General features: G+C 51.8%; 4 protein-coding genes across 5 annotated transcripts; 3 read left to right on the plus strand and 1 right to left on the minus strand.

Annotated features, from left to right (window-relative positions):
- The first annotated feature begins 8,002 nt into the window (after positions 1-8,002).
- On the plus strand, positions 8,003-92,584 carry Tdrd9 (tudor domain containing 9). Its single transcript, XM_051196671.1, has 36 exons — positions 8,003-8,328; positions 20,773-20,879; positions 27,257-27,354; positions 28,796-29,017; positions 29,485-29,607; positions 33,025-33,105; positions 36,217-36,381; positions 40,175-40,278; positions 48,218-48,282; positions 53,796-53,850; positions 53,991-54,075; positions 54,884-54,941; positions 57,252-57,356; positions 59,195-59,292; positions 60,403-60,534; positions 61,363-61,528; positions 61,602-61,665; positions 61,898-61,961; positions 62,252-62,296; positions 63,124-63,177; positions 70,140-70,256; positions 71,542-71,649; positions 73,134-73,234; positions 74,548-74,721; positions 76,057-76,168; positions 77,258-77,470; positions 78,404-78,493; positions 79,609-79,869; positions 83,631-83,786; positions 85,115-85,185; positions 86,450-86,559; positions 87,289-87,385; positions 88,449-88,587; positions 89,953-90,071; positions 91,293-91,365; positions 92,431-92,584. Exons 1-36 carry the CDS (start codon positions 8,102-8,104, stop codon positions 92,530-92,532), a joined length of 4,161 nt encoding a protein of 1,386 aa, XP_051052628.1. The 5' UTR covers positions 8,003-8,101; the 3' UTR covers positions 92,533-92,584.
- On the minus strand, positions 14,107-14,930 carry Rd3l (RD3 like). Its single transcript, XM_051196670.1, is given in 3 exon segments — positions 14,107-14,265; positions 14,268-14,382; positions 14,647-14,930. Coding segments are annotated over 3 exon segments (558 nt in total).
- Positions 92,585-119,589: 27,005 nt separating the features above from the next.
- Aspg (asparaginase) lies at positions 119,590-139,892 on the plus strand. The gene is made up of 15 exons (XM_051196672.1): positions 119,590-119,891; positions 124,831-124,939; positions 125,772-125,883; positions 127,209-127,334; positions 128,624-128,707; positions 128,986-129,112; positions 132,503-132,615; positions 133,410-133,592; positions 133,722-133,835; positions 134,416-134,538; positions 135,560-135,655; positions 135,910-136,073; positions 137,420-137,506; positions 138,874-138,973; positions 139,226-139,892. The coding sequence occupies exons 1-15, from the start codon at positions 119,810-119,812 to the stop codon at positions 139,307-139,309; spliced, it is 1,704 nt and encodes a 567-aa protein (XP_051052629.1). The 5' UTR covers positions 119,590-119,809; the 3' UTR covers positions 139,310-139,892.
- Positions 139,893-156,265: 16,373 nt separating this feature from the next.
- Kif26a (kinesin family member 26A) lies at positions 156,266-192,976 on the plus strand. 2 transcript variants are annotated; one of them, XM_051196673.1, is made up of 16 exons: positions 156,266-156,458; positions 156,778-157,020; positions 167,291-167,716; positions 174,728-174,918; positions 180,434-180,623; positions 184,493-184,705; positions 185,004-185,097; positions 185,384-185,646; positions 185,755-185,938; positions 186,048-186,210; positions 186,473-186,635; positions 187,141-190,045; positions 190,712-190,917; positions 191,025-191,045; positions 191,334-191,484; positions 191,691-192,976. In XM_051196673.1, the coding sequence occupies exons 1-16, from the start codon at positions 156,417-156,419 to the stop codon at positions 191,870-191,872; spliced, it is 5,637 nt and encodes a 1,878-aa protein (XP_051052630.1). In that variant the 5' UTR covers positions 156,266-156,416; the 3' UTR covers positions 191,873-192,976. The 2 variants fall into 2 exon arrangements, with proteins under 2 accessions (XP_051052630.1, XP_051052632.1); XM_051196675.1 differs by lacking the exon at positions 191,025-191,045 and having other exon boundaries at positions 156,267-156,458.
- The last annotated feature ends 89,625 nt before the right edge of the window (positions 192,977-282,601 follow it).

Consider the following 282,601-nt stretch of genomic DNA (forward strand, 5'->3'; position numbering starts at 1 on the left):
ATTACCTGTAATAGGTGTGTGATAACAGAATCAGCCTTTCAGAGCTCAGAGCAGTGGCCCATTGAAACCCTGAAAATGTGGAAGGATCCAAATCGTTTTCTTTATGAATTTGATTCTCTCACTTTTGGGATAATTGTTGCTAATCATTCCCAAAAAATTACTGCATACTCTCTGCCAATATTTATTATCTTTCGATAAGGAGGAAATTTCCTCATTAGTAAAGGTACTATAATTTCTGTTGGGTCCTTTCCTGTTAGCTGATGAAGTCTTAATTTACCTTTATAATCAAGTCAGAGATCTTTTCTATATATATTTTTAGTTTTTTTATTCTGTTTATGTGGTAGGAATATCCATTCTAATATGATATCTTCTCTCTGCATTAAAATCCCTAAATGATATTCTCTAGATGGTAATATAACCAGAATACAGTGTAGGTTTGGATCCACACGGTCCACATGTGCTTCTAGTATCACCTTTTTTTATCCATTCTAATTCCTTTTCAGCTTCAGCTGATAGTATTTGTGGACTATTCAAGTCCTTGTCTCCTTTTAGGGCCATTTTCAAGTTTTTCAAATCATGCCCTTCTACTCCAATAATGGTTTGCAGTTGAGAAATCTCTCCTAGTAATTTTTGAAGATCATTAAGAATCTGGTACTGATCTCTCCTGATCTGTACTTTTTGTGGTCTAATTTTCTGTAGACCTATTTTATATCCTAAGTAGTTGATAGACTCTCCTTTTTGTATTTTTTCAGGTGCAATTTGTAATCCCCAGCAAGGTAAAACTTCCTTTACTTTCTCAAACATTTTTTCTAATATTTCTCCTTTAGAGTCAGCTAACAATATATCATCCATGTAATGATAGATTATGGATTGTGGAAACTGTTTACGAATTATTTCTAGCGGTTTTTGTACAAAATATTGGCACAGGGTGGGGCTATTTAGCATTCCCTGTGGCAAAATCTTCCATTGATATCTCTTCACCAGTTGAGAATTATTGTAATTAGGTACCGTGAAGGCAAATTTCTCTTTATCTTGTTCTTGTAGAGGTATAGTGAAGAAGCAATCCTTTAAATCAATAACTATAATAGGCCATTCTTTGGGTATCAAAGAAGGCAAGGGCATTCCAGGCTGTAGAGAGCCCATTGGCTGGATAACTTTATTGATGGCTCTCAGGTCTGTAAGCATTCTCCATTTACCAGATTTCTTTTTGATAACAAATGCAGGAGAATTCCAAGGGCTGATTGATTCCTCGATATGTTCAGCATTTAGCTGTTCCTGAACCAAGCTTTCTAAAGCTTCTAACTTCTCAAAGATCATAGGCCATTGTCCTACCCAGACAGGTTCCTCTGTTAGCCATTTTAAAGGTAGGGCTTTTGGTTCCTCTGTTTGTTCAGCACTTGTATTCTGTTTTTGTACAGCCTGGATATTTGGTATCTGTCTTGTATAGTACTTTATAATATTTTTTTCCACAATCATGAGGTTGTTTATGGTTCTTATCTAATACTGGAGGAATGTTAATCTGTGTATTTCATTGCTTTAATAGATCACGACCCCATAAATTTATCACTACATCAGCCACATATGGCCTCAACCTTCATCTCTGTCCTTCTGGTCCTATACATTCAATCCATCTTGTGCTCTGTTTTACCTGAGACAGGGTTCCAATCCTTAAGAATTGAACATTTACCTCATGCAGGGGTCATCTTCGAGGCCAAGATTTATTAGTTATGATAGTTACATCCGCCCCTGTGTCAAGTAACCAGTCAAATAGTCTATTATTCATCTTAACTATCAATCTAGGCCTTTGACTATTTATAGAGGTTTGCCAAAATATATGTTTTTTATTTCCTTCTGTCATGTTTGATTCAACTTCCGTCACTAGTTTGTCATCCAGAGTGGTATGAGTTTTTATAATAGGCACAGAATTTTCTAATTGTCCTGTGGGAGATTGTCTTCCACTGTGACTGGGAATGTTCAGACCACCTGTGACGTGGGGGCCTTTGAGAGGCCCCCCAAAGAGTTTCCCGATGGTAAAGGGTTTCCTTTCTTGTGTCTGGTCGATCTACACTCATTTGTCCAGTGTCTACCTTTGCCACACCTTCTACATAACCCAGAAGGCTGAGGCCTTCTGTTTGATTCATTCTTGGGAGTGTTATTTCTAGGGAAGCTTTGCCTACAGTTTCTTTTTAGATGTCCTATCTCACCACAGTTATTGTAGAGAGCTGCGGAGTGCCGCGCCTTAAAGATGGCGCTGGCTTCCGCCTTCCACCTTCCCGATGGTGAGCGCTCTCTGTCATAAACAACTCCATATTTGGCTAGGGTTGAAGATCTGGCTTGCTTCCGCATTCACCACGTGGCATGCTGGAGTTGGCTGCCCAAAGGCTTTTAAGCTGTGGGTGAGCTTTCCCCGGGGTCAGAAGATTGTTCAAGGTTCCTGAATAAAACTGCTTAAAGAAGAGTCCGAGTGTTGCATCTTCCTTGCTGGTCGAGGTGGTCGCGACAAGTTATAACATCTGACATGTTGATTTCTCTTCAAACCTTTGGAGATGGTTTCTCTTACCTAAGCTTCTAAGTCACCATAATTAAGAACTCTGTTATCTTGATGTCTTCTCAGACCTTTAGATATGGCTTCTCCTACCCATGCTTCAGTCTTATTGTCATTATACTCAATGTTGGTTGTATATAGGACCCATTCATCCAAGGGTGCTGATTGCATTTTTAAAGGCCAAAGCACCTGTTTGCATTGAGGATTCACATTCTCATAAGCTAAAGATTCTATGAGTATTCTCCGAGAATCTATGTCTGCTACCTCTAATTGTACTGCCCTAGATAATCTTTCTAGAAACACACTAAAGCATTCTCTAGGTCTTTGCCTTATATTAGTATAGGATTCTATCCTCTCCCCTAATTCATGAACCTTATCCCAAGCATTCAGAGCTGCTGTACTGCATAGAGATAAGATATGTTCTTCATAGGCAACTTGGGTTTCTGGGTCAGCATAAAGACCCTCACCAAGAATTTTATTTTGGGGAGCTTTATAACCTTTCTTTAAGTCCTGAAGTTCAAGAGCTTTTGCTTCCTCTCTCCATAAAGCCCTCCCTCCATTCTAATTGAGAGGAGTTTTCAAGGACAGCTGATATTAATTGATCCCAATCCTTAGGGGTTACCTTGTTTTTCCTTGCCCATGATTCTACTAATTGCTTCACATAAGGTGAGTGCATGCCATAAGAGACTACTGCTTCCTTTATACCTTTTAAATCTTTCATACGTATTGGTTCCCACTGATACACAATGACACCTTTTGGGTGTTTTTTCGTTACTGGTTTTTCATTAATAGATACAGGGAAAGCTCCCTGACCCTAAATGGTGTGGAAAATTTTAAGTCTTTTTCATGCCCTGTTACCTGTAGTTCTTCTTCTGATGTATCAGACTGAAGTTCTTCTAAAGCCTGAAATCTATTCACCATTGCTTCTTTGAGTGTCTGAACTTCTTGAATCAAATAACTTTCTAGAGATTTCATTGCATCAGTCAGTTTCTTACTTTCTCCAACTACACATGATTCCATGTTTTTAATATTCTCATCCTTAGATATTATCTGTATGTCATGTAAACTGCCTTTCAGAAACAATGTTCTATCTGCTAGCTTGCCATTATCCTCAGACATGGAAGAGATTCTATCATCTAGTCTTTCTATCAGATGTTCCAGTTTTTTAAACTTATAAGCAGCTTCCTCCGACCAGGAACGAGCTGTTTCTGCTAGCATGTTAATGCATTGTATTGTTTCTGTTCTAGTTATTGAGGTATCAGACATGGAACAAATTCTGTTTTCTACTTGGTCATTTTTATGTTCCACGGCTTGTATTCTACCTGTCAGCTCTCCAATGCCATCTTTAATATTCTGAAACTTTTTCCCTAAGCATTCTATGTTTTGAATTCTAACCTTTTCAATGTTTTCAATCCTTGTTTCTTCTGCTAAAATTCCTTCTATGTATGAAGTAAAATAATTCCTAAAGTCCTGCATTGTAAAATTATCTGCCATAGGTATGGAAAAATTGATCTCAGATATTATATCAGCTTAAATTGCAAAGGAAGTTACAATTACCTTAGGTGTAATTCTGCTGTCCTGGAACTTTGATGCTTTTAGTTGTAGATCTCAGCTTGTGGTAGTTACGCCTGGAGGTGTACCACCAAATAGCGTTCAGCCGCAGAGGACCCGTCTGATCCCGATTCTGCCTGGAAGTGTACTGCCAAATATCGTCAGGCAGCAGTCGATCCTTCTGATCCCGGTCCCTGTAGAATAGCTCTTAACAAACTTTGGCAAGCAAAATTTTGTTAGACAAATGAGTAAAAGGAATTTTGTGGAATTGCTGGGGTTGCAGGGCTAACCGTGGGAAACGCACAAGCAGGGCGGGCTCCAAGCGGCTCTGTGCGAATGCAAATTGCGGAAATGGGCAAAAAATGAGAAGCGGTGAGTGCCTTCTCAGGCCCGCTGTGGTGGCAAAGGAGATGTAAGGAAGAGGCAAATGTCCCAAAGCTGTGGGGGTCCAGCTGGTAAGGCAAGGGACCCTGCCCATTGGGGATGGTGGCGGAGGGGAGCGGCCTCTGCTGCCTGGGTGAAACCCAGGTCCCGTGAAAATCCTAATCCCGCTTCTGACACCAGATATTGCGGTTAATTAAGGATCAGGATAAACAAATAGGCCGAATAGATGTTTATTCAGGGAGAAATAACTTACAACCTAGACAGATGAACACCAGCAAGTTCCACCAGGATGCTCTCCTGTCTGAGTCCCGCCAGCAAGAGAGCGTTCCAGGCTCTTCCTCTGACCTCCTTCCACAGGTCACTTCTGCCCATGGCTCCACCCCCAATGGGCGTGGTCAGTGCTACAGAAGGAGACAAAGTAAATATCCCACTACAAAAGAAAGCCCATAACATTCAGCCTAGTACAGCTGGTATTTACCCTTAACAATTTTTATTATGTGGATATGAGGCGCTCCTGGGGTGGGGATATAGTGAGGGCAGGAATCCAAAGTGCTAGAGCATCCAAGTGGAGGTCCTGGCTTCACACTCAAGTAGTCAGGCACCTTTACCCACTGGACCATCTAGCTAGCTCTCCTTTGTTTTTTGTTTTTTGTTTTTTTGTTTTGTTTTGTTTTGTTCTGTTTTTGTTTTGTTTTTTTATTTAAAAATTACTACTTTGCCAGGCATTGATGGATCATGCCTTTAATCCCAACACTCGGGAGGCAGAGGCAGGTGGATCTCTGAGTTTGAGGCCAGCCTGGTCTACAGAGAGAGATCCAGGACAACCTCCAAAGCAATATAGAGAAACCCTGTCTCAAAAAAAAAAAAAAAGATTACTAATTTATATATATAGGCATTTTGCTTGCATATATGTATGGCCTCAAGCTCATGGCAATTCTCCTGCCTCAGTCTTTCAAGTGCTGGAATTACAGGAGTGAGCCACTATGTACAGCTTCTTTCTCTTGTGGTTCTAGGGATGAACCTGGGACATCGCACAACATAAGAACTCTACAACCTAGCTTTACCCATACAGCTAACTCACTCTTGGGTAGAAATCAATGGGGAGTAGAGTAGAAATTTTTGAAGAGCTAATAGATAATTGAGAACTTTCCAAAAGTTATTTTTAAAAAAGATGAAATGCTCAAAAAGGCTTACTGAAACCAATCAGGCAGAGAATCAAGTCTCGAAGTCACAAGATAAAGACTAGGACTAAGGTTGTAGCTCAGTGAAAGGGTGCTTATTTAGCATGTGCAAGGGTACCTGGTTCCGTCCCTATTACCATCAAACAAAAAGATCTTAACAAGGATGATGTTGAATAACTGCTCATCTAGAATTCCATTCATTAGAGAATTAACATTTAGCAAAGGCAAAAAAAAGTTTTGAACAAGTTGAAAATGAATAATCACAACAAATCTACTGTAAATTCATTCAGGCAAGAGAAAGCGAGCTCAGATGGGAGGATATGGATGCAGGGAAGAATGCAGAGAAATGACCCTAGTCCTGCTTTGAAGGAAAAGGGGATTCGTACCGAGAAGCTGCATGAAAACTTGGAAAGCTTGCTATTTTAGGGTACTGAAGATCCAGGTCCAGAGGTTTCTTTTCAACACAATAGTTGAGATTTGTCTCTTCTTGCTAGAATACTCTTATGTGCACCATGGAATTTCCAGAGGCAGCGAGACTTGTGATATCACGCTGCCTCACAGAGATGGAAAAGCTGCTGGTTTTCATTCAGACAGACACTAAGGGACTGGTGTCACCCTGAGGCTGGAGAGATGACTCAGCAGCTAAGAGAAGCAGGTGTTCTCGAAGAGTAACAGAATATGGTTCCCAGCACTCATGCCGGGCAGCTCACACAAGGTGCCTGTAACTCCAGCTAGTCTAATGCCCTCTTCTGGCCACTCACACATAATATACATGTGCACATACATGTAAATAAAAAGTGTCACTCTTACATGTGAGTTTTTTGGAAAATATAGTGATTTCCATACATAATATTGCATGACATCAAATGAGGTTTTAGTTGCTATTTTAAATTAATCAATGTTTTAATAAACATTTTAATAAAACATTCTAATTAAAGCAATTTGGGAATATAAAGCAATAGTTCAGCTTACACTTAAAAGTCACAATCTACCACTGAGGAAAGAGAAAGGCGGGACTTCAGGCAGAATTCAGGAACCACGGAGAAAGACTGTTTACTGGTTTATGTTCAATTCCGCCTGCCCAGGAAGGGGGCCATCCACGTGTCCCGCCCACCCAGGAACGGGGCCGTCCACGTGGGCTTAGTCCTCACACATCAACCATCATCAAAACAATCTCTGACAGATATGGCCACAGGCCAATCAGATCCGGGCAGCCCCTCAATTAAGACTCCCTTAGATAAACCTTCGGCTGAGCCAAACTGACAGCTGAAGATTATTTGGACACATACGTGAAACCTTTCTGGGTTGTAATCCCCCGTAGATAGGTATGAACCGTAAACAAAAGCTCTTTAGGGTCTCAAGTCACCATGAGGGTCTTAGGACCTGATCAGGTTCAAAATGTAGTTCAAAAAGAATATACATACATATATATATAATTTATTTTGAGATAAATTCTTACTTTGTTGCTCAGGCAGGTAAGCGCCCAGCAATTTCTCCATCTCAGCCTCCCAAGTGCTAGGATTACAGTTGTGAGCTAGCAGGAAGAACATCACCGCTATTTGAAGATGAAGCTGCAAACCAGACAACAGGCTTGTAATGTAATTTCAGGTCCACATCTTCAAACGTTTGAACATGTTTTCTGGCTGTCCAGGCAGAGTCACTCAAAGCGCCTGATGCGGTGTTCTGAGGCTGAACCGCTGAGCGAACTTGAAGCACTTTCTCCTGCAGAGGGCTGTTTAATAGCCACTTTGTTGCTAACCGCTGTCAGCTGTTAGTGACTTCATTGCTAAACGTTGCTGCATCCCTGTTCTCCCAGAACCTCAAGCTGCCCGGTGAAGAAGCCAAATCTGCCCCAAAGGCCAAGGCCCGAGAGCTACTCATAGTCTTTGCATGAGATCTGATGCCTTAGAGCCCACAGTCCTTTAAGAACTGCCTGATTCCAAGTGGTCCCCGTGAGCTTTGATCTTTGGGTCACGTGGGAAGGGAACCCTGGTTCAATCGCCGGGCATGAAGCTATAACCTCCCAGGCTGTGGCCCAGCTCCGGCTGAGGCCAGTCCTTCCTCGCAGGGTGCTAGGTCAGGCTGGCAGCAGGAGCGCTGTAAATATGAGCATCTGCCTGCACTGTGCGGATTCCACCATCACAGCCACTAGAAGCCGCTCACCTGACCCCAGCTGTCCCAGAGGGCCTTGCGAGGAGGCGGTGGCCGCTGGCAGGCCGTGTGCCCGTGCAGAGGTGGGGTAGGCACAAGGCTCGAGGCGCGCCGCACGTGCAGGGCCTGGCCCCACCCTATTGCGTGGCACAGTCTGATTGGATGGCCTCGGCAGGGGGAGGGGCAGGCCTTCTGGAACGGTCGTTGTGGCGCGCTGGGCAGGGGGCTTCACTTGAGGCTTTTGCCACCTTTGGAGCTGGGCAGTTGAGGCAGCTCCTGGGCGCCGAGGATGTTGCGTAAACTCACGGTCGACCAGATCAACGACTGGTTCACCATAGGCAAGACGGTGACCAACGTGGAGCTCCTGGGCTTGCCGCCCGCCTTCCCTGCCGAGGCAACCCGGGAGGAGGTGCAGCGCCCGGATGCAGCCCCCGGCGAGGTCCCTGCGGTCCAGGCCCAGGTTCCAGGTCCAGTTGCGGCCACAGCACCGGCCAGGCCGGCTTCAGCCTTTGGGAGGTAGGGAGACCCCGAGGGGCTTGGGAGGGCCTGCAAGCAGGTGGAGAGCATCGTCTAGTTCAAGCCCTCAGCAAACAGGAGCCTGCCCAGGTTTTCCTGCAAGAAGCTGAGCCTCCCAAGAATCTGGTGGTTTGTTTGTTTACTTATTTTAATTCCCTGCCTGTTCTTGCCTTTTTCTTTTGAAACAGGGCGTTGTGTACTCCAGCCTGGCCTTAATTTATTATTGCCTCCGAGGATAACCTCATCCTCTGGCCGCCACCCCCGCAGGTCTTGAGATTACAGGTGTATCAGGTGTATGTCACCAGCCCCAGGTTTATAGACTGCTTTAAAATTTTCATTGAATTACTCTGATAAGTGATTTTGTGTCGTAGCCCTACTTAAGATTCTACATCTGTCTTAGGCTTCCCTGGAGAATTGTAATGTTTTAATTCATTTATTTTGATACTGGAACTAAATATTTTTTTTTACCTTGTCAGAAACTAAAAGTATAGGTTCTTTTGCCATTTTAATTTCTAAGAAGCAATTTTAAACCCCAAGTCTTTGTGAACTGAGGTTTGTTAATTCAAAAATGAATTTGCAGAGCAATGAAATGATAAAAGGTGAATGTGCCATTAAAAATAGACTGGCAAGTACCGGATCACCCTGTCAAATTGCCGCAACTGTTCTAACTTGCCTGCAATTGTGTTACCAGCAGTGCTTTTCTGAGAGGTGGCATCTCTCTGCAGAGCCTTCCTGGATTCTAAATACACGCAGGTCCAGTGAGGAAGGTAGACAGAATGCAGCTACCTTTACATAGTCTTTACATCAATGCTTTGTGTACTCAATGCTAGTGGACTCTTATCAGTTAATCACCTGTGATGATTTTATAAAGGAAAAAATAGGTTTGGTTGGCAAAGTGGCATGCCTAATTCCTGTGGAAGAGTGTACTGCAACCTCTGAACACGCAGTGTCACATGGAACAAGCTGTCTTTTAAAAGATGTATTTTACGTGTATGAATGTTTTGCTTGCATGCATGTGTTTACACCGTGTGAGTGCCTGGTATACAAGGGGTGTTGGATTCCCTGGAAGTGGAGTTTTAAATGGTTATAAGCCACTATGTGAGTGCTGGGGATTAAACCCAGGTCTTCTGGAAGAGCCATCTCTTCAGTCCTGAACAAAGGGTTTTTGCTGGTATGATTAAGATTAGATATTTTACATTTATTTACTGTGTGCTACGCATGCATGCACATATGTATTTGTTTGTGTGTGTGTGCCACAGCATGCATGTGGAGCCGGAGGTTAATTTACAGGGGTCAATTCTCTCCCTGCCCTATGTGGGTTCTGGGGATTAAATTCAGATTGTCGAGGTTGCCTGACAGCAAACATCTTTACACTCTGAGCCATTTTGTTGTTACCAGACCTTTTTTTTTTTTTTAATTGGTGTGCTTGAATAAAGCAGGTTATCCTCTATGATGCCATTGCGCCATTGGCAGAAGGTCTTTGACTCTTCCCTGGATCTAGCCTGCTTGCCTACCTGTAGTTATTGAATTTTGTCTTCATGACTGTGTGAGCTGATTCCTTAGAATAAATCTCTCCAGACACATGCCAAAAATTCCTGCTACATCAAGCAAAAGATGTTAGTGTGTGGGGGAGACGTGAGAATGACAGTTGCACTTGAGAAAAATGATTATTTGATTTTATGTGCATTAATGTTTTGTCTGTGTGAGAGTGTTAGACCCCTGGAACTGGAGTTACAGGCAGTTGTGAGCTGCCTTGTGGGTGCTGGGAGTTGAACCTGGGTCCTCTGGAAAAGGGGCCAGTACTCTTAACTGCTGAGTCGTGTCCAACTCTGGGAGATTTTATGCATGTGCATCTATGGTATGATGTATGTATGTATGTATGTATGTATGTAGACAAATTCTTGCTTTAACTAGAGATGGCCTCAAATGTACCATTGTCCTTCCCCAGCCTCCCAAGTGCTGCTGGGATTAAAGGCATGTGTCCTCAGGGCTGGGAATATTTTTTTAAGTCTGAGGATTGAGGCCAGCGCCCTATGCATGCCAGCTAAGTACACACTGAGCCCCATCCCTTGGATAAGTTCTCATGATAGAGACACCAACTTTATAGCAGAGCCAGAAATAGAATGTGAGCCAGGTGGTGGTGGCATACACCTTTCATCCCAGCATTTGGGAGGCAGAGGCAGGTGAATCTCTGTGAGTTCGAGGTCAGCCTGGTCTACAGAGTGAGTTCCAGGACAGCCAGGAGAAACCCTGTCTTGAAAAACAAGCAAAAAACAACGTGAGCAAGTACCAATTTGTGATAGGTGATACAGAGGTTTCTATCGGAGCAGTTAGAAGTTGTTGCCCTCAAAATGAAGAGAAGCCTTCGATGTGAACAGGTAAACTTTGACTTGCCAGTTAGCTGTAAGTGTAGTTCATGGGTTCGAAAGAAGTCAGGCTGGAGCTATACATTTGTGGGTTAGGGTTCCGAGCCCCAGTGACAGGAGCTCTGAGGCTGTGAGATGGTAGGTCTTCATGGGGAATGTAGGGAAAGAGAAGACTTCAGCCGATCTCAGGGTCTGGACTTGAGAGATGAGGAAGGTGGACTGAGCAGACACTTGGGGGGCGGTGGAAGGATCGAGGAGGCCATGGGGTAAGGCCGCCTGAGCAAAGGGACGTACGTACTCCGCGCCCTGCTCATGCATGTATCTCTACACACTTTGGGAGTTTTATGTGTTGTTTCCCACATTTCTGCGGCCGCTGATGCACAGTAGACGCTTAGGTATTTGAATGAACGAAATGCCTATTAGATCCCAGCTATCAAGTGGCTGTATTAGCCAGCTCTTTATTCTGGCCAGGAGAGTTGCTCCTGTATTGAGAGGGACCTGACTGCTCCAAGCTATAGTTGAGGGTTGAAGGGAAGGTTGTTTATTTGTTTTTATTGTAGACATGAGGGGAAGCATAGCCAGAGCCTCTGGAAGAGTCCAGAGCAGGGAGAAAAAGTAGTAGCCTAAACATGGCCAGCTGATTGGACCATGCCATTTGACATGGGGGAGGGAGTAAGAGAGAGCCGAGGGAGCAGAGGGAGCATATGGCTGAAGTGGAGGGCCGCATGGGAATGAGAAGCTAGGGCCGGAAGCACATAGTCTAGTAGGGGGCTGGCTGAGTGGGAAGAGCGGGAAAGAGCTGGAAGGCTGGCATCACTTTGCTGTGCTAACAGGCAGCACAGTTACCATTTGTGATGAGGCATGTCTCCTTTGGTGGAGGGGAGTGGGTGCCAGAGTCGGAAGTAGCATTTGACTGACTCATAAGGGGCACCTTATTCTCCGGCCACGTGGTCGGCTTCCCTAGAGGATGGTTTGAGGCTATGTAAGTGTGCGGTTAACTGGGAGTAAGGGTGAGAATATGTATTTCCAGAGTAACAGAGGCTCACTGTCTACACATCACCATCCTGCAGGAAAGCATGTCTCTTGCTTGCATTGCTGCAAGATCCTTGCATCTTTGATCTGGCTTCTCTTGATTTTCTGTTCTAGCATCCAGAAGAATGCCTGGCATGAGGCCAATGCTCAGTTACTATTTATAGAAGGAACAGGTTCTCGTACCAACACTTTCGCCTAAGGTTGAATGTGTGAGTGACTTTGTGTCGGAATATTGCTGTTGGATACAACTTACTCTTATTTGTGGTCTATGGAGCATCTCTCCATCCAGCACTTGCCTGAGTCTATCTGTGATCTCCGGATGCTGTCTGGTCACATGGGCGTCTTCTGTGCCGAAGGCTCCACTATTACCTTGTGGCTTCTGCATTTGCTCTTCTGAGTGGATTGTGGCCCCTTGTTGGTTTTTGTTTTTTCTGCAATGGGCTCCTGTTACCAGGGCCTGTTGAAATGTCTGCTCCTTGGAGAAGTTCCATGTTTTTCATAGCTAAAGAACTGTTTCTCTGCCTTCCTTCTTTCCTAGTTTTCCTTTCCAGAACTCTTCCTGGACTCCCAAGCTCTTATTTGTGTTAGCAATGACCAGCCTTGTCAGTCATCTTTGTACTGTATTCTGGCTTTGGACTCTCCCCATCCCAAGGAAACCTGGATGATAATGTGATCCTGGCTTGTATAACTGGATGATAGGCAGTTCTATCATCTACTGACATGGGAAATGCTAGTCAAAGATCATAAAGAATTGTGCTGTGTGTGTTAGATGAGGTTTTAGTGATGATGGATATTTGGCTTGTTCCTCCTATGAATTTGTGTGCATCTGTGTAGGTCAGAGGCTAGTCTGTTCCTCAGGTACATTTGTCTAAGTGTGGTGTGTGTGTGTGTGTGTGTGTGTGTGTGTGTGTGTGTGTGTGCATTTATTTTTTGAAGATAGTCTCTTATTGGCCTGGTGCTTACCAAGGTGGGCTAAGCTAGCTGGCTGATCACTAAACCCGAGGGATCTACGTGACTCTGTGTCTTCATACTTGCTTTTAGAGTGTATGCTACATGAGCAGCTGTTTTATGTGGTTTCTGGGTATCACATTCAGGACTCGAGCTTGCACAGAAGTGCTTTACAAAAGCTATTTTCTGCCCCCTCCCAACTCCTTGACTTTTATCTCTTTAAGGAACGAACCTACTAAGACTTTGGTTTGAGTATGTGGATTCTATGCTTCCTTTAAGCGAGGATGTGTCAGATGGCAACTGTTATTTGCATTGGGTCTGTAGAAAGTAGCTTGGGGTTGGGGGGCGACAAGCTGGGTGTGATTCCAGCTCTGCTAGTTATCTCTAACTTGCAAGGCACCCACCGAACCTGTCTGAGCTGTTCACTCCTTTGTCAAGTGAGAATAACATTTCAGACTAAATGAGAAGTTATGCACAGGACTCAGAATGCAGAATTACTTTAGCATTGCTAAACAGATTGGTCTGGCTAGTGATGACAACTTTTAGCGTCTGTGTGTAAAGTACTGTGCAGCTGTTTTTCTGTGGATGAATTTATTTTCTCTATTCCCTAGCCAAAAATTTTAGCTATTGTGCCCATATAATTTTCAATAAAATGTACCCAAAGGTCTTAGTACTTAATACACCCACAAATACACATGTGCACACTGAATTAACCTTAATTCCTTCACCAAATTTAGGTGTTGTAAATGGCTTGAGGAATAAAAACCTGGTTTTGTTAATTAGAAGTCAGATTGTCGGCTGTCCCCATGAGCTGCTATGAGGTGCTGTTGGATCCGAGTCAGAACTCAGAAAGGACATGGCATTTTCTTTTTCTTCTTCCCTTTTAGATGCTGGCTGGTACCTAAATAAACCTTTCCTGCCTGCCTCATGCCTGACCTCCATGCTTAGCTTGAATGGCATGATTTTGCTGTCTTAAACTCCTACCGTGACTGTAGTTAACTTCTCTCAAAGACAGGGAGAACACTGCTATGCTTTTAAATCAAGGCTTGTCCCACACTCATGGCCCCTTTCTCTGGTTTCTGTGGAGGGCAACATCGAGTTATGGATGTTAACTTCACTTTAGTATTGCATTGTAAGGAAGAGTTCACATTAATCATTTATTCTCCGCATGGGCTCTTTTAGAAAAATAGTTAAGGTTAAGTAAGCTTCACAAAAAATATGTCAACCTTCATGTTAAATTTCCTTAGTTCTATGATGTGTTTGAGGAATAAGAAAATACTTCAGACATTTAGGCAACATTTTAGTTAATCAATGAAAGTGCTGACTATTTAGAGGGGTTAAAAACAGTGCTGCTAAAATAGGTTGATGGTCAACTCACTGTTTCTTCTGGTTAGCGCTCAGCACTCTGGTGGGAAGGTGATTGTGGTACTCCTTAACTTGGTGGGGAAGGATATGGCGGGTCCCATACTCTGTGTGAGCAGGACAGGGGCCTGTTCTTGGCGTTTCTGTTTATGTAACTTGATACCGTGGGTATTTTATCTTGGTCTGTCATAGAGGCAGGGTGGCTGGTGACGCCAGGGTCCCACAGGCCAGGCCAGCGTGCTGGCCCCCTCTGCCGGCACTCCCAAGGAAATCTTTGAGAACTTGCTTGAATATGTAGACTATTTCCCAGGGAAGGACATCATTTTCTGCCAGAAGTTCTCGAAATCTAAGGGTGCAGGGATGAATGTTTAGAAATTTCTTTCTGTACCCCACCTCCCAAATGCAGCTTACATCATGTAATCGTGTACTAGGTAGGCACTTACTTTGTGAGTAACCAGAAAAGCTTTGTAGTTAAAGGTTCCAGTGAAGAAACTGATGGTAACTGAACTAATTTCTACCAGTGAGCTATCTGGCGGTGTGTATGGTTTTCACAGGTGGGACCGAGCAGCCCGCCCCGCCCCCCCCCCCCAAGATGAGGGTAGGCTGTTACCCTGCTGAGAATGTCTGACATGGTCACGCTTGGGAGCAAAGAACGTCAAGCTGTCTGTGTTCAGGGGCTGGGATGGCCACATGAGGGCCTCTCAGGCAGCTGTAGTTGATGCCTGATCTCTGCTCTCTCTGTTCACTCCCAGTCTCTGGTATTAATCTCTCACGCTCCTTTAGATGCCATTTTAATTCCTGAAGCAAGGTTGTTGTCGCTACATGCGAGCCAGGATAGTGTGCTTGCTTGTAGGGATCGGGTTTTGGCCATTTCATCCAGCTGAAAAGTGGCATTTTTTAGGCTGTGGAGACAGTAAATGTTTACTTGCACACATTTTAAAATGGTTTTTATGAGTGAATGTTTTTTATTTAATATTGCCAGAAAAAATTCATGAATCTTTCACTGGTTAGACTTGCAGTCACAATAAGATTAGAACGTGGATTAAAGTCTTACAGTTTCTAACTAGGTAAGTGCTAAAACCCAGGGTTTGAAGATACTTAGATATAACTATGCAGAAATAAAATAAAACCAAAGATAATAATACAAAGTGAACAATTTCTGAAAATAACACTTGTTATTAGAAGTTCTTGGGGGCTTTAAAATATCAGAGTCTTGAAAAGTGCTGTCTACAAACCCACTTTTGGCTACTCTGTACAGAAGCTGTAAAGCTTACCTGCCGAGGAGCAGGTGAACTGTGGGGACGGAGACGCTGTGGCTTTGCTTTGCTGGGATTGGGTTGAAGCCACACTTGACTCAGGCGGGTCACTTGACTCGCTCTCTTGCACGTCTTCCAGGGAAGGAACACGTCTCCTCATTTACCCACTGGAACTGCTTGAAACAAACAACTTTCCATGTTAAGAACGAAGTTCTGTTGTCTCATTAGAGAGAATGCTCACTAATTCACCCTGTAACTAAGCTGAAAGAAATATAAATATCTTTCATCTTCACAAATTCCATTAAAATGTCTACCTTTTGAAAGTAGCTTATTTTGTTTGTGAAAGATGACGGTAGCTGTGGTTGCTGCTCTCAAATACACGCCGCAGTGTCTCTAGAAACGGAATGCCAAGCAGGTGTGTGAGGCACGACAGATGCTCTCCCAGCTGAGGCGAAGACTGCCACAGGATGTGCTGCTCTGCCGTGCGAGCGTAGCTGCGGGTCACAGCTCCATGCTGTATTTTTATGCCTGTAGAGCTCTAAAAATAGCCACGCTGCTCTTACTCTTCAGCTTAACTTTCAGGCCATTGGAAGCCAGGTCACTGTCCCTTCTAATGAAAGCAGGAAAAACAGATCAGACTTGACTGAGTGCAAGACACACACTGTATGAAAGCTTATTGTACCTAAAGTGAGCAAAGCATGCAACATCAGTCCTGTGTGGGATGCTTAGCAGATGTCACTTTCTACCTTCATGCATTGCTTATAAAATAACAAATCTGTGAAGTTGAAATGCTAGAGCACACTAAGGCACCTCCTGGGTAGATAAATGTAGTGTGTGTTTGATAATCTCTGTCTTCATGGTGGTAAGACCGTGTTGCGTTATCAGTGAAAGCAGAGATATGAAAATGCACAAACTTCAGAATAGAACTATACAAGGTAGGGTGTGGCTTCGTGGGTAGAGTGCTTGATTGGCAGGTGTGAACCAAGAGCCATCCCTAGCAGCACTTAAAATTGGGTGGTAGTATTGCATGCCAGCAACCTCAGGCGTGGGCTGTGGAGGAAGGGCATCAGATATTGAAGGTCGTCATGGCTGTATATAGAGTTCAAGTCTCAGCTGCAGACAAAGCATTGATAGCCACCGCTTAACTGAACACCGGTGCACTGTGGGCTTTTTTGGGCCCTTTTCTATTTAGGTGATTGTCTTGTGAAACAGAGGCTAGACTATAAAAGGTCTTCGCTTCTTAGCTTTCAAGTGATGACATTGTAGCCTTTCCTTTTATAATCTTTATTTCTAATGTTGTTTTTCTTCCCAATGAGCCAAGAATAACAGACATTGTTCACATCTGACCTGTATGACATGTGTGATCAAGAGTGACATGTGTGGCCATGCTACAGTTCCTATTATGTCTGAAAAAGGCCAGACGTCAGGATTCATTATCCTCAAGGAGGAGGCTTTCACATTACATTGCCTGTAATAGCCGGAGAGGGAAGAGGGTGAAGTTTATGGTGGCAGTCTGTCCTTCCAAATTGAAAACTAAGATTGTACCAAATCATGCAACTTAGGAACTCTGCTGTTCTTGAGAACTTTGGAGGTTCTAGCAGGGAGCGCAGCTACCCTTGACTGAAGACGGTCCTCTCTATCCGGGGAAGGTTGTCCTCTTCCACCGAGCATGCAGCTTCGGGAGGGACGCACATGGAGCAGCGAGGGAGGAAGGGGACATCCGCCTAGCCAGCCGGATCAGCTGACTCAACCGTGGTGATCAGTGGGTGACATGATGCAGCCAGGTCGCCCTCACATCCGAAACTTGGTTTTTCTGTACAAGTGTCCTCCCTCTGAAGTTCAGGTGACAAACACAAACCATTGGAAAGGACAAACCTGAGTGCTACCCTTTCAGTCCTACGACACTGCCCCCGCCCAGCTTTCCCATTGGTCCTCTCCAGTGCCAAGAACACCTGTCCTACACTGCAGTCTGGTTTGGTCTGGTTTGGTTTTGAGGCAGTCTCTCTCACTATGTAGCACTGGCTGTTCTGGAACTCTCTCTGTAGATCAGGCTGGTGTCAGACTCTTAGAGACCCACCTGCCTCTGCCTCCTTAGTGCTGGGATTAAAGGTTCGGATCACCACACTACCCCCCAGATTTAGCTACACTGACTTCTTAAATGCTTATTCTTTCTCTATTTGTATTTGTTTTAATTTTTAATTGCTGTCCAATTCTGTGTTTTAGCTCATTCACTTTTGTTCTTCAACATTTTTCCTTGGTCTACTCTTTGAACTTGTTCTAGTTTTCTCTTTTCCTCTCAGTTTTTAAATGTTTTCTGCTGAAATTCTGTCACGTGTCCTGTATTTACTGGTGTTCCGTTGCTCAGCTGATGCTTACTGATGTATCTGCGGTCTGGAGGGTTAGGACCTGGGATGACTCAGTTCCCTAGATGGGGTTGCCCTTCCAAGGGAAAGATCAATGCAAATGAGTGAAGTCATCATACATTGTCTGTGTTAACCTTCTTGCAGTGACCGCTCACTTAGATGGGGGTCAGGGAAGGACTTTCTGACTGAGATAATTTTAAGCTTTTATTTATTTAAGATTTATTTTCATTGTATGTGCATTGGTATCTCCCTTTTATGTGTGAGGGTGTCAGATCTCTTGGAACTGAAGTTACAGACAGTTGTGAGCTACCGTGTAGGTGCTGGGAATTGAACGTGGGTCCTCTGGAAGAGCAGCCAGTGCTCTTAGCTAACAGACCATCTCTCCATCCCAGGGGATAATTCTTTTGACCAGGGATGTATATGTTGATTCTTGAAACAGGGTCTCATTGTGTAGCCTAAGCTGACCTCAGATTCACTGTACTCCCGCCTCTTAAGTGGATTCTGGCGTAAGCCACAATACCTGGTTTTTGAGCAGAGACTTGTTGAGGGCCATCTCTCTTCTTTGCTTGGCTTATTGGGCGTCTGTCCAGACATGCTCATGTGTGCCAGCACGGAACTTTAGCATCTCCTCAGTTCTCGAGGACTTGTCCCTCTGCACTTTACACCACGCATTTCTGGTGGGTGTTGCTGTATTGTCTTCATTTTTCTCCTTTCTCATGGAGCTGTTAGGACTGATGCAGAGGCCAAATGCCAGTCTTGGTCATATCTCTCTTACTGCCATGTAAAGAGCAGACTTGGTTTATCGGGGTAAAAGCAGATTCACATAGCATTTATCAGCTACGGTCTAAGTTCACAAATGGGCCACTTCTTACTCAGGGTAAAAACAGATTGGAGTAGTTTCAGCTGCAGTCTAAGTTCACAAGTGGGTGCTTCCTGTGCATCAGAACCTAATTAAGCTATTTAGTATGGAAGATATGAAACAGTCGGGTCATTTTGTGTTTGATGGTTGTCTTGTTTTTCCCTGTTCATTTTATGTGGATGAATGATTGCCTGCTTGTTTGTCTGTGCACACATGTGCAGTGCCTGCAGAGGCCAGAAGAGGTCATGAGACCTTGTGGAACGGGAGTTAGAAAGGCTGAGAGCCACTTTGTGGGTTCTGGGAATGAAGAGCAGCCACTGCTGTTAACTGCTGAGCTGCCTCTCCAGCTCCAGTTCCCTCTGTTTTTCTAGGCTCCATCTGATTAAGTAGACTTCAGTGACTCGAAATGGTTCATATTGTTCATAATACATGTGTCTGTACAACTCTTAAGTTGTATGACAAAGAACATAAAGAGATAAGTCTAGAAAGAGAATCCAGGAACCTTGAAAGGCTGGCTAAGGAGCAAGGGATAACTTTCTCAGCATTGCTATCCAGGCCACCGGATATGTTTTTAATAGCATTAGTTTGCAATTATAGATAGATTTATTTTGTCGTGGGAAATTTCATATTTTTTTCTGTTTTAATTCTTTTGCTGTGAAGTTAAATCAGGGTTAATGGTTCATTTTATTAAAGTTAAAAAATCATATTTCTAAGAGCTTGTTTAAACATTAAAAATACTTGACAAATACAAGGATAAACTGTTGATATGATAAATGCCCCTATGAAGAGTCCTCTGCTGACTGGCAAAGTAAGGACCCCCATTTTACCACTTGTGTTCAGTATGCAACCAGGGAAGGAAAATCAGAAGCGTTGTCAGTGCCAAGATGGCGTCAGTGGTTAGACTCAACAAAACGGAGTCAGGGTGTTGTGCAGGGGGATGAAGCAATCGCAGCTGAAGAGAGCCCTTACAGGCGTCCCCAGGAGAGCGCTACCTATAGCGGCTCTTGCTAGGTCTTTCCAACACTGTTGTTCACGGGTCTCCGTCGATTCACTCAGTAGTGATGATAAGGTGTGGTGGGCTGTGGTGGGCGGACCATACCTGAGCAGTGAGGGTGAGTCCAGCAGTCAATGCTTCACGGATGCCCTAAGTTCTCCCAGCCAAAGCATCAGTGAGGGTCAAGATGTGAATGGTGAATTGGGAGGAAGGGGGTGATTGGTGTTCCCCGCTACTCTGTCCTACCCTGAGACTTGAGCTCCCATGCCTGGCCCTTGTGCTGGGGTGAGTTTGGTTGGAGATGGGGAATCGTGGTGTGGCGTGCTTTGTGGTTTGGCGGTATTCTCACCGTGGTGGTCAGCTCGCTGCTGCTTGTGTCGCAGCCCTCAGTCTTGCCGGGTGCTCTGGCCGCGCTAGGGTGCCTCCCTCGTCTACCCACAGTGCATGCTGCTCAGCGGGTCCTGTCCCCAGTGCTCTCTGCTGTTGCCTGGGCTGCTCTGTCTCAGGGCTGCGATCTGGAAGTGGCCTCCCTCCCGGCTCCTGCTGTCCTGACTCCCCTTGTCACCCTGCAGTAGAGCTCAGGTGTTGTCCTCCTTTTCTCTCTGACAAAACAGTGGTGCTCAGGCCAGCGACTTCTTCTGCCTCACCTCGGTCCCAGCTCCTCCCTCAGGAAGCCCCAGGCAACTCTGGGACCTCAGGGCCAGTTTTGGCCTGCTTCCCCCCACATGCCTAACTTGCTAATGTCCCTCTCTCAGGCCTTTCTCCAAACGTCACCCATGGCCTTGGCTATCGGTGTAGCCCTCCCGTGCCCTCTCTGTTCTGACATCGTTCCCATGCTCCTTATCAATGTACTTTACCTCACTCATTAAATTAAAAACGGGGGAAAGATGGAAAAGTTCACATGTGTGTATTTGGGGGTTTTGCTTGTATGTGTGTCTTGTCTGTGTACCAGTTCCATGCCTTGTGCCTGTGGAGGCCATAAAAGGCGGTCAGATCCCACGGAGCTGGAGTGATGGATGGTTGTGGGCCACCATGTGGTGGGTGCTGGGAACTGAAGCCAGCTGCTCTGGAAGAGCAGCCAGGCCTCCTAACTGCTGCATCCATCCCTGCGCTCCACACTTGTCGTGGTTCTAACACCTCTATTTGACATTAAAATGGTTTACATGGCTTTCGCCATGGCTTCCATAAAACTATTCAGGAACTCCCTCGGGCGTAGGAGTTTGGTGACGTTTGTTTGTTTGTTTGTTTTTACTGTTCTCTGCAGGTCACTCAGCCAGAGGAGCTCAGAAATGGAATACATTAACAAATACAGACAACTTGAAGCACAGGAACTTGATATGTATGGCCGGGATCAACCCCCCAGTGAGCCAGGTAGGCAGGTCCTTCAACATCTTATGTAGGATGCATGGATAATGCATGCAGTACAACATCGTCCCCCAAGAAATACAGGCTCTTGCTCAAAGCAAACAAAAACCTAACTTATGGCTTCTGAATTCAAGATTTTTTAGGGGGATGAGTGTATGGTATATTATAAGGTATTAATTCTTTTCTAACTTAAATATAGAGCCCAAATAACCTATTCTTTGGGAGATTAAACAGTGGTTCCCTTACCTATTAGTTGAGAATACTTAATGCTTCTCTTTAGCTGGGTGTGGTGGTGCTCACCTTCAGTCTTAGGACTTGTGAGGCTGAGTGAGGCAAATGGATCTCTTTTGACGTGGAGGGCACCCTGGTCTACAGATGGAGTTCCAGGCCAGCCAGCGCTACACAGTGAGGCTCCCATCTCTACAAGTAAACCAGTAAACTTAGGAAGGGGCTGGGAGATGGCTCAGTTGGTAAAGTGTCCTCTGCATAAGCATGAGGACCTGAGCCTGGATCAAAGCTTGGAGTGACCCCAGTGCTGGGTGAGCGGGGTGGGCGGATCTGTGCAGCCCACTGTCCAACAAATGCATGAGACCCCTGGCATAGATCTCTGGCCTCCTCATGCATGTGAACACTTGAACATGCGCACTCATGATCATATATGAACAGATACCACACACACATACAAAGACTGGATTTTTTAAATAGTAAACATTAAAACAGAATTTTAAAGAGTAGTAATATATAAAATAAAAAGTAAAAGATTTTTTATTTTTGAGACAGGTCTAACTGCTGGCCTGAAATTGACTGCGCAAGCCACTGTCTCAGATTGACAGTCCACCTGCCCCTGCCTCCTGAGTGTGGACTAAAGATGAGCTGGTGTGTGCCTGGTAAAAGATGGTTCTTAAACGCCCTTGGCAGCCACACTGGCAACAGTGTGGGCTAAGTTGCTCTGGCTGTTTTAATTATTAGTGCCGCGCCTGTTCTGGTTAAAGGCTCCTCTGAGAGCTTTGCCTTGCTGCCCACGTAGAGAAGCTCTGCCTTCTGCTCCTGCCCTGATTGCCTGTGCTCCCACTGAAGGATGTAACTGAGTTGTGGAAGCATTTCCCACTTCATTTTAGCCTTTGTAATAATTAGAACACAGTCTATACTGAGTAGCACTATATTAACCCCAACCGTGGAGCTTATATGAGCTTCTTGATAAAATACAGGTGTCCCGAGGTCCCCACAGCATGGTACATCGATCAGCTAGGCAAGTGGTAGGGAAGCAGAAACTGCAGGGTTCAGTTCTCTCTCAGCAGTTAAGTGGTTCACAAGGTCAGAGAAGTGGCCACAGTTACCTTTGAGGCAGACTGCCCTGCGGAGCAGCTCACAGTTGAGGTGACGGGGAAGGGGTTACATCTTCAGGAAACCTACATCTCATTATGTACAGTACAGTCCCATTTTATAGAACTCTTCCAGTTTCTCGGAAGTCTGGTTAGTGTGCTACTATTTTAAAGTTATGCTTGTGGTGATGCCCTTCAGCTAATCTTTCTGTGTAACTTAATGCTTTCTAAGCAAGCTTATTGGTAATCTTGTCTAAAGTTATTTTCCTTTTATTCTTCAAGGAGAAACTGAGGCAGGAACACAAGGAGCTAGTTATGTCCTGTCTCCCATTGAAAGCAGTGGAGAAGGAATGTGCCCAGCTTCCTGCTCGTTTCTGCTTCTCAGCTAGTTTTCTTCACTTAGGCAGTCAGGGCTAAGTCAACAATCAAACCCTTGACAGACATGCCCACAGCCAGCCTGATCTAGAGAGTCCCTCCTCAGGTGATCTGGGTTACGGCAGGTTGACAGTTAGAACTTCTGTCACAAATGTGGTCATCCCTGTTCATCGGGGAGGGGGTGATGCTCACAAACCCTCACAAGTCTGGTCTTGCTTGAGAGGAGAGGAGGTGGGCTCACACCTTCGCACGGTAGCTCGCGGTGTCCTTCCTGCCTTGTGGCTCTGCAGCAGTCACTTGACACTTGACTCCTGCACACAGGGTAAAGAAATAAAAACTGAGTGGGGTGGGGTGGAGGATCCACAGGAGGGACTCCTGATGTGGCCATTGCCTCCTGGGATTCTTGTGTGACTTCTTGCTGTGGTAGTAGTTGCAGGGAAATCCTGGTGTGGCTGTCTTGTGAGTAGTGTGGGATGGCATGCCTCCAATCACAGTGACCATTGGGTGGCCTTGCTGTGGAGGCTAAGGCATGCAGTCGAGGCAGAGGTACCCTGTTTAGAGGAACTTACTTAAGGGAGAAGTTACAATGGGAACCAGGCATCCAGAAAGCATCCTTCATGATGGCCTCTGATAGATTGGATACAATTAGGTTTTCATCTAATGGGGTGGCCAAACTTGAGGCTTCTGGGATGAAGGTGAAGGAAAATGGGAGTCCCCATTAGTGTTTTGAGAATAATTTGGGGTGGTATTTCAGGAATGATGGAGAGGAAGCAGTGTGGATCCAAGGAAACAGCTGAGGCACTGCCCTGGCGCAGGTGTGAGGCCCAGGCGTGAGGTCCAGGTGTGAGGCCCAGGTGTAAGGCCCAGGTGTGAACCGCCCTGGCCCAGGTGTGAGACCCTGTGTGTGAACTGCCCTGGCCCAGGTGTGAGGCCCTGTGTGTGAACTGCCCTAGCCCAGGTGTGAGGCCCAGGTGTGAACTTCTCTGGCCCAGGTGTGAGGCCCTGTGTGAACTGCCCTGGCCCAGGTGTGAGGCCCAGGCGTGAGGTCCAGATGTGAGGCCCAAGTGTAAGGCCCAGGTGTGAACTGCCCTGGCCCAGGTGTGAGGCCCTGTGTATGAACTGCCCTGGCCCAGGTGTGAGGCCCTGTGTGAACTGCCCTGGTACAGGTGTGAGGCTCAGGTGTGAACACCTGTATGATACATGGTGATTCCTATTTCAGTGTCTGTTTCTAGTGAAATCATGAAATCTTAGGATACTTATGCTTCTAGTTCAGGACCACAAGTTTCAACACAAATACCACGTTATATCCAGTTATGACACAACATAACACTGTCATAAAATTCCATTGATTTTGGTGTGGCATTAATGTTATTTCACTGTAAGTATGCAAAAACTTGTTTATATGTAGACATTCAAGGATACACATTGAGTTCCATATATTACTTCTTCACATTTAAAAGTAAGTAATCCCCACAGATGGAAACTGAGTAAGTAGGGGAGGTCTTTCATAGGGTGGGCCTGGCTTCACAAGGTAATGGCCATGTTTGGTTGTCCTGGATGGTATCTTTGGGTAGTCAACAAAAGCCACAAGGCTCTCTTGTTATTAATGTGGAGGTATTTTAAAAATATTCTATTTTCAGTGTGTGTCTCTGTGTGTCTGTTGTGTGAGCACATACACAGGCGTGCCAGTGAGCACATACATACACAGGAGTGAGCACATACACAGGTGTGCCGGTGAACACAGACAGATGCAGGCGTTCTGGCGTGCATGGACACCAGAGCTGTCAGGTCCTCCTGGAGCTGCAGGTGTAGGTGCTGTGAGTCACCGATGTGGACACTGGAAACCGAATTGGAGCTCTCTGCAAAAGCCGTGCTCACTCTTAACCACGGAGCTGCCTGTCTAGCTCAGTGTGGGGATGTTTTCACCGTTGGTGTTTAGCCATGGCTGCTGAGTCCCCTGGAACTGGAGGTACAGTTGTGAGCAGCATGTGGGTGCTGGGAATTGAACTCTGGAAGAGCAGTCAGTGCTCTTACCCTCGGAGCCATCTCTGCAGCCCCATGTGGGGATATTTTTAATGTCTGTTTCATACCCTATAGGCTTTTCTTGTGAGCCTGTAAGAGAGCGGCCACTGTGGAGTGCTGAGGAGGGGCCTGAGAAGGGAATGGGCCTCCTCTTTCAAGCTGAGCTCAGTTTGGATGTGAAACATTACCCCACCTTTTAGGGAAAACCATGTATTATTAATTATTTTGAAGATTTAACTTTCTAGTTAAGGTATATATCCAGTAATTCTGCTTACTTTTTTTTTGTATGACAGTATCTAGATTTTTTTTTTTGGAAGGGGGGATGTTTTTGTTTTTGGAGACCATCTTGCCATGTAACTAGCTAGCCTGAACTGACTATATAGATTTGGCTGGCCTCGAACTCACAGGGACACACTTGTCTCTGCCTCTGAGTGCTGGGATTAAAGGCATGTGTCACCAATCATATCCGGCAGGATAGTGTAAGAAACGCCATGTTGTCCATGTCAGCCAGTTGACGTTGACTTTAGCAGTGCAAGTCCATTCCTTAGGCCCTGTGAAGCCTCTGGGTCTCTGTTAGAGCTGAGATTTGTTTGATGCTGTGATGAGACAGGTAAATGAAAAGAGCCGTGGTTTTAATGGTTGTTACCCCCGCTTTGTGTAAAATATTTTAATAGCAGAATAAAGAACATGGGAAATGAGAACAGCATATTTTGAGGTTGTAGTATTTTCCTTCTACTTCTAGGCTTCAGTTTGTCACATGTAATTTGTTGGTTTTCCTTAAATTACCGTTGCTGTCTTTTTATTTTGTTTATACAAAGCCAGCAGCCACATTGCTGTGAACATTTCTGCTCTCTGGTTTCCTGTCCACCCTGAGGCACACCAGTGAGGGTTGGGGTTGATGTGTGTCAGGTCTCTGACCTAAAAGTGTCAGGTGGCATCTTGTGCTCCATGCAGAAGGGCTGAGGCTAGAGTGTGGCAAGGGCTTTTGTTTTGTTTTCCTTAAAAGTGTTCTGTCTTTAAGTAGCAACCTTCAAAATGATGTAGCCAAGTCCTGTAAGTCACCCGACACCCTTTTTGTGGTCTTAAAAGAATCCTCACCCTCTGTCCTTGAACAGTCCCTCACCCTCATTCCCACTCATTCCTGCCCCCTGCCCCCCACCCCCCACCCCCCCCACCCCATCCCCGGTCCGTCTTCACAGCTGCTTTGGCTTCTCCTTTCCTGACCACAGGAAAGCAGGGACAACTCAGTCTTAAAAGCTTGAGGACATGTGGGTCAGGTCATGTGGTGTCCCTGAGAAGCAGGGTCAGGACATGCTGGTGTCTCCAAGAGCGGGTGATACTTTCTAGCTTAGGATCTACCCGACTCTGAGGCCTCCGCCAGGCTGTAAGGATGGCAGGATTTGGTTATTCTCCTTATTTCTCAAATAAAATGGTTTAACATTAAAAAAAAAAGTTTCAGGGTAAGAGCAGTGTGTGGTAGCTCATGCCTGCAATCCCAGTATTCAGGGGACAGAAGCAGGAGAATGGGGTTCAAGGTCATCCTTAGCTGCATAGAGTTCAAAGCCAGTTTGGACTACATGAGTGACATCCAGTCTCAAAAAAAAAAAAAAAGCCAAAGAGCCAAAGCAATACCATAACACACACACACACACACACACACACACACACACACACACACACACACACACACACACACAGCTGGACTAGGGATAGCTCAGAGAGGCACTCTCCCAGGAAGGAACAGTTTGTCCTTGAGAGGTTGTAGCAGATGGATCTGCTGGCTGTGAAGTGAAAAACAGCCAGTCCACACTCAGGTCTGGACCCAGAGAAAGGGGAGCAGAGGTGTGTGGGAGGACCTGGGTTTGATCTTTAATGTTACCCCACAAATTTAAACACATGCCTATATATACAATAAGGGTTGGGGGACAAGGCCTGGGATTTGACCCCAGCACTACAAAATAAAATAATTTAGGTGGGGCGTTTGTGGCACCTAGCACTTGGGAGCCAGAGGCAGGCAGAACTCTGTGAGTTCAAGGCCAGCCTGGTCTACAGAGCTAGTTCCAGGACAGCTACACAGAGAAACCCTGTCTTAAAAAGCCAAAAACAAAACAAAACATTTAGTCACATGTTGTTAGACTAATTGTAAAAGAAAAACATGACCTCATATTTTTAAGTTGAGAGCAAGCTGGAGCTGTAGGTACAGGAAGGGTTAGAGGGAAGAGAGGGGCCATGGAGGGAGAGGGTTCTCAGGCAGGGTGATCTGGGGGAGGGACAGGAAGGCTGGGTGAGCACAGGGGCACAGTTTACAAGAGGACAGTAAATAGTTGGGACCAGTGAAGCGAATGAGCCCCTTTAACCACAGCCATAGCTTGTAAATTGTGTTTTTCATTTTGTAGCACGGAATGTATACTTCATCACTTGTGCAAACTACTAGAATCCCACATCAGTGAGCCACTATTGAGTCAGGTGTGGGGTGCTCTGTGTGTCAGATCTGTTAATTTAGGAGGCAGCGTAGACCAAGAGTGGACCCAATAAGGGGAGGGGCTGTTGGTCTGTGGAGAGAGAATATACTTTGTGTGTGTGTGTGTGTGTGTGTGTGTGTGTGTGTGAACCATAGACACAGGTTAGCTAGATCACTGACCTGTTTACTTTCTCTCTTTTCAGGTCTAAGGTCACCATTGGCTAAATTAAGCAATGTGGCATGTATCTCAGAGACAACTTATAAATATCCTGATTTGCCTATAAATCAGTGCAAAGAAGAGGTAAAGTTACTTTTTCCTAATGTGCTTTTACTTCTTGAATAAATGTCTGAAGCATGCACTCTTGGTATTGTGGGGGTGAGGGTGAGGGCTTAGAGTGCACAGGCCAAAAGGGAAGTCGGCGGTGGCGGTCACCGCGTAGGCCAGTGGGCCAGTCACCTCGCAGGCCACCCCCACAAGGTCACAGAGCCCAGGCCAGGCTCGTCCTGTGCACCTGCTGGCCTGTGATCTGTCACAGCAGTGTGTCTCCATGCCCCCTACCTGAAGCAGGTCTTGTGGAGAAGACACACACCCCAGCCTCTCACCTGCACCGGGGTTTCCTGTCTGGTGCTGTCTTCTCCTGCTTCCTGGTTGAGTTACTCAAACATGGACACGTGGTTTTGTTAATGGTGTGAACCACCTTCAGCAGTAGGATGCTTGGGTTTTGTGTAGTTATGTTATTAAGCATGGCTAAAAGTATATTTAAACTATTGCTAGTTATTTTAGTGAAAAAAGTTTTAGATAAATAGGAAATGTTCCAAATTTCATTTTTATTTTGCTAAAGTCTCAATATTGCTTTATGGAGTAGATATACTTTATTAATTTTAGATTCTGAAATTGAAACTACTCTGTACTTGCTGGCCATCACTGACTGTGAGAAAGGTGGTTAGGGTCTCAGGACACTGCTCATACATGTAAGGGAAAGTTCACAGTTCATCTGAAGAAGCCGAGCAGTGGTGGGCACACTGTTAATACCAGCACTCGGGAGGCAGAGTGAGGAGGCTCTGTGAGTTCAAGGCCAGCCTGGTCTACCCAGGTCAGCCAGGGCTACACGGTGAAACCCTGTATTGAAAAAAAAAAATTCATGCCAAGAACTTGAAAGTTTAAAGCTATGTGAGTATAGATTTTTTAAAAAGTAGAATATTACATTCAGTCTCTTTGTAAAATTTTAAAATAATAGACTTTAGACTTAGAGCCATAGAAATCAAGTTTGAAATCTTCATTTCTTTTTTGTTGGAGAAGAAATTGAGCTGCTGGTGGTAATGCACACCGTTAATCCCAGCATCTGGGAGGCAGAGGCAGGTGGATCTCTGAGTTTGAGGTCAGCCTGGTCTACAGAGTGAGTTCCAGGACAGCCAGGCCAGGGTTACGCACAGAAATCCTGTCGCCAGAACAAAACAAAAAGAAGAAGGAAAGACGAAGAGGAAAGGAGACTGCATTAGGGACTAGAGCGCTGCTTGCTTTGACCTGGCGCCACAGCGGTCAGCGGTTGTGCACTGCGGGCATAGTGTGGCCATGTTTCATGGCGGCCGCCTACCCACCACTCCGGTACTGGCGGTAGGGCTGGTTTTAAAGGTGGAAGCCATTTTCAGTCCTCTTGTTCTGTTCGTGGGGTCAGTACTTTATGTGGCTGCTACTCTGTGTCAATTGTGAAAGGTTTTCTTTTTTTCTTTCTAACTTACAGGTTATTTCTTTGATAGAAAGCAATTCTGTGGTGATCATCCACGGTGCCACGGGTAGCGGTAAGAGCACCCAGCTCCCACAGTACATCCTGGACCACTACACTCAGCGCTCTGCCTTCTGCAACATAGTGGTCACGCAGCCTCGGAAGATAGGGGCCAGCAGCATTGCTAGGTGGATCAGTAAGGAGCGCTCCTGGACCCTGGGTGGCTTGGTGGGCTATCAGGTGAGACACAGAGCAAGGCAACTTTCTCTTCTTGCTACTTTCTTTATCCTATGTAAGTGGATGTTGGAGTGTAACTATTTTCTACTGGAAATCAAAAGAGCAGGATTGTGGTATAATTAAAAACAGTGATAGTAAAATTCTTAAATAATTTTTAATCTTCCCCAGTTGAATAGGAGAGAAGGGAGAATTTTTAATATTTAATCTTTTTACTTAGACCTTTATATATAGTCTGTAAGGTCTTGTAACATGAAAATACTCCAGGTAGCAGCACCAGATAAGCCAACCCTGCCTAAAACAGAAGAAAATCAGTGTGAGAACCTGACTTTCATCTGGACCCTAAATATCTTCTGGAATGCAGTGACGTTTACTCCCTTCCTTAGGTAAAATGGATGTAACTTGTTTGGGTCGGTAAATGAGAGCCATTGAAGCCTGTGTTTCCTTTCCCTCTTTTCCTTCCTCAAATTTAGGTAGGGCTAGAGAAAATAGCAACAGAGGACACTAGGTTAATTTACATGACCACTGGAGTCCTGCTTCAGAAAATTGTGAGTGCCAAGAGTTTGATGGAATTCACACATGTCTTCATTGACGAGGTTAGTACACTCTGCTGCTTGTTGGGGCCCTTGTCCCCGAGCACAGTGTGGCTGTCACCCTGTGTCCTTGTAACAAGGGTCTTGTTCCCTTTGTGAATGAATCATCTGCTTTATCTTTGTTCTTTGTCTCTCAAAAATGTAGGTGCAATGTTGAGGACCCAGAAGAAGGATTGCCTTTTAGAGTAGAGCTGCATGGGCAGGTCACCCCAGGTCAGATAGCTCCATGGGCAGGTCACCCCAGGTCAGAGAGCTGCATGGGCAGGTCACCCCAGGTCAGACAGCTGCATGGGCAGGTCACCCCAGATCAGATAGCTCCATGGGCAGGTTACCCCAGATAAGACCCAGCACCTGCCTTTTATGGATGAGATCTTACTGGAGCATTTTTCCTTACTTGTTTTTGTGTGGTCTGAGGTGTCTTGGCCTGTGTCTCGCAGAGTGTAGCAGTTGCACTGGCTCACGCCCTGGTGGAGAGTGTTGTCCTCAGCCCACACATGGAGGCAGACTGTCTGTCTAATCAATCAAAGATGATAGTAGTTACAAAAGTTGGGCTGGGGGTGTGTCTCAGTGGCAGAGTGCTTACCTAGTTTATGGGAGGCCCTGAGTTTACCTCTAGCACTGTAGGAAACACTTCAATAAAGGCAAGGCATATTAATCTACTCTGAAAAAAAAAACTGTTATGAGAAAGTATTGTGGGCTCTGTTTTTGTGCCTGCTTTGTTTTTTTTTTTTTTTTTCTAACTTTAAAATCCGTATATGTATGTGTGCGCGCTCTGTTGGACCACATGCTCAGCTTTGGAAGTTGGTTTCTCCTACTGTGGGTTCTGAAGACTGAACTCAGGTCAGCAGGCTGGCACTTTTACCCACAAATTTGTATCGATTGGTTATTACTATTATTATTATCATTATCCACTTTTTGACAGGGGTCTTACTTTGTAGCCCAGGCTAGCCTGGAATTCATGATCCTCCTGCCTCAGCTTCCCCAGGCTTGGGATTACTGGCTTGTGTCACAACAAAGGCTTGTCTAAGTCCCTAATTATTATCTCCCTCAGCCTGAACTTTTTGGACTTGCCTCATTAGGACAGAATATTTAACTGATGTTCACCCTTCCTTCCTTCCTTTCCTTTTTTTTTTTTTTTTGTTGCATTGTCTTACTGTGTGACCCTGGCTGGCCTGGAACTTGCTGTGTAAACCAGGCTAGCCCTCAAATCATGGAGATTTGCCTCTCCTCAAATTAAGGGTGTGCACTACTGCAATGAGTGTACGTTTGACATTTATGTTTTCAACGAGGGTTTCAAGATATAAGATTTCTGTAAAATGATGCTGTCCTAAGGAACTTAACTCCTTTTCTAAAGGAATTGGGAAGATGCGAGTGGGCTGTGAAGACTAGCAAGTCCTGGTTCCTCTTCTAAGGCCTCACAGGTCCCAGGAGGCTCATGTCTGCTGACCTGCGTATTCGTGTTCAGGAGCTGCCTGTGGGGCCAGAAAGGATGTGGGTATGGGGGCAGTGGGCTGTCAGTCCTACAGGCAGAAGGTTAGGAAGAGCTGGCCTGGAGGACCAGAGAAGGTGGGTTCAAGTACAGAGCGAAGGCTGCAGAGTTGTTATTTTTGTGTGAGACAAGGTCTCACACAGCCTCTGCTGTCCTCTTGCCTCTCAAACACTAGGGTCACAGATGTGGTCATTATGGTTGGCTGAGGTCGTATTCTTTAGGGGTGGGACCTAGTGGTTGCATAATCACCTCGGGGGCCCTTTATTGGGAGTAGCCTTGATTTTTCTAAGTAAGGAAGGTGAGGCTTGTGTTGAGGTGTTCTGGAGTTGGGATAGGGTGACATCTTGTGTCGAGGAGTTCTGGAGTTGGGATAGGGTGACATCTTACCTTGTGTTGAGGGGCTCTGGAGTTGGGATAGGGTGACACATCTTACCTTGTGTTGAGGTGTTCTGGACTTGGGATAGGGTGACATCTTACCTTGTGTTGAGGGGCTCTGGAGTTGGGATAGGGTGACATCTTACCTTGTGTTGAGGGGCTCTGGAGTTGGGATAGGGTGACATCTTACCTTGTGTTGAGGGGTTCTGGAGTTGGGATAGGGTGACACATCTTACCTTGTGTTGAGGGGCTCTGGAGTTGGGATAGGGTGACATCTTACCTTGTGTTGAGGAGTTCTGGAGTTGGGGATAGGGTGACGTATCTTACTCATGATGTTTTACGGCATGATGCAAGGATTTCCAGCCATTGTCCTTGAACAGCAGACAGTGTCCAGCTTTTGCCTTCTGCCATTTGCCTCCTGGATTTCTGCTCAGTAGGAAGTGAGGCTCAAGACAGCAGGGCCAAGAGGGATTGCTGTGGAACGAAGCCTTGTCCATCCTTGAGAGTTCATGGCTACTTTTCTCCAGTTGCAGGGAGATAGCTGGATATAATGGTGTCCTTATGTGTGCTCATATATCCTGTCCTAATTGGCTTCTTTTGGAAAAAGGCCCCTTGTCCCTGCTGCCTCAGTCGGGGCAGGATGGGCTGGGCGGGTCCCTGTGTGCCTATGTGCGGGTCTCCATCTGAGTAGGACCGGGAGGCGGCTGCTTCTCCATGTGTACTTGTGGTCATGCTGAAGCTCTCCCTGCTTGCCTCAGACTCTGACCTTGCTTGCTACATTTACCATCTTCTGACCAGCCCATCTTTTCCAGGGCTAACCCTTCTCTGTCCTGTGAGCTTCAGCGCTTTTTATCATGGACGGTGACTTGCTGCTCCCCAGCCAGCATTGGGCTGGTACATACTCAACCCCACACTTGTTAGAGTAACAAATCATGGCAGAGAGGGATCAACAGGGACTGGGCAGGCAGGGTTCCGGGGCTCAACACTGCTCTACCCTAGTGCCAGTGGGTCCCAAAGAGAAATATTGAAGGTGACAGTGACCCATGTGCTAGCCTTTGGCTTCCTCTTAGGCAGGAAAGGAGTCAGTCCACTGACTTGAGAACCCTGGTTTAGCTGAAAGTCTCCCAGGGACTTGAAAGCCCCTCTTTACCTAACCTCTCCCATGAAGTGACAGCCTTCTTTTGTGTATCCCATTTTCAAGTGTGTGGTATGCATGCACACATGTATGTGTGCGTGTTGGCGTGTGTGTGCATGTGCATGGGCATGCTCATTCTTATGGAAGCTCAAGGTTGGTATCTGGATCGTGCTTGATCACTCTCCACCTGTTCATTGAGACAGGGTCTTTCAGTCAAGCCTGAGCTTGCCTATCTGAGGGCTGTCCTGTCCTGTCCACACCCCCTGATACTGGGGTTATAGACTCACTGTGTTTACCTGGTATTTACATTGGTTCTGGGGATCTCAGCCCTGACCCTCATGCTTTTGAAACACATTCTTAACCGCCAAGCCATATCCCCCGCCCTGACATGTGCCTTCCCGATGCCCTCGTGATCCTGTAGGTGCATGAACGAACAGAGGAGATGGATTTCCTGCTGCTGGTCGTCCGTAAGCTCCTGAGGACGAATTCACGTTTTGTGAAGGTAAATTTTAGATTTCATTTTGCTTCTCCAGTTTTAACAATTTGGTCCTATGCTGGTTGGTTTTTGACGTTATGATACAAATCTAGATATATTTTGCAAAGTGGCTCTTAACTGAGAGAATGCCTTTCTTTATAAGATTGTCCTGTAGGCGGTGATTTATGTGGAAGTGCCCCACCCACTGTGGGAGGTGCCATCCCTGAGCAAGGGTTTTGAATGATATAATCAGCAGGCCCAGTAAACCGAGTAAACCGAGGAGCAAGCCAGCAATGGGCACTCCCCCATGGCCTCTGCCTCCAGCCCTGCCCTGACTCCCCTCACTGAGAGACTGTGGCCAGAGCTATGAGCAGAAATCACACCCCTTCCCCCAGCTGCTCTGGGTCCTGGAGTTTGATCACAGCAATAAAAGCCCTAACTAAGACAGAGTCAGTCTGTTGGGATCTACTGTCAGATGCCCAGGGCACCTGCTGGGGTAACAGTGTAGAAGCTTTTGGTAATTATGTTGCAGTGAATTTTAACACTTTCCCAGGCCTTCAGAAAACTGTCTAGTATAGTGGACTGTAGTGGAGGGCTGGGTGTTAGCCTGCTGTGGGCTGGGGAAGCAGCACTTTGATGGTCTGAGTGGCCCGCTGGTCCCCGATTTACATGGAAGATGCTGCAGTTTGAGGGAGGACACACACTCACTGCTCTTCAGAGGCAGAAGTTGCGGAGGAATGGTAAATGCCTTTTTTTTTTTTTGAAAAAGAAGAATAAAGTGTAAGATGTCAGTTTGGCTAAAACAGTAAAGATTTAGAATAATCTTGTAATCTAAGCAAATCTAATCACGGATCATTCACAATCCATCCATGCTAACTAGAGGCACTCTGTAGAGCAGGCTGGCCTCGAACTCACAGAGCTCCTCCTGCCTCTGCCTCCCGAGTGCGGGGATTAAAGACATGCCCACCACACCTGGTGATGATTGTTTTGAAATTATGAAATGTGGCTTCCATGTATTCTTACTTGTCACCTGCAAGGTGGCCCTCAATGACTGTAGCTGATTGTGATAGGCTGTCATGTTGCTCTGGTGACTGTAGAGTGAGTAACCGACACTCTTCAGTTAGGAATCTGAAAGAGCGTTTGTGATAACTCAACAAATGAGATGGTGAGGAAGCTCTGATGCCATTTTAAGACCTGTTTTTGTTCAGACCAGGCTGTGGTGATGTGTAGTTTATGATCTAATGAGGCTTGCCTGGAGATCAGAATGCTACCCACAACCATAGAGGCCAGGCAGTGGTGGCACACACCCTTCATTCCAGCACTCAAGAGACGGGCAGGTGAATCTCTGTGAGTTCAAGGCCACCCATGGCTACATGATATTGAATCAGTCTAAAAAGAAACACAGCTCTCACAAAGGTGATCTCGGGGATCCCACACATTTAATCCTAGCACTAGAGAGGCATGTACGACAGGAGCTGGGTCATAGCTGGCAATTAGTTTCCAGCCATGTAAAGGACAGGAAGGAAATTCAGTTTCCAGCTCCACTGAGGATCATGGAGACATCCCAGTCTGAGGTAGAGGTAAGAGCTAGTAGTTGGCTGTTTCGCTTTTCTGATTTTTAGCTTGAACCCCAAAATCTATCTCTGGGTTTATATTATTTGTGCTACATGTTGGGATTTGTGTTACCCCAGGAAAATGATTTGATTAAATGTTTTTCATTCTCAGTGAGAGTTAAGAGTGACAGTTTATTTTTAAAAAATCTACCAATTTCAGAAATGGTGGAAGGAACTTGCATCTTTCCAATAAGTCTGTTGTTAGTTTCATAATTTATTTAAAAGAGAGTTGAGGTCTGAGGATTTGACTTTGTATTGGTATACTTGCCTAGTCTGCAGAAGGTCTGGGTTTAATTCCTAGTACCACAAAACAACAACAACACAAACAAGAAATGTATTCGAAGAACCATGTTTTCTAAACAGAGACCCGTATGTATATTTAGGTCAGGTAATCTGAAGTTGGGTGTTAGATGGCTTTGTGAATTTTTAAAGCTCCTTAGGAACTCATTCTTTCTCTTTTAATAAGAGCTGTGTTGTCAGAGTTGGAAAGGCAAGGGCAGAGCGCATGGGAGGAAGCCCTGTCCCTATGTGTGGCTTCCTCTGCACATGGCTGTAGGTTTCTGGCGCTGGCACCCGGACCAGGTGTGCTGGGCAGGACACTGGGGGGCCTGGGAGCATTTGTCTCTGATTTCCATGGTGCACCTATCAGAAGAGCCCGGAAGTTGGCTGGTCTGATGTTTTATCAATGTCTAGGCATTGCCACTGTGCCCTGAGTGCTCCTGGGGGATGATGACTCTTGTACTTTAAGTGGCTTCCTAAGCCATCCCTCTGTCTCAGACATACTTTTTCAAAATGAATTTCTGTCACTATGGTTTCTGATTTGTGTCTAATGTCAAAGGAAACAGGGTGTTGGCCCTGTGACATCTGGTAAGATTGACACTTAGGGACTGTCATTACTAGATCGAGCAGGTAGTTTCCACCAGCCAGAGGACCCTGGAGACCAAGGACGAGCAGATTCTTGGGACTGCTGGCACTTCCCCAGGACTCATTGGGTGTGCTGTGGATGCTGCTTTCCATCTGTGTGTTCTTGGGAAACCCATAGCTGCAGCTGGTCTCACGTTCCTGTCATCTGGCTCCTGGGGCTGGATTCTCTACCCTTCAGCTACAGCCAGAGTGTTCTAGATGTCCGTTTGGTTTTCTCTTACTTTCCTGCATCACACTACGCTGAAATTCATTTCTGAAAGTTGGTTTTATTATGAAGGCTTTCATTCTAATTAAGTGGCCGTAGTTCACCTTTGTTGGGAGTATACAATTTCCCGTTTTAATATTTAGAAGTTTTATTTATTTTTGTATATGATGTGTGGCATGTGTGGGGCATGCATGTGGCAGAGGACGACTTCCACCGTGGATTCCAGGGATGGGGCAGTTCTCATCAGAAAAAATACTTTCAAAGTAACAGTAAAGTCTTGAGCATCAAGATACTCTATTTAAAACTCAGTAGTTTCTGAATGGTGGGAGGCTGAGGGTGGGTCAGGGGTTCTGAGGTGGCTTGCATTGCTCATGGATGGGACTCTCTTCACTACAGGTGATCCTCATGTCTGCCACCATCAACTGCAAGGAGTTTGCAGACTACTTTGCTGTCCCCGTCCAGAACAAGATGAACCCTGCATATGTTTTTGAAGTGGAAGGCAAGCCCCACACTATTGAAGAGTATTACCTTAATGATTTGGGGCACATTTATCATAGTGGGGTATGTTGGGATGCATTGCTGCTTTTACAGGGAATGAACTTTAGTTTCTGACTATGAATTCCATTGCTAATTCTAGAAGGGTTGCTAGGCCCTTTTAGAACCTGTCAGAGCTGGCACATGGGAGGAAGGGGTGGAGAAAAATAAAGGAAGTAAACCACTGGACTTTTGCTGTAAGCTGTAGACACAGTAAATAGTCATGTCACACATCCTCATGAAAATTATTATGACTGGTTTCATACCTCATTGATGTTGAAAAATAAAACCTCAGACTTTAGTCATTATAAAATTGTAAATTCACTTGAGGATGGGCACATTGACTTAAGATAGAAGTCTACTTAAATGTACATCCCTGGTCTGGGGTGAGTGGAGTTGAACCTGGACTTGCACTGTGATGGTGGGGACACATTTTCTATAGAGGCTGTAGAGTTGCTTTCACATGTGTGGTATGTTCAGAGGTCGGAGAAGTCCAGGTATAAAGTAGAAGCAGACATGAAACACCTCCTCTCTCACCTCTGAGAGCGCCCAGTGAGAAAGTGTGTGCAGCTGGGTGAGACCCTGCACTCCATTCCCAGCTCATGAACAAAAGCCACAAGACTGAAAGCTGGCCTCACTCTGTCCCTTCCCCTCTGTCTGCCATCTGGCCTGCCTCCTGTGACACTGCTCTTGGAGAGCTCTCAGGGTCCTTCCTCACACGCTTGAGCCTACCAGACAAATGCAGCATCACTTCTTCCTTTGCAGAGGAGATGGTATACGCTCTGCACATAGTTTTTGCCTAGCTTTCCACGTCTGTTTATATCAGTAACTATTTTCTTTTCTCTCTCTTGGAGCTGCGTGCCCTTCCTCCGTGTAGGCTGCTCTTCACTAGCCCTTAACACGTCTGCCCTTGCTGCAGACATTGCCACAGTGCCGCGCCATGCTGCTGTGCGCCAGGGTAGCATGTCTGGTAGGGCACACTGTCTCCGCCTCAGCGTTATAGGCATTCTTGTACAGATGGTTCTGTGTGGCACGGGGGCTGTTCTTTTGTTTTGCTATTGCCTAGAAAACACAAACACGAGGCCCAGCGCCCCACGTGGAGTTCATTGTTAGAGGGGAGAGAAAGCTGGTGGCCACCCGGAAGCAGGAGAAAGGAGGAAGTGTGGAAGAGAGAGGATAGAAAGAGCAAGGGGGAGGGGCGCTTGGCGTGCTTGCTTTAAAAGGGAAACGTGTGTAACTGAGTCCCCAGCCAGGTAACTCGTGACATAGAGACGACATGGCCACGAGTGTCCCGCCCATCATCGGGCTGCTGGTTTCCAACAAGGGTACCCTCAGCACTGCAGGGTGCTTCTTTTTGTCCTTGACGAACTAGCTACAAGTAGCAGCCCTCTCCTTATCAAAACCAAAAATGTTCCTAGACAGTGACAAATGTCAAGTTGAGACCTCTGTGTGGATCTTGCCTTCCTGGAGTCTCTGAGCCTGGAGAGAGCTTGCAGTTTGATGGATGGAGCCCAGCTGCTTGGAGCAGGAGTTGAGCTAATGTTGAAGATAGTTGTAGTGTTGGAACAGTGAGCTCTACTAGGATGCGGTGCTGGCTGGGTTTCATCTGACATCACCATACAGAAGGCACACAGCCCGTCTTGCTCGATGTTGTTGTCAGTTGTGTTAGAGAGCATGGCTGGGGCTTGGGTGGCAGCTCCATTGCTGAAGGGTTGCTTCACAAACATGAGAACCTGAATTTGTCTCCAGAACCCATTTTTAAGAAGCTAAGCCTGGTGGTTTACTTCAGCACTAGCGAGTTGAGACAGGTGGGTCCCTAGGGATTCTTGGCCAGTCAGTTTAGTCATCTTAGTATGCTCCAGACCAATGATAAAAACCCATGCAGGAAAACAGGCAGATGGTGGGGTGTGGAGAGATGGTTCAGTGGTTAAGAGCACTGGCTGCTCTTCCAGAGGTTGTGAGTTCAATTCCCAGCAACCACATGGTGGCTCACAATCATCTATAGTGAGATGTGGTGTCCTCTGCTGGCCTGCAGGCATACACGAAGACAAAACAGTGTTTACATAGTAAATAAATATTTTTTTAAGAGGTGGATGGTGACTGAGGAATGACATTTGCAGATGTCCTCTGGCCTTCACATGACTGAGCACACATAAACATGTACATGCATGTATGCTCAGAAGCTAGCTGTATTTGATGTCTTATTAGAGAGATTAAAAATTTCGGGGGGAAGCTGGGCAGTAGTGGTGCATGCCTTTAATCCCAGCACTGGGGAGGCAGAGGCAGGCAGATCTCTGTGAGTTCGAGGTCTACAAAAACGACACAGAGAAATCTGTCTCAACCATAAACAGAATTGCAGGGATCAGGACCTGTCCCTGGGCTTGACCTGCCTTTTGGTTGGGTTGCTGGGTTGCCCCGAGCAGCCCTGATGTAGGGGGAGAGGAGCTTGGTCCTGCCTCTACTTGGCATGCCATGCTTTGTTGACTCCTATTGGAGGCCTGCTCCTTTCTGAACCGACAGGGAGGAGGAGTGCATGGGGGGTCAGAGGGGAGGCAGGGGGAGCAGAAGGGAGGTGGGGTGGGGTGAGGCGATAGGAGGAGAGGAGGGAGAGGAAACTGCAGTTGGGATGTAAAATAAACAGGAGCATTTAATTAATAATGCCCATGAGGCCAGGTATAGTGGCACATGCCTGCAGCCCTGTTCCTCTGGAGATAGTGGCAGCAGTGTTAGGAGTTCAAAGCCAGCCTAGGATACATAGCAAGTTGAAGGCCAGTCTGGGTCACATCAGACCCTGTCTTAAAACACCAGCAACAAGAACAACAGTTTAGAGGGCTTGGGTTTTAGAGCTCAGTGGAGTTGTTTGTGACTCAGTCACATGTTTTTTCTACATAGCTTGCCAATGGCAGGCTTCTAGGTGGGTTTGGTGTCACTGTTGGGGTTTGTGGAACATGTACCTTTTCCCTATTTCTGTTTCAAATAGTTGCGTTGAAATATTGGTCACCGTTAGGGTAGAAAATTAAGGCGTGTCAGCGATGAATGTATTAGATGTGCTCCATTCTCAAATGAAAGTAAGCTTTTCATAATCAAGTTACTGGAATCGTAGTAATGTTGGGAAATGGACATTCGCTATAATGTTTCTATACATTATGACTAGCTCTGACCACCTAAAGACTCGAGTCCTTCCTGTGTGTCTGTCACAACTCATGAGTGCTTGTAGACAGTTGATCCAGTTATTAAACAAAATGTTCATACCCTTGCTGGAAAACAAAGGACATAAAACAGGCTCTGTGTAAGCGGTGCTGTAGCTGTTGTGTGGGACATTGGAGATCTCTGCACATAGACAGTCCTTCCAGCCTGGCCAGTGGTGGTTGTGTTCTGCAGAGGGTCCCAGGGGCAACTCTACCGCATTAGGCTGGAGTTGAGTCTGCTTTGGTGTCAGGTGGTGTCACCCTTAGGGCACACTGGGAGGCAGGTGTGGTAGTTGCTGTGTGTAGATGTTGTGATGTCGGGGCTCTTAGAGGTGGGAATTGATGCCCTGGAAGGGCGCTGATTGCGGGATAGGAAACAACTCCTATTCCCCGGGCCTTTGATGTAGCTATCCTGCGCCTTACACTAAGTTGCCACGGACTTTTAACACCGTACATCTCCAGTACCCCAGGCCGCCCTTGCCACGGCGCCCTTGCCACCGCACGCCTTCATGGTTGACTGCAGTTGGCATTATTAGTGTTGTTAATTACTATGTTTTTAGAGAGCACACACCTAAACCAGCACTTTTCCTGCAGTTCTATGTAGATGTTCTCTTGTTTTTTATTCTTTCCAGCTTCCCCCCTACCGTTTGGAGGAGCCAGTGATAACAAAGGATGTCTATGAAGTTGCTGTCTCTCTCATTCAGATGTTTGATGACCTGGACATGAGGGAGAGTGGGTAAGAGCCCCTCCAGCTACACGTTCCGTGCATTTACCATACACGTTTATACAGTAGTGAGATAATAGCTGTAGACACTTGGGCGTGTTTTTAGACAGGCTTGCTACACAACAGAGTGTGGCCATCCTTCTCTCAGGCGCTTGGATTGTGGGCGTGAAGACACCCAGCAGTAGGAACCTTTCAGCTGTCAGCAGTGACTGCTAGAGTCAAAGCCGTGCTGGGTGCAGCTCTGGGGCCTTTTCTTTTTATGCTAGCATTGGAGCCAGAAAGTGGCATGATGACTTTCCCAGACACAGGACTCACATGGCTGCCTCTGTTCTCTTTGTCCTGAGATATTTCCTGACACCCAGCAGGCAATGCAGGCGATCATTCTTCTAGCTTTTGTTTAAAAAGCAAAAAAAAAAAAAAAAAAAAAAAGGAGACTTTTTCCTTTGAGGACAGTTTAGGTTTTAGGTTCTAAGTACTGGTTTGAGTCTGTAATTTAAAAATACTGTGTTATTGAAGCTCTGTGGTTGTAATTTTATTGCACCACATAAATAGCACTTATTACTTTAGAAACAAGGAATGGTAATGAATATTCTCCCTCCCTTAGTAACCAGCTAGCGTTGCTGGGGTGACTTTTTCCTGTAGGCCTTAGGGTACCTGAATTAACCCTTGTTTATCAAATTTAAACCTCTTGTCTTGCTTTCGTTCTTCCCAGGTTATAGCCTTCAAGAGCTTTGTTGGCAAATGCTCTTAGCTTTTATTTGATTTCAGTTTCATCCTTTGAAAGAATCTAAGTCAACAGATGAAACCCTTGAGCTGGGCAGACGGCTCGGTTGGCCAGGTGCATGGTCTGCAAGCGTGAGGGCCTGAGTCTGAGTCCGGAGCCTACAGGGAAACAAACACAATGGGCTTGGGGATGTGTGCTTGTAGTTCCAGCTGGGCAGGTGGAGGAGACAGCACTGGGTGGGTCTCAGTGGTCAGCCAGATTCGGGCCAGGGAGAGACGCTGTCTCAAAGCAGGTGGACAGGGTTCTTGAGGGTGACACTCAGAGTTGACGCTGACACTTTTCTGTCTCATCCCTCCAAAACCCCTCCCTCCCTTTCTGATTCCCTTCTTTCCTCCCCTCTTTCTCTTACCCTTCCCTTTCTCTCTCTCCCTACTTCTGCATGCACATATACCAACACATGTTCACGTATACACAAATGCATAAATTAAAAAATCTCATGTCTTTACTGTGAATAGCACATGCCCTGGCTCACATCCTTGATGTGTGTTCAGTGCTTTTAGGAGCAGGTTGGACTTCCAGCAGAAAGCTTGGAGCCAGAATTGTTTTCAGACCTCAGTGGCTGGACCCAGACACTCTAAACTCAAAAACGTTTCAAGGCTCAAGATCAAGTATCAGACTTTGGAGCATTTCAGATTTTGGATCTCCAGAGTAGAAATACTCATATGAAATTAAAAGTTATTAAATGCTCCTTATATTTTATTTTTCTGGTTTTCTATACACAGTAACATTGAGAAAAGAATTAACAGAAAGCATTTTTTTTTTTTTTAGTATTCTTTCCAAGTTTTGATGCTAATTTCATATAATCTACTGCCTTGTGTTGCTAGAGTGATAAAGCTTCTTTTTGTCTTCTTGTCCGCAGTAAGCATATCTTTTCACCATGGATAACCTTCAGGCACGTTCTTTGTCTTTGATGATCCATAGCCTCAGAGCAGGGAGTAGGTGTGGATTCCTTTGTGTTTCCTTTGCTGGCAACTGAACGGGCTCTCTGAGTCTCAACACTAGTATTGGAAGCCTGCCCAGCAGCCTTCTAGTGGCCTTAGCATCCTCTCGGCTTCTTTCTGAGCCCCTATTATATTTGCCATGATCTATTCTTTGTTCTATATTTCCTAAGATTGTTCCACAAGGACGAGTGTTCCTTTTTTTTAAAAGTCTGCTTCTTTCTCTCTTTTTCTTTGTGAGTTCAAGGTCAGCCTGGTCTACAGAGTGAGTTCCAGGACAGCCAGAGCTGCACAGAAAAACCCCATCTCACAATACAAACAAACAAAAAAACCAAAAGCCAAAATAAAGTTAAAGTGAACTTGGATTGTTCTTCCTTTCCATAGACATTTTCATGTGCACAATGAAATTGAGCAAGAGCATGCAGGGAGCTCCCATGGGCCACCTCGCTCCACAAACACAGCCTGTCCTAGTATCTGAGCCCTGCACCAGAGGTGTTTGTCCGTCACGTTGAGTTGAGCACACTGCCGCCGAGTCCTGCTTGCACTGGCTCAGCCCTGGTGCTGCGCAGTCTCTGTTTTGATAGCAGTGTGACCATGCATCTCCCATTACAGTGTCACACACAGCAGTCCAGCACCCAGGGCCCCTCTCCACCCTCTCCATTATTCTCCCCCATCTCCTGGACTGAGCTCTTTAGTTTTGCCTTTTCAGAACATCCGACAGTTGAAATGATATGGTTGGTAGCCTTTTTTCATTGACTTTTTTTACTTGGAAACATTTAAGGGACTGAAGAAGGGTCTTGCATAGGACCCAGGTTCAGTTCCAAGCACACACAGAGTGACTCACAATTACCTGTAACTATTGAACACACATGGTGCAATACATATACCCAGGCATGTACACACATACATTGAATAAATATTTAAGTAAAATCAGAAAAAAAATAATTTTAAAAGCATTTAAGATTTTTGCTTATTGTTTCATGGCTTGGTAGGCTAATTGTTGTTGTTTGAGGCAGCATCTCTCTGTGTAGCCCTGGCTGTCCTGAAACTCACTATGGTGACCAAATTGGCCTTGAACTCATCTGCCTTTGGCTCTGAAGTCTGGGATTAAAGGTATGCACTACCATGTCTAGCAGTAAGCCAACTGTTATTTTATGTAACTATAATGAGTTCCTTTTGTGTGTACGGTGAATGCACGTGCACTCCCCATGTGTACGAGGGGAGACGGAAGACTATGGGAATGGCTTCCTGGGCTGCTCTCTACCAGGTTTCGTATGTCTCTCACTGAACTTAGGCTCTCCACTTTAGCTAGATTGTCTGGTCGGCATGGCCCCAGCATGGCCCCAGGGTCCACTTGCCTGCTCTCCCCCATCTCCTTCCTGTCCCACTGAGCTGGGATTGTAGACAAAGCTGCCAACCCTACAGGGGATCTGGATTCAGGTCCTCCTTTACCTACCAAGCCATCTACTCAGCCCTGACTTTCTAATTGCTGAATAATATTCCATTGTTTATACAGACTACAGTTATTTATTTACCAAGTTACATCTTAGAGACTTGTCACTAAGTCCCAAACTATGACTAGAGCTGCTATGAAAAAACCTGGATGCAGGTTTATGTAGATGCAGACATCCGGTTCATCCGGGTAAATTACAAGGAACACTATTGTTGGTTTCTATGACAAGATCATGGTTCATTTGTAAGGTACCATTAACCCATCTTTCAGTGTAGCTACACCATGTTGCGTAACCACCACCAAGTGGCTGAGTTCTGTTTCTCTTCAGAAAGGAAGGACAGGCCTCCCATGGACAGTGCAGCCATGGCATACCAAGCTGCACTAAGACGAGGCAACCCCTGTCCTCTTAAGGCTGCATGAGGCAATCCAGTAGGAGGAAAGGGCCCCCAAAGCAGGTAACAGAGTCAGAGACAGCCCTGCTTCCACTGTTAGGAGCTCCACACGAGGACCAAGCTATGTAGCTGTTAGTATATACATCTGGCCTAGGTCAGTCCCATGCAGGCGTCTTGGTTGTTGGTTCTACTCTGTGAGCCCCTACCCTATGAGCACAGGGTAGGAATCTATGGGTTTCCTTGTGGTGCCCTTCACCCCTCTGGCTCCTACGATCCTTCATCTCCCTCTTCAGAGGATTCTCTGGGCTCTAATGTTTGTCTTTTGGCCATTTTTCTTTTCTTTTTTTAATTGAGTAATACATTTCCTCCCCACTCCCCTCTCTCCTTGCAAGCATCCCCCTACCCCTCACATTCCTAATTTACTCAGGAGATCTTGCCTTTTCCCCCCTTACAAGGCAGATTCATGTGTGTGTCTCTTAGGGTCGTCCTCTTTGTCACCTAGCTTCTCTGGGGTTGTGGCCTGTAGGCTGATTGTCCTTTGCTTTATGTCTAATACCCACTTATGAGTAAGTACATATTATATTTATCTTTCTGTGTCTGGGTTACCTCACTCAAAATGGCTTCTTCTAAATCCATTCATTTATCTGCAAATTTCAAAATGTCATTGTTTTATACTGCTAAGTAATACTCCATTGTGTAAATGTACCACATTTTCCTTATCCATTCTTCAGTTGAGGGTCATCTAGGTTGTTTCCAGGTTCTGGCTACTACAAATAATGCTGCTACGAATGTGGTTGAGCAAGTGTCCTTGTGGTGTGAGTGTGTATCCTTTGGGGATATGCCCAAGAGTGGGTTGCTATGTCTTGAGGTAGATTGATTCACAATTTTCTTGAGGAACTGCCATATTGATTTCCAAAGTGACTCTACAAGTTGGCACTCCCACCAGCAGTGGAAGAGTGTTCCCTTACTCCACATCCTCTCCAGCATAAGCTGTCATCAGAGTTTTTGATCTTGGCCATTCTGACAGTTGTAAGATGGAATCTCAGAGTGGTTCTTATTCACATTTCTCTAATGACTTAACGATGTTGAGCATTTTCTTAAGTGTCTTTTGGCCATTTGAGATTCCTCTGTTGATAGTTCTCTGTTTAGAGCTATACCCATTTCTTATTGGCTTATTTGGTCTTTTGACTTCAAGTTTTCTTGAGTTCTTTGTATATTTTGGAGATTAGCCCTCTGTCAGATGTGGGGTTGGTAAAGATCTTTTCCCATTCTGTAGGAAGTTGTTTTGTCTCATTGGCCATGTCCTTTGCTCTATGGAAGCTTCTCAGTTTCGGTAGGTCCCATTTCTTCATTGTTGCTCTCAGTGCTGTGCTGTTGGAGTTACATTCAGGAAGCGGTCTCCTGAGCCAATGACTTCAAGGGTACCTCCCACCTTCTCTTCTCTGAGGTTCAATGAGGTTGTGGTTTTATGCTGAGGTCTTTGATCCATTTGGACTTGTTTTGTGCATGCTGATAGGTACATATCTATGTTCTTCTACATGTTGACATCCAATTATGCCATCATCATTTGTTGAAAATGATTTTTTATTTCCACTTTATAATTTTACTTTGTCAAAAATTAGGTGTTTATAGGGGTATAGATTGATATCTGTGTCTTGAATTCAATTACATTGGTCCACCTGTCTATTTTTGTGCCAATACCAAGCTGTTTTCATTACTGTAGCTCTATAGTAGAGTATGAAGTCGAGGATGGTGATGTCTCCAGAAGTTCCTTTATTGTACAGGGTTGTTTTGGCTATAGTGGGTGTTTTGCTTTTCCATATAAAGTTGAGTATTGTCCTTTCAAGGCCTGTGAAAATTTTTGCTGGTTTTTAACGTTGAATCTGTGGATTGCTTTTGGTTGTTTTTTTTTATTATGTTAATTCTACCTATCTAAAAGCAAGGAAGTTCTTTCAGTTTCTTTCTTTAAAGACTACTTGTTTGGTTAGCATTACCCCAAGATAGTTTATGTTATTTGTGGCTATTGTAAGGGTATTGTTTCTCTCATTTTTTTTCCTTAGCCCATTTTCGGTATATAGGAGGGCTGCTGATTTTTTTTTTTTTAAGTCAATCGTGTATCCTGCTATATTACTGAAGGTGTTTATCAGTTGTAGTAGTTCCCTAGTAGAATTTTTTGGGTCACATATGTGTAATATCATATCATCACCAAATAGTAAAAGTTTGACTTCTCCATTTTGTATCTTCTTTAGTTGTCTTACTGCTCTGGCTAGGACTTCAGTAGATATGGAGAGAGTAGACAGCCTTATCTTGTTCCTGATTTTAATGGGATCTCTCCATTTCGTTTGATATTGGTTGTTGGCTTGCTGTATATTGCCTTCATTATGTTTAGGTATGTTCCTTGTATCTGTGCTCTCTCCAAGACCTTTATCATGAAGGGATGTTGGATTTTGTTTAAGGCTTTTTCAGCATCTAATGAGATGAGTTTTTTGTTTCAGTTTGTTTATACGATAGATTACATTGATGTATTTTCATGTGTTGAACCAATTCTGCATCTCTGAGTTCATGAAGCCTACATAGTCATGGTGGATGATTTGTGTGTGTGTGTGTGTGTGTGTGTGTGTGTGTGTGTGTGTGTGTTTTCTTGGATTTGGTTTGCCAGTATTTTGTTGAGTATTTTCGCATCAGTGTTCATAAGGGAGATTGGTCTGTAGTTCTCTTAGTTGTGTTTTTGTGTGGCTTGGGTATCAGGGTAACTGTAGCCTCATAAAAAGAGTTTGGCAATGTTCCTTCAATGTTCCATTGTGTGGAACAATTTGAGGAGTATTTGTGTTAGCTCTTCTTTCAAATTCTGGTAGAATTCTATGCTGACACCATCTGGTCATGGGCTCTTTTTGGTTGGGAGACTTTTGATGGCTGTTTCTAATTCCCTAGGGGTTATAGGTCTATTTAATTAGCCTGTTTTTCAATCCAATTATTTATCTGTTGGGCTTTTTTTTGTTTGTTTGTTTGTTTGAGAGGTATCACTAAACAACTCTGGTTGGCCTGGAACTTGATATGTAGACCAGGCTGGCCTAGAACTCACAGATCTGCCTGCCTTTGTCTTCCCAGTGCTGGGATTAAAGATAGATAGCTATATCTTTTTCAAGGACCTTACCATATATATACACATACATATACACGTGTGTGTGTATGCTGAGTTTGTGTTTTTTATGTATTTTGGGTAACAGTTCTTTATATCAGAAAAATACTGCAAATATTTTCTCATTTTGAGGCTTGTCTTCTTATTTTTAAAAGATTGATGGATTTTTGTTAAAGTATAAAGTTAATTTTAGTCTTTTTTTGTACGTGTGCTCCTAGTGAGTAGGAGCCATCTTGGGATGACTATGACATCCATGGGCTTGGCCACTCCATCCTGGGGCACTTGTTTGATGTCTTGCTTGTACTCCCAGGGGGTGTGGCTCCTGCAGTGAATTATGTAAGTGTGTCTTCAAAAAGGACACCAGGCTCTGGCTTCACACTTTGCCACGGATTTGTCAGTATGTGTAGGTATTTTCAATGATCAGAGCTGGAAATGAATGAGTGATTAGTCATGTGTACCTGAGTGTGTGTGTGTGTGTGTGTGTGTGTGTGTGTGTTGGGGGGCACATGTGTACATGTATGTGGAGGTACTTTAACAGTTGAGCCATCTCTCCAGCCCCAGCTTATAACCTTTTATCCTGTATTAGTTTTGTTTCTTTCCGTCTTATTTCCAAGTTACTTATTTCCTCTCTGTCTCTCTACTGGGGAGTAGGCTCCAGAGCAGTGTAGAACCTGTCTGTCTACTTACTTCTTGTCTGTCTCTCTAACTGGGGTGAGTGGGTCTAGGCTCCAGAGCAATGTAGGGCCCTTCTGTCTGTTACTGCTGTCCCTAGACTGCATAGAGGAAGGCAGGACTTACAGGTCTGTGGAGAAAGGAAAATTCTGTGGTTACCTGAGAGCTGCATGTATAAGCATACTTTGTAGTAATAATCTGGGCTTTAATAAAACTTGCTTATAGGGGGTTGGGGGGCATGGGAGGGAGGGAAGGAGAGGGAACAGGGATCGATATGTAAAATAAGAAAAAATAATATATATTAAAAAACAAAACAAATAAAGCTTGCTTATAATTATTCTAAAGTTTATATTTTGTTGTTCTGGATTATACTGTCTAAAGTTCCAGGAAAACTTTTGCAGATACTGTGTCTTACAGGCAAATGCAGTGGAAGCCAAGAGCCCTAGCTTATCTCCAGGCTGGCCTCTCTGCCATGTCTGTGAGAGCTCTTATGACGGAGCTGTAAGCATGGGGGTCTCACGGCAGGAGCTCTCCCAGCCTTGACTCAGACTTGTTCGCCTCACATTTTGACAGGAACAAGACCCAGTCGGGGGCCCAGTTCGTGTCGGAGCGGAGCAGCGTGCTGGTGTTTTTGCCAGGTGTGATTGTCATACTTTTGTGACTGGAATTTTAATACTCTGGACAGCACATGTTGTGAAAAATGGTGGTCATGCCTACCTGTTGTTAGACACCGGGAACATGAACAACTGTGACTCACTAACATTTGCGTTGCTGCGGAGTGCATAGCGGTAGTGAAGACTAACTTTTTTAAAGGCTGTCTTGCAGCTTCACAATTCCTGGTAAGATGCTGGCTGTGTTCAGAGCATCCCTCTGGGTGGTGAGGCGGTTGTCATCACCAGTGCTCTTAATGAGCAAAGCCTGAAGCGCCTGAGTCCTCAGCGATCTCAGTGATGTCGCAGTCCCTTTTCAGAGCTTCAGGAAATGGGCTCCTGCTGGACCCTTCTGGAAAGATGCATTGCATATAATGGTATCTCATCAAAATCACTTATGAAACTGATGAAATTATAACAGTAATTCACGTATTGGTTATTGAAAGGTAATATGCAGAACACATGAGTATTAGTGCAAGTAGTGATGGAAACAAGAACATACAAGAGAAACTTAATTTTGGAATGTAACATGTGAGTTTCTAATTCTTGTCACATTTTGTTTACTAAATAGACACATTTTATGTACAGAAGAACCATTAGGTGTATAGTTTGCATCTTTTATATATTGATCAAATGACTTCGATGTATACATACTAGGTAAGGAAAGAGTTATGTTGCTACTCAGTAATACCTAACATGAGGTCAACACTGCCCGAGGAAGACATTCACAGGTGACATTTTACCTTCCGGTGTGTGACTTTTTGTTCTGTGCTAATATAAATCCAAGTCTGGCATACTATGTGTTTACGTGTTCCATTAATTGACTTGTTTTCTAGCAGATCTGTTCTAGTTTTTCAGGACTGCTCTGACAAGGTATTGCATATTGGATGGTTTTAAGCAAAAGTGGTGTGTTTCCCTACTGTTATGGGGGAGTTAGGCATTCTATGAGAGGCTGTCGGCAGACACACTGCCGCTCGGGCACCAGGCTCCCCCCAGCCCCATGTGCTCACCAGGGTTAGAGCTGTCTGTCTTGAGGCGGGTGGGCGGTTCTCTGCTGCTGCCTGTGGCAGGGTCTCTTCTCCTCCTCTTCAGGCTAACAGTGCTGTTGGGTGGAGGCCTCAGACTACTCCACCAGACTCCATCACAGCTCATTTTCTGCGAAATGACCATTTCTAAATAAGGTCTCTCACTCCCAAGTTACTGGAGTTGGAATCTAAAATAATTTTTGAGATAGACAGTTGAAACTGTAAAAGACCGAAATATTGATAATTCAAAGAGGCAGAATGCATATGCAGGTGATATAAGTCAGTGGACATTTGTGAACTACTCAGAAGGATCAAAGCGTTTGAAGTATTATCACTAGTTTTATATGCTTGGGATCAAACCCAGTTGGCTGCTCATGTTAGACAGAACTTTGTCACTGAGTTACACTACAGTCCTTTTGTTTTTTGGAGACAGGATTTTTAATGTAGCCCTGGCTGGTCTGGAACTTGCCGTGTAGTTCAGTCTAGCTTTGAACTGGAGATTATCTTCTGCCTCTCAATTGCCATGTCTGGCTTAAAAAAATGTTTGATAGGAAGCATGTTGTATGCTCATTGGAGGAAATTTGGGAAACACAAGGGAAGAAAAGAAATTACCTATGTAGCAAACACTCATAAGTAGTCACTGCTCTGGCAAGGAAAACATTGAAAGAATGTATACACTTTAAATTATTACTTGTTAATGTCATGATGCATTTGTTTAGTTCTGGTACAAAGGACTAAAGAGTCAAATTGAGCTGGCAAGGTTCTTAAAGTTATCATTTTATCTTGAGATAAATCTAATAAAGGAACACTTGTTCAATGAAAATTTTAAGATGCCGAAGAAAGAAACTGAAGAACATAATAGATGATATAAAGACCTCCCCTGCCCAAGGATTGGTAGGATTAATATTGTGAAAATGGCCACCCTACTCAAAGCAATCTAGTAAATCCTCATCAAAATTTCAGTGTAGTTCTTCATGGAAATTGAAGAAATAATTTCAAAATTCATATGGAAACACTGAAAACATTGCCTTAGAGCTAGGTGTGGTGGCACACATCTTTAATCCCAGCACTTGGGAAGCAGAGGCAGGTGTATCTCTGTGAGTTCGAAGCCAGCCTGGTCTACAGAGCGAGTTCTAGGGCAGCCAGGGCTACACAGAGAATACTTGTCTTGAAAAACCAACAACAACAACAAAAAAAAAAAAAAAAACCTCCCATTGCTATAGAAAACATCATTCCTGATGTTCAGTTATGTTATAGAATCATACTAATAAAAACATCATATAAAAATGATACACTGAGGACCCACTTAGGAGCCCAACTCCTCCTGCCACCTGGATTTTGACAAGAAGGCAAACATGCACATTGGAGAGAAGACAGCATCATCACCAAATGGTGCTGGTCAAACTGGATATCACATGTAACAAATGAAACTAGATCTTATCTCACACCCTGTACAGAACTCCGTTCCAGTGGATCAAGGACTTCAGCATAATGTCCTGAGTCCCATAGAGAAGGCAGGGGATGCACAGACAGGCACAGGAAGGACTTTCTGAACAGGACCTCAGTGCTGCAGGCATTAAGGGGGACAGTGGCAAGTGGGCACCATTGTTCAAATGAAGACACAGCTTACAGGATGAAAAAAAAAAAAAAACACATTTGACCAAGGGTAGGATATATAAAGAACTCGGAAAATAAACCCCCACAAAAAAACCAACCCGCTTAAAACTGGGGGAAGGAAATAGGCAGAGCAATTCTCAAGACAATGGCTGAGAAACTTTTTAAAAATATTTATTTATTTATTATGTGTACACTCTTCTGCCTGCATGTACAGGCAAGAAGAGGGAACCAGAACGCATTAATATAGATGGTTGTGAGCCACCGTTTGGTTGCTGGGAAATGAATTCATGACCTCTGAGAGCAGCTAGTGCTCTAAACCTCTGAACCATCTCTCCAGCCCTGAGAAATGGAACTATCGCACGATCGACTGTAACGAGTATGGTTTTTCGTCTGCCGCCACCCGGTCTTGTCCTGCTGCCATGCCGCCAGCCCCAAATAATACACAGAGACTCTGTATTAGATATTATACTGTTGGCCAGTTACTAGTTTCTTATCGGCTAGCTCTGTCTTAATTATTAACCCATTTCTGCTGATCTATGTATTTTCACATGACCTTCTCTTACCGGGGAGGCAGCTGGCGTCCAGCTTTCTGCAAACTCTCCATCTTGACTCCTCCTTACTACTTCCTATTTCCTCCTTGTCTCCTAGTCCCTCCTATCTTCCTTTCCTATTGGCCAACAGTGCTTTATTATTAACCAGTATGAGAAACATACACAGAATGACATCTCCCATCAATCGACCTATAGTATTCCTTAGCATATACAAAGGACTCTATCATATTACAGAGATGTCTGTTCATCTGTGTTCATTGATGCTCTAGAACAGGAAGAAAGACACCCAGCAAGTGATGGGCCGTGAAAATGTGTCATATACACAGCGTGACACTATCCAACTGAAAGGACATTGAAGTCAGTAAACGTCCAGAGTAAATGGCAGCGCTGGAGATGAGCGTTCTTTGTGAGCTGACCACAGCCAGAAAGACGCACTGCAGCCCTCTCATGCGGGCGCCGTCTTTTTAGATATGTGTGCTTATTTTTGAGACAGGGTCGTACTCTGTAGACAGGCTGACCTTGAACTCATAGAGCTGCTTCTGCCTCTGCCTTCTGAGTGCTGGGACCAAAGGCGTGTGCTACCACATCTGTCTAGATATGTATGCTTGAGTTGGAGTACTCAGAAGTCGGGAACCCTGTAAAGAACCGTGGTAGGGGCAGACTTCAGCAGTGGAGGTGTGGACAGGTTGTAGAGGGCAAAAGGGAGTAATGGGATAGAAAGGACTAAATGGTTAGGGTGGGAGGGCAGGGCAGAAAAGTGGGTGTGGCCTAACAAGCACAAAAGACCTTTGGAAATGCCATATAGAAACCTACTACCTAGGAGATTTCTTTATATCTATAAAAGGGGTTTGAATGGAGTTACCCTACAGCAGGAGGTTAATGCCGCCTCCATATAACAGAGGCTACCAAATTAAAAGCTCGCTGCCAGGCATATATTACTTCTTTTTGAGTTGTTGGTCAATGGAAGTTCTATAGACTCCCAAACGTTACAGGCTACGGCTATGGCTATTGCTCTGGGTTACCCTCCAGGACTAGGTGGTGAGACCCAGTTGTGGACAATACCACACACTTGACTCATACGACCTGGAAACGTCAAGCTGGTAGAGGTTTATCTCTGAACCTCTGGTACTGGAAGGCTTGTCTCTTCTGGTTAGCTTTAATAGTCCTGGGATGTTGTACACATGCTGCTTGGTGAGGCAGATGATAAACAGTCTTACTCAGCTGTGGGTTCTGTGAGCTGCAGTAATGATGTAGCTGGCAGGATAAGCTACTGGTACAGTAGTGGCACAGATGTTATGGGAACGACCAACTATTTTCCAATGGATTAAAAGCACACTCCATAAGACGGAACTCATGCCAGGTAGTATTCACTGGATGGACCAAAGCTGGAGACTGGTGATATCGCAGGCCCTTAGGGAGAGCCCTAATACTAGTATTCTGCTAAGTGGACATAAGAAGAAGCTGTTCCGTATGTGCTTATCTTTGTACCTATACATTAGTGCATCTCTCAACACTCATGAAAGGGTTTAATACTGAGACCCACAATTGATCATTGTGCAGAGAATAGAAGTATGGAGTGTTCAGCCAGCTCTAAACGGGGTACCTGTATCCCACCTCTGCCCCCAGGGCTCAGTGGTCAATATGGAAGAAGGGGGCAGAGGATTGTAAGGACCAGGGGGAGTAGATCACAGTGTGCAGAGAAACACAAGCTGGAACGTGACCGTGCTTTCGCAGACTTGAACTCACAGTGGCTATGACTGCATGCACTATGACCCGAACAAGAAAGAGCCAGAAAATCCCAGCACGGATGGGGGAGGCTGCTACTGGGAAGAGGGAAAAGCAATTTTCTTCAGGGATGTGTCCGCCTGTGCATACACAGGGAGCACCAACGTGGTCTCTGGTGTGTTATTTTTTTAAAGGGCAGAGGGAGGGAGGAATCAGTAGCAGGAATGTGGAGTAGATTTGATCAAAACACACATGCGTGGAATTCCCAAACAAGCAAATCTTGTTACTGAGAGCTGTGCTGACCATCTCAGCCCCACTCTCTGTCTGTCGTCCTGCCCTGCTTGGCCCCTCTTCATATTGCACACAGCCAGTGGCCTCTGCAGCACTGGTGAATGCCTTACTACGTGAGCTCCTGGGGATCTTTGTTTTGTTGACCGTACACTTGCAAGGCCTGGCATGGTGCATGCATCTCTGTGCGATGGATAGAGATGTAAAGAGCCTTAAAAATAAGTTGTCATTTTAATTTAAAGGTTCTGTTTTAGCAGTAAGTTCACATTTGCCTTCCCCCTTCTCCCCCCCCTAGGTCTGGGTGAGATAAATTACATGCATGAACTTCTCACAAACATGATTCACAAAAGGTGTGTGTAAGTAACGGAGGTTTGGTTCGGCTTCAGAGCGTTGTGTAGCTTATGCCTTACATAACTGTCATCACCTCCCTGAATAGTTACTTTGTCTGCTGTGTGTCATGTGGCATTTATTTTAGCGGTTTGTTTCTTAGGTTACAGGTCTATCCACTCCATTCCAGCGTGACTTTAGAAGAACAGAATAACGTGTTTTTAAGTCCAGTCCCTGGGTACAGAAAGGTAAGAAGCTGGGAGATGAGGTGTGAGGTGACCATTGGTGGAGAAAGGCTGGTACTTTACCTCCCTCCCAAGCATGTCCCTCATTGCTGTCGAGTCGCCCAGGCAAATCCTGTTGATGAGAATCTATACCTTTCACATTGTATATTATTTTCTAAGTCAATTTTATGAAAAGCTAAGATATTTTTGTTTGTTTTTGAGACAGAGTATTGCTATGCAGGGTAGGCTGGCCTTGAATTTGAGATCACCTTATACCATCCTTCTGAGTGCTGAGGTCGTAGCTATATACTGGCAAAACCAAGATTTTCATTTATTTAATTCCCTGAATCCAGGGCACTGTTTGCTGCCTTGGGAGTGGTGACTTTGTCAGACGCTGTGGTCTAAACCCTCTGGAGGTAGTTCTTTGTTAAAACCACTACTCCTCACAGCTGCCGGGGGGGACCAGAGTCTGAGACCCCGAACTTTTGGCTGAAATCTCTGATACTCTGGAGGTTGTTTAGAATCTTTAGGCAACCTAGACCCCAGATGCTATTCTGGGGTGCTCAGGGTGGTACTCTGTGCTCCGGATTTGACCGGCTTGTGATTTTTGGCTCCTGGCAGTTCCACAGCTGTCTGCTAAAGCCTTTATAATAGGTTCATGAGAAGATCGTCGGCCATGCTATACCTATTTTCATAAAGTGCCTCTGTGTTGAATGTGTCTGATAGTTGTAATTTGCAGAAAATATGAAGATGGTGAGTTCCTAATTGACAATAATATTGACAGTCAAGGACAGAGGGAAAATGTCAGCCTGTTTTGTTTAATGCCCCACAGATTATTCTGTCCACCAACATTGCGGAGAGTTCTGTCACAGTTCCAGATGTCAAATATGGTAAGGCCTTTCTTTGCCCACTTCCTCATGTGAAAGATGGCATCACTGGGCTTTCCTGAACCACAGGAGTGCCCTCCTTTCTCCTCATGTTTGGGGGACCCAGAGAAAGACTCACAAAGGTCCTATCCCTCATATCTTGGCTCATCGCTGTTTTCTCTGAGCATACCTTTTCCTTCAGGTAGGGCTGCCTCTAGGAGAGGCCAGTGAGTTTCAAGGGATCTTGTAGGAAGCAGAATTTTGGGGCTTCCTGATGGTGGTGTCCTGTCTAGAAAGGTAGACAAGTATTAGGGAGGAGCTAGGTACTGTTTTCTGAAGGAAACTTAGAAGGGCGCCATGGTGGGCCGCCCCATTGCCGCCGGGTGTATATGCATTTGTACACTTGCTCACTCATGAGTTTGTTGTGTCATTTATTATGCTTGAGGGACCAATGCATGTAGCCCAGGTACAGTACCAAGTAGAAGACTGTATTGTCTCTTTGACTATAGTCTGCTGGGAGACAGATAGCAGATGGATTACAATTTCATGTGGAGACAGCTATATAGGAAAAGAAACATGGGAACAGGCTCCAGTTCTGAGAGGAAAATATCTTTTATATAGGGCCGATCTTAGTTAGGGTGATTATTGCAATCACCCTAATACATGCAATACACCATGACCAAAAACAACTTAGGGAGGAAAGGGTTTTGTTGTCTTACACTTACACATTGTAGTCCATTGTTGGAGGAAGTCAGGACAGGAACTTAAGCAGGGCAGGAACCTGGATATAGGAGCTGATGCAGAGGCCACGGTGGTGGGGAGGGGTGGGTGTTCTGCTTACTGGCTTGCTTCCTATGGCTTGTTCATCCTGCCATCTTATAGAACCCAGGACCATCAGCCCAGGGGTGGCTGCATCCACAATGGGGTGGGCCCTCCCTCATTAATTACTAATTAAGAAAATATCCCACCAACCTGACCTTATGAAGGCATTTTCTTTAATTGAGGTTCCCTTGTCTCAGATGACTTTAGCTTGACATAAAACTATCCAGCACAGGGTGATATTAGATACTTTTATATTGCTGTGATAAAATGGAAAAAGGGTTTCTTTGGGCTCATGGTTCTAGAGGGTAAAGTTCATCATGGTAAGTCTGAGGTAGCAGGCAGCAGGTAGCTGTAGCAGCGGGAAGAGCTCACATCTTGAACCTCAAGCAGGAAAGTTTTTGAGTGTACCCTGCAGAAAGTGGAAGACGTTTGAAACCTTAAGCTTGCCCCCAGTGACACACCTCCGACAAGTCCATGCCTCCTCCTAATCCTTCCCCGACAGCCACCAAGGGGACCAGTGTTTGTGCATGCAAGACTGACGGGGGGGGGGGGGGGGCACCGTCACATCCAAACCACCATAGGATGACATGGGACTCCTTTGAGGGGGCGATGTTTGAACAAAGGCTTAAAGTGAAGAAGAAGTGAACTGCAAAAATGTGATTCAGACATGAAGCACAGAGTTTGGGAGCGCCAAGAAGGAAAAATGCGTGAGCCAAGGGAAGGGAAACTAATAGGTGTTTGTTTCTGTGCCAGTGGGAATTGTAGAAAAATAGATACAAGTCTCTGTTTTCATGATGCATCAGGCATGAGGAAGACTCTAGACCCCAAGAGGTGAGAAAAGTCAGCACTGTTTTTGCTGGACTTGAAGTCACCAGAAGTCGTGTGTGAGGTGACTGGGGTGAGAGTTGTTTGTGGTACAGTTTGTGGTAGCAGTGAGGAGGCACACTGCGCGGGAGGTAGACCAGAAGTCTGCCTTCTGTTTCTCCAAAGGACAGCTTCATCGTACATAGGACGGGTGCTGTCCAGGGGTGGGGGGCAGCTGAAGGGTTCCTTTACCTGGGCCTGATAGATGAACATCTTGAAGCACAAAGAATATTGGTGGTTTGTTCCACTTGCCAGTAGACAGACAGGCAGACAGACAGACAGGCAGGCAGGCAGGAATCCAGGCAATCCAGAACATTAACTTGTCCCCCCTACCCCTGGTATAATATTTTGGAGGACGTCTAGTCTTTCGGGAGCATGCAGGCAGGTCTCTATGATAATATGGGCTTTACAAAGACCCAAAGACTTCCTGTTGTCATGTAGAGACGGTGGTGAGCCATCAAGTCAGCACCTCCCCACACATTTCTGCACGCACGCTAATTCCAGCAGCTGCCCATTCACGTTGTTTGTCACCAGGCACTGTGGGCTGTCACAGTCCGTGTCGGCACGCGGCTGTCACAGTCCGTGTCGGCACGCGGCTGTCCCAGTCCGTGTCAGCATGGCGCTTACACTTTTTTTCCCTAATGGCAGTTATAGATTTTTGTCTGACCAGGACTCTAGTTTGTGATGAGGATACAAACTACCAGAGTCTGCGCCTGAGCTGGGCCTCGAAGACCAGCTGCGACCAGAGAAAAGGTAAGGTGTTTGGTAGGGCCACACTGAGACTGTGTCCCTGATGCACTCTGTCTTTCCGAGAGCTTTGTTTTAGCGTTGTCACTCACCGGGTGCTTCCGGCGGGACCGGTTTAAGGTGACCTTGATATCTCAGCTCTGTCCCTTGCCTCCACGTTTTTCTCTCCCAGGGTCTTATCTCAGCACTTAACCTTTCAGACTGAAATTGAAGTATTTAGTAGACATGAAAGCCAGCTGGATCACTTTGGTGATTTTGACTAGCTTCTCTTGGACCACCTCTAAATCCTGCTGTGTCTAGGGTCCTTTTCCTAGGGAGTCCCACTCACACATGCCCTGGGCAGACCTGCAGGGGCCTTGGGAGAAGGGGTGTTTTGGTCACAGAAGTGAGTCTGTAACATCCCTAGCCTGGATGTTGCCTTCTGTAGCAGGAGCTGGCTTTAGGGGGGCATCATGTGTGGTGCATCCTGAGAAATGGCTTGGTTTTATAGAGACCTCCTGAGGGAGGTAGGCAGAAGCCAAAGAATTCCTTCTGGGAAGCTACTGCCTCAGAATTGAACACGTATATGCATAAGAAAAGCATGCTCTACATTCTTACCCAGAGCGGACACTGCTTTTGATACTTTCTTCCCTTAGCCTTTGTAAGGAATGTGAGGTGAGCATGCTGTGTCCTGAGACTTGGGGGAGTTTGGGGGATAGCAACTGTACCAGGTTCTCCTTAGGTAGGGCTGAGATTTGATCCAGAAACCTGGCTTCAGGCCTCTTTTCTTGTCTGCTGTGCTCTGTCCAGCACCTTTCCCAGAGAGAACTAGGAGATGACGAAGGCTCCCTCAGTTCCACAGCGGCCACTTTATGTACCTCCACAATAGATGAGCCCCTTGCCCACAGCATCCTTGCTGGCAGATGATGTCACCAAGTTTTCATTTTAGCCATCATTGGACGCCGTGCCATCTTGTTTGATTTTTGATTTTCAGTTCCATAACCGTTCATAAGGTTAACTAGCATCCCTCAAGTTTGCTTGCTGTTGTCTGCTCCTCAGTGAATGCTTGTCTCCATCTCTTACCTTTTAAAGAATTATTTGCTTAATTTATGTTTGAGTCCGGTCCTTACCGTGTAGCACTGGCTGGCATGGAACTCGCTGTGTAGAGCAGGCTGGCCTTGAACTTGTTTCTGAGTGCTGCCACCACACCTGGCTTATTTATTTATTTATTTTATGTTATATATCTTTTATGACCACCTCTTTTTTCCTTGTAAGATTTGTTTTTACCCCACAAATAATAATTGTCACACAAAAGTAGTGGTGTGTGTCATCATCTCCTTGGGATGAACTTGACTCTGAGCTCTTTGCACGCTCGGATCTCACTTAATATGATGAAGTCGAAGGGTGCCTTGTGAAAATAGTGGACAGATGGACACACAGAAGCAGTGAGAACCTGGGCAGGTGGGGCTGCTTCTCAAATCTCTGACAGATCCAGATACCATTTGCACAGGGTGAGTGACACATCTGTCACCGGCTACATGGCTTTTCTGTGATGAGCTCTGATTTTACTAGTTTGAGATAAATCTTCCAGGAAATGTGTCATTCAAAATATTCTGGTTTTTATTGCATTTTGACCAAGTTATTTTCTTTTGAAACTTGGACTAGATTTTAAAACATTAAGGCAACACTTACTCTAACTTTTTAGGATAATCTTACTTGGGATAGCATTAGAATAATTTGTTTTTACTGGGCTAGTATGGTGGAAGATGGTTTTCCCTGATTAGGGATTAATGGCTGCTTTACATTTCCCTTCACACTGATGTCAGAGTCATCAGTACCAGTGGGACTGAGCCTCTCTCTTGCAGGCCGTGCTGGACGGGTGTCTAAAGGGTACTGTTACAGGCTGATCCACAGGGACTTCTGGGACAGCTCAATTCCAGACCATGTTGTTCCGGAGATGTTGGTAATGAATTTCACTCATTGTTAGTGTTTGTTTTGTGTGTATATGTAGTTCTGAAGCCTACTTAGCGCTGCACATTCTGTTCTGGGCCTTATATTACTGACTTTCTTAGTAGGCTAGGGTGGCTGGCTAGGGAGCCCCAGGGATTTACCTGTCTCTGTGAATGGCAAGAACATGCTATAGCAAACCAGCTATGGGAGGCTGGGCTTTCACTGTGTAGGATGGAACTGAACTATGGTTACTAGGTTATAGAAACCATCCACCTATTACCATCTCCCTGTCCCAGCCCTGTTTGTGATTATTTTTAAATAAAAAAAAATATATCTTTATGTGCGTGGGTGCTCCCTCTGGATGTGTTTGTGCCCTGGGGCATGCAGTGTCTGTAGAGGTCAGAGCAAGGTGCTGGGTTCTCTGGAGCTGCATTTCAAAAGGTTCTAACCAATCACATCAGTGCTGGGAACCAAATCCTGGTCCTGGGAGGGCAGGTGGAGCTCTTAACCTCCAGGCCACCTCTGCAGCCCACCCCATTCTTAATTCTTAATGAGACCAATGTTGCCTAGAGTGTTGGCCCTATGATCTCATTTTCTGTTAAATATTGTGTATTCTTTCCGTTTATAATAAGTGATTATGGAATAGCCTTTCCTCTTTCCGCTTTCTACTCTCCTCCAATCCCTCTTTTGGTCTTTTTTGCTTCCTTCTTTCTCTTTTGCTTTTGGCCTTCTCCCTGTCCCTCGTTTTTTGAGACAGTCTGCTGTATAGCCCAGACTGGTTCCAAACTCAGCGTCCTTTGGCCTGTTTTCCTAAGTGATGGGGTCACACACATGCACTATTATGCCATCCCTGGCTTTTCTCTCTCCTCCCCAACTTTCTGCTTGGTTTTGAGTCGGAGCCTTATAGTGTCACTGTTCTCAAACCCCTGTCCCCCTGCCTCTATCCCCCAGGTGCTGGGTTTACAGGTGTGCAGCCACACCCAGCCCTCTGCCTTTCCTTTTATTTTCTCTGTTGGTCTCTTTCCCCTCCTCTCCTTTGTATATTCTCTTCGGAACACAAGTCATATGGAAGGCTAACCGGTTTAGTCACCTCACCTCTCAATTGAGACTCTGTCCCTTTCAGCGTTGCCCATTGGGAAGCACAATATTGAAAGTGAAGTTACTTGACATGGGTGAACCAAGAGCTCTGTTGGCGACTGCCCTGTCTCCACCCAGTCTGAGTGACATCGAGCGAACCATTCTTCTACTAAAGGAGGTGGGACTTGTGGGATTATAGTGATGGGGAAGCTAAGGCTTTTGCTTTGTGGGAGAGTCTAAATATCATAATTATTAAAGCAGTCGGTGTTATAAATGGTCAGTGTGTGACTCTAGTACCAGGTCTCTGTAGGCCAGGCTGGCCTCGAACTCACAGAGATCCGCCTGCCTCTGCCTCCCAGAGGCTGGGATTACAGGTGTGTGCCACCACCGCCTGGCTCCAGGTCTGCTCTTTAGACTTACCCTGTTGGTGTTTGTGAAGCCTACATCCTCTCCATCCTATGCCCCCAGAAGCATCCAGCACTGTCATTGGTACCGTTAGCCCATCTTTTTTCTCTCTCTAGTTTGTCCCTTCACCCATCCCAGCCCTCCTCCCAACCCTTGCTTGAAGCTCTCTTCCCACTTTGCTGTCCTTGGGGCACTGTTGACTCAAGCTCTGCTCTTGTGGCTTGTCCCCACTGGCCCTGACGTCAGCTGTGTCCCAGGCCTCACACTGTTTATTGGGGACCAGGGATGATAATGTTTTCCTCTCAGAAGTGGTTTGTTAGAGAATTGAGTGCTTGTGCTAAGTGATACTGGATCCTGTTTTTCTCTGTGTGCCACATTTATTAAAGCTGGGGACTGGGTGGACTTGCAAAGTCTCCTTGCGTGCCGTCCCCCAGTGACACGACCTGCTTCCTGAAAACTGAGGAAGGGAGGGATTTCAGGAGCACTTTGGAGCTGCTAGCCCTTTACAGTTAGCCTAGCTGTCTTCAGAACCTCGGTCATCGGGAGGAAGGGAGTGTGGTATATGTCAGTGCTCATTGATGGCACTAACTTGTTTCATAAGGTTGGAGCGCTGGCAGTCAGCGGGCAGAGAGAAGATGAGAATCCCCATGATGGGGAGCTGACCTTCTTAGGAAGGGTGCTGGCACAGCTCCCTGTCAGTCAGCAGCTGGGTAAACTCATTGTGCTGGGACACGCGTTTGGGTGCCTGGATGAGTGTCTTATTATAGGTAAGTGTGGGCTCAGGTGTGGGGAAAGTGTGTTGGCATTGCGGTCGGTCTTCATCCTGTTCTCTGTCTCCAGCGGCAGCTCTTTCTTTGAAGAATTTTTTCACAATGCCCTTTCGGCAGCATCTGGACGGATATAGGTATTTAACTTCCTTTCTTTCTTTCTCTTTTTTTTCTTCTCGAGACAGGGTTTCTTTGTGGCTTTGGAGCCTGCCCTGGAACTCCCTCTTGTAGACCAGGCTGGTCTCCAACTCACAGAGATGAGCCTGCCTCCCAAGTGCTGGGACTACAGGCGTGCGCCACCACTGCCCGGGTGGAAGGGCCCCCTTCCCAATGGTACAAGGTGACACGTCGTCATTAATCTGTTTGCAGGAACAAAGTGCACTTCTCAGGTAGCAGTAAGAGTGACTGCCTGGCTCTTGTGGAAGCATTCAAGGTGAGTGTCTCACCCTCCGTGGGCAGGCAGAGGTGGCCACACAAACCCCCGTGTGTTTTCACGCGCTGGCTATGAGAGGGGAGTGCTTTCTTCTCATGGTATTGGTAAGGTCGGGCTTCTGATGGCCATCGCACAGTAATAGGTGCTGCTGGGACCAGTGGGCGCCAGCCACCTTCCCAAAGTTGGTTAAAAACAGTACGTTTTTAGATGATCTGTGTTCAACCATGTGTTGACATTGGAATTAAATTCAAGCAGCTAGTGTTATTTTGAAACTGATCGTGTCGTTTTAGGCCTGGCAGGCTTGCAGACATCGAGGAGAGCTACGGCATCCCAAGGTTGGTCACATTTCCTCCTTGTTGCTTCACTGATGGCTGGCGATGATCAGATTCCCTGCAACCCTGTCTCAGCTTGGTCACTGCCTGTGCACTGTGGTGGCACTAAGACCTGAGGTCACTGAAGGTAGTTGCTACGTGCTGTCCTCTGGGAGGGGCAGGCCACATTAGTGGCCAGGTCCTGTTGTAGGCTGCTACTCTTGAGTTGCTTGTGGACAGGAAGCTGTCCAGCTGGCAGAGAGGAGCTCAGTCCCAGAGCCCTGCCTCACACTTATTTGCCTGCTCAGCAAGTGGGTCAGAATTAATGACACTGGCTTAACAGGAGCCTATATTTCATCTCTTTTTTTCAGATAAGGCTTTTTCTTCCAAAGTAATTAGGCTCCAAGACCATTGGTAGACACGTCTGTGTGTAGCTGTGCGGTGCCACAGGGGTCTTTAACCTTCCCTGTTGGAACAGTGTGACAAGTCTTTTTCCAGTTGAGTCATTCTGCCTTTGATTTTGGGGACAGGTAGACTTATGTGAAGAGTCATCCTTGTGTAAGGTTTGTGGTTTGGGTCTTGTAGTTTTTTTTTGGTTTCAGTGTGATGGTGGAAGACCTTATAGAGGATGGTCCTACACGTGGTCACCGCGGTCCCACACGTGGTCACTGCAGTCACATACGTGGTCACCACAGTCCCACAAGTAGTCACTTCAGTGCACTCACTGTTGAGCATGGCAGAAGCTTAGTCCTTGTTGAGGCTGTAGATGAGATGTATGCATGCATTATAGTAGCAAATTAACTGTCTGACTTACTCCTCATGTTGGATACTGTGCTTTTATGTGTTTAAAGGATGAACTTGACTGGGGACGGCTAAATTACATTCAGATAAAGAGAATCAGAGAGGTAAGCCCTACAGTCTAGACACGTTGTGATGCACATAAACTGACTTAAGATCTGGCCATGAAGGGTGGGAGGTGAATCCCTGTGCATCCCACCATTTAGCAGCAGGAGGCCTTGGGGCAAAGACACCCCAGAAAGCCTCCCCAAATGTCACTTTATGATGAACACGTGTAATCTTCATAGCCACACACACAGTATTTATCAGGGTTAGCACATGGTGCTTTCATTATTGACTGATTAACACAAGTAAACACATTATGGCTTTGTGCTGTGATTCCAATTTGTGCTCTTGGGGTAAATCTTGAACCTCCTTGGAGATAGTTTAACATTGCCGAGTTCTGATTGCCAGTGTTTTCTCTAGAAATTTTGCAGTAGATTTATAGTGAGGCTGGCTTGAAGCTTGTGGGTATGTGTGAGAATACATGCACACACACAGCTTGTACTACTAGTGTAGTTCGCTGGAGGAACAGAACTTATGGAATTAACATATAGCTATATCATTTATAACTACATATCTACCTACATACCTATCTATAACTATCTCTATAACCACCTACTTACCTCTCTGTATGTGTGTATGTATGTACGTACGTATGAGTGTATGTAGGTATGTATGTATAGTGTACATATGTATCTTCCTACCTACCTATATACCTACCTACCCATCTCTGGGCTTTACTAGAGTGTAGTCCAGCTAATCCAACAATGGCTGCCTATGAACAGAAGGTCCAACAATTCAGTAGTTATTTAATCCACAAGAATGGATGTCTTAGCTGGTCTTAGCTGGTCTTCAGTATATACTGGGACCCTGAAGAAGTAGGCTCTAACGTTATTGAAGGAATGGACTTGCTAGCAAGAGTGAGCAGGCAAAGCAGTGTGGTCCCCACTAAAGGGTATAGATTGTCCCACCGAGAGAGAGAGAGAGAGAGAGAGAGAGAGAGAGAGAGAGAGAGATTGATTAGAGGCTTGTAAGTAGTACGGGTTTTTCCACCTGCCGCCTTTCTGGTCCCACCGCCACGCCGCCAGCCCCAAATAATACACAGAGACTCTGTATTTGATACAATACTGTTGGCCCGGTTACTTGTTTCTTATCGGCTAGCTCTGCCTTTAATTATTAACCCATTTCTGCTGATCTATGTATTTCTCTTACCAGGGAGCCGGCGGCATACTGCTTTCTCCAGACTCTCCATCTTGACTCCTCCTTCCTACTTCCTCTTTCCTCCTTGTCTCCTAGTCCCTCCTATCTTCCTTTCCTATTGGCCAACAGTACTTTATTTATTAACCAGTATGAGAAACATATACAGAATGACATCTCCCATCAGAGGCTTATCTTCCTAACTCAAACACCTGAATTAGAAGTGGGTCTTCCCAGTTCAAATTATTTTATTAGTAAAAAATCCCTAAGATCATGATGGAAAAATCTACAGAGACAGCTGAACCAAGCTTGTTGGAAACTCATAAACTCTGGACTAACAGCTACAGAGCCTCCATGGAGCCAAACTAGCCCTTCCATATGTGGGAGACAATTGTGAAACATGCACTATCTGAAGGGCCCCTGGCAGTAGGACCAGGATCTGTCCCTGGTGCATGAGCTAGCTTGTTGGAGCCCATTCCCTATGAGGGGGTGCCATGCTCAGCCTTAACATAGTGGGAGGGGCTAGGTCCTGCCCCAGCTCAATGTGCCAGACTTTGTAGACTCCCCATGGGAGGTATTTCTGGTTGGGAAGAGTGGAGGGGGGCTGGAGGGACTCAAGGAGTAGCTTTGATAGCAGTTTAATAATTGAAAGTATATTTATTTTATCTTGATTGAATTCATGAATACAACCATTTACCATAGCCAGAGGTGGTGACATATACCTTTAACCTCAGCACTAGAGAGGCAAAGGCAGGCAGATTTGTTGGGTTTAAGACAACCTGGTCTACAGAGCAAGTTCCAGAACAACCATAGCTACACAAAGAAACCCTGTCTCAAAAAAATAAAAGAACTAAAAAAACAACACAAAATAAAGAACTAAAAAACATTCATCAGCAGTGTTGTGGGGGGAATTTTTCCTACAGTTTCCCTATTAGCCTGGGCTAGCCTAGGGCTCTCAGTCCTGAGCCTCAGTCTCCTAAATTCTGGGATTATAGGGGTGTGTGTGTGTGTGTGCGTGTGTGTGTGTGTGTGTGTGTGCACGCGCGTGCGTGTGTCTGTACATGCATGTCTCTCTGTATGTTTGTACATGCATATCTGTGTGTGTGTGTCTGCATGCATGTTTTTTGGTGTGTGCGTGTCTGTACATGCATGTCTGTGTGTGTAGGTCTCTCTGTGTGTGTCTGTACATGCATGTGTGTGTCTGTCTGTGTGTCTGTGTGTGTATATGTATGTCTGTGTGTCTCTATGCATGTCTCTATGTGTGTGTTGTATGTATGTGCTTGGTTGTGTGTGTGCAGAGATTGATGGGTAGTGTTTTTTCCACAATTGTGATCTACCTTTACTTTCTTACTTTTTGAGGCAGGATGTCCTGTAGAATCGGAAGCTCGCTGATCTGGCTGGATTGTCTGATCACTGAGCTTCAAAGATCTGCCCCACCCCCTGCCCCACACTGGGGTTACAGATACCACTGATGCCACCAAAGGGTACAGGAATGGATTCATTTTCTCCACTAGTTGAAGAGTTAAAGGACAGGAAAGAAGTGTTACTGGAAGTCTTGGGGAGTCTCAGTGTGTCGTATGATGCTGGAAAAAGCAGGATCCTGTTGACAAAATCAGTAGTGGAGTCTAGAGAATCTTCAGGACAACTGATTGATTGATTTAGTTTTAAATTTTTTTTTCAATGTGTTTTGATTGTATTCTTTCCCCTCCCTCAAGTCTTCCAAGATGCTCCCCACCTCCTTACCCACCCATTTCATGTTCTTTCTCTCTCTCAAAAGGAAAGAGAATAACAAAAACAAACATAACCCCCCCAAAGACAAACTCTACCAAATCCGGATAATAACAAAAAGCACGCAGAAAAACGTGGAGTCTATTTCTTGTTTGCTTTTAGACAGGGTCTCTGTGTAGCCCTGGCTGGCTGAGAGCTGGGGTGGAAGGCGTGTGCACTACACCTAGCTTTGCAGTCTGTTTTGTGTTGGCCAGCTACTCCTGTGCATGAGGCCTGTGCTGGAGTGGTTGGTGCACCCACTGCCACGCTATTAGAGAAAACAGATTTTCTCTCTCCAGCCGGGACTATTGCAGATAGTTTCTTGGTTAAGGGTGGACTCTGTGGCCACTTCCCTGCTTTAATTCCTGTGTACTGCAAGAAGCAGCTTCCCTGATGAGGGCTGAGCCAGGCCTGATTTATTTGTACGTCCATACATCATTAGAAGTCATGTTCTAGGTTTATTTAGCACTGTGCTTTTCAGTCTTCCTAATGCTGCAACACTTTCATACAGATCCTCATGTTGTAGTAACCCCAACCATAAAATTATTTCACTGCAGTTTCATTACTGAGATTTTGATACTGCTAATGAATATGTGATATACAGGATACCTGATATTTGATCTGAGACCCACAGGTTGAAAACCACTCATTTGGCAGAACAATAATAGTGGGTTTTCCCCTAGGCCTATGACCCATGTAGTCTCAGGTTCTTGATTTCGTTAATAGTGTCAGGGGTGGGCGCCATCTCACAGAGTAAGGCTTGAAGCCATCAAGAAGGAATTGTTCCCACTAGTAGATCTTGCAGGCGGGTCCCAGGGTGGTACTGAGAGAGACTTATGGTCAGTCTCCTCCTCTGGTCGCGTGCATTGTACCTTTCAGTGTTAGGAGCACTAGTAAGGGTGAAACTTGTAGTTAGTTCTGTCTCTCCGTGTTTGATGACATAAATATCTTCAGTAATGGGGCCTAACTGTGTGGTGAAGGGTAACCAATAGACTCTGAAATAGCCTATTGGGGCTGGAGAGAGGGCTCAGCAGTTAAGAGCACTCGCTCTCTTCCAGAGGACCTGGGCTCAGTTCCCAGCACTGTGTGGCAGCTCACAACTGTCGATAACATCAGTTCCAGGGGATCCGATACCTTTACACCAGTACATATAAAATAAAGTTAAATAAATTATTTAAGAAAATAGCCTGTGATGGTTTTGAGGGGATCCACTTTGGTCAATGACTAAAATTCCCATTCCTTGTCCTGGGAATTTTACTTGGTAGGATATGATGTTTAGTCGGGCGTTGTCTCTCATATTGTGTGGTAACTCTGTTTAAATTCCTTTTATGTATTTTAGAAAGCTTCTAGAATAGGTGGTTTCCCTATCGTCTTCCATGTTAGTTACTCCTCCCCTTGTTCTGTCCCTCCTTTACCCTGTCCTCCCTGTCCCTTCTTACTTAATCATCCTAGTCTTCCCTTTATCTGCTTCTAACTAACACTGTATTCTACTTCCCTTTCCTTGGAAGATTGCCTCCTTCCCCTGGTCTTAATGAGCTGTGCACATCTGGATATTCTAGATGACACATCCATATCTAAAGCTTAAAAGTCCAGGGCTGGAGAGATGGCTCAGCGGCTCAGAACACTGGCTGTTCTTCCACAGGTCCTGAGTTCAATTCCCAGCAACCACACGGTGGCTCACAACCATCTATAGTGAGATCTGGTGCCCTCTTCTGGCCTGCAGACAGACATGTGAGCCAGAACCCTGTATCCATAATGAATAAATCTTTAAAAGTCTCCTCACTCTGGATGAATGTTTCTAGCTATGTTCATTTACCTAAAATTTTAATTGTTCTTAGCAGCTGAATAATATTCCATTGAATAATATTTCATTGTATAAATGTACCAGTTTCATTACCCATCAGTTGGATCCCCTGGAACTGGAGTTCCAGGTGGCTGTAAGTTTCTGTGTGTGCAAGAACTCACACACACACACTGGCTAGATGGAGATTTAGCTGAGGGTTTTGAATACATTACGCACACTATGTTAATATGTCTTACTGTCTCCTTTCAATTTATCATGCTATTTCCCCCTTTGTTATTTGGATGACTTTTGCTTTTAACAGTTTATTGAGGTAATTTTGTGGTGACATAATTTAAAGTTGTGTTTTTATAGGTATGTGTATATTTAAATAGACATTTTGTATGAGAAACTATTGAGAGGGAGCTTAGTTGGACTTTCTGTGGGCTGCCAGCTTCTGAATAATGACACAGAGGCTGTTTATTAATTTTAAAAGCTTAGCCTTACCTTAGTCCTGCTCCCAACTAGCTCTTAAAACTTAAATTAACCCATTTATATTAATCTGTATGACTCAGTACTTACACTCAGCTTCCTGCATATCTGGCTGGCGAGACCCCCACCTCTCAGATTCTTTCCCCAACTTCCTCTCTGTCCCTGGAAGTCCTGCCTATCCTCTCCTGCCTAGCTATTGGCTGTTCATCTCTCTATTAAACCAACCACGAGGCAATTAGGTAGATGAGGTAAAACAGAGATAGATCTTCACAGTGTCCAAGAAGATTATCTCACAACAGAGAACCTCATGTAGCTCAGGCTGGCCTCAGACTCACTGTGTAGCTCAGGCTGGCCTCAGACTGACTCACTGTGTAGTTGAGGCTGGGCCTTGAGCTCCTCCTGATCATCCTCCCAGATGTCCAGATATGGAAATGTACCACTATGCCTGGTTTGAACGGTTTGATTTTAACTTGATGCATAGTTATTTTTGTTTCATTTAGGGGGAACTCTGTAACATACCTTGTTTTTCTTTCTTTGAAAAAAGTTTTTGAGACAAGTTCTTACAGTATGAACCACACTAGCCTTGAACTGTGTGGTCAAGGTTGGTCTCCAACTTGAGATCCTCCAGCCTCATCTTTCTAAATCGGAGTTACAGGTATGTGTCACCTTGTCCAGTTACAAAATCAGAGTGTGTTCAGGGTGGAAGGTGAAATAGAATATTTGTGTAATCATGTAAAGATGTGTCGTATTTGTTTATGCTACTTTGAACTGTCAAGGTGTGTTGTTTTGTCTATATTGCATTTGAACTATTTAAAGATGGATTGCTGTTTCCGCCTTGCCTGATTGGACAATAGCTGGGCAGAGGAGGGGTAGGTGGGGCTGGTGGGCGGAGAGAAAAGGGGAGCTGCCCCAGCCCGCGGGGTCAGTTGACAGGGACCTTGTGGGACAGAGGGAGGAAGAGGGGACAAGAGACTGGAGAGATGGAGACAAGGCAGTACTCTGATCAAGTCTCACTTATTGAATATAAGTAGTTTAAGTAGTGGAGAAATGAGGGAATGGGCCACAGGGAGGATGTGAGGAGGCAGAATGGGCCACAGGGAGGATGTGAGGAGGCAGAATGTCCTTCCAAGCAGGATGCAGGGGTCTGCTATAAGTTGCTATAGGATAAGCCTGCAGCTGGGACTCTTTCAGGGCCGGCTGTATCATAAGTTTAACAGGAGAACAATCATAGTACGTTAGGATCTCAGAGAATAGTAGGAAAGATGGCTGTTAAGATGCTAACTTTGCTCTGGGAGCCAGCCAGTTGGGGGCCAGACAGACAGACAGCAAGATAGGCCATATGTAGGAGTCTCAGGGAAGCACATAGACTAACAGGAATGGGTTAATGTAAGAGAAAGAAAAGAAGAAAGAAAGAAAGAAAGAAAGAAAGAAAGAAAGAAAGAAACTTAGCTAGAAACAAGCCTAAGCCAAGGCCGAGAATTCATAATTGACAATAAGTGTCGGTGTTATGCTTTGAGGCCTGGTAGTCAAGAAAGCCTGCTACAGGTTGTGCCTGTGATTGTAGACTGAATCACATGCATGAGCTGAGGGTCTGGGGCACAGCTGTGTGGTCTGGGGCACAGCTGGCACCTTTGTCGCTGATCCTTACTAGTGCTGACCGAGACGACGCCCAGTAGCTGTGATGTGTGAGCCAGTGGAGATGCGCAAATGGCCCTCCCCTGTGTGTGTGTGTTCTTACTACTCTGAGCAGCATCGATGCTATGAGACAGCACACCTCAATGTGTACTTTAGGTGGCTGAATTATATGAAGAGTTGAAGAATAGAATCTCACAGTTCAACATGTTTGTGGATCCTCGCCATCCTGTCTTGGACCAAGAGCATCCGTACAAGCAACGCTTCATCCTGCAGGTGTGCGGGGCTTCCCCTCAGTGCCCCTCCCCCTCCCTCTTCCTTTCTGAGATAGGGTCTTACTGTGTAACCTTGGATGGCCAGGAGCTCACCCTTGTTTATGCCCTTCCTGGTAGTGTTAAGACCTCAACCTGCTTTTTCCCAGTGAGCTCCTGCTGTAACGATGCATCAGTAAGAGCCCTTTTGCTGTAAGATCCAGAGAATAAACGTGCCCGGCTGCTCTCTGTGGAGCAGCTCTCTTGGGTTGAGAAGACACCTCAACTTTAGATCATGAAGCAGATGAGTAGCTGTGGGGCAAAGGCTTCCAAGAACTTTCTGGAGATGTGTATGTTGCATGTGAACATTGCTTCTGTCTTCAGAGTGGGGTTGGCACTGCACTGCCTTAGTGCATTGTCCTCTGCTGTGAAGAGACACCCAGACCAAGGCACCTTACAGGAGAAAGGGTTTATTGAGAGCTTACAGTTGGGAGGGTGAGTCCGTGACCATCAGGGTTGGAAGCAGGAACCCTGTAGGCATGCTGCCTGAGCAGTGGCTGGGAGCCTCCATATGACCCACAAGCACGGGGCAGAGAGAACAACCTCAAAGCCCACCCACATCAACACACCTCCTCCAATGAGGCCACACCCCCTGGTCCTTCCCAAACTGTTCACCATTCAAACACGTGAGCCTGTGGAGGCCATGCTCACTCAAACACGTGAGCCTGTGGAGGTCATCCTTACCTTACTCAAACATGAGCCTGTGGAGGCCATGCTCACTCAAACACGTGAGCCTGTGGAGGCCATGCTCACTCAAACCACCACAGGAATCTGAAAAGGGTTTGAGGTGGTCACTGCAAACCAGGTATTGTGGGAATACTAGTTCTTTTGTGGATGTAAAATTACTATGTAGCCAGGGAGAGCCTTCTGTGGGTATGTTTCATGTATGCTGCATGCAGACAGATTCTTCCTGAAGAGTGCCCTTAGATGTGAACATTAGATGCCAGCTTGTGGTCAGCTGGAAAGTTGCAATTGAAGTTACGTCTACACGCCTGGGAGAATGCTTGGCGTGTTGGAGCTATTGTTGAGCGAGGGTAGAGAAAGGGCTTAGAGCACTCGTGTCGATGTCTGGGAAGCAGTCCGGCTATTGTGAAGAAAAGGTCAGGTAGGGTGCCTGGCATGGGGAGAGCAGGGTGTGTGGGAGACACAGCTGTTGTGTGCTGTGTTACAAGCGGTGCCAGTGCTCCAGAGTGAGGCGAGGGCATGGTGGGAACAGAACTGAACACATGCTTCTTTTCCTTCTTTTCCAGGTTGTACTGGCAGGTGCTTTTTATCCAAACTACTTCACTTTTGGACAGCCAGATGAGGAGATGGCAGTGCGGGAACTGGCTGGCAAAGACCCAAAGACAACAGTTGTGGTAGGTGACAGAGAAGAGTGTGAGTATTGTCCTGGGGTGCAGCCTGTGCAGGGCTGTGGTAGCCTAGTAAATGCTGTGCGGATGCTCGGCTTAGTTTCAAGATATGAGGGCCGTAAGAACACTCATTAATTAACAACAATGGTACACACATAGAATGTTACTGGTTGTTGGCAGCTTATTTTTGTGGCTTATGTAGCAGTGACCCCTGCCCTGATGCCCAACAGGACTACGTAGAGAATGTTAAGTTCAGATCTGAGGCCCCTCATAGTCTGCACTAGAAGGTATTGACCTAGGGATGTCATGTAACTAGCATGACCTGGGAGCATCTGATGATGAGCCATAAGCATTGAGTGCTGGGTTTGTAAAGGGTCATTTGTTCGCAGCAGTAGCATGTGACCACTGAAACACATACTTGGCTTGAATTAGGGTAGTGAAAAGCACTAGGTGAAATTAGCTTGTGGCTTACAGTGTGTGCTCAGTCGTTGCTTGTCTTAGTTCTTGGTTCTGTTACACTACTTTTACAACTGTGCACAACCTGTGGACAGAGCCACAGATTCTGGAACAGTCCAAGGGCAGGAGGGAAGGGTGTAAAGGCACAGATTATGTTTGGGGAAAGACTTCCACTTAAAAGGCCTGGCAGCTCGGACACCATGCTTTCTGCTGCTCCTCTCTGTGGAGAAAGCTCTTTGAGTAGCTGCTTCTGCAGTCCTCCTCCTCCTGGGTCCGTCCCTCAGCCGTGTCCAGTGCAGAGGCCCCACAGGACCCGACTTCAGACACGCTGCCAGTGCCAGCCAGTCATCTGACACACAAACTAAATCACAGCTAGTTCTGCTTTAGCATTTCTGTGAGAAGCTTTCAAAGTTTATTCTTCTCTGAGCGTCACATCGGCCCTTTAAAATGAAGGCTTTCCCATCATCCCAACCCTGAGATGTAGCAATGCGTGGGACTTGGACTGAGCTCTTACTTCCCGCTCTGCCTGCAGCTGATCATCAGGGACCGGCATGTCCACCTCAGTGGACCCAGAGCTTAGAACATGGGTGATGACGAAGCTTGCAGAGGGCAGAGTGCTGGGTAGGAGCCTGGCTCTGGAGGAAGGGAGGGAGCAGCCTCTGGTGAGGAGCAGGTCCACCTTCCTTCATTGTTTTCTGTCACTTTATCAGAAGTGTGATGTTTCAGGTAGCCATTAGTGTGCTTATTTTAAAGTAACAACATGAAAGCAAAAAGGAAAATCTTTTACTGCATTCAACTTTTAAACTGTTTCCACAAGGGAAAAAGCGAGCCTGTATTTTATGTACTTTTTAAATTAAAAGTTATGATTTACAGTCATGTGGTTGTTAGGTACAGTGAAAGGCCGAGTCTGGGAAATGTTTGTGTAGGCTGAGTTTGCAAATGAGAGCAGTGAGTAACTGCTTCTGCCCCTGGGTGTTAAGGTGTTGAGTAGTCCTTACTAATGGCTCTGACGTGTACTGTGTTCTGTCTTCCAGCTAAAGCACATTCCTCCCTATGGATTTCTTTACTACAAACAACTGCAGTCTCTCTTTAGACAGTGTGGCCAAGTCAAATCCATTGTATTTGATGGTGCTAAGTAAGTAGTCTGCTTCCGTAGTCGGCTGTGATCACAGAAGTGCTCCACTTTACAGGTGTATGCGGTCTCTTCTGAGGGCTGGATGTGTGCAGAGTGGGGCTCCTAGGAGGCTGCTGGCCTGGCTCTCACAGGGAACTTTAGTTTATCATGTGGTCAGTGGCATTACCATTCTTTGCAGCTGTCTGTCCCAAGGGAACTGTGCTGGTGGCCTGTGCTGTTGCAGGGAGGATTCTCTAACAAGATGTGGCATGGAGCATGCATGTCTGATTCTCCTTAGTGCCCATCCCATTCCCAGATCTCCATGGCAAATCACTGATCTAGTTCTTTGTAGCCATGGGGGACCCTCCAAGGGCAGAGTTTATCTGTACTTCTTTAACGCATTTATTTGTCATGAGTGACTTTGAAAGATGAAGAGGGCAGAAACTCAGTTAATTTGGCCCTATTTTATTAGTAGGTCAGTAACAAATGTTTAGTTAAAACAATCACCAAGAGCTTTGGTTTCCAAGAGGAAATGCTTATGTACATAAGATTACTGTGGGGTGTGTGTGTGTGTGTGTCTGTGTGTGTGGGTGTGTGTTTTAGAGTACAGTTTTAAATTGATTAGAAAAAAGGCTTGTTCGTTTGTTTGTTTGTTTCTCTTTTCTGAGAGCTGAGGCTGACCGACCCCAGAGCCTTGTGCGTTCCTCGTACTTTTGGTCTTTAGTCATAATGGAAATGTTACACCAGTATTTCAGGGGAAAGCGAGCATGTTCTTTTTGGTTATGCCAGGACCAGTTAGAGACATGAAACAGCAATCACAGAGGAATAGCTGTGTCTGCCCCTCCTCAACATAGCAGCCCGCTCTCTGCAGAAGCTGGGATGTGCAGGCTCCGGCGGCAGCTGGGGAGTGAGTGGCAAGGAAGGGCTGGGATGTTACTTACTAACACAGCAGTTATTTCAAATGGTCTTGTCAAACTTACATTCATGTGGCATTCTGCATCCATGTTTCTTAAAGCAGGAAGCTGCTCATGTGCTGGAGTTGTAAACACTAAGATTCCATGGCTGAAACTTCACATGAGCTATGTTCGTTCTGCATTGTGCTGTACAAGGATGAGACCTGGCTTCAGGGACTGATCATTATGACTCATTTCCCTCAGCAAATAACCTGTCTTTAAACCAACTGATATTTCTATTGGTTCCTTACAATGAGGAGTTATTGGCATTTTGAGGAGTATTCAGTGAGAATTTCTCCCTTACCCTGAGAGAAGTTAGTACATGATTCTTCTTTACTTAGATGTCTGATAAATCTGTTCTGATTCGCATTTATGGAGCAGAGCCTTTGTGGAGTTTTCACGGAATCCCACGGAGAGATTTAAGACCCTGCCTGCTGTGAGCCTGGCCGTGAAGATGTCCCAGTTAAAGGTGCCCCTTGAGCTCAGTGTTCATGCTGCAGAGGAGATCGAAGGGAAGGTACAAGGCGGGTCGGTGTCCAAACTCAGGAACACAAGGTACTTCCAGAGCGGGCACTTGCACCTGGTTTCAAATTTGTCCCCACACGACTGTTGGACTGGGTTTCACTGTGTTGTTACACTTCCTCTGTGTAGTCTTTGTAATTCTAGAATGGAGGAGCTTGAATGCTCTGGAGCAGTTGGTGCGGGAGAGATGGCACCTTCATCTAGCTGCTCTAGGCCCACGAGTGTGGGGTTTGGGTTTCTGCTAGCTTGGCCTGTGTGGTTTTGTGCTTGTTGGTGTCATTGTGGAGGACAGAGGGTGGTAAGCTGCTGTTTGAGACAAGGCCACTCCCTGAAGTTGAAGCTCATCCATTTGGCTGGGCTGGCCTAAAACTTCTGTAGCTGAGGATGATCTTGAACTACTTCCACTTTAGACAAACAAACAAACACATTCATGCCTTTTTGTTTGTATGGGTTTTTTTTTTTTTTTTTTTTTTCTCAAGACAGTTTCTCTGGGTAACCCTGGCTGTCCTTCACCTCGCTCTGTAAACCAGGTGGCCTCAAACTCAGACATTTGCCGGCCTCTGCCTCCCAAGTGCTGGGATCAAAGGCATGCACCACCAGCACCTGGCCCACCTATTGTTTTTAATTTTGCATAATTATGTGTCTGTGTGTGGGTGCCTGTGGAGACTAGAGGCCTAGGTCCTCCTGGAGCCGGACTTCTAGGCAGTGGTGAGCTGCCTGGTGTGGGTGCTGGGAAGTGGACTACAACCCTTTGGAAGAGCGGAAGACCCACTTAACCACCAAGCCACCATCCCCCCACCCCAGCCCCGGCCCCTTCTTCCATCTGTGTGTTCCGGGTCACAGCACGCAAGCACACTACCAACTGAGTTACACCCCGGCCCCTTCATTTCTAGGTAGTTTTTGAAGTGAAAAAGTAAAAATGATTGCAGGCCCTAGATTTAGAATTTGTATCCTTGAAAGTAGCTATTCTTGTAGAATGTATCCCTGGAGGGGAGTGGGTAATATTAGGGTATGCACTGCTTCCAGGACAACCCAGGAAGCAGCCCAAATTCCCTTTTGAAGTGAGGTCATGTCAGTTTTCCATTCTGTGACAAATACATGAGATGATCAACTTGCAAGAGGAAAAGTTATTTTGGCGCATGGCTTTGGAAGTTTTAGTCTATGGTTGGTTATGTTAATGGGCCTGGACCCTACCTCTCAGAGGTCCTACCTGCCAGGAGCCCCCACCCCCACCCCCAGGCAGAGCCTGGGGACGAAGAGCCAGACTGTAGCACTGCAAGTATTAGAGTAGGTCAAGTGGAATCTCACATGTGAGAGGTTTTACAGCACTTAATTTTATTTTCTGTTTTTCAAACTCATGTTACCCAGAGTGAACGTGGACTTCCAGAAGCAGACTGTGGATCCCATGCAAGTGTCATTCAACACCTTGGACAGACCCCGGACAGTTGCAGACCTCCTCCTGACAATTGATGTCACTGAGGTGAGAGTGAGCCCTTCCCACTCCCACATCTGTACAAACTGTCACGAAACAGGTCACACGTGTGCGCCTGTGCACTGACAGCTGTGAATGACTGCCCGTGAAGTTAGGATGTGGACAGAATGGAAAGCAGGAATTTGTTTTTGAATCAAAGTTAATTTTTAGAATGTCAGAGTGTTTAAAATGCGAAAGTAGCCAGATGTGGTGGCACACACCTTTAATCCCAGTGCTCAGGAGGCAGAGGCAGGCTGGGTTGCTGTGGATTTGAGGTTAGCCTGATCTTCACAGAGAATTCTAAGCAAGCCAGAGCTACACACTGAGATCCTCTCTCAACAACCAACGATGACAGCAGCAACAAACAATGGACCCTAAACATTTGACAAGATGAAACCTAAAAAAGTAGCTGGTGTGACACATGCTGAATTATGTTTGCATCAACAAAGCTAGCGTTGAAAGTACTGTGTGGGTCCGGATTTCATCTCTTTAAAATAAAATGCCTTGTATGGAGCTAGGGATGACGGTCAGTAGTGGAGCTCCTTCTAGGACCTATGAGGTCCTGGGTTCAAACCCCTGCACAAACATGAGTGAGTATGTAACTTCCCAGTGAATCGGCAGCTGCGCTTCTTTGGGGAATCTCTGTAGAAGTCTGGAACCCAGGCAGGTGGGAAGTGGTGACTGCCAGCCGTGGGGAGGCTGCTCCCTGGCTTTAATGAGTGTCGCCTTCTCTGCTAGACCTCACATCTGTTCTTTTTCGTGGATTCAGCAGCTCAGGGGCACCAGAGGCCCCGTGGTATTGACTTCTCTGGGCTACATCCAGACCTCTCAAAGCCTTCAGGACTTGGACCTGCTGAGTCCACCTCCGAGGTCACTTGGGCTACATGTAGTGTTGTTGACAGGAAGCCGCTCCGTTCCTTCATCGAGGCCATTAGAAACCTATGGTGCGCGCGCATGCGCACACACACACACACACACACACACACACACACAGAGAGAGAAAGAGAGAGAGAGAGAGAGAGAGAGAGAGAGAGAGAAGCCTGTTTGAGGGGCGGAGTGGACATCCGTAGTCTTCATTTCTGTGCTCTTCCCTTTCAGGTGGTGGAAGTAGGCCACTTCTGGGGGTACAGGATTGACGAAAGGAACGCAGAGCTTCTGAAAAACCTGACTGCTGAGATAAACCGGCTGGAACTGGTCCCTCTGCCTGTCCACCCACATCCAGACTTGGTCTGCCTGGCACCTTTTACTGACTATAACAAGGAAAGCTACTTTAGAGCGCAAATCCTTTATGTTTCTGGAAATTCTGCTGAGGTATGTTTTTATGTTTAACAGATCACTGAAGAAGAAAGGAAATAAGCATAGAAATTGATAGAAAATCTTGGGACTAGAGCAATGGCTCAGTGGTTAAGAGCACTGACTGTTGTGATAATAATAATAAAAAAAACATCATAAGACAGAAAGATCCCATGTGATAGAGTTCAAATGGAGGGTTTTTTATTAGGGGAAAGGGATCATAAAAGGGGGAAAGCGGGGGGGGGGGGAGGGGGAGAGGAGATGAGTCTCCAGAGACATGAGCAGCAGGAGAGGAAAGAGAGGCAGAGAGAGAGCAAGAGCAGAGAGAAGGAAAGAGAGAAGGATGGGAGGCGGGCAGGGCCCTTTTAAAAGAGAACACAGTGAATGTGCACAGCTGCTGCTCTTAGTGGCTGTAGCTGAGAACCCCAAGGACAGGCCAATACAGATGCCTGAGTACTAATACTGGCTGCTCTTTGAAAAGACCTCAGTTAGTTTGCAGCACACATGGAGGCTGACAGCCACCTGTAACTCCAAACCTCTCTGCCGCCATGGGCACTGCATGCATGGGACACACACACATAGAAAAAGTAGAAAGTCTTACATTTGTTAAAGGTAGGAATGCAATATAAAGTGATTAACAGCCAGATGTGGTGGGACACACCTTTGATCCCAGCACTTAGGAGGCAGAGGCAGGCCTCTGTGAATTCAAGGCCAGCCTGACCTACATAGTGGGTTCCAAAACAGCCAAGGCTACATACATAGATACCCTATCTTAAAAAACAAAAAGAAATAAAGAAATGCAGAGTGGTTGCTGTTAGAATGGGAATGGAAAGCATTCCCTTTGTGTGTAGACTTGGTCTGTGCATAGACTGAGTGCCGTCTGTGTGTGCAGTCAGAGGAGGCCGCTGCACCCACTGTTAGAGTCAGAGCATTTGTTTTCTTCTCTTGCAGGTGTTCTTTGTAGACTACGGGAATAGGTCTCATGTAGACCTCGATCTGCTAAGGGAGATCCCCTGTCAGTTGCTGGAGCTTCCATTTCAGGTAAGGTAGAGAAGATTCCGTGGAATGAGTGTCAGATGCCAGAAGGACTGGCTGGAGGTCACCTGGGCCTTCACAGCTTAAGTCCTTAACAGAGAAGGACTGGGTTACACTCTTAAAAATCATATGGTCATAGTATTGCTGCCGTTGTTGGTCCTGGACGAAACCAGAATGTATGGAGGCTGTGGGTTTGAGCAAGAGAAAACTTAGTTCAGTGGTGTCATCTTAGTCATTGTTCTGTTGCTGTGAGACCATGGCCAAGGCCACTCATAAAAGAAAGTATTTAACTGGGGGCCGGCGTACAGTTTCAGAGGCTTAGTCTGTTATCATCACGGCAGGTAGGGAGCATGGTGGTAGGCAGACCGTGGTGCTGACATAGTAGCTCTCAGCTGTCCCCTGACCTTCAAGCAGAGAGAGAGGCCTGGTGTGGGCTCTTGCTTCCTCCAACAAGGCCACACGAGATTAGAAATACTTTTTTAAGTTTATTTACTTATTTTTATTTTAGGTATTTTGACGTAGGTGTCAGGTCCCCGGGACTGGAATTGCAAACAATTGTGAGCCACCATGTGGTGCTGGGAATTGAACCCCAGGTCCTCTGGAAGATCAATCAGTGCTCTTAACCACTGAGCCTTCTCTCCAGTCCTGATTAGAAGTATTTCTAATCCTTTCAAAAAGTGCTCCTCCCTGATGACAAAGCTTTCAAGTGTACGAGCCTGTGGGGGGCGTTGTTACTCCAACCACTGCAGATGCCTTCTGACACTGTTTGCTCAGGCTCTGTTGCCGCTGGATGTAGCTTGGGGACAAGTCTCACATGCCGGGGATAAAAATGAAGCCACTCTGCTGTGCTGACTCAAGCCTTTAATCCTAGCACTCTGATCTCTGTGAGCTCAGGATGCCCTGGTCTACATAGTGATTCTAAGCCAGCCATAGTGAGACTCTCTCCAAAGTAAATAAGTAAATTAATTAATTAATTAAAAATAAGCAAGGGAAGCCATCACTATCCGTTGTTTTCAGGACTTTTCTTGGAATGCTGATTCACAAAGTCACCTTGCAGTAGAATTGAGTGTGGCTGTTTCATTCATTATGAAAATGAGTGTGCTCTTCTCTCTGTCCCATAGGCTTTGGAATTCAAAATCTGCAAAATGCGACCGTCAGCGAAGTCTCTCATCTGTGGAGAGCACTGGAGTGGCGGGGCCAATGGGCGCTTTGCCTCTCTGGTGAGCGGCTGCCCACTCCTGGTGAAGGTGTTCTCAGTCGTGCACAGTGTCCTGCACGTGGATGTGTACCAGTACTCGGGTGTCCAGGATGCCGTCAACATCAGAGATGTGCTCATCAGGGAGGGCCACGCTGAGCTAGCAGAGGAGTCCTACGAGTCAAAAGTATGAGCGTGTGTGTGTGTGCTGGGCAGGCTGGGCAGGTGGGCAGGCTGGGCAGGCGGGCAGGCTGGGCAGGTGGGCAGGCAGTCAGGTGGGCAGGCAGGCAGGTGGGCAGGGTGGGCAGGTGGGCAGGCTGGGCAGGTGGGCAGGCGGGCAGGTGGGCAGGCTGGGCAGGTGGGCAGGCTGGGCAGGCTGGGCAGGTGGGCAGGCTGGGCAGGTGGGCAGGCTGGGCAGGTGGGCAGGCAGTCAGGTGGGCAGGCAGGCAGGTGGGCAGGGTGGGCAGGTGGGCAGGCTGGGCAGGTGGGCAGGCGGGCAGGTGGGCAGGCTGGGCAGGTGGGCAGGCGGGCAGGTGGGCAGGCTGGGCAGGTGGGCAGGCGGGCAGGCGGGCAGGCTGGGAGTACACTTTCCTTCCTCTCTGCTAGTGTTGAGGATTAGATGATGCTGGCGGTGTTCATTGTCTGGGCTTTGGAATCATCTAAACCAGGGTTCTCAGCCTTCCAAACTGTGACCCTTGAGTACAGTTCATCATGTGCTGACTCTCAACCATAAAATGATTTTTGTTATGACTTGATAGCTGTAATTTTGCCACTGTTGTAGATTATAATGCAAATATCTGATATGGGACCCCAAAGAGGTCAAGATCCACAGGCTGAGAACCATGATCGTAAATGCCTTCATGTCTTGGTGGACGCGTGCTATTCTTGGCAGCTTCAAAATCAAGTATTTTCTTTTAGAAGTGAAAATTAATTTGAAAATACTCTATATTTTATTTTTTAAATGGACTCAAAAAATTATTTCCATAATGTAAGTAGTTAGTATACATGTCATGAATATTAAGCATTTCAAATTTTTAATGTCTTTTAAAGCTTTTTATTTACAAATTTTTAAAAATTAAAATATAATATCATTTCCCTCCTTCTTCCAATTCCTCCCTTCCCCCTCATTCCCTTCAAATTCATGGCCTCTATTTCTTTGTTATTGTTACATATGCAAATGATTTGTAAATATGCAAATACAACCTGCTGAGTACTTAGTGTTGCTTGTATGTGTGTCCTCAGGGCTGACCACTTCGTATTAGATAACCATTTAGGGGCTCATCCCCATGGAAGACTTAATTTCCCCCCTCAAGAGCATGGCTTTCCTATGGCTCTTCATTCAGAGGCGGGACCCTGAGAGGGGCCCTCTTTCCACGAGAGCGAGTCTCCGGTCTTCAGGCTGCTCAGGCAGCCATGTTGTTGAGGCTTCATGGTGTAGCTTCCCTCTCATTTCTAGAAGTAGCAACCTTGAAGCAAATTTCCTGGTCCTCTGGCTCTTAGAATCTTTCACCCTATCTCCCACAAAGCCCCCCCCCCCCAGCCTTGGGTGTAGTTCTGTGTCATAGAGGCATCCCCTCGGGGCTGGTGGGTGCTTTTTTGCATTTGATCACTTGTGATTTTCTACAATGACCTCTGTCTGTTGTGAAAGGTGCTTTGAAAATGAGGAGTGAACGCCACAATTACCCTAGGCATAAGTATTTAGGACAGGGGATATACTGGTTTGATAAATTCCTGTGACTTGGGTCTGCAAACCTGACTGGGCTGGGAGGGGCATGAGAAGACAGACACACAGACATTTGTCCAGAACAGTTGCAGTCAGGTGGGCTGTGCACACTGGTGGAGTAGCACCAACTGCCACAGCACCGACCAGGAAACTCAGCAGAGGGGTTAGGAGTCTGGGGAGGAGGTCTGTAGGTGAGAGGTCTCAGGCTGCAGATATACCGGGAGGAGGCAGTGAAGTTGTTAGTTTTTACATGCACTGGTCAATCATTTGTTTACACTAGTTCTTAAACGCAGCATTTGGACTCAGGGCAGAAGGCAGCACCGCCCATTTTCAGTGGTCTCAGGCCACGCCCGTGTCAACAGCACACATTCCCTCAGGGCTGGGGCTGCTCTTTAGACATTCACTCCCAGCAGTGGCAGCAGGAAGTCCCTTCTCCAAGATGTGGACCTCACTAGCCACAGGAAGGTGTCCAGTGCCAGGCATAAGTTCCTTCCTGTTGAGTGGACCTTAAGATTAATTAACTACTGATTACCCATTACCTCTAAGATTCCATGATCTCTGTGTGTTTGTTATTGGTGTATAAAAAAACTATTGAATTGTGCTGGTTGATTCTGTATCCTGCCACGTTGTTGAATTTGTTAAACATTTCTAGAAGTTTTTTGGCAGAATTTTTAGGATCTCTAACATATAGTATTATGTGATCTGTCAATAGGGATACCTATTTATTTCTGCCAGAGTCTTATCATACAGCCCTGGTGAGCCTGGAACTCACTATGGAGATCAGGGCCAGGCTGACCTGAACCTCAAAAAGATGTGCCTGCCTCTGCCTCCTCAGTTCTGGGGCTACAAGCATGCCCAATTATTATTTTTATTAATGTATATTTGTGCGTGCCTTAGCATGGACTACAGGTGTTCATAGAGTTCAGGAAAGGTTCCATATCCCCTTGAAGTTGGAGCTACAGGCAGTTGGTGAAACTATGTAGTTATTGGGCAAAGAACTCAGGACGTCTACAAGAGCAGTACCCGCGTTTGACCATGAACCATCTCTCTAGACTGTTACGAGTAAGGTTTTTCCCTGCCAATCTGGTCCCGCCAGTCCCACTGCCGAGCCAGCCCCAATTATCACACTGAGGCTCTGTATTAGATATAACGCTGTTGGCCAGTTACTTGTTTCTTATTGGCTAGCTCTGTCTTAAGTATTAACCCATTTCTACTAATCTAAGTATTTCCACATGGTCTCATCTTACTGGAGAGCGGGCTGGTGTTCTGCTCTCCCCAGTCTCCCAATGCTGACTCCTCCCTACTACTTCCTCTTTCCTCCTTGTCTCCTAGTCCCTCCTATCTTCCTTTCCTATTGGCCAACAGTGCTTTATTCATTAAACAGTATGAGAAACATATTTACAGAATGACATCTCCCATCACTAGACCCTGTCTCAGCTTCTTGAGATTGGAAGTCTTGAATTTATATTCATGTGTTAATGCAGAAGAGCGTGTGTGCGCTTACTCGGTGTCGGGTACTGTAATGCGTCTAAGAGGCAGAGTTCCCTGTTTCTGCAAATCAGCATAGGTGATCTGTGAACAGAACACACAGTAAGAATCCATAAACTGGGTCTGTGAAACAGGCGCTGAATCCCAGCTCTCAAGAGGTGGAGACAGAAGGATCGGAGTTCAAGGCCACCCTCAGCTACAGAGTCAGGTTTGAGGCCAGCCTGGGCTGTAGGAGACCATGGTGTTTTTCTGGTATTTTTCTAATAAACATTAACAGACCTTCTGTTGTTTGTAAGCCAGTGTATGCAACAAATAAATCACTGTATGTGCCTGGTGTCCACAGAGCCCCTGGGACTGGAGTGGCAGGTGTCTGTGAGCCACTGTGAGGATGCTGGGATTGAGCTCAGGTCCTCTGGAAGGACAGCTGGTAGATACTCGTGAGCTATCTCTCTAGCCCACAAATAAATGATTTTTATAAAGTAGCTGTTTTTAATGTGTATTAGTTCTTTTCTGAAAAATGGTTGTTCCTTTAAAATCCCGTTATGTTGGAAATGTTAAAAATCTTTATTTTTGTTTGAATTTTAAAATGAACTTGATAAAATTATTTCCCTTTGTATTCATGACATTCAAATTGGAATAAGATAATATATATACACGTGTGTATGTATATATGTGAAATTCATGCTTTCGCTTCAATTTTTGCCTTTAATAAGATAAACATTTCTTGTTTTGTTCAGCAAAGCTATGAAGTCCTCAAGGGTTTCTTTGCGAAGTCGGTGGAAAGCATGCCGGATGCTTCTGTGTCCTCTGCCATGAAGGACGACGAGAAGCATCTCATCCGGATTCTTTTGGAGAGCTTTGCTTCCAATCGGCTGGGTGCTCCAAACTGCAAGGTGATTTGTGGGACCTATAGAAAATAATGCTCATGAAGCTTATTCATCCTGTGTTATTTGCCAAGGGTTGCCACTATAGCCATGATGGGTTCTCCTTCTTCCTGCTGTGTGTTTCTTTATGTTCATTTCTAATTACATACTTTTGGTCTCTGTGTGGGGCCATGCATTGCCGTGATGTACCGGTGGAAGTCAGAAGACAGCGTGTGGGAGTTGGTTTTTCCTTTCCACCATGTGGGGTGTGGGGATTAAAGTCAGGTCCTTAGGCTTGGCAGCAAGCGTCTGCCCACTGGACATCTCCCAGCCTTTTACTCTTAGAGACAGGGCTCATTAATATCTATCCCAGGCTGCCATGCACTGATGGTCACGTGGCCTCAGTGTGGGAGTGCTGACTCATCCTTGTTTGTTTGTTTGTTTGTTTACCTTGATCGTTGTCACTGTTGTTTGTGTGTGAGTCAGTCCTCTCTTCCATGTGGTCCTGGGACTCAAGCTCAGGGCCTTGGCAGCCAATCCTACCTCCTTCCCTGGTCATCCACAGTGGAGCCTGTATTCCTAAGGAGAAAGACCCTCGCCTGCCCTCTGCCCCCCTCTGCCCCCCTCTGTCCCTCCTCTGCCCTCCTCTGCCCCCCTCTGCCCCCCTGCCCCCCTCTGCCCCCCTCTGCCCCCCCTGCCCTCCTCTGCCCCCCTGCCCTCCTCTGCCCCCCTGCCCCCCCTGCCCCCCTCTGCCCCCCTCTGCCCCCCCTGCCCTCCTCTGCCCCCCTGCCCTCCTCTGCCCCCCTGCCCCCCTCTGCCCCCCTGCCCCCCTGCCCCCCGCTGCTCCCCTGCTCCCCCTACCCCTCCTCTGCCCCCCTGCCCTCCTCTGCCCCCCCTACCCCTCCTCTGCCCCCCTGCCCCCCTCTGCCCCCCTGCCCCCCTGCCCCCCGCTGCTCCCCTGCTCCCCCTACCCCTCCTCTGCCCCCCTGCCCCCTGCCCCCCTCTGCCCCCTCTGTCCCCTCTGCCCCCCTCTGCCCCTCCTCTTACTCCCCTTTTCTATTTAGTCTCTTTGTGGCACTGCGGATCAAGTCCAGGACTTTACCCGTGTTAGTCGAGTAGTCTACCTCTGAACCTGTTTCCCCAGTGCAAAATGACTTTTTTCTTCTTCCTTTTGAGATAGTCTTTGCTCAAGTGGGCCTTGAACTTACAAGCCTCCTGCCTCTGCTTTTCTGAGTGCTGAGGTGCTAGGTTTGTGCCGCCAGACACTAATATTGTTAAGTGTGAACCAACTTTGGGACTGCCACCATTGATATTAAGTGGCATATTGTGTATTGCTAACATCTATTTTATTTATTCAGGCTGTTCTCCATGGGCCTTTTAACCCTTATGAGCTGAAGTGTCACAGCCTCACCAGAGTATCCAAATTCAGGTACGACTAAATTAATTTTTCTATGACATATATTTCATTTTTTAGTCTGTAGACCTCATCAGAAACTAGCATCTTTGTATATAAGTTGCAAGAATATTTAGCCCATCCCTGAAGTCCTTGCTCTGTCAGATCTGAGGCATTCCTTCCTGCGGTGAAAACAGTTCTGAGTTTCTTCTGCTCTGGTTATAGCTGTCACTCATCGGGGGGTGAGTTCTGTCTGTGCAGAGACTGCTAAGTGACCTGTTTTCTGGAAGAAGCAGTTTTGATCTGGGAAACAGTGGTGAACACAATGCAGGTGTCATCTTCAGTAATAGCATAGGTTGAATGGTGACAGAAAACTAGTGACCGTGTACAGGGTAACCGGGGTCTTGACAGGAACCTGGGACACATAGAAGTGTCTAGGGGTCCTGGCTACACTTTAAAGGCCATATTTGAGGTTTTCCAGAGCCTTCTGAATTCCAAAGGCCACAGGTATTTGCTATGGTGTGGTGAAGGGGGACAGAGGGTGAGGGTTGAAGTGTAGTTCTAGAGACAGTGCATAGGCCCCAATTTGAGAGTTTGTATTTGTGAGAACTTGAAGCACAGCTGGAGAATTTTGTGGAGGGAGAAGGGGCTGCAGACTTGGTGACAGATGGGCAAGTTTTATAAGTCTGATTTCAGAGGTGTACAGACAGAGCTGAAAGGCTTTAACGCTGGCAATTTGTAAGGACCATTCTGGGCAAACAGCAGCTCTGAGCTCCTCTGGGGACTGGCAGTAGTCGTTCTGTTAGCCCTGCGGGTGCTCGGGGCCTGTCTCCAGGAGGGAAGTCTGTGATGAACACACTGAATTCTTGGTAAGAGTAGGCCTGTGAGGCTGCTTCCCAGTGCAACCTGAAGCTGGAGGAGAGGCGTGGACACCTTCATGAGCTCTGTCAGAGTGATGACAGACAGAAGCTTGGCGATGCCTCGGTGGAGCCGCTGTGCATCTCTGCTCAGAGAAAGTGGGGTGGTGGCACAAACGGATGGGCCACACTGCCCACTCAGCCAGAAGCCAGGCAGTAGCTTCAAGGGCTCTGGGGCCTGATAGAACAAGCATAGAGAAGCGAGTTGGAGAGCTCTGGTATGGGTGGTGCCAAAAGGTGGGGAAAGGAAGGCCGAGATCTGGCGCAAGAGGGGCTGTGTGTGGGTCGTGGCATTTGCCATCTCTCTGAGGCTCGCTTACAGGCTGGCATGCTCCGTCACCTAGCTACTGGGGCAACAGCTGGGCTCTGCTGCTTCTTCCCAGATGTGTGTGGATTGAAAAGGAGAGCATCAACTCTGTCGTCATCAGTGACAGCCCTGCCGACCTGCACCAGAGGATGCTGGTTGCGGCGTCACTCTCTGTTAATGAGACTGGTAACGAGATGAATTCTGCTATCTGTGTACTTTCTCCTTTCCCTTGACTTTGATACTCGGAGCAGCTTAACTTGTAATTAGTGGGTGAATTTAGGCTTATGTATTACACTGTTCAGCTGTTTTCTTCTTTAAGAAAAATACTTATTTTGTTTGCATGTGTCTGAGTGTGTGTATGTGAACCACGTATACAGGAGCCCATGGAAGTCAGAAGGAGTATCTGATCTCCAGAACTGGAGTTATGGTTGTGAGCCATCTTGTAGGTGCTGGGAAGCAAATCTGGGTTGTCCTCTGCCAGAGCAGTAAGCACTCTTAACCACCGAGCCATATCTCCAACCTTCAGTAAGCTATTTTCTGAGTGCAATGGCAAATGCAAATTTAAGAAATGTTTTGTATAAGGATGTGGGAATTAAATGATTCTTGTTCCTCCATGCTTGTCCACAAAGCTCTTGGCTGTAGGAAACCCTGATGAGACAGCCTAACAAGAGAATAAGGAAAACAGTAATTAGATGAGTTGCTCTCTTCAGGGATAAATGCCTAAGCAAGTCCAGGAGTCTATCTGTAGGATGTGTGAGAGCCAAAGGCAGGGCATATCTTCCTTGAAGGGGGGACCCAAGTGGCCAGACTCAGCCGAAGAGTAGGCAGCTCATCAGGAGGGGCTAGCAGGGGCTCTCCCGTCACACCTCACGGCGTGTGATGTGGGTCTGATGCTGGTTGTCTCCTGTGTGGCAGGGTCTACCATGCTCCTGAGGGAGACCTCCCTGATGCCCCACATCTCAGGCCTCCCAGCACTCCTCAGCATGCTGTTTGCGCCAGTGATGGAGTTAAGGTGGGTGTGGGTCTCCACTTTGTGCACCAGTGATGGAGTTAAGGTGGGTGTGGGTCTCCACTTTGTGCACCAGTGATGGAGTTAAGGTAGGGGTGGGTCTCCACTTTGTCTGTGTACCAGCTTTTGCACGGTCAGAATCGAGGCGGGAAAGGAAATAGGAGCATCCTCAGGGAAGCTGGTTTGTAGCCCAGCTTGTATTGGTGCCGTTTTTTCTGTGTGTGTGTGTATGTGTGTATGTGTGTGTGGTTGTGTGTGCGTGCGTGTGTGAGTGCGTGCATGTGTTGTGTGTGTGTGTGTGTGTGCGCGCGCGCGCGCGCCCCAGGTGCACTTGGAGGTCAGTGAAGCGTTGGCAGGGATGGGCCTCCTCCACCATGTGGGTCCCTGGGAGTGAACTTGGGGTGTTAGGTTAGCAGTAGTTGCCTTTATTGAGTCACCTGCTAGACCTAAGAGACATTTTTCAGACTGTTTTTACAAAGCAAATAACCCAAAACCCAATGTATAAGTCTTAATTCTAGTTTTCAGCCCTCAAGTTTGTTTACACGCAGGATTCCCTCTTACATTTATTAGGCTGATAAAGGAGATTTCTCATGATTTCGTCTACTTCAGAGATAATTAAAAACCCAGCATTAAGGGCTGGAGAGATGGCTTAGTGGTTAACAGCACTGACTGTTCCAGAGATCTTCAGTTTTATTCTGAGCAACTGCATGGCAGCTCACAAGCAGCTGTGACTCTAGCACCCTCTTCTGGCTTCTGAGGGCATCAGACATGCATGTGATATACATACATACATACATACACACACACACACACATATTCAGGCAAAACACCCATACATATAACATAAAATTTTAAAAATGTGTATAGGAAACCTGACATTGTGTTAATATAGATATTCGCCTTAGCATCCTTATAGTGAGAGTTAGTCTGTATTTCTGTGTAAAGACTGAGGAATCCCTTAGTTTAGTTACGGTACTGTGCTAGAAAACCGCCAGGTGGCTTTGTTAGTCACACATGTATCTAACCTTGAAGCAGTGGCTCAGCCTAACTCCTCAATGCCTTTCAGGGTTGGCCGTGATGGGAAATGCTATACTGGGGTTCTTTGTGGCTTGGGATGGAATTCAACCACAGAGGCTGCTATCCTGCCCGAGCATGACATCGAGCTGGCCTTTGACGTGCGCTTCACCGTGGAGGACATCGTTGAGGTCAGTGGGCAAATTCATGGAGATTCTCTCCTACTTGTTTATCAAAAGAAAAACCAGGAAAAAACCAAACGTTTTTATTTTTACCATACTCAAAAAAGACAGCTGAAAGATGTGGAAATGTGTGTCCAGAGAGAGCCTGTGTGTGAGTGTGGGTAGCTTCGTTCCTAACTGCTGCTGTTAATGCCGGCTTTTGACAGGGGAGCGTATCAGCAAGCTGGGGTAATACAACAGAACAGTGTTTGGCAGTAGAAAGGAGTGAGTGATTCATACAAGAGTGTAAAGTCTTACTAGCACTTACTACATGACTTGGGGTGTGTCCGTGTGGACAGGAAGCAGACAAGTGGTTGCCATGAGACAGGGAAGTGAAGCAATGCACTGGTGGCATCCTGGAACTTGTAGTTGGGAGAGATGGGGGTAGAGGACACAGCTGTGGGCTGTGGGCTTCTCAATATATGACAAAAACACCACACAGGGTATCAGGGCTCCCAGAACACATACATGTGTGGAAAGTGTTGCAAATGTCACACGTGTCTAAATAGAGGAATAATGATTGCATAACTCAGTGGTAACTCTTATAAAGTTAGCAGGAGTTGAGGTGGGCCCTCTGGGCCTCAGAGGCCAGGTGAGGCCAGGTGAGCCAGGAGTGGGAGAGGGCTATTTTACAACCAAGAAGACATGGCCACATCCCAAGGTGCAAGCAGACCTGTGGAGTATGAGGAGAAGACAGGGTCTCCCCTCTGAACAGTGACAAGCTCAAATCAGGGAGGGTGCCACAAAATCCCCAACCAGAAAACCTCCAGCTTAGCCGGCCAGTGGTGGCGCACGCCTTTAATCCCGGCACTGGGGAGGCAGAGGCAGCAGGATCTCTGTGAGTTTGAGGCCAGCCTGGTCTACAGAGCTAGTTCCAGGACAGGCTCCAAAGCAAATCAGAAGAAACCCTGTCATGAAGAAAAAAAACAAAACAAGACAAAGACAAAACAAACAAAAAAACAAGAAAGAAGGAAAGGAAAGAGAGAAAGAAAACCTCCAACTTTCCAAAATCTTGTAAAGCAGAGGAAAGGCTGGGAAGCCACCCATACCAGAGAAGACGTTAGTTCACTGTTGTCCTTGAACCTGGGTCCTGGAAGAGGCGTGGATGCTAATAGATAATGGGTCTAATCTGAAATCCAGGGTTGGTGTCTCAGCTGAAACAAAGTAACAGAGATTGGATGTGGGCTCATGGGACCTGTCCTTTCCTCGGTGTTATTTCTGTAAACTGTTGACTGGTGGTAGTCACAGAACACAGCTTTAAATGCTGTGACCTCTTTACTGTGGGATGAAATACAGGTCTATGTAGCCACATAGTCTGCCACTGTTTCTTTACAGATTAATATTCTCAGGGCTGCTATCAACAAGCTGGTATGTGATGGGCCAAATGGATCCAAGTATCTTGGCCCTGAAAGAATCTCGCAGTTACAGGAAAATGCACGCCAGAAACTTCTAGGGTAAGTTTTATATGGTGACATAGTGTTAATGTGCACTAGACAATATGCAGCCTGTGTGTGTCTGTGTGTGAGTGTGTGTGTGCACATGTTTGTGTGTCTGTGTGTGTGAGTGTGTGTGTCTGTATCTGTGTGTGTGTCTGTGTGTGCGTGTATGTGTAAGTGTGTGTGTGTGAGTGTGTGTGTCTGTGTATGTGTGTGTGAGTGTGTATGTGAGAGAGTGTGTCTGTGTGTGTCTGTGTGTCTGTATCTGTGTATGTGTCTGTGTGTGTGCGTATGTGTGTGTGTGTGTGTGCGTGTGTGTTTTGATGTGTGGATGTTCTGAATCACTTAGAACATGTGACGCGTACATTACTTACTAGTTTGTACACATGATCACACAGTCTTGAGTCGTGGCCATTCACACAGCTAATGCCCTGCTCTCTGAGCAGCCCTGCAGGCTTTTCCTCGCTGCCCTTCGGAGTCTGTCTTTCACATAATGTTTGATGTTTTAAAAATAACATCTGGGGAATTGCCATTTCATTCATTTTACTTACTGTAGGATCTCTATTTTTATATAGTTTTCCATTATAAGGTTAATTAATTTATTGCTTTTTCTCTGATCTCAAAGTTTTCTATTTTACTGCCGTCGTATTTTAAGTCTTTCAGTGTAATTTGCTGTAATGTTGGTGGTTTGTCTGTCGTGGCTACTTTTAAGTCTTGTGTACTGATTTCTCCTGTGCATCTGCCCTCTGAGCCTCTGCCGATGCTCTTTTTCCCGAATGGAGCCACGTGCTCTTGCTTGTATATAATAATCTCCCTAAAGTCTGTTGTGTTATAATTATTCGTTTTTAAACATACTATACAATAAAATACTATTATAACTATATAAAATTTGACCTTTTGAAAGACTGTCATAGTTGTAATTATGGGATATTTGTAGACCTTAAAGCACACAAGTCCATCTCTGCCTCCTGAGTGCTGGGATTAAAGGCGGGCACCATCACCACCTGCCCATCCTACTGCTTTTAGTGATAATGAACGATTAAAAATATCTGCTGGAGGTGGTGATGCAGCCTCTAATCCCAGCTCAGGAGGCTGAGGCAGGGGTCAGACATTTGAGACTAGCCTGGAATACATAGTAAACCTGAGACCATATTTAGCTACAAAGCAAAACCTAGTCTCAAAAAACAAAGCAAAATTAGCCAGTGGCAAAACCTTTGGTTTTCTTTTTTAAAATTGTAGCTTGTTCTGTCGGTTGAAGCCTCGAGAGAAGATTACTCCTCAATGGCATGAGAAACCCTACGAGTGGAACCAGGTATGTGGGAGCTGGATGCCTGGAGGAGCTGCTGGAGTGAGGGAAAGATAACGGGGTGGACATGGGCTCAGGCCCAGGCCAGCACGAACCTCCAGGCAGAGTAGTAGCCTCCTTGCTTTTCCTTGCTTTTGCTCCATGGTATAACCAGAGCACCAGTGAGCTCTCCGGTGTCTTTTACAAGGGCGCTAACCCCAATGGCCCCTCCCTGTAGCCCTAGTCATCCCAGAGACCACCTCCTGCCTCACTGCAGGCCAGCACCACAGCACACATCAGCTGTGCAGCAGGGTGTGGCCCCTCCTCTCCTCAGCATCTCTTCTCAGCAAGGCTTAGAAGGCTGAGTGAGTTGTTTGAGGGTAGGGAGCAGAGGGGAGTTCTCAGCTCCAGCTCTAGAGCCAGGGATGGCTTTGTAAGTCCTCAGCTCAGCAGGGGTTTCCCACTGACCCTCTGCCTCTCCATTTCCTCTGACTGGCTTTGCTCTGTGGATTCTTCACTACTGTCACTCACCAGCTGTCACTGCAGACTTGTCCATGCCTTGTGCATGCAGCCCCAAGCTTGTCGAGCAGGGTGCGTTAAGTTGGAGAAACAATGGAAAGCAGTTGGTGTGCTTTAGAAGCATGATGTTCAAATGAGTTCACTGTGCACTGGACTGTGGGGTTTCTCAGCAAAGCTTTCCTAGTGCAGTATTTACTAAACATCAGTTTAAAATGTTTGACCAGGGCCAGCAAAATGGTTTAGCTTGATGACCCCTTAGGGCTACGTGGTGGATGGCGAGAACCAGCTGTCACATGTCCTCTGCCCTTACACATGCATGCATGCCTGCACACTTGAGCGTGCATACACACACACACACACAACACAAATGAAACTCTAAAAGTCACAATGCCTATTAAAATGAATGATCAGATATGTAGTGTGAATTATAAAAGTGGAGAAGCATCTGGAAATAGTTTTGTAAAATGGAAACCACTTTTCTGTCTTCATGCTCTTGTACATGTAATTTTATGAATTTGGTGTTTAGAAGGTCCCACCCAGAGCCTGACTTGGTCCTCTTCTCTGCCCACCCAGGTGGATCCAAAGCTGGTCATGGAGCAGGCTGACCAGGAAGGTAGCCGAGGGAGGAACACTTCCCTGTACCAACTTCACAGGCCTGTTGTGCTCAGCCCATGACTGGCTAGTGCCAGCCCAGGCGGCCTGTGGGAGTGGAGGAGGTCTGCTAGAGGCTCCCTCAGCTGCTCCCTACCCCTGCACCCGGGCTTCTCCATCACAGTGGAGAGTGGTGTCTGTTTTGGTGGGGAAAATGGGAAAGTCTAATCTTTTCTAGAAATGGGGCCATGGTATTAAATACTTTGGAAAAAGTTGTTCTGAAAGATTTTTGTTTTGGAAAAAGCTGTATTCAGCTTTAAATGTCTGAGGGTAAATGCAAGCAGCCAGTCCCAGGAGAGTATGCTGAGCATGCTTGGCCTGGGGTGCAGGAGAGAGCCAGACTGATGGCTTACCATTGGGGCACACACAAATACCTCACCCCCAAATGTGTGTGTGTGTGTGTGTGTGTGTGTGTGTGTGTGTTTAAAAACCATGTGGCATTTTCTGATTTTTTTTTCTCATAAAAATATGTGGTTTTGGTTATAACTTTGGTTTTGTATATTTAGGACCTGTAGTTAAGTTTCGCCTCTTGGTCTGTGTTTTGGAAATTGGAGATGTGATCTGGCAACTGTCATAGCTGATGAAACAATAAAAGCAATAGACACTGTTTCTGTCTCTGAGAGTGTTTGGTCAGAGGACATTATTATAATCTTAGTGTTCTATTCCTGTGAAGAGACATCATGACCATGGCAGCTCCTATGAGGAAAAGCATTCAGTTGGGGACTTGTTTACAGTTTCAGAGGCTGAGTCTATTGTTATTACATGGAGAGGAGTGTGGCGAGGGAATGTATTATTACATGGAGAGGAATGTGGCGAGGGGTGTGGTGCTGAGAGAGCTACATCCTAATTTATAGGCAGAGAGAATGACGGGGTCTGACATGGGCTTTTAAACCACCAAAGCTCACCCCAGTGACGACATGCTCCCTACAAGGCCACAGCTCCTGACCCTCTCATCCTTCCCAAATTATGCTGCTCCCTGGTGACTAAGCATTCAAACATGTGAGCCTGTGGGGCCATTCTTATTCAAACCTCCACAGTGATCTATTCTGAAAAGATTTTAATTTATAAAGTTGGTGAAGAGATCAGATATCTTAAAAAAAAAAAAAAACAGCTCTTGGAGGATTCAAGTGTACATTAAAAGCATCTGTCACCATTTTTTGTGACACAGAAGAAAAACAAGTTGACAGAATCAGCTGTGGTGGTTCATGCTATGATTACAGCCAATGGGCTGAGGCAGAAGGCATGAGGGAGTTCAAGGACAACCTTAGCAAGTTCTTGCCTAAGAACAAAAAGCCAAAATCACCCCCCCCAACTGCCAAGAGCTACTCATGGAGGCGACAGGGGCACTGCTGGTGCTCCGCTGTGCAGGGAATTAAACGACAGGAACCTCGCTGTCAGGTGGGTGAGGTGGCGGCAGGGCAGGGTGGGGTATGATAGCCTTGTAAGCCTGATGACCTGAGTGTTAATCCCTGGAACCCATGGTGGAAAGAACTGATGCCTGAAAGTTGTCCTCTGGCCACCACGTGTGCCACGTGTGTATATGCTAACCCACTCACATGCCAAGGTTTAAAAAGAAATCTCACTGTTGAAAACAGATGGAAAGTGAAAGAAGTCAAGATGATATTCCAAGCAAATGGAATTGGAAAGCAAGCACTCATATTCCGTAGACATGAAGGAAGAAACAGGTCACATAATAAACATCTACCAAGAATGCATAGGAGGTGTAAATATATGTGCATCGAACCAGATTTAATGAAGCAAACTACTAGCCAGAAAGGAAGAGATGACCCCCAAACAGTAACAACAGGAGACTTCATTACCCCCTGCTTACTAAGAGATACATTATCCACACTGTCAAACTGTAGAGTCAAGATTACATTGTAGACATCTATAGACTGGCCCATCCAAGACATAGAGTATGCATTCTTTTTATCAGATCATGGATATTTTTCCAACGATATAAAGCCAGCATTTAACAACAAAAGAAGTCTCTTGCTGTTATGGGGCTGGAACGATGACTCAGTAGTTAAGGGCATGTACTGATGGTGCCGATGGCCTTAGTTTGATTCCCAGTATCCACAGTGGATACCTCTAAACGGTGGTAACTCCACTGTAGCCTCCAGCCCCAGAACATCTGATATCTCCCTGTGGACATTCCCCCCACAGAAACACATTAAAAGAAAATCTGAAAGTTTTTCTTACTGGATCTAATGTGATTAAGTTAGAAACAAGCAGAAAGAGAACCTATAAAATTTTACAAATACATGGAGATAGAATAGTACACTTTTGAAGACCAGTGTGTCATTGAAGAGATTGAGTATGGAGCTGAAAAGTTACTAGAATCAGACGAGAATGGAAACATAGCATGCCAGAAACCCACGGGATACAGGAAAATCAGCACTGAGAGGAAAGTTTATAGTTTTGCATGCTTACATTTAAAAAATAAATCTCGGGAAGCTGGAGAGAGAGTTCATTGTGTAAAGGCTCTGGCTGCCAAGTCTGATGGTCTGAGTTCAGTCCCCAGGGTCCACAAGGGGAGAACTCCCTCACATGGAACACATGTGAAGGTCCTTCAACCTTCACATGTGTTCCATGGCATCATGACATGCTGGGTATGCACGTGCAAACACACACACACACAGTAATTAACAAAAGTCCTGGACTGGAGAGATTGCTCAAGTAGTTAGTACTGGTTGCTCTTACAAAGGACCATGGTTTGGTTTCCACACCCCCCGTGGTAGCTCACAATATAACTCCAATTCCAGAGGAGCTGATGCCCCCTTCTGGCCTCTGTGAACACCAGGCATGCAAGTGGTGTACATATATGCATGTAGGTAGAACACTAGTACATACATATCTTTTTAAAAAGAGAGATGGTAAGTGAAATTTGAAATGACCGAGGAACAAACGCCACAGCAGCCACCACTGAAATCCAGATGAGCAGTGTGGGACATTTTGAAAAATTCTTTCCAGAAAACTGAAGAATATAGAAGAAATACAAATTTCTAGACACATATGACGTACCAAAATTAAACCAAGAGGGTATTAATAAAAACCTAAGCCAATTGCTCACGAGCCATGTGTTTGGAGCAGTGTGGGGAGTGGATGAAATTGTGTGACTGTGTTGCTAGCATGGACACAGCCATGTCAAGGACCCCAGTGCCACAGACCCATGGAAATGGTGAAGCCAGAGAAACAGCAAAGCCTTCCTCAGGTTCAACTGCCTTTAGTTATTAAGCATAGCTTCCTCTGGATTTTTACAGCCAGTTGATGCTGTCCTACAGAGACTGCCCACTGAGACTAGCTGACCCGTGTGCCTCCCTCCTTCAGAGCAAGCCTGCCTGAGCTGTGTGGGTCTGCGGTCTCTTCACTCCCAAGTTGCCCCAGCAGGTTCCCAGGACCATGCCACGCCGTGTAGGATGTGACAAACCAGTACTACAGTCTCCGGCAAACTCTGGGTTCTCCCGTGAATCTCTGGTGAATCTCACACCAAGTTTGAAGAGCTAATACCAGCACCCCTCAGATTTTTTGTTTGTTTGTTTGTTTTAAATTTAAGGGAAGAGCCAATCAGTAAAGGGAGTCAAACTATTCCTGTGTGTGGATGGCTCTGTCAGAAAGACTCCATCCACCAAGACACATAGGACTAATGAGTTCATTAAAAGAGCTCTTCAGATCAGTTATCAGCCTGATGAGGAGGAAAAACAAACCTATTCGCATCTTAAAGACAAAAAAACAAGACTAAAAAGAACCTAGACCTCTAATCCAGGATTCAGGAGGCTGAGGAGAAGGGGTTGCTGAGGTTCAGGCTAGCCTAGCCTACATAGTGAGATGCTCAAAACAATTCACCAAAAATAAGATGAGGGACAAACCTCATCTTAATGAAAATGATAAATGTTGAATAAAACTAGAGGCACAAGAAAATAGAAAGATTTCCATTTCCCGTGTTCATGGGTTGAGAAAAAAATTGTTTACGTATTTTCAGAAATTATCAGATTGGATGCAATTCCCACAAGTACACCAAAAGCATTTATAGACCTAAGGAAAATACCATAAAATTCACTTGGAAGCACAGGAGGTCCCAAATAACCAAGCAAAACAGAAGCAATGCCATCGTACTGTTTTAAAATAAACTACAGAGACATACTTAACAAAACAGCATGGTATTGACATAAAGCAGACACATAGACAAATGGAAGAAAACAGGAAGGCTCAGAAACACTCCTCTTTAGTCACTCAAGTTTTGATAAAGATACAAAAAAAAAAACAAACAAACAAACAAAAAAAACCCAGTGGAGAAAAGAGCTTTTTCAATAACATGGCTAGGAACACTGACTGTCCACACAAAGACTGAAAATGCCCATCTCTCACCCTGTGCATAAATCAAGTGGGTTAAAGACATTAAAGGAAGACCAGGAGTTTTGAGAGAGAGTGTCGTAGACAAGCTGACCCAAGAGTGAGAACTGACTAATGGGACTGCACCAGAGTTAAAAGAGTGCACACACGTGGTGTGGTTGCGTGGAAGGTTTTTAGTGTAGGTGTGGGAAAGAGAACAGGCAGAGGCATCTGGGAGAGTCCAGAGGGGAAAGAGAAAGTCGTGGACTGAACATGGCCAGCAGACTGGACCTGGCCATGAGAGGAGGGAGAGGTAGAGAAAGGGAGACACCGTGAGCATTGGCGAGCATTGCCAGACAGGGCTCTGAGGAGAATGGGTAGCGGAGAGAGGAGCAGGAAGGCCCCGAACGCAGAAGGGCTGGGATGCTAGGCTGCATGGCCGCAGAAATGGGTAGCAGTTAAGTTGTGGGGCTGCGGGAGCCTGACAGCCAGCATGGGCACCACAGGAACTCGTTCCTTCCATCTGCACTTGGTAAGGGGAACGGCTCCTTTTGGTAGACAGGAAGTAGCCTCGTAAGTTCCCAAGCAATGCTGGTAACCCCAGCATGTGGAGACCGAGGGAAGAGGGTTCCCAGGTCTACACGGTGAAACCCTCACAGGCAGGCGTGCTGGGTCATTCCTGGAAGCTCAGCACGTTAGCAGCTGAGGCAGGAGGATTGCAACAAGTTCAAGGCTAGCCTGGGCTACAGAGTGGAATCCTGTCTCCAAAAAGAATCATACAACCAAACAGCTACATTGAGACCCCCATCTCTATTCAGATGAGTTATCTTAATGATGGTGGAGGAAAGGGACCGTTGTATATTGTCGGGGAAGTAAACTAGTAAGGCTACTGTGAAAACAGATGAACTATCCTCATAAAAACTAAACGTTGAACTGTCTAATGACCCAGCAGTACCCTCTGGGTATGTCCCCGAAAGAAACTCAACTCCACACCACAGAGCTGGCCTTGTATGACACTATCCATAATTGTCAAGATAAGGAATCAGCCGGGTACCCACCTGTCAGCAGGGAATGTAAGAACATATGGTACCCACACACAGCAAAGTTCTAGTCCTAAGGCTGAAACGATATGCCATCGCAGGAACTGGGCGGAGCAAGAGATCATTATGTTAAGCAAAACAAGCCAGACATGGAGGACTAGCATTACATGTTCCCGTTTGTGGGGGCTCGGAGTGGGGGCAAAGGCCTGGAAGTGGGAAAGGAACTCAGAGCAGGCAGAGGTGGGGAGGGTGGGGAGGGTGGGGAGGGTGGGGAGGGTGGATGATACAGACATGGAGAAACGCCACCATGGAGCTCACTAATAGTTGACTAGGACAAAAAATAGACATTAAGATGATTGTTTTTTCCAATCTAGGCGGTGGTTGCACATGCCTGTAATGCCAACCCTCAGGAAGCAGAGGCAAGCGGATCTCTCTGAGTTCGAGGACAGCCTGGTCTACAGAGTGGGTTCCAGGACAGTCAGGGCTACATAGAGACCAATCACTGAGCATCCTGCCGGGGTTAGTGCTCCTGTGTGCTGCTGGCGCTTACTCTAACATGGACATGAGGTGGAGGACACCAGGAGCCTGCGTGCTCTGGCATCTGCTGAGTCAGAAATGCTGTGTCTGGGGGAGTGTCCAGGACACTGATAGCTCAGTCGGGTGCCTGCACCAGTATGGGCCGCACTCGTTATCAGAGCCACCGGGCACACACCATCTCCCAGGGCCGATTACACTGAACAGCACAGTCTGTCTTGGCTCTGTGCAACCCGGATCCCGGGATTGTGCTTCCCAGCCGCTGGCAGCAGGTGGCAATCCTGAGCTAGCAATGCACAAGCCTTTGCCTCCCTGACCAGCTTTGTTCAGCCTTGAAGGGAGTAAGGTGGGGAGGGGGGGGGACCACAGGCCACAGCGCTGGCTGCCTGGGGTAGATCGCTGAGTGGCGTGCACACTGGCCACCAGGCCAGCAGCACAGGACACAGCAGGCATGAATGCCTGCTTGCTTCCTGTCATGCTGAGGAAATGGATAAATACCTAAACCCACAGGCAACAAACAGTACACCAGACGCCCTACTCCATCTTGAGTTTGTCCTGGGCACCCGTGGTTTCCTTTGGGTCATCGCTGGGCAGTAGATGTGGTTTCGTTGCTCCACATGCTTTGTGCCCTCTTCCACCCACCGACATCAGCACGTGAATCGTTTAGTCTAAAAATGGCTCCTCCTACCCGATTGACATTGATTTTGTGAATACCGATTTCATAAAAAACCAAGTTATGACTTTAATGTAGAAGGTAATTGCCTTTGTTTCACTTGTAAAATCCTGTATTCCCATATTAAGGTAACTGTGACCTTTGTGGCACGTTTACATAAGGGACAGTGAAAAGTGGAACCGGTGAAAGCTTGGCTTGCTGCCTTTGTCTCTAACCCGGTGCCTTTAGAGGTGGCCACTGCTTCTGTGTGCACATTCCTCCAGCAAACACTTATGGCCACTGGCTGTGTCCCGGGCAGTTTTGGGGACCCCGGGGTTGAGTGGTGACCCTGTTTCTGTGTCCCGTGGGAGCTCACCGCTGTGTGCAGCCCCATAGCAGATGACTTAGGCAGGGTTGGGTTATCGAGCCAGGTTGCTGAAGTGGGGGTCAGTGACAGCGCTCCGACTCAGGCTTCGGCTCACGTAGTCCATACGGAGCTGTCCTACGCGGTGCGGTGACTGCCTAGAGGTAGCCAGGAGCATAGAATGAGGGAGGAGTCAGGCTGCAACCACAGAACTCAGTCAAAGGAACACGCTCCAGACCTGAGCCTGGCCCTGCATGGACGGAGTCACAGGAGAGCCCTTCTCAGGGGACAGAGCCCTCATCTGGGGCATGTGCAGATGGCCTGGGGAACAGAGGGACGTGGCCAAGTTGGGAGTGTGGATGTTCAGGGGGCGGGGTGTCCTTTCGTTGGTAGAATGCAGTGGGAGCTCAAAGAGGACTTGGCAAGAAAGTACTTGGCCAGTGACCTGTTGAGAGGGCAGCTGCTGTGCACAGCGCTTTGTCCTTGCACGAACACCCAGAGGAGATCCCGGGGCCCAGCGGGAGTGACCAGGAGGGGCAGGAGGGTCCTCACTGCTACAGTGAGCTAAACAGTGTCCCCAGCCTGTGCCCCAAATCCCACTGTCCTCTTAAGTGTGATGTTTCAGTAAAGGCTGTGTGTGGTGTGACCTCTAGGTCATCCTGGGTTTATGGTTTAGTCACTGACTAAGTGTCCTTATAAGAGGCCCATGAAGATGGAGGTGAGCATGAGCTGTGGGGGACGCTGCGGGCTGTCACAGGCCTGGTCCCATGACACCTCAGGGGGACTTTAGGGCCACAAGCATTGGCTTTGGTTGTAGGAGCCCCACGGCTTGTAGTGATGCGTTAGGGTCCTAGTTTTTGTTGCTAAGGCAAAATAACCTTGACAAAAGCAACTTAGGGGAAAAGGATTATTTGAGTTCACAATTCAAAGGATGGTCCATCGTGGCTGGAAAAGCAAAGTGGCGGGAGCTTGAAGCAGTGGTTCACAGTGCAGCCACTATTAGGAAGCAGAAGGATGGGTGGGTGCGTGTGGCTCAGTTCTCTTTCTCCACAAACAGTCCAGGATCCCCTGCCCAGGGAATGTACCGCTCACAATTAAGAGCGGTCTGCCCACATCAGCCACCAAAACCAAGATAGTCCCCACGGCATGTGCAAAGGCCCATCTCCCCAGGGTTGCCAGGCTCCCTGGAGTCCATCACAGTTGCCGCTGCCCGGGAAGAGGATCTAGCCAGGACCTTTGTTTGCCCATCGACAAGTAGACAGAGCTGAGCTTATTGTCAAGTGTGGGTCACTGCGTACCATGGCCTCTGCCTTAACGTGTGCACATGGCATGCTTCTAAATCTCTACAGGAAGTGTATCCTTCACAAATAAGTACACCATTGCTGGGCGGTGTCTCATGGTGACAAGGTGCCACAGTGCAGAGAGTTGTAGCTTTGCCACTTTGTGTATCATTGTCATGGAGTTGGAATCACTGAACTCAGATGTGAATTGATTGGCGGGGACCCCATTCTGTTTGCAGACTCCCAGGGTGAAACAAAGTTCAGGTTCCCAGACCCTGTTTGTTGGACTGGGGACTTTCCAGTAGTGACCAACTTCCTCCTTCAACATCTTTGGTTCCCTAAAACATAATGGCTGTTCCTGACCACAAGGAACGGACCTGATTGGTTGCATTGTAAAACTGACAAAGATGAACCACACAGGGAACGTTCCTGATCCCTAAGTCCTGATTGGTGGGAGATGTTACCGTACCTGCACAGATGTCTGGGGTTTTCTCCTTAAATACTTGCTGAAATGAGAGTTGGGGACCGTCAGCTCGAGTCCATGCTGCTGTCCCTGACGGATCAGTTGCTGCTGCCAATTCAGTGAAATCTTGTACCTGCTTGGGTTGTTTGGGAATCTGGGACCCTACAACATTATAATGGCATGAGGCAGCCAACCCCACAGAGGTCCTGGTGGTTCACACAAACTCCCACTAACAACTGGGACACCCAGCGCCTAAGACCTGCCTGTAAGTGTGAGGGGTTCCTTTTTAAAACTTTGTTTTTTCGTGTAGTTAGGCTTACATACCTTTTCTCCTTCTCAAAGAGCGTACCCTGGCTTGAGTTTACTAGAAATCTCTTGCTTATTTCTACTGCTCTTCTGGTCTCCAACTTGTAGACTCAAGAGATCCTTGTGTGTCAGCCTCCTGAGTTCTGGAATGCAGGGATGATACCTGATTCTTTTTTTTTTTTTTTTTTTTTTTTTTTTTTTTGGTTTGTTTGGTTTGGTTTTGGTTTTTCGAGACAGGGTTTCTTTGTATTGCTTTGGAGCCTGTCCTGGAACTAGCTCTTGTAGACCAGGCTGATCTTGAACTCACAGAGATCAGCAGTCAGCCTGCCTCTGCCTCCTGAGTGCTGAGATTAAAGGCATGCACCACACCGCCAGGCTCCCTGATTCATTTGTAAACTGATCTTTTTGTTACTGTTTTACTCTTGTGAGCCACCATGTGAGCGCTGATTGAACACTAACCCTGTGGAAGGGCAGCTGGTGACCCTAACCACTGAGCAATCTCTCCAGCACCATGTAAATTGAGGTTATTTGGACAAAGATTGCATGTGATAAATGAGACCCTTTTAAAATATTACAATTTAGCCAGGTGTTGGTGGCACATGCATTTAATCCCAACACTCGGGAGGCAGAAGCAGGCGGATCTCTGAGTTCGAGGCCAGCCTGGCCTACAAGATCAAGTTCCAGTACAGGCCAAGCCACAGAGAAACCCTGTCTCAAAAAGCAAACAAACAAAATATATTACAGCTTGAGTACTGACAAATGCAAACCCTTGAAACTACTACTGTGGCTAAGACAGCAGCCATTCCCATCGTGAGGAAGTGTTCTTGTGTGGCCCTGGGGTCACCCACCGCCTCTGCCTGGGGCACCTGCTGTTTAGAACTGGGACTTTGGGGAGGTGCCTAGGATTAGATTAGGTCATAATCCCACTTTTGAATCTTTGTGGCTTTGTAAGAAGAGACCAGGGTGCATGTATACACACGGGTACACACTTGGTCTAACTGTAACCTGAACTCCAGACAGTCAGTAAGCCTGTCACCAGGTGGGCCCCGCCATCTGACCTTGGACCAGGACGGTGAGCCCAAATAACCCTCTTCTTTATCCCGTACCCAGCTTGAAGTATTGTGTTATCTGTAACTAAAAACAGACTGAGAGTCTATGCTCCACAGTGTTTGGCAACACTGTTGGGTTCTATCACTCGGTATGGGTAACAGTCCTCTCCAGCTACAACAACCAAAACTATTAGTGTCACACTCGTAAAGACCCCCCACTACAAAGCAAGTCTTGTCTGCAAGCCCTTTGAAGTTTTTACAAAGTTAATGGTTGGTGAGGGGGCAGGATGGAGAGGCAGTTTCTGTGGTCTACCCACGGTGAGATGCCATGCTCCTGTAAGCAATTGTAATGCAGTTCACCAAGTCAAAAACAAGCAAACAAACCCATGGCAGCAGGGGGTCCTGCGTGGGAAGTGGAGCTTAGTGGGACTAAGAGGGGTGTGAGAGAGGGCAAGGGGTGACTGTGGTCAAACGCATCGTGTGGGCGTGTGAAAAGGCCATTATAAAGCCTGTTTACATGTGTAATTAATATGTTCTAGTAAAATGTTAGTTTTCTCTTGCTGATGCTTGCTATTGTTGTTTTATGGCTTGTCCCTTTTGTGTCCTATACGAGAAGTTCTTGGCTGAGTCGAGCCCGCAGAGCGACCTCTCTAATCTGGAGGAGGCACCATTTATGTCTGCCCTTGCAGGGCTATGACCCATTTCAAGTTCAGTTTGTTTCTCTGTTTCCTTTGGGGATATCAGGTGGGAAGGCAAGGCTGAGCTTTGTGTATATTTTCCATGCGTCTGTTCCAGAGAGTGTGTTTTCCCTACTGACTGACTGTCGGACCCTTTTTTGGACCCTCTTTCTGTACTGTTAACCCCTTTTTCCTCTTTGCCTGTGTTTGTCACTTTATAGTAAGTCCTGAAATTGGGTGGCACTTACCTCCCAGCTCTGTCCACCTTCAGAGTCACACAAAGGCTCTGGAATTGGCTGGAGTGGCCGCTCAGCAGTTAAGGGCACTGCCTGCTCTTGCAGAAGCTCTGAGCTGGATCCCAGCACCCACACGTCAGCTCACAGACACCTGTAACTCCACTTCCAGCATCTGATGCCCTCTCTGGGTTCCTCAGCACCTGCACACATAAACACATGCAAATAAATAAATGAAAAACAAAACAAAAGCCTTGGAATTGTCTCCCTGGTGCCCACAGAATGACTTTCTGGGGCTCGGGTCAGGGGACCTCCCAGCCAGTGCAAGTGTCTGGTTTTTCCTTAGCTCCCTGGCTTCCCTTAGACACTCTGACATCCACAGGCCTCATCCTCTTCCGAAATGGTCCCCTTCTATCTTTGCATCTTAAGAAACTTACATTGTGTATATGAGAGAGAACGTGGTCACTTAGCACGGTGACCTCCGGCTCTGCCTGTCTTCCTGTGACAGACAGCCTATGACGTCTTCAGCTTGTGATAATCATGAGTCTTTATTTGTCTCCTGGTGTTACTAATGGACTGAGAAGTTGTAGCCGGCTTCACTTTCAGGCTGGAAACATCCTCCCATGTTAGGTTTGCTGCTGGCTCTGATAGGTTTGCTTTATGGGAACTTGGTAATTCCCTCTTGCCGCTGTCTGATATGCACTCTTGACATTTTAGCTGTGGCACGTCATGGGTTCTTTTCTGGTCATGTCCTTTGGGGTTCTCCTGCTCTTGGGTGTCTGTTTCCTTCCCTGGATGTCGCTTTCTATGCCTTTATCGGTATCTTGGTGCCTTTGTTTCTGCCACAGATTCATAGGTCGGGGCTTTTGAATCAAAGGTCTTGGATGCTGTGGTCATGACTGCCTCCCCCTCACCTGCTGTTAATACTTGCCTTTAGCACCTGGGGTTCTCCTGCCCAGCCCACTGACCGGGCTGCCCACGGACTGCTCTGCAGAGGGACCAAGGTTCCGTATCAATGCCCGAGCTGAGTAGCTCATAGCTACTCAACATGAGAAAGGACTAGAAAAGAACAAGAAAAGCAAATGAAAAGCTGGGTCTGACATGGCCCAGGGCTTAAGGGCCCACGCTGCACACCTGTCGGTACTCAGCACCCATGTTAGGTGGCTCACAACCACCCGAGACCCAGCCCCAGGGCACCTGACACTGTCTGGCCTTTGCAGGCACATGCAGTCATGCACACATACCCACACAATACATATAATTAAAAACAAAACATGTAAACTAAAAATGGCCAGACAAACGTAGATAAAAGCAGGAAGAGCAATAACGTATCTTTTATATGTGGGCTCTGGGGGTCAAACCCAGGTCCTTACTCTTTGCATGACAAGCATGTGACTGAGTGGCCAGCCCTACCCAGCCCACCTTTTGTTCTGATTCTTTCATAGTTTAGGCTTTTACATTGAGGTGTTCATCCACTTTGTACAAGGAGTAAGGCGGATATCCTAGACAGGCTGCTCTAAAAAAGCAGAAAACACAAATAGTTAAAGCTAGAAATCTGTGCAGACTTTAGCATTATAGAATACTCACAGGATTATAGAAGGATTCTAAGGGAATGCCACGAAGCGCTGCTCACCAACAAACCAGAGGATCCAGGAGAAGGGCAGGGCATCATGGCGGCAGGACCGTGTCAGGAGAATAGTCACCCACACCCACAGCACTGGGGAAGCAGAAAGGGAGGAGAGAGGCAGGGAGGAGGCTGGGGCCGAGGCAGAGCCTCAGGATGTGCTGCTAGTCATCTGCCCCTTCCAGCCAGCCCTCCCCTTGTGAAGCTTCCATCACTTCCCAGTAATGTCAAGTTCCTAACCATCGGTAGATTAATAGTCATAGCTCTTGGGATCGAGGAGCGGCAACCATACCTGCAGCAAATGACCCGAGGCATTTCCGATTCGAACCATATCAGAATTACATGGCCCTGTTTCAGAAAGTGCTTGTTCTGTAAAAACTCATCTCTCCACACAATTCCAGTTGATACGCCCTGAGTTACTAACGCGTTACAATGGCAGTGCGGACATTCTGGAGTGCCTTGAAGCTGATGTTTCCCAGGGCCTTGCCTGCCTTGCTCATCATCTGCCCTCCGGCCTCAGATCTCTCTGCAGTTGCTCATAGGTCAGAACCGCTTCTGCTGCAACAGGAACAAGGTCAGTACAGTCTGCGTAGTGGACCACAACCGTCCTGGCCCCTCGCTCACAGCCTGACCCCATTCCTGCTTCTGTTCCCCACACTCTCTGGATGGATGCATGCACCCTCTCCTATGCTCCGCGGCGTGTCTGTGCTCAGTTAAGCAACACGCTGACTTGACGAGGGTGTGTTCATCCTTGGCTGGTGCTGGACTCCCTGACACGGGGAGAATGAGGCTCCTGACACCAAATTCAGACATGGCTTGGATAGAATATGTAAAGCCGAGGAAGGAATGGCTGGTGTGTGTGTGTGTGTGTGTGTGTGTGTGTGTGTGTGTGTGTGTGACAGAGGAGGCAGCAGGCTGTGTCTAGGAATGATTGAGGTGTAGCACTTCACGTGAGGAGTAGGGAAATGGTACAACTAACTACCATGGGGACAACGCAGGCCTCTTCCTCAGACCTGGAGCCTGAAAGCCACCCTGGCAACAGCATCCAGGGGCTGGTTGCTATGGAGATGTCAGACATGAGAACCACCTGTTAATGTAAAAAATGGATTGTGGGGTTTGGATGACAGCAGTTCACAATGACTAAAAGTACAGAAATAAATGGCTTCAAATGCAAATACTTTTAGGGGAAAACTACCACAGCTTTCTGTTTGGAGTGTGGTACTCAGGGTACCAGGTTGTGGAAAGCAAGTAAGAGCCTTCAGCCTGGGGAGACTCGCCATTCAGCTGGGAGACAAGACACTCTGAGTACATCCACGGGGCTGTGCATACAGGAGCCAACAGCTCAGCAGAGCTTTCCACCCAGCCTTGACCTGTCTCTGCCTCAGAGGGTGTCAAGGTGGGAAAAGTCAAGGTGGAGATGGGGAAGGTTGAAGGCATTCTGGAAATGTGCGGGAGACTCAGCCTGCCGTGTACTGGGCCAAACAGGGTGAGTGCACTGTGGGCCAAAGGGAGGGAAGGTTGGGAGGCAGAGAACACATGATGTATGATGACACCCCATCTTCCTCCTCGGAATGTCTGACCTGGACATTCCAACCCTGAACTCTGCTTTTCCTCCTGGGTGAGAATGCGTGCTGTACAGGAGGAGCCCTTTGAACTGCCAGGACAGCATCATAAAAGTAGATGATGGCCAGGCCGGGTGGTGCAGGCCTATAATCCCAGCTCCTTGGGAGGCAGGGCGGAAGGAGCTCCAGGTCAGGTCCGCCTACAGTATTGTTTCTTACGTTTGTGAAATTTACATAAAGTGATGATGCTTGGCTACAAAGAGATACATTTTTAATGAGAAAAATCTGGAAGCCACATTTTCATCATAATCCATTAAAATTATATATGTACACAATAAACATGTAGCCTCCCTCTTTCAACTGTTTGGAAGGTAAATCCAAAAAAATAAAAACCAAACAAAAAGAACATGCTTCTAGGCTTCTAGAACACTCTTGAATCAAAGAGGAGATCTCAGAGTGTAATTACAGCTAGCCAGAAGGTAATATGATTTTATACTAACACCTATAGAACGCTCAGACCAACATATCCATCCACCAAACACCCTTAAGAGTCAGAAAACGGTTGCCAGGGGGAGATGTATCAAAAAATCGGGTTACAGTTGATGGGGAGAAGATCAGAGCCAGATTCACAAACAGAAAAAGGACAAGCCCCTCACCAGTCTGATTAAAACCCAGGTCCTCACTCACACTGTACCAATGGGTCACAGTCTTGATATCCCCAAATCACTAGTGCTTGGAAAAGCCCCATCGGCAAATAGTGCTGACAGCACGTGGTGTCCACGAGGAATCTCATCGGAGTGCTCACACGGCAGTGCCTGCCTCACGGGAACCCCACTTCCAGACTCCCAGTCCCACACAATCCACCATGTTTGTCCCAGGGCACATCTTACTGAAAACAAGAAGTCAGGTCTGAGCAGGAGAACCGAACCATCAGCTCTCCCATCAGCGTGCAAATGCAATGCAGTTCCGATTAGGATCCCAGAGGGCGGGTGTTTTTCTTAGAGTTAGATAAAATTATCTTAAAGTCTATATGGATGTGAGCTGCCTTCCACAGTTGGAGAATGGTGGAAGTCTCCTGAAATCCAAGTTTCCAGATGTGCCCTCGGCGTCTGCCTTGCCAGTAAGTTTCTGTGGCATGGCCGGGAAGGCTTCTGCTGGTTTTGGTGTGTGTTACAAGCAACCAAACATATCTCCTATTTGATATGGTATGTACTGAAAACGGAGGAAAGGATGCGTATCCAGTGGGTTGCATGGGCATTGGTCACCATCAGAGACCAACAGAAAGGGAGAGGGAGGCCTAGACAAGTGTGAGCATCTGCTTCCTGGCTGTTTACTCAGCTACGCCGAAACTCAAAGTCAGTCTTGATTCAGACCAGCTCTGCCGTCCAGAGAGAGAGAGCCAGGCCTGGAGGCACATGCCTGTAATTTCAGAACTCAGGAGGATGCAGCAGGAGGAGCCGGGATTTGAGGCCTGCCTTTGGGCAAATGAACGGTCATGAAAGAGTAGTCAACTGATATATGATATATGCTACATCTTGAGCATACTAAAACAACATTGCTGCACCCATCCCTAAGAAAACTATTTCTCCTGCTCTCAGCGTTCCTGAGCCGCCTGTAGTCCTTCTAGGTTGAGACCCTGTGATCTTCCCCTCTTCCATGTTAGTATGTCCGTTTTGTCCTCCTTTAGGGAGGAGCACGTTGTTATCCCATACCACACGGTCTCCCTGAAAACACACAACTGAGAAGGCTGTGCTTGCATACTGAAGAATACTTTTATACCTACTTACCAACATACTAACACACATGCAAACATGTACATATGTACATAGTACATACATACCTACATTCATACGAACATACATACATAGTGTGTACCTACATATATACTTGTAAATGTACATACCTATATACATATGTACATACATACATGTGGTGATACTGAAAGACCCGCAAAGCGTGGACCTTCACGCTCCCACACAGGAAAGGCGACTCCCCGAATCACTCATGAGAAGCGGTCTTGATGCAAATAGCATGAGGAGTTTTTATTCCAAGTGTACTGGGGTCCACAGTCATATGCCACGCAGGGGTAGAGGACTGAGGACCTCGAGGGCAGAATTGAGACAAGTTTTATAGGGTTTACATCAAAGCCCACACATAGGTCACTAGGGAGGGGGTTTCACAAGCAGTTTACAAAGTCAGATAAGCAGTTAGCCAGCTCATTTTCTGTTATCTTACTAGGCCAAGATTGCATACTCAAGGGCCTGTCTGCCATAAAGAGCAAGGAGTGTGACCTTGCCTATTTACTGGCAGAGCACAGGGTCTGGAATTTGAGGTTTTTAGGGCTTTTTAGATAGTATTTCTAAACGTCTAGCTTCCTGGGGTCATTGCAGAGTTAGGCTATATTTTTCCATCCTTACAATACATTATTTATGATTTATTCAAGCTCGCCTGAGGATTCAGAAAGCAAAGTCAGCCTCAAGCTGTAGAGATCAGACACATCCCTTGAGACAAAGGCAGGTGGTTCTCTGTGCATTCAAGGTCAGCCTGGTCTACATAGAAAGACTCTGTCTCAAAAATAAGACTAACTAGTAAACAAACAAACAAACCCAACTATCTTGAGTTTCCTTCTTACCCCAGGAATTAGCATAATGTGGATGCCTGCACAGTGCTCCCTGGGACACTATTCATGGTAGCCGCGCACGGTACTGAGTCAGCCCAGACGCAGGTCCACACAAGCTGATAAGAGACAGCTAGTGTGCCCACACAGTGAGGTTGTTTTCTCCCCCAGGAAAAATGGAAGAACCGAGGCTCAGAAAGACAAACGCATCTGCTTTCTCTAGTGTGCAGAATCTGGGATTTTAAAATCATGGGCAGACATGGAAGACATTGAAAGGGGAATGGGGAGTGTTTATTTACCAGGAGGAAATGGTCTCTCAGCAGTCAGAGCAGGGGCAGGAGGGGCCAGGTGGGGGCTGCAATATGAGCAGTAACAAAAGAGAAGATTCGATGTTTTTGTGCTACATCTCTGCTTTGGAGGAGCAGAAGGGCAGGACAGCCAGCCAGCCAGGCAGGCAGCGGAGTCTGTGAGCAATCACGTACTAGGCATCTCCCTGGGCAGAGTGGGCTACCAAAGCCAGACATGACCTGTGCCCACCTGGAGCCTCGCTGCAGAGACCAGGCAGTCACGCTCCACAGGGAGGAACAGGCAGGAGACAACACCTGCCTTTAGGTATGCTATTTGTTATGATATTATTTGGATCCCCAAAAGAAAAATGCCACGCTAACCTAAATAATGTAACTTTGAAAGGCTCTCGACAACCTGCAATTAGGAAGCAGCATGCCATCGTGTAGGCAACGTTCTCCCCTGAAATAATATTTTCCTTTTGAGACAGGATTTCTCTGTACTGCTTTGGAGCCCGTCCTGGAACTAGCTCTGTAGACCAGGCTGGACTCTAACTCACGGAGACCACGCCTGCCTCTGCTTCCCGAGTGCTGGGATTAAAGGCATGCACCACCACTACCCAGCCCCTGAAATATTTTCCAATGAGCTGCTTCTGCACCTGTTAAGAGTCTGGAGAAGGACACCCTGTCACTCAGAGTTGGATCAGCACTGCCATCTAGTGCATGCCTTTCAGCACTGCAGGCAGCCAGCACCTCAGACACCAATTAATTGTCAATGACTTGCCTTGAGTGCAGGGGCCGACCTGTGACCCCAGGGAAGCATGATTTTTTTGTTGGTTTGTTTTGTGTGTATTTGTTTGTTGTGTGTTTTGCCTGCATGTGTATCTCTTCACCACATGTACAGTTGGTGCTCTCAAAGGCCAGGAGAGGGCTCTGAGTCCCTTGGAAGCTGGACAGCTGTGAGTCGCCATGTATGTGCTGGGAATTGAACCTGGGTCCTATGGAAGAGCAGCCAGTGCTTTTAACGGCTGAGCATTGCCTCTAGCCGTGGAAGCATGTTTATACAGAACTCATGGGTGTCTGGCTACTTTTGTTTGGTATTGTTGCTTGCTAATACCCTAGTTTGGTTTCTGTTGCTGTGATACATTTACTGCTAAAGGGCCACTTGCAGGAGAAAGGGATTGATTTCAGTTTGTGATTTCAGATCACAGTCTAGGATTGTGGGGAAGTCGAGGCAGGAACGTCAAGTAGCTAGTCACGTTCCCTCCACGACGATGAGCAGAGAGAAGTGAGCGCAGACACACTCACCTGCTTGCTGTGCTCAACCTGGTTCCTCCACTCTGTCTGCCTGGAGAATGGTGCTCCCCACGGCGGGCTGGGTCTTCCCTCATCAATTAATGAAGGCAGTCCCTGGACAGGCCCACAACCCAACCCGATGGGACAGCCCTCACCGAGTCCCTCTTCCCAGGTTGTGTCAAGTGGACAGTTCAAGCTAGTCACCGGGGCAGATACAATATGCAATAGCAGTGTTAGCAGTCAATGCAATGTCAGCTTCAGTTGAACTGAAATCAGTACAATTTCAGCACTGACACTTGATTTGCTTCTCCCACTGTTGTGGCAAAACACCCAGTAAAGGAGTCTGAGGTCGCACGGCGTCCACGGTCGGGGGCAGGGAGATGGAAACCGGCGCTCAGCTTGCTGTCTCGGTTCTGTCTAGGACCCACATGGTGCCATCTGCATTCAGGGCAGAGCCTCCTTCCTTGGTCAGCCCTAGCTGCAAACTCCTTCCCAGACGTGCCAAAGGTTTGTCTCATCTGTGGTTATGGATCCTGTCTGTTCACTTCACAGTAGCCCGACTGCCTGCCTGCCTTCCCTTCCTTCCCTCCCTCCCTCCTTCCCTCCCTCTCTCCTTCCCTTCCCCCTCTCTCCTCCCTCCCTCCCCCTTCCCCCTCCCTTGCTTTCTCTGCACAGTTACTACACCACAGATTGTACAACTATCGGGGCGTACATCACATCACACTCAGGGACCCTGCAAGCCCACACTGTGAGTGGAACCCACTGTGCCTCCTCCCCAGAGTGGCAGAGTGTTCCTGTCCCCACTGACGTTTGTAGCCCTCAGAACCTGTATGGCCTCGAGTGGCCGCTCTGCTGAGGTGAGTTTGAGTCCACACGAGGCAGATCCTGCCCGTTGTTCCTTGGGGCCAAGCTGCTTTCCCTCAACAGTGTTTTTAGGTTTATTGTGTTATTGTGCAAGTCAGTGTTTGTTCTATAGCCCATTGCGAAAGTGTACCAGAGTTGCCATCCATTTCCTCCAGACGTGTGCTTGACCTCCTCCTGCGTTTTCTCTGTCATGAGCACACTGCTAAAATGAGTCTCTGTGGACACATTTCTTGGATGAGTGCCTGGAAGTTTCGGGGTTACGGGTCTTGGAGCACAGGTAGTTTAAGGTCATCAAAAGCTGTCAGCTTCCGCCACTCTTCTGCTGTCCAATGTGCCAGAGCTGTGCCGGCTGTGTGTCTTTCTTTTTGCCGGCAGGAGGCTTCTCAGGAGATTCAGTGGACCTGGTTCCCACCAGCCAATCCTTCCTTAGGGCCTCAGCTAGTCTGTCTAAAGAGACCCGAGCGTCAGCATGGGTTGGCAGACTCATGCCTCAGGGTAGGCTTGCCTGTGCGTGTCATTACTGCCCACATCTCTTCCTGCTCTTTTGTCCTGTCTTCTCTTAAGACACGGTCTCAAAAAGTGGCCGAGGTTGGCCTGGGATTTGCTTTGTAGGTCAGGCTGGCCTGGGATTTGCTTTGTAGGTCAGGCTGGCCTTGTACTGTCTTCTTGTTTTGAGTTAACAGCTGTACATTGCCATGCCCGGCTACTTGTCTCTTCCTTTCTGGCTGTGTGTCAAGTTCTATACCACATTTGGGGTTTGTCTGTCTGAGATAGGATCTCACTACTTAGCTCAGGCTATCCTAGAACGTGTGGTCATTCTGCCTCAGCCTCTTGAGTGACTGGATTGCAGGTGTGGGCCACCACACCCAGTATTTATGTTTCTATTGAATTGTGGGAGTCATTTATTCACAGTTCAGTCCCTATTAGATACATGTCTTGTGGACATTTTTGCCTTTCCTAATCTTATTTATTAATTTTTCGAAAATTAGGTGGGAAACTACACAACATAAAAGTTACCATGGTAACTGTGTGTGTGTGTGTGTGTGTGTGTGTGTGTGTGTGAAGGTGCAATTGCATGCATGCATACTTGCATGCGTGGTTGTGGAGGTCAGAGAACCATCTCATGTCATTCCCCAGGTGTTGCCCACATGGAGTCTTGAGACAAGGCTCCTCACTGCCTTGAACTTGCCTAGTTGGCCAGGTTGGCTGGCCAGCAAACTCCAGGGACTGCCTGTCTGCTCCTCCGCATTGGGGTTAGAAGCACGCACTCACCACTGCCCTTGGCTCTTATTTTGCATTGACTTGGGACCGATCTGAGGTTCTTGTGTTTGCAAGTAATCTGCTGGCCAAGTCATCCCCAGGCCTGACTGTAATTATTAAATAGCAAGTGTACACATGCATGTGACTGTTGGGTGTGTTCTTGTATGTGTGTGTGTGAGTGCGTTTGTCTGTACATGGGCATGTGAAGGCCAGCAGTTGGCATCAGTTGTCTTCCTCTGCTACATCCCATATTCTTTTTTGAGACACTGAACTTGAAGCTCACTGTTGACTAGTCCTGCTAGCCTGTGGGCTGTGGGATCCATCTTTGTCCAGGCCATAGGCTCCTGCGGCTCTGCCCAGCTTTAACGTAAGTGCTGAGTGAGCTCTGCCCTCCTGCTTCCCTTCACCCACTGAGCTATTGCTCTAGTCCCAGAACTTTTTCAACTTTTGTGTCTGAAACTCTGAACCCGTTTAACAACCTCCTCCTCCCAGCCTGGTCACCAATGTTCCATTTCCTGCCGTTTGGCTGTGCTAGCTCATCAGCCCGTTTCCTGCTACTGTAACAGAATACCTGAGGCTGGATAATTTATAAAGAAGAAAAATGTATTTTCAGAGAAGGGAAGGGTCAAGGGCTGGTATTTTGTGAGGACCAGTACTCTGCATCCAAGATAGTGCCTCGAATACAGGATCTTTGTGTGGCAAAAGAACCAGACTCCCTCAGTTAAGTCCTTGTGTGATGCTGGAACTCATGTCCTGCTTGTAATTAGCATCTCGATAACAACTAATGGGGTTGAGCCTTTCTTCCTGAGCTCGCTGACACTGAGCATCGCGTTTGGAGACGTGTGTTTTTAAGTCAGTTATCTGAGGTTTAGATGCCATGTGCCTGGATGATGACTCCTGCGCAGACAGGGCCTCTATAAACCTTCCTGCACTCCGTAAGCCACCTTTCTCCTCTGGTTGCATTTCACTGATGTTTTTGGTGACAGGCCCAGGTTGGGCATAACCTCCAAGTCATGTTGCTGTTCTGTGCTCTCCTAAGAGCCTCTTAAGTTTAAATCTTGTCTTTAGATCTTTAATGTACTTTGAAATTGTTTTGTATATGGCTAATTCTTTGTTTGTTTAGAGACAGGGTTTCTCTGTGTAGCTTTGGAACCTGTCCTGGAACTCCATCGGCAGACCAGGCTGGCCTTGAACTCAGAGACCTGCCTCTGCTTCCCGAGTGCTGGGATTAAAGGTGTGCACCACCACCACCACCACCACCACCACCTGGCACTAATTCATTAAAAAAAAAAAAAAAAAAAAAAAAAAAAGATTCGTTTATTTATCATCTGTGTGTGTGTGCCTGAGTGCATGTGTGTGCACCATAAGTAACCAGTACTCATGGAGGCCAGAAGTGGGCACAGGATTCCTTGGACCTGGAGTTACAGGTGTTTGTGAAATACCTGATGTTGCTCCTGGGAACTGAACCCAGGTCCTCTGTAGGAACAGCAAGTACTCTTAAGCACTGAGCCATCTCTGCAGCTCCAGCCCCCACCACCCACTCCTTTCCTTCTGCCTGATTATTTTTAATGTGTTTGTGTACATGTGTATGTGTCTTCTTTTTTCCTTTTTAACATTTGAGGTAGGCCCACGCTGGCCTACATTTCACTGTATAGATTTAGTTGTGGTGAGTAGAAGCCTGGTGTTAGGATGGCTTGTTTTGCTGAGTTGGAATTTTTGTAGCTGGTGCCTAGAGTGGACTCAGGGCCACGAACAAGTCCTTTTTTCTTTTCTTCTGGAAACTGTTACTTCAGCATTTTCTCTTGGGTTTGTAAGCCCTTCTGCTAGCATTTGTGTGGGGGCTGAGATTGGGTTTGTTTTTCTTTTGTAGACTACTGCTGGAGACTTCTGTGCCTTGCTGAGTGGTGTGTGGGCGCTGTGGCACCCTGTGGCGCCCAGAACTGTTGGGTTCTGCTGCTGGGGACTGCGGGACCACCGTGCTGCCGCTGCTGTTTTCTCTGGGACTGTTCATTGTTGAAGAGACAGTGAGTCACAGAAGACCTCACTGACCTTCAGACGAAGCTGGAGCCCATGCCTGACCCACCTGGAACAGTGGCTGTCTCAGAGTGCCGTGCCCATGTCACACGGGGCAGGCTCCAGCTGAGTCAGTGGCCTGAGCCTTGTCCCTCAAAGGATGCACTGAGGTCTGTGCTGCAGAGCTGGGAAGCCCTGCTTCACCACAGCCCCTCCCCACCAGGCCTTGGGGAGGGTGCTCAGGTCTCCCTGGGCCCCCAGAGCCTCCCTGCACCTAGACCTCTCCCCACGGCTCAGGCTGCTGCCCTTCTTTTGCGCTTGTGACCTTGCCCTCTCCCCTGTCAGCCTGTGCTGACGGTTCCACACGCCCCTGCCTGTGCTCACGGTGCCACACGGTCCCTGCCTCTGTTCCCTTGCCTGACCAACAGGCGCCAAGCATCTGCTTCAGCACCAACTCAAGGGTCCTTGGAGCACCATACCTACGGGGCTCACAGAATTCCAGGTCGTCACCCCAGAGGCTGTCACAGTGGAAGGCAAGAGAGACAGCCACACTCGGAGGACCGTAGGTGTGCTAGTGAGGCTTGTTCCCGGGTTTTCTCTACACCCACGGCCATGGGGGAACACTAACATGTTGTGAGTTCTGTACCTTATGGGGTCATCCCTCATCTGTGTGGTACAGCTCACCACAGCTGTGAGGTCCCCTAGCCTTAAGGTGGAATGACAGGCACCCTGCGGAGAGTGGCCTGCCCTGTGAGGCCATGCAGTGGTGGAAGACACCCCCTGTGCTCCTCCCGGCCCAGCTCTGAACTCCGATGCTGGTGACTGTTAGCACAGAAGCATCCTCAAAACCAACAAAGAACTGCTGGCCGGGAGGCCGGAGGCGGGGAGGCGGGGTGGGGGTGGGCGTGCCAGGCGCCGCAGGCCCTCAGGGATGAAACATTCTTACAAGTTAAGCATCAGCAGAGACCTGGCTGTGAACTGTAGCAACTTTTGGTGGGCTCTGCTTGTATGTCAGTCAGGATCCAGCTCGCCCCACCTGGTTCTCTGTAAGTTTGTACTTTTTCCTGCCTTGGCCTCTGAGATACCATGCTTCAGGAATTCAGTCTTGTGGCAGTTTCCAATCTGCAGACATGGAGGAGACGAGCCATCATTTCAGAGATCTGCTGCTCCTGAAGTCAGGGAGAGCTGGGACACTTCTCAGCCCTTCAGGGTTAGTCTACAAGGGCTGGTCCTTGGTTGGCACTGGAAGAGATTTGGATGTAACACTTCCCAGAGCTGCAGATAGGATGGGCAATGGATAGCTCCTGCTTGGCATCCCAAGGCCTCAGAGAGCTTTGCACTACAGTATTTCCGGGGGTTGAATCAGCTCTCAGCTAGCATCCTGTAGCTTCCAGGAACTCATTTCAAAACAGTGTAGCAGTTTGTTTTTATCCCATTTACAGTTTATCCCCACCGATTATAAAGCATCTCCCATTTGAAATGTCTGGCTTCCCACTGCATTCTTGGAGGAGGGTGGGACAAGAACCTAGGTGGACACAGGTTTTCTGCAACTATTTGACTGCTGGAAAGCCAGCTGCAATGTTCCCAGGTCTGGGCTTGTCCCTCACAGTGGGCCCAGCCATCCTGGGAAAGCTGTCTTCTATTCAAAGCAGGGAAGACAGCTTTTCCCTGTGAGCCATGGTGTGCTAGCTCCTGCCTGGGCTAGAATAGCGGCTCCTCATCTTGGTTAGTGTCAGCAGCATCCGGAGGGTGTGCCACCATGTGGGTTGCTGGGCTCCTGCTATTTCCACAAGGCATTTATTGCTGCTGGGTCAAGGGCTGCAGTCTCAGGACTGTTCTGGAGAAGGTGGTATAAAACCAAAGTGGGCAGGGACGGAGGGAGTGGGCAGAGCAGGGCCCAGGGCTTAGTCTCCAGCACAAGTATTCAGAGGTGGAGCATTTGAGAGGTGACTAGATCCTGAGGGCGCTAACCTTGAGGGAAAAATGGCTCCATTTGTGGGTTCACAGGGGATGGGTTTGGAAGAGGGAGCTTTATTATAAACGTTCTCTGGGATGTGGCTGTAGGGATGTGGCTGTAGGGGTGTGGCTCCATGATCAAGCACTTATTCATTATTTACATAGCATGCTCCATACCAGTACCACAATGCCCTCTCTTGTGTTGTTTAACCTAAAAGGAACAGCCCACTGACTGTGGACCGAAACCTTGGAGACCATGAGCCTATACAAACATGTCCTCCTTTAAGGTGACTTCCTTGGCTATTATTTTACCGTGGCAGAGAATTTACTAACACGGGGTCATTATTGCCTGGGTTTTCTCAACTCTGCAACAACCTTGTCTAGAGGCTGCCCAGCTCAGAAGCTGGGAGCTCTGGCGTTAGGACCTGCAGTGTCTCCCAAAGCACAAGTGTTGATGGCTCAGCTTTTGCCCCAGGAACTGTTGGGAGGTTGGGGAATATTTAATGGGCGGGGCCAAGTAGGAGGAGCTTAATCATTAGGGCATGTCCTTGAGGGGGACATTGGATCCTGACCCCTGGTCTGCCTCTTCTCATAGGCTGTCATAAGGTGAACAGACCGCTCTGTCAGGCGTCACACCATGATGGTTTGCCGGACACAGACCAAAACAAGGGCTCCCTAGCCAACCAGAGACCAAAGCCTACATACCATGAGCCAAAATAACCCTTTTTTTCTGTTTTTCTTTCATCAATGTTTTCTCTTTCCTTTCTTTCCTTTTTTGTTTTTCGGAGACAGAACTCTCTGTGTAGCCCTGGCTGTCCTGGAATTCACTATGTAGACCAGACTGGCCTCCAGCTCGCAGAGATCGGCTTGCCTCTGCCCCCACACTGCCCTCAGTGCTGAGATTAAAGGCGTGCACATGCAACACCACAGCCAGTCTAGTGTGGTTTTGTTGAGACGGAATCTCATTATGTAGTCTAGCTTGAACTTGAGTTTGTAATCTTCCTTCCTCAGCTTGCCGAGTGCGGAGGTTACACCACACTGGCTAATCTTCCTTCCTTATAAGTTGATTTTCTTTAGTCTTTTGTCCCAGTATGGAAAACTGATTGACAAAAGAGCCAGTGTGGATTCTGTGCTTACACTCCAAGCGTCAGCCCATCTTCCCGACACACTCGCTGTGGTCCTCAACCTACTTGCAGTGACTTCCCAAGAGGCCCCACCCTCTTACTCGCCCTTGCTTCTGACTCCCCCAAACAGTAGCAGAGGTCCATCACATTAAGGATCTAGAGTGTCCCCTAGCAACCCTCCTTAGCCAGTGAGCGCACTCTGAGGGCTCCTGCCTCACTGGTGTGGACATTATGTGGACTTAGCAAGAGTCTTAGTTAGGGTTTCTATTACTGTGATAAACACCATGGCCACAAGTAACTTGGGAGGAAGTCAGGGCAGGAACCTAGAGGCAGGAGCTAAAGCAGAAGCCGTGGAGGGTGCTGCTTACTGGCTTGCTCCTCGTGGATTCCTCAGCCTGCTTTCTTATGGTACCGGACCACCTGCCTGCCCAAGAGCGGTACCACTCACAGTGGGCCGGGCCCTCCCACATCAATCTATCAAAAAAAAAAAAAAAAATTCCCAACAGGTTACAGAAGCGTTTCCTCAGTGAGAGTCCTTCTCAGATGACGGCAGCTTGTGTCAAGTTGACAAAAAACCCACCCTGGGTGCCTGCGCTCGCTGCCTGGCATGTTTGTCCTCTGCCATGTTCTGCGCAGACCGTGGCCACCTGTGGAAGCATTACCATCGTCTTCATGTCCTCTTGTTTACAGCTGTCACTGTCCCCTCTAAAGCATTTTATCTAACCCTGTTCTGTCACAGGAGGGCGAATTCAAGAAGGACAAGAGCTATGTCCCCAGAACGGGAACTTAAAGGCATCTGACCAAGTCAGAGAGCACCTCAGCAGGAAGTGGATGCAGAGGAATGAGAGCAGAGTTGGGGAGGTGACAGCCCGTGACAGCTGAGTCACCTGCTTCCTGCGTGGGTTTAACTTCTGAGCTGGGGTATCTCCACAAAGCCAGTGTGCTAACAGGGCGGGGCACATCCCCCGGGGGACAGATTAGCATGAGTTAGGTTTGGGTACCCAAGTTCCTAGAAATACCAAGGACCCCAGAGAGGTTCCGCAAGGCTCTGAATCTGCTGCCGCTGGTTTTGTGTGTTTGTTTTGAGACAGGGTTTCTCTGTGTAGCCCTAGCTGTCCTAGAACTTGCTCTTGTAAACCAGGCTGGCCTAGAACTCACAAAAGATCTGCCTTAAAGGCGTGCACCACCACCACCCAGCGGGTCACTGGGATCTTGAAGTAGCCTCACCCCTGCCTAAGGCAGTCTGGAGGGGACATTCCTGGGGACAGCCCTCAGTTCCCTCTGAAGGGCTGGGTCTGCTCTGTCTCTACCCTCCTGGTGCCTCTAGATTACAAGTGAGTGCCAGTGTCCCCTGAAACTGGATAGCTCAGCCTGGCCCTAGACATTCAGGGAGTGTGTGTGTAGAGGGTCTACACAGCGGTGCTGGGACCCAAGAGTTGTAGGGGCTGCCTGGGCAGGACAATGACCCTAACTGGCATTCCGGAAGTCCTTGCCCTCTGAACTAGGTGAGGCAAACCCAGAGAGCCCGCCCCATGCACGAGGCCCCGCCCCCTATGCGTTCAGCCCCATCCTCACCAGACATCCTTCCTGCACTCTACAAGTGTCCCGCTCTCCACTTCGAAGGCGACTCCTCCTCCACCCTGAGGTCCAGCCCCTACCTCGGACCTTCAGCCCGCACCAACCAGAAGAGCCCCAGGCCTCCAGTAAGCCCCACCCTGAAGGCCCCGCCGCTTCCCAGTCCTGCTTTGCCTAAGGAGTTGGCTGTCCCACCATGGCTCGCGCTCCGGGACCTGAGCGGCGGCTGCTGGCCATCTACACTGGCGGCACCATCGGCATGAGGAGCGAGGGCGGTGGTGAGTCAGCGTACCCACGCCCTCGGCAGGGTGGTCTCAGGGCCTGGCCCCGGGAGCTCTAAGGCTCCCTTGCGGTGGGTGGGGGGCGCTTCCTCTGGTGATTGGGAGTCTGAAACCCCGGCCCTGGAAGGAAGGGGTGAGGGGCTTGGCAACTCTTCCGGACCTGAAGCGTCCTGAAGCCACAGGACACAGGGCAGAGGCGGGAACTGGGAAGATGGCTGTGTTCTGTGCCCAGGGCTATGGGAGGATGCTGGAACATTCCACACCCTCTAGCGCGTGTGCTTGCTTTCTTAGGGGAGGGACGGACACAGGCAAAGCCGCTTGCCTGCTCTCTCCCTGCAGAGAATTCTTAGTTTTCCCAAGGTAAGGGCCGAGGGTCCTCCAGGAGTATGGGCACCAGGGCAGGGCCATGCAGGCTGTGGGAAGACCGTCCTCAGACCCACACTGCTTGGGACTCCCTGGGACTGTATAGCAGGTAGGGCCATGGCCAGGTTGCTTGGCTTTCACTGGAGCGATGGACAAAATACCGACACCCATTAAGGAGCTGAGCCCTAGACGGTCAGTCTGCCAGTGGGCCCCAGGGCGCGGGGGACGCTGCTGGGGCGTGTTGGGGGCTGTGTGAGCAGGCTCCTTTGAGAGCACCGGCTTCTGGAAGGAGTGGCTGCTGGACTGAGATGAGGAGCGGCAGTGTGGGGGGGGGATGAGGGAGGGGCGGGCGCATGGCTCAGAGAGGAGGCTTCAGAACTTCTTAGAGCAGGGACTGGACCCCATGCCCTGTGGCCCTGTCCCACCTGCTTGTCATTTGGCCTGTCTCTTCTCACTTGCCTGCAGGCTTGACTGTTGAACTCCACTGAGGGACAACTGGACTCTGACCACAGTTCCACCTGTGGGACCCTGTGCGCCATGCCCCCCTGGGGTGCTCATCGTGTGCTGCGTTCTCTAAGAGGCGGCAAGGGCATGATGGGTCTGGAAAGTGAAAGACTGCGGCCCAAACCCAGGGTGTGGGTTTTCAGATGAGTGAAGCCTTTCTTGACCCGCCAGGCAGTGGTGGCGCACACCTTCAATCCCAGCACTCGGGAGGCAGAGGCAGGCAGATCTCTGTGAGTTTGAGGCCAGCCCGGTCTACAGATCTAGTTCCAGAACAGGCTCTAAAACAATACAGAGAAACCCTGTCTCAAAAAACAAAAATGAACAAAGATTTTTCTAGACCCTCAGGAACCTGCTCCATGCTCTTGAGTCTGCAAGCCCAGGGAAGAGATGGAGACTGGCAGGCATCTGCCCTAAGCCACAAGCCCCTTCCTTGGGATGGCAGGCACTCCACCCAAGGAGCTCAGAGGGGCCAGCAGCCTTTAGAGCCCTGGCAGAGGTGCAGGAAGCTCCCATGAGGGCATCTTTTGGCTCGAAGCTGAGGGTTCTGCTCCCCAGAGCGCTGCTTCCAGAAAAGCTAGACCAAGCCTTCATGGACCCCACAGCCTACAGCCACTGACCCTTCTCTTCAGAGAGAAGCCCCGGGGAGCCCCGGGAGTTAGTCCACCAGGGACAAGGGAGAACTAGAAAAGAGTCTGGCCTTTGATGAACCCCAGACAGGATCTGCACACGTGAATGAGTAGCCAGTGCTGGGACTTGGAGCCTCTGGTCTGCCTGAGGTGTGGCTGAAGCCACCTGTCCCTCAGACACACAGATGTGAGTTGGCACCGTGATTTTCTTTAAAGGGAAAAAGGTTTCCAGGAATGAGGCAGAACGCAAGGCATGGCAAGTTGGGGATTAACCTAAGCCTGAAGTCTGAGGCTCAGGCATGCCCCAGCCCTCTCTGTGCCCTGCCCTGCTGGGGGGGGGGGTTGCTGAACTGTGGGCTGCAGGCCCTGCCTGCCCTGGATGGCCCCACGGGCATGAATGATTAACCAGCTTGGCCCTGCTTATGTGGGTCCTGGCCCTTGGTGAGTGGGAAGGGTGGCTTCCTTTACAGAGAAGCTGTTTGGATTGTCGCTTTTGGAACAGCTCATGTGCCTGCTGGTAAACAGTGTCCAACACTGTCGACGAGTCCTGCCAGGGTAGGAGAGGGCAGAGGTGACGGCATGGCTCACCTCTTCACCAACCCTTTCAGTCAAAAAACAGCATGTGTCCAATGACCCCAAGCCCGCATCCAGGTGTATGTTGGGCACCCAAGGGCTTCCTGTGTCAGCTAGGGTGCCTCTTGCCTGCTGCTCTTGGCAGCAGTTCCTTTTTACCATCACAGGGGGGCTAAGCTTCTGCACAGAGTAGCCAAGGTGGACCCTTTGTCTAGGGGTCACAGTTGGCCCGAGATAGAGTCTTGTCAGTACCCCCTCAATCCAGCCCATTCTTACCTCTCTGCAGTGTGCCCAGGGGCCGTTGCCTGTGGACAGAAGAGCTTTGCCTTGCAGATGTGTCCGTCAACCCCTAGCCTTAGTGCACCTTCCCTGTAGGTGAACTGCCAGGTTTCTATGGATACCCTGGTGCCATCTGCTGTCAGGGGGACTCGGGTGGAGAATGGAGGTCTTGGTGTCCCAAGGCTGCCGACCAATCAGCATCGAAAGCCTCGGGGTCCGTCCCTCTTTCTGGAGACAAAGTTTAAAGTCTCAGGGCCTTGACAGCGCTCTTCCTGCTCCTCCGCCTTCTGGTGGCTGCCATGGCCATGGTTTGTGACCACTGTCCTCCTGTCTGTATTGACGCCACCTCTGTTCTGTCTGCCACGTTGTCAGATGACCGCTTTGTGTGCAGCAGTCCCCTGCCTACCCATTCTTACAAGGACACACGGGTGCCCTCGAGAGCCACCTGGAAGATCTTCATCTTCTCTCCCTCACAGGATATTGGCGCACTCACACCTCTAAAAACTTTGTCACAAAAGACAAATGGCGCAGACTCCTGGACGGGGATGCTGAGTGGCTTGGGTGGCTCCTGAATGTGGAGGCAGACTGATGTTCTGGTCACACCTGGCGTGGCTCTGGGGGCCCAAGGGGCTGAACTAAACATACAGGGTTCATCTGTTTTCTGAACACTGTCCATGAAACACTTCCATAAGTGACGGCTACAACAGCAAACCACACCCAAGAAGTTTTAGGGACTCTGTGCCAGGCCAGGGGGTGGGGTGGGATGCCTATTGGGCCTGGGGGCATGCAGCTTTGTCAGCTCGAAAGTCTGCAGGGTTCCTGGCCTGCATCTGGACGGCATGGGTGCCTGTGTGATTTGGTTTTACTGGTTCTCAATAGCCGGATCTAGCCGGTAGCCATTAAAGGCTGGCAGGCAGCAGCTGGAGCTGCAGGCTAGCTGGGCAGGGGAGACGGGAGTTACGCTGCTATCGGAGGAGGGGCTGGCAGGGGGCTTGGGGCTGGCTGGAGTGCTGAAGTGGCTCTATCCTTACCCCAAGAGATAGGGTGTAGCAAGAGTATACACAGGGAAGGTGGGCCCTTGGCTTAGTGGCAGGCTGGACGCTTACCATGGCTGACGGCATCGGGCTGATGCAGGGATCAAATCTAGCTGGAGTCTGGTACTCCTCTGAGGCCAGCAGGTGTGTGAGCTGCTTAAGGGGATGCCGCAGGGTCCAGCCCTCACCTTGGTGCTCCTCGGCGCCAGCCGCACATTCTGGGGTGAGTTACTGGCAGCTTGATTCAGGCATGGTGTGGCGTGGGGCAGAAAGCCTGCTGGACCCGTTCCCCACTGACTCTGGCCAGATATAGAGAATTCCCCCCAGGGTCCTCAGAAGTGTCACTGACAATGGCACTTGTTAAATATGGTGGCAAAGGGACTGTACAGATATGATCGGAGACGAGGCAGGGGGGTCTGGCTTTGAAGATGGGACATAGGGCCGTAGTTGGGAATGAGCCGGGTGGACAAAGGTCCCTGCGCAGGCCTGCAGCGTGTGGAACTGACTCCCGGAGCCAGGGCTTGGCTGCAGAACCCCTGGCGGTAGGCACACCACGCCCATGTAATGCTGGGAAATGATGACCAGGCGGTCGAAGGGCCAGGGTCTTGGCAATAGTGATGGAGCAACAGGAAAGGTCCAGGCAGCAGAGGCTGTGGCTGTGACCACGTGACACCCAGGACTGCCACACCACTGCCTCCTCCTGAGGTCTCATGTGCTTCTCTGGGGGACCTTGTTGTCTTCACTGCCATGCCCAAGGCATGATGGGAGGCTCTCACGCAGGATTGGCAGAGCGTCTGCCCGAGGAGGTTACCCAATCTGCCCAAGGTCACAGAGCTAGCACAGGGCAGCATAGAGCAACAGCTGGGGCTTGTGCTCTGCTGGACAGTACTGGCCTTCAGGGCGTCCTAGGAGCAGGGCTCGCTGGGTGGGGACACGTGTGTGTTTGACTCTTCTGTTTAGGGGACGGGGGTGGGGGGGCTGAGCTGGACCTTGGAGTTGTACACAGTCCATACCCTCTAGGAGCCCTTGAGTGGCTCAGGGAGCTTATGGGAAGGGCATTATGGCCTAGGCACCAGAGATGACTTCCTAGAGGAGTTGCCTTAAGCTAGGCCTTGAAGTACCTACTGGATAAGAAAGGGTAGGCGGTGCCAGCAATCCATATAGGCAGGTGGGGGTAGAATCGTGAGTGTACATGGCAGCCATTGAGTTAACCCTGGAGAGGACCTGGCCCCATGGACCCCTCATGGTGCTCTGTACAAGCAGAGGCAGGTCGGGGTAGAGGGGTACTTAGCGCTTCTGGGACTGTCCGGGTTTGAGACTAGGACTCAAATCAGGAGTCAGCTCCAGGGCATGACGACACAGCCTCCAGATGACACTGTTACCTAAGTTCCCAGGGGTCTTAGTGGCAGCTGTGGCCCAGCCCTCCCGGTCTGTGACATCTGTGATGCATCTGGCCCCTGCGCCTGTCCAGAGCCAGACCCGGGAGGAAGGGCAGGGTGTCTGAGTGGGAGTTTACGGTGTCCCTGGTCCGGAGCCCACACTCCACCCTGCTTGCAGTGCTGGCACCTGGGAGAGGCCTGGCTGCTGTCCTGAGGACACTGCACATGTTCCACGATGAAGAGTATGCCCAGGCCCACCACCTGCCCGACGACACGCTGGTGCTACCGTGAGTGCATTCCTTTGGGCTTCGGGGCAGGGATGATGTGCAGATGTCCTGGGGTTCAGAGGGCGGATGAGCCCTGCCAGGGCCAGAGGGCTCAGCCTTTGGCATCCTGGGACTTCCATGTGAGCCATTTGCATGTGGCAGCTCTGACACCTCTTGAGTTCCTGGCTTTAGAGTTGGCCTTCACCTTGTACTGGAGGTGGACATGTGCACTGCCGTGTGCCTGGGACTCTGCTCACTGTCTGCCTCTCCTCCCCGCTAAGCTGAGCCCGCAGGGGCAGGAGCAGAGGAAGCTCTAGCAAGCCTGGTGAGGGTATCCCAGGCTAGGTACCAAACCTATCAAGGGAGCCTGGGCTGACCAGGATGGCCGCCGCCTCTTCAGCATGGCTGTCTTGTGTATCCTCACTGTCTGTCACCAGCCCAAGTGAGGCAGACCCTGCTCTCCATGAGTTGGTCTGAACTGGTGTTGGTGAACATGAGTTGGTGAACTGGTCTGAACTGGTGCAGGGAATGGCATTGCTTAAGGCCAGCCTGTCTACCTCTTGGAGACGCGTGCAGTCTCCGTCCCTGGGAACCCACGTAGAGGGGAAGCTGCACTTGTGCACATGAGTGAGACTTGCCTAGAGGTGGAGTCTGTCCACACTCATCACAAAGGCCCTTCCGCATGGCCGGAGTGGGGGATGTGCTTACAAGTCCCCAACCATAGCCCAACGCCCCGCCCCCGCCCCATAGCCCCACCCACACTACAGCCCCGCCCCCCTCGCTGGAGAGGGCAGTGGAAGTGGGGGCTTTGGGTCAGGAGGGCAGAGTGGGAGACAGGTTCTGCCTCCTGCAGCCCCGCCGGTCCTGACCAGAGGATTCTCTACACGGTGCTGGAGTGCCAGCCACTCTTCGACTCCAGTGACATGACCATCACTGAGTGGGTTCAGATTGCCCAAACCATAGAGGTAGAGTGTGGGGCTGTGGGGTGTGGGTGGGGGATGGGCGGATCGTGTAGTAGGGCCTGGAGCATAGAAGGACCTGGGGTGTGGGGAGGGTCAGGTGTGGATAGGACTGGAGGGCAGGACAGGCTCCCTGCAGAAGCACTGGACAGGTGAGGAACTCTGGGCTTGTGGTAGAGTCTGTCTGTCTGTCCGCCTGAGACCTGCAGGGCGGCCTCAGGAAAGTGCGGGGTCCTGGACCACACACCACAGGCCCTTTCTGTCATACAGGCAGAAGCTGGTTTCTCATACGATTGACCTGTTCCAGTTAGTGTTGTGGTAGGGGCATGTGGGGGCTGACTGGCTCTGTGGGCCTTCCTTAGAGTCGGCTCTCAGCGGCTTTAGCATCAGAGTCTCATTGCAGTGGCTGGTGCTGGTGGTCTAGCGTCAAGGGCAGCTGCTTTACCCTGGAGCTGCCCCCTTTAGCTTCCCTCTTCTCCCACAGCCCCAGACCTAGCTCTCAGGCGCAGGCCCAGCCATAGCTATTCTGACTAACCTCCCTTGAGAAGCTCCTGCCACCCTGAACAGAGCAATCTAGGCTTCTGCAGTCTCTGGCCAGTCCCAGTTGGCTGCCTGGAAGACAGGCAGCTTCCACCAACTCTGAGCTTCCCGGTTCAGAAATGAGGCCATTGGGAGGCATTCCCAGACTAGGTTGTGGTGGCCCGGGGCAGCCTTCCTCACATGAGATCGACAGGGTCTCCAGGCTAGGTTCCGGATGGTGCTCCTTTGTCATGAAGCAGGGCAGGCCACACCTCAGGCTCATGAAGGTCTCCTGGGCACTAGTGCGCTTCATCCCTCGGACACGATGCGGCTGTACCTCATATGGCCAGCAGAGGGCACGCTGCTCCATGAGACTTCCTAGCTCCTCTGCCTTCCAATGAGTCAAGAGGTTCCTGCAGTAGCTTCTCAGCCCTCAGAACTATTGTCTTGGTAGCCACAACTATGGCTAGCATGCCACCGGGAAGTAATGGTTAGAGGTGTCCGGCATGGCTAGTTTGCTCCTGGAAGGCACCAGCTGGAAGTCTGCAGAGCTGTTCCTAGCAGTGTCCAGAGACCCTGGGACCCACGTTCCCACATTCTTTAAAGCAAGCTACAGGGGACTCCAGTCAGAGACTGACCTTCCAGAGAGGGCCTACGGGGGAGATGAAATAGCCCCACACCAAGCCCTCTACCAGTATCCCAGACCTTTCCTCTTTCTCATGGCCTGTGAGGAGATGCCTGCCTGTAGCCATGTTCCCAGAAGGCCTGTGGTGGAGAGACCTGGCCCGCCCTGAGCTCATCCCTCTCAACAGAGACACTACACACAGTACCAGGGTTTTGTGGTCATCCACGGCACAGACACCATGGCCTTTGCCGCCTCGGTGCTTTCCTTCATGCTGGAAAACCTGCAGAAACCTGTCATCCTCACCGGCGCCCAGGTAACGTGTGCCATGGTTCTCAGCCCTCAGAGTCACAGAGCGGGCCTTGGCCAGCCCTGGGCTTCTTGCTAGGGGCCGCGGTTTCCAGACCATGCCTGCATGTGCTGCCAATTAGGGTGTCTAGCACTTTAGGTGCTGGCCCTACCGGGCCACGGGCTCCTGGAGGTGTGGCGCATTGAGACTCGGGAGTACCCAGAGATAGCCCCTCACAGCCCCGCCACACAGGGCTCCCCCCCCTTGGGCTCCAGTCTGCCAGCAGCTGAGACTTAGCCTGGTGACTCACATACAACAGTAGGCGAGGAGACTCCCTCATCCCCATCCCTCTTCTCTCTGATCCTGTCCCTAGCCACCCTCACATATGACATCCCCCCCCCCCCGCTTGCCCTAACCTGGCGCACCCTAACCCACACCAAGGTCAGTGGATATGGAAAAGGACTACTTGAGTAAAGACTGGCTTGGGACTTCTCAGGCTTTGCTTATGGATGACCATTGGAGCAATCCTGCCCAAATCCTTCAGATTCCCCCATGGGGGAGGCCAAGACTGTACAAGAAGCCAGCACCTGGGTCCCTTTGAGCACAACCGAGGGGGAGCTCCACCAGGCAGGAATGGTGGCTCAGTGTCTCCCGGTTTCCAGAGAATTGCACAGTACAGTAGCCCTACTCTGGGAAGGTCCATGACAGAGCATCCCTGACCCTTGTATTCCCTGGGGGAAACTGAGGCCCAGTGTCAATAGGTTCTCCCAAACCGTGCACCATAGGAAGAGCCTCCTGGCAGAGGCCCTGGCTGCAGCGGTAACTCCTGGCCGGCCCTTCTCCGGCCAGAGTCTCTGGAAGACATTGGCCTCTGCATGTCCCACAGCAGTCTTGCCCACTTGTGTCCTCTAGGGCACTGCCCAGCCACTCCCAGCACGGTCTGTGGTATACTTAGGCAGTGGAGGGACAAGCCAGACCACCCTGCGTGCCTCAGGAAGGGCGTTCCACTGCAGCCCACCCAGCTGTTGCCCTGGGCCCCTGCCTGGCTCACAGCTCTTGACTGAGTGAGGGAGTTGGACCTGGGTGCCTGCTTGTCACTTCTGTGGGATGGAGATGTCAAGGTGCCCAGTGCGGGTTGACATTGTCAGGGGTGCTGGTGGTTACCAGCCTTGGGAGTCCGCTAACCCCACCCCCACTGCCCAGCCCATGCCCTCTTCAGCCCCTCTCCCTGCCTGGGCCTGAGGGTTTGCTGGAGGGGGGGGGCTGGGTGTGTCCTGGCTTCCCAGGCCTCAGGCAACCCTCTGGCCTCTCCCCAGGTACCTATCCACGCACTGTGGAGCGATGGCCGTGAGAACCTGCTGGGGGCCCTGCTCATGGCCGGCCAGTACATCATCCCTGAGGTATCTGTCTTTAGCAGTCTGACTGGTGGTGTTAGGGTGAGGTGTGAAAGAACCAGGCAGGTCAAAGGCCGCCCCTGACCCTCTTCAGCCCAGAGGAGTCGCTGGCTCCTTGTCACGTGGTCTGAGCTCAGCGCAGTCGGTCATCTGCGTTCGGTGCCCGGGCTCCCAGGGCACCAGAGGACTGGGGCCTTCACTGGTTTGCTGGGTTGATGGTGGGGGGTTGGGGAGAGCTGGAGGATGTCGGGAAGCCGCCTGAGCTTCTGCCTTGCCTTCCGCAGGTCTGCCTATTCTTCCAGAATCAGCTCTTCCGGGGCAACCGGACAACCAAGGTGGACGCTCGGAGGTTTGCAGCCTTCTGCTCCCCCAACCTGCCCCCTCTGGCCACCGTGGGTGCAGATGTCACAAGTAAGAGGGTCTGAAAGCAGGGCCTGCTGGGGCCCTGAGTTCTTGTGTAGAGGTGAGAAACCTCCATGGTGAACACAGGCTTGGAGCTGGAGGATCCAGCTCTTGTGGGCTCTGTCCCACTGAGTGGCCCTTAGCTGGAAAGCTCCTCTCTGTGACAGCCTGTGGCCCTGGTGCACACACTGGCCCCTTCTTAGAACCAACTTTTTGTGTTATGACACAGCTCTTTGGAGTCAGCCCCAGAGAGCCCTGGTCCTGGAGCTTCCATTAAGGGCTTGGCAACTCCTTACCCTAAGTGTGGGTGGCTCATGAAAAAAGTCAGACCTTGACTCTAGCAGCCCCTAGAGTTTCCATCTTGGATACATACCCGAAGGTCTGTCTCTCTGAGCTCAGGGCAGCTGCTCTCCTTCGGGCCCGTGCTATCCAGGTGTAGAGGAGGCTTGAACAGCCTTTGGTCCTGGGGCAGGCGCATTACTACCCACCGGCACCTGGTTCTTGAGCACCTGGACCTGCCTAGCAACAGATGCAGGCTCTGGTTCCCGACCTGCTGCATGTGGAGTTCTAGCCTAAGACCTGTCTTGGGGAGGCTCTGGCAGAGCCAAGCTTCCGTCTCTGAGTCTGCATCTAGTAGGACCGGGCACCATGTGCATGGTAAGGTTGGGCTGCTAGTCTAGAGCCAGCTCTCTTGTTTGACAGGCTGACTGGCAGTGTCCCAGCTCTCTAGGAGGGCGGAGGCAGCTCTCCCCACACTGTACTTCTGCCTGGGCACAGCAGGTCCTGTGGGTGGGAAACAGTGTTGCTGGGACCTGCACATGTCTGCCCTTGGTACTCTTCCTGTGCATCCGAAACTGACCCAGGTTCAGGAGGAGTCGACCCTCCAGAGAGAGCAGGGCCTCGTCCTCTCCCCTCCCACACAGAGCTCCGGGGACCGAGCTCATCCTGGGTTTTCTCCTGCACGCCCTTCTCTGCCACTCACCCCAGGCCTGTACCCCAGGGGCTCTGGGGTGGCAGAGGTCCGCTTGTTATGTGGGGGCTGGACCTGTTGAAGCCTCGTTGGAAGAGCCTGCTTTAAATGGTGCTCGTGTCGGGCTGGCTCTTAGCCGTTCTGGGTGGTGACATTATTGGCCCAGGAATGGGGGGCAGTGAATATGGGCACTACCCTGAAGCTCAGCTCTTCAAACCTGACTCACTCATCATCCAGACTCAGGATTGGGGCATCTCCTGTGGGCAGAGAGGCCTTCACCCCGAGTCTAAAAGCCTGTGCCATGCTGGGATACCCGGGCTACAGGCCCTGCCCAGTAGCAGCTTCCCTACCCCAGAGCTGAGGCTCACCCGCAGTGCCAGCCCAATATCCTGATGTGCTACTCTGCATGTGTGGGTGTGTGAGAACCTGCACCTCGCCCTCTCGATGCTGTCAGGCTGCCCAGCCGGTTCTGACATCTCATGTTGAGAAATCTGGGGTTCTGCTCAGGGCGTGGCTGCTGGGGGCCTGGGGAGGGGTACTGGGGCTCCTGCCAGCCATCTCCGGGACAGGGCCCTGATGATCTATGCAACGTGGGCCTCCCACAGGCTCCTCATTTACCTTCTGGGACATGAGGGGAGCAGGGGGCCATCCCCGGTGCCAGACAAGACGGAGACTGCTCAGTCAGTCTGCACCGGCACAGGGACACGTCACCGGGGCAGCTAGGTCTTGCTGGCCCTGTCCACTCCTGTGTACCTCTATGGCACTCCCAGCCCCTCACCCCGGTCCTTAGTCCTCGCTCCTTCCTGCAGCTCCGCCCGCCTCTGCTAGGAAACCCTCCAGCCCAGCAGAGTAGAAGAGCTAAGGAAGCGGCCACCCCTGCTGCAAACACGCCCCTTGGTCATGTTACCCACTAGCTTGGGGTCTCATGCCGTGCCTTTGACACACAAACGTGTGGAACCCTGTGCCCTTCTCTGTACTTGGGAGCTCCCTGCCCCCCAGAAGTAGCTGGGCCACTTCGGACCCTAGGGCTAAGGGCAGACTTGACTGCCAGGTTAGGCCTCTCAGCCTAGAGCACAGCAGGGGCTATTAAAGGGCCAACATGGCAGCCAGCTTGTGGATGTCATCGCTGCCTTCCCCTTTATGTCCCAGAGTCCCTGTGGGGAGGACTTAAGGTTCTAGGAGAGACTTCCTGTCTCATAAGGATGGGGTGGTCCTTTGTCTCTGTGCAACCCTCCTGTGCAGCCATAACTCTTCTGGTGGCAACCATCCCCTACCCCCAGCCTTATCTGTCCGCCCAGCTGAGATGCACGGCTCTAAATTAAAGGGCATCTCACACTGCCATTGTGTCAGCTGATGTATGCGGTAGCCGGTAGGGTGGGCAGTCACAGCTTGAGGAGCCTGCTCCCTCTCCTGCCCCTCCCTCCCTCATACCTTACCCTTCAGTGTGTGTCCAGACTATTGTCCAGTTGCTTATCACATGTGACTGCCCTGGGGTCAGAAGGACAGCATGTGGACAGTCTTGGAGGAGGTGCCCAGACCTGTGGTCTGGCCCTGGCTCTGTGCCTGGCTTCTGTTCATAGCTCCTCAAGCGAGACCATTCCTCTCTCCAGGATTCAGGCATCCTGGGCTGAGCTAGAGGACACCCTGGTGTCATTTGGTCCATCTCTTGGGCTGGAGACTTCTGTGTGCACAGGGTTCATGAGCTGCAAGGGATCGCTTGCTCTTACCTGTCCCTGTCCACGGGTAGTGTCTGGGCATTGACCTCACAGTGCCCTATGACCCTGTGGACAAGGTACTCCTCTGGAAGGTCCCCTGTATGGATCTGTGTAAGGGATGCTGACCCCAAATTCCTATCGCTGTCTTCCTTCCCCTGGCCTGGGATTCTGCCACTACCCAGTGACGGTGTGGGAGGGTGGTGGGCACTGCTAGGCCCCTGGGATTTGGGGGTAAATTAGATGGAGGCTTTCTTTGAAGGTGTATGTCAAGAAGATAACTAGTTTACGTGGCACGCAGTGGGCATAGGACGTTCCAGGGAGAGGGCAACGGCCAGGCACTCTGTCAGAGGATGCGGCCTGGACTCCCTCTGGGACAGGCAGACTTCTGCTCCAGCCTTAGTGCACGCTGGACCCTTAGCCTGGAGCAGCTCTTTGTTCTGCAGCGTAGTCTGGCTTCTCCCTCACCTGGCAGCCATGGTCTGCAGCCCTCGGTCCCATCACCCATGTTACCACTGTTTGGCCATCGACCGTTCTCCTCACACCGCCTCCCAGGCCAAGGGCTTGCGTGGAGCCTGGCGCCAGCCTGAGGCTTACGATTCCTGGAGGGAGGATGGGCAGAGGGTGGGCATGAAAGACTGGGTTCCCAGTGACCTGCAGCTGTGACACTCCCCTCTGCCCTCAGTTAACCGCGAGCTGGTTCCCCTCTGCCCTCAGTTAACCGTGAGCTGGTTTGGAAGGCCGGCGGGAAGGACCGTCTGGTGGTACACAGCAGCATGGAGTGTGACGTGGGCCTGCTGCGCCTTTACCCTGGGATTCCTGCCTCGCTGGTAGGGAAGCTGCTGCCTTGCGGACGCTCTCGGTGCTCTCCGTGGAGCGTGTGCGTGGAGCGTGTGCTCGTGCCCCCTGGGGCTCTGATGGGAGATGTCATTCTGTATATGTTTCTCATACTGGGTCTGTAGATTCACTCCCCCTGGCCCGGGCCTGTCTCAGGCCAAGGTCTGCAAAACATGCCAGCAGCTACCCATGTAAGCTCTCTTTCTCAGCTGGGCTCGGCTCTTCTTGGGCGAAGTGTAGCCTGCTTGAAGGTGCCAGGCTGGGCACCTAAACCGAACGTGGGCTTGTTTGCGTGGACACTTGAGAGGCTCCGGGACTCTGTCTTCTTTTCAGGCAGGGTCTTAGTCCGCAGCCCAGGCTGGCCGGTGTCTGCGCTGCTCCCTCCTCATACACTGCTGGACTCTGCCTCTTCTGGCCATGGTTCTGGCCCTCCCTTGCTTCCTATCTTCAGCCTCTTGGTACCAGTTCTTCTGTGGTGACTGGTGCCTCCCTTACCTGTTATACAAGGTGCTGGGCGGACACAGAACTGTCCTCTGTCCTTTGAAGTTGTCCAGCCTGTGGGAGTCTGGGCAGGGCAGGGCCCTGTCTGAGGACTTCCAAGTGTTAGGAGCCTTGCTCCTCCAGGCTAACGCTTGGAGGGGAAGGGGGGATGTCAAGGTTCAGCTCTCCTCACAGGCAGAGACCCAGGGTACCAGAGAGGGAAGTCAGACAGTTGAGAAGCAGGACAAGCCCTGCTGCTCTTGCTGGCTAGGCCAGCACTCTCCCAACCTGTGTCCTACCTACACAGGTCCGGACCTTCCTGCAGCCACCGCTGAAAGGTGTGGTCATGGAGACCTTCGGCTCTGGGAATGGTCCCACCAAGCCAGACCTGCTTCAGGAGCTGCGGGAGGCAGCTGAACAAGGCCTGGTCATTGTCAACTGCACCCATTGCCTCCAGGGGGCTGTCACTTCGGATTATGCATCTGGCATGGTAGGGTAGGAAACAGGCCCAGGGAAAGGCAGTGTGATGGCTTGTGCTTCTGGATCCTGCTTCCCCTTAGCCAGGGGCGGTCCCTGAGCCAGCCAGCCTCCCTTTCTGGCCTGTTTGCCCCTCCCACAGGCCATGGCAGGAGCTGGCATCGTCTCAGGATTCGACATGACATCAGAGGCTGCCCTGGCCAAACTGTCCTATGTGCTAGGCCAGCCAGGGCTGAGCCTGGATGACAGGAAGAAGGTGTGTGCACCCTTGGGACTATTACAGGGACTTAGAGCACTTCTGTGTGCACATGCATGCCTGCTGACTCCCGAGGGCTCCTGGGAAGGCCCGGAGGAGTACTCGTGTGTGTTTTAGAAGTGGAAGGGGATTCCCTGTGGAAAGTCAGGACAGCCCTGACTCAGTCCATCCAGACCATGCCTTTGTCTTCTCTGGGGGTTCTTGGGGACTGAGTACCTGGTCAGCACCCCTCCCCCACTGCTCCTGACATCCTGCCCTTGCTTCCTCCTTCCCAGGTGGGACTCAGACCCACAGGGCTCCAGGCCCATAAGCTGCTGCCAGACCCTGCTTGAGTGAGGGCTTAGGAAACCCTGAGCTTGGAGGGAGGGAGGGAGGGAGGGAGGCAGCATTAGCCTTCTTTGGGGATCGGTGGGGTCACACTAAGCCCGTGTGTGGGTGGAACACTGAAGTGGCTGTCAGCCCTGTGGCAGGCCAGTCTCCCTGCTGAAGGCAAGGATGTAATGCTACACCCTGCCCGGGGAACCCAGGTCCTCCCCGGTCCTGTGCTGGCTAAACCCACCAGCCTCTTACCTTATTCTAGCTGCTGGCCAAGAATCTTCGCGGGGAGATGACGCTGCCCGTGACAGATGAGCACCAGTCCTTGCTGCGGGATGACTCACTGGGCTGCAGGGTAGCAGGGCTTCTCAGCCTGAAAGGCAGCCAGGTACCGGCTGCAGTGTTTGGGAGTGGCAGGGCCTGAACTCCCTCGCGGGATGGCAGGACCCATCATCTACTGCCACTGTCACTCTGGCGCAGAACTGGGGTTGGTGGTGAAGATTTGGAGGGATCATAGGGCAGAGCTGTGTGTAGATAAGAGATGCGGGCACCAGCAGGCGCTGCTGTAGCCAGGGCATGTCAGTCGTGGCTTGGACCTCGGACTGGAGTGAGCCCAAGCAAGGCGGATGCTCTCTGTCCTGAGTCGTCAGGGCTGACTGGGGTCTCTTCAAGACTTTGAGCTGGGAGCTCTAGGCCCCGCACATGCACCTTGGCACGTGGCCTCATCTCCAAGCTTCCCTCTACCCTCACTATTTGAGTGTTCAGGAGAGTGGGTCAGCCGAGGGCTCAGGAGCCCAGCTGGTTAATTGCTCCATGCTGGCTGTGGCTGGAGGCCTGTCCTTAGGTTGGCTGTGTGAGGTTCCTAATCCCTCTAGGGCCCAGCTGGTCAGAAGCTGATCACAAGGGTGATTAAGCCAGCCATGGGTGCTGGGGCCTTGGAGAACCCTGGGCAACTGGCTGTGGGTGCTGGCTATGGGTGCTGGGCTCTTCCAGAAGTGTCACCCCGTGCACTCAGACTCTTTGGGGGGTGCATGGGGGTAGAAAGCTGCACCATTTCCTGTGTCCCCTCAGAGAATGACACCCTGTCAGCAGTGGGGCCAGAAAATGAAACTGATCAGGGCGGGAGGGTCAGGGGTCAGCCTCGTAGAGAGTAGATGGAGGGAACCACAGTATGGCCTGGTGACCTGGCCTTTGTTTCCTGGGCCTGGGGACAGGTGGGCTTGTGGGTGGGCATGGAGGCTTCTGCCAGAGGCCTCGTGGGGACACTTCCTCTTCTAGTGAGACCGCCCGCCCCACTGTGTGGGGAAATGGGCTTCACACCGTCAGGGGACCCTGGCACCATCTGTTCTCACCCTGGTACTCAGGGCCTTGGATAGCAGCGGTCCATGTTGCCATTGCCTTCCCGTTAGGAGGCTGATGCCCTGCAGGGTGTCCTGATGCCTAGCCTGGCCCTGGCTGCAGCTCATGCTGGTGACCTCGACACTCTGCAGGCCTTCGTGGAGCTGGTGAGCCCCCCCCCCAGGGTGGGACACTGCTCACATGGGCAGAACACTCTCCCCAGGGCCTGGCAGACTCTCCTGAGCCACACTGGGCAGGGGGCTTACATACTAGGCGGGGGGGGGGGGGGCGGGGAGCTCTCTGGAAGTGGGTGGCTGGATCTACAAACCCCACTCCCATCCTTCCCAACCCTCTGTGTGGCCCACCTGACCTTGCCTAGCTCCTCCCCCTTTTGAGGTTGTGTACCCTTATGTCATCCTAGGGCAGAGACCTAAACCTGAAGGACTGTAGTGGCCAAACCCCTCTGCATGTGGCTGCACGGAGGGGCCATGCCGCGGTGGTCACCACGCTGCTACAGAAGGGTGTGGATGTCAATGCCCGTGATGAGGATGGCCGTAGCCCGCTGCTGTTGGCCGTGAGGGGCAGGTATGGAGAGCCTGGGCTCCGCAGGCAGCATGTGGGCTGGGTGGCTGCAGAGAGGAGGCTGCTTTGGTGTGACCGAAGATCAGATGGAGTGTGAACAGGGCCAGTGAGGGGAGGCCTGTTTCTGTGGGGCAATCTGGAAGGGCTTCATGGAGGAGATGGCTCGGAAGATGCTGGCAGCATCTTGGAAGGAGGACAGCATTGATAGGAGTGTGAGAGGCTCCTGGTGACTCCACATGTCCATGTAGACGAAGATCTGGCAGAGAAAGCTAGCACAGGTGTCCTGTGGGGAGGGTCCCCAACTGGCCCTCAGCCCACATGGAAGGATGATTCCGCATGATTGGTAACACCTTCCGCTCATCCGTCCTCTGCAGTTAGTTAGTCCTGCCTGACAGGCAGGACAAGCCCTGCCCTGGAAATGCTAAGATGGTGGGTGTTTGGGCATTACCCAACAGCCTGTAAGGGAAAAGAGATGGGGCCCTGGGGTGCCCTCATGCCTGACAGCTTCTCCAGTCTCATGCAGAAGGCTAAGTCACACTGTATGACCCAGCTGGTGTCCCTGTCCTAGAGCTGAGAGCATCATCAGGTGCTGAGGGTATGCATGCAGTGCCGGGTACACATGGAGGCAGCTTGGCATGGCCTGGCCAGACAGTGGGACTTGCTTTGTCTGCCTGGGGACCTGCAGAGCCTGGGGTGCTGGGGGAGGGGTGTTGCGAGCTGCTCGGGGTATCAGATGGCAGTATCCGGTCCTGGTTCCTCCTTTGGTGGTGAGACCCCAGGGTGGGGGTGTGTGTGTGAGGCTGAGCCTTCTTTTCCCAGCACAGGTCTGGCAGGCTCTGTACCTCAGCCCCTACTGAATCCCCAGCCCCAGCGGGCAGCACCCGTCCAGGTCTGGCTCTGACTGACGGCTCAGGGCCCAGCTAGCCCCCGCTGTTCATGTTCGTCTGCCATAACTCTCCCCACCCTGTATCCAAGGGTGGCATTGGGTCACCACTCACGTGGCTTCCCCAGAGCCTGTGCTGGTCACTTCGGGTGTGTGACACACTGGGAACTGACGGCTGAGGTGCTGCTCCCAGCTGGGCAGGGAGGCCACCTGGGGTGTGCAGTTCCTGTAAGAGCTGTCCAGATAGCCAGCTAGCACCTGTGGCCCCGAACACCCTGACACCCTGTGGAGGTGCCTTGGATGAATGGAAGCCATGTGGCAAAGAACCAGGGGACTGTCCCTTTCTGGAACTAGGCTGTGGGTGTCTGGGTGGGCATTTCCTGACCCCTGACCCCCACCCCCAGGGCTGAATGAGGCCTGCGGGTCTGGGCCACACTGACAGCTGACCCTGTTTCATGCCGTGCAGGCATCACGGTGTCATTGGGCTGCTGCGGGCTGCTGGGGCTTGCCTGTCTCCCCAGGAGCTGGAGGACGTCGGGACAGAACTGTGCAGGTGATGGCATGAACGCCTCTATCTACGGGTGATGGTCTCAGGGTCCAGGAAGGCAATGCGAGGGTCAGGTCAGCCAGGTGGGGCTAAAGAGGGACACCCCACACCTGGGTGGCCTGACTGACAGAGTTCCCCTTTCCAACCGAACCCTCAGCAAGGGTGTGCCTGTGTTGTGGGCTTGGTTGGCATAAGGGGAAGAGAAGAGCAAATCTGGGCTGTGGCAGTGGGTGATTGGGGGGGGGGGTGCTGTCAGCGGCACGTCCATCTTGCCCAGGGCGCAGGCGATTGTCATGAGACCTCAGGCCCATTTGTTGGGACATCCTCAGTCTACCAGCCCCAGGCTCAGGCCCCTACACTGGTCGGCAGTATCCTAGGAGAAAAGTGATGTTTGCTGAGATGGAGGGATAAGGGTGGCTCACAGAGGCAACGGGGTGAGGGTCGGAATGAGGGCCCGAGAGGATGGAGCTGGCCTCGGCTGGCATTGAAAGGTCTCCTGGGTAGTTAGATTCAGGGCTACACAGGCAGGCCTGACAGTGAGACATAGGGAAACTGAGGTGCTGGCTGGGCTGAGGTGTGGGGAACCAGTGCAGGAAAATGGGGATGCCTGGAGCCGCTTCCAGCATCATCCACCCCAGGGGGGACTGTGGCTTCCTGGACAGGAAGGAGTCATGGGGTCATTTGGGTCTCTTCTACCCCCAGCTTACCCAGGGCGGGGCAGGGCTCTCAAGAGTGGGAAAGCAGAGCATGGGAGAGTGAAGACATTGTCCAGGGACAAGGCTGTCCACCCCAGCCTTCCACTATAGGGAAAGTGACCCCTGTGGTTTTTCCCTAACCACGGTGTTCCTGCAGCCTACTGGGGTCCAGGGCTACCTTGAACCCTACACTTCCTGAACTCCCTTCTACACCTACTGGCTGTCTGTATTTCCTTCGTCTTGAGACAAGCCAGACAAGTCACCAAATCTGTGTTGTGAAATATGAAACTGGTGAGGGATGAGTATGTACATGCTCACAGATGCGTGTGTGTGTGTGTGTGTGAGTGTGAGAGTGTGAGTGTGTGTATGTGTGAGTGTGTGTGATTATGTGTGTGAGTATATGTGTGTCTGTATGAGTGTGTGATTGTGTGAGTGTGTGTGTGTGTATATGAGCTCATGCCCTTGACCTGAGTCACAGTCACACTCCATAGGTGAAAGCAGACTCCAGGCTGCCTGCGGCTGGGACTCCTGGCCCAGGGTTGGGTGCTGCTAGATCAGCTGTTTAGGGCCATCTTTGTAAGAGTACCCAGGGCACTGGGAGGGGCACATACAGAAGATAGGCAGCTGAGGGGCCCAGCAGGTCCTGACAGCTTCCCTCTGCCTACTCCTTACCCCCAGGCTGGCATCCAGGGCAGACACCGAAGGCCTGAGGGCATGGTGGCAGGCAGGGGCTGACCTAGGACAGCTGGACTATGGTGGACGCTGTGCCTTGCAAGTAGTGAGTCCCTACCATTGTACCCTGTTCTGGAGGCTTCCTCAAGATCCTCAGCTCCTTCCCAGAGCCTGTACTGGGAGCTGCCCATCCCTCCTAGGGACATATTTCCTCAGAATCAACCCAACCCATGGGGTGTGTCCTATCAGTCCCCAGGGCGGGGGGGGGGGGGGGGGGGGGGGGTCAGTCCCAGTGGGCGGGGCTTTGGGGCTTCTGGCTGCTGGAGTCCAAGCAGTCCTACAGATCTCTCTCCTACAGGCTGAAGCAGCTGGAAATGCTGGTGTGGTAACGCTGCTACAGAGCTTTAAGGATGGGCTCAGTGCCCAGCCCCAGGCCCACTAAGTCTTGGGCGGGGCTGATGTCCCCTCAGTGAGCTCCCATTGGTCTGAAGCTGGATCCTGGCACCGGGTATCCCAGAGCCTGCTCTGCAGACAGCCTGAGGAAGTGGAGGTGGACAGAGGCATTGTTCAGAGCCTTTCATGGGGCTCTGGGAGGAGCAGTCTGATGGGGACACAAGCTGCTGGGGCTTCATGCAGGCAAGGTCCACTTCAGACCTTCACCCTACCCAGTCTTGAGCTGGGTGACTGGGAGGGCCTGGGCTCCACGGCTGACATCCATCTGCACTGCAGTATTTGGCGGCTCTGGAGTTTTGAGGCTGGCTGGATTACCCCCACCTCCTGGAATGGCTGGACTCCATACACAGAATACCTACCTGGGGCAGAGTAGGGGAGCCCCGCCCCCAGACACATCCTCCATGCATCCTCAGCAGACCTTGTTTCCAGGAAGTCCTCCTTGGCTTTCAGTCTGCCATCCCGCAGCATGCCATCCCGCGGCATCGTGAGGTGTTCCTCACTGCCCGAGGGACCTCAGGCACGTACCAGCCGCTCCTGCTGAACTGTGACAAAATCTGGAGGTCTCTCTCTGTTGAGCAGGATGTCAATAAAGTTGCAGGGACGGTTGCTGCATGGCCTGCATAGGTCTCTGTGTAGACTGTGGCTGCGTAGGCATGTGGGGAGCAGGTCCCAGGCTGTGGGACAGCCACCCACAGCAGACAGTAATCCACTTAAGCAATCGTCTTGAGGCTGGCCAGGCATGGTAGGATAGGGTGATATGGGGAAGGCCTCCGTAAGCCCCATCCCAATCCCACCCCCTTGGGCAACTTCTGTCCCATCTTCCTGATTTTTCTTGTCTGAGACTAACTCACCTCTTCAGGCAGCCAGGGGCTGAAGGGGAGTGACAGGAAACCTCGGCATTCTGGCAGATAGCCCCCAAGCATGGGGCATTTATTTCCAGCTCCCCTCTGTGACCTGGGCATCTTACAGGCAAGGCAAGGCTTCTGGGTGGGCAAGCAAGCATCCTGACACGGGTGGGCAGCTGTAGGTCTTGGCTAAGGCACAGCGGGACTTACTTTAGGAAGTGGGTTTCTGCTCAGCCCGAAGTCCAAACTTTAAACATCTAGCAAGGACAGGACCCACCCCAGGCTAATTCCTCCGATATGAGACACTAGCCACCTACTCTGACACATACAGCCCTCACCCTTCCTTGCCAGAAGCAAGGAGCTGCCCTGAGCCTCAGATTCCCCGTCTCTACCTTGTCCCTGCATGAGAATGCTCATTTGTCCTTTGGGACCCTAGACAGAAAACCACCCAGGCCCCCGTGAGGATGTGCACCCCGAGGATGGTGGGTAAGTGGGACCCTGAGAGCCGGCCCTTGGCATTTGGGTGAGCCAGGCTGAGGCTCCCGTACCCACGCCTTAGGCTCCTCAGCCTGGTTCCCAGGCCCCAGCAGACGCTGCCTGGCAGCCTCCCAGCTCCTCACCCAGACAGGTGTGTTCAGACCTTGCACAACCTGGTGACACCACCCGAACTCAGCAGGGCCCAGAAGCCTTTGCCCCACACCTCAGTGAATCCCTGATGAGTGGGTGGAGAGGGGCCACAGGGCAGGAGCATCAGCAGTCCTGATATCACCTGTGGGCTGAGACTTCCGGGGTCCATGGCAGGCCGACCAGGCTGTCAGGCATAGGTCTGAGGAAGATATGGAACGTGAACCCAGTCTGCAGATAACAGGCTCTCACTTTTCTCTCTGGTAGAGCCATCCACGGCTTAGGGTACACCACACTAGGAGATTGTGCAAGCCCCCCTCCCCCAGCAGGTGCTGGCCTGCCAGCTGGGGAAACCTGACTGAGCTTTTCCCCACGCTGGTCACACAGGTTCTGCAGAGACGGGGTAACAAGAGTCAGGGGGCTTCAGGAGTTGGGGAGGTAATAGGGACTTCTACTAGGGCTGCCAGCCAGCCAGACCTGGTTCTCAGGGGCCTCTCAACAATGAAGGAGTTCAGCCTCACGTCAGACAGACCCTGGGCTGACAGGTGCTGGCTATCCGGAAACCATGGGAGGAAGACAGATACTCCATGAGTACGCTCCTCTGAGGGTCATGGATAAGTTGCTTACACAGAGGGCATGATCCATGCTTGATTCAACACTTTGGGGCCCTCACAAGTTCCTTCCAGGCCCCTAAGAAGATCACTGGGTCATCTTTCCGTCTCCCAGATGTAAGGGACAGAGCCACTCAGGAGCACTGGGGTCTCATGTGGGCAGCTGCAGAGAGCTAAGGTGACCCTGACTGCTATAAGACCAGACTCCGGTTTGGATAAGGTGTGGAGCTCTAGGGCCCTCCTCATGAGTGGGAGGAAGGCAGAGCCCTGCCCTCAGCAGGCAGGGCTCACTGCTGTTTTTCACACTGGTAATTTCCCTCTAGGGAGGCCGCAACTCCTCTGAGGCCAGGGTTATCTCTAGGGAACATCTCCTTTTAATCACACCCTCTGTTTTCCCAGCATTTTCTATTTTATAATCAGACTCCCCAGCTGAGAGCCCTCCAGGCCACCCCCAACCCTCTCTTCTTGCAAGGCTCTTTTCCTGTTGTAAGAGAGCCATAGGGACCTGAAGTTGTCGCCTGCCTCCCCAAAGTCCCGTCTGAGGCATAGCGCCCACCTTTGCTGAGGCACGGAAGCCCACGCAGGCTAGGTTGCTTGTGAAGGGTTCTTCTTTGTTTCCCCGTCTTGCTATTCCAGGGTTTCTCGCTGAGAACAGGAGATAACTTCCAGGGTAAGTGAGTGTGCCTGGTGAGGTGAATCTTGCTTGCCCCTTCTTAGCCATTCCACTTAGTCCTCCAGGCCAGTCGGTCCCTCTGACTCCACATTCCATCAGACTTACCGACAGACTGCCCGAGGGCTGTGAACCTAGTCACTGCCGCTCTCTGAGGCTGTTTACCCAATCGCAAAATGAAACCCCCAAACCTCCACTGTTCACCCTACAGGCTGAATGCAACAGTTAAACAGCAGTGCATCACTGCAAATCTAGGGACTCCCTCACAGCCCAGTGGCTGCCTCCTGACTGGTCCCAGTCTGTGGCATCCGGAGGACCCGGGTGTCCCCTAGGCTGGTCATGAATAAATTATGACAACCTCCTGCTGGTCCTCAGAGTCTTAAGTTTTGAGGGAATGAATCGGACCTCCACCTCCAAAAGCTCTCCATTTCCTCTAACACTGTCCCTGCAGCGGGCTGCACCGGAATGGGACCCTTCTGGGCTCGGCGACTTAGAAGGCAGGGCGCCTGCAGGTGCAGAGCACACGGGGCGCTTTGGGCTGGGGACGAGGTCCCTGGCGGCTGGCGGAAGGACCCAGAGTAGGCTCGCGCCGCCCCCTCCGACTGCCCGAGAGGCCCAGGTCTGGGAAGCAGAAACTCACCGCAGCCCCCCCCCCCCCAGTTTCACTTTCTCTTTGTTCCCTCCTCCTCCTCCCACGGAGTTCTCTTTGAAGCGAGTCCGCGGTGCGGGCGTGTCCTGTCCCGCCCCCGCGAGGCTCGGTGCGTGCCCCGCCGGCGTGGCCCCTTGGCTCGCTTTGCAAACCCGGTGCTCAGGGTTCCACCGGGTGCGGCCCCTGCACCGACCCCGGGCCAGGTGCGCCAAGCTGGGCGCCGGGCGCGGCCGGTGACTCAGGGCCACCCCCGCGCGGGCACGCGGAGCCGGTCCCGGGGCCTCGGGCCGACCCGCCGTGCGACCCGCGGGCCTGGAAAAACCGGTCGGGCCAGCGTGGCTGGCGCGTTCCGGCGCCGAGTGGGGCGGCCGGGCGGCATAAAAGGCGCAGCCACGCCGGCCGCCGCCGCACGGAGTGCAGCCGGGCCACGCGGGCCAGGTCGTGGGAGGGTGCGGACCTGTGGCCCCGGACCTCCCGGCCACGCGGAGCTTCCGTCTGCAGGCGCGCCGGGTCCAGTGGTTCTTAACAGTTCAACAGTTCTGTAGCGCAATTGTGAAATGTTTAGGACCACTAGATCCGGCACGCACGGCGACGACGACGACAGCGGCGGCCCACGACGGCCAAGGTCTGCTTGGGGGAGGGAGGGGGCAGCTCCCGGCCGCTGAGACCGGTGCGGGGTCGCGGGCTGGCCGGGGTGCGGAGCGACGACCCCGGACGCACACCGGCCCTGGACCCCCGCGCACCGTAGCCTGGTCTTTAGCCCACGCTGCTGACACGTGCCGCGTCGACACGCGCCGCCTTCTCCTTCCTTCTCTCCAGATCCACCCTTGTCCGTGTAACTACTGAATCTCCGGCGGGAGCCGGCCTCAGGGCCTCGGGATCAAGGAACACTCCTTGTTCCTGGGCTTCCTGGGAGCGGCGATTGTGGCTAAGGCTGCTAAGCCCTCAGCAAGCTTGTTGCTGAGCAGTGAAGTCTACTGCTTGGAGCCTTCCCTCTCCAGGGTGGGGCAGGGATCCCGTGAGTGCGAGCAGCAGGAATGGACGACCTCCAGGGCCAGACATGGGCTGGAGAGGAAAGGTGAAGAGTGGTGGAGATAGGCCCCGATGTGGAGTCGGGCCAGGGTGAGCTTTCGGGGTCTCAGACTCCTGTTAGATGGGGGTGTACCCGTGGGAGAGGCCTAAGTGAGACCTTAGGTGGCCTTGAGCAAAGTGTGTTTGACATGTCCACATCAGGTGGTCAGGGCCCGTCATATGGCCCTGTGTGGGAAGGAACGGACTGTCTGGAGACCCCTGAGCAGACAGCTCCCTCCTGTTCTAGCCTCCTTGGCTGTGATAGTGGAGCCCAGGGCAGCCTAGGGTGGATCTGAGGCTGGTTAGAGCTTTTCCCGCTGCACATTGGAGGGGTACCCTTCCTTTGCATGTGGTATGAACACACACCAGGCAAGTCCCTGGAGGGTTGTACCCGGAGGGGGGAGGGAGTGGTGTGCCCCCCCCCCCAGCATTCACCTTGGGTCAGCATCTTGTGTGGAAAACAGTCTCGGGCAGCTTGAGAGCTCGCATGCGGGGTTAGCCAGGGCGCCCCTAGGAAGAGGAAGGCCTCCTGAGTGCTCTGCCCTCCCCCCCCCCAAGCATTTCTTTCTATGCCATGTTCTCCCTGTGGGAGCTGCACCACCCTTGGCCACTCAGGCAGGGGTTGACATGTTGAGTGTCCCTGGCTTGTAGTTCTGAATCATTTAACTTGGTTTAAATATGTATATTGCATGTTGATTAAAAAAAATAAAAAAATTAAACACGTTCCAAAGCACCCTGTGTCTTTGAGGCTTTTCATCCGGGCCTGTGTGAGGCCTCTTCCAGGCACCCTGACCACCCTTTCCCTTCTAACTCCAGGCCTCTTGTGGAGGAGGGGCTGCTCTCTGCCAGCTTTCTCCTGGCTGGGGAGCAGGCACCTCTGTGACTGCCTCTCACTGTCATGAGCCAAGCTGCTGGGCCAGACGCTCTTCCAGGAGTTTGAGTGCTCTGCCCAGAGCCTGAGTGGGCAGGTGGGCTTGGGTTTCAGGGATCAGGGTCCCAGCCGCTGCAGGCTGCTTCCTGCCCCTTTATGGAGATCTCAGTTGGTTTCTACCCTGGTCAAGGCTGGAGACCTCAGCTAGTCTTGGGGACCTGGTTCCGGGAAAGGGTGAGCTGACTGGGAAGAAAAGGTATCCCATCTCCTATCCTATTCCCTGCCCTAGACACAGGGTTGGGTAGGGCGGGTTCTGTGTGTGGGTGTGTCCAAACCCTGTTCTACCTCCTATAAGCAAGAGACCGCGTCAGCGCCCTTACCCTAGTGCTCCCACATCGTCTTAGGAGGAGGAGTGGGGATGGCTGGAGGGACCACTGAAGACTACAGCTGAGCCCTCTGAGGTAGCTTTGCGGGCAAACATTGCTCCATGGTGGAAAGACCTTCTGCTGGGCTCACTGGAGCGGCACCTCCCCATGGAAGGTCCCGGGTAGCCCTGTGCCTGGGCTTCTAGGAGGACAAGCCGCTCTTCCTCTGCAGAGACATGGTGTGCCTGTCCCTTACACTCAGCTTCTCCAGAGCTCCCAGGACTCATTGTCTTTGGTGATGGAGTCCCTGGTGTTAACTCAGCCTGTCCCTAGACTATCGTGTGGGTATGAACACAGGCTCCGTCCTACACTGCAGGCGGTGTGAGCAGAGGTGGCTGCAGGGTCCTTGCCTGCTGCCTTCTCTGCCCCCTGAGTGGAACTTGGACAGCTCTGGGCCACATCTTGGGGCCCAGCACAGACTCCACTGGAGAATGAACAAGTCTTAAAGGTTTGCCTGGTACCTCCTGGTTTAGCAGTAAAGGTCACAGGATCTCACAATGCTCTCTGTCCTGAGCACACTGGCAAGACTGTCCGCTCTACCCTGGGCCAGTTCACAGAACCTATCACCCTAGCCACTCAGACCCCGTTCCCTACCAGCTGGCTTTCCCACAGGAGACACACACCTGTGTTTATGAAGCTGATGTTATTCTGCTCTCCATTAAAGCTGCTAAGCCAGTATGCTAGCTGGGTTCTCAGGCTTGGGTAGCTGACTCACCTGGAGGGCTAATAAAGAGCAGAGGTCCAGGCTCCTGAACCAGGATGGCCGGTTCCCAGGTGATTGTATAAATGCCCCAGGCTGAGAACCAGTATCGGGCAACAGGCCTCAGCAGGGAGAGGATTGCAAGAGGGCAGGCCCCTGCACTGCTGGGCTTCAGAGCTATCCTGAGCCTCTTGTCCCCAGAGGAGCTCACGACACAGATGCCCTCAGTGTCCCAAGCCAAGTTCCTGAACAGGTGACCAAAGGAGGCCTGGGCTGGGTAGGCGCCTGCATGGGGCTCCTTGGAAGTCTGACTCACAGAGGAGAATGATCAGAAAGAAAAGGAAGCTGGAAGCATTTCTGTCCGCTCAGGAGGGTTGGCTCTGGGGCTGTCCAGTTGGGGTTGTGAGAACTGTACATGAGTGAAGAACGAGGGTGGGAAGCCCCTGGAAGCAGGCCTGGTGGCAGGAAAACCACCCCTGCCCTGTTCAGAACAAACAGATAGAAATCATAACGTAAATGCCTTGGGAAATGCAGTAACCAACCCAACCAACCAACCTACAGATGCTCAACGTGTGATTGAGCTCGGTCCTAATAAACCCACTGTAAACTAAAAATATTTCAAGTTGAAAAATGCATCTAATACTCTGATTAACCCACCATAACATTGCAAGTCTTAGGTTGAACCACCGTAAGTTGGGGACTACACCCAGCCATTGGTACCTAGTGATAAAGTCTAGCCTGGGTTACATAATATGTCTCAAAAAAATAAAATAGAGCCGAGCAGAGTGGTACATGTCTTTAATCCCAGCACTCAGGAGGTAGAGGCAGGCGGGTCTTCCTGAGTTTGAGGCCAGCCTGGTCTACATACTGTCTTCCAGGACAGCCAGAGCTACACAGTGAGAAGGCTCAGTGGCTAGAGCACTGGCTGCTGTTCCAGGGGGCCTGGACTTAATTAACTACAAGCACCCACATGGTGGCTCACAACTGTCTGCAACTCCAGCTCTGGGAGATCCAATGCTGGGCCTGGATCCCATGACAGGTGGCCTCAGTATTCCAAGCCAGGGCTTTCTGAACAGGTGACCTGAAGGAGGCCTGACCTGAGCTGGGTGAGTGCCTGCCTGTACAGGGCACTCAGACACATAAACATCACATAAATAATAAACAAATACTAAAGAGAAATAAGCCTATAGCCAGACAGATGAAGATGGGGGGGGAGAGGGGGAGGAAGAGAGGGAGAAGGGGAGAGGGAAGGAAGGAGGGTGAGGGAGAGAAAAAGAGAGAGAGGGAGGGAGAGAAAAAGAGAGAGAGGGAGAGAGAGAGAGAGAGAGAACACAAATGTGACAATTTTATATTGTAAACTATTAAGCCAGGTATAGTGTGCGTATCTCTAACCCTGGCACTCAGGAGGCAAAGCAGGAGGGTACATCCAGGGATGTATATAGTGTGTGTGTGTGTGTGTGTGTGTGTGTGTGTGTGTGTGTGTGTGTGGGCATATAGAGTTCAGAGCACAACTTGGAGTTGTTTCTCTCCCCCATGTAGTTTCTGGGAATTGAACTCACATCGTTAGTCTTGGCAGCAAGTGCCTTTCCCCATTGAGTCATCTCACCAGCCCTGCTTTTGGTTTGGTCATTGTTTGTTTTTGTTTTGTCTTGTGCTTTGAGACAGGGTTTCTCTGTGTAACAGCCCTGGCTGTCCTGGAACTCAGTTTGTAGACCAGGCTGGCCTCGAACTCACCAAAGATCTGCCTGCCTCTGCCTCCTGAGCGCTGTGATTAAAGGCATGCCCCACCGCCTCCTGGCTTGTTTTGTTCTCTTGAGACAGGGTTTTACTATGTAGCCCTGGCTGTCCTGGAACTCAGCATGCAAATTAGGCTGGCCTTGAACTCACAGAGCTCCTCCTGAGAACCAGGACTCACACACAGGTACAGCCGTGCACCGCCACATCCCTGTGTGTGATATCCCACCGCATGCATGTGCAGCCATTCTTTTACCCTTTATCCCCTCCCCCTGCTTCGCTGGGGTACTGGGGATGGAACAAAAGGCTTGCCCATGCCATCCCCCAGCCCTGCGCTCGCCAGCCTATCCCAGCCTCTGCAGCTACATTCCCCAGCACTGTCGTTTGGGTCACTCTACAGTTTGTGAAAGTGGGTGTTGGAGTCGGCTCCATGTGGGCGACTTTCTTGGACTCCTGTGCTCTGTAGACCTGTACTCAGAAGTGTGTGTGGTTCAACCCCCAGGAACTAGGAGCTAGACTTGCTGTGCTCTGACACCATGTGGCCCTCTATGCAGGAACAATGTGACTCCTGGGGTTTTCCCTTTGGGAGTGGAGGGTGTAAGCTCTCTTCAGGCAGGAAGGTGGAGTAGGTGCGAGACCTCCACCTTACCCTCCGTCCTTCAGTGGTCACTGGTGTGCTCCTTAGCCAATGCCACCCACTCTGTCACCATTTAAGTTGTTTTCCTTGGGAAGCTAAACTGTGTTGCTGCCGGTCTGTTTTGCAGAGAGTCCTCCTTGGCACCCCAAGAACACGGATGCCTATGTCTGCCTTTGGGCTGTCCTCTCTGAAGATACTTTGTTCTCCTCCAGGGCACCAAGCTTGCAAATGTACCCAGTGTGTTCTCACTTGGGGCTGCTCTCTAGTGGGCTCTATTGGTTTGGGCTGTGCTGGGTTCTCCTGGGCTCTCACGTGCTGGCTGGTTCCAGGACAAGCCATACTCCCTCCTACCATTAGGGACCAGGATCCGGGAGAACATTTGACACACACATAGTTCCCCTAGATGTGTGTCAGCACAAGTGTAGCACCAGGAAAACAGCCTCTAGCAGTGGCTGCCCGGTGATGCCCAAGGGGCCGAGCTGGTGCAGCCCGAGCTGGCGCAGTCCTGGGAAAGCTTCCACACAACTTCCACTCTTGCTGTTGCTGGTCTTTCCTTAGCCCTGGACGACATTCGCCCAACCACCCGCCCTCCTCACAGAGGCCCAGTGTCTTGGGCAGATGCTCCACTGCACAGGCCTGCGCTGCCCAGGCCTAGGTCACTCTGGCACAATAGCTGGCAAAGTCTGGCTTCTTTAGTGTTTGTTCTCTGCCTCTGTTACCCCCATATAATGCCTTTCCTTTGCGAACCACTCTGCCTTAAACCCCGTATGGTGATGCCCTGTGTTCCCTTTCTTTTGTAATTCCGCTGAGATGTCTTTGTAAGCCACTCAGAAGTACACTTTCTCTTCGATCTGCATATTTAAGTTGAATGAGTACTTTTCTAGAAAAGAGTTTGAACAAGCGTATGATTTTAAAAGTCAAATTGATGGGGCTGTGGAGGTGGGAGGTGGGGGCTGGGAGGTGGGGGGGCTGGGGAGGTGGGGGCTGGGAGGTGGGGGCTGGGAGGTGGGGGCTGGGAGGTGGGGGCTGGGAGGTGGGGGCTGGGAGGTGGGGGGGGTGGGAGGTGGGGGCTGGGAGGTAGGGCGTGGCTCAGATGGTAAAAATGCTTGCTGTGTAAGGATGAACACCTGGATTCAGGTTCTTAGCACCTGCAAAAAGTGGGCTGTGATGGCCTGCACTCACAATCCCAGTGCTGGGAGACAGACAGGAAGGTCCTTGGCGCTCACTGGCCAGCTAGTTTATCCAATGGGTGAACTCTAGGTTCATAAACTCAGGTCCCCTGGAAGGGCAGCCAGGGCCCTAGACCACTGAGCCACCTCTCCAGCTCCTCTTGATTCTTTTCTAATTACTCTTCCTTTACTTTTTGGGAAATCTCTTTGGTCTCCTATATATTTTTAATTAAAGATTTATTTACTTTATGTTTATGAATGTTTTCCCTGCATTGTCTGCAACATACAAAAGTCAGAAGACAGTTATGAGCCATCATGTGGGTGCAGGGAATTGAACCTGGGTCCTCTGCAAGAAGAGTCAGTCTTGGGACCCTCACGGCCTTTACATGTGTGCACTGTCAAAAGGGAAGCATCAGGGTTGGAGGCACGAGTCCTGGGATCTGTCTTGAAGGATTTCAGCCAGTCAGGGTACCAGAGCAATCTTTGACTTCCACCCTTAGGTCCTCAGTTTCCCTATCCACACAGGAGACACAATGGATCAAGTGATCACTTTAGTTCCTACCATAAGGACTGTGGCCAAGGGGCGCCACCTGCTGGCCATGAGCACAGGGGTGCAGTGCTGGATGGAGGCTGGGCATCTGCCTGGGCTTGGGTGTGGGAGTCGGAAGAGTTATCACCTCAAGAAGGGAATGAAGGGGGAGTTAAGTTGCAGGAGACATGCAGGGTCTTGCAGGCTGGCTGGGGATTGCAAGTTTGGAAGGGGCTCCAGGGAAAAGTCTTAGGATCTTTACCAGGGCCAGCAGCCCCAGCAAGCATGGCTGGGGGATCAGGCTCTGCCCTACATCAGTGCAGGAGACTGGTTGGGAGAGTACAGGGATCTAGCACCACATGCATTTCTACTCTGGGTTTTGTACGGCAGACATGCTTGGGGTGGCACAAAGTCAGCACCCAGGAGTCCAGATATTCCTTAATGTCGTCAGCAAATGCAAAGGCTTCTTCTCTACTCTGGGCCTTGGGAAAAAACACGAGATTTCCTGCTGTTTGAGTTTACTTTATGATAGTTCCTGACATTCAGGGAGTTATGTTTAACTGTGGTAAAAGATGAGGAAAGTAGAGGGAGGCTGGGAGGAGCTGTCATGGATGGGAATCCTGGCAAGGAAGGTTTCCCTGGCAAGGCAGCATTCCAGAACAACCTGGAGAAAAACAGCCCAGGGCTATTCTGCGGGAAGAATGCCCACCTCCCCAGCAGCAGCAGCAGCAGCAGCAGCAGAGCAGGGGTCCTCCTGTATGGGAGCAGTGAGGAGGCCCACGGGAGGGGGGGGGCTGGATCTGAGCCAGGGTCAGTGTCAGAGAGGGGTGGCCGGGCCCAGCAGTGCCAGGCCTTGGTGGGGATCACGAAAAGCAAAGAAGGGTGTGTGTGTGACCTGCCTGACGCCTCCACGCTCTCTCGGCTATGTAATACAGATAGAAGGGGATGGGAAGGATGCAGGACCTCCAGTAGCGCACTGGGGGCAGGGAGTGGGGAGGGTAATAGTGGTTTGTGTTTAGCTAGGACAGGCAGTTTGAATTCTGTAGTTTTGGAGCCTCAGGAAATAGGAGGCACTGGAGGCAGGGGACCCCTATGGGTCGGATGTCCAGGAGTCAAGGTGAGTTGGGGTGAGTTACTCTGAGTACAGCTTCTCTGTGTACCCTTTCACCAGCCTCAGAGGTGGGCGCTGGCCAGGGTGCTGAAGCCATGTGTCTGCTGCAATCCCATCGTGCTGGGTCTGAGCCCCTGGAAGAATGGTGGAATAATTAAGTGGGGAGGGAGGGACTGGCCCAGTGATCAGCAGGAGGATGCACACCACAGCAGTGGTCTGACCATGGTGGTCTCCCTGACAAGTCCTTAGCCCAGTGTCCCCCCCCCAGACCCTGGCCACTGTAGAGCTGACCACCCTCTACCTCTGTTTCTGTACCCCCCCCTTTTAGAATACTCTCAGTTAGAGTTTGCCTCCCCCTCCCCACCGCTCTCCTGAAGCCAGGCCATGGGGACAAAGAGGGCCAGGAGACAGCGAGAGCCATTGCTTAGGGTCCAGACTCCAGCCATCCAGCAAGCGGCTGGCTTCACCGCTTAGTCTGGGCTTCCTCTTGTGAAATGGGCTCACAAAGGCATCCTTTTCTAGCATCATGGTCAGGCTAAAGGAATGAAGATTGCTGTGTGGTGGCACTCATCCTCCGTCACTTTCCCAGCTTTCAGATGCCCCCTGAAGGTGATCCCTATTATCCCTGTGATTGTGGCAGCCTTTAACTAAGGTCATGTCCCTATGAACAGGGCTACCTTCACTGGCTTCCTCCACCCAGTAAGAGCAAACTCTCTATGGTTTTAGGATGGGAAGGCAGGGAGCCCAGTGAGCTATCATGTTGTGGGAGTGAGGGAAGATATCATGCATCCTGGAAAACAGGAAGACTTCCCCTTGTCTTACTGCTCTTGGAAGGCTTAGAATCTGCTGGTGCTGAATGGGGTTCTGGGATCATGGACCTCAGACTCAGACCCCTTAGTTCTGCCATCTGGACCACTCAATCTTTTTTTTTTTTTTTAAAACTTATTTTATGTATATGAGTGTTTTGTCTTCATGCATACCAGAAGAGACTGTCAGAACCCACTACAGAGGGTTGTGAGCCACCATGTAGGTGCTGGGGATTGAACTCAGGTACTCAGGTGCTCTTAACCCCTTTGTTCTGCTTATCTGGACCACCCAATCTTTTCCAGTATTTTTATTTAACTACTCAAACTGGGGATCAAAACAACCCATAAAGTTATTTGGGCATGGAGGCACATGCCTTTAACCCCAGCACTTGGGAGGCAGAGGCAGGCAGATCTCCATTGAGTTCAAGACCAGCCTGGTTTGCATGGTGAGCTTCAGGGCAGCCAGAACTACACAGTGAACCTGTCTCAAAAACAAATGAAACAAAACCCCAAACCCTCACGCAGTAGCATCAAGTGAAGCAAAAGCCCCTCCCTAGCGTCCGAGAGGCAATGCCTCCATTCCTTCTGTCTCTCTGGGGAAGAGCCAGGCCTCGATGAGCAGGCACCCCCCCAAGAGCCAGGCACCCCCCCAGGTATAGAGCAGAGGCCACACCGTCTGTCGCTGTACTACCTCTGTACAGCACCTAAACCATCATCCCAAGAGCCATCTGTTCCTACCTGAGGTTCATCCACTGTCCTTGGAGAGGAGTGGCTAGGACTGGCCATGTTGCATGCCCTGCCGGGGCTATATTTTCTAGTACCCACTCTGGGAGCCTGTCTAACTTACCCTTTGCCAGCTGCAAGCAGGTGCCCTTTCTTTTAAAGGTATGATGGGTGGTGGTGGAAGAACTGGTCTGTGCAATGCCAGGGCCTTCCAGAGAAGGAAGCACCACCAGCAGTTTGGGGGCCCAGAGCCCCGCATGCTCACTACAGGAACTTGACCACTGCAGCCTTCCTGAAATGTCTTGTCTTGTGTGTGGTCTGATTGGAAGCTGGGCTCTGCCAATTAATCCCGTGGAAGCTCCACTCAATTGCAGGAGCCCCCCCCCCCAGTTTAGTTCCCTTGGCCTAGATTTCCCTGGGGACAGCTCTGCCCAGGCCTCGACCTGGTAAATTAAATGTTAAAAACCCTTACAATGACTTTAATCAATCCACAGAGGTGGTGGATGGCCTCTTCCCAAGGTTCAGGGGCTTGGAGGAGATGGGATGGGGGGAGACAGGAGGGGTTTCCCTGAGTCCCCTGCCCCGGGGGAAGAGGAAGGAGAAAGTCTGATGTCTTATTAGTCTGGGTCCCCAAAATGGAGCTGAGAAGAAGGTCTCTATTCCTTTTATGGCTTGCCCTGATCTCTGTCCCAGACTAAGGGTGCCTATTGGGGTAGAAGAGCTCATAGCTCTTCTTGTTACTTTCCTGTTTGAAATCCGAGGGCTGTCATTGCTGGCATGCTCAAGGTGTTCAGACTAGCGTGTTGGAAGACACAGGGAATCTCTGGCTTGTCAAACTGAGACAAGGATGTCCAGCTGCGGGGGGTGGGGTGGGGTGAAACAAGGGACCCTAGAGCTGGAGGGCCTCCCGCTGAAGGAGTGAGGCGTGGAGGGTCAGGGTGTGTCAGCAGCCTAGATGTCTCCTTCCTGTACCTGGTGACCTTCCATGTTTCAGGTTCCTGTGCCTCTTGTTTTCAAAACTCTCTACCTGTAAAGACCTTCCCCGGAGGATCTAGGTTATTTAGGCAACATTTCACTACCCCCCCTCCACCCTGCCCAGATATCTTGATCCCACCCTCCACTCCCAGCCCAAGGCTTTGGAGTGCCAGAATTTGTGTCCAAGCAAAGCTGCTGGGTTGGGGAGCGAGGGTTCGAGTACTTGCCCCAGGCATGGGTGCCTCGGAGCATGGGCAGTGCAGAGAGCACGGGTCATCTGCCTGAGTGTTTTCTGAAGCCCGGACACCAAGCCGCCTAGGACAGGACAGTGTGAAGCTGGAACGATGCCCCTTATCTGCAGAGGTTTCTAGGAGCCCAACTTGGTCGTGGTGCCCCCGCCCAGCGCCAGAGCCCACTTGATAAGGTCCTGGAGTCTTGGGGCATGGAAGGCGGTTAGGTGCGGACCTAGGAGGTCTTGGTCCCCGGTTCTCCGCTACACACCACTCCCCAACTCGGGTCCGCGTGTCCGGCTCGCCGCCCGGGCTGAGGGGGCGCTGTCGGCGCGGGCGGGCGGGCGGGGCTGGAGCGCGCTCGCGCGCGGTGCGGAGCAAGCGCAGGGCTGGGGGGCGCCGGCCGCCGAGGACTAGGGGCTTGGTGGGCGGCCTGCGCCGTGCGGGGCTCGGCGACGGCGGGCGCGCGGCCAGGGAGCGCGCGGGCGGGGTGGCTGCGGCGGCAGCGGGAGACGCTCGGGGCCGCTGCTCACGGTCCACTCCTCCATGGCGCTGCCGGGGTCCCCAGAGCCGCCCCGCGGCGCGCCCCGCAAGGTTCCAAGCCTGCTGGAGATGGGGGCGCTCTGCCTGGACTCGGACATCATCCTGGGTTTCACCAGTCACCTCCTGCGGCGGCGAGGCAAGGTGAGGGCTGGCGGGGCCCGGGCTGGCAGCGGTGACGCTGTCCCGCGACTTTGCCGCGCAGCACTGGGAAACGCGGCAGGTCCCGGGCGGAGTCCGGCATGTCGCATGGAGACTGCACTTTCCCGTGTTGGTGCTGCTTGATTCTTGCGCTGGGACCCGAGCTTTGAGCAGCGGTCACCCGGGGAGAAGAGCGTAGCGTAGCGCAGAGATCCCGGTTCTCACCTTGCGGGGGTGGGCAGGAAAAGGCCAGGGAGCAGGTGATCTGAGTTTCTGGGGTGATTCCAGTTGCTTGGTGCATCCCGGCGTCTTGCGGGGCTGTGTTTTTGTGTCCTCTGGGAACTCGAGTGTAGAGTATGCTTCCCGAAGAGCCGCGCTGGTGCAGGGAAGTGAAGTTGCGGGTGTGGCCCATCAGGAGCGCAGGGCCTGGGTTCCGGGTGATGCTTCTGGGTGTGCGTGTGAGGAGCTAGGGAGAGAGTGTGTGTATGTGGGAGGGGTCGTCGATATAGATGTGTGAGCCTCCTAGGTCGCGGGTGTTTGTCTCAATGCTGTAGAGGGGCGGGATGACGCTGTTTGCAGGGCTTGCAGGGATGCCTTGGGGAGGGTGGTGCCTGAGGCTACCCAGATTCCAGGGTGGGCCCACGCCTGCTTGTCTTCCTTTGCAAAGCTGAGAAGAGGAAGTAAAGGTCCTGGAGGTTTGGGCGTCGCAGAAACCCAAATGGGGAGCCCGTTCCCAGCTTATTTATGACTCCCCATCGTGTTTACACTCTTCAGTAGCCGATGACCTGGGAAACCGGGTCATCCATCCCACTCTTGGCCAATAGTGCTTAGGAGTGGAGGGCTAAGTAAGCAGGTGTGGGGGGGAGAGTTAAGCGGAAATGAGGCGCTGGACAGACCCTATACTGTGCGAAGGTCTAACTGCGAAGGTCTAGGAATGTCTGGCCAGGGTCTTTCCTTGATTCATCCTGGCTCAGCTGTCCTAGGTCTCAGACTAAAGGGGAAAGCCCTACGTTCAAACGCGAGTAACCCTGTGCGCACGATGGCCGGCAGGTGGCGCTTGTGTCACGGGGAGCCCCTCCGCAGCTTCCATCGAGCTCCTATCTGGGGTTTCGGACTGATCTGGAGTTGAGGCCTGAGCCCGGGTGACCTCAGATAGCAGTGACATTTGGGGTCTGACTTGGGCGAGAGCAACTGGTCGCTGGGGAAGCGTGGGAGACCTCCAGGTCGGAGACAAACAGGCAATTAATTCCGGAGCTAACTTCCCATCTGCCAGGCCTGCTGACAACAGGGCCAGCACACCCCCAGGGCCAGCCGCACGGCTTCCTCCCACTTCCCAGGCGGCGCAGCGTGCAATCCACTTTCAGGCACACACGCGGCAGCCAAGATACTTCGAGACAGCTCCTAGCCGCACACTGGATTTCTTGAGACGCAGACCCTCACCCACGCGAGACAGTTGGAGCCAAAGGGTGCACTGGGGGGTGCTGGGGAAGCTGTAGGCTGGGGTCCAGCCCCTTCCGCTACTCCACAGTCTTCACCCCCACTTCCTTGCTCTGCGATCTTGGGCAAAAGCTTCAGTTTTCCCGCTCGCAAAGTGAGTGAAGAGAGGGTTGGGTGCTTCCCAGGAGGCGCGCAGACCCCATCGTTGTTCAGGAGGGACACAGGCGCATGCGTGTGCGTTACTAGTGTCTCAGCAGCCCCCATCGCCCCTCCCCCGTCAGCACTCACCTAACAGGTTGGGGTCCTAGCGGTGGGCGTGGCCGCAAGGAGGAGCAGGACCCCCGCCCACCTGGCTCTGCCCAGGGTGGGGGCGGCGCTCTGGCGTCCCGCCCCCTTCCCTCCCTCTACGGGCCTTGGCCCGCCCCCGCCCCCGCCCAGCCTGTCCCGGAGCAAGCCTGCGGCGGCCACAGCACACTCTCTACCACTCGTCTGCTCAACCAACTTCAGAGCAGCCGACCGGACCATGGGGGTGCCCCCGGGGCGGATCACGTAGCCACTGCGCCCCGAGAGCCAGCGCTCCCTTTCCTGCGTCCGGGCCATGGTCGGCCGCGGCGCCTCCTTGTGTGCGGTGCAGCCCACGGTACTCAAGGCTGGGCAAGGAACGGGCGGCTGGGACCGGCGGGCACCGGGTTCAGAGCCCTGGACAACAAGGATGCTTGAGGGGCGTGCGGCGCCCTCTAGGGGTGGGACCTGGAGCGGAGCGCGGCGGGGGACCCCTGGGCGCCCGGCTGGGGTTTCTTCGGCGGGGAACTCTGGCGTTGCACCCAGCGCCTTAACTTTTGCGAGAGCGTGGCTTTAGGGGCGTGAGCGCCCGGGATTGGAGTCGGCCGCGTGGAGTCTGCAGTGGCGCCGCCCAAAGGCTTGGGTTTACTGTTCCTTCTCCCCCGCCCCCCCTGCAGGTAGCCGAGTGTGGCCCGGCTCGAGAGCCCCAGCCGCTAGAGGTATCTCCGCGCAAAAGGTTGCCCGCCGGGCTCGACCAAGACCCATGCAGCAGCCGCCCTGCTCCGGAGGGCGCCGGGGCCAGCGCAGAGCAGGGCCACTCGGCTGGTGGGGGTGGCTGGTGCCGCCACTGCCATACGAAGCTCGTGGAGCTCAAACGACAGGCATGGAAGTTGGTCAGCGGGCCCGGGACTCCCCTCCGGGTAAGTGACCCTCCTTCAGGCCGCGTCTCAGACAAGGCAGAGCTGGAACTTGGGAGAGTTTGGGGCTGGGGCTTGCAGCATGGCGGGTTCAACGTGGCCCTCTTGTCTTACCCAGGTTCCCAGTCTGCAAGATTGTATGTTGGTGCACCTCACCGTAGGGGGTCCTGCCGCATGTCACAGGGAGTTGGGCAGATCTCTTTCCTAGCTACAGATGCCCCATAGCTGGAGCCGTAGTATTTAGGAGGGGTAGACAAGGGGAAGGCAGGGGCTTCACTCAGGGCAGGGCTTGGTATGGTGTGGCCTTTGGGCACCTGGACATTGGCATGCCTGTGTACATAGGTATGAAGGTTGAGAGAGTGGCCCCTTCTGAAGCTGTGGGGTCCTTGCTCACACTTGCCCAGCGTCTGTCATGAGCCTGTGTCCTGGCCTGGATCTCTGTGTCTTGGGCCTAGGCCTGCTGTGTGGGTATTGAGTCTCTGGGTTTCCCAGGCTTCAGCCTCGCGGGCAAGTGCTGATGGGAGAGGAGTCTACTGGGCTTTCCGGCCAGTCTTGCCAGACTTGTAAAGAGCAGGAGCATTGTTCAGGGAACAATGGTCCCTGGAAGTGTGCAAGGCAGGGGTGTGGGGTCTCCACAGGAAGTTGCTCCTGACCTTCAGCCTTGGTGAAGGAGTCCCTGGGAAGCGACTGAAATCCCCATCCCGTACAGATACAGCCCTCCCAGCAGTGCTGAGGTTGGGGTGAGACCCAGAATTCCCTGCGGGCAGGGGCAGATATGTGGTGGGTGCCAGTCAGGTGTGTCTGTTCTGGGCACCTGTCGGGTCTCTCCTGGCATTGTCTAGGGTGGGGATGTCACAGTCTCTCAGGCCTGTATGGAGTGTGACTGACCGCGGGTGTGGTTTGGCCTTTGTCAGTGGCAGCCAGCCTTTGCCGTGCTCTGCACAGCCTGGATCTTAGCTTTAAAAAGCCAGGAAGCCTGGAGGATGCCAGAGAGGGCTCTTGGGTTGTGCTCCTGAGGCCCATCCGGCAGCAAGCTGATGTGGGAGCAGATGTGTACCCACTCCCGGAGTAGGACTTTGCTGAGTGCTGCTGCCTAGGCCCCAGGCTGACTGGCTGTTGGTGGGTGGAGCCCTGGTAAAGAAAGCGGCAGCCACGGTAGTGAACTGGTAGAGTTGAGAGCCCAGCCCCGTGGAGGTCTGTGGCCTCTCCCTGCAGACACTGCCCTCCCTGCCCAAGCTCCCGGGTGGTCGGTGCAAGCTGCCCCTCCACACTGAGGCTGCTTGTGCTAGCCTGGGTCTGATGGGCTGACCAGGGTGCTGGCCAGGGCTTTGTGTGGCTTTGAGCCCCTCCTCTGTTCCCTCTTGTCTCCCAGGGTGGCCTTGATCCACCCTGGGAACCCTGTCTCACCTGTGCAGTGCTGTGCACAGGACAGGAAGACTCTGCCATCCATTTCTCTGCAGAGAAAATCGAAAGCCCTGGGTCACAGGTGTTGGACCAGCAGCCCAGGATCTCAATAGGTGCCGTTGTCCTGTTAGCAGTGCAGGCCAGGCCCTTCCCAGAGTTCACAGGGAGCTGCAGCTGTAGCCCTCCATTAACCCCACACACACACACACACACACACACACACACACACACACACACACACACACACGACCCGCTTTTGAGGTGGGAGGAAGCCCACTGAAGGGCAGATGGGGGACACTGTGATTGCCACCTGTGGGTGGGCTCCATAGCTCTATTTTCCAAGGCCAGGATGATGCTAAGAATTTAGGGTGCAGAGCTAGGATCCCCCGAGGGGTCTATTTCTAATTTTGCTAATGGACAGCAGTATACAGCTTACAGAGAAGTCTGCCCAAATCTCACACCTACCTCCATGGTTCTTAGAGCAGGCATGAGGCCTGTTAGGCTCTCACTGCTGGTCAGGGGTCGAAGCTGGGACCCTTAGAGTCCTTGGCTTGGGGGTCCCTGTCTAATGCAGTATTAGAAGGCACTGTGGGGTCAAGGGAGCAGCCTGGTGGCATGTTGCTCCCTAGTCATCCTGTGTCCCCACTAACTTCCGGCCCACCTTTCTGCCAGCAGGCAGTTATGCGCCTGGCCGGTGCTGCGAGAGCCCTTGGCTCCGTGTCCTCTGTCACACTCTGTCACACTCGTCACCTTATGCCTTCTTCACAGGTCTGTAGAACGGTATTGGGTGAGCTGTGTTTCTGAGGTGGCCTTGAGGGTCACCTTCATTCTGGTCCTTTGGGTTGTCATGGCTGTCGGGTGCCGCCACCCTGCTGTGGTGCCTGTCAGGCATTCCTGCCGGTGAGATCCGGCTGGGGCTGGTCACAGTGCCTTCCATCTGAGAGCCAAAGCCCAGGCCTCATTTTCCCCTGCTGCCCTCCAGGCCCGTCTTCCTGTCCACTTCTGTTGCAGTGAGGTGGCCACAAAGCTCCAGCAGGTCCCTTCCTTCGCTGTCCCAGCCCAGAGTACCAGGAGCTGTGCCAGCTTATGAAGAAGTCCCGGTCACACGGAAATGCTTGTTAAACAACTGGGTGACTAGACTTTTCCTCTCGTACCTCATGGGTGGTCACCCTGAGGCCGCCGGGCGTTCTCTCTGTGTGTCCCTAAGGTGATGCCTCCCGCCCCCAGGCGAGGGTGCCCCTTCTCCCCTGTAAAGGGTGTCACCCCACATGCTGCCCTAGAGTTATGCAGAGGCGGTGACTCTTCCTGGGTTAGTTAGTGACATTCTTTTAGACTGTCAATACTGGAGCTGAATTAATGATTCCCCAGCAGGAAAATGATTGACTCTCAGTTAGGTCTTGCGGGCCTCCTGCTCATCCAGCCAGAGTTTCACCCTATTTACCCCCCCCCCCCCCAGGCCCTTGTCCCTTTGCGGTGGCCTGTGCCTGGCTGAGTGGAGCTGTAAACAAGGCTGCCTGTTCTTCTGTAGCTCCCATTCCCATGCAGCCCCTGATGCGTTGTTTTGGTTCTGGAGTCTCTCCGCCCACAGGAGCCCACCCTTGAGGGTCAGGGTCCATCCGGGGGCTTCCTGTCCTCCCTGTGGCCTGGCCTCACTGGCTTGGTAATGTGCTAATATGTCACGGCACCGTCTGCGGGCATGCCTTGGCCCTTTCTTAGTGTGCCACCTTCTACTTGGAGTAGGGGCCATGCATGCTCTGGCTGCACAGTTCCCAGCTCCGATTGCGTTGTGACTTGCAATGTAAGGCCATGCTCGCCCACAACGGCTGTGGCCCTGGACGATCTGGACTGAGGCTGGTTCCTCCGATCGGAAGTTGCTCCCTGGGACTGCTAGCGGTTTCCCCCACCCCTGTAGGCTGCCCTCTTCCCTGACGTCTGGAGCCAGGCCCAGTGCTTGCCTGGGGCCTTTCAGGGTGGGGCCCTGGCGTCAGCAATGTTTCCCAGCTGAGCCCAGGTGTCAGCTAGGGGAGGTGTGAGAGGGGCTGGCGTTCCCTGGGGCTGGCTGGCAGGAGATGAGGTGACTCAGCATCGAGGTGTCTACCGCGGGGCCTGACTGGAGGTGCTCAGAGATCCATACTATTCTGGGGTCCAGGCGGGACCAGGAGGACCCTGGTAGCTCCAGCCTTTGCCTCCAGGATCTGTGGTTCCCTGGATTGGCTTCCCTGTGTCTCATGTATGTCCTTCACTCAGTGTGGGGCAATGAATAGGTCTATTACAGGGTGCATCTTACCAGTTTTGCTGGCCTGGGGTTTCAGGCATGGGGGGAGGGTGGCACTTGGAGAAGGACTTAGGTTTAAGGGGGTTATTCTTTGCAATCTGAACTTCTGCTGGGGCACTGTTGGAATGTCTATTGTTCATGCCTGGGGTGCCCAGTACAAGCTTCATGTCCTTAGGGGTGTGTGTGTGTGTGTGTGTGTGTGTGTGTGTGCGCGCGTGCGTGCGCGTGTATGTATGCGTGTGTATGTGTGTCTGTGTGCATATCTTGTGCCAGGAAGACTGTCTTCCACACAAGAAGCTCATAAGCAAGAACTGAGGAGTAATCAGGGTCCTCAGTGCCCTCTCCTGAGAGGTGCCAGTATGGGGGCGGGGAGGCTGTGTAGGACCCCACACACACACACACTTTGAGTGGTGGCTCAGTCAAACTGAAGGGCCTTGCAACAGTTTGGAGTAGGTAGGGTTTCCCGAAACCTCCTCCTGGGGTCCTGTGAGGGCCTTGTAGGTGGAAGAGAGGGGAACTGGTTCTTGTCTAAAATAGCGATGGCTTCGTCACTGCCAGGAAGCTCCCGGTAGATTTGTCCCACTTAGACAGCCAGCCTCATGAGACTGTTCTCTTGGGAAGTCCCTGCGTGTCCATGTCGCCCTATCTATGTCCTTGTCACCTCGTTTTGTTTTAGTTTACATTGGGTAGCTCCTGGAAGCTGCCACGCGCTCTTTGTGTTCAAGGCCCTGAGCCAGTAAGCGGGACCTCAGAGCTGAGCATGCCCTGGCCTAGCTTCACTTTTTATTTGGTTCACAGAACCGGGAACTTGAGCAGTGCAGGGCGAATGGGCCAGACTGGCCTGGCCCTGTGGGTCCCTGCTGGCAGCCGGAGGGTGGTCTGGTCCCTCTGCTGCTGCTGAGTTCAGCGTTTCCGTCCTACTGGAGTAAGCAGGGGACAAGGGGAACCTGCAGCAGGACCCAGAGGCCTTAGTTTGCCCATCTCTTCCTTTAAAGCCCAAAGTTCCCATTTGGTTTGGGAACCCTTGCCATGTTGCACTGTAGTGCATGTGAACGCACTGTACCTTAATCCAGGACGTGGTCTCTTCGATGACAGCCTCTGTGGTCAGGAAGCCAAAGGCAGGTTTTGGGCATCTGGTGCCCTGTGAGAGGCCCCCAGCCTTGTCTTGTCCCTGCCCTGTGGTAGCACCCTGCTGGGAGAGGGGGTGGGCGGGCTTTATAGGTCATTGTGTTAGTGGATTTATAGTCCTGTGTGGCCCAGGGCCTGGCCTGGTGCTGGCTGGGTCTGGACTTAGATGGATGTTTCTACAGACTGCTTGCTTTGACCTCTGACTCCGGCAGCCCCAGCCGCCTCCTGTTTCCGGGTGGAGCGTGCCACGCTGGATCTTGTATCAGGGGCCTGGCCTGCTGGATAGGCTGCTCTCCATCTTGTTGTCCCAGCTCATGGCCCCAGCACAGCGCAGCCTCTCGGCAGCCACGGACCCCTTCCTGTCAGTTTCATAAGCTCAGCCCGTGTGGAACCCCAGAGACTGTCCTAAAGCCAACTCAGTGTTTCTGCTTTTTCATGGAACCGTAGGGCCTGTCTTTCTCTGGTCAGACTCTCTCCAATTCTCCCATGCCTGCTTCCACAGGAGGAAGCACCCAAGTCTGCCCTTGCTTTTGATCCCAGACCCAGAAATCTGGTAGTCCTGAGGCCGAGGTGGGCCCCCTTAATAAAAGGTGGCCAGCCGGGAGATGGGAAGGGGTTAGGCCTGGGAGTGGGGACCTCGAGTTGCTGCTTTAGCTCTGCTTCTCAGGCTGTGTGACAGTCTGAGGTAAGTGTCTCAGTTTTTATGGTCTTGTTAAGGAGGGCTTATCTGTAGAGGTAGAGGTGGAATGGAAGGGCTTTGTCAAGTGGGGGGTGTTGGATTCTGGATGATACCAGGATAGTAGCCTGCCCATCGGTTCACTTTTCTGGCGTGGTGGATGGGCAGAGAGGGGGCTGGTCCAACCTGGCAGGAGGGTTGGGCTTGATGCTATGGGAGGGCAACTCTTATGGGGTCAGAACCCTCCTTTTCTATAAGTACCCTAAGAGCTGGTGTGGAGGAGAGCTGGGTGTGTGGAAAGGCGAGAGCATCCCGGCCTGCTACTAGCGGCCAGGACCAGCACGCAGGCTACAGACCTTCGTGCATGCAGTCATCCAGGCCACTTTTCCTGTCTGGTAAGAGAGGAGATGGAGTAGGACACAACTTGCTAAAGGCAGCAAAGCTGGCTGAGCTTCTCCTCTGCCTTCGCCTCCAGTCTGTGTCCTTGAGCAAAGTGCCCAGGGCCTGGAGGGCAGGCAGCTCTGGGCAGGTGAGTACAGCCGCTTCTGCAGGTAGGAAACAAACCGATAGGGGGATGTTGCTGGGGCAACCAGAAACTAGACATCGGAGCTACGGGGGAGACATGCCTGAGGCTCATGCAGACTGCCATAGGTGGAGGACAGGGTTGGGGACCAGTAAGGTGGCAGTTCTACAGGGTGACGGGAACAGAGCTGTACTCACACCCCGGGGCCGTGGCTGGGCTTTGGGTTGTCCCAAGAAAGCTTTGCTGAGAGCTGCATGTGCCCACAGGAATGTGCCTGTGATCTAGTCCAGGACTCTCCGTTAGCCTGTTGGAGGGGGTAACGGGTGGGGCCATCCGTGGCCACCTGCAGGCTGTGGTCTCTAGCTGTCTGCCTCCCTAGATAGAGCAGGGGCCTGATTCAGTCTGTGTGTCCCCCTCCAGCTGGTTACTGGTGAATTTCATCTTTGGGCCCCAGCTGTCCCTAGAGGTACCAGCAAACCCTCCTGTAGCCCACCTGCAGGAGGCGGGCTACCCTAACCTGGCAGTGTGAACCTGTTACAGCCTCAGGAGATGCTTTGCTGCCTTGTGGTCCACTGGGGAAACTGAGGCACGGGGCTTTGTGCTTGGACTAGTGATGATAGCCTCTGAGTCAGAGAGTGTGTTTTATGCCCTTTCAGGTGGAGTCCTGACTAGCCACTGTGTCCCCACAGTTGAGGCTGTTGGTGTCCCCTGGGTCTCTAGCAGCCTGTGGGTTCTTCGTGGAGAACAGGGCAGCTATTGAGGGAGAGGGTAAGCTGTCAATGAGTGGGTCTGTCCTGAGTCACCCAGCTGGCCTGTTCCTGGCATGGGGCTATGGGTGGCGTGCCGGTCAGTGCTGGGTGGGCTGGGCTATAGGTTGATAAGATGGAGAGCCCAGATCTCTAGTGAGTTCCCTGAGAGGGCGGGGGACCAGGGCAGCCTGGGCGTGCCTGCCAGTTTCCAGGTTGGAAAATTGAGCCCTGGACCACTCTGCCAGGCCGCACGAGACACAGGAATGTCCTCCACAGCAGGTCACTGGGAGCCCCTTCCTGGATCTGTTGTCAACTCCGGAAACAGTTGCTGTACGGGGTCATAGCCCAGAATGCTTTGTTCGGGAAGGAAGGGAGGTTGAGGTAGCAGGCTCTGCAGTCATGGGGCCCTCATACTTGGTGGTGCTGTCGGGTGGGGGTGGGGATGCCAGGGTGTCAGGCATGTAAGCACTGTTTGGCTTCTCATTGGCCCTACCGTGGGTGCTGGGATCCGCTTAGCAGAGATGGATGATTGGCAGGACTCAGAGGGTCTCGCATGGCAAGCTAAGGCAGAACTGGGAGCAAGATCCTCCAAGCTCCCACTGGCTGGGGAAGGGCAGTTCGTTTTCCCTGGCCCCTGTGTGAAGCTTGACCAGTGCTGAAGCCTGGGCACGGCCTTTCATTCTCACAGGAGAAAATGGAAGGGTTACTTAAAGCAACTCGCAGACCCCAGAAACAAAATAAAAACCGAAAAGTCATCATTTTAAAACAGGGAGGTGCCCTAAAACCCGCCGCGTGATGGGTGGGTTGTGCACAGTGCTAAATTGAATCAAATTAAGAAAAATACTTTCCAAACACAAGTAAAATATCTGTTTAACTAGACCATAAAGCGGAAATTAAAAGTAATATTTTGTAGTGGAGTAATTACTGTCTATCTGAAAGCAATGGATTCCGGAGGTAACAGGCCCAGTGGCCAGGGGATTCTGAGTTAAAATCCTGAACCTGGGCCCAGGGTCCTTGGGTGCTTGGGCTCCTGGACACTGTGAGCTGCTGGAGTAGCTGGGAAAGGAGGTCATGGCAGAGAGGGTTCAGACAGCTCCTCCTGGACTCAAGCTCTGTGTGCTGAGCCTCTCACAGCTAAAGGAAATTCAAGCAAGCAGAGTTTGCTGGTGGCTGCTGAGGGGGCAGGGCAGGGGAAGCTGGTGGCCCTGCCCCAGGCCTTTGGTCTGGGGGCCTTGCAGGGAACAGCAGGTGGGGGGGGAGGGGGGAGGGATGACACCTCTCCAGAGCCCTGACGGTACTGTGGGAAGCCAGTCTCTACTCCCTCTCCTCTGGTCTCCCAGTGGGCCGCCAAACAAGGAGGTCTTGGGTCTCCCCGAGTGGGCTGTGTGGTTCCGAATGACCCAGCTGCACAGCACGGTGGTCCCACCCCTGCAGCTTAGCATATCTGAGCACTTGGTTACCCCAGCAGTCTGCTCCTGTCTCTAGCGTGATCAAGGCAGGAAAGGTGGCTTTTAGCTGGGTCCAACTGTCAGGTTCTCCTGGGGGTGGGGGGTGGGGGGTAGAGGGAACTTACTCACTTGTTTGACCCTAACCTGGGCCTTGGCCAAGGGTTCTGGTCCTAGTAGGGCTTGTGCAACAAGACCAGGGGTGCAGGGCAGCTGTTGAGAGGTACCTTGTCCAAGATGCGCGGTACTGACGGCACAGCTGGGCAGTGGGGGTCTGGGCCCTTCTGGTCCCTGCCCAGTGCCCGGAGCACCCGGGCGTCTCTTCCACTCTCTGCCTAGCTGTGTAGGTGGGGGTTGGTGTGTTCTCTCCCTCTCTGCTCCACCCTTTGGCTTTAGCCTCCTGCTGTGGGGGTGAAGGGGATTGTTTCAGGGGCTGTGGCCCCTGGACAGGCAGAGGCCTCCAGGCCTGTTCAGAGAGCCCAGAACAAAGGGTGGCTGGGCCTGGATTCTAGGCTGGAGCTGGGGCTGGACGGCCCCTTTCAAGCTGAGCTAATGGCTGCCACAGGACACACTTCCTTCCCTCTGCAGCCTCCTGCTGAGTGGAAAATTAGTGTATGAGAACCAGACTGGAAACAGGCCTGGCCACCCCTGCCTGGGGCTGGGTCTTTGGCTGGAATCACCCCATCCCTACCCTCACCCTTGTTTCATCTCTGGGGGCCTCTCTTGCCCCTGGAGGGCTCTCTGTATGCTTGAGCCTGGTGCTTTTCAGGGGCATCAGCTAATGGGGCCCTGGTCTGCCAGGCACTTCTCAGCCTGGAAACCACCCAGATTTATGAAGTCATCCATAAATCAGGCAGCTGGGGCTGGCGGGGGTTACTCTTTGATCTGCCATGGGCTCGGAGTGGAAATGGGGCCAAGGAAGAAAGGCCTTAGTCAGGTTAGCCCCCTTGCCTCTCTCCATTCAGGCCGCCTTGGCCACAGCCTTCGGCACTTTGACCTTCCCAGGCATTGTGGGCACAGGTGGCCAGCCCCTGGGCACACTCAGGGAACAGGCATTTCTGGATTAAATGAGACACTTTTGTGGGGTGGCTGACCTCAGTCCCCTAGTCTGAGAAATGGGTGTATCTGGGGAGGCTGTGGTGGCAGCTGTATTGGAGTCAGGCTTTTCAAGGAAGCCCTTGGAACCTGGGGACAGAATGGTCAGCTTGCTGTAAGGAACTGACTGAAAGTAGGCAGAAGGAACCCAGAGCTGGGGCTGATGGAGTGGACAGTTGAGAAATGATCCCGGGCTCTGATCAGGGTGACAGCTACAGACGGAGTAATGTTTGTTGAAGGGGCTGTAATGCTTGGGGCTGGCCCAGGTGAGCAAGGGATTGGCTCAGGGGATGTGTTTTGCCTCTGGTGAGGTCACTCTGAGACCAACCATCCATCCCCAGTCTCTCTGTGGGAGAGTTGCCCCCATAGAGGAAGGCGTGTCTCTTCGGGGAGGTATTGCCCCCGAATACCCTCCCTCTGGGTGGGGATCTTATCCTCCTGACCTACAGTTCCCTTGGGGCCCCTGAGTATCCCTAGCTTGGGACATGGAGCCATGGCATCCCAGCTGCTCTCAGGGCCAGGGATGACCACCCTCGCTCTGGGGACTTTGCCACCCACAGTACTACCCTATTTCCGTGCTCCCGGCTCTGCCGGCTGGAGACTGCAAAGACAGGGAGATGGTGTGAGCCCCTGCCCCAGAGAAAGCTCGGGAAGGGAGCTCTGGAGGCCTCTTCTCATAGCCTCCTGCCAGGCCCTGGACCAGTGCCTTTACCCACAAGCTGGTTGTCGGGGAGCTACACATGTATCTTATTAGCTGTGAACCAGCGTGGTTAATGACGGTGAGGCAGTGGGTTGGCTGTCAAGGGCACAGGCAACCTCCTATTAACTCTGGTAATTATCTTCCTGCTGGGCTCATGCGGATGAAATAGTTTGGGCCATGATAATGTTATGGATGGTGTTGCACCGGCTACAGCGTGAGCTGGGGTGGGGGCCTCCCTGTGGACCTGCGTGCTGACTGCTGTCCCTTGCCGTCCTCAGGACCCTTGCCTCTCTACTCTGCTTCTTGACAAGCTCCCGGCTTCTGGGGTTCAGCCGGCGTGCCGCCCTGACACCGAGAGTCGCTGTGACGTATGTACCACACACCTTCATCAGCTCACACGGGAAGCCCTGCGCCTGTTACAGGCCCCCGCCAGCCATGAAGACCCTGATGCTTCCCGAGGAGGCCTTGTGGCTCCCAGCCCCAGGGACCCACCTGGACCAGTGGGCCTCACAGGGAAGCAGCTCCCCGTGGGACCTGACAGGAAGAAGGCAACAGCTTGGCCACCGGGCCCCAGCGTCCAGGTGTCCGTGGCCCCTGCAGGCCTTGGAGGAGCACTGAGCACAGTCACCATCCAGGCCCAGCAGTGCCTTGAAGGCGTGTGGAGTCTGTCAAGAGTCAACAGCTTCTTGCCGCCCACCTGCCTGGTGAGTGCTCTGGGTAGGTGGACTGACATACTTTTGGGCTCCTGACCACATCTGGTGCTGTGTAGCATGGTGCTGGCGGGGCAAACCCAGGAAAGGCAGGGATGCTTCTGGCGAGCTTGCTTCTCATATCATCTGTGATGCTGTGGGCTGAAGGAGGAACCCGAGGTTCCCGGGAGGACCCTCATCTGTGCTTGGGTTTAGAGAGAATGTCTTCCTTTGGAGAGAGCCACCACGTCAGGCTGTCCTCGGGGGCCTAGATCGGGTGACAGAGCCTGGGGTACACGGTTGCTGGCAGTGACGTGTATAGGTTACAGGATGTCCTCTAGGCCTCCCCCTCTCACCTGAGAGCTCTGGGAGGGGCCTGGCGCCCCGTAATCCAGCCCTAAGTCCCTGTCTGGGGCATTGCCTGCATGAGTGCTTCTTGGAGTTTCCAGCTTTCCACCCCGTTCAAGGAATTCCAGCATGGCAGTTAAAAGAGCCTAGGGATGTCCTCGGGTGCTGGAAGGTGGGGCTTGGATTCAGGGGATGTAAGAGGTGACCTCTGACTGGGCCCTGGCGAGGACCTAATACCACAAGGGCACAGCCAGCACGCTACATGAGCCCTGCTTGACTTAGCCCAGGAGAATGATGCTGAGGCTCAGCCACCCTGCTCACTGAGGGCCCTCAGTGCCTAGCAGGGAGGGCAGTGTACTTTGCACTGTTGGTCTGAGTTCTCCCGGTGACCATAGTGGGAGGGAGGGATCCTCTGGCCAGGGAAGGTATAAATAGATCCACCAGGAATGAGGCAGGAGGAGGGGAGGTGAAGGGGGCAGGGGCAGGGGCAGGCTGTGTGGCTCATGTGTGCATGGCTGCTACATGAAGAAGCTGCCCTGCCCCTGTTGCTACCTGAAGCCCTGAGGGCAGAGGAGCTGTGGGTGTTTCCAAGGAGTTGTGCTTCTGTGGTAGAGTTTCAGATATGCATTCCAGGCGCATAGCAGCCAACCTTGCAGGCCTGGGGAGTTTGCAGAGCCCCTGGTGTGGACTGGTGGGCTCTCACCCTTGGTCTGTGTGTCTAGTGGCATTTCAAGGAGAGGGACCCCAGAGCCCCTGGGCAGTGTTGGTACAAACTCCCATGTAAGGAAGGCTCCTCCTGTTTTCTGACTGTAGGCCTCTCCGGGGAAGGTAAAACTTGTTGGCTGGACTTGTTCTCAGATGGGGTGTGTGCTGAGAATTCTACCCAAGCTGGAGCTGATCAGAGGTTGGTCTTTTGAGGCCATCGGTCCTTAGGGTTGGAGTGCCATGCTGATCGTAGCCCAGCACCCTTCCAGTCACTGTACTGAAGGGAGGCCAGCTGCTCTGTTCTCCTGAGGCTTTACCCAACAGCTGGGCTGCCTGAGCAATGGGGAACAGAACTCAGGTGTAGGGTACAGATGCTACTGACTGCTCAGATGAATTAATTAATTCCTAGAGGAGGTGGCATTGAGCTGGACCGCAAAGGAAGCCTAAGGTGATGCGTTCAAACCTAAGACACTGGTCCAAAGGAGTCTGGGTGCACTGATTGACTGGCCACAGCCTTAGGTCTGAACAGACATTGAGCCATCTCATGCTGATGGTCTGTGCTTTGGTGTAGTGGTTGGGAGGGCTGGGAAGGATGCTGGGGGGCTGGGGAGATGCTGGGGGGCTGGGAGGATGCTGGAGGGCTGGAGAGATGCTGGGGGCTGGGGAGGATGCTGGGGGGCTGGGGAGATGCTGGGGGCTGGGGAGATGCTGGGGGGGGCTGTGGAGATGCTGGGGGGCTGGGGAGATGCTGGGGGGCTGGGAGGATGCTGGAGGGCTGGAGAGATGCTGGGGGGCTGGAGAGATGCTGGGGGGCTGGAGAGATGCTGGGGGGCTGGGGAGGATGCTGGGGGGCTGGGGAGATGCTGGAGGGCTGGGGAGGATGCTGGGGGGCTGGAGAGATGCTGGGGGGCTGGGGAGATGCTGGGGGCTGGGGAGATGCTGGGGGCTGGGGAGATGCTGGGGGGCTGGAGAGATGCTGGGGGGCTGGAGAGATGCTGGGGGGCTGGGGAGATGCTGGGGGCTGGGGAGATGCTGGGGGCTGGGGAGATGCTGGGGGGCTGGGGAGATGCTGGGGGCTGGAGAGATGCTGGGGGGCTGGGGAGGATGCTGGGGGGCTGGGGAGATGCTGGGGGGCTGGAGAGATGCTGGAGGGCTGGGGAGGATGCTGGGGGGCTGGGGAGATGCTGGGGGCTGGAGAGATGCTGGGGGCTGGAGAGATGCTGGGGGCTGGAGAGATGCTGGGGGGCTGGGGAGATGCTGGGGGCTGGGGAGATGCTGGGGGGCTGGGGAGATGCTGGGGGCTGGGAGGATGCTGGGGGGCTGGGGAGATGCTGGGGGCTGGGAGGATGCTGGGGGGCTGGGGAGATGCTAGGGGGGGATTGGCCTTTAGTTAGGCAGGCCTGACTGTGGCCTGTATGGGATAAAATGTGGGCATTTAAGGGTCTCGCTCCTTATTTCATGGGCACATTGATTGTGTTTGGGAAGGTGGGAATGGATTTATAATTAGAGAACAGTCCTGGGAATCAATAGGGACATTATTAGAACCATAAATATGACGTTATGCTGTAGATGAGGCAGTGTCCCCCGAAGCAGGGCATCAATTGCTGATGATCAAGTAGTGCCTGAGCACTGGTATTAAACACTAGAGAGATGCACCGTGAATCTGTCACAGGCGGTCAGCGGCCTTGTAGAGCTGACTAGGTAGGTTGGTTCCTACAGGTGGGAAAGGCAGCCTGGCTCCCATCGTGGGGGTGAGGAGTGGAGGACCAGGTCTGGGTCCCCTGGACACTTTCATCTTGGCTGAGGTCAGAAGTAGGGGCTGACTCTGGCTAGACAGTTGGTCCTTCAAGAGGATAGTATAACCTATGTCTTCATAGAGTTCCTGGAAGGCCTGGAATGTTCTAGGTGCTATGGCTGAGAGCTGCTCTGGTCCCTTCATTTAGGTGTTATTGTGGCCCTGAGTTCCAGTGGAGTGAGGGGCTATTGGCCTACACAGCTTTAACCCAAGTCACAGCACATCGCATTTGGGTGTGGAGTCTGCCATGACAGGCGGTCCTCAGGGCACAGCTCCAGTGACATAAGCCTGCCCCATGGATGGGTGGCAGAGGCCACAGCTGTTGGCACTGGCATTTTTAGGTTGAAGGATGTCCTCCAGGTCTCCCCTCCCACCAGGGAGCCCTCTGAGGGCTTGACTCCCCTTAACCCTTGCTCAAAGAGGGGCCATTTCTTGACCATTTTGCCTGTGGAGCATCCAGCCATTACTCTGGAGCTCCCAGAGGGAACTATCCCTATTAGTGTTTCTTAGACCAGAGGTTCTCCACCTGTGGGTTGAAGGACCCTTTCACAGGGGTCACATACCAGATACTTATGATTCAAAACAGTAGCAAAGTTACAGTTAGGAAGAAATAGCAACAAAAATACTCTGAGGGTTGGGGTCAGCACAGCGTGAGGAACTGCTGAATAGACACAGCGTTAGGAAGGCTGAGAACCATTGGTCTAGACTGTCGGGTAGAGACAGCAGATGAGGATCACCTGCACATGCCGTCCGCCAGGGCCAGTCACGTGGCACCTGCACATGCTGTCCGCCAGGGCCAGTCGCGGAGCACCTGCACATGCCGTCCGCCAGGGCCAGTCGCGTGGCATGTTACACAGTCAGAAGCCCCCGTGGACGTCAGGAAACCTGTTGTGATTTGGGGCAGAAGCTGCAGGAGAGGACTCACCTCCTGATCCCATAGTTTGAGATAGCACAGTGAACATTGGGGGAGGGGGGGCTCGAGGAGCCAGGGTTCCCCAGAGTGTGGTGGCTGGGTAGCATCGTCCTGAGGCCTGCTTACCTCCCACGGTGACCTGTGCAGGGAGCCTGCTGCCTGACATCAGAGGGTGGAGGAGCTTCCACTGGGCTGTGGCCTGACCCTGTGCTGACCCTTCTAGCGTGCTCTGACTGCTGTTTAGGCCTCAGTCTACCCAGCCACGGAGTGCCCTGAACGTGTAGGACTTCCCACCTTGTGCCCGGCCCTGGAAGCCTCTGGATGGTGAGGACAGAGGAGGGGGAGCAGGCAGAGAGGGCCGGCCCCACTGAGGCTCTAACCTTCTTTGTGGGATGCTAGCCCCTTGGTTTTGTATACTTGCCTCAAGTGTAGCCCTGAGCATCCAGGTTGCTTTCCTCACAGGTAGCGTTTATGGGGGGGCGCGTGTTTGTGGGGGGAGGGAGTCCTGGAGGGCACGGTCCTCCACCAGCCAGCACCGTGTAGGTGCAGAGGTCAGGGCTAGAGAGCTGCCCAGGTGAGTTAGTGTGTCTCTTAAACTGGGCTCCACAGAACCCTGGTGTTCTGTAGGTTCTGCAGCGTCTTGCCTCTGTGTGGGTGCAGGATTTGGCTGCCGGCTCAGGGAGTCAGGGCTCTGCTCGCTGTCCCTCCCTCCCCCGGCCCGTGCTGGCCTCACGCTCGCCTCTCTCTGCGCTTTTCCTTCCATCACGCTTTGCGTCTGCCCACCCACCCACCTCCTCCCCGTGTTGTGGTCCGCCCACACCACCACTGCTCTGTACTCGCTTTGGGACGGCTTCTTTTGGCATGTCCGGGCTCTGCTTCTGGCAGGAATTGGCAGTGGCTGTCCCGATGCACAGAGCCGTGTCACGGCAGCTGGTAGGACGGTGGAGCCAAGTCACGTGCAGGACTCCTGCGACAGGTCAGTGTGGGGAGGGCCTGCCGGCGGTGCAGGTGGGTCAGCTGGACAAAGGCCCGGGCGGCCGGGGTAGGGGGCCATGCGGGGTCCGGCTTTAGCATCTGGCAGTCAGGCCAGCAGGTGTTACAGGACCCTGGGCCCCCAGCACTGCTAGCACAGAGTGCCAAGCTAGCTCTAGGTTCTGGGGGGGCATGGGTTGGACACCCCTCCCCCTCCAGCCTGCCCAAGGTTTCTGGCTCTGGGCTCCGGGCTGCTGTGCCCAGTGGGTACTCAGCCATATCCAGTTCTGCTCCGAGGAGCTCAGATTGCAGTTGTCAACCTTGTATCCTAAACATTTACCCGCCACTCTTCCCAGGTAAGCAGTTTAGTTTTTATAGGAACACACACCAAATGATACAAAAGGGACCCGCATTTAAGTGAGGGAGTGGCTTGCAGAAGAAGGGGTCTGGCTGCGCTGGGTTCTGAGGCATGTTTAGGAGTGTAGCCTGTACATCTACAGGCACGTGGCTGATAGGTGTTTGGGGCACTGTCTGGTAAGCTATTCCAGGTTTGTCCTTTCCTGATGTTGCCCTTTCCTTCTTGCAGCCTGGGGACTGAGGAGGTGCCGGGATTGTGCTGGCTGAAGGCTTGGGCTGGGCTCTAGTCTATTATAGGCAGAGAGACCCTTCTCGGGGGAGGGGTCTTAGGATTTGGGGTTCTTCAAGGGTTGAGAAAGTGACGCCTGCCCTTTGAGGGGGGTAACTGCCCTGTGTTAGTGCTGTTTCTGGCTACAAGGTGACTTGTTCTACAGAGGTACCATACCTGGCTTCAGGTCTGCGTCCTTTGAGAGACCCTAGGAATACTGAGCTCAGCCCAAGGTCCCCAGACCAGGCCTGTGCCCTCTCAGCCTGGGGATCCCTGGCTCAGCTGGGACACAGGCCATGTTGGTATGTTGACCTCTCCTCTCAGGCTGAGGGCCCTGGGGCTTTGCAGGAAGAGACCAGCTGCTGTCTTGCTCTGCTAGGGCTTGGGTCCCCTGTCCCCTAGAGCCTGAGGGGCAGGTAAACACCATGTGGGAGCTGTCCTGGGGGCCTTTAATTACATCTGTGCTCCAAGGCCTCCCCCTTTCTAGAATTTATTTTAGCTAATTAGTTGGAAATGCCAGAGTTATATTTCAGACAGTGGAGTGTCATTTGTTATCACATGGGGACAATTACTGTTTGTGCCAAATATTTATTGTGGTGTCTTGTATAATTGTACCTCTGGGTGATCTCAGATGGCCCGGGGGTACGGGGCAGAGGTCTGTCTGCCTGACCTGTGATCACTACAGGCTGCAGAGTCCATCTCTAGGGGTCTGCCTTTTTTTCTGTGGCTGGGACAGACCTGTCACGTACCCTGAACTGGGGACATGGGTCCTTGCAGATTGTCTTAGAGGCTGGCTAGGCCTCCCTTGCAGATTCCCAGCTGTGATTTCCCAGGCATACAGGCAGGGTCTTTCAAGTGTGTGTGAGTGGTGTGTGTTTGTGTGTGTGTGTGTGAGTGAGTGGTGTGTTGTGTGTGTGAGTGTGTGTGAATGTGTGTGTGTGAGTGGTGTGTTGTGTGTGTGAGTGTGTGTGAATGTGTGTGTGAGTGAGTGGTGTGGTGTGTGTGTGAGTGTGTGTGTGTGAGTGGTGTGTGTGTGTGAGTGTGTGTGTGTGAGTGAGTGGTGTGATGTGTGTGTGAGTGGTGTGGTGTGTGTGTGTGTGTGTGTGTGAGTGGTGTGGTGTGTGTGTGTGTGAGTGGTGTGGTGTGTGTGAGTGGTGTGGTGTGTGTGAGTGAGTGGTGTGTGTGTGAGTGGTGTGGTGTGTGTGTGAGTGAGTGGTGTGTGTGTGTGTGTGTGTGTGAGTGAGTGGTGTGGTGTGTGTGTGTGTGAGTGAGTGGTGTGGTGTGTGTGTGTGAGTGGTGTGTGTGTGTGTGTGAATGGTGTGGTGTGTGTGTGAGTGGTGTGGTGTGTGTGAGTGGTGTGGTGAGTGTGTGTGTGTGAGTGTGTGTGTGTGAGTGTGTGTGTGTGAGTGTGTTGTGTGTGTGAGTGTGTGTGTGTGAGTGTGTGTGTGTCAGTGAGTGGTGTGTGTGTGTGAGTGGTGTGGTGTGTGTGTGAGTGTGTTGTGTGTGTGAGTGTGTTGTGTGTGTGAGTGTGTGTGTGTGTGTGAGTGTGTTGTGTGTGTGTGTGTGTGTGTGTGTGAGTGTGGGGTTGAGGGGTATGTGAGAGTACTCAGCCAGGGGCCGTGTCCTCTGTCACCTGCTTGCCCCTCACGTGAATCTCTCCTCCTGCAGGCTGAAGCGGCTGTAGCTGCTGTGGCAGTAGCTGACACAGTTCGAGACCGCCCCCCAGCAGCAGGCCCTGATGGTATGTCTAAGGCGTGGGGCCGTGGGGCAGCGTGCACTTCAGCCCTGGTCACTCCAGCTCCAGGACCCTCAGCAGGGGGTTCCACGGGCCCATCAGCTGCGGCCTCTTTCTTTATAAGGTATGTGCTGCGGGGTCACACAGGCTGCGGCATGTTGGGGAATGGAGGCCCTGAGTTCTTGGTCCCTGGTGGCATGTGGTCCATCCTTGGGAGAACTGTGGCTCAGTCAGTCAAAGAGTGGGAGCGTGAGCATCATACTGAGCAGCTCCGCTCCTGACCTGGCCAGCCTCCCTTTCAACGGTACCTGTCCAGGGCCTAGAGCTCCGGTCCAGAGAAGCAATAGGGCTGTGCTTTGTCTGCTCCCCTTCTGGGCCTAGCTTGGGGATGTGGCCTGAGCAGAGGGAGTGATGTACTTCAGCCTGGGAGGTGGGAAGAGAACCCTGCCCCCAGCTTGGGCAGTGGATGGGTAGGGGAACAGTCCTCTGGCTAGCGTCCAGCCTGAGAAAGGGGATTACAGGATGTAATCGCCATAATGAGAGGTAATGGCAGCCAGCTGGGGGTCACTGTCCCATTAACAGCCCGCATGGGCGCTGATAAGCTTGTCTGGATCATGCTGGGCAGTGTGCGGAGGACGTCTTATCAGCCTGGTCCGGGGGGACCGAGGGGCCTGGTGTGGTGCGTGACGGGGCATGTGATTAGGGCATTGTTGCTGCTGGCTGATGGAGGCTGTTGTCCGCTGCCGCCGCAGTACCTCCTGTGAATGGTGTGTCCTCGGCCACCGCCCCAATTAGGTGCAGAGAACCTGGCTAGGACCTTCCAGATGGAGACATGAAGGACTCCTTTTCAGCCTGCTTGGGGGGTCTCTATGTACCAACAGCAGGCAGGGTGGTGTCTAGGGGGCTGGACTCGAGGGACAGATAGCTGTCCATGTCCTGCTCAGCTCTGATTTCAAGGGCCTCTGTGGCGCCTACACTCCTGGCACAGTACTTGCTAGGAGGTTTAGAAACACTCAGATCTTTTGAAAAGAGTTTCCGTGGCCATTGGTCCTGAGTCTGGCTAGCACCCAGCACCCTGATTCTGAGGCCCCTGGTGCCTGAGAAGGGTCTCGACACTGAGTGTGATGTGTGTAGCCCTCTCCCACTGGCACATTAGCTACCCCGCCCCGCAGTGGGCAGCTGGTGCTGGCTGCCTTTTGTCTCAGCCCAGGCTGCGCGAGGCTCCTGCTTGAGCAACACCCTGACCTTGGGAAGTTACCATAGAAACAAAGAAACAAGTGGACTTGGGTGGGGGCAGGAGGCAGGTTTCCCCAGGCGGGTGTGTTTGAGGGGCGGGGGTGGGGAGCCCTACTGGCTGCCACTGCTTCAGTTTATAAGTCACCCTGAAACTCCGTGGCTTCCTGAAGACCTGTTGAGGGCCACGTTACGGGTAGGTGTCCCAGCAGGGCTGAGATTTCTGGTTGGGAGGCTCAACCCAAGGAGTTTGGAAACTGCACCACCCCCTGGCATTGTGGGTAAAGGGGAGGCAGGAGTTGGGCAGGGGCTTGCCCAGAGGGCACCAGAGCTTTGGCCCCACCCCAGGGCCCTTGGCTCCTATTTCGCAGATGCTGTGTTCCTACCTTCACCCCCTGAACCTGGATGGGTAGAGTGATCCTTCCCCGTCCCTGCCCTGAGGAGGTTTGCATGATGGAAGGGGACGAGTTTTGAGTCTGTGAAGGTGTGCTTGGATGGACACCTGATCAGAGCGCTGCCCTCGTGGGCTCTGGGCATGGGCTTCAGGATCTGAGGAGAAGTCTGGCAGGTGCATCTGTGCTGTGCACAGCGTGGGGTGGGCTCAGAAGTGTGGCTTTTCCAATCTTAGAGTCCTGGAGTGAGTCTGGGCTCTGCCATTTCTCTGAGGGTTTTCCCCCAACCAGCTCAAGTCTTCCTTTACCTCTTCTGTGTGTCTGCAGTGAGGTACACTAGTCTCAAGGGCACCTGAGGGCCCTGGAGGGTGGGGTAACATCCCTTCGGCTGGACCTGCGTGGTTAAGCACTCACCACCCGGTTAGAAATTTGTCCCCAGTTAGAAATTTGAGGTCTCTCTTTGTGGGGGCTGCCATGACCTTGACCCCTGTAGTGAGGTATCCACCCCGCCCACACCTTTTTGCACTGACCACGCCCATTGGGGCATGGGGATAGGTGTGGGTGTGACCTGGGGAGGCTAGGTCTGGGGTCCGGGACCCCAGCTCGCTCTCTTACTTCTGGTTGGAGACAGAAAGCATCTGGAGGCATCCTTGGGACGGTGACCTGCGGCGGTCGTCTGTTTCTGGTGTGATTTCTCCCCGAATAAAGATCCATCAGCCTATGGTTTCCCAGATTCATATTTCCCACGCTTTAGACGCCCACCGTGTTCTGAGCTCTCTAATCGCTATGCAAACCGCAACCCCCCCTGGCTAGGATGCTCCCTTAGCACTGGGCACCTCCCACGCTATCTTTCTGCCCTTGGTAAAGATGGGTTACCTCTGCAGAATCTAGTTATCTTGGGAATCATTTCTGAGAGAGGCATCTTTCAGATAGCTATGGGGCAGAGATTTCTTTCTGGGACCCAGAGCTTCCTGGCCTCTGTGGAGCCCCAAGTGTCTTTCTGAACAGACGTTTGGGCCTAGCTGCCAGAGGGGCAGAGGCTCCAAAGCTGGGTCTGGGCGACCAGGAGGGAGGACCCGACAGCACCTGTGGTGTAGGGCCTGGAGTAAGGTGTCGGGGGCCAGCAGGCCCAGGGAGGCCTTCGGTGGCAGCCCCCTCCAGTCAGATCTTAACTGTCTAGTAGGGCCCACCACAGAGTGCCCAGCGAGCACTTGAGGCCGGCATGAGGCTGACCATGCAGATGGCAGGTCTGCTGTGGCGAAGGGGGCTTGGCACGTGGCCTTGCCATGCCCACCAGCCTCAGCTTAGAGGACGCGTGGGGTTGGTGGCCGCTGGTCGCTTTAAGGGAACAGGCTGCCTTTCAGACGCTCAAAGCCCTCAGTGTCAAGTCAGTCTGCTTCTAAAATACCTTCCTCGAAAATCTTCCTTTCGGTTCTCATGAATCAGTGACCAGAGAGATGTAGGGCCTGGGGTTGCTGTTCAGGCTGGCGGTGTCACAAACTGTCATTCACTCCCTCATCGGGTGTGCGCCAGGCCTCCCGTGAGCTCGGGCTTGGCTTGGCTCATGTCCCTGTAGACATGTCAGGCGAGGGCGGCTCTATAGAGTAGGGGGCTTAGGGCTGGGGGTCTTCCTGGAGGCGGTGTCCCTGAGCATGAGGGGCTCTTTGGAAGCTCTTGCCTTTTGTAGTTTTCCCATTAAGGGCAGACTGCCGAGACTTGCCCACTCCTCCCTTCGTGTCCTGATGGTCCTGGCACCTGATGGTCTTGGACATGGCACCCTGTGCTTTCTTAGCCTGGTGACACCATGTTTCTTGTGTCCTTGCGGCTCAGAACCAAACTGGGGTCCTCAGGGGGCAGGCCTGGCCTTTGGGGACTAATGCCCCCTGCGAGCCAAAGCCTCGTAGTCTTGGGGGTTGATGGGAATTTGTGTCAGCTTTATAAAAGAGAAGGTACCTGTTCTGGGGCATCGGGAAGGGGCCTGCTGGGAGTCAGGCTTTGTGAGCGCTGGGGGCTGGGTCCGCTCCAGCAGCCGATGGCTTCCATCCCCTCTGGGTTGGGAGGTGCTGCAGAGTCAGGTCAGACCAAGGAGCTGGCCTTGTGCAGGAGGCGGCTGGGTCAGCTGACCCCTGTGCTGAGGCCTCTGGCTCCCGGGAGGGCTACCCCGGGCAGGTTGTCTGTAGTCACGTGGGCCCACCCAGCAAAGCCAACCTTCACCCCCATCTTGCTCCAACCTTCCGTCCTCCACGCCAGGCCTTCTCTAGATGCCTTGGTCTTCCCACTGGCCTTCACATACTTTGAGGAGATGCCTTCCCCTGTAGACTTCTTTAAGATGTACTCCGGCCCTGCCTGACCTACGATGGGGCAGACACAGATGTAAAGGGCTGGTTCAGAGTGGGCGTGCCTTGGTCTCTACTGTCTGCTGACCAGTATAGTCACCTTGCAGGGGTCTGACCACACCCTTCAGCCAGGGCAAACACTTGGCAGCCCCATGTACTGCCTGTTCCCCAAATCCTAGGAAGAGTTTTCTCTGTCTGTCCCCACTTACAGGCAAGAAAGCTACTCTAGGAAAGCTCCTGTCTTGCCCAGGCAGCACTGGGCAGTGCCAGGCAAAGGGTTGTGACTGCCCTGCCCTGATCATACCTGGAGATAACAGTGCTTTCTGAGGCAGGATGGAGGCTCTTCCTCAGGAGGCTGCTGGGGTGGGATCTGGCGTGGGAGGGCCCAGACAGGGAGATGGAGGCACGCAAAGCCCCTGAGCCGCAACAGTAGAGCTTTATCTGCTATGACCCTTGCCGGGCACAGCCATGTGCTCCAATCCCACAGGACTGCAGTTTGGGTTGTAGCTCAGGGAGTCTTCTTGCCCTGACCCTTCTCCGGTAGGTGACCGTGTTAGCCTCGCTTGCTTCTCCATGTTTTGCTGTGTGCTTCTTCCGTGAAGGTGCTGAGAAACTGACAAACATTTCCTGGCAAGGCTCACTTGAGCTTTGCAAGCACACAGGCTCAGGCAGGCAGCAGGCACATGCTTAAGGCGCTGTGTGAGGTTTGAGTTTGCCCCTCAGGGTGTTACCACTGCCAGGGAGCCCAGGTTCTGGGGCCCAGGGCTCTTCCTGGGTATGAGACCAGCACTCCCTACAGTCAGTACTGTGTCCTTCTGCCGCACTCGGGGCCGCTGCGGCTCCGTTAGGGACTCCGTGCGTCGTAGATTACTTTTATTTTCTGTGATGACACCTCACTAGGAGGGAGCTGTCCCTGGGGCCTCTTAAAAGACAACTCCTATTAAAGATGAGGGGAGCTTACCACATCAGCAGCAGCACGGTGCCAAGGAGGGCCCCGGGCTCTGGGCTCTGCATGCTGGACCCTTCTGAGAGGAGGGCAAAATGGACTTGGGAGGACTACAGGGATGGGAGAGGAGCTGGGGGCATTTGGGGATGTGGGAGAGGGGGGGATGTGGTTGGATAGCTTCTCATCCTGATCACCTGGCCCCAGCCGGGTCCCCCCCTTTGGAAAATGGTGGCAGGAAAGGGAGAATGAGTCAGCCAGGGTCACCATGGTGTGGTTTGGTGATGTCCTTAGAGGTGTGGGTTAGGGCTGTGTAGCTCTCATGGTCCACAGACAAGGTAGGATCCTAAGACTTGGCTAAGGGGCGGGGTGGTGGAGGGCAGTGGAGACAGCTGTTGCCAGGGCCTGAGGGCTGCAGGAAAACCCACCCCAGGATGTATCCCTGGAGGACGTGAGCTTGAAGGAAGCTGCGGAAGGTTAGGCATGAAGACTGTGACGTCAGGGCTCACCCAGAGCAGAATGCAGTCCTGTGTCCACATGGGCCATCTCCTCCTGTCCTGGCTGGGGGTCCCACTCAGAAAAGCGGGCAGGCCATGCATGCAACCGTAAGAATTAACGGCTTATTTCTCCGAGCGATTCCCCCACGTGGCTGATGGGGTCTGACGTGGACAGACACAGTGACTCAGTGACGGGGTAGCTGCTGGTGTACTCTGAGCCCCCACCTCTTCTCCCCAGGGCTGCCCAGAAGCTCAGCCTGGCTGCCAAGCGCAAGAAGCATCACCCACCACCTACGCCCACCACTCGTGGCACGTCCACATACCCCACGGACTTCTGTGGCACTCTGCAGCTGTGGCCTCCTCCAGTACCCCCGTGCCTGCTCAGGGCTGCCTCCAAGGCCAAGGAAAACCCCAGCAGCTTCGGAAAGGTAGATCCTACCTGAGGTCAGGTGATCCCACCTGAGTGGCCTGGGTGTGGGAGGCTGGGGCTATCTGATAAGATGCAGGAGGAAGAAGGCCCTGCTTTCTTCTCCTGGGGCCACTCTGGGACAGCGGGCAGGAGCTGAAGAGGAGGAAGGAGCCCAAGCCCCTAGGGTGCGATGCTTCAAAAAGGCACGAGGAGTGTGGAGCCGGGGTGGGAACGACAGGAAGAGGCTTGTCCCTCAGGTCCCAGGGACGCGTTCCAGGGTAGCCATGTGATGGGGTGTCTGGGCTTAGGATGGGAGCTGGTCTGGAGACTCACGTTCTCGCTTCATATCTGCTGGATGCTGCTTTGAGGTGTGTGTGGGGGGCTAGACAAGAGGAAGAGGTGGGACTCCTCAGCTTTGCTGAGGCAGGGTGCCCGGGCAGCCCAACCAAATGTGTTTCAGTTGGGGGCAGAGACCTGGAAAGGGGGAGAGCCCCGTGTGGTGCTGGTTGGCTCCAGACCTTCTTCCAAGAGTTCGGTTTGATTCCCATGATAGGGCAGGCCTGTGCAGATGCTTGGGTGAGGTGGGCTCTGGGCCCTTAGGATGGAGAGCCAGACTCTTCAACCATTGTGGGGTCCTGACCCCTGGCACATCTTTCTCGATGCTGAACCCTGCCGGGCATCCTGAGAGTTATGGAGTTGGGCCTTCTCGATGCCTAACAGCTATCCCCTCACTTGCCGCTAGCCCTGCATGCTTGTGCCCAGTGGTCAGCACTGGCTAGTGGGATTAGAACTCTAAATAGGGACCAGAGAGGAAGCAGTGTGTTTACAGGCCTTCCTTCCAGAAGGGAGGCCTCCTTCTGTGGCAGAGCCCCAGAGGAAGGAAGAGCTCTCTAGACAGGGCTGCCCAGACAGGCAGCTGCAGGCCAGGGGCTCCTTCATGCTGCGCGTTGTGGGCAGCTTTCTTCCCCTCTGCCTCCTCTCAGAATGCTGATTGGTGGCTGGAAGCCAGGCCTCCTGGCTCCTCCCTTCCCCTGGGACGGGAGACACACCCTATGGTTTCCTCAAGGCAGTCTGCTGGAGGTGGCCTCTGTTGGGTGGAGTATGGGAAATAGACTAGCCTGGGGTTGAGTGCAGACAACCTGCATGGGAGCCACACACATGTTCAGTGTGGTCAGTCGTGCTGTGGGAGAGTTGGCTCAGACAGTTTCTTGGTTCTGGACCTACCTGCAGCTGCATGGCTGAACCTGTCGCCTTCTGCTCCAGTTTCTAGGCACAGGCATTGCAGTGGTGGCTTTAGCAGGGCAGCCCAGCCGTTCAGGGCCCGATGGGGCCGTTGTGTGTGTGTACAGTTGTTCAGCTCCGGGTTGGGTGGGCTGCGAGCACACAAAGGTGGCCTACCTGTTTTAGGACAGTTACAGTTCTGGTGACAGGCGACATCTGCCTCTGTGCCCTTTCCTGTTGGGAGGAGAGCTGCCCACTGCCCGTGGCCGCCAGCCCTTAGCTGCCTTCACCTTTCAGACTGGCATTGTTTAGAAGGTGAGGCTGGTGGCCTCCGAGCTGTCGTGAGAAAGGGAGGGAGCTGGGACCCAGGCCTGACTGATTTGAGGACCCCAGTCTCTTCCCACAGCTCTGGGACAGGCAGGAGGCTCCCGCTCACCAGGCTGTCCCTGTTCTGGCTGAGTAGGCACAGAGCTGGGCTAGATCTGGGGCAGAATGTCAGGGAAAGGTCCAGCCTGTTCACTTAGCCTGTCTGTTCACCTAACTTCTCTTCCTCAGGGGCGGGGTGGGCGTGGGGTCAGTGTCTGCCTTAGGGCTGATGGGTTATCACACTGCAGAAGGGCAGCTGTTCTTACTGTCATTGTATGTGGGGGCTGCCCGGCTCTGCCGCCTGAGGAAAGCCTTCAGCCTTCTTTCTGCTGACCCCGGGGACCAGGTGTCCTGGCCACCTGCCCGTTACCAGCCCCTATGCCCCTGTGGCTCTCCCCGCTCTAGGTGTTATTAGCACTAATGTCACATCATCTGAACTGCCTCCTGAAAGGCGGTGGATATTGCCACAGAAAAGAAGTTAGATTACATTCAGTGTCTGACATTAATGTGCTACTTAAGATAATTCATCATACCGTGGTATTAAAAAAGACATCTCTGGTGTTGGGTGCCGAGCGGCGCCCCTCCCCCTCCCCAGATTGGCCCACCCCTGGGGAGCTGGAAGCCCTGCTTTTATGTGAAATGTGTTTCCCCTCCCCCCAGCTCCAGCGGCTTTGTGGTATCTGCACATTTGGGGGGGGATGAGGATGCTCTTGTCTCCTGAGAGACCCTGTCATTTCCCTGAGGTAATGACAGGTTCTTTCCAGCAGACAATGGATGGGGGGCAGTGGGGGGCAGGCTGGACGCATGCCCTCTCTGCCTGGGGACCCGGGATTAGTGTCTGCTGAAGAGGCACCAGGAGACATCAGAGCCACATCAGAGCTTCTCCAGGCCTCTCCTCCCACTATGCATCCTCTCACATCGCCAGGACCCATTTGGTTCCTGAAGTGGTGAGGAGTTCACGCTGGAAAAAAAAAATTGCCAAAAATTACCTGGAAGCGCACATTTTCGTCTGTGTTGCAGCAGCGCCTGGAAATGGAATCGTTTTGTTCGTGTCCCTGGGGAATAAAAGAATCGATTCTTGCCTGGTAGAGCCCAGGTTCTCAGTAGTACGGTAGCCAAGTGTTTCTCTGCTCCTCTCTCTCCCCTCCGCGGGAGGCCCTGCATATCAGTGTCCGCCTGTCCACTGGGAGTGGGCCTGTGCCGTCCCGCAGACGGCCCCCACACCAGTTTTGCAGCAAGGATTAAAATCCTTGAAAAGTATCGGTTCTGAAATGACCCCCTGGTAATTGGATTCACACCAGTGTGAAGCCAGAGCCTTCACTGGAGAGTGGGAGAGTGGAAGGTGTGACCTCCAGCAAAGGGGACCCTAACTCAGGGTGCCTCAGCTGCCCAGCCTCCGTCCTCACTGCATTGCTGTGGGAAGTATCCATTCTTCACATGGGTGCAGCTTTCTCTGCAACCTCGTGCCCTCCTTTGCTTTCTCATAGAGGGTTTGGGGCCCCCTGTTCCGGGCCTTCTGGACCCTGGCATGGTCACTACACACACTGGACTCTCCTTTGTCTCTGCCATGGCTGACTACTTGATAGCAGAGCTCCAGGGGCTCGGGCCCACCATTGCCCTCTCCTCCCCCACAGGCCTCCCGGACCCAGTTTCCCCAAAGTGGGGCTCATTAGGCAAGAGTTCAGAATTCCCTCTTCTCAGATCTTATTCCCGGTCCCAGGAATTTCCTCCACCTTTTGCCCATCCTAATTTCTCTCCTTCGTGAGCTTTCCAGCCTGTCTTCCTGAGTTGTTTCAGGGCAGAAGCAGCAAGCCTGGAGTTTCTCCCCACAGTCTCTTGGCTCTCTGAGGCTCTTCTCCTTTCTGTGGCTTTGTTCTTTTGCTCACCCCACAGGTGTGTCTGTTGTCTTCCTGGGATGCAAGTCCTTCCGTGAAGGGCGGGTGTTGTCCTGAGGCTGATGGTGCAGCCTCTCCTTCAGGGGTCCCTGAAGGAGAGATGCCGGGGGGGGGGGCTGGGGGTACTCCCTGCCTCTGCTAACTGACCTCTCCTTCCCTGCTTTGCCTTGTCCCCTGCTTGGCTGATTGGCTATGCCTCCCACCAGCCTTGCTCCACCCTGGGCTTCATTTTCTCTCTACCCTGCTGACCTCATGGGGGATCTGCTCAGGCAGCATTCCTGTGGTATAGGCACCCATGCTGAGACCTGGTCTGCTGTCCTGACTCCTGCTTGGTTCCCCTGCCCTGTAATTTGTGGCCAGCTGGGTGGAGGGAGGAGCTCAGAAGCCTGCTTCTGCCAACCCCCAGGTAAAGGTTATGCTGCGCATCTGGCCAGCGCAAGGAGTTCAACGCTCAGCTGAGTCTACAGCCTACCTGAAGGTAGACCCTCGGAGGAAGCAGGTGACTCTCTATGACCCCGCTGCTGGACCCCCAGGCTGTGCAGGCCTCCGCCACGCCCCCACGGCACCGGTTCCCAAGATGTTTGCTTTTGACGCCATCTTCCCCCAGGACTCGGAGCAGGTACAGTGGAGAGGGACTCTTGTGTGCTTGTGATCTGATCACTGCAGAATGGGGACTTAGCTGCCTGCTAACACACCCTGCCTGGATTGTATGTGTCCCGTTTGCCCACTGACTTACTTGTCCTGTACTTTCCAGATGGATGTGGGAGGGACCTGTCTGTCTGTTCATCTGGCTATGGGGCTGTCTGCGTGCATGTGACCAGGACTAACAGACCTTAGGCTTACAGATGTAACAGAAGGCACTGGCCGTAGCCCTTAGGCTCTGGCACCTGCCTAATTCCCACTGGGTTCCTCCCCAGGCTGAGGTCTGCTCGGGGACCGTGGCTGATGTGCTCCAGTCTGTGGTTGGTGGAGCTGATGGCTGCATTTTTTCTTTTGGCCACATGAGCCTTGGTAAGTGCTCTGCCGCTCCCGTGCACCCATGATGCCTTCTAACTGTCCCCCACCTTGGTTGCTGCTGTCACTGAGCCTGGCCCTGGATGAGGAAGAAAGTAGTTCTCCTTATGGATGGGTGTGGGGGTGGGGAATCTCACAGCAAAGCGGAGGTAGTCTGAGCCAGAAGGCAGAGGCCTCAGAGTGGCTGGCTGCATGAGGTGTCAGGGCCATCTGGGTTGGCCCTGAGGACCCTGGGCAAGTTGTGCAGAGTTAGCGGTGGTCGTCACATGCCGCTGTCTTCCAGGCAAGTCATATACCATGATTGGGAAGGACAGCTCACCCCAGAGCCTGGGCATCGTGCCCTGTGCTATCTCCTGGCTCTTCAGGCTCATTGATGAGCGCAAGGAAAGAATGGGCACACGCTTCTCCATCCGTGTGTCTGCTGTGGAAGTGTGTGGCCATGACCAGAGTCTGCGGGACCTGCTTGCTGAAGTGGCTTCAGGCAGCCTTCAGGACTCCCAGTCTCCGGGCGTGTACCTGCGGGAGGACCCTGTGTGTGGGACACAGGTAGGCCAATGCTTTTAGCCGTTCTCGGACGGTGGAGGAGGGAAGAGGGAGTACTGTGCTCGGCCTCAAGCTGTGAAATACATGTGGCCTTCACCTTTGCTCTTGCAGCTCCAGAACCAGAATGAGCTGCGGGCACCCACTGCAGAGAAGGCAGCCTTCTACCTGGATGCGGCCTTGGCCGCCCGCAGCACCAGTCATGCTGGCTGTGGGGAGGACACCCGACGTAGCTCCCACATGCTCTTCACGCTGCATGTGTACCAGTATCGTGTGGAGAAGTGTGGCCAAGGAGGAAGTAGGTGCCAGCCCCCTGAGGGGGGCCTCGTGGGCATCTCTGCCTGCCAGAGTGGGCTGTGGAACAGGGTCTGGGTGCCCACACTCGAGCACCTGCTTACTGTTTCCAGTGTCTGGGGGCCGCAGCCGCCTGCACCTCATCGACCTGGGCAGCTGTGAGGCAGCCCTCAACAGAGGCGGGGAGGCTTCTGGAGGACCCCTGTGCCTGTCTCTGTCAGCTCTGGGCAGTGTCATCCTGGCCCTAGTCAATGGGGCCAAGCATGTGCCCTACAGGTAAGTATGGGGGCAGGTACCAGCACGGTGATCTCTGGGAAACTGCCTGTCTTGATGTCTGGCATTTCTGGGGTCTCGGCTCAGGGCCAGTAGTGGGTTCTAGGGCTTCGGGTACAGGGACAGATGCAAGGGTGTAGATGAAGGGGCACAGTGAACCCTCCACACATAGCCCGACCCCCGCCAGTGGCTTAGGCCTCGCCTGGCCTTCCACCTAGACAGCCCCTCACCCACCCCAGCCTCTGAGCGCCTCCTTGGCTTGTAGGGAGCACAGACTCACCATGCTGCTTCGAGAGTCCCTGGCTACTACCAACTGCCGTACCACTATGATAGCTCACATCTCAGACTCGCCAGCCCACCATGCAGAGACACTCAGCACTGTGCAGCTGGCTGCCCGTATCCACCGCCTGCGCAGGAAGAAGAGCAAGGTTAGTCTCAGCCCTTGCTACCCCGCCCAGGGGCCCCCACATCCTCGATGGGCCCCCACACCCTCGATGGGCCCCCACTCTGGACGCCAGGGAGGAGATGCCTCTGGAGGACACCCCACCCCAAGGCCCAGGGTTTACGTTGTAAGGGGAATGAACACCATGCCGGCAGGAGACTTCCCAGGAATGCTGGGTGTTCTGAGATCACTGCCCTAGGTCTGGAAGCTGCACTTGGCTTGCTGTGGCATGGCCTTCTCTGCCTGTACCCCCTCCCCACCCTGAGACAGGGTGCCTGCTGATCACCCCTCAAAGCTCCTCAGAAGTGCCTCTTATGTTCCTGCCCTGTAGTGTGGTTCCCAGCACTTACAGGCCTTGCTCAGCTGCTGCTGTCCGCAGGGTCCACGCTCCTACACTGAGAGGGCAGAGTCCAGGGAAGAGGGGGTGGGGCCCAGGGCTGTGAGCAGACGGGAGTGGATCTACTCACAAGGGTCTGTTGTACTGTCTCCAGTATGCATCTAGCTCCTCAGGAGGGGAGAGCTCCTGTGAGGAGGGCCGGGCCCGCCGGCCCCCACACCTGCGGCCTTTCCACCCACGCACCGTGGTCATGGACCCTGACCGCCCGGCTGCTGGCCTGTCTGGCGACCCTGACTACTCATCTAGCAGTGAGCAGTCCTGTGACACAGTCATCTATGTGGGTCCTGGCGGCGCGGCGCTGTCGGACCGTGAGCTCACCGACAATGAGGGCCCGCCTGATTTTGTGCCCATCATTCCCGCCCTGAGCCGCCGCAGGCCCTCCGAGGGACCCCGGGATGCCGACCACTTCCGCTGCAGTACGTTTGCAGAGCTGCAGGAGCGTCTGGAATGCATAGACGGCAGCGAGGGGTTCCCTGGTCCCCAGGGTGGCTCCGATGGAGCCCAAGCCAGCCCTGCCAGAGGAGGCAGGAAGCCCTCGCTGCCCGAGGCCACGTCCCCCAGGAAGGCTATGGGCCCTTCTGTGGTTACCAGTTCCCCCCGGGGCAGCCCTGGGCAGGATCCTCACCGGAGCACCTCAGAGCCCTCTAAGACTGGTATACAGGGAGATCAGAGAGTCGATGGTACCCGGCCTGAGCCACCTGCCCCAGACACGACTGCGGGAGGCGGGGGCAGGAGGCCATTGCCCACTCCAGCCCCTCCGCCACCTCGGCAACCAGAAGCCCGAGGTGTCTCCACAGAACCTGGGGGAGAGGGCCCTGGCAGTGTGATGCGGACACCTCCTGTGGGCATGAGTGGGCAGATGGCCATGTCCCCACTGCTCCCAGACACGGCTTACCCTTGCCCGTCTGCTCGTGGGCGCCATCTGGAGCGGGGCCTGCTGACCACCACCGTCACCCTGCAGCAGCCGGTGGAGTTGAATGGCGAGGATGAGCTGGTGTTCACCGTGGTAGAGGAACTACCTCTGGGGGGACTTGCGGGGGCCACACGACCCTCCAGTCTGGCCAGTTTGGGCAGTGACTGTTCCCTGCAGGCCTTGGCTTCAGGCTCAAGACCAGTCAGCATCATTAGCAGTATCAATGATGAGTTTGATGCCTACACCTCACAGGCGTCTGAGGGCCCAGGAGACTCTGGGGAGCTCTTAGAGGGAATGTCATGGCCTGGTGGCAGCCCGGCCTCATCCATTGGCTCCTGGCTGAGTGACGTTGGTGTCTGCTTGGCTGAAAGCCGTGGTCCCACACCACAGCCTCCCTTCATCCTTGACTCTGCAGCAGGGCCTGGTCCACCAGAGTTTGCTACCCCAAGCAGCTCCCAAGAGGACAGCAAGTTCAGGTCCTCGGAATGTGGCAGACCAGACAATCCTGGCTCAGCCCAGGGTTCCCACCCTGGGGAGGCTGTCACAGCAACTCAGATCCGACCAGGCAGAGAGCCTTGGGCTGGGTCTCCACACGATGCAGCCTCAGCCCAGACCATCCACTCCAGTCTCCCCCGGAAACCCAGGACTACCTCGACAACCGGCCGTGCTCACCCCAGCCGGGGTCCATACGGCCCTGGGGGCCTGTTTGAGGACCCTTGGCTTCTCCGGGCAGAGGATTGTGACACTCGCCAGACGGCCTCCACAGGCAGGGTCCCAAGCCCAACCCCAGGCTCCTCTCGACTGCCGGAGGCTCAGATAATGCCGGCTTGTGCCCAGAGAGTGGTGGATGGGTGCGAGGTGACGAGAGTGCCGCGGAGGCCAGAAGCTGTGGCTCGCATCCCACCTTTGCGGAGGGGAGCCACCACACTGGGAGTGACCACATCTGCGTCCTGTGGGGACACTCCAGCAGAGGCGATGGCCCACTCGGGAAGCCTAAAGACCTCCTCCAGCAGTAAGAAGAGTATGCCTCCCAAGGGCGCCTTCTTTCCAAGGCCTAGTGGGGCGGGGCCCCCAGCTCCCCCTGTGCGAAAGTCTAGCCTGGAGCAGAGCACGGCCCTCGCCCCTACCCAGGCCCTGGGGCTGACCCGGGCAGGGGCTACTTCTGCCTTCCGAGGGGAGGATGAGGCCAGGCCCAGTGGCCGGTCTGATTGCTGTGTTTCCAAGACCACATCCAGCCTGAAAGCCCGAGCTGGCAAGATGGAGGTGGCCCACCGTCCCGCTGGCCACGTGTCCCTGGAGCGGTACGAGGGCCTGACACATGGCAGCAGCAAGGTCAGAGAGGTCCCGGTACGGCCACAGAGGGCTGTGCCCAGGTTGGGCGTACCACCCGCCAGCCCTACACTTGGGCCAGCTCCTGCCTGTAGGAGCAGCCCAGCTAAGGGTGTCGGAGCCTCCAAGCCTCCGGCTGGTGGGGCCAAGAGTCGTAATCTAGGGGCTAGTGCATCTCGGGCACTGGGTGCTCCAGTGAAGCCACTGGCCCCTGTGTCGGGCAAGGCAAGTGGCCCTGTGCCAGGACCCCGAACGGCTCCACGGGCTGTACCTGGCATTGGGGCCAAGGCAGGCAGGGGCACCATCATGGGCACTAAGCAGGCGCTCCGGGCTGCCCATAGCCGTGTCCATGAGCTGGCAGCCAGTGGATCTCCTGGTAGAGGTGGCCTCTCCTGGGGCTCGACCGACTCCGACAGCGGCAACGACAGTGGTGTGAACCTGGCTGAGGAGCAGCAGCCCGTGAGCCCCGCCCTGCCCTCCCCCTACAGCAAAGTGACTGCCCCAAGGAGGCCTCAGCGCTACAGCAGCGGCCACGGCAGTGACAACAGCAGTGTGTTGAGTGGGGAGCTTCCCCCTGCTATGGGCCGCACCGCGCTCTTCTACCACAGTGGCGGCAGCAGTGGCTATGAGAGCATGATCCGCGACAGCGAGGCCACCGGCAGCGCCTCCTCGGCCCCCGACTCCATGAGTGAAAGTGGGACATCCTCCCCGGGCGCCCGCTCCCGCAGCCTCAAGTCTCCAAAGAAAAGGGCCACAGGTGGGTAGCCTCTCGAGATGGTCTCTGGGCACAGCACTCTACAGTTTGTAGACCCGAGAGATCCTCGACGGTACACTCGGCCGCCTCAGGCTGTGGTGGACCCCGATCCCCCACCCCACCCCGGGGCCCCCGGCAGCTGGGTTTGCAGCCCTGTGGGTTCCTTGTAGCTCCGTGGAGTGCTCTGCTCCTGGTTCTTGGCGGTGGGCCTGGCCTCTCCACCCTGAAACCTCACCCTGTGTGGTCTCTGGGATAGTTTTACAAATGCCAGGTGTGCATAGCCCTTGGTTGTTTATAAGCCACGGGGCCACACATACAGCCCTTCGTAGGGCATAAACTTAGACCCGACACAGAGAGATCTTTGGGTTGTGAATGCACGTGACCCCAACCGACGCTTTATTAAATACTCCTGGGGCTTTGTTGCATGCAGAGGTGCACGGCCCTGTGTAGTTCGTAAGCACTCCCAGTGTATACCCCGGCAGGGTGGTGAGGCTGAGCTGGCCCTGGCCCACGTCCCCGCTGCCCAGAGTCCCTGCCAGCACTGCTGTGGCTTCCCTCCCAGTCGACCAGCGAGGCAGGGAAGGTGTCAGAGCAGTAAGGGCTACTGTGGTGACTGCAGTTGGTGTGGCGGCTTTTCAGGCGATGTGACTAGAGCCTGGGGTGTTTCAGGTCTACAGCGACGGCGGCTGATCCCGGCCCCACTCCCCGATGCTGCTGCCCTGAGCCGCAAGCCTAGCCTCCCTGGGCAGTGGGTGGACTTGCCCCCGCCCCTGGCTGGCTCTGTGAAGGAGCCTTTTGAGATCAAGGTGTATGAGATAGACGATGTGGAGCGCCTCCAGCGGCACCGCCTGCCTCTGAGGGAGGACAAAGCCAAGGTGAGGGGCCGGAAGCTGGGGTCCCTGGGCTATCCTGGAGGGTCATCTGACGGGCTGGCTCTCTGCCCCTGGAGACTCAGCCAGGCATCGCCTTTTTTTGTTCACAGCCCTCTCAGGACATGGAGAAGGTAGGAACCAGCCTGGACCATCCCCAAGCTAGTAGTAGTCCCTGGTGCCCTTGCTGGTGGGTGATGGAAGGAACTCTGGAGGCTACTGCTGTCTTTCCACAGAGCTAGACCCACACACAGTCCAGGAGCTCCTGGTGTGGACCCTGAGCAGAGGGCTGGCCATGTTTTGTTTATACAGGGCCTGAAGAGGGTGGGAGTCCATGGCCACAGCCAGAGTGCTAGGAAGCCTTATGGAGAGCGTCCCTGCCATCTATCCCTGAACCTATTCTTGCTGTCCCTTGCCATCAGGGCCCAGTGTGCATCAGCTCCAAGTTGCGGCTAGCAGAGCGCAGGCAGCAGCGGCTGCAGGAAGTGCAGGCCAAGCGTGACCACCTCTGTGAAGAGCTGGCTGAGACCCAGGGCCGGCTGATGGTGGAGCCTGGGCGCTGGCTGGAGCAGTGTGAGTACCCCACTCCCTGTGTGGCTAGCTGTGGGAGCCCCACACCCAGACCTCACACCCTAGGCTCTCCCTGCTCCGCCCTCGCTGTTCTCATACACTAGGTGCCGGCAGGGAGGATCCGCTGAGCTGACACTTGCCCTTGGGGAATTTGAGGAGCTTGGCTGCTGCCCTAGCCTTTGCCCTGACCCTGTCCCCTCTCTCTCCAGTTGAGGTGGACCCAGAGCTCGAGCCGGAATCAGCCGAGTATCTGGCGGCCCTGGAGCAAGCCACAGCCGCCCTGGAGCAGTGCGTTAACCTGTGCAAAGCCCATGTCATGATGGTCACCTGCTTTGACATCGGTGTAGCTGCAGCCACTGCTGTACCTGGGCCACAAGAGGTGGATGTTTGAGGCTGAGCACAGGTCATAGGCAGGGAGGGAAAGGCAGGGCAGGGGGTGTGAGGATAGGATGTGGGGTGGAATGAGGATGTGGAGGGGGTTGGAGGGTTGAAGACACAGGGTCTGTGCAGGATGGGGGTTTCTCAAAGAGGAGACAGAGTGGGGGAGGGGAGGGCCAGCCAGTGGACAGAGAGAGCATGGAGATGGCAAGTGTCGTCACCCAGACAGCCACGCAAGTGCCTTTAACCTTGAGTAGGCCTTTTCTTTTCTAATTTGGTGCTATGGACTCAAGACATGACTCAAACACCAGCGCAGTCTCAGCCTGGGCCACTCTGGCCAAGCTGAAGCCAGTTTGTTTCTGATTTTGCCTTCCTTACAACTAAGCAGTTTTGTGTAGCAGGGCGGGCCTTTTTGGCCGGCTCTCCTTTAGGATCGGGTTAATTTTCTTCTCCAGCAGTTTTTCCTCTACAGCCCACGCGAGTGGTCTCTGGCATTCTATAGCAGCGGTGTCCTCTGAGTGTGGACAGCTAGCCTTGAGGCCCCTCCTTACCTTGAGGGTCCCACGCTATCCTGAGGACACCAAAGGCCACAAGCAAGGGCTGGGCCATGAGCACATAATGCTTTTCTTCCACGGCAGGAATTCTTACCAAAACCACAAGCAAAAAAACAAAACAAAACAAAAAACAAACAAACAAACAAAAAAATACCATGAAACCAGCCACCTCCAACAAGAATGGGGTGTGAGTTTTTGTAAAAGTTCTGTTAGTTTCATATTTTTGTATCATTTTGCCTAAAAGCAGAATTTGCAGTGGGAATTTGAAGACAAATTGTCTAAGTTTTTATGGTTTTCTACCGGTATTCCTAGGTCAGGGGCTCTTGGCAGCTGTGGGGGCAGGCTTTTTCTGGGGTCACCCAGGGCAGTGTTGGGGGGTCTGTGGGAGGTGGTTCTTTACAAGTGCAGATGAGGGGTGAGCCTGCCAGCCTGCGATGTGGCCCGCACGCAGGTTCGTGCTCTCTGACCGTTGTGTATTTTATAGGCGTCCAGACCTTTGTACAAATGTGTAGATAACATCTTGCGACAGTTTTTATTTGTGAATAAAAGATGTGTTGATTGTTCACCTGGCTCCGAGTTCACTGGGTGCCCCTGAGCTCTTTGGCTCCGATGCGCTCGCGGTTTACAGTGAGGCGGCTGAGGGGAAGGCTGCAGGGCGGAGGGCTGCAACCATGGGGCTCTTTGCCCGCTGTTTCTGTGTTTCTATATGAGCTACCATGAAGTTGACTGGGCAGCTAGCCGCAGCCAGAGTTCAAATCCAGACCCTAAGGGTGAAGCTGAGAGCCGGTCTTGGGGGTGAGGCTGGAGGGAAACAGCCTTCTGTGCTAGCTCCTCCTCCTCCGCATGCACGTACGCACGCACGCACGCGGTGACCAAACTGCAATCCCAGAACAACTCCAGAAAGACTGGGGTCTCTGTTCTTTGTTCTCCGCTTGCCTTCCAGGGGCTGAGCACATGCGAGCCCTTGCCCAGCAGGGCTAGCTCCTGCTATGATAGGGCAGCCTAGCCTGGCTACCCTCTGGCCTTACTCCATGTTACCTACTGGATTAATTCTCCATCTTCTTTTGTTTGTCCCTTGCCAGGCCCTCTTGCAGGCTCCCACCACCCTGCGAGCCCTGGGACGCTCTACTTTTTATTACCCCTGCCCCTCCCAGCAGCCCCGTGCCTGTGATGCCCCCTCTTCTGGCCTCTGGCAGTGTTTGTGGGGGCCTCTTCATGGTGGCCCTGCTAACAGGGCCCCTCCTTGGTGGCAAGTCACACCTTGTGTGGTCTCTGCATATATATCTCCTAGGCTCGGTGGGGCCCTTGGGTGGGGTAGGGTCTGAGTCATCATCGCAATTCTGCATGGCACAGGGCTGGGCCCCAGTGAGCTCTGGGGTGGGGGGGGGGCTTGCTGAAGAAAGGAAATGAACAAAGCAATGAGTCTGGCCCTGGCTGGGGCAGGCCCAGGGCGGAAGGGCAGCACTCCACCGTTTGCAGTCTGTCCTCTGTAGCCTCTGTCCCCCTCTACTGCAGCAGCTGTGAGGGGTTGGGAATCACAGGCCAGTCGGGAAGGTGTTCTGTCCCACAACACCACGTCAACTTCTGCTCTGAGGCCAGCAGCACCCACACCCAGACTGGGGAGGATGCTGTTTCCAGTCAGCCCTGGGAGGCATTTTGTCCTTGGATCAGAGGGTTCTGTTGCATGTGGTATTCTGAATTTGGGGGTAGAGGACATTCCTAGGGGAGAGGCAAGAAGCTCACTTTCTGTCTTGCAAACTGGTGCCCGTGTGCACTGCACAGAGGTGCTGTCTGCCGAACAGGGCAGCATAGGATCCAAGCAGGACCCTCATCGTTCCTGGGGAGCCCTCCCACGGGCCCCTGGACAGGCTCTGCCTCCCATCATGATTGTGCCGTCTGGGCTGTGTGAGGGTGGGACACCTCAACTACACTTCTGTTTCTGTCACAGGAGTGGGCTAGAGCATCCTCCACAGAGGGAGGGCATCTCCAGCCTTGATCCCCAAGCTCGTCCTTGCCAGGTACCTCTGTAGGCAAAGCCCGGTCATCAGTGGCCTCCTAGGTGAAGCCCACTACCCACAGTCCAGACCTGAGTGTGAGGCACTTGCTTTTCCGGATAAGGAACTCACTGTCCTGAGGCCAGCCTGGGAGCCTTGCATGGCCTTTCATCTGGGACATCAAAGCCCTCCAGCCCTGTCATTAAGGGCTGGGAAACCCGTGGGGAGCAGTGTAGAGTTCCACTACGCCCATTTTATGGATGGGAACACTGCAGTCACCCAGAACCCAGCTCTGTAGTGGAAGCTGAGCCCATGGCAGTCTGCCCCATGCCTCCTGTAATGTGTCTGTGTGCGTCCTCCTTAGGGACAGAAAACTGGGCGTAGTGGCCACTCGAGCCCCTGTTCAGGCTCTCCTCGGAGGAGGGTGGATTGAGATCCTAGAAGGGGTGAGCCCATGGGAGCCTGGAGTACAGCTGCAGTGCAGACCAGAGTAGCCAGCAGGGGACCTGCAGCCAGAGATGCTGGGGACCTGCCTGGGCCACGTGGGGGTACATGCTGGTGGCAGCTCAGGCGTCAGCTCTCAAAGGCTCAGAAGCTGGCCTGGCACCCCGCCACATGCTTCCCTAAGGCAAGGTGCCCGCCTGACTCAGCTACAAGTTGGGACCTGTTCTGCTTGCCCTAACTACTCCACCCTGGCATAGAAGGCCCAATGGGTAGGAGGGGCAAGGGGCTTCCAGGGCATGCTAAGGGACTCAGAAGAGGCCAGAGGCAGACTGTGGGAGCAGCAGCATCAGCAGGGCAGTAGCTGAGGGGCAGGAGGGTGTGGCTGCACCCCTGGAGAGATAGCTGTGTGCTAACTCTCTGTGTAGGGCCAGGCCTGAGTGTTTGGCTCTCAGAGGCCCCTGTGTTTGCCACAGGAGGTCAGAAGTGGCAGTGGTGGCCTGGTGACTTAGGTGGCAGTCAGGGAGGGTGGTGGCAGGTGTCTGACGGAGACCATGGCAGCAGAGGTCTCCAGTGACCTGGGTGGCGGGTGCTTTGGGCCTTCCCCCCCCCAGGCCTGTGTGGGAGGCTCTGCCAGTGTCGGGTTGTCTCCAACACTTTCCCTTCCTCTGCCAGGGTCACATGTGTTACATGTATACGTGTTCATGTTACATGTATACGTGTTACATGCTGCCAGTTCTTTCTGAGATCTCACCTAGTGCCCACCCTGCTACCTTGGGCCCAAAATGCTCTGAGCTCTCTGGAAGTGACCCTGGCTTTAGGGAAGTCTACCTCCTGGCCTTGGGGGAACCACAAGGCCATGTGCCATAGCCACAGCCTTCCAGAAGAAACCGTTCCCCCCCCTCCCCCTTCCCTGCCCCCCTGACTTGGCTGCTCCTCTGCTGGGCCAGGAGCACTGGGACCAGGCCCTGGGCTCTGCTCCCAGCAAACAGGAAGCCCACTTGGAGACCTCTCCCTCCTGATAACGTGTTTAACAAGGCAGGATCCAGGCTGTTTCCACACAGGAAGCCCTGGAGGCTGGGAGGGGCTGGGAAGGAATTCCCTGAGCTGCCCAGAGCCCTGCTCTTGGGATGAGGTATCATGGGGTCTTGGTCGCCAGCCAAGAGCTACCCAGTGGTGGGACGCACTTAGAACTACAGACTGGGGGCCTTAGAAATTCTCAAGCTGTGAGGGACACTGAGGCCCAGCCTGAGTCTGTCTGTCCTTCAGATAAAGGTAGAGCAGCGGGTTCCCTTCTACAGGGTCCAGGGAGGCCTTGCACTGGAGACTGACATCTGGTGACTCTGGGCTGAGCCCTCCAGGGAAGGTGAGAGCGGTCAGGGCCTTCTTGGCCTTTCTCTCCAAGACATTGCTCATCCCTGGCCAGCCCAAGGGGCCTCCTCAGGTGCCTTCCTTACCAAGGCTTTGTTAGATGGGTGAGGTACAGGTCTGCCATCCCACCTACTGGGAAGACCGAGGCAGAGGATCTGGAATTAAGACCCTGCCTGGATTACAGAGTAAGACCCTGTCTCAAAATTTAAAAAGTACAAAGTCAGGGGCCAGCGAGTTGGCTGGGAGGAGAGGCCCAGCTGCTTTTCCAGGAGACACAGGTTGGAGCCCAGGGATCCAACGCCCTCTTAAGGCCTGGCACCGGGCCCACACATGGTGCACAGACATAAACTCAGGCAAAATACCCACACACATAAAATAATATTAAAATTAAAGGGGCTCCAGAGAAGCTCGGTGGAGTTTCTGAGTGTATGTGAGGCCCAGGTTTAGCCCCCAGCTTTACAAACACAGCAACTTAGCCTTTCACTGTATTGTATTGGCTTCTGAATTGTCTTAAGTTTTACTTATTTATTTTATTGAGTTTAAAATTTTTAATTTATTTTTATGTGTATGGGTGTTTTGCCTGCAAATACATCTGTATCACATGCATCCAGTACCCAAATTCCTCTAGGACTAGAATTAAACACAGTTCTGGATCTCTGAGAGAAAAGCCAGAGAGCCATCGTTCCAACCCCTATTTTACCGATTCTGTTTTTTAAAGGCAAAGTTCCAAGTAGCTCAGGGTCACCTTGAATACACAATATAGCGAAGGGTGGCTTTGAATCCCTGATTCTCCTGCCTCCGCTTCCCAAGTACTGGAATTACAGGTGTAACAAAAGCCTCCACATCTTGTTTTTTTCTTTTTATATTTTGTTTACTTTTTAAGATAAGCTCAGACTGGTTTTGAACTCATGAACCTCCAGTTGTGTACCTCCACACTCAGCTTGTGTTTAAGCACAGCGCTGAGGACGACACAGCACCCCACGCCCCACATGGCTTCCCCCATGTTTTGTCTCCCATTATGGTAATGTTTGCTGTCACCAATGAACCATGAACGACTGGGCATGGCCTCTGTGTCCATTGCCTTAGTTTCCTCTTGTGTCTTCCAGCAAGGATGACATGCTGGGACACCTCTGGGAGGGTGGAGCCTTCGCATGAGTAGTTTGGGACTCTGGGACAATGTGTGCCCCTTAGTCAGCTCCCTGTTGACCTGGGTCTGGACTTGCAGCTATGGTAACTGAAACCCAGCCGGGATGTGGAGAGCCCTGGCAACCAGTCGGCATTATTTCTTGGTCCCAGACGGTTGCACTGGGACCACTGCTGGACTCCCAGAAGTCAACCCAGCTGCCGGGGCTCTGAGACCTTGCTGGCCATCCCTCCTCCAACATGCGTCCAGTTCCAGTGTCCTTAGCGGGCTTCCCTGTCATGCCCTGAACCCACAGGAATGACAGATGTGACGGCATGTGAGAACATTGAGGGTTTCTAGGGGTAGAGGTCAGGGGCCCTCCCCTGCCTCAGACCCGCCCTAGGGCATTTGAGCACTGAGAAGCCCTAGAAACTGTCCATGACTTGCCTGGGCCGTTCTTGGCTGCAGCCCAGCCCCAGGCTTAGGCTTCACAATGAACTCAGTGGCCCACGGTTGGAGAAGGCTTGGGGTAGGAGTGGCAGCTGGCCTCCGGGGCAGGGTGATGCCACTGTAATTACTAGTGTGCTCCGGACAGCCCAGCCTGTCCCCGAGGCTGAGAGGGAGAGCAACGAACGAACGGCGTCCTTGAGAAGCAACAGGACGGTGCCAGATGAAGTCACTCTCTCACCGTCTTCCCACCGTCATTGTCACCGTGGGAGTGAGTTCACACTGGACACTCTGCCCTGCGCAGCCAGCCAGTGTGGGGCTCACTGATGCCACCTGCCATCTCCTAGAGTACCCCGCAGACTGGACTGGCAGGGGCCTGAGGTGGGCCGGTGGCCACACCGTCCCCACTCCCTTCAAGGCGCTTGCCTTCCAGAGCAGGAAAGCAGCTCCTCCTCCCATTGAGGGTCCTGGCTGCACAGCTGTGGGGAAGAGGCTGATTAGGGAAGAAAGGAAAAGCCCTTAGTCCACAGACAGAGGGAGCCTGCTGTCGAGGCCCCTGGTGGCATGGGCTGGCCTACAGGGACCCATCGTTGTGCTGATGGGGACCAGAGAAGGGTATTGGGTGTGGGGCCTAGGACAGTCGCTGGCGTGTTAAGTCCTTGGCAGCCTTTCCTGCCTGGTACCTTAATTTCCCTTCCCGTAGAAGGAACAGCTCCAGCCTGCATCCGAGTTGCCCTAGACGGCACACACAGGGCTCTGTGGCTGGAATAAATCTCTCCTTCCCTCTATACCAAGGGTGACGAGCTGTATTTCTTGTGGCCTCGTGGCTGTCTCAGGGCTGGTCCGCCTGGCAGAGGCAGGTGTTCAGCTCCTGCCTTCACTGATTTGTGGTTCTGGCTATGCTGGCGCCGGCCGTGGACATCTTTATGAGGTGGAGGAGGCTCCGCTGAGAACGGTGACAAGTTGGCATGAACTACAGCGTGACTGCCTACCCGGCCCTCCACCGTTCACCCTAGTGTCTCCCGGAGCCAGTCCTGGGCTGGCTTCCATCTAATCCCAGGCTGAGGTGAGAAGATACTGGCCTTCTGGGCTTTTCCTGGGAGCCTGAAACTTGGCTTCAGGGAGTTTTCACAGCCTTTCAGTCTGTGTGAGCCTGGCTCTGGGATGGGGTCAGGGTGTGTGTGTGTTGGGGGAGCGGTGTGTGTGTGTGTGTGTGTGTGTGCATGGGGTGAAGGAGTCCCAGGACCGACCACACAGAGGTCCTAGGCTTCCTGGGGCTCAGAGCCAGCAGAAACTGGCAGTGGCCTGCAGGGGAGCTGTTGTGTGCCTCTCAGGTAGCCTCGGAGCTCTGACCTGTGAGCCAGTGTTTGCACCTTCCAGCCTGGTGGTTCTCAACCTTCCCGATGCTGTGACCCTTTACCACAGTTCCTCATGTTGTGGTGGCCCCAACCATGACACTATTTTCATCGCTACCTCGTAACTTCAATTCTGCTACCGTAATGAATTGCAATGTAATCTGGGTTTTCCAGTGGTCTTTGGGGGTCATGACCTGTAGGTTGAGAAGCAATGTTCTAACCCCCTCTGTCTATAGAAAGGGTGGATGTAGAGTAACTACAGCTTCTCCTGTGACATACATGGCGCCTCCGGCCTACACTGGCCTCTGTTGTCCACCCCCCCCCCCAGAGAGAACGTGGTTCCCCAGGGAGATTCCCTTTGCTCCTTCCCAGGTCAAGGCCCCCGGCTTAAGTTTCATCTGGGTCATCTCGCAGGGATTTGGTTTCCCTAGAAATGATTGAAAATGCAATGAAGGCTGAATTGAGAGCCTCCTAGGAGGAACTGGTTCCGGAATAAACCCTGGTGGGGGCGAAGGTGGATGAGCTGTGTTGACCTGGCAGCTTTGGAGCTGGTGAGCTGTATGGGGCTACCTCCTGTGGGGAACAAGAGGCAGAGTGTTGTAGCATGAATTCGGATTGGTTTTAGTAATAAAAACCCTGAATCGGATATGGAGTAAATGCTGAAAGATCAGAGAATCAGAGCAGCCCAGCCACTAGTTCTACCTCTACTGAAATCTCAGACCAAAGGGGCAATCCTGTGGCTACCAATCCTCAGACGGAATGCATGAGCTCCTGGCTTCTCCCGAGTTACATTCCTCGCTCTGCCCAGCCTTATCACTCCTGTCTCCACCTCTGCGCTGGGATTAAAGGTGTGAGCCACCACCACCTGGCTTTGTTTCTCTTTTAGACTGGATCGATCTCACGTGGCCTAGGGTGGCCTTGAACTCACAGAGATCTGCCTGCTTCTGTCTCCTGAGTGCTGGGATTAAAGGTGTGCACCACCACTGCCTGGCCTCTGTGGCTAGCTAGTGATTTTCAGGCAAGCTTTATTTGTTAAAAGGCAAACAGAGTGCTGCCAAGCCTTGGCGGGGAGCTGGCCTTTGCTGTGCTCCTGTCCCCTCAGGACTCTGGCATGAGATCTCTGGGGCTCACACTTGGCCGGGCACAGCGCATAGATGCCTGTCCTATCTAGAACATATTTGCAGTCACAGGAGACACCATGACCAGATTCGTGGACCCCTGTGTGGGCTTTATGAAGATCTTAGACCTACTGGCTGTCAGCATGGCTGCCCACACAGTTTCAAGGAAGATGGGCAAGGGACTATGGTTCCACCAGGCCTGTCAGGGTCTCCTTCCAGGTAACTTGGGCCTGTGGGGAGACCATGCTCTTGCTAGTGGCGATGGGACAGAGGCACAGCTCCACACGGTCACTCCTATCAACCCGAGGAGTTTCCTTTTAGAGGCGTCAGCGCAGGCTAAACATGAACTTGCGGTTTTAGCACAGGAAAAGGATTCAGGACTGGCCGGTATGGAGCAGCCTCGGTCTTATTAAAATGTAGAAGGGTGCTCAGGGATAAACGGAGTGCCAGGAGCGTGGATGTGGGCCTCTCAGGGAAGACTCGCAGCTATGAAAAGACAGCCATAAACTAAGGTGTTAAACATAGGGCTAAGAGGAAAGAGATGCTTGGGGAAATAGGACTGTCCTCAAGGGAAGTCACACTTGTCTTAGCACCAACCAAACCTTTGGTGGCTCTCCAGTCGCACCTCAGAGGACTGCTGGGAAACATTGGTTTTTTTCTTCCTTGCTTTCTTTTTGATAAGATTGTAGGGTGGTTCTTGGGGGGCTTTGGGTATGATTTTGATCCAATAAAGTAAAACCAGGAGCCACTAGGGTTGCACAAAGGTTTGGACATGCCTTTTACTGTAAGTGGGGTTTCTGGGGCAATTCCTAGAAAACGGTTGTCCTTGATCAGTGGGAATTCCACAAAGGTGGTGGGCTCGGTAAGGGGCTCAGCGGTGCCTGGCTCGCAGTGAGTATTAGTGAGCCGGGCTCGGTGGGGCGGAATGGAGTACAATGTGCAGCGACGGCACAGACCTGGGCATGCTGCTTACCCATGATTACGGTCAGTTTTAAATGTCAGTTGGCATCTGGGAAGAGAGTCTCAACTGAGCAACTCGATTTGGCCTGTGGGCGTGTCTGTGGGGGCATCTTAGTTAGGGTCTCTGCTGCTATGATGAAACAACATAACCAAAAGGCAAGTTGGGGAGGAAAGGGTCTATTTGGCTTACCCTTGAACATGGCTGTTCATCACTGAAGGGAGCCAGGACAGGAACTCAAACAAGGCAGGAACCTGGAGGCAGGAGCTGATGCAGAGGCCATGGAGGGGAGCTTCCCATGGCTTGCTAGCTTACTTTATAGAACCCAGGACCAACAGCCAGAGGATGGCACCACCCACCATGGGCTGGGCCCTCCGCCATTCATCACTAATGGAGAAAATGCCTCACAGCTGGAGCTCATGGAGGCATCTCCTCAGCTGCGGCTCCTTCCTCTCTGATGACTCCAGCTGACACACAACCATCCAGATTTTCTTGGTTATTAATGGGTGTAGGAGGACCAGCCCATGGCGGGCAGTACTATTTTGTAGGAAAGGGGTCCCGAACTATGTAGGGCGGGGAGGACTCTGGGGAGGACTCTGGATGAGAGCAGCAGCGAGCATCAGGCAGTTTCTCGCTGCTCACGACTGTGGGTGTGAAGATAGCTGCTTCCATTCCTGTGTTGACTTCCCCTCAGTGACGGCCGGCCGTTAGCCTGGAATTGCAAGCCGAATAAACCTTTCTTTCCTGTTAAGTTGCTTTTGGACAGGATTTCATCATAGCAATAGATATTGAGCCAGAACTTGCCTCCCAGTCTGGGGGGGACAGAAAGTGTCCTGCTTACAGGGGGAAGAGGTGGGGGCCAGGAAGTCCTGTGGGGTCCTGTGTGCGTGGCTCTCCGTTGTCATCACCTTGGGCTTTAGTCCGGGTCCTTCTCCATTCAGGCCTGGTTGCTATTAGGTATCCTACTTCATAGTCCAGAAAAGTGAGATCCAGGGGCCTAGGCCTGCCCAAGGTCAGAAGGAAAGGCAAGCCTGCCAGCCTGGGCTCCGCTTAGCAGTGCCCTTTGGCTAGGAGGGCCTAGCCAGCCCAGCGACAACAGGAGCCTCAGGGACAGCTACCTCTCTGATATCTGTTTGAGTGTTAGTGTGCATGGGAGTAATGCATGTGAATACACACAGTGCCGGGCTTACCTGGAAGTTCCCTGTTGGGGTGAGGAAGCTGGGGCGTGGTCCCCTGTGGCATAATCATCGTGACCCCAATGTCAGGTGACGACCAGAGCCGCTATGCCATGTGCCTCGACAGAGGATTCTGGGTCAGTTTACCCCTGACTCCACGCCTGTGCCTGTGCGTTAGACTTGTCAACACTGAGAGGTCAGCCCAGTGTCCCCACAGCAGTTCTTGGAGCCAGGTCAGTGTTGGCTTGAGGCACTTGGGATGGGGTTGGTGGCCAAGCCTTGCCCCATGTGAGACACCCTGCTGAGACCTCCTCCATCCTGTCCTCAGCTGAGTATTAGCAGAACCAGCTCACCCAGTCAGCATCACAGCTGTGGGTGCTAACATATGCGGTGTGAATGCCAGAGCTACACAGGGCAGCTAGACTTGCAAATGAGCTCAAGGCTGAGGGAGTACTGCCTAGCCGGATGCCACCCCTGCTCAGGGAGCCTCAGTAGTGTGCCCTGGACCCACATCGGTGTACGCCCTACCCTTCTCTGAGGATGAGACCTCCACAGCCAGCCAGGGACAGTGGACCCTTCTTGAGCATCTGCTCTTACTCCTTTTCCTGACTCTTCTGTCTCCCAGGCTCTTGCTCTGTCTACACTACCTTTATAGGCACCATGGCTCAACACCTAGACCCTTCTCCCTAAGCCCCGGTCTGTGATTCTGTGAGCTACTGGGTTCCCGGCTCTCCATCCCTTGGGACATTAACCTGCGTCTTGCCTGTGTATCCTACCCTAGAACTTGGACATCTAGGGCTCACTTTCATCTCTGCACCTGATGTGCCCAACCCTACTGCCTCAGTGAGGTCAGGACTGACACCCAGAGGCAAGTCCAGGAAGAGTCACCCTGTGTTCAGGGAGAAGGGTACGTGGACTGAAGGGTGTCTTCCCAAAGGCTCCTCTTGGCTTAAAATCCAGGTCTCCACTCACAAATACACAGCTGTCAATTTATCTTGAAGTCACATGTGAGCCACACCGGTTCACTTCTGGTCACCCCTGTCTTGTGTGCCCCAAATACTGCCAGTTTCAGAACAGCCTGGCAGTCCCTTCTGGGGTTCACAGCTCCGCTGAGTTGGGCCTGTTGTGGATAAAGTATTTACGTATTTATGTATGGTGTGTGTATGTGATCACGTGTGCACGTGTGTACATGTGAGCCTCAAAGGACAACTCGAGGGAGCCTGCTCTTCTTCGCTATAAGGGTCCCAGGAATTGATGTCACGTCATCAGGATTGGCCACAAGCACCTTTACCCACTGAGCTGTGTTGCCAGCTCAGCAGGGACACCCTTTTCTTTTAAGGAAACAAATATTTGCCCAGAAATCAGCTACACCAGGGAGGCTTCTGACTGGGGACAGACATTATCGGGTAGGCGGTAGAGTCTGGGGAAGGGAGACAGAGCATTGGCTGTGGCCATCATGGAGCAACAAAGAGCTCTCAGGTGGGAGGAAGACCAGGCTGCCCTGAGTGAACGCCTGTCTAACTGCTGTCCTGGATGGAGTGTGTCACATGGGCCCCGCTGTCCTGGATGGAGTGTGTCATGGGTCCCAGGGAGCAGGCATCTGGCAGCAGATAAACAGCGCAAGCTCTGGAGTGGAGGGTGGGCTGGGCCTGCTGTCCTGTTCTAGAAGTTAGTTCTTTCTATAGAATGGGGAAGGCATCCTTGCCTCTTGGAGAATGACATGGACAGCTGGGTGTAGCTGCATGCTTAGCACACAGTGGGCTCAAAAGAACAGAATTTCCTGGAGTTTCTTCCATCTCCAAATGTATCAGGTGGCCCTGAGGGAGGCATCAGAGATGTTGACCCAAAGCTGATACTGTCCCACAGTGTGTGTGGTGGCGGGTAGGTTGGGATGGGGCAGTGGCATGCTGGTCACGTGTGATAATGAAGGAGGTGTGGTCCTGTGATGCCACGGTGGTTCTGGTTTTACAGTTAAGGTGTGAGGCTGCGACCTGCTAGAGGGCCTGCTTAGCCTGAGATGCACTCCACAGCTGGAGGCAGTGTTTGGTGCTGAGGGAGACTGCTTCATTCTGTTTCTCCACCCATCCATTTATCCATCCCTCCTTCCACCTATCCATGTAGCCACCCGTTAGCCCACCTACCATCCACCCACCAAACTATCTGTCTCACATCCTTTACCCATCTACCCATCCAACCATCCAACTGCTCATTATCCCACCCACCCATCAATCCACAAAACTATCCATCCTCCATCCCTTTACCCGTCTACCCATTCATCCATCCATGCACACCCCACCCACGCATCTATGTATGTATTTACTCACATCCGTCTTTCTATCCATCCATCCATCCATCCATCCATCCATCCACCCATCTCCCCATCCCCCCATCCCGTCCATCTAGCCCTTCACTTCTGCTGGTATTACAGAGTAGCCACCTGGCTACTGGCTCCTTCTGCTGCTAAAATGCAGTGGCTGAGTTTCTGGAGGTTATTTGAACCAGTTGCCAAACATTTGCCCCTAAATAATGTAGGATAGTTCATGTCCTGATCCTGCCCCATAAAGAAGCTTCTGAGGTCTGTGTGGTTGGCATTGTATGGCTGGTAGTTTTTGTTGAATGAATTAAGTCTGTGTAGGGGAGGGCAGTTGAACAGTAGATTACATGTCACACCTAATAACTGGGTTCATTGGGAAACACACATGGCTTCAGTTATTGGATCATATGAATGGTAGCCACGGGCTGGCTGAATGGATGGAGGCCAGGGGTAATTTGCAATCTGTGTGGCTCTCATCCTCTGTGAAGTGTGTGCACACAGCTTCTACAGCAGGGACACTTAGGCAAAGCTTTCTGTGACACATGTGTTCTCCTAGAGAGCCAGTTGTGGACTGATCACTGGCACTCTTGAGTGGGACAAACTAAACGTTGGTGCCTTTGGATGTTTATAGGCAGGAAAGTTAGCGGTGGGGGGGGCAGGAGAGGGTAGGCCCTAGAGAGACAGCGCTTACCAAGGCAAGACACCGATTCAGAGAGGGAAATGGGCAGTGTGTGCAGCTGCTGGGGGGGGGGCAGAGGAGGCCAGGCCAAGGAGGGCCTGGGTCAGCTCCCCAGGCTCAGGCAAGGGGTCTGTTCCAGCAGATTTTATTTCCTTTTGAATCAGAGGCCAGATCATTCCTGCAGGCTGTTCTCTCTTGGCTTCCGTTGGCCCTTTCTATTTGTTTCCATCCTTTGTGACAGGTGGCGCTGACTTTTATTAACACCTGCCCGCCTCAGCAGGCGTTCACCTGACCCCTGCTGACAGGTGCCCCGCTGAGAACCAAGCGTGCCCCAAGTGTGGGTGGGATGTCTTCGTGAGGGACTCCTGTGCATGTCAGTCCACAGGATGGCCTCTGTGCTTCAGAGCAGCCGCTGCCAGCTTCCTGCTATGCTGCTGTTGTCCATCGCCTTATGGTGGTGGGGGCAAGGGTGGAGACTGCTGATGCATTCCCTAACTCTCCCTTTCCCCCTTTCTCCCCCCCTCCATTTTAATGCTGAGGATTGAACCCAAGACCTTGTTCATGCTAAATATGTGCTCTACAATGGAGAAGTATGCGCCATTCATTTGATAAATATCCGCCGGGCATCTCCATTCTTTCTAGAATGGAACAAGAGTGGTCTTGAGCCTTTTGAGGGCCGTTGCTCAATCATCTCACAGGACGACTGCAGTCAGGCACTATCTTCTGTCCGTCGTCCCTGTCTGTCGTCCATGCAGCCTTCTGTTGCTGGGTAAAGCTTTCTCTTTGGCCTTCGCCTTCTTGAAGGAAAGAATTCAGCTGAGAGACACAGTCCGAGAAGTTTACTTAGTGAAGAGAATGATTAGCTAGCACACACTAGGGAAGAGCTGAAATGGACAGTCCGAAGGATGACTGGAAACAATACAGTGGGTTCTGCGTGGTGGCTTTTAAGGGGATTTTCATGAGTACTTATGAGGTGGGTGGCTCATTTCATGAGCCTGAGATGACCCCTTTTCTCTTCCAGTTCATGGTGTATCAGATGTCCCCTTCAGTGGGTGATTTCTTCCTGTGGCCCAACAGCACAATGTAAAAGATATTGTAATGAAGACAGGGTCCCGTGAGAAATCAGACCCTGCCTATGTAGGGAAAGTACCTGCTGCCCAAGTTCCTGATACAATGGGAAGAGCATGTCCCACGCCATGTCACCAGCCCGTGTTTTGACGCTGAATGATCTGTGATGGCCGTGAACACAAGGCCCTCCAGCTCTAGCCTCTTGAGTACATGGGATTCTGGCTGTGCTCCACCAGGTCTGACCAAGAATGGCTGTCTTGGAATCTATGTTCAGATAGCCCAGTTCCCTAGTACTGACCTTGGCGGGCAGGGAGGAATGTTCTGGAGGCTTTAGGATAGCTCTGATGTCAGGGTTCAGCAAGCTGGGGACTTGGGCTCACAAGGCACTATCAGGGAACCTGGACATGGCACTGTTGTTTCCCAGACCTTCAGGGGCAGTCAGCAGCCCCTGTGTAGGGGTGTGTCCACCATACCTGCCCATGACACACCAGATAAGGCGAGAGCAGACAGACAGAGCAGAAAGCATGGGCACCTTCAGCGGAGCCTATGGGTCTGGCTCTCCAGGGACACTCTGAGACAGGGGAGGTGTTGAATTGATGTGATCAGGGTCCCACTCAGGGGTGGCTCATATCTGGAACCTGCTGTCCCCTGAGCTGTTTGTCCGCTGCCCTTTGGGGTAGGGGTGCAGCGCGTTCAGCGGAATGTCGCCTGTGCTGGGAGAAGGCTGCACAGAAGGTGGCGGATGTGACTCCCTGACACACAGACTTTGGGAAGGAACCCAGTTTCACTTCATCTGTCTCCATGATTTGTGGGGACCCTGTGGGAAGCCGCGTCCTGAATCATGTTGAACACGTATCACCAACAGACTCATTCCTAAATTACCTTTTACGATCACCAGCAAATCTGTGGGTAGTGGGCATCTGTACCCAAACCCAGGAGTTATTTGTGGCAGCAGACAAAGCATTAATTATTGATGCGCCCAGCCACCTCCTCGCCACCTCCAGTTAAAATTCATGGTCCAGACACTCTGCAAATATTGATTCTGACCCAAGTTGATGTTTTCCCTTTAACATTATTATAATGAGGGATAAAAATCAAATTGCCTTCACTGACACTGCATCATTCCTCTGTGCCATTCCTCATCCATCTTCCTTTCCCCAGGTTTTACCATAAATTATTCTATTCAATTAAGCAAACTCACACATAATGGCATTTTGCAAACTGAATAATTTATTGGCTATTTGGCAAAAGCCAGGTTTGGGTGGTATGCTGGACAGTTTTTTTTTTTTTTTTTGTCAACTTGAGACACAAGCTAGAGTCATTTGGGAAGAGGGAGCCTCAGTTGAGAAAATGCCCCTGTCAGATTGGGCTGTGGGCAAGCCTGTGGTGCATTTTCTTAAACAGTGATTGATGTGGGAGGGCCCAGTGCAATGTGGGCGGTGCCATCCCTGGGCTGGTGGTCCTGGGGTTATAAGAAAACATTGGGTGCATTGTGCGGGGGCAGTCTCAGGAGCTAAGTAGGATTTTGATTCTAAGAGGCAAGGCTGCGGCCAAAGCCAGCTGACTGCAGAAAGGTAGGGTGACGATGACAACTCTCCACTTCTCACCCTGGCTGCGATCCCAGGGCCCCTCCCGAATGACCTCGGCTCCCTTTCTCCCATCCTGGTGCCAGTCAAGCCAACCCTTATTCTCACTGGTCCACAGCCACGCCCATAGCTTCCCTGTGCTCCCCACGGCTCAGGGGCACCCCGGGAGGCAGAGGCTCTGGAGCTCCCCTACCCCAATCAGGCTATCACGCCCAGCCTTGCCAGCCTAGGGAGTGAAGGACTGCCTTCCTAGCCCGCCTGTCTTAGGGTTTCTAGTGATAAAACACCATGACAAAAAGCAATCTGGGGAGGAAAGGGTCTATTTCAGCTCTCACTTCCCATGAGGGAAGCCAGTGCAGAACCTGGAGGCAGGGGCTGATGCAGAGGCCACGGAGGATGCTGCTCACTGCAGTGTTGGCCGGCTGACTCCCGAAGCCTCTCTGCATTTTCCCCGTCCTCACTGAGTTGTCCTTCCGTGTGTATCTGTGTCCTTATCTCCTTTTCTCACGAGGACACAGACTTACAGCTGCCCCAGTGACCCTACTGTCTGTCCTAGCCAGGGTTTCTGTGGCGATGACAAAACACCATGGCCATAAAGTAAGTTGGGGAGGAAGGGGTTCACTTACCTTAGGAAGGGGTTCATTCACCTTACACTTCAGCATCGCTGTTCATCACTGAAGAAGTCAGGACGGGAACTCACACAGGGCAGGATCCTGGAGGCAGGAGCTGATGCGGAGGCCATGGAGCAGGGCCGTTTACATGGTTTTCTCAATGCACATTGTTATAGAACCCAGGACAAACAGGGATGGTCTTACCTACAGTGGGCTGGACCCTCTCCCATTGATCACTAATTGAGAAAATGCCTTACAGAGGATCTCAATGAGGCATGTCCTCAGCTGCGGCTCCTTCCTCTCTAATGACGCACTTTTGCACATAAAACCAGCCTGCACACTATCTCCGTCATTCTTTGAAGGTACACTCCCATGCTGGGGTCCTGGGGACAGGAATGTTTGGGAGGGGTTGCTGTTAGTCCAGGACACCCCTTAATCCTCATCTAACCCTCTGACTGGCGCTTAGACTTCTGGCCCAGCTGGCCTCCTTAGCGGCCTCTACGTTTGAGACTGTAAGAAGCGTTACCCCCTTACAAACCCCCACATTTCCCCGATACGCTCTCAAGATCTCTGGTAGAAGCAGGAGCTGAACCCAGAATAGCATTAGAACCACCGGACTGTCTGGCTTCCTGAGGAGCAGCTGCCATCCAGTCAAGCCTCAGAGTTCTGATCCAGGAAATCAATGGACCTCAGTTCTGTTCCTAGTCCTCAACGTGTGATCTCAACCACAAGGCATCCTACCCGAGACTCATTCCTGTCCCATCCTGCCCCATGGGAATGGAGGACCTCTGTGCCCATGCCTCAAGCTGGTCCCTCTGGTGGCAGGGGGGATAGTCCAGGCCACCAGGCTAAAGAGCTTCACTTCCTGGGTCTCTGTTGGAATTGTCTCTGGGACCCTGACAGCAGAGCAGCCATGCTGCGAGGGTGGAAGCTCTTTGGCCACCGAAGAGGCCGATTGTCACAGGCTGAGCCTTAGGGTGCTTTCCCCAAGCCCAGACGTGGGATGCGACCTCAGATTCTTTGTCTCAAGTTATACATAACCAAGCCAGAGAGATGATCCCCGAGCTGCAAAGTGCAGGTGGGTATGAGGACGATGTTCTGCCTAGCTCTATGTCATCAGAGAGGACAAAACCACAGTTGAGAAGCCGCCATAAGACCCAGCTGTGGGCAGGCGTTTTCTTGGCTGGGGATTGATGGGGGATGGTGGGGCACTCTGTGTGGTGCAGAGCTAGTTAGTGGTCCTGGGTTCTGTGAGAAAGCAGGCTGAGCGAGCCCTGGAGAGCAAGCCAGTGAGCAGCCCTGCTCCATGGCCTCTGCGTGAGCTCCGGCCTCCAGGGTCCTGCTCTCGAGTTCTCATCCTGACTCCCTTCAGCCATGGACTAAGATGTGAAAGTGAAAGCCACCTAGACTTGGCTTTTGGTCATGGTGTTCCATCATAGAAATATTAACCCTAACTAAGACAGATGGGCAGTCATGGGTGGAGGCGGCCCTTTAACTTGGGGATGTAGGTGATGGAAGTCAGGGAGGCACACAGACCAGTGGGGTCACCTGACCCAGGGTCTCAAGGAGCATATCCTCCTGGCCCCTCTGAAGGAGCCTTTCATGCCCAGAAGGGCTATCAATACTGAGGGATGTAAGGTCAGAGAGGGCTGGCCTCTGGGCAAGTCCAAGCCCTTGTGGCAAACCTGAGGATACCTAGACCACTCTGGAGCTGCTCTCCGCAGGCCTAGGGTTGGAATAAGGCAGTGCAGGGTCTGTGCGGGTAATTAGGGTTCATTTCTCTTGGAGCCACCAAGCTGCAGCTCAAAGCTGTTAGTGCTAATGGCTTCCGTAATGAGTCTATCTTGGCAGGGCTCCGCTGGCACCGGCTGGGGTGGAGCTGTGTGTTCTTTCCTGGGGACCTCCCCTGGACCTCTGTGTGGCAGTCTAAGGCCCGGAGGGGGTGTATAAGGTGCTGAGAACCCACGCATAGCTCATCTGCTGGCCCAAGTCCTCAGAGGTAGTAACACTAGGGTCTGGGAGGCCCTGCCTAGGATTCAGCCCTGGGCCTCCTGCAGTGCAGGGCAGAGAATGCGCCTTTGCAGGGAAGGGGTTGCTGCCCATCGGGAGGAGGGCCCTCACAAGGCTGTTACTGAGGGGTGAAGCTGAGCGGGCGAACGTTGAGGAACTGGGTCGGGGCAGAAGGTGGGCTCCCTTCTTCTCTAGCCTCCCATTTTGCTCAGGAGTTCATGGACACAGAGAACTCTGCACTTAGGTACAGATTCAGGGTCCCAAAGAGCGGAATATCTGATGGGTGTGGCTGTTGGCTCTAACTCTGTTCTTTCGGAGATCTCCAACAAGTTTGTGGATGGCCGTCTGAGCTCACTTCCTCCCTCCCACAGGAGAGGGTGTCGGCCTGGTATAGGGAGCTCCTCTGGAGCCTGGGTGGCACACAGCCCTCTCCACTGTGAACTCCGTGGGGTGCTCAGGGGTGGGATGTTCCAGAGAGGGCACACGTTGTGTGCACGTGTGTGTAAAACATTGCATGCTACAAGCCGTTCACGCTGAGATGTTTGTGAAATGTTAATTACACAAACATGGGGCTGTGGCAGCCTTGAGGCTACTGAACAGCAAACAGTGGGCCAGATGTGGGGCAGGGCGCTGCCATCACCGGCGCTCTCTGAGGCCCAAGGGGTGCAGGTCCTGCTGGCCACGCCCTCTCTCTGCCCGTGGATGGCAGGCGCAGTGAAGTAGCGCTGGCATCGTGCCTCCGTCCTGGAAGCGGTCACTGGGAGCCACGGCCCCTCTGTTAATCCCTGCCGCAGTCTGGGGAGCTGTACCTGAACCCTATCCCAGCTCGGCCTGGGGCTGGACCAGGGGCGGTCTGCCTCGCTTGGGTACCAGTATACTATGTACAAGGGGGGATGTGCAAGTGGCCATTTTGGGGTGTGGTTCTTACTGTCACTTGAAGCCTGTGTGACCCCCCATTGTCTTGCTACTTCCAGTCTCATTGTGGGGTCACAAGTGTCTGTGACCCCGTGAGATGGGGCAGAAGTAATATGTGCCTGCCTCTTGCCTGAGACAGACACCGGGAATTGACCGGGCCTTAGGCACACTGGGGCTCTTTGTCACCCAGGGCAGGCTTTCTTCAGCACCACCGGCTCCTGTGCTGCGGTGGGTGTGGCCCGTGAGCCACACACTGGCAGGCGCTCCAGGAACAAGCTTCAGTGGGTCTTGTGCTGACAGCCCTGGATCTTGGGTGAAGCAGCAGTTTGTTAACCCAGAGCATCTCAGGCTGTGAAACTGTTCATTCCACTGAACCTGGGGTAGACTGCTTTCTCTGAATTTTCTACGATAAAATCGAGCAGCTTTGAAACAGGAAAAATGAAGCAAAACGACAGAGAAACCTTAGGGGGAGAGATTGTCCTCAATGCTAGATTTAGTGCTGAGTAATGGCGTGCTTAGACAACTGACCCATCTTTAGACTACTCATCAACCTTAGTGTAGCCCTGACTTTGGTACTGAGGACAGTGTGTGGCCAGGGGGGCCAGGTAGCCAATATATCAGCTCATTAGCAAGGGCCAGGCAGATCATGGGTGCCTCTCCCCCCAACTCCCAGTACCCTTCAGATTGATGTAAGTTCTTCATGGTGGGACATATTTATAAAGCCTCATTTCTAACCCCAAATGCTCAAACTTCCCTGGAACTGAGCCCTGGCACCTAACTGGAAAATTGGCACTTGGATGGTAGCTCTGGTGAGGATGGCAGAGAGGGCTGGGTGATGTGTGCTAGAGATGTACCTCCTTCGGCATCATTACCTCTATTACTTAATAGATGGGCACTTGTGAGAATATGGAGCCTGCTGGGCCCACCCTGACAGCTCCGTGAGAGCCAACATGATCATCCTCACAAAGGCTTGACATCTAGGCTCAGGCTATCCAGTAGTGGGGCTGGTTTGCCCAACAGTGGTGCTCAGGCCACACCCCCTCTGCCTCCTGTGGCCACACCCCCTCTGCCTCCTGTGGCCACACCCCCTCTGCCTCCTGTGGCCACACCCCCTCTGCCTCCTGTGGCCACACCCCCTCTGCCTCCTGTGTCCTCACTGCAGAGACAGGCGCTCAGAGGGAAATTTTATTCTAGGTGTAAGATGGCCATCTGGGCTAGATGCTTCCTGACATAGCTAACAGTCATCCATTCCTGCCCCTCTATCTTTAGGGAGCTGTATGTGGTCTGGGGAGTGGCCACAAGCTGGAGGCAATGGCCTTGGGATTCACACACACAGTCAAGCAGAGCTCCCCAAGAGCAGAGGGCTACAGGGCAAGGCCGTGGTTGCGGGGCAAAGGGTGCCCCTCCCCTAATGTAGTCTGTCCTGCACCGTGGTCTGTCCTAGTTTGATTTCTATCGCTATCATAAAGCACCATGATCAAAACCAAACTGGGGAGGAAAGGGCTTATTCGGGTTAGACATTCTTATGACCTTTCGCTGAGGAAAACCAAGGCGGCACGGCTTGGTTTCTTCTGGAAGCTTCATTTTTTTCTGAGCTGCTGAGCTATCCCTCCAGGTCCCTAGAGCTGGTCTCTCTTGAGGCCTTTGTCAGGCTCATAGATGGCTGCCTTCTCCCCATGCCTTACTGCATTGTCCCTCTGTCTCGGCCGCCATTGTCACTGGGTTAGAGCCCACTCTAGCCACCCATTTTAACTTACTACTCTTTAAAGGCCCTGCCTTCAAATACAGGCGAGGTGCAGGACAGTGGACAGGGGTGGTCAGGGGACATGTGTGCCCACCCCGCCCCCACCCCTTGCCTCTGTACTCATGGGACGCTCCCTTCTTTCCAGGCTTCCTCCTTACCTGCAGGCTTCCTCCTTACCTCCTTACCCAGTCCTTTCCCGGGGAGCTACCACAGGTAGTGGTCTGTTCCTTGCTAGGTCATAGAGAACATTCCCACTGGGATAATAGAGGGGAATATCCAAACCATGTCCCTCGCAGAGTGATCTGGGCCTGTGACTAGGATCAGTTAGGATCGGAGCCCATCGTTCCTCTCTGAGCTGCTGAAGTTCTCCCTGGTGGAGTTCTGAGCCAGCTTGCCCTCCCTCTGGGAAAATAAAGGGTGCCCACCTGCCTGAGAAACCCTGATTTTGTAGGAATGGGCTTCCTGTGTGGCCCTGACCTAGCTGTCCATCGTTCTCACCCGTCCCCTTTCCCTCCAAGGGCTCTGCCTTCCCCTGGGCAAACATGCCAGGCTTGTCAGCGCTGCAGAAGCTAAGTCTCCATCCCCTTCGCCCGCCTCACGGGATGTCCACCCCTGGAGAGCACCCGGCACCAGTCCTCAGCCAGGAAGGAGTCCCCACAGGAGGAGGGCGGGAGAGGCAGGGAAGAAGGCCATGGCTTTCTCAAGCACAAAGGACACATGTGAGGGAGGAGTTCCTGGGGGAGCACGGGGCAGGAGACTGCCCAGCAGATGGGGGGCGGGCTCTGGGCCTCGCAGGGAAGGTCCTGACTCACTCTCTTGGTGCTCAGCTGAGGAGGCAGAAGTCAGAGAAGAGAGGCTAGGGTGCTTGGAGGTAAGCGCGAGCCCAGGCTGGGTCTCCCAGCACACACCTTCCTATCTCTGCTCCCAGCTCCCTATGCCCTGAGGTCTGTAGCCACGGGGATTGTCTGAGTGAGGGTTTCTATTGCTATGAAGAGACGCCATGACAGCAACTCTCATAAAGGAAACATTTAATTGGGGCTTGCTTATGGTTCAGAGGGTTAATCCGTTATGGCCATGGCAGGAAGCGTGGTGTTACACAGAGAGACATGGTGCTGGAGAGGAGTTAAGAGTTCTACATCTGGATTTGCTGGCAGCAGGAAGACAGACAGACAGACAGACAGACAGCGGGGGAGAGGAGACACTGGGCCTGGCTTGAGCTTCTGAAACGTCAAAGCCCACCTCCAGGGACACACTTCCTCCAACGAGGCGACACCTCCCGATGCTATCATCCCCTATGAGCCTTGGGGGCCATTTTCATTCAAACCACCGCAGTTACCGTGGTGTGGCGGGATCCAGAACACCAGAGAGTCAAGTGAGGGTCTTCTCGCAGGGTTGTGCCAGAATGCTGCCTGGAGGAGTTGGCAGCAAGGTGGGGTTTTACTAAGTGCAGATGCCCTAGATGGAGGGCCTCGGGGCAGGAGACAAGAGGCAGGTGGGAACGGGTATGTGGGGGGAGGTGGGGCTGCCCTGGGTGCTAAAGATCAGGGGAATGGTGGGAGCTGTACTCAGTTTTGAACGGCCTAGTGTATATGGTGTTCAGACAAGTGTCTGTTCTGGCCGCACACCGAGGAGGGAGGCCTAGCTGAGGAGTGCGTAGGGAGTGGACGAGTGGGTCTGAGAACCCGAGACCACTGAAGAGATAAGAGGCTGGCTGAGGAGGCATTTGGGGGTCTGCTGACCTGGCCGGGGCTTGAGAAAAAGAGGATTGTAGGAGTGCTGCTGGCCAAGGGCAAGCAGGGGCTCTGCATGGCATGGGGTGCGGTGGCTGTGCCCTCCTGGTGAAAGTAACCCTCCACACATGTTCCCTATGGGAACTGAGGCCTGAGAGCAAGCTAGGAGCCAGGGCACAGCTATGGCAGAGCAGGGCCCGGGGTTCCCTGGCCCTGCAGTGACGACTCGAGGGCTCTCTGTCTGCTTTGCCTTTGGCAGTTAGGCCACAGACCAGGACCAGCAGACCTGCGGGGGTCACTGGATGTCATCAGCCATGGCCCCTGTGTCCTGGCTGTGTCTCTGGCCTGTAGCAGTGTCTACATCCCATCTGGTGGCTGCAGTGTGCCCAGCTGGGTCATTTCTGCATCCACACTGGAGTGCTGTCTCCCTGGACCCAGGATGGACTTCCAGCGTGGAGGATTAAGTTGTTGACGGTAATCAAGCTCCCAGCAAAGCCAGTAAGTGAATTTTACTGATGGATCAATTGTGTAATTGGCAGCTAGCTCCTCTCCTCTTGCCTCAGTCTGCCCTCTTATCGGGTCCCTTTGCTCTTGTAGCTTGTGTCCTGGGGGGGGCAGGTGTCCTGGGGGGTGCATCTTGGGAGGTTGTTCAGCAGAACCTCCTGGCCAGAAAAGCCATTAAAGCAAATGGGTCTTGGACCATCTTTTGGTTTTTCCATTAAGTCCTGTTTGCTTCCATTGCATGAAATGGTTTCCTAATCCTATTTGTGACAAGCGTGTAAGCCACAGATAAAAACAGGGTATTTGCACTGAAGAAGCAAATGGCACTGGGCCCTCCTTCCCTACCATAATATTAGTTCCTCCATGCACCGTGCTCCTGGGGTTTGAGAGTTTTACATGGAAGTTTACATATTCAAAGGCCGTGTAGGATTCCCCCTTTCTTCTGCCAACTATTAGAGACAGATTAAATTTAAAAGAGATTTAATTTGTCAGTTGTCTCGAACATTAATGGAGGATAAATTATGCCTACGAATAATGTGTTGCCTTTGTCTCACTGTGCAAGGCTGCCCAGGTTAGCAACAGGGACAATTAAGGGTTCAATGCTCACATTCTGTCCAGCCTCTCCCTGGTATCCCCCGAGACCATAAATCTCTGTGGACACCTTCCCTGGAGCATTGCAGGGTGTTGAGACACTGAGCGGCCAGCCATTGGTCCCTGTAGAGACCCTGGAGGAATTGTCCAGGTCTTCAGTGAGGGAACTGCCCTGAGCACCCTGCCTGCGATCCGGTGAGAAGTTACCTAAATCCATGTGTACATGTGTGTGAGGCTGTGTGCATGTGTGTGTGTGCATGTGTGTGCTGGCTATCTGCCCGGAAGGGCTCCGTTCTTGATGGATCTGGTAGGGATGGGTTTCCCAGCACGGCCACCACTGGAAAAAGCAGTCTGGAGTTTCCCCGTGGGGCTGAGGGGGGTACACTCACCAGGGTGGCCAGCAGTAGATCGAGAAGAGACGGGGGGGGGGAGTATCTGGGGTGGTCTTCTGTGGCTTACTCAGACTCAGTTTGTAGAATGTTAGTGCTGGCTTCTGGGGTGTAGGGCTGGGGAGAAACTCGGGGTACAGAGACCAGGGCGGAAGAGTGGGTCCAGGAGAAGAGGCCAACCAGGGCCTTTATAGAGGTCACACCAGATCCCATGGGGGAAAAGAGAAATAGCATCGGGTTTCTTATAGAACATGGGAGCTGGAATGAGGTGTTAGGGTCAAGAGCCCAGGGCCTCCTCACCTAAGTGTCCTTCAACAAGTTCTCTGTGCTTCCCCCAAACACAGGCGGTATTCCCTTCCCAGGTGGTAGGGTAGGTATGCTGCAGGCCAGAGAGGTGGCCGAAGCTGGGTTCTCCAAAGAGATGGCACTGGATTGGGGCAATGCCCCCCTCCCCATCCCATGATGGTTAATTCTGACCGTCAACTTGATTGGGTTAAGAAACAACTAAGGCATTAATGAGGCACACCTCCAGGTATACACGATGGCGTCTCCAGAAAAGGCTATCTAAGGAGGAGAGATCCACCCGGTGCGAAGCAGCGACCTGAGCGGGCGGTGACGGCATCATGCACGCATGGCTCTGCTTTCTGGTGGCCATGCTTTCTGAGGAAAGTACCATTCCAAACCCTTCCTTAAGTGGCTTTTGTCAGGTATTTGTCAGTTGTGAGACAAGAAGACAATACACACCCCTATTGTCACCAACTCAGAGCAGGGTGAGCGAAGCCCAGTCCATGGCCCCTGTCCCTTCTGTCACCAGGGGCTCTGTGGTATTGGTGGCTCTCACTTCTGGAACAATAGGCAAAGCCTCAAGGATGAGGTGGCTGCAGGACCGCTGACCCTGAGCTTCCCGCCCTCCGGGTAGGGGTGACACCCCCTCAATCCCTCCGTTCTTCCACCCATGTTCCAGTCCTCAACACCTCAGGGAGAGCTTCTGGGGACCCCCCCCCATGCAGTCCTTCCAATTAGAGTCTGTTAGTGAGCCCCAGTTCAGCCCAGGCACCTGGGCACCCCCTGAGGGATAGGGATATGGATGATTAGAAGGCCACATTCAATCTCATCTTTGTTGGGGGATCAGCCCGTGGGTGCTTTGGGTCCCCAGGGCCTCTAATTACAGCCCCTTAGAAGGAGGCAGGAGGGCTGGGCAGGGGCCTGAATGAGCCCCCCAAGCTCTCTGCTTGCACCCCAGCCTGCATCTGAGTCCCACTCCTGACAGGCTCAGTCCAGCCACGGAGCAGAGGAGAATGTGGCAGTCCCCTGGCCTTGGTGGCTTATGGTCCGTGTGTGTGTGGGGGGGCAGCCTGGAAAATCACAGTTAATCACTCAGATTGGCACATCTGGGGACCCAGCCTTGCACTTCAACACAGTGGCTTCCATCTGGACATACTGAGCTGGCCTCACCTGATGGAGTTTGGGGATGTGTGTGGCCCACTGGACAGCTACTGGGTTGTTTGTTGGCTCAGAAGGCAAGACAGGCCACCTGGACTAGCCTCATATTCATCCCTCATACGGTGTATGTATACAGGAGCCTCACCACGCCACCTACCCTGTGGTGGTGGTGATAGCACTTCAGAGACAGTATGAGAGATCTTTCGCAGCTTGGACCCTCATCTCTTGTCCTGTTGGCCCAAAGCTCTACTGGTCAGCTCTGTCTGGGAAACCTAGGGGAGGTGGGCACATCACTGTTGGAAAACCCAGAAAGGAGAGGGAGGAGGGTGTGTGTGATCTCTGAGGAGTCAGCAGCTTCTCCTCAGGTGCGTCATAAAGCGACTGTCGTTTCTTCTCTGGATAGGTTTCTTCTGCATCTTCCTCCCTGCACCCCAGATTCCTCCTTGGCTGCTAAATGGACAGTACTGCTTGGGAGATGAGGGTATCAGGAAGGCAGGGAGGAGGTGGGCCCAGGCCTGAAGACTCCTGGTTGGGAGGCTCCCCAGCTCTCCCAAGGCCAATAGACGAGCCAATCCAGGTCACACACAGCTGCCCGGTGGGTGGGCAGCGGCTCTATGGCATCACACAGCAGTACAGCAGGTGTGAGTTTTATGGGGTCTGATTCTGTGTTCTGTTGAGCTGGCCGGAGAAAGGGAAAGCTGGCTGCTGGCCATTTGTGGGGCTCCTGGCCAAGGCGGACAGTTCCCGCTGCCACATGGCTCTATGTTCATGGGCACCTGCTGAATGCCAAGCATTCTGGTGGTCTGACCCAACCATTAAAGACCTGATTTGCATTAGCTATGGCCCAGCATTGGTTTATCCACACCCCCTGATGGCTGCCCTGGAGGTACTTGATGCTACTCATCTGGAGGCAGGTCGCCATGTTTTTGGATGCTTCCTGGATTATTGGTGGGTTTTTCTAAATCAGGGCAGGGATGTGTGTAAGAATGTGCATGTAGGCTGAATGAAGACATGTAAGTAGATGGCAGACAGAAGATGAGGCAGATCCCCTCTCATTTTGGGATCTCCCAAGTGATGTGGCATCCAAGACAAAAGATGGGCAAGAGGACCATGAGCTCATTCTGGACTGGGGTGCTGGCTGGACCAGAAAGCCAGGGTTGCCTGGACCTCAGGGACTCACGGAGTCTGGGTAGGTATAGAAGATGCTGGCAAAAGGAGAGTGGTCAGATAAAGTGCTAGAAAGAAGAGTTCTTTCTGGGCTATTAGAATAAGAGGCCAGGGGCCAGAAGGATCCAGAGAAGGCTCGTGCAGGCTGGACATGGCAGAGGGGAGTAATGGATGGCTACCAAGAAGTGGGGACAATGGGCAATCACCCAGTGGGGTGGGGTTGAGGGGGTGACAGTCTGTGTAACAGAGGCGGGAGGGATATGTGATATCTCCCTCAGGAGGGGAAGCACAGGCCACGTGCACTCACTTTGGTCCAGGCTGCTCACCGTGGACATGTCTGGCCATGGAACTCACTAGGTGCCAACCCGACCCAGGAGGCATAGATCCATCTGCCCTGTGTTTGTTGTATGGCAATAGGATCTTGTGGGGGAGCTAGATCCAGGCAGGTTTGAGGGAAGCTTCCAGCCCCATTGCAGCAGGTAGACGCAGCTGGGCAATAGTCACACATCCTGAGCTGGTAATCCTGGGAGCACCAAGGGGCTAGAGGCCTTCCTCGTGGACAGAGCCTGCTGTGGGTGCCCTCCCAGGCTCCAGCATTACTTCTCTACTTGATTGTGCCTCTTGTTCTGTTCTTTGTCCATTCTCAGGGGATGGAGGTGGGCAGAGCTCTCAGTAGCTACCCATGACCTAGATGAGGGCTCGGTGCCAGGGAGGAGACGGACAGAGCGATTGTCAAGATGATCTGTGTTGCTATGCTTTCCCTCTACCTGGGACCCCCTGCTTCTTGGTGTGGTTTGGGTCTTGATATGGCTAGGGTGGGCAGCCATGAGGTCCGCAGGCAGCAGCCTGGCTGCCTTTGCTGTCCTGGGCCATTTCTTTACCAGGTCCCGGTGTAGGAGGTACCATTCTTCCCTGTGACTTGCTGGGTCAGACACCTGGCTCAATGCCGTGGATCTTGGGGATACATGGGACCCCAACACATCTAGGACCCATCTGTGCGGTCCTGAGATTTGGTTTCCTGGAAGAGGGGACAGGAACTTGGTATATCAGAGTAGACACTGGGCTGAGTTGAGACACTGTCTTGGGGCCACAAAGGGCTGGTCACCAGGCTGACCTTGTTGCACGGTGGTTTGGGGATCATCCTTCCACTGCTCTGGTTTGCTGGCGCTCTGGGGCCTTTGCTCACCATCTCTCTGGTGGTTACTCATTCTGTTGTTGAGTCTATTCAGGGTTGTTGAGGAACTCCTGTGATGGGGGCAGTCCGATCCAAGCCCGTGGGAGGGACGATCGGTTGGCGAAGGGCCGGTCAGTAAATCAGAGAGGACACTGCCTGTTCTGCTCAGGGGTTGGGTCTGAAGGCTCAACACTATGGGGCGAGACAGGAGGGCAGGGAGGGGACAGCTGAGTTACAGCTCATGGCTGCCAGGCCTGGGAGAGAGATGAGAGCCTGCAGCCCCGCCTGTCCTCCAGATGAAAGCTAGCCCAGCAGGCTGAGTACAAGGGAGGAGACGCCAATTACAGATGAGCGCACACTCCCCAGGCAGCCACCCTCCCCTCCAGGATCAAACACTGCCCTCCTCACTGCCTGCCCCGGCAGCAGCACCGTGTCCAATTATGAGTCTAACAGGGTGGGTGGTGGCCTAATGTGAATTCAGCCATTAGCCAGTCTCCAGCAGTTACTAATGATCACTGCTGTGTGTGTCCATGTGTGCCCAAGAACCCATGCATGCATGTGTAAGTATATTTATGCGAGAGTGCAGCACAATGCATGTATGTGCATGTGCCAAATGCATACGTGTGTAAATATGTGTAAGTGTGTGTGTGCATGAGAGAGTATAGAGCAATGCATGTGTACACATACATGCTCAGGTAAGTCAACCCTGATACCTATTCCAGCCTTAATCGTAGGGGATAAGCTTGTTGCCTGCTGTATGAACAAGCTGGCTAAGCCCCCTCATCTGTTCCCCACACCATTTCCACACCATCTACCCCCACAAATCTCACCCCACCTCCCACCTGTCCCAACACATCATACGCTATCCCATCCCACAGGCCACACCCCGCTCACCCCACCTGTCCCTGACACACCCACACCATACCCCAGTGCTCTACCCTATCTCATACCCCACCTCACACATATGCATCCCTTACTATACCCAACACGCACCCCAACCCATACCACGCCCTATGTGTCCCACCCCACCCGATCATATACCCCCTTCTACACCCTAACATACACCACCACGCAACTCTGCCCAACCCCACATACCTCACTCCAACCCATGCCACACCCTTATGCCCCGCAGCACACTACACCCCAACGCATACTCCACCTCCTACCCTCAGGGTATCACTTTACACCATACCGTACCCCAGCTTCCAGCATCACACATCATACCATACTTATTTTCCCAAACCCTACTCCACAGTCCACCCACATACCTGACCCCACCCGCCCCACACTCCAGTTCTTCCGATCACGATCACACACCGTACCCTACTTGACCCAAGTCCCGCCCCAGTGCCATATTCTACCACACACGCCAGTACCATGCCCACATGACACTTGGATGGCTTTGAATCTTCTGCTTGCATGTCTTATACTTGAAAGTAAATAGTCCTAGCAGAATCTAGACCTAGAGGAATAAAGCCTCTTCATTAGTTGGGGAAACCAAGGCAAAGAGAAACAAAATGAGCCACCTAAGGCCACAGAGCTAGTTGTTTTCATAAGCAGGTGGATTCCAGGCAAAGCTCTGGCACCTTCTGGGATAACCCACCTTGTCTAGGCGGCCTCTCTCTCTGCCTAGGCTTTGCTTCCCTTGGAGAACCAGGGACTGACCCTAGACATCCAATTCCTTAGAAAACAGTTGAAATCCCTGGGCCGAACCCTGCTACAGGCAAACAGAACTTGTTGACCCGGATATGAGTGGGTAGCTGCCTGCTTGTCCTGGGTTCAGGCAGGATGGATGGGTAGGGTCTGTATTTAAGATGGGATGTGGGATTCACATACTTATACAACCACTGAAGCCTACAAGGGCAAACATCTTCCCTTCAGATCATCTCTGGGCACCTTCCTGCTAAGCCAGCCTTCTGAGCGTCCTTGGGGACCCAGGACACTTTAGAGGTGTGGAGGAGTTGGACACCTGCCAGGGAGGGACCCTGTAGCTAGTGCAGCAGGTCAGAGTTCTTCTTGTGGGAGGCCCTGGAAGGATGAAAATACAGACCCCCCCCCCACCCCAGGGAGATGTTATCAGACACTGAAGTCCCCACCTGCTGAGCTCAGAGTGCAAGATCAGCACCGTGGGTTGGGGTTGGAGGGAGGGAGACCCTCCGTATCCCATGCTGGTGTCTAGTTTTGACTGGGACTCCCTATGCTGCTGGCCCACATACACCTTGCTTTCTGCTTGGACCGGCTGACCCCTCTTCGGCCCTTCCCACCCATCCTAGCTCTATCCTGAGACTGCCTGCCATTTATAGAGTCCTGATGCCTGCCGGGCCGTCTCTCCATATGAGCTCCCTGGGGTTTAGGCTCTTCACTCTGCATGCTCTGTGCCCTTGTCACTGCTTCCGGAGCCCCGATGAGGCCACTCCTCTGCTCCCTGATGCCAGGTCCTGCTGGGTTCTGACATAAGACGGCACACACACCACTGAATGCTGGCAAGGGGAAGCGCCCACCCAGCTCAGATACGCAGCAGTTGAATCCTCAGGCTGACGAACAGTTCAGCAAAGCTGTAATTAAAATGTACTTGGGAAGCACTTACTTGTGTCTAATTAGACCTTGGGTTTCTATGGAGATCACTTTAGTTGTAATAGGAACATCTTCTTCTGCAATTGTAGACCATGGGCCAAGGGGCCAAGTACAGATAGCACTGGGCCATGGATACCCACCCCTCCTTCCTTCCATCCATCAGTGAACCCAGAAAGACATCCTCTCATGCTCCGGGAGACCCAGGAGGATCTGTGCTAACAAAATGGCTCTTGGAGTTGATTGGCTTCCCAGGAGGCACCCCAGGCTCTCTGCCCCCCAGTACCATGCCAAGTCCTCCTCAGAGAGGGGGGCATCCAGGCTGAGGAGGTGCTGAGCCTACATTGTCCCAGGATGGAAGAAGCTCCACCAAGCTCTCCCTGGCATGCAGCCAAGCCCCGCCTCTCCCCAGGAGAGGCCAGCCATGTGAAGCTTGCTCACCTTCTCTGTATAGAGAGGCTGGTCCCAACCATCAAAACACAGAGCCAAAGCTGCAGGCCTGGAATCCCTCCCAGGGAGCCGAGACTCACATTTGAGGTCCATGGCCTGTGTTGGTTAAGCCCTACAACATCTTGTCACACCAATTCAGGCTTTATGGCAGTTAGGGCCTGCCAGGGAGCTGCGAACCAAAGGCTGTCAGCATCAAAAGGGGCCACCCAGGTGGTCCCGTGATTGATTGATGAGGAAACCGAGGCAGAACAGCTCAGGTGTCCACTCAGACCCAGCTAGTCTCAGGGACTTGGCTTTCCAGCTGGGGGGGGGGCAGGGGCTGGGAAAGGGAGGGTGCAGAAACCACTGTGGAGCATGGAAACATTCATTAAGCAGTAGGATGGGGGGAGGTGACGATAATGTGTGATCAGGTGGTGGCCTGGCCTAGTGAGAGGGAGGCAGGGAGGTATCCACTAGGAAGTGTCTTTGTGACCTAAAAGCTAAGAGTAGGTTGTCTGGAAGGCCCTTAAGAACGAGGGGATTTCTGTAATCCAAGGCCATGCCGCCCAGGTACTCGAGCTGAATCTTCCAGGTTACAGGGTATTCAAGTGGCAGAGTCAAATGTGGTACATGGGTGGGACAGTGTGGCATGTGTGGGCACTTGTCATCTGCCCTGTGACAGTGCTGAGGTGACAGCACCCTTTAATAGAGGGACTAGAGAGAGAGCCGTGGGTATGGCACTAGCTAGGAGGGGACATGGGGTCTGGGTGGTCTCCACAGCCCAGGAAGGCAGGGTATAGCCTGGCAAACAGAACATGCCATGAAAGAATTCCCTGCCAGGCCTAGGCAGCCACCAAAGCTGGGCTCAGGCCCCAAGGGCCTGCGCTCCCCTGCTGCAAGCTTTCACGAGCAGAGCAGCATGAACCTGCCTTTAGGGCCAGCCCAGGAGAACGAAGACGCGGAGCTGAGCTTAGGACCAGCATCCATCAGCGCAGGCCGGGAAGTGAACCAGGCTGAGAAGGGCTGAGGGAGGGCCTCCTGGGCAGTGGAGGTGGAGAGGAGATGGCCAGGGCACATGGCTGCTGGGAGGGCATGCTGGGAAACTGAGGGAAGCCAGTGCTGGGGACATCTGCGTTGTCCTCGATAGCACATTGCTGGCAGGGGGCTGACACTGCAGGGCCCGCATTTCCATCCCGCAAGTTCCTGTGTGACAAGGTGTGTGACAAGGGGATCCTAAGGTGTAGGTCCCCCCCCCTCCTCCCTCTGTCCCTCCCTCTGTCCCTCTGTCCCTCCCTCCCTCCCATTTGCAGTGCTGGGGGTTGAATCAGGGCCTCAAGCACGCCAGGCAAGCACTGTACCAAAGGCTTCTTTTTACTTCTCAATTGGAGTCAGGAGCTCACTAAGTTCCCCATGTCGATCTTGAACCTACCAAGTAGTCCTGGCAGGCCTTGAACCCACCAACCATCCTCCTACCTCAGCCTCCCAAGTTCTGGGAGGGTACTAGTCACTGAGTCTGTCTCCTCGACTTTGCTAGTCAGTGTTTCCAGCTGGAGGTAGGCTGCTGTGGTGGGTGACGCTCTTCTGGTAAGATGTTGGTTGGGTTCTATCCAGTTACCCCCCCCCACACACACACGCATGCACCAGAAGCATGTTGGCTGCTGCCATCTGTGTTTTGTGTTACCCCTCAGAGGTACACTGCACAAAGGACTGAAGAATCAGGTTGGCTGTGGGGAGGGGCTGCTGGCATGAAACCTCCTCTTGCCTGCTTTCCCTCTTAGCACCTTGGAATGAACTGTATGACGCCCCTGGCAAGGCCAGCAGGGTGCTGACTAAGTCTGGGTTGGGGTGGTGAGATGATGGGAGATGTCATTCTGTGTATGTTTCTCATACTGGTTTATGAATAAAGCACTGTTGGCCAATAGGAAAGCAAGATAGGCGGGACTAGGAGACAAGGAGGAAATAGGAAGGAGGAGCCAAGATGGAGAGACTGGAGAGAATAGAACCGCCATTCCTCTGCTCTCGGTAAGACCATGGGGAAATACATAGAAATGGGTTAATAATTAAGATAGAGCTAGCCGATAAGAAACTAGCACCTGGCCAATAGCATTGTATGAAATACAGAGTCTCGATGTGCGTTAATTGGGGCAGGCGCGGCGGGACAAGACCGAACTCCTTACAGTGAGGAGAGGCTCTGCTGGTGACAGAGAGGTGTGTCCCTTCTCTTGTGTGTGACAGGCTGGCTCTATTCCTCCCCCAGAGCTTTTAGGTCAGGTGGCTCTGAAGGCGGCAGCTGGGGTCTGGAGGTCTGTAAGGTCAGTTAACCCTGCAAACTTGCAGAGGCATTGTCTTCACTGGGGGAACCAGGCCCATGGGGTAGACAGGTAAGGAGAGGCCAGTGTCCCTGGGCATAGGGTACCCTCAGTGACAGTCCCTAGCAGGGGCACACACATGGCTCTGGAGCTCAGGCTGGACAGAAGCAAGGGCTCCCGGGAGATTCCATTTGCATCCCCTCTGGAGTTGTAGTGTGTGTTCCTCGAATCCCAGCCAGATTCCTAACTGCTCTCGATATCTGGCTGTCAGTGCCCTGATCACGCACAACTTCAAGTATCCTCAGAGGCTTCCTTCCCAGAGCCCGGCCTGCCATCCCAGAAACAGACAGGAGAATCTGTATCTGGGTCCAAGAAGGCACTGTCCTTTTTTATTCCCAAGCAAGAAGAAGTTTTGGAAACTTTGGGTTCAGCTATCATGGTTGGACATCACTTTCTACTGACCTACCGGTACCTCAACACTTAGCCAGACTCAGAATGGGACTTTCGGCTCTGGGTTCTCTGTGACCTACAGTGTGGTGGGAACGAGAATGAGCCCAGCTGTGGAGAGGTCAGCTGCTGGCACTATGGTCCCTGGCTGGAGAGGGGCTTTCACCCCCCCTACAGTAAGGAGAGGTTGGGAACTCTGTGTTCTAGGCTGCCAACAGGCAGATGGGCTGGGTCAGTGAGGGTCAGTGTCCATGTGGCCACACAGTCCGTTCCTAGCTTCCAAGAGCATCTTGGTGGATCAACCTCAGACTTAAGTCATTTTCAGCTGAAGGCCAGGGACCCTTCCACCTTAGCCTAGGAGGCCGGACTGGACCCCTTTGTGTAAGCTCCTTGGAGTCTGCTTGACACAAAGGTGAGTCCAGGTCAGTGGGGGAGGAGTGTGGAGATCACACCCTGCTGAATTGCTGGAGTTTCCTTTCCAGCCTGGTCCCATCACCGCCGTGGCCCCAAATGAACACACTAAGACTTATATTAATTATTAAACTGTTGGCCAATTGCTAGGGCTTCTTATTGGCCAGCCCTGTCTTGATTATTAGCCCATTTCTACTAATCTAAGTATCTCTACATGGTCATATCTTACTGCAGAAGGGTTTGGACCTCTTACTCTTTCCTCCACTAAATGGCTCCTCTTGCCATCTCTCCCTCTGCCTACCTTTCCCAGAATTCTCCTTGTCTCCTAGTCCTACCTATCTTCCTGCCTCTATTGACCAGTGTTTTATTCATCAACCAATAAAAGAAACACACGTACATCACTGCTCCTGGTCCAGAAGTGCAGCTCTGTCTCCACATGTCTTTCTTGGGGCCTCAGTAGCTCCGCCTAGACAGTGAGGACCAGGCTGGGAAGTGTTGTCTGAAAAAGGACACAACGGTGCCCGCCTTGGCGCTGTCTTGGGACTGCAGGGGTATGTGTGTGGGTAGACTGAGCTTGGGAGTGGTATCCTCATTGTGGTTGGACTTAGGCCAGAACATGTGTGTATTGGCATGTGCATGCCCAAACGTGGGGTTGAGGCCTGCAGGGTCAGTCCTTGGCTTCTGTGTGGGTCCAGGAGTGTGAACCCAGGTCGTTTGGCTTGGTAACAAGTGCCTTTCCCTGATGAACCATCTTACTGGTTACTTCCTAGAGGACTCCAGGTAATTCATTTTCTCTTCTTTGAGCCAGTCTTGCTGTGTAGCCCAACTTTCCATTCTCCTGCCTCTGCATCTTGAGTGTCAAGATTTCAAGTGTGCACTGTTAGGGCCAACAGGAACCCACTTTTGAGAGAGTGAAGTGATGGGAGATGTCATTCTGTAAATATGTTTCTTATACTGGTAAATGAATAAAGCACTGTTGGCCAATAGGAAAGGAAGATAGGAGGGACTAGGAGACAAGGAGGAAAGAGGAAGTAGTAAGAAGGAGTCAGCATGGAGAGGCCGGGGAGATCAGATATAGGCCCCATTCCCCGGTAAGATGAAAGCACATGGAAATACGTAGATTAACAGAAATGGGTTAATACTTAAGACAGAGCTAGCCGATAAGAAACTAGTACCTGACCAACAGCATTGTATCTAATACAATGTCTTGGTGTATTAATTGGGGCTGGCGCAGCGGTGGGAAAAGACCGGTGGCGGGCGGGAAAACCATACTCCTTGCAGTGAAGGCCTTATTGCTGCTCCTTAAGCAGAAGCCTGCACAGCTGGAGAGGAGCAGGTATGGGGTTGTAGAGTAGTTCCATCTCGGCCCAGGTTCAAGTAGGGTGGCCAAAATGAGACAGTGTAGGAGCCCCAAGTAATCCAAGGCAGTGTTGCTGATGGGTGAAAAAACGTTCTGGAGGCTCCCTAACCTCAAGAGGTAGGGCATCTTCCAGAAGTTCTAGCCTCACATACCTGCCTCTCTCCCCATTGTCCTGGTTACAGGCAGTAGACCAGCTGGGCTGCCTTTTGGAGTGGGTGGTCCAGGCCACACCCTTTCCACCCGAGGAGAGAGGTCACCCCTGGAGAATCTCAGTGGCTTTGGCCTTGAGTGTCCATGTGGAATTTGCCTCAGTGCATCATGAATGTTTAACTGTTGGCTCCACAAAGTGCTTTGAAGCAATAGAGCGCAGTGGCTCTGTTCAAGAACGAGAGCAGACTCACGGGGCAGAGGCTGCTGTGGGCCCTCCCTGACTCCAGAGCCCAGAGCCCCGAGAGCCAGGCCTGGCCATGCTGTCATTTGCATAGTCCTCTCCCCTCTGCCTTTTATCAACATTTGATGACAGGCTTCAGGATGCTTTTGGTGGCAAGTCCTTCTGGAGCCCCTTCTCATGTGACAATGATGGACCAGCGGTCTCAGCAGGAGCTCACATCACAGGTTACCTCCTTCCTGAGGCCGAGGTGGCCAGTGATTGGCTGGGCAGCTGTGGCCAGAGCCAGGGGAGTATGGTGATGAATCTTAATGATCTGGGAAGGCCCTGGCAAGCCACCATGCAATTAGCAGCCTGTGGATGTCTGGGTGGATTCCAGACAGAGGCAGGGCTGGAGTCGGGCAGGAGCCAGAGCAGTGAGGGGCTGCTCTGCAGGTGGGTGGGGGTTTTACATGCCATGTCGTCTCTGGGAGAGACCCAGGGAGGGACATTTAATTAAGTCCAGCAGCTGCTCAGAAACCGTAGTCACACCGGAGCCGTGCGTGATGTCTCTTTACAGGTTACAAGGGGGGGGGGGACCTTGCCTGGCACAGTGGCTGCCCACCCCCTCACAACACCAGCCTCTGCAAAGTTCATCTTTATCTGCATCCATTAAACTGTGTCTTTGGCGGTGAAGCAGCTCCGTCTGGTGACAGGGGCTGTCGGTAAATAAGGGTTCAGTGACAGGTTCTGGGGGCCGGGGATGAATATACAATGTCAGTTCCTCACCTCATCCTGGATAAGTAGGAGGGGACGACAAGGCAGGCGGCAGGAGGGTCAATTTGCGGCTGCTGGGTGTCTCTGGTCTGGATTCCTAGTCCATAAATAACTCACTGCCTTCAGGAGGCCTGGGCACGCTGGTGCGGCAGAGCCCATGTGAAGGGCCACAGCTGACGGTGGAGAAGGCGCTTGACAGCCCGTTTCCCCTGATATACAGACGTTCCCCGGCTCAGGGATTCTTCCAAACACGGATTTATTGTCCTACAGGAAAAAGGCCTGTTCTGTTGATTCAGCCCTAAGTACTTGGCTTTGGGGCCTGAAGCCTGGGCTTACGTCTCTGGAGGACGGTACCTAGGGCTGGCTCACTCAATAGATGGGCAGCCCAAGACCTCCGTGGGACACAGGGAGACCCCACAAGGGAGTATTCACAGGTGGCTTGCCCTGATTTCCTCCCTCTCTGTAAGGTAGGCCCAGCATGGCGGAGATAGCAGGACTCCTTATCATCTATGAGACAAGTCTCCTAGGAAGGGCAGGGAAGGGCCCGGGGGGGGGGGGGAACTGGAGAAAGCCTGAGTCAGGCACCCTTCTCTGGGTCCCCTTGCTGGCCCTGTGGCACTGCGAGTCACTTCATACTCTGCTGGATGCTCCCTTCTGTATTTGTCACTGAGGCAGCTGCCTCTTGGCAAGAATAGGAATCAAGGTGTCCAGGAACTTCCAAATACCTCTCTCCACAGGATGTGGCTCAGCTCTGGGGCAGCAGCCAAGGATTTAAGACACCTACCAAGCCCTCCCATACTGAGGCCCACCACACCTGCCAAGAGCAACCTTGCCTATCTTCTCCAAGCTCCTGCTCTACAGGCTGGACAGCCCTGTAGCTGATCAGAGTGTCCCTGTGTGTGAGTGGCAGCCCCAGGGCCATACAGCAGGCCGTCCACACAGCAGGCTGTCCAAATCTGACTGTGTGCCACTTGCTGACCCTGGGTGCTTGAAGTTCTCATTCCTGTTCAGAGAGTCTCATGTTCTCTGAGCCACAGTGGAGAGCCAAGCTTTCGGGGGCACCAGAAGGTTAAACCAACGGGAGTTGCCATCAGCCACGGGGGAGCTTAGGGTCCATCCAGCGAGGGGCCAGGCAAAGAAACAGAGCTTCCAGGGTGTGAAGTAAGACCTGTAGCACCCAGGGTGGATGAGCCCAGGCACAAAGGAGGGTTGAGGCACCCAGGGACAAACCCAGGAGCAGCTTGGCAGGCAGGGTGGGCACTGGAAGTCATCCTAGACGCTGGGCTTCAGGTAAAGAGGAGGGCTTCCGCCCTGCGTGTGGGGAGGCCGTTTGCAAGGGCCCAACTGAGGGTCATGAACCAAGGTGGGGTTCGGAAAGCCCTTGGGCTGTGATTGACAGGATGGCACACAAAGTCTTTGGACTTGGGCAACGTCAGTAGGTAACCTGCCTTCCTGGATCAAGAGCCAGGCAGCACCTCACCCCCAAAGCCGGTCTGCCGGCAGCAGAGCCCAGCCACGATCTGCCACGATCTCTTTACACAGAGTCTCTCAAGAGACTGCAGCGAGCAGCTCCTCTGGGCCTGACAGGAAAGATAAAAACGATGAAATGTTTGTTCTCTGACATGGAAAACCAGGCTTCTGTGTTTGGGTAATTGGAAAAAGATCTTCCGGATCCCACCGGCACACTGCAGGTCAAAGACCTGTTCTCCTGACGGTGCCTCCCACCATGTAGGCACAGCTCAGCAGCCACGATCAGGAACTGTAGCCGGTTCTGCCCAGTGGCATGGTTATACAAGTTAGGGGTGTCTGTACCGTGTCCCCTGGGGCCTGTGCTCAGCTCTTGATGGGGAAGCAGGAACCCCACTCTCTTGCTTGATAGGGGGGCCTCTGAGGGGTTAGGGAGTACTTCTGTCCCATGCCCTGGGGTAACTCTTCGAGCTGGGACTATTCTATTATCTCCCGGGTCCCTAGCTCAGCATGCAGGAATGGACAAGAAATGTTTGGTGGAATGATTTGACTCAGAAGAGGCAGGTAGAAGGTCCACAGCAGTTTGGCGACACATGATAATGCTCCTACATTAGGCCTGTCATACCGCTGCATGCTGGGTAACCATCTCTCAAAATCCCAAACTGCATAATCAATTTGCAGCTCAGGCCAGTCTGTGAAGTGTCAACACTCCAGCCAACTGAGTTCCCTTAGGGTCATGGCTATTCAGTGCATGCCCCGGGGGTACCCAGTATAAGCAGGCAGAACCTCAGATGGCTGAATGGTGCCTGTGTGCAGGGGCTTGACGTGACAGCTGCATGTGGAAGGTCACCAAAGCAGAACATCTAAGTCAGTCCTCACATAGCAAGACAGGGCCCACGCCTACACACTTCCTATTCTGCAGGACATGGCAAGTTGTGTCAACTGTGGCTGCTCACTCGGGCCATCTGAGGACAAGGAGTATGTGGCTAGCCCTCCCCGTGGGCTCCTTAAAGTGAATGGGCCAGGGAATGGCAGTCTGCACCCTGGGAGGCATGCATGCATGCAGTTAGTTCTGCTCTGTTGTTTGGTCCCTGCAGTCCTGCTCTGGGTGCAGCCCTGGTGCGTGGGGACAGTTTGGGCAATGGTATTGTGTTACCCTAAGGGGACAGATGCTCACAGATGGACCAGCATTTGCAGGGTAGCTGGCCATGTGAGTTCACATGGTACTTCCAGTGTGTAATCCCTCTAGGGAGATGCTGCCATGCCCCTTCCACAGAGGAGTAAACTGAGGCTAAGTGGGTGCACTTACCTCTTGCTTTGCTGTGCTCCATTGACTGGCCTCTGCATCTGCCCACCGGGGCACTTAATGCCTGGTAAATGGTCAAATCTGACAGAAGTGAGATGCATGCAGCATGAGGCATGCTGGGAAGACAGGGACACCCCACGCCACTCCCTCTTGTATCTGCCTAGGAGAAGGCTCTCCCCAGTGATGCCTTCCCAGGGGCAGGAGGCTGTCTGAGGGTGTTTCCAGCCAGGCCTGTTATTTACTTACAGCATGTAATGTAGTTGCAGCCCTGGACACATAGTATTTTCAGTGTTTGATTGGCGTTAGCTGCTACCTGCCCAGGAACATTTGCTGGGATAGTGTGCAGCCCCTGGGGACACCCCATGTGCTGGCATCAGATTCCATGTGGCAGCTCTGCCACCTGAAAAGGAATGCTCACACCTGGTGTCCAGGGGCGTCTGTAGGGGACAGCCACAGTGGATGCATCCTCCTGACCCTGCTCTACGTCTTCTGCATGAATGGCAGCTACTTGGCAAGGTAGGCAATACCTGCCATACGGTGGTGACCAGTGCTATGATGCTGTTGAAGGTAGCCAGAGTAGCTGCCCTTAATATTGAGTACCTACTGTATCGGGTCTTAATACCAGACCTTTGTTCCCTGTTATCCTTGAGTGCTCATAGTAGCTTTGTAAGGTCAGAGTCCCCAGGGGGAAATGCCCAGAGTGGCAGGGGGGATGCTGGAGTGATCACCCCGGGGACACCACACGGCAGCTTCTGCTGGATCCATAACGAAGAGGATCAGCTAGTGATGAGCCATAGGTCCTCCCCTCCCCTCCCCCCTTTTCCTTTCCTTCTCTCCCCTCCTCCCCTCCCCTCCCCTTCCCATTGCCCCCTGTCTCTTCTCTCATCCTTCCCCTCTCTGCCCTCCCCTTTGTGTGTCTGTGCAGAGAGAAGGCTGACACAGTGTGCTCACACCCACCTCTATCCCCCAAGCCCAGCCAGCAACCAGGAGGCAGATTAACTGCACCTGGCCTGATAAATTAGACAGAGGGCTGAGCTGAAAGAGAAATCCTGTTTGTTACTGGACAAAGCTGGGATGCAGGGCATGTGTCAGGGGGTAGTGCCTTGAGGCAGTGGACCTTGGGGTGGCACAGCAATCATTGCCTTCAAAGAGGCCCCCATTTCTGTGGGAGCCAGGGACTCTGCTGGGGGCTGTGGGGGAGGGGCGGGCACGTGTCTGTGGGCTGCAGGGGGAACAGTGATCAATGCAGTCCATCGATTTGCATCTTTCCCCGGGCAGTGATCAGGAACACTATAGGATGAGGCATGGGGAGGGGCTGGCGGTGGCTTAGGAAGTCTTTCATGTTTTGGGTCTGAGGGCCGCAGGCTTTGTCAAATGGATGCTAGTGAGTATTGATCTGTATTAGAAATGATAATGAATTGATCAGACTGGCCCGGAAGCTTTAACCACTTCAGTGCTGGAAGCAGTTCTAGATGGGTATGAACTGAGGACTGGTCCCTATACCAGGTCTGCGGCTTCCAGACATGTGTGTGTCCCTGTGTCTGTGTTCATGTTTCCCTGCCCGTGTGTCCATGTGTGTGTGTGTGTGTGTGTGTGTGTGTCCAGTGTGTGTGTGTGTGTGTGTGTGTGTGTGTGTGTGTTATAAGGAGCAGGAATCTCAGACTGGGAATCTGTGGCCAAGATTACCTGTCAGAACCAACAGGCTTGCCTGGCATTTGGGAGATCTGGCCTTGGCCTCCTGTATGGAAGGTGAGATGTTACACAGCACAGAAGACAGGCTGGCTCCACATAGTGGGAGGGGGTGGCTGCCTGTCTAGCACTCTGGGACTCTATAGTCCTGGGACCTGCTACTTGCTGAAGGAGCTCCGTGGAGTTAAATACGTTGTTCAGAGACTCACTTTCCTCTTCTGTAAAATGGGTTCCCTCTTGGCTGGCTGAGAGAATCCAGAGCTCCAGAGTGACAAGTGCTTTATGTACTCTATCAAGCCACGATGCCCTAAGCCCCAGCCAAGGGTAGGCTGGCACAGCTTAGCTAGGTTACTTCAGCAGTCTGCAGCCTAGCACAGGGATGGGAGGGTAGCTAGCTGTGGAAGGTAGAAGGCGGCTGGGTGGTGCATTGAGAATGTCAGTGCCCAGAATGAGCAAAAGGACCTGGGGGAGGTGACCCAGGACCAGGAAGGGTTCAGAGGTGGGAGGGGCATCAGTTAGTCCTGTGGTGGAGGGAGAAGAAGGGAGAGGGGAGATGAAGAGCGAGCGCTAGGGAGGGTTGAACTGTCGGGTACTACATCTTCAAGGCTGCATGAACAGGAGCGGAGGGACGGACGGGCCTTGGGGCTGTGATGGCATAGAGGCCTGTGTAGCATGGCAGGATGAGGGGACAGGCTGTGTCGTTTCCACAGGAGGGGACGAGGAAACAGGATCCTGTATCCTAGGCAATCGATCAGCTCCTTGTCAGGTAGAACACTCTTTTTGTTGTTCAGATTAATTATTGATCATTGATGCATAGGCCTGATTGCAGCTTCTTCTTGGCCATGCAGAGCTTGGTCATGGGTGCTGGCAGGGTGCAGAACACCTGGGGTGACAGTGACATCAGGCACAGACACAGGTTGAGGTGGCATAGGGTTCTATCTGCATGAAATGTGCGAGGGTTGTCTGCCCTCCAGCCCCAAATAAGCACGCATAGGCTTGCGCTAATTATAAACTGCTTGGCCAATGGCTCAGGCGTCTTACTGGCCAGCTCTTTCTTAATCATTAACCCATTTCTATTAATCTGTGTATCTCCACTAGCTCTTGGCTTACTCGGTGATGCCCAGACCTCTTGCTGCCTCAGCAGCTACATGGGGTCTCCCTGGTGGCCTTCCTGTCCTCCTCTCCCCAGGATTCTCCTCCTCATCTGATAGTCCCACCTGTACTTCCTGCCTGGCCAATCAGGGTTTTATTCATCAACCGACAAGAAGAGCATATACAGAAGGACATCCCAGGCACTTAGGGCTGCTCTAGCCAGAGGATGCTCAGTGAACTGGGTGGGGTCAAGGCCTACTTTGGATCCATGTGATATTGGTTATGCCAACTTTAGGCACCTGCAGCCATTTCTGGGTGAGTGACAACCAGGGGTGTGAGTGTGGGTGTGTAGGGAATGAGTGAAGTCCTGAGTGAATGGTAGACACAGGCATGACAAGGACCCTCAGGCCTTCACCCTACCGCCGTGTTTGCTGCCTGAGGCTGCTCGCCAGAGCCTGCTGGTCCCCTTGTTCAGTGTGGATGGTAACCCTGCCTCCTTGTTAATCATTGTGTAGCAATCAGGCACCCTGTCCAGCTGTTATATAATAAACATTCTGCTCTGTGGCTTCAACATCAGAGACCCCAGACCCCCTGTTCCCAGCTTCCCTGTGCCCTTGCGTTTGTTGCTTCTTTAGGGTCTGCCCTTCCTCATCACCCCGGGGCAGGGTTAGGACCCTTGCAAGGGTGACACAGAAGTGGACAAGCTAGGACTCCGGCACTTACAGTCCCATGCTTTGGGACCCGCTTTAAGCAGAATAAACTAAATAATAGAACAAAGCCCATTTTCTTCATGCTTGTTTTATTGTAAAATACAACACACACGAGGCAACATTTCTAAATCATAAATGTGCAATATGCCCAGGAATGATAAAGCCATTCTCTATGAGGCCATCCAAATCACTCATATTAGGTGAGGGGCTCTAGAGGATCAGAACTAGTAGGGTGTATGTCTACACACTAATAGTCCAGCTTTCACACCCTGGACAGGGGAGCTCAATGGCTGTGTACATGTGAAAAGAATTGAGAACCTGAGCTGCTCAGTGTACAAAGCCAGATAGAGGCCTTGGAATCCCAAGCCAGTGCTGAAGGCCTGGAGTTGTCTGGAGAGTCAGCTCATGTCTGAAGGCCCAGGAGGTTGGTATTGTTAGTAGAAGATAGCAGCAGCAGCAACAGCTTCAGTAGGTGCAACCAACCAGGAAGGAGACGTGAAGGCAGGCATGTGTGTGCTGTTCTGCCCTCAGACCTCTCTATATCTAGGCTGCCTGCTGGAATGCACCATCCACTTTGAGGGCAGACTAACTCCTTAGTTAATCCTCTCCGGAGGAACCATCACAGCCACATATCCGGAGGTGTGCTTCCTAGGTGGTTCTGTCCTCGGCTGGACTACCGCCACCACCCCAGCCTCAGTCCCTTCCGGCTGACACCTCTTTCCTGCCGTCCATCACCATCTCTCTCTAAGCAGCACTGGAGCAGTCCTATGACTGTTTGCATCCTCCCCGCCCTAGCTGTGTGCCTTCTGGTCCACAGGCATGAGACCGCTTTTGGGCTGGCTGGTGTTCTGTGATCTCTGGTGATAATCTACGGCTTGCATAGTTACAGTTTGCTACGTGATGCAGACACTGCGCAGTTTGTCTATTCTTCACGAAGATGGGGCATTTTCCAGTGTGGCTGGCTGCTGTGACCAATTCTTCTCTGAATACACCTGTGAGGGCCCACAGGCGAACCGGCAGCATAGCTTCCGAGGCTCCTTCTTAGGAGCTGAGTTACTGGGCCACTAGGGCTATGCGTCTTTACTCCTTTTGGATAAGGCCAACCTGGGGGCTTTGTGGGGGCAGGGAGAGGGCACTGTTTTGTTTTCATAGACAGTTTTTTGGAGTTTTTTAGATGTATAGACAGAGCTCCTGTTTGCCCACTGTCCCGTGTCCTGACCGATAGCCTGTGCACACGTAGGGCTAACTCTGCCTGTTTCGTTCTATGGATTTGACAAGTGCTCCCCACACCCTGTATCATACAGGATGGCCCACAGGCCTAAACGACTCTGCGATAACTGTTCTGCTTTTTTAGATGGTAATTAATGAGTTAAAACTTTAAATTATTTAATGTATGCTGTGTGCCTGTGTGGGGGCTAAGGGTAATTGGCAGGAGTCTGTTCTCTCCTCTCACTTTGTGGGTTCCAGTCACCAAGCTCAGATTGTCAGGCTTGGTGGCAGGCGCTGTGACTGGGCAACAGGGTGGAGAGGTTTCTCCATCTTGTATTCTGGCAGAGGCCATTCCAGGCTTTATTTATTTATTTATTTATTTATTTATTTATTTATTTTCCCTCCCTGACAAGATTTCTCCTGGCTGTCCTAGAACTCACTTTGTAGACCAGGCTGGCCTCAAACTCACAGAAAACTGCCTGCCTCTGCCTCCCAAGTGCTGGCATTAAAGGTCTTTGCCACCACCAACCAGCACCATTCCAGGTTTAACTAGAATCTGATCTCCTTGATGGAGAATCCCATGGAAAGCTATGTAACTCTATTCTAGGAACTCAGGATGTCTCAGCTAATTTAGCTTCTGTTAAACTGCCTGTTTGTGTGGAACCCCCTCCAGCCAACCATTTACTTATTTTACCTTCTATCAAACTGCTTACTTTTGTGAAGCAGCCCCCACCCCACAGCTCCTGAAGGAAGTGCCAGGATGTGGTTTCTGCCTTTTAAAACCATGCATTCAGGATACACAGAGACATACAGTTCAGGATACTCAGAGACATACCAAGGTCCCTTGAGTACTTGGGTGTGGTCCCAGGTGGCTGGAATAAAGATTTTCAATTGACTATGCAGTGCATCTGAGCACTAAGTCATCCCTGGTGAGCTCCCTAACCTTTACCCACCAGGCCATCTTGTGGTTCCTTCTCTGCTCTTCTAGGACAATGCCCCAGAAAACTTCCTGCTGTACTAGAATTCAGGCTTTTTGCCAATTCCCTGGGCATGTGGAAGGATCCTATTGTGGGTTTCCTGTGTGTTAGCTTGACTTGGAGTGAGATTGAGTACATTTTACATGTGTGATGCATGCATTCTCTCCTTGGTGATGTCTGGAGAATTATCTTTAACAGCCATGTTTTCATGTTAAGAATGACTTGTGTTTGTTATGTGTATAACAAGCAAAAGGAAAGGAATAACAGATAGGAAGGAGTAGCAGACAGATAGCAACATTGTATCAGATCTGGTCCTCAGAACATCCAGCAGGGACTCACCGGGAAACCCTGTTGAAACACAGCTACGCTGCAGTTCTGAACAGTAGAGCCATGTCTCGGTGGGTGAGCTTCTGGGGTCTCTTTCCCACTGCAGACATTTGATACCAACAGCGGGAACCTCTGTTGGAGATGGTTTACCTTCTAGCTGTTCTCAGGGATGTTAAGTTTCAAACCCAGGACAATTGGCAGAGGCACCTATTTAACATATCAAAGCGGACTTGGCCACCAGGTTCTCCCAGCATCCCTCACGTCCATCAGTCCCTATCTGTTACAGAGTAACACTGGCATACTTCTCCAGCCCAACTCTCCAGCCCAGGGGCTGGGCTGCCCTTCTCTTCCCTATATAATCCAGACATTTTAGTTACCAGGCCCATTTTTATACCTTTGGCTTCATGGCTGCTACCCCTGGTTCTCTCCCTCCCAGCCCAATTGGCCCAGCTCAGTCTGGTCATGTCTACTCTGGACTCTCCCAGATGTCCCTGTCTCTGGCTATGTTCTCCCTTTTATCTGTAGTAAGCTTTCCTCCACCATACCTAGGAGCAGTCATGCCCTTTCCTTTCTTGTGTGGTGTCCTCACTGTCACAGAGTTAGGTGGCCAAATCCATGCCTGGACAAGAGGCCTCGAAGGACGCTAAGAAACATACCTAGGTCTGAAATGGGGATGCCCATCCGAGTCCAGAGCAGCTTAATGTGAACTCACACACACAGCAATTGCCAAGATGGTGTACACTGCAGCTGGTTGGAGCCATTATTATTATTATTATTTTATTATTGTTTAAACTTATGTGTGTGTTGTTCCAGACCATGTGAGTTTATGGCCTCACATGCATGCAGGGGCCTGCAGAGGCCAGAGGAGGCTTTGGATTCCCCTGGAACCAAATCACTGGCATGGTGAGCCACCACGGGGTTCTGGGAACCAAGTCTGGGTTCTCTGCAAGAACAGCGAGCATTCTTACCCCCCTGTGCTCTCTGTCCGGCCCCTGCAGGAGAGTTTGGACGATGCCACATGCCTCCTTGACTGCAGGTCTTTGCTGGCTGTGCCTTTGGCCACTGTATGGATGGGGAGGGACTTCCTGGGAATGCTGCTGAATTCATTAACCTTTCTCTCTCTCCTGACTTCTTTAAAAAGCCACCCCCCCCCCCACACACACCAGGGAGGTGATGCTCAGCATCTCAGCAGCTTGCCTGATGCATGTCACCTTGGAGCTGCTGCCTCCGGAGGTGTGAGCTGAGCCCCACCCACCCCTCATGCTGGCTAGTGGTTATTGTTGGAAGGAGGTCTGCGCCCCAGAGTGCCACTGGCCTGCCAAGGTCACAGAAGTGGCTGTGATTTCCAAGGGTTTGTGTGGCTCCCTGTTGTGTGTCATGTGTGTTTCCTGCCAGTCCTCATGTTAATGTCTCCTCCAAATGGATTTAAATGGGGGACTCCAGCACGCAGGTTCCTCCCCCCACTGTATTTATGTTTGTGGTGCTGTGGGAAGCCTCTGTAATTCCCCAGATACCTGAGGGTTAGTTTACTCAGCCCCTCCCCCCTGCAGACATAGAAACCAGCCCTAGTGGGGTTTTGGTTGGAAGTGTATGGAATTGAAGCAGCCTGTGTGTATGTGTGTGTGTATGTGTGTGTGTGTGTGCACGTACATGCGTGTGCATGCGTGCGTGCGTGATCTTCCTGCTCCTGCCTTCTGAGTGCTGGGATTATAAGCATGTACCACCACATTTGTTTATGTGGTGTAGGGGGATTGAACCTAGGGCTTCGTGCATGCTGGGTGAGAACGTTAACAATTGTGCTGTACCTCCTGCCCCCGTTTCAGAGGCTTCTTTTTGATTTGTTTCAAATCTTCTCTGACACATTTTATGGTTTTCAGCCTCCTGCAGATACTTTTGAATATTTTATCTTCTAAACTTCATGAGCATCAAGATCAGATCATATCTTGTCTGTTGGAATCCCCCGAACCTTATGTCTTTGAACATCTGTTCCTACTGTCCATCCATCCTTCCTTCCTTCCTTCCTGCCTCCCATCCCCCCTTCCACCCTTCCTTCTTCCTCCTCCTTTCTTCTTCTTCTTCCTGGTTCTTGGTTAGAATTTATTTTCGTGTGTGTGTGTGTGTGTGTGTGTGGTTACCTGCCCACACTACACAGTGAATTTGACAAAGCACTTATGAGGATGATCTGAGCTTTAGAGTGACAGCATCTACCTTGGTGACATTTGTGTCACTGACCACATGCCTGAGAAAAACAGCTTAAAGCCCAAGATGGTGGGACATCACGGTGGTGAAGGAAGCCCTCATCCTTGAAGACTGGAAGCATCGAGATGGAAGGGGCCCAGGACCCACCTCCCCTGACCTATTTCCTTTGCTGAGGCCTTCTTGAGTTTTTAGAACCCCAAATAGCACCATTACCTGGAGGGTCCGTTTAGGAGCCCTTGAAGGGACATTTACATCCAATTCCTACACAGCGTTTCTCTTTAGAACTGATGCTGGATCGCTTTTTCTCTGGGTACCTGGGGCCTTGGTCCATGTAGAATGACTACAAGCAGAGTTCAAATCAGGAAGTTTCCCCTAGAGGCTGCTATGGTAGGGCACAAGAACTGAGTTGCTTCTGACCTGTAGTGAGGGATCTATCAGTGGGATGGATTTCCAAGTGTCTACTGCATCCCTCATACAGCTTTGGAGAATCCTAGCAGCAGCGTCTGGGGCCGGTGGGCTCCAGCCACATTGCTTCTGCCTCACCTGCTAGGCTCGGGGTCCAATCAGTGGGACAATGTTGGCCAGGCACAAGGAGCCTTGGGTTCTGGGTTTCCCGGCAGGCTCTGGGTTGCCCTGAATTCTGGGCCTGGCATAAAGTCAGGCTGGTTCCTTAGTGCTTTAGGGACAATTGGAGCTCTAAGTCCAGCTTTGGTGGCTGTCTCCAGTGGCCCCCTAGTCTGCCATCCTACACAGTGCCACAGAGTCCAGCTTTGGTGGCTGTCTCCAGTGGCCTCCTGGTCTGCCATCCTGCACAGTGCCACAGAGTCCAGCTTTGGTGGCTGTCTCCAGTGGCCACATAGTTCCACAGAGTCCAGCTTTGGTGGCTGTCTCCAGTGGCCCCGTGGTCTGCCATCCTGCACAGTGCCACAGAGTCCAGCTTTGGTGGCTGTCTCCAGTGGCCGCACAGTTCCACAGAGTCCAGCTTTGGTGGCTGTCTCCAGTGGCCCCCTGGTCTGCCATCCTGCACAGTTCCACAGAGTCCAGCTTTGGTGGCTGTCTCCAGTGGCCCCGTGGTCTGCCATCCTGCACAGTGCCACACACATCTGCTCCTGTTTCCTGTTGTGATGTGTACACAGCATCCATTGCAGCAAAAGCTGATGGCATAGAAGAGAAAGGGGGGCTATCTTCAGGGATGCTGCTCCCCAATGAGTGTACTGTTTGCATTGGGGACGTTCTCTCCAGTCTTATTATTTCTATACCCAGTAGCTGGTGCTATGAACCAAATGGGCACAAGTGTGGCCAGACACCAGCCAGTCACTCTGGCTCACAGCTATGAAAAGTTGCCCAGCCTCTCTGAACCTCCCAACCTCAGCTGTCAAAGGAACTGAGCCCTGCTTTCTCCAGCTGTTGAGGGGAGCCCAGTGAGGACTGAGTTGTCTCCAGGCTTCTCGATCCCTCCCGGCACTGCAGCTGCGTCCATTGTAAAGGGCTATCCTGCCGTCCTGGATTCCAGGGATCTGGCCAGCTGTCGGCTTCTTTGGAATCTGGGTTTATGGGGAGCCCGGGCCTCATAAATGTCAAAAGAATGCATTCTCGGCAGCCCAGGAATTGGAGAATGTGTCTCTGCGGGGAGCATTCCTTCCATCCTGCACAGCTGCTAGGCTGCCGTTTTTATCCTTGGGCCATAATTAGTCCTCTTCCCTGCCCCTGGATTCTTGCTTGGGTCAGAAACACGTGTGGCCCCCAGCACCATGGTTCCCTGACTCTGTGCCCTTGGGCTACTCCAAGGCTAAGGCAGGTGAGAGAGCTGGAGGGGGGCGGGGCGGGGGCGGGGCCGGGAGGGGAGCAGTTGAGAAGGCTGGCTTTGTGGCATCTGGAAATGACAGACACTGTAGGACTCTGAGGCTTCCAGGGGCTTGAGCTCCCAGCCCCTCTGGGTACTTCCTGCTGCCTTGGGATGGTCACCGACCCAGGCTGTGTGAGCAGACCACAGGGCCCCTACCAGCCCGGGCCCACACTTTCCCATTCAGGATGACTGCTTCAGCCCAGGGCAGAGGTTCACTAAGAACCCTGTGCCTGACAGTTCACAGGGACGTGGTTTTGTCTGGTCCTCTCTGTGATCACACGAGGCAGACAGAACAGATCGGGAGGCTGAGGTCTGTGTCTGTGTGAAGAAGCATTGGTGAGGGTGGGCAAGTGAGGGGCATTTTCCACAGTGTTCTGAAGTGATCCCAGGACAGGCTGTCACCAGGCTTCCCTGGCTCCCCTCCTCCCCTTAGCTAAGAATGCCTCTTAGCCACCCATACCTTCCCTAGTCTGGTCAGCCAGGCAGAGCCAGCTTGGATATAGCAACAGCGTGGGCAGCAGTAACAGTCACTGTAGAGTGCAGAGATGGCTCTGAGCATGGCCATCATGGGCTCAGAGGCACCCCGTGGGCTGGAGGCCACGGATGGGATGCTGGACAACCAGCCGTCTCTTCTTTGGGGTGCTACTTCAGTGAGTGGGGGTACTTGTGGTGAAGACTGTCTTCCTGGGCTCCTTTGCGGTTGGGGCTCAGGAACAAGTCACAAGGAAGGGACTTGAGGGCACTACAGTGCTCTAGGCACCCAACTGAGCCAGCCCTTTAGAGGGTCTGTGACTGTGCATGCCCTGGTGGAGTCTATGTGCCAGCTACTTGCTAGGCCAGAGTACATGAGTGTGAGCTGGAGTGTGAATGTCCCGGAAATGGCAGATGTCTGAGGGTGGCTCTGTTCTGGGACTGTGGAATAGGATCTTGTTTGCCTAAGGCCTCCAGGAGCTGTGGGCTGGGGCTGTGCAGCTCAGCAGAGCCACAGGTCATTAGAAAGGTCTCATCCTCAATGGGTCCTAGGTATCTCTTTCTGGAGAGCCAGGTCTGGCCCTGAGGCTTTGTGCCTGGGGCACGTGCGAGAGACCTCAGTGCTCCATGTGTCCCCAATTCCCAGCCCTGTGTGCTGTCATGGAGGTAGGAGGAAACAGCTGGAGAGAGCAGAGAACCGTAGCGGTGTGTGTGTGTGTGTGTGTGTGTGTGTGTGTGCTGTGTGGGAGCCTGAGGGCCATTGGGTTGGAGAAACTGGGGCAGCAGTTGCATGGAGTTCAGGTGTTCAAAATGAAGTAGGTGCTCACCAGCTTTTTCTATCACTCCACAGTAGCGTGGGGGAGGAAACAGGCCTCTAAGAGTGGGGACAACCCAAGCTGCTGGCCTGGGAAGGAGATGCAGGGTGTGTGTGTGTGTGTGTGTGTGTGTGTGTGTGTCATCTGGGCTCCCAGCTGCAGTAAGAGGAGGCTTGCTCTGCCACTAAGCATTTTTGAGGGTGAGGAGAGAGAACAAATCACACCAGCCTGATTTGCAATGCAATATGGTTTTTTGTGGAAGCCCAGCACACTCTGTGCAGACACGGCCTTCGGGCCCCGTTGGTGCTCCAGGCTGTACCACTGCTGGGGCCTGAGCTGATCCGAGTGGCCGACAATGGTGACCTTCAGACCCTGCTGCTACACAGGAGTAGGTCTGGGTCCATGGCCTTACCTCAGCTGGGATCTGTGTTCTGTATTCCCACCAAAGGTCACATTGAAGCCCAGGGTTGGGGCTGTAACCTGAGGCCTTGGTGGCGTCTGGAACATGCTATCTCCAGAACCATCCTGACCTGGGTGGCTAGTGCTTCCTCTCGGAGTCAGGATGTCATCAAGGTCATGTCTGGGTCTTTGGTCCAATTTCGGCTGGGTCTGTTGATGCCTGTGGCCCGTGTCACCTTAGGGGTCCATAGCAACCATGTAAGGTAAAATCAGAGGGTCATGCTGAGCCAGCCCCACCCTTTGCTGGCCCAGGGAAAGCTGGCCTTGCCTCTCACTGGGCACTGCAACAAGAAAGATTGTCCCACCCCTCACCACAGGCGAGGGTGAAGGCATGGGCATAGGGGAACTGGCTCCACCCTTTGCCTGAGGTAGACAGCCCCAGCGGCCCAGACTACCACCCAGGCCCACAACTGGGTCTTGGGTTGGCCTGCCCTAGCATCTACCCCACGTAGGACTTGCTGGAGCACCTGAAGGATCTTCATGACTCAGGGAAGCTGTGGGAAATCTCAGAGGAGTTCTGTTGAAGATCCAGTGAGGATGGTGTAGCAGAAACCAGAGGCCTTGAACCAGACCACTGATTCACTGCATGAACATTTGCTAGTAAAGCTGATTGGACAAAAGCGTCTGCCGTGTGATGCACTGCTCCCAATGCCACCAGGACAAATGAAGGGGTGTCGGAGAGGCAGGATAAGACTGAAGCAAAGAGGTGTTTTGTTTTGTTTTTGTTTACTTGCTTGCTTTGTTTTATTTTGGTTTGATTTGTTAAAATTTTTGTGGGGGACACTGCATGGGTGAGGGTATGGGGGGACCGGGAGGTGAGTGGAATTGGGGTGCATGATGTGAAACTCCCAAAGAATCAATAAAAAGTTAAATTGAAAAAAAAAAAAACTAGGTAAAAGCCTTCAAGGGAACGCGACAGCGTGAGGCAGGGAAAATCAATAGCCATTCGCTTCTTAGGTTGGTGTTGCCGGAAGCCCAGTGGCCTGCTGTGAAATTTGGCCATCATTAAAATCTACTGATCAGACAGGCACTGGATGCAACCTCCCTCTGAGGACCTGAGGCTGCATCTGAAGGATCTGCCTCCTAAGCTGGTGGAGAGGATTCCATGGTCAGGCCCCAGGCTGGTTAAGCCTGTGGTGCAAGCAAGGAACAGTCAGGCCCTTTGGGGGACAAGACCAAGCTGGCTGGGGTGGGGCTGGGGTGGGGTGGGATGGGGTGGGTGGGTACAAGGGGAGTTACTATCTGGGGGTTCTCATCCCCCAGCTCTCCAGCAGTGTGTGTGTGTGTGTGTATGTGTGTGGTTACCAGCAATGCCCCTGGAGATATTCACTCTACTCAGCAAGTGTCTGTGGCAGGCATGTTGGCAGAAAATTCTCTGGAAGAAGGCAGCTTTCCGGTGGGTGTTCTGGCTTGGGGACTCTTTGGACAGTGGCTGAGAAGCTTCTGCAACTTCCTTGGCTGCCAGCTCTCAGACGACACAGGAGACTGGAACTCTTTTGGGGTTGTGGCCATGACAGGTTGTGTTCCTTTTATGGGTCAGCCGAGAAAGCTGTGCAAGGGACCTGGGTGTCTTCTGGGCAAAGGGGTCACCCAGACTCGCTCATCACGTGAGAAGACAGAGTACGTACTCACGTGATGAAGTTCCTTTTCTCGCAGTATTGGGGCTTGATGTCCGAGGCCAAGGTGCGGGTGGCCCATTCTGAGACGGTTTTCTCCTTGTGCTCTAACAGAGCCACCCCCTGCAGATCTGTGTACTGATCTCTAAGGACACCAGGAACACTGGCTGGGATCCACCCTAGTGGCACTGGCTAACCTTGGTCACTCTCCAAAGATCTGGTTCCAAGTTTAGGCACACCCTAAGGCAGCTGAGGCCGTAGCTTAATTCATTCCTCACAGGCAGGAAGTCAGATGGGCGAGGCTCTGGTGTTCCTGCAGCTCTGTGGGGCTGGGGTCTGACCTGAGCTGGCCCTATCTCATCCCTGAGGGTTCCCTGTTCCTTCCTTTTACACTTCTGCCTCCGGCCCCAGAAAGTTCTGCCACTGTGAAACGTTGCTCAATTGTTGCCCAAAGACCTCGGATGTCCCCAGAGGGCCTTTGATATCCACTCCCACCTCAGACTGTCATTGTGCCTCAGCTAATGGAACTCTGGGCTGGGGTCCAGCTTCAAAGCCTTGGGCTGAGTCTGGAGCCTGTTGTAGGGGACACCAGCCACCGGGCTGGCCTCACAGAGAAAGGCTGGGGAGTGGTGGCCCGGCTCTAGAGTCTCCTCTGTCCACCCTGACCTTGCCAGCAGGTGCGAGAAGTAAAGAGACCAATCACTGACTAAGCAGTCTTCCTATCACCCACCGAAAGAGCAGAGCAGACCGGACCAAGTTAAATACACATAAAAGTCTGTTTTGCTAAAGCTACTCTTTCCTAAGCAAGGACAAATCACCTAAGTGCTCGGATGGGCATCTGACGTGGTTGTAATGTCTTGTACTGAGAGTGTGGCTCCAGGCTCTGGGTTGCATCCACAGCACTGAGGTGAACGTCAACATCTCTGGGCCCCAGTGTTTCTGTCCTGAGATGGCCAGGGATGTCTTCAGTGCCCCAGGCTGTTTCTTCCACCGCTCACAGCCCTCAGCATAGGCTGCTGTGTCCTCTGAGCCCCTTCTCAGCCACCCCCAGCGACCTTTGCCGGTTCCTGGCAACTCAGGCCGGTCCCTCTACTGTGGGCTTCCCTACTCTGCTCCCTAAGGCCCATTCACAATTGACACTTGGCGCCTGGATGTGGCAGGTGACCTGGACTCAGCGGGACAATTGGGGAGGAAGGCCTTCCTCTCCGGTCACTGATGGTAGCGGAAGAGCAGTTACCCCAGCCTGGCTGTCCAGTGTCGGTGCTGTCACCAGAGATGGAGTCTAGGGGCCAGCGAGGCGGCCGAAGCATGAGTTGACAGGGGTGTCTCATTGGTCACCTTCAGGGTGGTCTGTGTGAGTGTGTTGACAACAACGCCAACCCCACATCAGGCCTGACTCCTAGGCTCAGGGACCTAAGGGGTCAGCTCTGGCCACAGAGGCTGGAAGTCCTCACAAGAGAGGGTCCCCTGTGACCTGTCCCAGAGCCCAGGCAGACGCAATTTCAGTCTTAATCCCCATAGCCACATGCAGCAGAGGGGTTGCCGTGCCCATCTGTGGTGGGGAGAGGGGTGGGGTCTGATGTGCTTGTACATCCCATCCCCAGCTTATCAGGCTGGGGCCCCTGGGACCCAGAGCAGCCCTTCAGAGGAGGGTGTGAGTACAGACAGTGGTCCTCACTCTGGGAAGCATCGAATGCGGTGTTTCTTAGCACTCGAGTGTGTGTGTCTGTGTGTGTGCGTGTCTGTGTGTGTGTGTCTGTGTCTCTGTGTATGTGTGTCTGTGCTTGTGTCTGTGTGTGAGCCTGTCTCTGTGTGTCTGTGTGTGTGTGTGTGTGTCTCTGTGTGTGTGTGTGTGTGTCTGTGCGTGTGTCTGTGTCTGTGTGTGTGTGTCTGTGTGTGTGTGTCTGTGTGTCTGTGTGTGTGTGTCTGTGTGTGTGTCTGTGTGTGTGTCTGTGTGTGTTTGTGTCTGTGTGTGTGTCTGTGTGTGTGTGTGTTTCTGTGTGTGTGTCTGTGTCTGTGTGTGTGTCTGTGTGTGTGTCTGTGTGTGTGTCTGTGTGTGTGTCTGTGTGTGTGTGTGTCTGTGTGTGTGTATGTCTGTGTGTGTGTCTGTGTCTGTGTGTCTGTGTGTGTCTGTCTGTGTGTGTGTCTGTGTGTGTCTGTGTGTGTCTGTGTGTGTGTGTCTGTGTGTGTGTCTGTGTGTGTGTGTCTGTGTGTCTGTGTGTGTGTTTGTGTCTCTGTGTGTGTCTGTGTGTGTGTCTGTGTGTGTGTCTGTGTGTGTGTCTGTGTGTGTGTCTGTGTGTGTGTTCTGTGTGTGTGTCTGTGTGTCTGTGTGTGTGTTTGTGTCTCTGTGTGTGTCTGTGTGTGTGTCTGTGTGTGTGTGTCTGTGTGTGTGTCTGTGTGTGTGTCTGTGTGTGTGTTCTGTGTGTCTGTGACTGTGTGTATGTCTGTGTGTGTGTGTCTGTGTGTGTGTGTGTCTGTGTGTGTGTGTCTGTGTGTGTGTGTCTGTGTGTGTGTGTGTCTGTGTGTGTGTGTGTGACTGTGTGTGTGTCTGTGTGTGTGTGTCTGTGTGTGTGTGTCTGTGTGTGTGTGTGTGTGTGTCTGTGTGTGTGTGTGTGGGGGGGGGTGTCTGAGCAGATGTCTGTGTGTTAGCTCTGTGCAGGGTCTGTGCGCACGCGTATCAGTGTGAGACATGAGAGCGTGTGTCTGCTAACTCAATGGACAGGCTCCGTGAGTAACCGCAGGAGTGCTATCTGTGTGTGCTTGTCAGAGTCAGTGCATGTGTGCGTCTGTGTGCATGTGTATGACTGTGCGAGTTGTCTGTTATCTGTCTCATTGTGTGTGTGTATGAGTCGGTGAGTGTGTGTTATCTGTCCCCACTGGGATCCCCAGGTGAGTCACCAGTAATCTGTCCCCGTGTGCCTTGGGTATGTGATAGCGCCTCTGGTGGGCTGTCGGTGGTCAGCAGGGTATCGTGTCTGTTGTTGCTGTGGATGTGCGGGTAAGGGGACAGCAAGCTTAAACTTGGAGACTCCAGGGACACTGGAGGAAAGCCCTGGCTGAGCCAGAGGCTGGGAGACAAAGGAAGGCAGGAAATGACGGTCATGAGACTGAGTGGTTAGGACATTTTTAGATCATCAGATGTTACGAAATCAGTCACGGTCATGAGGGAAGGGTCCTGGAAGACCCTGTTGTGCCCCCTGCTGCTCGGGAACGTGTCTCCATTCACCCAGCTGGAACACCCATCAGCAGCTTTGGCTTCCACTTACTGTGTGAGCATTGTACTTGGGGAGGACACAAGCCTGAGCCCTGGAGTCCCGAGGATGGTGGAGATGCCTCTTTCCACCTGTGCGTGATTCAGACTCTAGGAACAGCAATGTGTAACTCTGACCTTGCTCTGACAGACCATGCCCAGCGCGACATAGGGGCTGGTTGCTCACAGTGACATACACCACAGTTTACTTCAACCACGTAGAGTTGTGCAGTGCCCAATACATTCACAGTGTTGCACCTGCGCCTGGAACTCCTTTGTCATCAGAGCCACTCATCCTATTACACCCTGACCCTCCCTTCCCCTCCACTGCCCCAGAGATGTGTGTCCTGCTGCCTTTGCTGTGGTTTTGCTAGTCCGGGAACCTCGTGACGGCAGAGCCATTCAGTCTTTGGTCCACTGTGTCTGGCTAATTCCACCACTGTAGCTTTTTCACACACACACACCCCACACGTGATACAGGACACATAGTATCTTTTACTTCTTTGTGGAATGGACTTGGCCATTGTCTGCTCTATGCACTCAGGTTCCTGTCATCATTTGCTCACGGACCTTTCTGATCCCCCTTTCTGTTCTGTGGGCACACGGGGGTGCCCTGGAATTGCTGAGCCACATGGGAGTCCCCCACTTAACCTCCACTACGGACACAGGCCACACATGTCACATGCCCTCCACCGGGCACTAGTGCTGCAGCCTCTCACACCCTTGGCATCCTAGTGGGCACCGAGTGGTATTTCCCTGTGACTTTGATGTATCTTTCCCTAATGGCTGCAGACAGGGTGCGATGTTTTGCTCATTCTGTATCTTCTTTGTAAACTTGTTCTTTCAAATCCACTGTTGGTTTGAATTGGGACCTCCAGCCTTTTGCAGTTCCTCCTCAGTCCTGAAAAACACTTTGATGGCTCATGTTGGTTGTCAATTTGATTTCATTTGGAGTCAACTAAAACCCAAGCAGCTGGGCTCACATGTGTGTGTGTGTGTGTCTGGTGTTTCTTGATTTGAGGTTAGAAGACCTACCCTATGTCTCGGCCACACCTTCTGATAGCAGCTCACATAAAATTACATGGAATTAATTACTGTTAGCCCTCACTCACTGGCAAGTCCATCTGTCCATCTGGTATCCCTTCATTGGGATTCGAACCTATCTATTTGTAATTCTGACATAGACTGAAGACCAGCAGCTCACCAGGAATCCTCAGGAACCCCAGCACCAGACTGGGACCTGTGCACTGAGCCACTACCAGAGAGTCTCATCCCTTCTGCCACGAGACAGTCATTGTTGGACAGGCTGGGCCATATAGTTTGTGAGGTGATAACACACCCCATGTACGTGCTCAGTGTGTGTGCGCTATCTCTTCTGTTTTGGGCCTGTGGTGAGGTCACACATCACCATGGGAACTCACGATGGAGCACAGGCTGCACATCTCACACTGGCCTCTAAACAAAGGAAGAAGGAGATCAGAGTCCTACAGTCCCCTTTGGTTGAAGGACCCCTGTTGACTAAGGGACCCCCGTTTATGATGCCCACATTTAAAGGCCCCACCAATTTGCAGTAGTGCCACAGGCTGGGACCAAACCTTTATCACAGGGGACTTTCAGGGACAGTTGTCCAAACTGTAACGGAACGGACCAAACTGTTTTCAAGGGAACTAATTGCACCCTAGCAAAAGTTCAGGAATCCAGCTCTCAGTAATGGAATATCATGATGCCTGGGAGCCAATAAAAATTAACTAGCATGTAAGCAATCAGGAAACCACACATAACAAAGAGACAAATCATCAGAGTTGACCCATTGTCAGGGTTAGCAGAGCCAAGCATCAAAGCAGGTATTATCATGCAACATTCCATGTGCTCAAAGAGTTAAGCAGAGGCAGGGAAGAGGCACAGAGAACTTGTGGAGGTCAAAATGACAAGGGTGGGTACCAGATACGCAGGATAGGGTGAGTGGCAGATTAGAGGTGAAAGAAGTGGTCGGCTCACCTGAAGACAAAGGCAGGAAATGACGGCAGTGAAACAGAAAGGATCATGAACTGAAAAGTAAGCAGATAAGAGCTGGGCGATGGCTCAGGGTGGCTCAGCGAGTGGAAAAGGCATTTTCCAACAAGCCCAGGACCCACCATGTGGAAGGAAAGAAACTACTCCAGCAGGTTGTCTCTTGACTTCTACACATGCAAAGTGGCGTGCGTGCCCACCCCTCAAATAAATAAAGGTAAAAAAGATAAGAAAAATTAATAAACAGACTATCAGTGAGCCTCGGGCAAACGTCAATCGGGCTCAGCACCCTGGGTCCTGTGAAGGAGGAGAGAGGGATGGAGACTGCAGAACCCTTGAGGGAATGGTGGGGTGTGGAGATGATAAATGTTAGACCCACGCTATTCACCCAAGCCCGAGGGTAAGCCCCTCGAAGTGAGCACCAGCCACGTTCAAAGGCGACAATGAGGGGCGAGTCTAGAAGCCAGAACTCTCAGGTTTGCATAGCAAACTGGTGGCTGCAGGAACCGGTGTGAGCCAGACCAAGGAGGGCTGACATCCTCACAGAGCTGAAAGGAGAAATAGATCCACCATCCCCAACTCCAACCAAATCAAAGGTAAAGATTTCCATTAATACACAGAGCTGACTGATGGGATTAAGTCACCAGAACCCAGCAACCAGTAGGATTTGCTGAAGCAGCCAAGCAGGCAGAAGGAGGTGATATTAGACGGAATAAAAGCCCACCTAATGCATGGAATGTCGGAAGTGGTGTGCTCCAAAAGGTAACTGAGTAGGAGCCACTTTCACTATTTAAGCTTCTCCAAAAGATAACTGTCACTTAACTAAGAGTGGCCGTCGGGGTGGAATTGACAAGACCATGAGGATATGCTTCACAGGGCAGCGTGGATTTGGAGGGAAACGTGACCATCACAATACCCTTGTGTCTATGAAGTGGCAAGCTATGGTACCTGTGTTTGCTGTAAACCAGAAAGCCACCAACACGTCACGAAATAGCTACAGCTAATGAGCCAATAAAAGAATTGCACAGAACATTTAGTTAGGGAAAGGAAGGCAGAAAAAAGATTAAAGGGAAAATTGACTTCTAAGAAATACATCACCCAATAACAACAGAACATCCACTCTTTACTGGCACACATGGCACACCAATATGGATGATATTCTAGATTATTAAAGAAATCCAAAGATGTAAAGAGTTCCCAGTCATTGGAAGTGTTGTACGGTAGCAATGGGATTTATAGAAAAGCATCAGAGGCAGTCTAGGAGCCAGAAGACACCCTAGCACCACCCCTGGGGCAGGCGGGCACCGTTACAGTAACAGATTCGTGATGGAGAGGTGGGTAAGGTAGAGAATGGAGTGGCGTGTGCGTTAGGGAGAATGGGAGGCGTGATGGCGGTGACAGGTGAGAGAGGCCGAGGTCTACACGCTGTCATTGCTCTACAGTGTCAGGGGTTGGTGTAGAACAGCCTGGAGCTTCCATAGACACAGACTCACTCTGCTGCCTGGCTGCAGGATCCCCCTGGCTCTGGGCAAAGATGGAGGGAGGCCCTAGATGGGAAAGCTTCACTTTCTGGGTTGGACCCCCTCAAATGACCACCATGGTCTGCCGTACCACCAGAGGCCATGTTGGTGTCGGTGGTCGGTGCTGCTGCCCCAGACCTCGGTGAAGCCTGAGATCTGTGCCACTGTCTGCCTGATGCCTTAGTGATGTCCCAGGGCCTAGCTGCCCCGGGGAGCCATGCTGATGTGAGTGAGGGGCACGTGTAAGCTCCTGAGACTATGCTGAGACTCGTGGTTTGTACAGCCACTGAGGGACATGAGCGGCTGAGTGGTCCTGGTACGGCCAAGGGCTGTGCTGAAGTCTGTGGCCCACATTACCACTGCCTGTGGTTGGGGCTACTGCCTGGAGCCATGTTAATGCCTGAGGTAGAACTGGTCCCACCCTCATGGGAGAGCCGGGCCCCAGCAGCCCACAGCACTGTGGATGCCTGTGGAGAAAGACTCACCCTGCCTTCCTGCCTTGGGGGTGCTGGCCACTAGGAATTTGACCATACTCAAGTGAATATATGGACAACGCAAAATGGACTTTTTTCTGAGGGGAGGCCACAGCTGAGGGGCAGACAAGAAAAGCCTGGGAGGCGAGGTCAGCAGGGTGCATGATGTGAGAGTCTCCAAACAGTCGCCAAAGAAATGACTTTGGAAATATATTGATATGGAGTGATATTCAGAGGTGTTTTAATAATACAATAAAAAATGTGAAAAATAAAGAAAGGAAGGAAGGGAGAAAGGAAGGAAGGAAGGAAGAGAGAAAGGAAGGAAGGCCCCAGAAAGCCCACCTACTGCTTAATAACTGCTGGTTGATCTTGGTTGTCAACTTGACACTCCGGAGAATAGGGAACCTCAGTCTGAGAAGTGGATTGTGGGCATGTCTGTGGGGGCATTTCCTCCTCGCTTGCTAATTGGTGGAGGAGGGCCCAGCTACTGCCGTGGGTGCAGCTTCCAGGCAGATGCTCCTGGACTGTGTAAAAGGCTGGCTGAGCGGGAGCCCGGGGAAGGCAGACAGTAACCATTGTTTCACCATTGACTTCAGTGTCTGCCTTGGCGTCCCTTGATGATTGACTGTAAGCTCTAAGGTGAAATAAACCCTTTCCTTTCCAACTTGCCTTTGGTTGTGGCGTTTTATCACAGCAGCAGAGAACCAAACTAGGGCAGTAACTTATGGGCCGCGGAAGAGATCAAAGTTAAAAGCGTTTTAAACAGAATCAAAATGGAAATACCAAATTCATGGATTTATCTATGGCGCAATGCCTGAGTTGGAAAGGATAGTTCACATCAATGACCCCAGCTTGCACCTCCAGAAGCAGAGCCGATGAAACCAGCTGAATATGGAAGAAAGGCGATTGTGACCAGTGTGAAGCCAAAGAGAGCGCAAGCAGAGGCGTGGCCCCTTGAGTCCCAGAGCCCCAAGGCCAGTTCTTTGAGATGATCAATCAGATGAGATCTTCAGCGAGCTGATCAGAAAAAGCAGCAAGACACAGCCGTACACACCTCAACGGTGCGGAGATGCCGGCTAGCTGACTCCACTTAAGTGACACTATGGCAATGGCTGTGTTCCTCGAGGCACACGCAAGCCTGGTTCAGACACTGGCTTGTGGCTCTAAACCTTCCTGCAAAGGAAGCTTCAGGCTCTGTGTTTCCTGAGAATTCCCCTAGACTCGAGGAAGGCGGGATCTTCCGGTGGCATCAAACACAGAAAACTTACACCACTGTCAGTCAGTTCACAGCGCATGCTTGACCAGCCAGCTGCGACAAAATGCCTGGAGAAGACAAGCTGAAGGAAAGAGGCCCCAGTCTGTGATGGAAGGGCCGTATTACCTTTAGGTCTGTGATAAGGCAGAAAGCATCACAGGCTGAGGGGTGTGGCCGAGGAAAGCTGCTCGCTTCAGAAACCAGGACACAGGGAGACAGAAGGATGGAACAGGATGCATCCCGAGGGCTCATCTCCACCCAGGCCCTGACTCTGGGAGCCCTCACCACCTGTGACAATGCCCTGAATGAGTGAAACAGGGCTGTCAATCACTTCTCCAGAGCCCCACCTGTGGACACACGGGAAGCAAGCTTTCATAGAGGAGCCTTTTATGGGACACTTGACCACAGAGTGGCGTGTGAGCGGTTGCCGCAGCCCCGGTCCACAAAGCTGTGGGTCCATAGCCCTGAGGATGGACACGGTGACATGTCTACCCCTCAGCTCTTTCTCAGCACAGAAGATGGCAGACACAGCAAGGACAAGAGGACACATGGCCACACGGGAGAAACTCGACACAAAGGGAGGTAATTTATGGTTCTATAAAAACAACTGATGTAAGATTCTAGAACATGCACACTAATTGGAAATGACAGAAAATAGACCTGTGGTTTCTTGAGGACTGGGATCTGGGGCAGGGAGGGCGGGAGGGCAAAGGTGCCTCGGTGACGTGCATGCGTTCATTGCCTTTCCTGTTACACCGCTGATACATGAATGCAGTTTGTTTTCTGTTGCTGTGATCAACACACTGGACCCAAAAGAGACTCATCGAGGAAAGGCCTATCGGGGCCATACTTTCAGTTCACAATCCGTGGAAGCCAGGCCAGGAACGAAGGCAGAAACCACAGAAGGGTGCGTCTTAGTGACTAAGCTCACTGGATCATGCTCAGCTAGCTTTAAAATGTAATCCAGGTCTGCCTGCCTAGGAATGACACCACCCACACTGGACTAGGCCTTCCTATTTCGGTTAGAAATCAGGAAAATGCGTCACAGACATGCCCATGGTCCAATCTGATCAGGCAGTTTCTTAATTAAGGTTCCCTCTCCCCAGACGACTGTAGTTTGTGTGAAGTTGACGATAGAAACTAACCAGGACAGTGGGTATGTTAAAACTGTGTGTTTCAAATGTGCGCGGTTTCTTCCATGGTGATAAAGCTAAGGAATAAACGTGTAAAGCTCCCTGTTTACATTCGCCGCATTTCAGACGCACCTTGGTCTTGGAGGGCAGTGCACAGATGCTCAGCATCTGCCCCTATGGACAGAGGGGGCAGTCTAGAGGGGGAGTGGACACGGCATGAGCCATGGTCATTGCCACGGGTGGGTATTCCTGAGAAAAACTCCAGGAAAAGGCTGTGGCAGTTTGAATGTGATTGGCCCCCCGTAGGCCCATAGGGAGTGCACTATTAGTAGGTTTGGCTTTGTTGGAGTAGGTGTGGCTGTGTTGGAGGAAGTGTGTCACTTTGGAGGCGGGCTCAAGATACTGCCTAGTGTCTCAGACCACTTCCTGCTGTCTGCAGGCCAAGATGTAAGAACTCCCAGCTCCTCCAGCACCATGTCTGTCTTCATGCTGCCTCGCTTCCTGCCATGGTAACGGACTAAAGTCCTGAACTGTGACCCACCCCGATTAAATGTTTTCCTTTGTAAGAGTTGCCGTGGGCATTGATGTCTCTTCATAGCGATAGAAACCCTAGGTTCAGACAGAAGACCGTGGCAGATGCTGGTACTGCTGACCATAGGTGTACCCTCTGAAGACCCTGGTGGGAAAAAGACCTCTTTCCATGCCAGCGAAGGCAGAGGTGTTGGTAGACCCCAAGCAGGGTGGCGACAATGTCAAATGTCTGCGCCGTTGAGAGGTGTAGGCTGCTACGGACTAAAGCGAATGGACAAGAGGCATGGAGGACCTCTGTGCAGCTGGACGAAGTGGGCACAGTTGCTTCAGAGTCTGGCTTGGGCAGTATGTAAGGCTGATGACACCCTAGGGTCTATGGGCTTTGCTCCTGTTCCTTACTGCCATGTCTTAGTATATTAATACATAGGGGACACAGGCTGAGCCCTGGGCAGAGGCTCTGGGTAACTGGCTTCCTGTGTCCCATCTCTGACTCCTCAGGGGGTAGAGACCAGGTCCAGGGGTCCAGCACTAGTATAGTGCAGACACCAGTCATAGCTCAGCCACTGGAGCCCCATCTGGGGCAGGGATGTGGCATCAGCAGGCAGATGATGAGCCTGTCCCAGCCCCACAGGGGAGAAACACAGCTGGACTGGGGGCTGGGCTGTGGTCGGGGCCACATGGATACCAAGTTTACCCGGGACACCCAGGTAGGAGAAATCTTATTTGGGCCTCACCTGTGAACAAACAGTTCCTGAGTCCCTGGAGTCAGACACAGGGGTGGCGGGATCTGCCAGGGGTAGCAGAGCTCTGTCTGGTTAGGCAGGGCCTAGGCAGGCCGAAGGTGATGCCATTCTTCCCAGGTCTGGGGCCTGGCCTTGGTTGTCCTCTGCTTGGAAGGATGAGGTATTCTTTTCCTTGTTCTGTGCTATCTGTCCCCTGGGCGAAATTGAGCAAACCCATAAAAGCCAATGGCTCTGATTGCAGAGGACGATGCGCTGCCCAAATTGCATCGTGACGTGCGCTGCCAAGTTGATAAAAATGTAATAAGTTCCAACATGAGAGTTCCTTGCTGACAGGTGTGGCTGGCTGTGTGTAACTACACTCACAATTAATCGACTTTCCACGGAGGCCGTTTAGCGCCATTATTTATGAAGCTTGGCATAGAGTGACCAAAGCTGTGGAAAGGAAGGGGTGATTGGCTCTGGGGTGAGGTGGCCCTGGGCAGCAGGGATGGCCTCTGTAGCATCCTGGCAGAGCCCAGTGGTCACCAGCAGAGCACACTGTGCCTGGGCCTCACGGGCGCAGCTGCTGTGCTGTGGGATCATCCCCTTTTCTGATGGGAAATGATTGTATTTGTGGTCTGCACAGAAATTCTGAACATATTGATTTTTCAATTACGTTGGGAAGAAAACGAGAATGAGATGGAGGGATTGCACTCACTTCTGAGTGGCAGAGCAGAGCTGTCTGCAGCGGTTACAGTGCTGACCCCAGGCAGACCTGGCTCCAGCAAGGGACCTCGAGTAGGCCACCATCCAGGGTCTCAGAGCTGTGCACACAACCTTAGTGCAGCCCGGGAAACGGAGCCAGGGAGAGGAAGAGCGGCGGAGGGTAAAGCCAGAGCCTGGGTCCTGCCCGGGGGAGCATGTGGCCAGGAAAGCTGGAACCTTCTGTCTGAGGATGCAGCAGAACACCCAGGCCTGCAAGAGCAGTCAGCACAGCCCAGGTTAGGACTCAAGACGTAGGTAGCAAAGCCACCTCCACTAAGGTCCTGTCTTACACCACCACTGTGACCCCATCTCTACCAATTCTGGCATTTCAGTCTTGACCAGTGTCTCCTCCCTTCTTTGGGGTCCCTCTGTCCCAGCTGCATCCTCTCTGTATTGTTATTTTGTCTGGTGAGTCTCAGGTTTCCAGGAAGTTGAGGTAAAGGTCTCAGGGCAGAGCCAGCTGTCTCCCAAATAAGCAGTTTGCTAAGAGGGCTGATGTAGGGACTCTGGGAGCAGGTACCAGAGTCCTGGGTATTTGAGTCTAGAGTTGCGGGTGTTACCCCACACACTTGCCACCTCCTCCTGTCCAGTACTTGGCTCCCTGAGCCTTCCAGGTGTTGTGAGGATGCCAGTACCTGGCCGAGCCCATTTCAGAGCTGTGGCGCAGAGTGGAGCCTCACTGGGTGCCAGCAATCTAAGGTCTGAACTCCGGAGGACCGACCGGCTCGCCAGGGCAGTGCAGCCCAGGACTCCCCAGAGGAGGCAGGAGCAGGGCAGGGCGGGTCCTAGTAGGCTGTCATTCTGCCACTGGGGGTTGGGGACAATTGTAGTTGGAGACAATGCTGCCACCAAGCTGCTGGCAAAATGAATGGTTCTCTGAGGCTGGGCCTAGGCTGGACTTTAATTGGAAAATCAAATTCTTATTTGCTCAGAAAGGCTGTGTGCTCCTTCGAAGCCATGTGAAACGTGATGGCAGTTACACTTCTCAGTGGTTTTTCTTCTTTAAAGAAGCAGGGAGTGTGCAAAATAAAATGGATCACACGCTCCTTACACCAGCTGGCTTCTGTCACAGAGGAGTTCTGGGCATCCCATAATGTGGGTGATGCTTTCTTAGCTGGGAGTCTTGCTGTGTGGGGCAATGAGACAGCCGTGTAGAGATGAGAGTGGGCAATGTGTGGTGGCAGGCAGAAGGGGCTTCTGGGATTGGGACACCCACTCCAGTTGCTGCACATCTGGCTTCCACTGAGGGCAGAACTGCCCGCTCCCCTTACAAGAAATCCAACCTTTTGAAGCAACACACACGTAGGTCTGGGGACTGGGTGAGCCTGACCCTTCTTCCTAGCCTTTAGTTGGGTACAGCTCAAGGTAAGGAGGCTGCTGTTCCTCCTGGAACAACTGTCCGTATATGTCCCACAGCGGGCCTGCAATCCCCTAGCATACCCATGCTTCTGCTGACCTTCTCTCCTGCTCTGGGAAACGAGAGCAGAATGCCCTGGGCCAGTTTATTTCTAAGAAGCCTCAGAGGGTGAGCATCAACCTGCCTGGACTGACATTCATTCACCGGCAAGGTCTGCAGCAGAGAAGGGTAACCTGGACCTTCCTGGGGACAGCGATCAGGAAGGAAGGCCCCATAAGGAGTTGCCAGTACAGCCAGCTCGTCCTCCTTGGACACGGGAGTTAGGTCCCCAGTACCCTATGGTAAAGAGGGCCAAGGACCAGCATGCCATCCCCAAACAATGACCCAAGTTGTCACAAGAGGTAGGAAGGAGTATGCCAGGTGAGGGTACCTTGCCCGGGGACCACATGACTCTGAGTCTATCCGTGTATTCCCTCTGGTTCACAGACATAAACGGGCCTAGGGAGGGCGGCTATAAGCTCCCACAGCAAGCTGAAGGTATGCTAGGACAAAATGCCGTCTGTCCTATTGGGTCCTGAACTGGTCCCAGTTGTCTGTCCCAGGCTGTCTCTGGGAAGAAGCAGGGATAACATGGCCCTCTGCAGGACCAGTGCGTCTACTATGAAGGCTGTGGGCCCAGGACAGGACTGACACCAAACACGTGTCCCAAACCATGGTTCACCCGGTACACTCGAGCACATCCACTGAGCTCGTAAATAATCTCTCAGGTAAAGGGTTTAATTTTCTCTCATTCATCCTGTGTTCTTGCTGCCTCGTAAATCACAGCCATTTATGACTCTCTCTTTGGCACTTTTGCGATGGCCGATAATGGTTGAGTAAGTGGCAGAGAGGATGAATTCTGCAGCAGATTTTAAACAAACGCGCACGTTGGAGCCATAAATAACCTTAAGCAGCGCTTGGGGGAGGCGTTCCTTCCCAGGCCACCCCTGGAACACAGCTGCAGCTCTGGGGTGTGGCTCTGACTTCCTTCAGAAGGGCTTGTTCCTCAGAGTTTTTAAAATTGTAGTGTGAAAGATCCCACCAGAACAAACATGCATGAGTCTGGATGCGGGAGCAAGATTGTTTGTGTGTGCGCGCACGTGTGTGCACCCACACACGCGCGCGCACACATGCATGTATGTGCAATGTGCGTGTGTGGACTCCCTTTCCCAGCCTAGATTGGTAGCCTAGAGAGATGGCTGCTCTTTGGGTCTTGGGGTACCCTTCTTCAGAATGGGCACTGTGTTGGTCCTCAGGCTGTGGTTCTCAATAGCTTGGGGGAATGGCCGGGGAGGGGGGTGTTTCTCAGCCTATTGCATTTCATAGTCTTCTCCTCATGGACTGTGGCTGCCTTGATCCAGAAGCTCCTGACCATCCAATGTGCTGCCCTGGATTCTCCAGCGTCTGTCCCAGCTCAGGGAGTGGGTATAGACAGCAGGCCCACAGAGAACTCTGTGGCCAAGGCAGAGGCCCTGGGCACTGAGGCCTATAAAAGGCTGGGCTAGAGGCCTGTGCGTGTCCTGCATCAGGCTACTGGCCGAGGGAGAATGTTGGGGTTGGCTTTTGGAGAAGAGCTACTTCTGTTCTTTCAGGGTGTTTGGTGGCTTCTCGCCATTTCTCACGTGTCCTTCCCATCGCAGCTTCCCCTCCCCAGGGTTGTCTGCTGGGAAGAAAGCCAATGGCGCAGAGGGCAAATACTCTAGCACTTGCATACACATATGTACACAAAACTCAGAACACATGTACACGTATGCATGTATGTACAAACACAGAGGGACGAAGAGACGTGCACATACATGCCTGTTTCCCGAAGGTCCCAGGCTACCCATACTGGGGCAGCTGCACAGACGCCACCTGGAGTGTCTGAAGCCATGGGTCCTGGGACCCCTGAGTCCCCCCATTGTTTGTTCTTTGCCAGGACTTGCTTTGCCAGCAGTGGGCTTGGGCATCTCCTCATGCAGCCATAAATGTAATTGATATTCTCAGCATTTCAGGAAAAAAAACATACGAGTATTAAAGATATACAGTACACCTCATAAAATTCTCTCATATTTCTTCTTTATGGTAGGTTCTAAAATTGGCAAAATAAATTCCCTAAAACCCATTACACTTAGTGCAGAGTGTGTTTTGGAGGCAGAACGTGCAGAGCTGGGGCCTCGGGCTCCTTGCATAGAGCAGCACCGTTCCAGCCTGGCCACGGGGCCCTTTTCCCCGACACTGGATTAAATGGGAGTGGTAATTGCCTTGTTCACAGCCTCTGAGCACGGCCCGGTGCCCAGCAAGCTTAATCTCCATGCTGGGGCCTTCTGTCTTTCTCCAAGTAAAGAAAATGCTGTCTGCCTCCATGGCTACACCTCCCCAGGAACTGCATGGTGTAATTATGTGGGCTCCCTTTCCCACAGGTGCATGTGTTGGGGCTTGGTGCTCTAGGTGGGTGGTGAGAGTCAAAGCGGGCTGTCTGTGAGCCCCTGGACTGGCTCTTAGCTGTAGCCGAGCGATCAGCCCACCGCAGTTTCCTTACAGCTCCCTCTTAGTTTAATTCAGATTGAAATTCATAACCCACGATTATAGATGCCTGGATTCATTGTTTATTATTTTTCCCTTTCATAAGACTCGCTTCCAAATAGCAGCAGGCCACATTATTTTCCCCCATGTTTAAAACCAATTTTATTGAGGAATAGTTTACAGGCCATAAAATACATGCTTTTTTAACAAGGTAAACTTGGGCCGGGGGGTGGCTCAATGGGTAAAGGGTGATTGCTGCTAAGACTGACTGACCTGAGTTCAAGCCCAGAAACCCACACAGTGGAGGAAGAGAACTGAGCCCCGCACCTATGCATGGGCACCTGTGTACACATGCTAGTTATAAATAAATAATGGTAAAGTTTATTTTACAGACTTGTTTTACCTTTCCAGAGTGGGGGAAAGAAAAAGCTAAGACAGCATTGACTTCCCATGTCCCCCGTAACTTGCATCTCACACCACCACACATCCGATATCATTGTTTCTGATGACCTTGATGGCTCTGGGGAGACAGGTGGCATGTGTGCTGGTTTGTCGCTGCCCAGATGGGAGCAGCCGCAGAAACCCTGAGGTCTCCCCACATCTGTTCAGGGTGAGCACTGTGGCTTCAGGGCAGTCAGTGTTGACCTTGACCAGCTGGCAAAAGAGGAATCAGGTGACCCAACCATGGTGCCCTTTGGAAGCGCCTCCTTCCATTCTTGAGCAAGGAACACATCTGTAAATGATCTGGAAGTTTCTGCTGGAAGACTGCTCTTACTCCATCTCTTTACTCACCCGTTTGTCTTTGGATGGACTCGTGGGTGTTAATGTCATATTTTGGGCCATAACACAATGCCACGTTATGTTGTTGCTCAAGCTGTACCAGCGCTGGTCCCCGGGGGCGTCCTGTGTCAGTGTTCCTCTTTCCTGGCAGTACAGGAGGCTCCAGGCCCAGCTCATGCCTCGATTTCTCCACAGGGCTCTGCCTCAGGTCCTGGCGGACCCCACTAGACACCAAGATCTGGGTGCCGTACCCTGACCTCCCCACCGGCTGTCAGGTGAATGAGAGAGCTACTCGCCATCTGTGTCTCCCTCTGCTCAGCCGAGCACATGTGGGTCTGATGTCTCCAGTTCCAGGCCACCCAAACAGACATTTCAGCCTCTTCCTTTGTTCCCGTGGAACACTTACACCAGCACTGAAGACCTTGGTACCCACCACCTGCCCTCTGTCCCACTAACTCTAAAGTCCAGCCAGCAGGCAGCGGTGTCCATGGTATATTGTCGCTGGCATTGACGGGCTCCTCTGGTGTTCTGGGAGACCTAAGGCAGCCCCTTCTCTGCAGTCTAGGAAGGCTGGCTCCGACACTTGTACTGGGATGCAATTCCATGGTCACTGCCAGCCCCTCTTTCTGGAATCCAACCTCTTCAATGATGTTTCAAAGTCTTTTAATATTAAGGTCCATTCTTGCTGTAAAGCTCTGGAGTCATGATAAATGTATGTTGCCATCTGGACTATTCTCAAAGGCCTGTGTGAAAAAGAGCGTCCAGCCAGAAGGGGTGGCAGCATGGGAGATGCATTCTAGAGATGCTCAGATCATTGTCAATGTGCCCTTGACCAGAAGTGTCATGGGTTTCTTCCTCTGTTTTGTTTTTTGTTACTGGCAACCAGGCAGAGAGTTTGCCCCAGGTCCAAAGCAGTGAGTCTGACTGGGTTTAGATGGAAACTCCCAAAGCAAGTCTTCCGTCTTCATAAGTGTGTCACCTCAGCTCTGTCCTCTCCAGAAAAAGCTGGCTAATGCCCCATGTGTCCACCAGAACCGTGTCACACACCACCGTCTTGTCTTACTGCCCCTAATGTCCTCTCTGCTTCATCCGGTCATCTCCACCTCACCCAGACTCAGGCCAACGGTTGGTTTGTTTTTAACTGTTTCCAGAGTTTGCCACAGCCTGCCGCTTGCAGACCATTAGCTTCCCTTCCTTTGTGATACTCATTTTGGGTTCCTGCATGCCTCTTGCGGCTTGATAGTTCCTTTCTTCTTATCACTGAATAGTATTCCTGTGCATGGATGCAGGTACCAGAGATTGCTATTCCAGTGACCAACTGAAGGATACCTTGGTTGCTCCCAGTGTTTAGCAGTCACGAATAAAGCTGATATAAATAGTTTAGGCAGGCTTTTGTACAGACATAAGTTTTCTCAGGAGTTGAGTGTACACCTAGGGTCTCAACTGCCGGATCATATGGCACAACTATGTTTAGCACTGTAAGAAAGTGCCAGTCTGTCTCGTAGGGTGGCCGCCCCAGCCTGCAGTCCCATTAGCAGAGACGGAAGTTCCTGTTGAAGCCACTTCCTCAATGGCTTCCTCGCTGTGCTTTGGAGCCTGGCTACTCTGGGATGTACACCGTGGTACCTTGTTCTAAATTTGCACATTCTCAATGAAAATGGGTGATGAACGACTTTCCAACCTGAATCTGATATCTGCCCATCCTTTTTGCATGGAATGGTGGGCTCAGACTTTTTCCTCGTGTCTAAATCGGATTGTCTGTTTTGGGTACATGTTCTTTATCTGCTATGCATATGCTTTTGGTTGTGAGCCTGGTCTTTTAACGGCTGAGCCATCTCTCCAGCCCTATGCATGTGTTTTATAAAGTCTGTGACCTGCCCGTCTGCTCTCTTGGTGATACCGCCCCAGAGTAGAAGTTTTTAATTTACAAAGGTCCCAGATGTTTGTTTTTCCTTTTGTACTTGTGTTCTTGTTGCAACTGAAAAATCATCATCAACCCAAGGTCACTAAGGTTCTCTGTGGTTACTCATAGAAGTTTCACAGTTCTGTAGCGCGTTTACGTCTGTGATCTTTTCTGAGGTAATTATTGTACACAATGTCTCCAGTCTTTGTCTTTGCCCCTTGTCGGCTACTCAGAAGCCCACCCTCCCCCCTGGTCCCCTCAAAGGGCTGGGGACAGGAATGCAAGGGTCCGGCTGGGTCCCTGCTGCCTCCCTCCCACCCAGGCTGCTGCCCCCGCCAGCAAGGGCTCTGTGTGGTGCGGAGCTTTGGCACTGGGGCTTGTCTTCCAGATTCTCCTTCCCTGCCGTTGTTTCTGTTCCCCGGGTAAGCTGAGTCAGACTGTGGGCTCTTCTGAGTCCTTAGTGGCTGCATCAGTGGCTCACACAGAACAAAAGCAGGACGCTCGGTCTGACTCTTCCTGCTTGACCAGGGACAGCCTTCCCTTTAGTTGGACAAGTTTTGATCTTTCCCCGAGTTTTGTGCTCTCAGCGTGCAGACTGATTGCAGATCCTATTCAGACTTTGTTCGCTTCTGATTTAGGCATTTCACCTTAGGAGTCGGTGCTGTGACTAGCGTTCTTTCCTTTTTAATTTCAAATTCCAATGGCTTACGGGTGGTAAGCAGGACCACGTTTCTTGCAACCTTGCTATACTTGTTTGTTCCAGGAGACAGATTAAGTTAGCCATTGTTCATTCATTCATTCATTCATTCATTCATTTATTCATTCATTCATAAATTGATCTTCAAATGGGATTATACCTGGAATCAATCTCACTGGGTACCTAATGAAACTTGGATTTGCTAATTTCCTGGTGAGTTTTGCATCTCTGTTCTTGTTCGGCTCTTCCCTTATGCTGTCCTTATCTGGTTTGGGTATTAGGACGGCGGTGGTCTTGCAGGGTGAGTGAGGGGGTGGTCTGTGTCTGCTTTGTGTGAGAGGCTGTAGACATGGTAGTTACCCCTCACACAGTTGTGAGGACCCTGGTGAAGGTGGGCCTGACAATGCCCTTTTCTGAAGGTGATTAATAGTTATTTCAGTTGTAGAAATAGACTTTCTGTCTCTGGGACAAGTTCCTCAGAGAAACAGTTTGAAGAAGGAAGACTTATTTTGGCTCACACTTTGCAAGGTATCAGTTCTTAGTTGGCTTCTTTGCTGTGGGTCCAAGATGAAGCTGGTTACAATACTGAGGAGGGTGTGGTGGGGCAGAGGCTCACCTCAGGGCAACGGGAAGCAAAGAGAGAGGAAAGGGCCAGGAGCAACATGTTCCCTTCACAGGCAAAGCCCAGTGACCTGCTCTCCTCTGGCTAAACCCTATTTTCCATGGCCTCCTGGTGGTCCATTCAACTTCTGAGTGTGTATGTGTGTGTGTAAGCTTATGTGTGTATCTGTGTGCGTGTGTGCGTGTGTTTGTGTGTGCGTTTGTGTGCACGCGTGTGTGTGCACATATGTTTGTGTGTGTCTTGTGTGTTTGTGTGTGCATGTGTGCATGTGTGTGTGTGTTTGTGTGTGCTTGTGTGTGCGTGTGTTTGTGTGTTTGTGTGCATGTGTGTGTGTTTGTGTGTGTGTGCATGTTTGTGTGTGTGTGTCTGTGTGTGTGTGTGTCTGTGTGTGTGTGTGTGTGTGTTGGTGGTGATGAATGCCCGTCCTGACACAGGTGTTCTACTACTAATCTCCATGCCTACTCTAGTCAGATTTTGAGCCTATCAATAGATTAATTAACTGGTTAGGTCAAAGCTCTCACAATCTAGTTGTCTCTAGAAGTGTGTTCTACTGACATCCTAGGTGTCTCAAAATCCACCCAAATTGACCATTAAGACAAACTACCATCCTTGTAGACTTCTGGACCATTTCCTCTTAACATTTCAAATTCGTAGGTACAGAGTCGCCGCCTGGCTATATTTATCAGTGTTCTCATGTCTGGATGGGTATGGCTTCTGGTTTTCATTTCTGATGTTTGTCTCAGCCTGGCTGGAGTCCTATCACTTTTATAGACCCTTTCAAAGAACAAGCTTTGGGTTTCATTGATTTGTTTTTTCTAATGCCTTTTCCCGATTTTAAGTTCTCTGATTTATGCTCTATTTTCTTGTTTCTTTTTATCTTCCTGCTTGCTATCATCTTAAATTGTTCTGTCTCTGGTTCCTGAGATGGAGGCCCAGGCTACTTATTCTGGGCCTTTCTTCCTATCTAGCATGTGTATTACTGCTAGTAATGGCCCTCAAGCTGGGCTGCTGCCACAAGCCGACAGTCCTATTGATGCTCATTTCTTTTCCTTGAGACTTTGCCTTTGACGTGTTGTTTAATCTTCAGATGTTTGGGGGAATTTCCAGCCATCTATGGCCATCACCGCTCTGTGATAAGAACCCATGTGATGTGTTCCTGTTCCTTGGAGTACCCTGTATCCCCGTGAGTGGCCCATGCTGGTGGGTGCGCTGTGTGAACTTGAGAGGAGTGTGTTCTCTGCCACACTGGGTGGAGTGTTCTGGAATCGTCCATGGATCACACTGATAGACAGCACTCTCCCTGTCCACGGGATGATGTCACTGACTGTAGCAGTGGGCGGGCTGCTTTGTTCTTAATTGCTCTGTGAGCTTTTGCTTACTTATCCGAACTTGTTCAGAATGACAGGGCTGGGTGGTCAAAGGCACAGACTGAAGACAGGTGATATGTGAGTTCCGAAGGTCCCAGGGCTCTGTGGTTCCCTAGCTACAAGGAGGCCCTGACTGTTCCAGTGAGTCTGGTTATTCAGATCGCCTGCCTGTGACGCCTATTCATTCTATCAGTCCCTGTCCACCACTTCTGGCCCCTGTCACCGGGGTTTATTCTCATCTCCCTCAGATGCTTGGTCTAGCTTGGGTCATGCCTTTTGAGGGTGGCGTGAGAAATTGCATACAGGAGGTGACGGGCTTTCTCCACAAGCACGGAGCAGCCTGGGGATCACTGTGTTCGCAATGTCTGCAGGCTAAAGCAAGGCAAGCCAAGTGGGAAGAAGTTTCTATCCGGGTTCACTGGCTGCATCTTATGACTGCAGGGGTCACAGACTCGTCAGGAATGTTCTGAGTAGTATGGAAACTAAAACCTGTTGCATGGGTAAACCCTGAAATCTGTGTAAGGCTGGGCGGGGCGGAGCGAGGAAACTGTGACAAAATATCAGAGGCCACACTTCCGTGTGACAGAGAGGCGCTGGGCGAACCCATCATCTGAGACTTCCGTGTGACAGTGAGGCGCTGGGCGAACCCATCATCTGAGATCACTTGGGAGACTGGATTCGGCCATGCCACCAGTGTATCCCGGATGCTGTTAGATACAGGAGGTGAGCGGAGGCTAAAGTCATACCATCGCCTCTGTGTAAGACATAGCTGCTACAGTGTTCGTGGACACAGGACGCTGCGCGGCAACAGAGATGACATCGGAAGGTCGAGAGCTGCATGTTAAGCTGAACAGCAAGATGAAGGAAGGTCTTTGGTTTGTATGACACGGTAGCATCTGAGCTTCCATGAGGAAGAGAGAGAGGGGTTGGGACAGGAATGGGCGCTCCTCCATTAGAGCCATAGCTAAAAGGGAAGATGCTCCCAGCTCCCAGAGTTAGGAGAGCAGGCCCTCCTGAGGAGCCGTCAGGTGGGTCATCCTCTTCCTGGCTAGCTGTGACGTTCCTGTCTTTGATGGTGAAAGTCTCACCTCCTTGTACCAGGAGGGAGGGTTATTGAAAAGCCTCCCCAGCCACACTATGCAGGACAAAGGTCAGGGGAGCTGGAGAACACCCGTGGACACTTGTCCTCTCCCTTTGTTCAAGAGACAAGGAGTTTATCCATCTACCATGTCCCTGTCCCTCTGCAGCTCAGTGCCATTCAGCTTTCTGGTCTCTAGATCTGTCATCAGAAGGCGGAGTTTAAGTCAGGAGGCTGAGGCAGGAGGATGGTAAGGACTGTGAGAAGTCAGCCTGGGACACATAGGGGGACTGTCTGAAAAAAACAGAAAAGTGAAACAGAACCTGGACGCCATGCTGGGCGCTGAGGACGGACGGACGGACACAGAAGAGGAGAGCACTGTGTCCATCTGTCCTCGTCCCATGGCTCTGCCCATGAGGACCTGTGTTAGAGTCACAGATTTTAAGGGTGTTTGTTACCTCAACAGAATTTACTTTCATCTGACTGGTGCAGACTACCCTGGTATCTTCTCCTCCCTTTCCATTTCTCCTTCCCTCCCTCCCTCCCTCCCTCCCTCCCTTTTTCCCTTCTTTCCTTCACTCTGTCTTTATTTCTTTCTCTTTCTTTAGCTTTCTGAGCCAGGATGTGGTTATCTTGTATCCTCCTGCCTCAAACTCCGAGCTTCAATCACTACATCCGACTCTGTTATCTCTCGTGTGCATCATCCATCAATGACCTCTCTCTGTTTAAGCTGTTGCTAAGGGCACAGGTTCTCTCCCACCCGCCGTCACTGGCTCTGTTCCTCTGGTGGGTTCCTAGGTGATCTCTCCTCTATGGAAATACGTATACAAGTGGACGTAGGCGCTCAGAAGCCCCTTTGCACATTGGGATCTGGCCTGGGTAGAGGTGGTACAGCTCAGACAAGTCAGCAGTGTGGGCAGCCTGAGGCCCTGGTGTCTGACTGTCCTTAATACCCATAGTCTTTCTGCCTTCCTGGTGTCTGACTGTCCTTAATACCCATAGTCTTTTTGCCTTCCTGGTGTCTGACTGTCCTTAATACCCATAGTCTTTCTGCCTTCCTGGTGTCTGACTGTCCTTAATACCCATAGTCTTTCTGCCTCCCAAGCTCCTTAGGGCCTGGCAGTTGGAAGGATTTTGCCTTGATCTTGAATATGCATGTTTTAAAGTACTTTGCAAAATTGAGGCCCTCTCGTATGTTATTCTGATCCTCCAGCTATTAGGGAAATCGGGGTGTTGTATAGATTAGGGAAAAATTACTCGAGGAGATGGAGGTAGAAGCTCAAATGCTTATCTGTACAAATAAATTCAGTGCAATGCACAATTAAGCAGCATTTGACATTTAAAAAATATTTGATCCATGTTTTGGCTTCCAGAGCTGCTTCTGGGAGCGGCAATGTGCAAATTACATTCAAATCAGGGTTAAATATAGTTCTCAGAGAAAGATTGTATGATTTCAATTGCCTAATTATTTGGGGGAAAAATCTGTTCTTCAATAATTAAAAGATGAGGATGCTTAGCTTACTGGAGATGCAGAACTGGATATTCCCCCCCCCCATGATGCCCAAAGATGCTGTGTTGGGGTGTGGTGGGTGAGGCTAGCAGACAAGCCTGGGAAGGGGATGGAGGGCCAGCTCTGGCCCTAGCCAGCTTGTGTAGATCTGTGGCCAGGCAGGCCAGCCATGCTCTGGAGCAGACCAGGTTGGTAACGACAGCTTAGGTGCTGAGCAAGAAGGGCTGGCAGCCATGCCAAGCATCGACAGAGCCAGCTCTGCCTGGCAGGCCTCGCTGGCATATGTGAGCATCCAGGCTATGGCCAGACACAGTGGGGCGGGGGACCTGGCAGTGTTGACAGCCCACAATCAGTTAATTAGGTGATATTTCTTAAAAGTCATGTAGAGGAGGGGCATGCATGGCTGTCTGCCTTCAGAAAGAAGTCCAACCAGAACAGCCCCCCCCCCCCCCCCCGAGCAAGAAGGCAGGACCAGCCCAGCGCAGGCAGCGTCAGCTCCTGTTTCACATAAGCTGGAAGGAGGCCTGCAACCTCGGGCCATGTAGGTGGTTCTGAGACCTCATCTGTGAAATGGGCAGAACTACACACCCTGCCAATGGGAATGGAAGACCAGTGCCGGCACAGACTGCGGGACCATTAGAATTGATCCTGAAAGAGAGGCCTGGCCCTACGTTGCTCATAGATGACCTTGGGTAGGTGACTTAATCTCCCTGAGCCTTAGTCAGTCCTGCACCCGGAAAATGGGATAGTAACAGCAACTACCTTCCAGACGGTTTCAGGATTAATTGCATCCTATTAGTGAGGTGCTGTTTATGTGTGGAGGTGTGAGCTTCAGCGGTGTCTGGCGGCAGCAGGTGCTCGGCTCTGATGTCTCACAAATATTTACTGAACACCTGTGACGCTCAGGCTTCAGTCCAGGTGCTGCAGTTCCCAGAAAACAAACAGGTGGGGTGGGGGGGAGCCCACTCTCACCTCAGCATGGACTTAGCTAGCTCTGGAGGGAGGGAAGATGGCGGCCAAGCAAGATGGGACTTAAAGCCAGCGTAGGAAGCAGGGGGAGTCTGTGGAGGGGCGGTGATGGCTGGCCAGGGTGTGTGTGAACGTGCTACCATTCCAGAGGTGAGCCATTGCCCTGACAGTGTAGGACGTAGGGAGAGTCTGGGGGCAGTGATGCAGACTGGGATGTGTGTGATGTGCCACCACTCAAGACTGGAGCCGGCGCCCTGTTCTAGAACTGCAGTTGGTGGCCACAGGAGGAACTGGAGCTGTTCCCCAGGGCAGGAAGCCACGAGGGACCCTGAAGCACATGGCCACCGAACTGGCTGGGCTCACAGGTTTGACTGGTTGGGGGTGAGATGCTGGTAGTGGCTGGGATGGCGAGGGAGTGTGTACAGATGCCTGCCTGTGATGCCTCCCTACCCAACTATGCCCTGTGGCAAACGGTGTTCAAATAATAGGCCTCGTGTACACGGTAGCCATCTGGGCCAGAACCAGCTGCAAGGTGGCCCTGGTAGGTTCTGAGTCTCCTTATTCCTCACGCTGGTGATGGTCCCTCCCTCCTGAAAATCTCTGGGGTGTCTCAAGGTGGCAGATTGAAGTTGCATGCTACACCTGGGCACAGCTGGCTGACCTTCCCTAGCCCTAGCGTGAGCCCTACAGAGGGGAGGGTTTATAGAATTTCAAGGGCAGACAGACCTGGCTGCCTCTCATTTTCTTATGTGCCTGAATGGCCAGATCTGCATCTAACACCAACCTTTCTGCAGTATCTGAGCTCCACAGGTTGAGTGCTGGTGGGAGTCTAGGGTCTATAATGGAATAGTCGGCGGCAATCACAGCCTAGGATATGACAGAGGATGTTACAAGGCAGGAGTCATTACCGGTGGCCCTGGGACCCCAGGGCAGGAATGCTGTAGGAAGAGGGATGTGGGCCTGGTAGGCCCAGCAGTGGTTTTCCATTATATATGTAGGGGCCTGGCTCCCCAGGTCCCTCCCACTCAGAGTCCTGGGTCCCAGAGGCTCTGTATCTGACCCCATGTGTGGAGTAGTAGGTGTAGCTTGTGCTAGGCTCTGAGACTGAGATTCTGGGAAGAGAAGCTGGAAGTAACCTTGGTCTCTGGCCCTTCTCAGCCCCCACCCCCAAGCATTTACAGGAGAGAAGGAGGCGCTGGTCCTATAAAACCCAAAGAGATAATTGAATCTGAGCAGAGTCCTTGGCAGAGCCGTTAAACGCAGGAGCAGATCAAGTTAACCTTCATGGCTCCCGTCCTCAAGGCCTCTCTGGAGGGGCCAGGCCAGAGTTTCTGTGTGCCTCTTCGGGGCAGGAAGATGGGCGTAGTGACTCTCTGACCAGCCATGGGGACTGGCTGAAGAGCTGTGGTCCGTGAACTTCCCTAGCGATGGGTTCTCACTCTGGCTGGCTGTCCTGAGCTGTGGGTTGGTGGTAGGTGGTCCATGGATGGTCCTGGCTCCTGGCTGCCCTGAGCTGTTGTGGAGAAGAATCTATGCCAACCATGTTCTGGACTAGTGAGGAGAGGAGGCAATGAAGGCTGTCCTTCCTGGACACGAAGTTCCAGGAAGGTGGGAGCCCCAAGCAGATGGCCTAGGCCTCCGGAGCAACTAGGTCTGAGGGAGACCGGATGGTCTCAGGGGCTGTTTCTGCAGAGAGTAGAGGGTGTGGTGGGCAATGCCGTCTCCAGCTAGGACAGAAAAATTGAAAGCCGTCCCTGGGGTGGCTTGGCACACCTGTGGCTGCAGCCAAGGAGGAATGCCCTGTGAGCTCAGGAAAGGCTGGCTCCACCCTCCAGGTCACTGGAGGATGGGTCACTCAGTATCCATCCTTCATGGGGACTCTGCCCTTGTGACTATGGAGTTGCTCCAGCCTTCCAGCAGAGCTATCGAGGACATGGCTGCTCAGCATACCTGGTGTGGATGAGGGGGGCGGACTGGTGAATTATTTAGAATTGCCAAAGGTATCGAGTTAGCAGCTAATTAAAAAAAGCTATCCTCTGTGCAACACTATAAAAGAATCATAAAATTCCAATCTCATTTGTTCCACTCAGCTTCCTTGGGTGCAGAATGCCCCATAAAAGACAGAGACGTGCCCACAGCCGACATTCTGCTTGTGAGAGGCCGCTCCGCCGGGATGCTCCACAAACAGTGCAGAATGAAAACTTTCGGGCCCAGGCAGAGGGCCGGGAGGTGACCAGGCCAGGGAAGTGGAGCGTGCTTGCTGGGGTCATAGGCCCCAGAGACCAGTGATGCTCGGCAGTGGTGGGGTTCGGTGGCTTTAGGGTGAGCGGCCGGCCTCTGGTGGCAAACCGGAGTCCACAGGGGATGCCATTTTCCTCACTGGGTCATGCCACAGTCTCCCTGTTGCATTGTCTTGGGTCCACAGAGGAGCATGGCAGGGGGGTGTGATTCTCCCTCCTGACACTGGAGACTCAGCGAAGCTGGTGCAGGGGCTATGCCCCCAGGGCCTCTGTTGTTCACCCACCCTGTGGCTCTGCTGCTGGGGCAGAGGCTGCGATGGGAGCAGCACCCGAGCCCGTCCAGGGTTCTGGCGGGCCAGCACTGGGTGTGTTCACACATGTGTGCGCCATGCTTACTTAGCCTCAGCCCAGACCAGAGGGTAGGCGTGAGACCTTCACGCTCTGACGTGGGGACGGAGGAGGGGTCAGGCCAGGAGAGGAGGGCACACCGCTACTCCTGATGTGATGCTGATCCAGGAGGGACACGTGCAGGCCAGCGTAAGCTGTGGGCTCCAGCCTCCGTGGGACCTCCAGATGTGCGCCTGGCTCCCACAGGCGGTTATAGCAGCTGGGGAGACACAGCTCTACACATCTGTGCGGGCAGGTGTATGGATCTTCTAGCCAGGCAGAGGGGCAGGCACCCTGAAGTTGGCAGGGCTTCTCAGAAGTAGCCTATTGTTCCTGGGGTCACCAGATGCAGCAGAGTCCCCACAGGCAGCTTGGTTAGCACATGGATATCCCAAGCATTGGACCAGCTTAGCAGTCCTGGCCAAATTAATTTAGTATCAGAAGTTTCCATGCCTAGCATGTCTCCTGGCTCCTTCCCTACTGCTTGGGGCCTTGAGCTCTCTTTGCCTCCATTATCTCATCTAGGCAATGGGTTTGCTGTGGTGGCTGCGTTGCTATTTGTTATTATTTTAATCTGTGATGATGATAACGATGCATGTACACATGTGTACACATGATGTGCTGGTGTGCACGCCACAGTGCACACGTGGAGGCCAAAGTTCATCTTGGTGAAGCAGCGGGTTTTACTGGGGTCACTTACAGGAGCAGAGATGACTCAAAGACAGCTGCATGGCCAAAGCCACGCCAGCATGGTGGCAGCTCACAAGGCTGGGAACCTGCACACTGCACGGCCTGCAGGGATCTCAGCCGGATGGACAGGGTGCTTCTCAGTCAGGCTCAGTTGGTGTACACCTCTCCGGGCCCGCTCACTGCTTTCTGTTGCTTCCAGGCAGCCGGTCTAGTTGCAGCTTGGCTACATTAGGTCTGAGATGAACCCTCCGCTTTTGCTGTTTACGGGGTGGGGGTGGGATGGGGGGGTGGAGGTGGGGGGTGGGGTGTCTAGTGAATCTGGTCAGTTTCAGGGACTTCCTGAAGCTGATTTGAGTTGTCTGCTTTCCTGTTTAAGGAGCTTCCTGTAGGATGGAATGTTTCAATCTTGAAGGATGCTTTTACACAACAACTTGGAAGACTGGGAAGTCTTCCCAGTCTGGGCATGACTCTTTGATCTAGAAGCCAGAGGAGGGCCAGGACCTGGTACTTACTTAGACCGCTCAGACCAGACATAAGAAATAACATCATGTAGATGGATCCCTTAATAGAGAGCAGACTGGGGCGGGGATGACAGGAGATGGGTAATGTGTGCACCTGAGTGTGAATGAGTATGATGGGCAGTATGTGACACCAGCCCAGGCCTCTGTCACAGGGCGGCCTGCGTGTGTTTGGGATGCTTCATAGACAATGGAGCCCTGGCTTCCAGATGAGACATGCCAACTGATTCTCCACTCTCCGTTTGTAAAATGTGCACATGACACACGAAGCCGTGAATGAGCCACATGTAGAGAAACAATTCTTCATGTGACAGCAGCCGCTGGAAGACAGATGTTAGCTGGTCCCTAACAACAAAGGCTTCTTGGAAGTCTGGGTGGGGGAGGAGATGTGTTGTACCCGAGTGAACTCAGTGGCCGGTAAAGACAGGAAGCGATGCTTGTGGAGAAAGGGCACTTAAGGGTTAATGCTGGCAGTGAGGGGACACCCAGGGTCAGGGTGCTTGGAGATGTGGGGTCTGGAGAGGGACAGCTTCCTGGTTCAGGGAACATTTTAAAACTTAAGGAAAAAAGTCTGTGTCTGAGTGTGTGGGTGTGTGTGCGTGCGTGTGTGTGTGTGTGTGTGAGTGCGTGTGTGCATGTGTGCCTTTACCCACTGAGTCATGTTGTCAGTGACAGAGACCATCTTTTCGATATGTGACCTCATGGTGGTAGGTGGCAGATGACAGAGGAATGGGGGAGACAGAGAGAGAGAGAGAGCTCAGAGTTGTCCTTGAAACAAGATGCCAGCTAAGCAAAGGCACACCAAGCCGAGTAGTCCATCTCTGAACATGTATGTGCCCTTCCAGAATGTTGCTTGCACGCATATATGCTCAGGGAAGGCCCGGCCTTGTCCTGCTCTGTCTGGCTCTCAGTTCTTTTCATGTTATGCAATCTTTCTCTCTCAAGGAGAAGGCAAGTCCTGCCCTTAGGAGGCCACTTCCTCTCCAAGCAGAGATGCCTGGCTATGTGGCTCTGCTGGAAAAGGGTGAGGGGTCCCCTGCAGCAGAGATTAGGGGTGCTGTAAGAGGAAATGATGGTATATCCGTCTCAGCCCTCAGCAAGTGCAGGACACGGTCACCTGCTTGGTGGAATTGGAGAGTGAGTGACACTGGTTAGTGGAGTTCCACCTGGGGAGGACTGTATGAGGCATTGGGGCAAACTTCCTGGGGCAGATGGGGGCATGCAGAGTGGATCGTGTCCCCCTGAATCAGAGTGACTTCACCCCACCCAGAGGGAGTAGGAAGGGGACAGGGTGAGCCGCACATGGCTGAGCGGACGTAGATGGGCTTTCCCACACTCCAGTAGCCTATCATTTATGAAGCGCTAGAGCCAGACATCACCAGGCTCAGTGTAGAGACGGCCATAGCCCAAGTGAGTGATTCATGAGGACAGCCACAGCTGCTGCCCAGCTGCCCCAGCTCCAGGGCAAGAGATGCGTGCCGTCTACCTGTGCCCTGCTCCGGAGACTGTGGCCGTGCGAGAGGCTGTACCAGCGTGCCTAGTAAATCTCACCACTTACAGCTATCGACTGCACGAATGTGGCCTATTGATCTGAACTGGGTCAGGCCGGCCGGCGCACGCAGGGCCAGGCTGCCACCGCTCACCTTGATGAACTGGTAGATCTGCGATCACGCTCTTTGCAAGTGATTGTGTCAGTGAGAATGAGAAATAACGATCAGAGCTAGGAGCTGGTTATTAAGAAAGACTTTCAGCCACTTCACGCATCCTGGTGGCTGTTCTAACCACTGGGGCTCTCTGCAGAGAGGCGTGATTCCAGGGGCATCGTTTTCCCCAAGGAGATGGGCCGTGGAATGATGTCATCGCTGTGGAATGGGGGACAGTGGCAGGGGGACATTTGCACCCTTCTCTGACTGCTAAAGAGGCTCTGGCTCCCCAGATGGGCCTGGGAGAAAGAAGGATTTGGGAAACTCTAAGGAGTGGAAGTCGCCCGTGGCCATGACCTTCTGCCGGCAGTCATTGAAAAAGAACTACAAAGGTGACGTAGGATGGATTCGAATCCTTGACCTCTAGGTTTCAAACAGGGTCTAGAGGCCTGCCGGGCCTCTGGAGAGGACTCAGAGGTGAGCTGAAGGCAGGGAAGCCTAGACTGAGTGGGTGAGGAGAAGGCCTGGAAATCCAGCCTCCCTCCTGCAGAAGCCACTTCACTACTCTTCAGGGGCCCCTAGTCTGGATGCAGAGCAGGGGGGTGGCCCTTGCACTATTCCTGTCTTGGGAGTTCTCTCCTGGAGCTGAGGCAGGACAGCAAAGGGTTAAAGCGGAGTGCCTCTTCCAAGGCTGTGTTCAGAAAATGATATTCTGCAGTTCGAAGTCATGCTAATTCCATTTCCAGGGCATTTAATCTCATTTGCCCGATGACTAATCCCTGGCCTTGGGTGAATTAACATGTGGTCCCCTTCTCCAAGGGAAACGGGACCGTTTCAGCGGAGACATAGCGTCATCCTGCCCTGCTGCCCGGCAGGCAGGGCTGCTGGCCACACAGTTGAGGGGCAACCCTGGGATAAATGTCCGACCCTTGCACGGGGAAGAAGGGCTTGGTATTTCCTCTGCTTTAGAACTCTCCAGGAGTAGAGCCAGAGTGTTTGCTTTGGACCCTAGGGTGGGGCACACTCATCTCCCAATCTGGGGACAAAGGTTTTGGGACTGGGTGCTTCGCGGTGATAGTAGGTCACCGGCGGAGCAGCTCACGGATGATGTACCAGTGGCAAGGTATCTCGATGGCTGCTCATCTGGGCTACTTAGCAGGGGCTTCAGCAGGGCATGGCGGCCATCTGGAGAGGACCAGAGAAGCTGGAGACAGACACAGTGGGTGTGGATGCTCCTCTAGCCTGGACTTTCTTTCCAACCCTTCCTTGGCTCTCAGCGTCTTAGACCACTGGCCGCCTCTGTCCGTTAATGACGACTGGATAGAAACCCTACCTACTTGCTAGGTGGGTGAGCTGGGTTGGCCAGTGAGCCAGTCTGTTTCTGAGAAGCTGGGCTTCAACTGTCCCATGAAGAATCCTGCTGGGATTCCAGGCTGTGGGAACCCTGGGGAAGCAGGGGGACCAGAGGTCCTGGAAGGTAAAAATGGTTCTGCCTTTTGAACAGTCCTGAGGTTGGAGCTTGTCTCAGCCTCTCAGCCAGGCTCAGCATGGCTCTTGGGGCCCTCTGGGCCTAGGTCAGGTTCTGAAGAGACCAGAGTTAGGTCTGACTGAGGTCCATGTATGCTCCTGTACCACCCTGCAGGGCCAGCTGAGACATCCTCCGTGTCACCATCCTGCACTTCAGATCCAAAACTTTAGGGGCTCAGAGGCCTGGCATGGGGAGCAGACAGTATTTAACCTTGGATGTTGGCCCTGACAGAGGCTAATCGGTGGAGCTGCGGCCTTCCTTCCTCTCTCTGGGACGTCTACGTTTATAAGAAGCGTCTGATGTCTGTTTTAACAGCAGTCTGAGCTTGGCGAGCTCCTGGGGTGTCGGGGATGGTCTAGGAAGGCCTGTGCATGGGCTGTGGAGGGTCTCAGTGTGGACAGGGCACGGACTCCTAGGTTGTCTGGCAGGGGTGTGAGGCCAGTAGAGGTTTAAGCCACATGTTCTTTATCCTCCGATGCCTGGATGTGGAGGGGCGGCCTGAGCCTGTAGCTGTTGGCACATCCTGGTTCTACACTCAGACCCCACCAACCACCTTGAGATAGGAGTCTGAGAGACCTTCCTGGTGGACAAACCCACAAGCCGAGTGGGCCCTCTTTGCTGGATTTATAACTCGGGTGCAGAAACAATCCTGTTCAGCTGTAGACATTTCCTAGACAGCTGGGCAGGAGAGGCAGGGTCTCTGGGGATGTCACAGGCACTCACTCCCGGGTGTGTGCTCTTCAGCGAGGCCCACTGACCAGGTGTGAAGCGGGAGGGTCACAGTGGGAAGTGGTCTGGCACTGGGTGATGTGGGTAAGCACCGCCTCCATGCGCTCAGCCCGGCTCCTTCTCAGCAAGCAGCAGGGGTGTGCAGCTCTCTAGCAGACTAGCAGGAGGACCCCAGCAGTCATGGGCGCTGGAGGAACTGAGGGCTCCCGCCTTGCAGTTTGCTCCTTGGGCAGGTGTCCCAGAGGGGGCCTCACGGAGGGCACTGGCCTTGTCTGGCCATGGCAGTCTGCACAGTTCCAGGTGGGTCTGGGCTGGAGGAAGGAGGGCAGGGCAGCCTCCTAAGGGCCTTGTGGGGAGCTGAAGCTCCCGTTACTAGATTATCTCATTTGCAAACAATAAATGTCTACAAGCAGAGCTCTTGTCAGGCCCCGCTTCCAGGACGCAAATGTAGCTTTTGTCTGCCTCTGCCCTTTGTTAAAACAACCACAGTGCCAGGCAGATAAACAAGACAATTAAATGTAAATGATGTCATCTCCCTCGTTCATTCGCATTAATGAGAAGCCCAGGCCCTGGCCGGGGCGCTGGCGGAAGCTGGAAGCTACTGAATTCTATTAAAAAGCAACCACGAGGCAGTGCTGACCTTTGCTTTGAATGGCTGACCCAGTGCCCAAAAGCCAGCAGGACAGCTGGGACTGTCAGCTTTGGTTTTGACAAGGATTGCATTTAAATAGCGGATATTTACCGTCTTACCACCCCGTGGTGCTGCAAGGGGACATGGGAAGCAAAAGTGATGTGGACAGGGTCATCCTCTACCCGACCCCGCCCTCCTGCCTCTAGGTCTGAGGTAGCACTTGAGGGGAGGCCTGCACAGGGTGGGGTGAGCCGAGGAGGGCTCCACGGCAGCTGGGTGTCGAGCCTAGACGGTGCCCAAAGCAGGTCGCCCCACCAGCAAAGACTGTTGCCAGATTCCACAGTCCCTGGGATCCTTGAGCCCAGCGCTATGGGTAGTCCTTCTGGAGGGGCACAGTGGCTTCTGGAAAAGCTAGGTGTGTACCACCCTACCTGTGGGAGCTCATTAAGGACACCAGCACAGGACAGCTGCCCTTCAGTGACCAGGGCCACTGCAGCCGATGCTCTTGACTGCCCTTTGGTGCACTGGCTGTATATGAGCTGGCGTGGGGGTTTGGCAACCTCACCCAGGAGGTCTGTCTCACAGGAAGAATTAACCTCCGGCTTTCTGTGGGACACTGAGCTGACCCAGGGATACGGACAGTGTGAACCCAATGGACCCTTCGCGACTGAAGTTTTCTTTTTCCTGAAACTGACCCAGACTGCTGCCCCTCCCCAACATCAAATGGTTAAAATGCGAATGTAAACACACGACCCAAACCCTAGTTCTGTCTTATATTAGCCATGTGACTTCAGACACGTCACGTCACCTCCCAGAGCTTCTGCCTTTGCTCACTTCTAAAAGGTGGGGACATAGCAGCACAGCCCTCCCCCAGGTCAGTGAGAGGGGTCACAGGGACTGAAGAGTCCTGGCCGGCTGGAGAGCACACAGCAGGGGTTCCTGTTATTGCGTTATTACAGATGAATGGGCAGGGTCAATAACTTTGACATTTACTGCAGTCAGTTCAGAGTTCCCAGACTCCAGACGCTCAGGCAAGTGTATGGATGCCGCAGGGGCTGCTGATGCTGGGTCTCCAGAAGCATCGCCCCCTCCTGCAAGGCTCTCTTGTTCTTCCCAATCCCACAGGCCCCCTGCAGGCCACCGTCCACCCTGCCAGGCTGTGAGCCTCCAGGTAGGCTATGCCTCTGCTCAACCTTTCGCATAAGAATTTGTGGCAACAAAGTAACCCAGACCATCACTTCTAGAAAACACAAACTTCCAGGCTGACAGGCCTGGAGGGAAAGGGACTCGTCCTAGGTACGGCCCTCCTCTGGGCACTCTCCCAGATGCTCAGCGGGAGGCCAAGGCAGCTAGGCCAGCTCCAGCCTAGGGCCAGTGCTAGCCAAGTTAAGGATGGCGCTTAGACCTCGAAGCTGGAGTGCCCACCTGCGGGACAGGGAAGGTGAACCTGGAGGCGCCCCACCCACAAGATGCCTACGTGAATCCTGCTAGCCCCCATACAGCTCCGCCTCTGGAACTCAGCCTAACATTTGCTGTCTTCAAACCCCACCCCAACCTCAGGGGCCTCTTCAAGACTGACTCTAACTCTGAAAGAAGGGAGCCCCATCCTCTCCCTGGCTGGAAGCGAGCATATCTGAGCCAGGCCAAGCTCTGGGAGACTGTCCCTGTCCTGTGTGCCTTCTCTCCAGCTTCCATTGCCGTCCCTGAGCGGGAGGCATCATCAGCCCAAGCTCTGACCTTGAAGCCATCCCAGACCTTGAGCCCCTTTGTCCTGTGGGGACACTGGCTTACTCTCAACCTCATCAACTTCCCCCAAGGCTCTCTCTACCCACTGTGCAGTGGAGAATCCAGCAGGCTCATTCTAACATTGAGTCAACGTTGAATTTTACCAGAAGGTAAGAGGCTTGCTGTACAGAGTCCTGCTGCTGCATGTTGGGTAAGATTTGTAATGTCCTTATTCCTCAGGAGCTGACCGGGCACTCCATGTTTGTGCCCTTCAGACATTGAACTTGGGCCACCAAGCAGGTTCTTCCTAGGGACAGATGCCTCCTGTCCCTCCCATATCTCACCATCCTATACCTTCCCTCTCCAGCTTTGCTTGCAAGGGACCCCCTAGCTGAGTCCTCCAGACCCTGGCACTCTAGCAAACGGCCTGTCTCCTCCCCACTGCAAAAGCCCCACCCCCAAACCCTGGTGTGTATCCTTGGGATGGGCGGGTGGCTTAACAGGCAGAGCTGGCATGTGTCATGTGATTGTCAGGACATAGGATGCCAAGTGTCGCCATGCAAGAGATCAGCTTCCAAGTTCAGCTAAAGGAAGTCTAGAAGCTGGGGCTGGGTATCCTTCCTGGCAGAAGGTGCAGGGCAGGACAGGGCAGGCGCTCCCTCTCCATCCCTGGGCACCAGTTGAGCAGAGTTCTGTCCTGGTGACCTCTTGTGTCCCTAACTTGTTGGCAGTGCTCTCTGGCTCCCCAGACCCCACCTTGGCAACTTGGTGTGTGCACTGGGAGGAGGAAGCAGCTGCAGAGATAAGCAGAAGTAGCTGCCAATCACGCTGGGGACCAGAAGTGCGACACTCAATGGCTTGAAGGCTGGGTGTACTGCACCATGACCAGTGAGGGGGCAGAGGGCTGACAGGATAGCTTCTGCAGCATGGCACCTCTTTTCTTCCCAGGGGGCTCTGGTCAGGACAGGGGGTGCAGCTATAGAGGGGCAGGCCAGCAAACGCTATCCCAACTCACTGAGGGTATCTCAGGCCCCACCTTGCTGCCCACCCAAAGGAAACAGCAACTGATCCCTGCCAAATCCTGGGCAGGGATCAGGTCCTAGGACCCAGGGTCAGCTGGTAGCCTGAGCGGAATACCCCCCCCCAAGCCTCCCACTCAGGATACCTGTGTGGTGCTGACACAAATAGCAGGCACCCCAAGGGAGAGGCAGAATCTATCACCACTAATTGGTAATTCTGTAAATTAGACATAAAGGCAGATGCTGGGAGCGCTGGGTGAACACTAAAATAATTGGGACTGTTCTTGCCAGAGGAATGCCAGGCAGAAGTCTGCCTCCTCCCTGTCCTTGTTTTATTGGAGCATCACTGATTAAGCACAGGTTAGAGGACTGGGGTTCCACAGGAGCCCAGGCTCCCTTGATGCCCTGAAGGACAACCTCTGACACTCCTACCCAGGCGTGATCACCCAGCTTGCCTGGATGCTTTGTCCTCCTTACCACTCTGGACAGTCTACTGATGCTGCTCCATGGACACCACCTGCTTCCCGTGGGTATCATTTCCTTGCTGCATTTGTGAGGAAAGTAAATGGAAGGCACTGCCTTCTCCGTCAGAGGATAAAGTGAGACAAAGGAAATTCTGTCTTTAAAGAGATTGGAAAGGACCCAAGTTCAGTCCCCAGCATCTCTATCAAGCAGCGGTCTGTAATCCCAACTCCAGGGGGATCTGGCCCCTGCACACGCATGTTCATGTTCACACACACACACACACACACTCACACACATGAATATATACACAGGCACACACATCAATATACATGCATATGTACATGAACAAACACACATACACATGTACACTGCATGCACTACCCCCACATACACACACAAACACATGCATACACACTATACACACACACACACACACGCTTGCACACACAGGCATAATTAAAAATAAAAAAAAAAACAAATCTCAAATGAAGTTGGTAAAGATGCCATCTGGCAAAAGTCCCTTCCCCAGCCAACATTTTTCTAAGATCAGAGCATGCGCTCACGACTGTCCTGTTCTCAGAGCCGCACTTTGCATCAAAGGCCCCTTTTTAGCTTTAAGTAGAGTTATCCAGTCGCAGGAGGGGGAAGGGGGGCCACGCTCTCCCCGCTCTGATGCAGGGAGCAAGGAGCAGGAGGCCCCCCTTTTAGGAATAGACACCCCAGCAGCGGCCACACTGGGTGTGCTTTCCTGCAGGCTTCACGTCCTTCTGCTAAAGGAGAACATCTAGACTTGCCAAAATACTTTATGTAGCCATTCTCTTGGGACCGCAGACAATTTCTAACATATTAGTCCTGTCCATCTGTGCTCTCCGAGTCCCACTTACAGAACCCTGTGTGCCCACCCGTGTTGGTAGCCTTCACACTACCCTGCTTCTAAAGGGGAACAGCAAGTAGGGGAACATCTTGGAAGTGTCTGTACTTGTGGGGACACCAGCTTCCCCAGCCCCAGTGTGTGATGGGCTCAGGCAGCCTCCGTGTCTTGGATCACAGCAGGGGCTGCCCAGGCCACACAGAGCCTTCGGCCTCTATCCTTCTTCTAGTTCTTATTTGTGTGTGTGTGCATATGTATGTGTGTGTGCATATGTATGTGTGTCTGAATATGCATGTGTGTACATATGTATATGTATGTCTACATATGTATGCATGTGGGTACATATGTGCCATGGTGTATGTGTGTGTAAAGGTCAGAGGACAACTTGTGGGTTCTCTCCTTTCTCTGAGTGGTTCTAGATTGGTAGCAAACACGCTTACCCCCTGAGCCATCTGCCTGGCCCGGATGACTGTTTGCTGAGATTATTGTGCAGTTTTA

Source organism: Phodopus roborovskii, unplaced genomic scaffold, assembly GCF_943737965.1.
Source record: "Phodopus roborovskii unplaced genomic scaffold, PHOROB, whole genome shotgun sequence".
NCBI classification, from domain to species: Eukaryota; Metazoa; Chordata; class Mammalia; order Rodentia; family Cricetidae; genus Phodopus; species Phodopus roborovskii.

What these genes read in the sequence shown, in the direction of transcription:
- Tdrd9 (XM_051196671.1), top strand. Translation starts at nt 8,102, where the DNA reads ATGTTGCGTAAACTCACGGTCGACCAGATCAACGACTGGTTCACCATA. An exon ending in TAAATCAGTGCAAAGAAGAG is followed by an intron (nt 27,355 to 28,795) that starts GTAAAGTTACTT and finishes TCTAACTTACAG; the next exon opens with GTTATTTCTTTGATAGAAAG. An exon ending in GAGAGCTACGGCATCCCAAG is followed by an intron (nt 62,297 to 63,123) that starts GTTGGTCACATT and finishes ATGTGTTTAAAG; the next exon opens with GATGAACTTGACTGGGGACG.
- Kif26a (XM_051196673.1), top strand. Translation starts at nt 156,417, where the DNA reads ATGGTCGGCCGCGGCGCCTCCTTGTGTGCGGTGCAGCCCACG. An exon ending in TGCGCAGGAAGAAGAGCAAG is followed by an intron (nt 186,636 to 187,140) that starts GTTAGTCTCAGC and finishes TACTGTCTCCAG; the next exon opens with TATGCATCTAGCTCCTCAGG. An exon ending in CCTCTCAGGACATGGAGAAG is followed by an intron (nt 191,046 to 191,333) that starts GTAGGAACCAGC and finishes CCTTGCCATCAG; the next exon opens with GGCCCAGTGTGCATCAGCTC.
- Aspg (XM_051196672.1), top strand. Translation starts at nt 119,810, where the DNA reads ATGGCTCGCGCTCCGGGACCTGAGCGGCGGCTGCTGGCCATCTACACT. An exon ending in TGCAGGCCTTCGTGGAGCTG is followed by an intron (nt 135,656 to 135,909) that starts GTGAGCCCCCCC and finishes ATGTCATCCTAG; the next exon opens with GGCAGAGACCTAAACCTGAA. An exon ending in GTCGGGACAGAACTGTGCAG is followed by an intron (nt 137,507 to 138,873) that starts GTGATGGCATGA and finishes CCTTACCCCCAG; the next exon opens with GCTGGCATCCAGGGCAGACA.